Raw genomic sequence first — 288,358 nt, forward strand, 5'->3', positions numbered from 1 at the left:
TTCGAGTTAAACGAATCTTTCATCAGCATAAAAATGTCAACTGCCACTTGTTGCACACATGAACGTGTTAAAAGTCGTCTTTATTTGTTAGCTTCTCCGGCCCAATTTAATTGGGAAGGTGATATTTTTATCATGATTTTCGATAGATTTACATGAGTTCTATCGCTTAAACTTCACAAGTAGTATATATTTTTGAGTGGTTAGAAAAAATCGTCAGAAATGATCAAATTATAACATGATTATGTCGTGTACATTTGAATAAAAATATTCCACTTTCTAAGGTTGCCCGAATACAAAAACCTTATCTGTTTATACATATGTTCATGCACACACTATCAATATATAGCTATACATGTCTCCATTGAAAATTTTTACAAGGTCACCTAGTTGTTTTTGGATAAAATTTATGGACGGTGATATATCTAAACTAATATTTGATAGATCCACCCATATTTGATGTCTTCTTCCAAAAATACCCTCTAATAAATTAGCAATAAAAATTGTGCAACACATAATTTAAGGGTATATTAGCCAATTTAAGTGGATCTATCAAAATGAAGTTTGGAAATATCAATTCCTAAAATTTATATACATCCATTTATTTTATTTCTTTAAAGTTTGTGTATATGCCTTCAATTTTTGAAATTTAGACGATAATTGCTGAAGTAAGTAACGAACATATGATCGATGCTTCTGAAATATAAATGCTATATGTTAACTTTTGGTTGTATACACTTACGGCAAACTATGAATTTTTGTTGTATAAACAGTCAAAAATTATACTGTAACTTTTAATCGTACAAATTAAAAAACTATTTTTGATTATATAAGGTAGACGAGCTGGTATAAATATGAATATATATTTAATAATCCGATTAATCTCATAAGTTCGATGAATGAATTGAAATAATTAATATGTATATGTACATTAATTAAATAAAAAAAATCAAAGTTAGGTGATCCCGGGCTATTCATAGTGCCCTGTAGGATTGATGATTCTGAAATTTTTAGGTGTTTAACTGATTCATGTGCGAGTATCAATCTTATGCCTTTGTCTGTTTATTCACGTTTGGGTTTAAATGAACTTAAGTCGACTAATACAGGAGTTGGATTGATTAACCAGTTGATTAGTAAACTCATAGAAATTGCTGAAAATTTGGTGGTTAAGATACGTGAATTGGAGTTCCCAGCTGACTTTGTGGTTGTTGATATGCCAGAGGATAAGGTTGTACCAATTGTTTTAGGCAGACCATTTTCAGCAACTGCATGTGCATTAACTGACTGGAGAACTGGTAAATTAATTTTGAGAGATAGAGGTAAAACTTTGAGTTTTCAGACAAAGTTTAGTGCTAAACCACCACCCACACCTGTTGATTATGTGAATGTGCTTACTAGTGTTAAAACTAATAATGAAAAAAATGGGACTAGTAAAAAGCCTAAGTGTGGGGGTGGGGTTGTTAAAGAAAAAACCGTAGTTAAACCGTCCGATGATAGTGTTGTTGATAGGTCTATGAGAAGGTTATTCGGACGGGTTAAGAAGGTTATGAGTGAGAAAGATGAGCTTGTTAGAATCCGGTTAGTTTCTAATTTATCGAAAAAAGAGAAAGAAAAGTTAAGGGAATTGACTAGGGAGTCAAGAGCTGCTGATGATTGGTTGATGAATATGATTGGTGATGGTAGTTTCAGTGGTGGTTCCTATGGTTTGAAGGATGAGGGAACCCACCATCCAGGCATCAGTTAAGAAGAGGTGGAGTCTAGTGCAAGACTCGTTAATAAACTTGCACAATGTATATCTTTCTATAATTTGTATATTAAGTGTGTTTTAAAACTAAAAACCTTAAAAATTTGAAAAACCCAAAAATCCAAAAATATTTTTCTTTTTGTGTTTTGTTCTTGTTTAATCATTGCAGGTACTATAGAAATGTGATGACAATCAAGGAATGGCTGTCAGTGCAGGCCGCCTGTCACTTCGTTTCACGATTATGTTGCTCTACATCCAGTTATGTTTTTCCCATTCACTCTATTGTTCTCTCGAATTTATATTTAATTTATCTGATTTTATGTAAATGAGGGTATTACATGATCTTAAGTGTGAGGGGAGAGATATAAATTCTCGTGGATGTAGTACACTTGGCTTGGAGTCTTATTTTTGACTAAATTGTTGAAAAATTGTGAATTTTTTAAGATTTTTGACTCATTGTGTAGTTGTTTTATTGGGCAAATGTTATCACTATTGTAAGTTAAATTGTGCAGGTACCTTAATGATTTTGGTGTTTTTGGCGTTCTGTATTTTCTTTTGCGTGAATGTGTGTGCGTAATAAAGAAGCAAAGTCTTCTGGGGAAATTGTAGGATGATTCAAGTCCATCCATTAAGGAAGTTGAGTCTTCTGAATGCCGTTTCACTTGGTGTGAGAGACTTACTAATCCACATCATTTCATACTGACATTGGTTAATGCATCATTTCACGATGTGTTACTGTTGGTCCCTTGATAACAACAGGAGTATTGTAGGGGGGGGGGGGGGTGAATACAATTTCTTTTAATTAACTTAACAGTTAAACACGATTGTATTCAAGCATGTAAATTAAATAGAGTCACAGGTAATTTTCAACGGTTATTCTTTATTGATTAAATCACAAAGAATCACAACTATCCTTGACGGAATGATAGTTGGTTGATACAGATTACCTAGAATATAGCTAAGAGGTAAACTAAAAGCTATTACACGTTTTTGACTCTAAATAAATAAACTCACACCACTAGTTGTTACAATAGTGGATACAACAATTTATAGTAGTCCTATTAATCGTGTAATGGTTCTATTGTCCACTGGTACATAGGATGTCTGTACTTGTGGGGACAACTGCATCAGAGAGCATGCTCTCCTCTTTCCTCTTTGGTAGCTATTTGCATGAACACCCCAATTCGGTTTGGCACCACTATTTGATTAAACAAATAGAATGTTGTGTTCCCTAGGTGTTGACAAGGTATAATCCATGTCTGCACATGCATTAAACTTCTGCATTCCCACGTGGTCTTGTAAGGTCACTTGTCAGCCACCGACGCATGTCCTTTTCTGTTCAACTTTGTCTTTGACTTCTGTTGAATAGTACAATTGATGTAGACCACTCGGGAAACTACTATGCTTATAATGGAGCATAGCTGTCTTGTGTAGTAAGTTGCATTCCAGTTGTGCTGGTTCTTCATTGCTGAGACACTTGATATTCTTGAACTGCTGAGTACACATCATGTGCTGATTGAAGAACATTGTCTACCTTGTGCTGGTAGACTGAGCAGCAAACTACACTCGACACAGCAATATCTGCTGTCTATACATAAACAAACTTGTGCTGGCTGCATATAATATTTTAGTGCAAATAAATTACAGTTTTGTCATAATTAAATCCTTAATTATTTTTGGGACTCAACAATCTCTTCCTATTTGATGATGACAAAACCTCTGACATATAGAGAAAACACTAAAGCTAGTACAGAGGAACCTAATGAAAAATGGGCAGTAAATTTGTCCCTTTTAAGTTTATTTTTGGGATCTTTTGCTGAGTTATCTATATCTTATAATTTGATATGATTTTGAAGATAAACTCATTTCACTTTTATTACAGCAGAGTATATACAGTAATTACAAGAACATCATAATGAAAAATGAAATAAACAAAAGATACAATTTGAGCACTAGAGGGCTATCTATCTTTATCTTTATCTAATTCCTCTTCAGATAGCTCCTCTTGTTTGATTTTTCAGGCTTCAGGAAATAGGATAGGTATATCAGCAGGATCAAATACAGGGATATGAGGAGGTAGAATGATGGGATCTCTTCTTTGTGGGCCTTCACCAGTAGATTTCTTTTCTTTAGGTTTTTGTAGATTTCTTTTCTTTAGGTTTTTGAGAAAGTACTTCTTCTACGTTTACTACTGATGCATTCTCAAATTTTGTAGCTTTGTTGAAGAGCTCTTGGAGTTCTGGCTTCAATGTCTTTTTAATACCACTTTCAGCTTTACCAATGAAGTACTCTGATAATGCTAAAAACGAACATATATTTCATAGCATTATCCCTCAAGAAAGACAAGCTTTTAGTTGCAATTGTTCTATTTACAAGTAATATTTGTTTAAATAATAAAAGATGAAGACAAAAGACAAATTCGACGAATTGAAGACGCAAACGACCAAAAAGCTCAAAAGTACAAAGTACAATCAAAGTGGTTCCAATTATTGATAAGAAACGTCTCAAAATTACAAGAGTACAAGATGCGAAACGCAAAATACAAGATATTAAATTGTACGCAAGGACGTTCGAAAATCCGGAACCGGGACCAGAGTCAACTCTCAACGCTCGACGCAACGGAGTAAAAATTACAAGTCAACTATGCACATAAATATAATATAATATTTAAATAATTCTTAAAATTATTTATATATTATATATATTTATATAAATCGTCGGAAGAATGCAAACAAAGACATGTGACCTGGAAAAGCTGGCCATGCGATCGCATGGCCTGGAAGAACAAATTCCATGCGATCGCATGGCAGTAGGTGACAGGCCACACCCCTATAAATTCACATGTTTTGGCTCAGTTTATATATATCCTTCATCCATCTCTCTATCTATCTATCTATCTATCTATATATATATATATATATATATATATATATATATATATATATATATATATATATATATATATATATATATATATATATATATATATATATATATATATATATATATATATATTATAATTTTAATTTTAATTTTAATTTTAAATTCTAATAATAAGGGTATGTTAGCGAATGTTGTAAGAGTGTAAGTCAAAATTCTGTCTGTGTAACGCTACACTATTTTTAATCACTGTAAGTTATGGTTAATGTTATTTTTAATTTAATGTCTCGTAGCTAATTTATTATTATGCTTATTTAAGACGAAGTAATCATGATGTTGGGCTAAAATATTTAAAATTGGGTAATTGGGCTTTGTACCATAATTGGGGTTTGGACAAAAGAACAACACTTGTGGAAATTAGACTATGGGCTATTAATGGGCTTTATATTTGTTTAATTAAATGATAGTTTGTTAATTTAATATAAAGATTTACAATTGGACGTACCTATAAATAACCATATACACTCGATCGGACACGATGGGCGGGATATTTATATGTACGAATAATCGTTCATTTAACCGGACACAAGAATGGATTAATAGTTAATGGAATTATTAAAACAGGGGTGAATTATGTACAAGGACACTTGGCGTAATTGTTAACAAAGTATTAAAACCTTGTTATAGTTTAAGTCCCCAATTAGTTGGAATATTTGACTTCGGATATAAGGATAATTTGACAAAGACACTCGCACTTTATATTTATGACTGATGGACTGTTATGGACAAAAACCAGATGGACATATTAAATAATCCAGGACAAAGGACAATTAACCCATGGGAATAAACTAAAAACAACACGTCAAACATCATGATTACGGAAGTTTAAATAAGCATAATTCCTTTATTTCATATTTAATTTCCTTTATTTCATATTTAATTGCACTTTTAATTATCGCACTTTTATTTATTGTCATTATATTTAATTGCACTTTTAATTATCGTACTTTTAATTGTCGTACTTTTTATTTATCGCACTTTTATTTATCGCAATTTCATTATCGTTATTTACTTTACGCTTTAAATTAAGTTATATTTATTTTTAATATTTTACATTAGGTTTTAACTGCGACTAAAGTTTTAAAATCGACAAACCGGTCATTAAACGGTAAAAACCCCCTTTATAATAATAATACTACTTATATATATTTTTGTATTTTTACAATTATAAGTTAAAACTAATATAGCATTAAGCTTGTTTAAAAGATCCCTGTGGAACGAACCGGACTTACTAAAAATTACACTACTGTACGATTAGGTACACTGCCTATAAGTGTTGTAGCAAGGTTTAGGTATATCCACTCTATAAATAAATAAATCACTTGTGTAAAATTGTATCGTATTTAATAGTATTTCCTTGTAAAATTAATACTATTTCATATACCCCTCGCGTAACATCAAGTATTTTTGGCGCCGCTGCCGGGGAACTTCTTGCTTAAACACCGGAAGCGCAACGCTATATATATATATATATATATATATATATATATATATATATATATATATATATATATATATATATATATATATATATATATATATATATATATATATATATATATATATATATATATATATATATATATATATATAAAAGATTTTTATTAATTTTTAGTTTACTTTTATAAAAATACGTTTTAAATATACGAAAATATAAAAAGAAAAGAAAAACAAAATATTTATATATTTTTAATAGTTTGTTATATATATATATATATATATATATATATATATATAATTATAAAGTTTCTTTATTTTTATTTTAGTTTTTAAAATACAAGTTTTTATTTATTTATATAATTATTAATTAAAACAGAAAACAGAAAATAAAAATAAATATATAACTCTCGGTCTGGTACTGTAGCAGCCCAACACCTGGCCCGAAAACCTAGCCCATGCGATCGCATGAGCCCGAAGGCAAAATTTCATGCGATCGCATGAGGGTACCTGACACGCCAGGTTTGACCATCCAACAGCAATCATTACGGAGTATTATTATTAATTATAATTAATTAAAACCCTAATTAGGTTTTTATTTATTTATTATTTACCTTTTAGTTTTATTATTTAATTTGTATTATTTAGTTTATTTAGCTTTATAAATTATATAAAAATTAATACTTTTATAAAATAAATAATATAAAAATAATATTTTTACAAAAATTGTACTTTTTACAACTTTAAGTTTTATTTTTATATTTTGTATCTTTTTATTTGTTTTAGCGTAATTTTTGTATTTTTCGCTCGTAATTAGTTTTAAGATATAGTTTTTGCCATAGTTATTTTTATTTCTAGATTTTTAGGCTTTGCTGTAAAACCCCTTAAGTGCTTTTTCTTTAGACTAAGATTTAGGTGCTTTAGAATTTTGCGACGCCCTTTTTATATTTTAGTACCTTTTTAAGTTATTGCCATTTGGGATATAGTTTTTCTTTTAAACTTTAATATTTTTAGACGCAACTTTTAATTCTTAGTTTTTAGTTTCTTTTTACGTTTCGACGCGCTACTTTTTTATTTTTATTTTTCGACGCCTATTATTTTTCGACCCTTTTATTTTTCGACGTTTTTCGACGCGCTCTTTTTCTTTCTTATTTCTCGACATTCTAGTTTTAGGACATAGAATTTTCTATTTCTTCTCTAAAATTTCTTTAAAATTTCAAAACGAAAAATTATTTTAAGTGGTTAAATTGATAGACATCCATTTTCTGGTTCGTAGTAATAGTTGGATTTGTACGTGGGCCGGGTTATTGGAGCCAAACAGTACTCAATTATATTGAGACCAAACGAATCCTACCCCTCTGCTGCATCTTTTGGCTATTCGAAACGTGGGCAAAATCAGAAAAGTCTATTAATTTGATAACTTATATAATTTTTCTTATTTTTATAACTAATAGGATATTCAGTGAATGCACCGAGCAAAACGTTCACCACCTTTTGTACGTTCACCACCTGTAACTAGATCAAGACATCTAGCAAATATTGTCACCGTTGATTTTTCTTTAGAATCGTCATCTAGTCGACCAAGTACTCCAATTCAAATTTCCGATAATCCATTTTTTGAACCCGACCTCACAATTGAGAATCCGGAGGATATTCAAGGACAATTCGGAGATCCTGAACCACTAATCTTTTCTCCGGAACCACCAATCATTCAAACGGAGATTGTTGAGGAACGAACCATTAAATCAGAATCCTCTAGTGATTCAGATTCAACAAATTCAATTATGGAGAATCTGGAACCTCTAAGTATGGAAGACCGAATGAGAGCTAAACGCACTGGCCAAGGTCACGCAATTACTCAACCAAACATTAATGCACCAGATTATGAAATCAAAGGACAAATCCTACACATGGTAAATAATCAATGCCAATTTAGTGGTGCGCCGAAGGAAGATCCAAATGAACATCTTCGTACCTTTAATAGGATCTGTACACTATTTAAAATCCGAGAAGTGGAGGATGAACAGATATATCTCATGTTATTTCCCTGGACTTTAAAGGGAGAAGCCAAAGGTTGGTTGGAATCGTTACCTGAAGGGGCGATTGATACATGGGATGTTTTAGTTGAAAAATTTCTTAAACAATTCTTTCCGGCATCTAAAGCCGTGAGACTTCAAGGAGAAATTGTTACGTTCACACAAAAACCAAATGAAACTCTGTATGAGGCATGGACAAGATTTGGAAAGTTGTTGAGAGGATGTCTGCAACATGGTTTAGATACCTGTCAAATAGTACAAATATTCTACCAAGGATGCGACATCACTACAAGAAAAGACATCGATATAACAGCTGGTGGTTCTATTATGAAGAAAACCGCAACTGATGCTTACAAAATTATTGATAACACTGCTTCCCACTCACATGAGTGGCACCAAGAAAAAGATATCGTTAGATCATCTAAAGCAGCTAGAGCCGATTCTAGCCATGACTTAGATTTCATTTGTAGTGACCCGAACTTTTCCATGTTTATTTATATATATATTAAATGAAATTGTTATTTACATGATTAAGTGTTTCCAACATGTTAAGCAATCAAACTTTTTAAGATTTGAGTAATTGAAATAGGTTTCATATAGACAATTGACCACCCAAGTTGACCGGTAATTCACGAACGTTAAAACTTGTAAAAACTATACGATGACATATATATGGTTATATATATAGTTAACATGATTTTATTATAAGTATGTATCTCATTAGGTATTTTAACAATGAGTTATATACAAAAAAATGAGACTATTAATTTAAGAAACTCGAAAACGATATATATAACGATTATCGTTATAACAACGTCTTACTAGGTACATATGAATCATATTAAGATATTTATACACTTGGTTAATTATGTTAAATGATAAGTAAATATATTATTAAGTGTATTAACAATGAAATACATATGTAAAAATAAGACTACTAACTTAATGATTTCGAAACGAGACATATATGTAACGATTATCGTTTTAACGACATTTAACTGTATATATATCATACTAAGATATATTATATATCATAATATCATGATAATATAACAATTTAACATCTCATTTGTTATAATAAACAATGAGTTAACAACATTCAACAAGATCGTTAACCTAAAGGTTTCAAAACAACATTTACATGTAACGACTAACGATGACTTAACGACTCAGTTAAAATGTATATACATGTAGTGTTTTAATATGTATTCATACACTTTTGAAAGACTTCAAGACACTTATAAAAATACTTCTACTTAACAAAAATGCTTACAATTACATCCTCGTTCAGTTTCATCAACAATTCTACTCGTATGCACCCGTATTCATACTCGTACAATACACAGCTTTTAGATGTATGTACTATTGGTATATACACTCCAATGATCAGCTCTTAGCAGCCCATGTGAGTCACCTAACACATGTGGGAACCATCATTTGGCAACTAGCATGAAATATCTCATAAAATTACAAAAATATGAGTAATCATTCATGACTTATTTACATGAAAATAAAATTACATATCCTTTATATCTAATCCATACACCAATGACCAAAAACACCTACAAACACTTTCATTCTTTAATTTTCTTCATCTAATTGATCTCTCTAAAGTTCTATCTTCAAGTTCTAAGTGTTCTTCATAAATTCTACAAGTTCTAGTTACATAAAATCAAGAATACTTTCAAGTTTGCTAGCTCACTTCCAATCTTGTAAGGTGATCATCCAACCTCAAGAAATCTTTGTTTCTTACAGTAGGTTATCATTCTAATACAAGGTAATAATCATATTCAAACTTTGGTTCAATTTCTATAACTATAACAATCTTATTTCAAGTGATGATCTTACTTGAACTTGTTTTTGTGTCATGATTCTGCTTCAAGAACTTCGAGCCATCCAAGGATCCGTTGAAGATAGATCCATTTTTCTCTTTTCCAGTAGGTTTATCCAAGGAACTTAAGGTAGTAATGATGTTCATAACATCATTCGATTCATACATATAAAGCTATCTTATTCGAAGGTTTAAACTTGTAATCACTAGAACATAGTTTAGTTAATTCTAAACTTGTTCGCAAACAAAAGTTAATCCTTCTAACTTGACTTTTAAAATCAACTAAACACATGTTCTATATCTATATGATATGCTAACTTAATGATTTAAAACCTGGAAACACGAAAAACACCGTAAAACCGGATTTACGCCGTCGTAGTAACACCGCGGGCTGTTTTGGGTTAGTTAATTAAAAACTATGATAAACTTTGATTTAAAAGTTGTTATTCTGAGAAAATTATTTTTATTATGAACATGAAACTATATCCAAAAATTATGGTTAAACTCAAAGTGGAAGTATGTTTTCTAAAATGGTCATCTAGACGTCGTTCTTTCGACTGAAATGACTAGCTTTACAAAAATGACTTGTAACTTATTTTTCCGACTATAAACCTATACTTTTTCTGTTTAGATTCATAAAATAGAGTTCAATATGAAACCATAGCAATTTGATTCACTCAAAACGGATTTAAAATGAAGAAGTTATGGGTAAAACAAGATTGGATAATTTTTCTCATTTTAGCTACGTGAAAATTGGTAACAAATCTATTCCAACCATAACTTAATCAACTTGTATTGTATATTATGTAATCTTGAGATACCATAGACACGTATACAATGTTTCGACCTATCATGTCGACACATCTATATATATATTTCGGAACAACCATAGACACTCTATATGTGAATGTTGGAGTTAGCTATACAGGGTTGAGGTTGATTCCAAAATATATATAGTTTGAGTTGTGATCAATACTGAGATACGTATACACTGGGTCGTGGATTGAATCAAGATAATATTTATCGATTTATTTCTGTACATCTAACTGTGGACAACTAGTTGTATGTTACTAACGAGGACAGCTGACTTAATAAACTTAAAACATCAAAATATATTAAAAGTGCTGTAAATATATTTTGAACATACTTTGATATATATGTATATATTGTTATAGGTTCGTGAATCAACCAGTGGCCAAGTCTTACTTCCCGACGAAGTAAAAATTTGTGAAAGTGAGTTATAGTCCCACTTTTAAAATCTAATATTTTTGGGATGAGAATACATGCAGGTTTTATAAATGATTTACAAAATAGACACAAGTACGTGAAACTACATTCTATGGCTGAATTATCGAAATCGAATATGCCCCTTTTTATTAAGTCTGGTAATCTAAGAATTAGGGAACAGACACCCTAATTGACGCGAATCCTAAAGATAGATCTATTGGGCCTAACAAACCCCATCCAAAGTACCGGATGCTTTAGTACTTCAAAATTTATATCATATCCGAAGGGTGTCCCGGAATGATGGGGATATTCTTATATATGCATCTTGTTAATGTCGGTTACCAGGTGTTCACCATATGAATGATTTTTATCTCTATGTATGGGATGTGTATTGAAATATGAAATCTTGTGGTCTATTATTATGATTTGATATATATAGGTTAAACCTATAACTCACCAACATTTTTGTTGACGTTTTAAGCATGTTTATTCTCAGGTGATTATTAAGAGCTTCTGCTGTCGCATACTTAAATTAGGACGAGATTTGGAGTCCATGCTTGTATGATATTGTGTAAAAACTGCATTCAAGAAACTTATTTTGTTGTAACATATTTGTATTGTAAACCATTATGTAATGGTCGTGTGTAAACAGGATATTTTAGATTATCATTATTTGATAATCTACGTAAAGCTTTTTAAACCTTTATTTATGAAATAAAGGATATGGTTTGTTTTAAAATGAATGCAGTCTTTGAAAAACGTCTCATATAGAGGTCAAAACCTCGCAACGAAATCAATTAATATGGAACATTTTTAATCAATAAGAACGGGACATTTCAGTTGGTATCCGAGCGTTGGTCTTAGAGAACCAGAAAATTTGCATTAATGTGTCTTATCGAGTTTGTTAGGATGCAATAGTGAGTCTGGACTTCGACCGTGTTTTCTTTAAAAATGATTGCTTAACATTTTTGTTGGAAACTATATATTATTAACATGTATATATTATGTGATATATTAATTTCTTAACATGTTTGATATTGTGTGATAGATGTTTACCTCTAGCACAAATCCCATTGACTCACCTAATAATAACAAAGAGTCGAATATATATTGGACTGATTCACAAGTTCCCGAAGAAGAACCGGAAGAAGAATCAGAACCGGAAGAAGAATCAGAACCAGAAGAAGAATCAGAACCGGAAGAGGAGAAACCGGAGGAGGAAATAGAACCGGTGGGGGAAATAATAAAACGGTTAAGTAAAAGAAAATCCTCAACCAACCGACCAAGGTTAATTATGGTCAATGGTGTTTCCGCCAAGGAAGCAAAATATTGGGAGGATTACCAATTCTCCGATGAATCGGATTCCGACGAGAATTCCGATGATGTTATAGAAATTACCCCAACTGAATTTAAAAAGGCAAAAGAAAATAATAAGGGAAAGGGCATAAAAATAGAGAAATCTAATTCCAACCCCGATGAACTTTATATGTATCGTCAACCCCCGAAGCCCTTAAGTTGTAACAATGACCCGAGAACCTCTAAACCACCAGGTTTTTCTAAACCGTTGTGGAAAACAACAGCTCGTATTAGGGGAACATCATATATCCCTAGAAACTTGGCAAAACGAACCAAAACTGAAGAAGAAGAAACGAGCGAGTCAGAATAAGATAGTTGTATTCGTGTGGTGTAATATATGTAATATAGTGTGCTTATGCTTTATGACATATGTAAAAATTGCTTGTATTAATAAGTATTTTTTTTATGAATCTAACTCTTGTCTATTTTACAGTATAAAAACACAAAATGAATAGACAACCCAATATTTTAAGAGACCTACCCGGAGACATGATTGATGAAATCTTGTCTAGAGTCGGTCAGAATTCTTCGGCACAACTATTTACGGTGAAATCAGTTTGTAAGACATTCGAAGAACGTTCCAAGAATGTCTTGGTTTATAAGAGACTTTCGTTTGAAAGATGGGGGATATCACATTGGGAAACCCATAAGTTACGATGTGTTTACTTTGACACATATATTGCGGGGAACCCAAATGCTATTTTACGCAATGGGTTAAGAAATTATTTTGACTCAATGTATCCGAATATAGGACTTCATGATTTAGAAAAAGCGGCTAACATGCAACATAAAGAAGCATTCTATGCTTACGGATTAGTAATGTTCGCTTCTCACCAAAGTGAGAAAAAGAACATCGGGCTACAACTATTAAACAAAACGTTCCCACAAGTGACGGAGTCGGTAATTGGGGTAAGAAATGAGGTTTTTAGATTGTTACGGGACTGTTAGACATTACGTAACCCTCGTCCCTTTAACGACGTTACAACACGCTGTCTTATCAACGACCATAACGGTTATGTTCCACAAGACCAAGGATGGGAAGTAATCCTAGTAAAACCAGAATGCATGACTTGTTTCTGGACGTATGAATTACGTGTCTTTATTGCCTTTGCTGAACGACTTGTGTACTAGCTAGAATTATCTTCACAACTATCTTGTATCAAAGTTATTGTGTGCTATATTTCATGCTTTATGAAAAATAAGCGGTATTGTAAGTTTGTAAAAAATTGTATAAAAGTTTGAATGCGAAATATTATTATAATCAGTTTTTCATATAGAATTGTAGTAGTTGAATTGTATATTAGCTACTAAGTATGAACTTAACGGGTAGGTACTACCCGAATTTAAACTTATAAAATGCTAATATGAAGAAAAAGCTTTTATAAATGAGTTCATATTATGCTACGAAATACTATTAACTACTCTTAATATTCTGTATGATTAACTTGTTCCATTTGACTATTTTGAAGGAAATGGCACCGACTACTCGACACACCGTGAATATGAATGAAGAGGAATTCCGTACTTTTCTAGCTTCAAACATAGCCGCAGTACAGGCTGCGCTACATATCAACAATAACCTTGGATCTAGCAGTACAGGAAATCGTGTAGGATGCACCTACAAAGAATTCACTGCCTGCAAACCTTTGGAATTTGATGGAACCGAAGGACCGATCGGATTGAAACGGTGGACCGAGAAGGTCGAATCGGTGTTTGCCATAAGTAAGTGTACTAAAGAGGATAAAGTGAAGTACGCTACGCATACCTTCACAGGTTCTGCGTTAACATGGTGGAATACCTATCTAGAGTAAGTGGGACAAGACGATGCGTACGCACTACCGTGGTCAGCATTCAAGCACTTGATGAACGAGAAGTACCGTCCTAGAACCGAGGTCAATAAGCTCAAGACAGAACTTAGAGGGTTACGAACCCAAGGATTTTATATTACCACATACGAAAGACGATTCACAGAATTGTGCCTATTGTGTCCGGGAGCATTCGAAGATGAGGAAGAGAAGTTCAACGCGTTTGTGAAAGGATTACCGGAAAGAATCCAAGAAGATATAAGTTCACACGAGCCTGCCTCCATACAACAAGCATGTAGAATGGCTCACAAACTAGTGAACCAGATTGAAGAAAGAATTAAAGAACAGACTGCTGAAGAGGCCAATGTGAAGCAAGTTAAAAGAAAGTGGGAGGAAAATGGTGATAAGAATCACCAATACAACAACAACAGCAATTACAACAATAATCGCAACAATTATCCCAACAATCGCAACATCAATCGCAACTACAACAAACGGCCCAACAACAACAACAACAACAACAACAACAACAACAACAACAACAACAACAACAACAACAACAACAACAACAACAACAACAACAATAACAACAACAACAACAACAACAGCAACTCCAACAATCATCCCAACAACAATAATAACCGCAACAACAACAACAATCAGAAGCAGCTATGCCAAAGGTGTGAAAAGTATCACTCGGGGTTCTGCACCAAATTTTGCAACAAGTGTAAAAGAAATGGTCATAGCGCGTCGAAGTGTGAGGTCTACGGACCAGGGGTTAATAGAACGAAAGGAACAAATGGTGTCGGAACGAGTAATGGCGGAGCAAGTAGTGTCGGAGCAAGTTATGCCAATGTAGTTTGTTATAAATGTGGAAAACCGGGCCACATTATTAGAAATTGCCCGAACCAGGAGAACACGAATGGACAAGGCCGCGGAAGAGTTTTCAATATTAATGCGGCAGAGGCACAGGAAGACCCGGAGCTTGTTACGGGTACGTTTCTTATTGACAATAAATCTGCTTACGTTTTATTTGATTCGGGTGCGGATAGAAGCTATATGAGTAGAGATTTTTGTGCTAAATTAAGTTGTCCATTGATGCCTTTGGATAGTAAATTTTTACTCAAATTAGCAAATGGTAAATTAATTTCAGCAGATAATATATGTCGGAATCGAGAAATTAAACTGGTTAGCGAAACATTTAAGATTGATTTGATACCAGTAGAGTTAGGGAGTTTTGATGTGATAATCGGTATGGACTGGTTGAAAGAAGTGAAAGCAGAGATCGTTTGTTACAAAAATGCAATTCGCATTATACGAAAAAAAGGAAAACCCTTAATGGTGTACGGAGAAAAGGGCAACACGAAGCTACATCTTATTAGTAATTTGAAGGCACAAAAACTAATAAGAAAAGGTTGCTATGCTGTTCTAGCACACGTCGAGAAAGTACAAACTGAAGAAAAGAGCATCAATGATGTTCCCATTGCAAAAGAATTTCCCGATGTATTTCCGAAAGAATTACCGGGATTACCCCCACATCGATCCGTTGAATTTCAAATAGATCTTGTACCAGGAGCTGCACCAATAGCTCGTGCTCCTTACAGACTCGCACCCAGCGAGATGAAAGAACTGCAAAGCCAATTACAAGAACTTTTAGAGCGTGGTTTCATTCGACCAAGCACATCACCGTGGGGAGCTCCTGTTTTGTTTGTCAAGAAGAAAGATGGTACATTCAGGTTGTGTATCGACTACCGAGAGTTGAACAAACTTACCATCAAGAACCGCTACCCACTACCGAGAATCGACGACTTATTTGATCAACTACAAGGCTCGTCTGTTTATTCAAAGATTGACTTATGTTCCGGGTATCATCAAATGCGGGTGAAAGAAAATGATATTCCATAGACTGCTTTCAGAACACGTTACGGTCATTACGAGTTTATGGTCATGCCGTTTGGTTTAACTAATGCACCAGCTGTGTTCATGGACCTTATGAACCGAGTGTGTGGACCATACCTTGACAAGTTTGTCATTGTTTTCATTGATGACATACTTATTTACTCAAAGAATGATCAAGAACACGGTGAACATTTGAGAAAGGTGTTAGAAGTATTGAGGAAGGAAGAATTGTACGCTAAGTTTTCAAAGTATGCATTTTGGTTGGAAGAAGTTCAATTCCTCGGTCACATAGTGAACAAAGAAGGTATTAAGGTGGATTCGGCAAAGATAGAAACTGTTGAAAAGTGGGAAACCCCGAAAACTCCGAAACACATATGCCAGTTTTTAGGACTAGCTGGTTACTACAGAAGGTTCATCCAAGACTTTTCCAGAATAGCAAAACCCTTGACTGCATTAACGCATAAAGGGAAGAAATTTGAATGGAATGATGAACAAGAGAAAGCGTTTCAGTTATTGAAGAAAAAGCTAACTACGGCACCTATATTGTCATTGCCTGAAGGGAATGATGATTTTGTAATTTATTGTGACGCATCAAAGCAAGGTCTCGGTTGTGTATTAATGCAACGAACAAAGGTGATTGCTTATGCGTCTAGACAATTGAAGATTCACGAACAAAATTATACGACGCATGATTTGGAATTAGGCGCGGTTGTTTTTGCATTAAAGACTTGGAGGCACTACTTATATGGGGTCAAAAGTATTATATATACCGACCACAAAAGTCTTCAACACATATTTAATCAGAAACAACTGAATATGAGGCAGCGTAGGTGGATTGAATTATTGAATGATTACGACTTTGAGATTCGTTACCACCCGGGGAAGGCAAATGTGGTAGCCGATGCCTTGAGCAGGAAGGACAGAGAACCCATTCGAGTAAAATCTATGAATATAATGATTCATAATAACCTTACTACTCAAATAAAGGAGGCGCAACAAGGAGTTTTAAAAAAGGGAAATTTAAAAGATGAAATACCCAAAGGATCGGAGAAGCATCTTAATATTCGGGAAGACGGAACCCGGTATAGGGCTGAAAGAATTTGGGTACCAAAATTTGGAGATATGAGAGAAATGGTACTTAGAGAAGCTCATAAAACCAGATACTCAATACATCCTGGAACGGGGAAGATGTACAAGGATCTCAAGAAACATTTTTGGTGGCCGAGTATGAAAGCCGATGTTGCTAAATACGTAGGAGAATGTTTGACGTGTTCTAAGGTCAAAGCTGAGCATCAGAAACTATCAGGTCTACTTCAACAACCCGAAATCCTGGAATGGAAATGGGAAAACATTACCATGGATTTCATCACTAAATTGCCAAGGACTGCAAGTGGTTTTGATACTATTTGGGTAATAGTTGATCGTCTCACCAAATCAGCACACTTCCTGCCAATAAGAGAAGATGACAAGATGGAGAAGTTAGCACGACTGTATTTGAAGGAAGTCATCTCCAGACATGGAATACCAATCTCTATTATCTCTGATAGGGATGGCAGATTTATTTCAAGATTCTGGCAGATATTACAGCAAGCATTAGGAACTCGTCTAGACATGAGTACTGCCTATCATCTACAAACTGATGGGCAGAGTGAAAGGACGATACAAACGCTTGAAGACATGCTACGAGCATGTGTTATTGATTTCGGAAACAGTTGGGATCGACATCTACCGTTAGCAGAATTTTCCTACAACAACAGCTACCATTCAAGCATTGAGATGGAACCGTTTGAAGCACTTTATGGTAGAAAGTGCAGGTCTCCGATTTGTTGGAGTGAAGTGGGGGATAGACAGATTACGGGTCCGGAGATAATACAAGAAACTACCGAGAAAATTATCCAAATTCAACAAAGATTGAAAACCGCCCAGAGTCGACAAAAGAGCTACGCGGACAGTAAAAGAAAAGATATAGAGTTTGAAATTGGAGAAATAGTCATGCTTAAGGTTTCACCTTGGAAAGGCGTTGTTCGATTTGGTAAACGGGGGAAACTAAATCCAAGGTACATTGGACCATTCCAGATTATAGATCGTGTCGGACCAGTAGCTTACCAACTAGAGCTACCTCAACAACTCGCGGCTGTACATAACACTTTCCACGTCTCAAATTTGAAGAAATGTTTTGCTAATGAAGATCTCACTATTTCGTTGGACGAAATCTAAATCAATGAAAAACTTCAATTCATTGAAGAACCCGTTGAAATAATGGATCGTGAGGTTAAGAGACTTAAACAAAACAAGATACCGATTGTTAAGGTTCGATGGAATGCTCGTAGAGGACCCGAGTTCACCTGGAAGCGTGAAGATCAGATGCTCGTAGAGGACCCGATTCTAGCCATGACTTAGATTCCATTTGTAGTGACCCGAACTTTTCCATGTTTATTTATATATATATTAAATGAAATTGTTATTTACATGATTAAGTGTTTCCAACATGTTAAGCAATCAAACTTGTTAAGACTTGATTAATTGAAATAGGTTTCATATAGACAATTGACCACCCAAGTTGACCGGTGATTCACGAACGTTAAAACTTGTAAAAACTATACGATGACATATATATGGTTATATATATAGTTAACATGATTTTATTATAAGTATGTATCTCATTAGGTATTTTAACAATGAGTTATATACATAAAAATGAGACTATTAATTTAAGAAACTCGAAAACGATATATATAACGATTATCGTTATAACAACGTCTTACTAGGTACATATGAATCATATTAAGATATTGATTCACTTGGTTAATTATGTTAAATGATAAGTAAATATATTATTAAGTGTATTAACAATGAAATACATATGTAAAAATAAGACTACTAACTTAATGATTTCGAAACGAGACATATATGTAACGATTATCGTTGTAACGACATTTAACTGTATATATATCATACTAAGATATATTATATATCATAATATCATGATAATATAACAATTTAACATCTCATTTGTTATAATAAACAATGGGTTAACAACATTCAACAAGATCGTTAACCTAAAGGTTTCAAAACAACATTTACATGTAACGACTAACGATGACTTAACGACTCAGTTAAAATGTATATACATGTAGTGTTTTAATATGTATTCATACACTTTTGAAAGACTTCAAGACACTTATCAAAATACTTCTACTTAAAAAAAATGCTTACAATTACATCCTCGTTCAGTTTCATCAACAATTCTACTCGTATGCACCCGTATTCGTACTCGTACAATACACAGCTTTTAGATGTATGTACTATTGGTATATACACTCCAATGATTAGCTCTTAGCAGCCCATGTGAGTCACCTAACACATGTGGGAACCATTATTTGGCAACTAACATGAAATATCTCATAAAATTACAAAAATATGAGTAATCATTCATGACTTATTTACGTGAAAACAAAATTACATATCCTTTATATCTAATCCATACACCAACGACCAAAAACACCTAAAAACACTTTCATTCTTCAATTTTCTTCATCTAATTGATCTCTCTCAAGTTCTATCTTCAAGTTCTAAGTGTTCTTCATAAATTCTACAAGTTCTAGTTACATAAAATCAAGAATACTTTCAAGTTTGCTAGCTCACTTCCAATCTTGTAAGGTGATCATCCAACCTCAAGAAATCTTTGTTTCTTACAGTAGGTTATCATTCTAATACAAGGTAATAATCATATTCAAACTTTGGATCAATTTCTATAACTATAACAATCTTATTTCAAGTGATGATCTTACTTGAACTTATTTTTGTGTCATGATTCTGCTTCAAGAACTTCGAGCCATCCAAGGATTCGTTGAAGATAGATCCATTTTTCTCTTTTCCAGTAGGTTTATCCAAGGAACTTAAGGTAGTAATGATGTTCATAACATCATTCGATTCATACATATAAAGCTATCTTATTCGAAGGTTTAAACTTGTAATCACTAGAACATAGTTTAGTTAATTCTAAACTTGTTCGCAAACAAAAGTTAATCCTTCTAACTTGACTTTTAAAATCAACTAAACACATGTTCTATATCTATATGATATGCTAACTTAATGATTTAAAACCTGGAAACACGAAAAATACCGTAAAACCGGATTTACGCCGTCATAGTAACACCGCGGGCTGTTTTGGGTTAGTTAATTAAAAACTATGATAAACTTTGATTTAAAAGTTGTTATTCTGAGAAAATGATTTTTATTATGAACATGAAACTATATCCAAAAATTATGGTTAAAATCAAAGTGGAAGTATGTTTTCTAAAATGGTCATCTAGACGTCGTTCTTTCGACTGCAATGACTAGCTTTACAAAACCGACTTGTAACTTATTTTTCCGACTATAAACCAATACTTTTTCTGTTTAGATTTATAAAATAGAGTTCAATATGAAACCATAGCAATTTGATTCACTCAAAACGGATTTAAAATGAAGAAGTTATGGGTAAAACAAGATTGGATAATTTTTCTCATTTTAGCTACGTGAAAATTGGTAACAAATCTATTCCAACCATAACTTAATCAACTTGTATCGTATATTATGTAATCTTGAGATACCATAGACACGTATACAATGTTTCGACCTATCATGTCGACACATCTATATATATTTCGGAACAACCATAGACACTCTATATGTGAATGTTGGAGTTAGCTATACAGGGTTGAGGTTGATTCCAAAATATATATAGTTTGAGTTGTGATCAATACTGAGATACGTATACACTGGGTTGTGGATTGAATCAAGATAATATTTATCGATTTATTTCTGTACATCTAACTGTGGACAACTAGTTGTAGGTTACTAACGAGGACAGCTGACTTAATAAACTTAAAACATCAAAATATATTAAAAGTGTTGTAAATATATTTTGAACATACTTTGATATATATGTATATATTGTTATAGGTTCGTGAATCAACCAGTGGCCAAGTCTTACTTCCCGACGAAGTAAAAATCTGTGAAAGTGAGTTATAGTCCCACTTTTAAAATCTAATATTTTTGGGATGAGAATACATGCAGGTTTTATAAATGATTTACAAAATAGACACAAGTACGTGAAACTACATTCTATGGCTGAATTATCGAAATCGAATATGCCCTTTTTTATTAAGTCTGGTAATCTAAGAATTAGGGAACAGACACCCTAATTGACGTGAATCCTAAAGATAGATCTATTGGGCCTAACAAACCCCATCCAAAGTACCGGATGCTTTAGTACTTTGAAATTTATATCATATCTGAAGGGTGTCCCGGAATGATGGGGATATTCTTATATATGCATCTTGTTAATGTCGGTTACCAGGTGTTCACCATATGAATGATTTTTATCTCTATGTATGGGATGTGTATTGAAATATGAAATCTTGTGGTCTATTATTATGATTTGATATATATAGGTTAAACCTATAACTCACCAACATTTTTGTTGACGTTTTAAGCATGTTTATTCTCAGGTGATTATTAAGAGCTTCCGCTGTCGCATACTTAAATAAGGACGAGATTTGGAGTCCATGCTTGTATGATATTGTGTAAAAACTGCATTCAAGAAACTTATTTTGTTGTAACATATTTGTATTGTAAACCATTATGTAATGGTCGTGTGTAAACAGGATATTTTAGATTATCATTATTTGATAATCTACGTAAAGCTTTTTAAACCTTTATTGATGAAATAAAGGATATGGTTTGTTTTAAAATGAATGCAGTCTTTGAAAAACGTCGCATATAGAGGTCAAAACCTCGCAACGAAATCAATTAATATGGAACGTTTTTAATCAATAAGAACGGGACATTTCACCATTTCTGCAAAAATAGATGCTGTCGAGAGACGAATGGAAAAGAGGACTAAAGATATCCACTCAATACGAATTAGTTGTGAGCAGTGTGGAGGATCACATTTAACAAAAGATTGTCTCAGTATTGAACTAACAATGGAACAAAGAGAGAATGTTTCATACATAAACCAAAGGCCTGGAAATAATTATCAGAATAATTATCAACCGCCAAGACCAATCTACAATCAAAACCAGAATTATTACCGAAATGTTCCATACAACAACCAACAAGGTCCTAGCAATCAACAAGTATCCAATAATACTTACAATCAGCAAGACCTATTTTTGAAAATAAACCACCACAAACCGATGATAAAAAGCCAAATTTAGAAGACATGATGTCGAAGCTAGTTGAATCTCAAACACAGTTTTTCACATCTTAGAAACAAACCAATGAATAAAATGCTCAAGTATTTAGAAATCAACCAGCTTCTATTCAAAATTTGGAACAAGAAGTGAGCAACCTAGCAAGGTTGATAGGTGAAAGAAAACCGGGAAGTCTACCTAGTGATACAAATGCTAACCCCCGAAATGAAACAGCTAAAGCCATTACCACAAAAAGTGGTATTACACTTAAACCACCTGAAATACCTATAATTTCTGATGAAGCTATTCCTACTCCACAAGAACCACAATCTGAACAAGATAAGGAAACAGAACCGGTTGTTGAAAAGGTTAATGAAGATAACACAGTTAAGGCTAAACCTTATGTTAAACCATACCAACCACCACTTCCTTACCCGAGTAAAATGAGAAAAGAAAGACTTGAAGCCGAGCAATCCAAATTCTTGGATATGTTTAAAAAGATAAATGTTAATCTTCCTTTCATTGATGTGATTTCAGGAATGCCTAGATATGCTAAATTCTTGAAAGATCTAATCACGAATAGAAAGAAAATGGAAGAACTCTCGGCTGTTACTATGAATGCTAATTGTTCTGCAGTGCTGTTGAATAAGATACCAGAAAAATTATCTGATCCAGGAAGTTTCACAATTCCATGTTTTCTGGGTAGTCTTAGTTCAATAGAAGCATTGGCAGACTTAGGTGCTAGTATAAATCTAATGCCGTATTCACTATACGCTAAACTAGACCTTGGAGAATTGAAACCAACACGAATAAGCATACAACTAGCCGATAGATCAGTAAAATATCCTAGAGGGATAATGGAGAACATGCTAGTTAAAGTTGGTACTTTAGTATTTCCAGTAGATTTTGTTATTCTGGACATGGAAGAAGATTCTCGAGTTCCTCTCATATTAGGAAGACCATTCTTAAACACGGCCAAAGCAATAATAGATGTGTTTGGTAAGAAACTGACCCTAAGTATAGAGGACGAGAGTGTTACCTTTTCAGTTGATAGAGCCATGCAACAACCGCAATCTGTAGATGATACATGTTATTATATTCAAACTATAGATTCACATACAGAATTATTAGAAGAATTTCCAGAATTACAAGGAACAGGAGAATGTTCTTTAGGAGAAGGAACTGAACCAATTGATGAAACTGAAATGTTAGCTACACTTATGGCTAATGGATATGAACCAACAACAGAAGAAATTCAAATGCTAAAAGAAGAAGACAGATATCGATATAAATCATCGATAGAAGAACCACCGACATTAGAGTTAAAGCCACTTCCAAACCATTTGGAATATGCTTATTTACATGGTGAATCTGAATTTCCTGTAATAATATCGTCTTCTCTTACTGAAAATGAAAAATCTCAACTCATTTTTGTGCTAAAAGCTCATAAACCAGCTATTGCATGGAAGATTCATGATATTAAAGGAATAAGTCCTTCTTATTGCACACATAAAATCCTTATGGAAGAAGGTCATAAAACGTATGTGCAACGCCAACGAAGACTAAATCCTAATATGCAAGATGTTGTTAAGAAAGAAATTATTAAACTACTTGATGCAGGTTTAATTTATCCAATTTCTGATAGTCCATGGGTAAGCCCAGTTCAATGCGTACCTAAGAAGGGTGGCATGATTGTCATCACAAATGAGAAAAATGAGCTTATTCCTACTAGGAATGTAACAAGATGTCGTGTTTGTATTGATTATAGAAACTTAAATGACGCCACCAGAAAAGATCACTTTCCCTTACCTTTTATTGATCAAATGTTGGAAAGATTAGCCGAAAATAGTTACTATTATTTTCTTGATGGTTTTTCCGGATATTTTCAAATTTCAATAGCACCCGAGGACCAAGAGAAAACTACGTTCACGTGCCCTTATGGTACTTTTGCTTACAAACGCATGCCATTTGGACTTTGCAACGCCCCTGCAACCTTTCAAAGGTGCATGATGGCAATTTTTCACGACATGATAGAAGAATGCATGGAAGTTTTCATGCATGACTTTTCAGTCTTCGGTGATACTTTTGAATCATGTCTAGTTAATCTTGAACGAATGCTTATTAGATGCGAACAATCAAATCTAGTTCTTAATTGGGAAAAATGCCATTTCATGGTTAAAGAAGGCATCGTTCTTGGTCATAAAATTTCAAAGGAAGGAATTGAAGTGGATAGAGCTAAAGTAGATGTAATTGCTAAACTTCCACATCCAACCAATGTTAGAGGAGTTAGGAGTTTTCTAGGGCATGCCGATTTTTACCGACGTTTCATAAAAGATTTTTCTAAAATTGCCACTCCTATGAATAAACTCCTAGAAAAGGATGCTCCATTCATCTTTTTAGATGAATGCATCAAATCTTTTAATATTCTTAAAGAAAAACTCACTAATGCGCCGATCATGATAACTCCAAATTGGAATCTACCGTTTGAACTAATGTGCGATGCAAGTGATTTTGCAATGGGAGCCGTTTTAGGTCAAAGGATTGAAAAACGATTTCAACCTATATATTATGCTAGTAAGACGTTACAAGGAGCACAAACGAACTATACAACTACTGAAAAAAAACTCCTTGCTATTGTCTTTGCTTTTGACAAATTTCGTTCATATCTCGTTCTAGCTAAAACGGTGGTCTATACCGACCATTCTGCTCTTAGATACCTATTTTTGAAACAAGATGCTAAACCAAAATTAATCCGTTGGATCTTACTCTTATAAGAATTCAATATTGAAATCCGAGACAAAAAGGGAGCAGAAAATCTCGCCGCTGATCATCTTTCTCGTCTTGAAAATCCTGAATTAGAAGTTCTAAATGAATCGGCCATACAAGACAACTTTCCTGATGAATATCTATTGAAGATAGATTATAATGAAATTCCATGGTTTGCAGACTATGCAAACTACTTAGTATGTGGATTCCTTGAAAAAGGGTTGTCGTACCAAAAACGAAAGAAATTCTTTAGTGATATAAAACACTATTTCTGGGAAGATTCACATTTGTTTAAAAGTTGTCCCGATGGAATAATACACCGATGTGTATTCGGAGATGAAGCCAGTTAAATATTAAACCATTGTCACACAGGACCAACGGGAGGGCATTATGGGCCTCAACTCACAGCAAGAAAAGTTTACGATGCTGGATTCTATTGGCCTACAATTTTCAAAGACGCACACCTTCTTTGCAAATCCTGTGATGCTTGTCAAAGGGCCGGAAAAATAAGTCAACGTAATGAAATGCCACAAAATGTCATTCAAGTATGTGAAGTATTTGACATTTGGGGTATTGACTTTATGGGTCTATTTCCAAAATCTCATATTAATCTATACATTCTCGTTGCCATTGATTATGTATCTAAATGGGCGAAAGCACAAGCTTTCCCGACTAACAATGCACGAGTTGTAGTCAACTTTTTAAAATATCTTTTTGCAAGGTTTGGAACACCGAAAGCTTTAATAAGTGATCGGGGTACTCATTTTTGTAATAATCAACTTGAAAAAGTTCTCAAAAGATATGGAGTAACTCATAAAATCTCCACCGCATATCATCCACAAACAAGTGGACAAGCTGAAAATACCAACCGAGCATTAAAACGTATTCTAGAGAAAACCGTAGGATCAAATCCGAAGGAATGGTCCATGAAATTGGAGGATGCACTCTGGGCTTTTAGAACAGCCTACAAAACTCCAATTGGAACCACACCTTTTAAACTCGTTTACGAAAAAGCATGTCATCTTCCAGTAGAAATTGAACACAAAGCATTTTGGGCTTTGAAGACATATAATCTTGATTTACATGAAGCTGGACGTCTACGGTTAAACCAACTAAACGAATTAGAAGAATTGAGACATGAAGCATACGAAAATTCGTTAATCTATAAGGAAAGAACGAAGAAATGGCATGATAAAAGAATCAGAAGTTCAAAAGAATTTAAAGAAGGAGATAGAGTTTCTTCTTTTCAATTCACGATTCAAGCTATTTCCTGGAAAATTGAAATCAAGATGGTCTGGACCATTCATAGTCAAAAGAGTTTTCCCATACGGAACAATAGAGTTAATAAATTCAAATGGGATTGAATTTAAAGTTAATGGTCACAGAGTTAAACATTACATAGATAGTCCGATGGAAGTCGACAACGAAGTTAATCACAATTTCGACACCACAGCTAACTAAGTGTGGGGAGGTTTGAATCTTTTTAGGGTAATATGTATTTCTGTTAGAGTTAGATTTTCTGTTTTCGTGTAGTTCTCGAGAATGGAACCCGAATGGTCTTTCCCTAGCAGACCCTAAAGAACTAGTCTTCTCCCCCCATTCTGAATTTTTATTTTTTTTAGGTTTTACAAGATGAAGACTTCCTGTGAACTAAACCATGGTCTAATGCTACACGCTTTGATCACTAAACGTAATAATGACACCCTTCCAAGTGAATTGGTATCATTAATCAGAGGCAAATTGGACGGAGTAAGAAAAGAATCCAGGAACGAAAATAATAAGTTACATTTTGGTAAAGGAAAATCAAAATCTGCAGCAAAAAGAAGAGCACGACACCTTGAAAGATGTCACAAATGCGGAAAATGGTCACACGAAGGTAAATGTTCAAATAATCAAACATATTCAAATACCGAATTTGTTACTCTATGCAGAGAAGGACCGTTTATATATTTAGAAGAAAAGATATTGAAGATTTGAGGTTATGCTTATGTAGCTATGGAAAACCAAATCACACGACTCTCCTATGAGTCGGTTAAAGCAGGTCTCTGAGAATTCTTTCTCATAGGTAAGTATGTACAGTTTTTATTTTTATTTTTATTATTTTTAACCTTTTGATAATAAATGCTAATTCGTTCGCTATAAAGTATTAAATTGGTATTCAATAAAATTAGCTATGCGTAACCGAAATTATTGATATCATACAAAAATTTATTACATCACTGCGAAATTTACCGTTTATTCTTAAGGTATAAACATCTTTAATCAATCAACCCAAAAATATTTCAAAAATTCATCAGGAGTAAAACTAGGTAATATAGCCGAAGTTACTTTACCGAAAAGAGGGGCGTATATTTTTGATAATATTTGATTGATTAAAGTGGGATAAAAGACCAAAAAGATTTTTATTTTATTTTTACTTTGTTTTTTAAAATTAATATTAAAATAATATTGTAAACTTTTTAAAATCAATATATTTAAGTTTGTAAATATTTGAAAATTTTATATTTTTAATATAAAGTTTGTATGTATAAAAATATTAATAATATGAATTTTTAATTTTATGCATTTTAAATTTAAGTTTGGTGTGAATTTAAAAACAAAAATTTACTTTATTTCGTTAAGTTAAAAATATGATTTTTAAAATTCGTCGTGAGTTGAAAACTAGGTCATTGAACGAAATTGATCTACCCAAGGGAGGGACGAGAAATTTTATTATCATTATTTTTAATCTTATTGAATTAAAGTATGCCAAAAACATAAAAAAAAAAAAAAAATCTTTGCTTTTAAACGCCAATATGTTTGGAAACTTTGGTAAAATTTAATTATTTTTCTACGCTAATCACCCTCAATAATTTAAATTGTTACTGATTTCTTGCAAATGAGGGCATTGCAAGATCTTAAGTGTGGGAAGGGGTTAAATTCTTTCGAATTTTTAAAATTTTTTGACTTAAACACTTGGTTACCATTAAAAATACTAGTAACGCAGTAGTTGTATTAGAATCTAGTGCTCTTTGATAATAAAGAACAGCCCTAGTCTTATATAATGACTACCCAATTCTAGTAAAATTTTCAAAATTTTCAATTAAATGAATTCAAAATCATGTTTATACATATTTATAAATGATAAAACTAGGTGTTAACACCGAAATTATTGTTACCTCGGAAAGGACATAAATTGAGAAACAGCCTAAAATGTTAGAATTCATTTAAAATAGAATAGAGGACAATAAAAAGGCAAATAAAAGAAAATAAAAGCCAAGTGTGGGAAAATTTACCAAGTTATTTAAAACATATATCACATATTTTTGTACAAATAACTGAAGATACTTTTGCTTTGGACTAATCTAAACAGTTTTACCCAATTTACTATAATATATTTGAAAGAAAGATGGATCTACACGATGATTCAATTCCATCATTAAAAGAAAGTAAAGTCTTCTGAAAAAGACACGCGCTTCTTGATTTAGGTCGGGAAGTTGTCGTCCAGACCAGTTGTAGAGTCTACGAAAAACCTTGAAAAGTTTTCTCGAAAATCAGCAGGAAATCCACGGACCTCAGCATCAAATAGGGTCGCCAAGTGGTCAGACTTATCCTAACCATGAGAGGATCTGTCTCGTTAAAGAGATAATCTCCTTAAAGATTAAAAATCAGCTTTTAAGACTGATATTACTCAATCCTTGAGATTGACCTTAAAGATTGAGAATTACAAACTCATGGAATTCGATGATATCTAAACTCGAGCTTGAACGAGAAAATATTTTGATCAAAATTACAAACCGATTTGTTTTCTGAAAACCCATTTTCAATGCGTTCATTACCATTGAACGTAAAATCCTAGGAATTCACCTGGAATTCATTAGGTCACCTGAACCAAATTGGGTGTCAACCGTAAGAACGGTGGTTGCATAGCATGGTCGAAGACAGGACCTTGTGGCAGACCAAAAAACTATAGGGTGAGCTTTACTATTGCTCCTACAAAGGATAGTAATTGCATCTGACATGTTATAGACCATAATTAAAAGCATGTCAGGGGACATTGCCTCAACAGTTGCTTGTTCAACGCTTTCCTTTACAACCGGACGGTAGTTTACCGAAAGGTAATATACGGAGCAAGTATACTGGACGTGTTGCTTTCCCAATACAAGGTTAGCAAGTGGGTGACACAAAACCATAAGTTTTGAGCTAAAATTTTCAAATATGAAGCCCACCAAACCCACAAAAACATTTTGCAAACACCGGTGAAGGGTTATTCCGGAAAACTTATCTAGGGTAAAATCTAGATTGTATTTTCAAAAGATCAAATGTTTTCATAAAGATCCAATTTCCTTAAAGGATCTAAATTTTTATAGTCATGTGGGACTGTAAACCACATCGTTACTACCATTGTTTATACCGCCGTATAGAAATCACTGATGTACAAAGTGTGAAGAATAAAGAAGTGATTCTAGTATTTTTATTCCAAGACTATATTGCTTGAGGACAAGCAACGCTCAAGTGTGGAAATATTTGATAATGCTAAAAACGAACATATATTTCATAGCATTATCCCTCAAGAAAAACAAGCTTTTAGTTGCAATTGTTCTATTTACAAGTAATATTCGTTTAAATAATAAAAGGTGAAGACAAAAGACAGATTCGATGAATTGAAGATGCAAACGACCAAAAAGCTCAAAAGTACAAAGTACAATCAAAGTGGTTCCAATTATTGATAAAAAACGTCTCAAAATTACAAGAGTACAAGATGCGAAACGCAAAATACAAGATATTAAATTGTACGCAAGGACGTTCGAAAATCCAAAACCGGGACCAGAGTCAACTCTCAATGCTCGACGCAACGGAGTAAAAATTACAAGTCAACTATGCACATAAATATAATATAATATTTAAATAATTCTTAAAATTATTTATATATTATATATATTTATATAAATCGTCGGCAGAATACAAACAAAGACACGTGACCTGGAAAAGCTGGCCATGCGATCGCATGGCCTGGAAGAACAAATTCCATGCGATCGCATGGCAGTAGGTGACAGGCCACACCCCTATAAATTCGCGTGTTTTGGCTCAGTTTATATATATCCTTCATCCATCTCTCTATCTATCACGTATATATATATATATATATATATATATATATATATATATATATATATATATATATATATATATATATATATATATATATTATAATTTTAATTTTAATTTTAAATTCTAATAATAAGGGTATGTTAGCGAATGTTGTAAGGGTGTAAGTCGAAATTCTGTCCGTGTAACGCTACGCTATTTTTAATCACTGTAAGTTATAGTTAATGTTATTTTTAATTTAATGTCTCGTAGCTAATTTATTATTATGCTTATTTAAGACGAAGTAATCATGATGTTGGGCTAAAATATTTAAAATTGGGTAATTGGGCTTTGTACCATAATTGGGGTTTGGACAAAAGAACGACACTTGTGAAAATTAGACTATGGGCTATTAATGGGCTTTATATTTGTTTAATTAAATGATAGTTTGTTAATTTAATATAAAGATTTACAATTGGACGTACCTATAAATAACCATATACACTCGATCGGACACGATGGGCGGGATATTTATATGTACGAATAATCGTTCATTTAACCGGACACGGGAATGGATTAATAGTTAATGGAATTATTAAAACAGGGGTGAATTATGTACAAGGACACTTGGCGTAATTGTTAACAAAGTATTAAAACCTTGTTATAGTTTAAGTCCCCAATTAGTTGGAATATATAAGGATAATTTGACGAGGACACTCGCACTTTATATTTATGACTGATGGACTGTTATGGACAAAAACCAGACGGACATATTAAATAATCCAGGACAAAGGACAATTAACCCATGGGAATAAACTAAAAACAACACGTCAAACATCATGATTACGGAAGTTTAAATAAACATAATTCCTTTATTTCATATTTAATTTCCTTTATTTCATATTTAATTGTACTTTTAACTATCGCACTTTTATTTATTGTCATTATATTTAATTGCACTTTTAATTATCGTACTCTTTAATTGTCATACTTTTTATTTATCGCACTTTTATTTATCGCAATTTCATTATCGTTATTTACTTTACGCTTTAAATTAAGTTATATTTATTTTTAATATTTTACATTAGGTTTTAACTGCGACTAAAGTTTTAAAATCGACAAACCGGTTATTAAACGGTAAAAACCCCCTTTATAATAATAATACTACTTATATATATTTTTGTATTTTTACAATTATAAGTTAAAACTAATATAGCGTTAAGCTTGTTTAAAAGATCCCTGTGGAACGAACCGGATTTACTAAAAACTACACTACTGTACGATTAGGTACACTGCCTATAAGTGTTGTAGCAAGGTTTAGGTATATCCACTCTATAAATAAATAAATCACTTGTGTAAAATTGTATCGTATTTAATAGTATTTCCTTGTAAAATTAATACTATTTCATATACCCCTCGCGTAACATCATACTCCAATATCTCCATCCATTCACTGAATCCTAAGGATCGTAACTCATCATAATTTATCCTTTCTTGAACATTATTCTCCCTGCTGACATTGAAAGCTCTTTTTGAGCCTCTGTGCACTTTGATGATCTTGCTGAGATTTGATCCTCTGTTCATCACATCACCATACCTGCTCCTATAATAATGATCAGATAGTTCTATGGTTCGGGCAGTTTCTATAGGAGCAATACCAGGTGCTTTCTCAGCAGCTTCTAGTTCATCAAGGGCCTTATCCTGTTCCTTGACAATGGCTTTAGCTAATTTGAGTGTGATGACCCGAAAATTTCTGACTAAATTTAAACTAAATCTTTGTATGATTAACATTTCCGACACGATAAGCAAAGTCTGTAAAACTGAATCTCAAAATTTTTGAACTACTTTTATATATTTAAATACCCTTCGGTTGTTTTCGACGATTCGCGAACAATTATATGTAAATAGATACATATATACTATAACTTGAAAAGATAACAATGTAATAATTATTTGATACCGTACATTAAACTTATTGGTTTAAATATCTATTTGAATATATATGATAAGTTGAAACATTTATTATTAAAATTTATTTATAAATAACTTCCAATGTGTATTTAAAAACTGGTTTACGTATATTAAAAAGATATATACATATATATAATTTCAAGTTATTTAGTAAACGATAGTAACATTTTCAAATTGCTACAGTACCCAAAATGCTACAGTGTTTTCGAAAATCACTATTTGCTACAGTAACTTTGCTACAGTGGTATAGTTTATGGATGATTTAAGACTATATTTTGACAAAGGTACGATTCACGAAACGTAAAGTACAAGTTTTCTCAGTATACGATAGGACGTTCGAAAAACCGGAATCGGGACATAAGTCGAGTGACAACGTACGAGTCATCGGAACGAAAATTACAAGTCAACTATGCACATGAATTTAATATAATATATAATTAATTATTTAAATTATATATATTATATATATTATATTTAATTATGTCGACAAACAAGAAAACAAAAAAATATGTGAGCTGGATCTGACGGCCATGCGATCGCATGAGAAATAGGCATAAAACCCATGCGATCGCATGGGGTACTTTTTCAGAAAAGGTTCTATAAATTGCACGATTTCAATGTTGTTTTTCTCACACTCTTAAAATTTCTCTGTAAGTATTTATTTATATTATTATTATTATTATTATTATTAAGACTAAATTATTATTAATCTTATTATTATTAGTATTATTAATTAGTATTATACATAAAATACTACGACGAGGTTATGAGCGTGCCACTTTCAAAACGGGTTTTCGAGCGGGATAGAGATAAGAAAACTATGGGTTATAGCTATGGAGGTTATGGGTAATATTCATGGGTATTATTTGCAAGTCAAACCTAGTGTTATCATCTCCGTTATGTCTACGTACTTTTCTACAATATTGAATCTCAATATTGATATGTTGAGATCTACGGTTATTTGGTAATCCGTGTTTCGATCACATTTTGGTGAACGACTTTATATGCTGCTAAGGTGAGTTTCATTGATCCCTTTTTAATTGCTTTTGCAATATATATTTTTAAGTTGAGAATACATGCACTTTATTTTAAAAGCAATGGATACAAGTACATACTAAATTCTACACTGAGTTTGAACCGAAAATCCCTTAGCTTTGGTAAATGTTAACTGCCAGTTATAAGAACTGGTGGGCGCGAGTAGTAGTATATGGATCCATAGGGCTTGATATCCCCGTCCGAGCTAGAGCACTAGCCTTTTAACGGACGTATGCTATTTGAGAAGCGTACACGTTGGTTTGCGTGTATTATTAAGATGATTATACAAAGGGTATAAATTATATATACGTTAAGTTTAGTTACCAGGGTGCTCAATTTCGTAGAATATTTTGATAAATGTTTCTGGATTGAACAACTGAAATCTTGTGATCCACCTTTATATACAGATTATGCGCAACATTAAAACTATGAACACACCAACCTTTGTGTTGACACTTGTTAGCATGTTTATTCTCAGGTTTCCTAGAAGTCTTCCGCTGTTTGCTTAGATGTTAAACAAGCTATGTGCATGGAGTCTTACATGACATATTTTTCAAGGAGACGTTGCATTTACCAAATCATCACCATGTATCTTATTTTGACTGCATTGTCAACAGAAATGCTGTTGTAAACTATTATTTATGGTGATTGTCTATATGTAGAAATCATCAGATGTCGAAAACCTTTTATTTAAATATTCATTTATGGTGTGCCTTTTCAAAAGAATGCAATGTTTACAAAACGTATCATATAGAGGTCAAATACCTCGCAATGAAATCAATGAATGACGTGTTCGTCCATATGGATTTGGAGCGATCGTCACAGTTGGTATCAGAGCGTTGGTCCTAGCGAACCAGGTCTTGCATGAGTGTGTCTAACGGATAGTTGTTAGGATGCATTAGTAAGTCTGGACTTCGACCGTGTCTGCATGTAAAAAGTTTTGCTTATCATTTTTCGTCGGAAATTACCTGCTTATCATTCCTAGTCTAGACACGTTTTACTGCATTGATTGCATGAATAGCGTATAGACAAAATTCATATCTTAGCGTATCTGTTACTGTAAACTTTTCCTGACATCTTCCGAAAATTTCTCCGTGATTTATGGAATTTGGTATTATATATACATATGTAAATTATGTATTGAAGAATACCAAATTACATTCTATAATCTAATTCATATAAAAAAAATCATCTCCCTAATTATACAAGATGGATCCCGTATCTAGTTCAAATTCCTTAAACTCTGACAGCTATTCCGATATGGATATTCACCTGAATTTCGAATACAGTGTAACCGGAATGGATCAAAAAATTAGCCATCATCTATTCTGGATGAATTGGGGATGGGTTCGTAGCCTACTTAATTATTGGAGACAAGAAGAAGGCGATCCCTTCCATCCACCCCATTGCCCTCTTGGCGAAGAACTTGAAGCACTTACCGGCGAACCTATTCGTAATACCATTTTCTCTCTCATCTCCAGAATATCTCGTCATGATCATATACTCTCTCAAATTCTGGATCTTATTCATCCGCTCGTCCGAACCGCCAATCATCCCGGTGTAGTAGAAGAAGTCAACGAGCTTCGTGCTCGGGTAGTGGCTTTGGAAAATATGGTGCAAAGGTTACAAACACCAGCAGCATCACTGGCATCAACAGTGCCACTGACAATAACACCAATAGTACCATTACCACCACCAACAACATTCGCATCGCAAACCTCAACTTCACAATCTGTTCCACGAGCATCAACGTCATACGCACCGTAGTTACCAAGAAATACCAGCAACAATAACCGATGAAGTATTAACTCATTTCTCCTGAAGAAATTTTATGTATATTTAATATATATGAATTTTGAAATCAAAATAAATATTTTCGTACTAAGCTATTACGTGTGAATATTAACTGGTAGGTACTACTCGGTTAGTTCAAATTACTAATATGCAATGATGTACATCCTTCCTTAACAACTTAACCATTGTTAACTACAATATCCGTTTCAACTCCATGAATTCCATTTCATAATAAACCAAGTGTATTAATCAATTACATAATTAATTTTACATTTTCAATTTCAATATACTCGAAACTTTTCAGAAAACATCATCTGTGCCTTGTAAGCTTCACAAAAATTCCACGAGCACCAACATCCTTCACCGAGGAATATCAATAAGAATAAATAATGAAGTATCGATTACATTAGCGAAATACTCCGCAAAGATTATGTAATCTTTAATGTTTTAGAGATTAATCATTTCTAAGTCAAGCCGAAAATTAAATGAGCTTAATATGATATTAACTCATTAAATCTGTGTTACATCTAAAGAAAATATACATACATATATTTTCATAAAGACGGTAATAAAAATTCTTTTGTACAAGGTATTAATTGTGAAATCTTTAACGGGTAGGTAATACCCGGGAAATATATAAGTTCACAATTAATATGTTATACTGTACATTCTTCAACTTTGATTCAAAAATTATTAACTATGCTCACAACGATATACAACAACGATATACAATCGTTTTCATACAAATTCAATTACATATTCTGATATTGACGGATCAGAATCCAAGTCATAACTCTGAACCGATGACATCATTCTTAAATCTCTACATCTTTCAAAGCTATACTTTGACTTCAAAACTGTGAAAGATCCTTTAGCATTGTTATTACCGAAAATAATCTTGCAATTCCTTTTCAAAGTATCCAGTTTTATCACACTTCCAACTAGTCAACTTCGACTTTTCAGATTAAGCCTTATTGTAACCTTGATATATACGTTTTGTTACTGGAGAACCTTTCATGTTCCGCCACATTAGCAGTAAATTTACCAAACAACTTTATTAATCCTTGACCTTTCAAAAAAATTCTTATACTCATTGAAACCCTATCATGTACTCATCCACATCTTGTAACAATAATTTCCATACCAACCACCGGGAATTAGTAATCAGTATTTTGAATCTCGCAGCATTTTCTACGACAACAGTTATATATAGATAACATCTATCTTCTAGACTTACATACTTCGAATGTGAAGTTTCTGAAAAACACCCCAAACTACGAAACTAGTTCTCCGAATTTTGGAAAAATGTTGATGAAGCAGCAAAAACTGTAAACGACCTTAACAGTCAAAAGTTTGATGATAAAGAATAGTATGGTGGTAAAGCTGAGAAAAAGAGAAGGTTTGGAACTGGAAAACGGATTGAGCAGACCATGAAGGAGGCTGTGGACAAATCACAAAAACGAAATCTACCTTCAAAGAATATTAATGATTCAGTGTCTGCTGAAATCCTTAGCAAATACCTTGCTTCCGAATCTAAACCCTTGCGGACAATATTCTTCATCATCCTCTGATATTAGAAATTCTAAGATATCATCGTATCTTTCATTATAAATATTTTCCATATTTCTGGAGATAATTTCATAATCATTCTTATCGAAAATCAATTTTCTCCTTGTGATATTTGTGTTACATCATAAAAGAAACTATTTTAGTTTCTAATTATTGAAAATTTCAAAAAATGGATGTTTTTGAAGTAGTGTTGGGAATTGAAGCATGAGTTAGTATAATATAATGACACTTGATCAACATGATTATATTACAGTAAGTCATGCTAAGTTTCTAATGGAACGTGATAAAGGTTCACAGATCATACCCTCATCATGAACCATGTTACATAACTCTTTCATTCTATTTAACCTCTAAACATATCAAGAAAATATTTTCTTGATGATTCGGTCTTTTTCGAGGTATTCTGGTAATTTGACAAGTCAGATTGTGCTATTACCATTTCTTTCTTAGAACATTAGTTATGTTCATCTGAAACTTCATACCTACGAATTCTGGACCATTATCCGCTTGACTTAAGGTCGGGAAGAGAAAACGAAAGCATGAAGCTCCGAAATATAATGGAGAATATAAAGCCCGATAACAACTCCGAAATTACAAACCGTGTATATCAATGCGTATAGCAATATAAAGACACGGGAGAATGAAAAACACTATAACCCCAAGGTAATAGTAGAAGAAAATAACTTCCTCTGGCGGTAGATGAAAAAGAAGAATGACAGATATGAAAGTTAGGAGTATATCAAGAATCAGAATTTGATGAAGCATTTCACAATCTTTTAGAAGTATGAAATGAGGAAGAAGATATAGGAGTGGTGAAAATAATGAAACGGAAGAGGTCAATTTATAGCAAAATATCAGACATAGCAATCGAGGTAGATTGCGCATTTATTCAAAGAAAATTCTAATTTCCGCAGATTCCGAAGAATCAAATCTTATTTAGATTATGAAGATTTTCTATTCCTTAAAATCCGGAAATCAATCGTTACTACGTCAAGAGATAAGACGCATCTCTATTCTCCATTTCACTTGATTACGATAACTTCTCTCATACGCTTCGAGTAATTGGATTATTTTATCCATATTATTCAAACATAAATAAAACTTTATTATCAACTCATATTCGTCATTAAAACATTTTTATTGTTAGCCATGACGACCTCACTCAAATTTCGAGACGAAATTTCTTTAACGAGTAGGTACTGTGATGACCCGAAAATTTCTGACCAAATTTAAACTTAATCTTTGTATGATTAACATTTCCGACACGATGAGCAAAGTCTGTAAAACCGAATCTCAAAATTTTTGAACTACTTTTATATATTTAAATACCCTTCGGTTGTTTTTGACGATTCGCGAACAATTATATGTAAATAGATACATATATACTATAACTTGAAAAGGTAACAATGTATTAATTATTTGATACCGTACATTAAACTTATTGGTTTAAATATCTATTTGAATATATATGATAAGTTGAAACATTTATTATTAAAATTTATTTATAAATAACTTCCAATGTGTATTTAAAAACTGATTTATGTATATTAAAAAGATATATACATATATATAATTTCAAGTTATTTAGTAAACGATAGTAACATTTTCAAATTGCTACAGTGAATTGCTACAGTGGTATAGTTTATGGATGATTTAAGACTATATTTTGACAAAGGTACGATTCACGAAACGTAAAGTACAAGTTTTCTCAGTATACGATAGGACGTTCGAAAAACCGGAATCAGGACATAAGTCGAGTGACAACGTACGAGTCATCGGAATGAAAATTACAAGTCAACTATGCACATGAATTTAATATAATATATAATTAATTATTTAAATTATATATATATTATATATATTATATTTAATTATGTCGACAAACAAGAAAACAAAAAAATATGTGAGCTGGATCTGACGGCCATGCGATCGCATGAGAAATAGGCATAAAACCCATGCGATCGCATGGGGTGCTTTTTCAGAGAAGGTTCTATAAATTGCACGATTTCAATGTTGTTTTTCTCACACTCTTAAAATTTCTCTGTAAGTATTTATTTATATTATTTATATTATTTATATTATTATTATTATTATTATTATTATTATTATTATTATTATTATTATTATAATTATTATTATTATTATTATTATTATTATTATTAAGATTAAAATTATTATTAATCTTATTATTATTAGTATTATTAATTAGTATTATACATAAAATACTACGACGAGGTTATGAGCGTGTCACTTTCAAAACGGGTTTTCGAGCGGGATAGAGATAAGAAAACTATGGGTTATAGCTATGGAGGTTATGGGTAATATTCATGGGTATTATTTGCAAGTCAAACCTAGTGTTATCATCTCCGTTACGTCTACGTACTTTTCTACAATATTGAATCTCAATATTGATATGTTGAGATCTACGGTTATTTGGTAATCCGTGTTTCGATCACATTTTGGTGAACGACTTTATATGCTGCTAAGGTGAGTTTCATTGATCCCTTTTTAATTTCTTTTGCAATATATATTTTTGGGCTGAGAATACATGCACTTTATTTTAAACGCAATGGATACAAGTACATACTAAATTCTACACTGAGTTTGAACCGAAAATCCCTTAGCTTTGGTAACTGTTAACTGCCAGTTATAAAACTGGTGGGCGCGAGTAGTAGTATATGGATCCATAGGGCTTGATATCCCCGTCCGAGCTAGAGCACTAGCCTTTTAACGGACGTATGCTATTTGAGAAGCGTACACGTTGGTTTGCGTGTATTATTAAGATGATTATACAAAGGCTATAAATTATATATACGTTAAATTTAGTTACCAGGGTGCTCAATTTCGTAGAATATTTTGATAAATGTTTCTGGATTGAACAACTGAAATCTTGTGATCCACCTTTATATACAGATTATGCGTAACATTAAAACTATGAACTCACCAACCTTTGTGTTGACACTTGTTAGCATGTTTATTCTCAGGTTTCCTAGAAGTCTTCCGCTATTTGCTTAGATGTTAAACAAGCTATGTGCATGGAGTCTTACATGACATATTTTTCAAGGAGACGTTGCATTTACCAAATCATCACCATGTATCTTATTTTGACTGCATTGTCAACAGAAATGCTGTTGTAAACTATTATTTATGGTGATTGTCTATATGTAGAAATCATCAGATGTCGAAAACCTTTGATTTAAATATTCATTTATGGTGTGCCTTTTCAAAAGAATGCAATGTTTACAAAACGTATCATATAGAGGTCAAATACCTCGCAATGAAATCAATGAATGACGTGTTCGTCCATATGGATTTGGAGCGATCGTCACATTGAGGGACTCAGCCTCTTGCTTTCTATCAGCAGCCAATTTGTCTTCTACTTCCTGAAGCCTTAACCTCTCAGCGAGTTCAGCATCAGCATCCTCCCTTTTTTGCATTTCAGCTTCTAAGCCCAACAGATAATCATCGACAGTAATTTTCAGGGACTTTGCTGTTTCAATCTTCTTTCTACCCTCTTCAGTTCTAAGGGCAGCACGATACTGCCTTAGATCCATACCCAGCTGGCGAGCCTCTTGAAATTGAGCTTTCTCCTCATCAGTAGAGAGCCTTTGACCACTGTTATTTAAGTATACACCAATTTCAATGCCATAAGTCAAGGCAGTGATGTAGAATGGCTGATCAAGAGGATGATGCAGCAATCTAACTTGGCGTATCCTTTCATTAATAGCTGCTTGTCTTTGCTCAAGTAATTCTGGTACAGTGATCTCCAGCCTGTAAGCCTCTCTTTCATCTGGATTCATTCTAAATAGATCTGGCTCACCACGGGCAACTGAATCATCTTCCCAAGATCTGTGTTTACCATGACGTTTTGGGGAAGATGGAGGATACATGATTGATTCATCTATGCCAGATGAACTCACTGGAAACTGATTAACACGATTATCCTGTGTTCTGTTAAAATAAGTAAGGGTCCGGGAAGAGATAGGTGATTGAACAAATAAGTGATCTCTTCTACCCCAGACTGTAAAGTAAGCAGGATTAACCGTATCATCATCTTGATTTGCACCCAGCACATCCACCTTTGCTGGGTCTTCAACACATGTTTCACCCAGCAGCACACTACTGGCTGGGTCTTCATTCACAGCACTCCTTGATGTGTCTTCAGTACCAGCTGACTGATTAGTATCAGCTGGCACAACTGCCACAGTATCTTCATCAGCTGCCTCAAATAGGGGTCCTTTCCTTAGGGGCTGGTTGTCCCTAGGAGCAGATTTCACCCTTTGTTTGTCAATTGGCTAGGTTTCAGCTGATGGTTCTTGTGTTGATACTGGTTCTTGTGGTGGCAGATAGGGAACAATAGCAAGATGCTCCCCCTGAACATCAACATCTGCTGGCTGTTGTTGTGTAGCTGGCTGAGTAGATGATACTGGTCGAGAAGATGAGCTGGTTTCTAACATTGAATCTAGCCATTTCATAAATACATCAGCTCTAACTCCTCCTGACTCAGTAGAAGCTAAATAGTCTTTCATCTCTTCAGGAGTCATCTTTTTATTCTATCTGCTCGCTCAGCATAAAGCTTGGCTTTCTTTTTATCATACTTGATCATGAACTTATCATTTCTTTTCAGTGTAGCCCTTTTATATTCTTCAATGCTGATCAGATCATCATCAATTTCACGCTTATCAGGAGTGAGGGTTCGTCTATGCTCAATTTTAAGTCTTTTTAGAGCAGCATAGGCCCCAAACTTAGCGTTGAAAGCAGCATCTAATTCCTGCTATCTCTTCTTATGTCTCTCCATTTTTCTTTTCATTTTACGTTCAATGGTTTAAGAGACAATAAAAGATTCAGCAACAGCCAATTCAGAAACGTCACTGGGCTTACTGCCAGAACCAATATCATCCACTGATGTAGCAGACACACTGGGTTGAGATTCACCAGCTGCCTGTACACCAGCTTCAGTATGAGCGTTGCTGGGCTTAGTGCCAGTACCATCACCACCATCATCACCATCTCTCCTTTGCTTTTTAGGAGCCTTTTCATGCTCATGCTCCCCCTCAGATTGTTTTCTCTTTTTGGACTTCTTTCTAGACTTCTTCTCCCCCTTTTTGTCATCAGCGGGGGTAGAAGGGTGAGTAGGGAAGACTTGTGCATCAAGATCACTATCTGACTAAGGAATAGAGAAAGCAAAATTGTTCCAGTCAGCATTAGCAGGAGAAATATGGACACCAGGATCTACGCCATATTATCTTAGTCAGAGGTTGGAAGTTCGAACTTCATTTCTAGCAACACCCATGGCCATTTGTTGGACGTCAGCCCTAACATCAGCTTGAAGAGTAGCCATTCGTTGCATTACCTCCACCATTTGAACATAAGCTGAGGCAGGAATCATAGTAGCCATATGCTGTTCCTGTGAATCCAATCTCTCTGACAATACCCTATTCTCCTCATTAAGAAAGAGAATTCTGCGATTAGCAGCATCTAAATTAGCTTGAAGACGGGCAATATCCTCAGTATACTCATTGTGAGAGATGATTCGCTTCTTTAAATCCTCCTCCTCTTCATGTTGTTTAACAATGGCTTCCACCGCAAGATCTACAAAGGCACAATCTTATTTAAGCTGGGCTTCAATGGATGAAGTTGTAACTTGCACAGCTTTTTGTATGGCTTCAGTCATTCTATCAACAATGGCAGAGCGGATGGTGTTTTGTAGATCTGGTGTAACTTCAGCTAATGTCTTATAGACAGCCAAAGTGGAGATGGCAGCTACCTCATCAGCATTAAACTTAGTATAGCTGGTGGAGGGGCGATCACTAGCAGCTAACACAGGAGTACCTCCGTGGGGTGGTGGAGGTGGAAGGTAAGAGTCTGACTCGTCACCATGATCACCATCATTTTTACCTTCACCCGAAGGTTTAGAACCACTGGTATCCTTGTCAGCATCATTATCTACATCATCAGTGAGATCCACTGGTTTATCTTTGGAGCCAGTCACATTATCATGAATGACTGGCTCTTCCTTACTAGTACCTTTATCAGCATCACCATCAGATGAAGAAGATGATGAGGAAGAAGCTGATGACTCAGAAGGTACTGGCGAATCAGGAAGTTTTTGCATGATAAATTTACCAGTAGTGGGATCTCTGATGAACTTGAGAGGCCTCCATGTACCAGGCCATGGGGAAGAAGCTGGAGCCATACCAAAATAGTGATAGTATGGCTGCTCATTGATCTGTTCTAAAGTGGCCAGCCTCTCATATACCTCTTCTCTTGCTGGTCGATCAAGCTGAGACAACATTTCAGTCAGCTCTTCTCTAGGTAGTTTACTGGCTGACACCAGAGTACTTTGAGGATCAATAGTCAGCTGATCCACCAGCAAGGCAACTCTGGGAGTGATGGATGCTCCCCTATAGATGAAGTTAGGTACAACTTCATCAGGATCTGGTACTTGGCACACACATATGGCTTCTTCTCAGCAGAAGCAGTAGCCTGAGATGAATCAGTAGTGGCAGTAGCAGAGGTACCAGCATCCATAATGGGTTCCATAGAACCAGTGACATGTGCAGTATAGGCAGCATGTGCTGCGAGAAGCTCATCAGTAAGCACCACGTCATCTTGGTCACTACCTGTGATAATCTCCTCTATAGAAGCAGTTGGAGAAGTAACAGTGGTAGTGCCAAAAATATCAATATCAAGAACCTCCTTAACAATATTACCAATAACCTTTTCAAGTGCAGGAGGAGGTTCCATTATCATCTCCTCAACCACTACAGAATCAGTGGTTGAAGCAGCAATACCAGAGATAGTAGGAGGAGTAGCAGAAATATCAGCAGTAGTTAACTCCTCATTATCAGTAAGAACAGTGGAACCAGTAACCACATTGTCTTCAGTAGAGCCAGAAGCAGTAGAGACAACAGTACTAGTATCAGCACCACCAGTAGGCAAATCAGTAGCACCAACACCAGTAGCAGAAGCAGAGAGCTCATCAGTAGAAACATTAACATCCTTTTCTTGCTCCCCCTCTGCCTGTTCATCTACCCTGCTAAGAACTGAAACAAAAGAACATTTTATGTTAACAACTATAGAACCAAATAAATTTGACTCAATAATTGCATCTGTTGTTGGTCTCTGGGGACAGACTGGTGGTTTAGTCAGCCCTTTGATTGAGACAGAGTTAGGTGTCTGTAAGTGCAGCTGTGACTCTGCTGACTCATTGGCAACACATGTTAACCCAGATAGTGTGAGAGTTCTAGCTGGTAATGATGTAGGAGTGAGACTCTTATCATGATCCAAGTAACATATTGGCTGTGCAGTATCCTGAGCTGGTTCAACATGATGAAGATCCAACTCAAGTCTGCTTTGGAGTTCAGTTATGTGCTCTGCTGGTTGTATTGTCAGCAGAGGATATAGCATTAAGTTCAATTTAGAAAAATGTGAAAGTGTCTGGTTAGAAGAGTATGGGTTGCTACTCTTCTTAACACTAGTTTTAAAACCAGTCAGCTTGGGAGCCAAGGTTATACCTTTAACTCCACTTTCATTTTTCAAGTCAGCAGTTAAAATGTTTTCAATTAAGTTAGAATTTTCTGATGTTTGGTCTAGAAACGCACCAGGTTCCATAGCCACATCCTTTGCAGGAGCAGCAGTTGAGACTGGTGCAATCTCCCCTGTGGTTTGCTTGGAGCCAACCTTTGCACGTTTGGATTTGCCTGTTACCAAGAAATAGATGAGTAACGGATTCCAATATTAGAATTGGGTAGTCAGTATATAAGACTAGGGCTATTCTTTATTATCAGAGAGCACTAGATTCTAATACAACTACTGCTTTACCAGTATGTGAGACGGTGGTTGTTCTAGTTGAGGTAGCTGGCGGCTTCCTACGCGTAGCTGACTTACGCTGAGGACTCTCTCCCTCAGCTGGTGTAACACCAGAGGCAGTCGATTGGTGAGTTCCACCCCAAGCAGCAAGATACTCGAGCATTCCTGGTGTTAAACAAGTATATGGAACAGCAGGCGCATCTTTTGGCATACCCCCTTGTTTTAGAGGCAGGTCGTATGATTGATCAGCAATCTGCTGGTAAGCTTCACCCAGCTTATTTTCAAAGACCAGGCTTAAGAACCTTGGAAAAGGGATTAAATGCGTTCTTTTAGGTGCTTGCACCATCTCCCTTAGCCTCAAATAAATTTCCCCGGCATAATCAATGTTTCTGTTGAACAACAAACCATGACCAATTTTAAGCTCAAAATCTTAGCACTGGTCAAAACTTCCTGATTTCAGGCTGATGCACTGGGTCAGCAGCCCAAAGAAGTAGTACCAAAGAGGTGGCATATGCTTCCTCAAAGGTGTATGAGCTATTGGTTGAGAAAACCCAATGATTTCTAGCACCTCCTGTATGAATACATCGCTGGTTGGTGAATCGACAAATGGTCCATCTGGTAATTGAAGGGCATGGCGGATGGCCTCAACGGTGACGAATCAAGTTAGGGTTTCGGTTACCATGCCACGAATACATGGAACATTCTGGGGAGTGGTGGCAGTATACCAAAATCGTGCCAAGCAGGTAGCATATAAGTGTGAAGGTACACCGATGATAGCTCTAGCCAGAGGGGATTGTCGGATGTAGTTGATTAGCGTTTCATAACCCATATTGGCCTTTGATTTGGGAATGGAGAGTGAATGAGCAGCATTGCCTCTCGATAGACGAATAGTCATGTGTTCAGGTGCATTAGCAGCCCTAACTAGATTTGGGTGGAGATTGAACAGTGGTCCTTGAACAACCTGTTCCTCCGGTGCCGGTTGTGGTTGTTGATCAGGTTGTTGTTGCTGTTGTTGTTCCTCTGGCTGGTTTTCAACATGTGGTGATTGTGGTTGGTCTGCCATTGATGATAGGTAAAGATGAAGATATGAAGTTGTGAAAGTTGGAAGATTGGAAGATTTTGAGAGAAAAGAGTGTGTGATTTTGAATAATGAATAACCGAAGGTTATTATGGAAGATAAAACACTCTTTTATCCGTTCTGATTGGGTGAAAAAGTGCAGGAGAGAGAAAATGGCAACTGTCATCTGCAGGCGCGTGGGCAGATGTGACAGACTGGAACATTTTCGAGGGGACACAGACTGTTGACATGATGTATATACGGCTTGAACACTCATACCTCCCATTCAGCATTAAATGCAGCAGGTTTTAATTCAAAATTGATTTAAAGACCACAAAATAAGTTTTGTATTAAATACAAAATATTTTGTTACATTTAATATGTCATGAATTTAATTTAAATCATTGGGAGTAAATGAGTTTCAATTTGAAGGAATCATTTAATTTTGTGAGCTATTTATTATTTCATTTAAAACATTTTGAGTAACCAAAGTATAAAAGACCTTGTTGTGCTGAGTGTTTGACATGTAGGCAGTAAGTTAATAGATGTGACTTACTGGTTTGCCCTACATGTTGTAGAGCCAGCACACCAACAAAATTGTCTTTTATTTAAAGTTTAAGCATACCCAGCTCAGAGATGAGATAGTTAAAACGTTTCTCATCTAAGGACTTTGTGAATAGATCTGCTAACTGCTGGTCTGTTGAAATAAAATGTAGCTCCACATCTCCTTTTTGAACATGATCCCTTATGAAATGATATCGAACGTCAATGTGCTTCGTCCTGGAATGCATCACAGGATTGTTGGTGATAGCAATTGCACTTGTGTTGTCACAGTAGATTGGAGTCTTTGTAACATGAACACCATAGTCCTTCAGCTGGCTTTGCATCCATAGTACTTGAGTAGTACAACTACCAGCAGAAACGTATTCTGCCTCAGCAGTAGACGTGGACACAGTATTTTGCTTTTTGCTCGTCCAGCTAACTAGCCTACCACCCATTAACTGGCAACCACCAGTAGTACTTTTCCTGTCTATTTTACACCCTGCGAAGTCAGCATCTGAATACCCAATTAGCTCAAAATCCTGGTCTTTGGGATACCAAAGACCATGTTTAGCAGTACCTTTCAGATACCTAAATATCCTTTTTACTGCTAGCAAGTGTGACTCTTTAGGATCAGCTTGATATCTGGCACAGAGATATGTGGCAAACATAATATCTGGTCTGCTGGCTGTAAGATAAAGTAGGGATCCAATCATACCTCTATATTAAGTGATATTGACTGGTTCACCATTGGGATCAGCATCTATTTTAATAGATGCTGCCATTGGGGTCCCTATATCCTTTAAACAGGTCAGACCAAATTTCTTTAACATATCTTTGATATATTTATCCTGACTTATAAAAATTCCATCATCAAGTTGTTTAATTTGCAATCCCAAAAAGTATTGCAAATCTCTTTGTAAGCTCATTTCATATGTCTTTGACATAAGTTTTGAAAAATCTTGACAATATTTCTCATTTTTAGATCCATAAATAATATCATCCACATATATCTGTACCAGCAAGAGATCACCATCTGTCTCTTTTGAGAACAGAGTGGTATCAATTGTTCCTACTTTAAAACCTATACCAGTGAGATACACATGAAGTGTCTCATACCATGCTCTTGGTGCCTCTTTGAGGCCATAAAGAGCTTTGTCTAGCTTGTAGACATGGTCTGGATATTTACTACTTACAAAATCAGGAGGCTGTTTGACATAAACTTCTTCTTGCAGCTTCCCATTTAGAAATGAGATTTAACATCCATCTGGAATACCCTAAAGTTCATCTTAGCAGCATATGCCAAGAACAATCTGATAGCTTCCATCCTAGCCACTGGAGCATATGTCTCTCCATAATCCAATCCTTCTTCCTGTTTGAATCCTTGAGCTACCAATCTAGCTTTGTTTCTGATCACAATCCCATCTTCATCCATCTTGTTCTTGAAAACCCACTTGGTACCAATGATCTTCTTAGTTTCATCATCAGGTTTTGGTACCAATGTCCAAACCTTATTCCTATCAAACTGGGAGATCTCTTCTTGCATAGCTCCTGCCCAGCTTGGATCTTTGATTGCTTCATCAGGACATGTAGGTTCAATGGTAGACACAAAATTTACATGCATACAAAAGTTGTTGGTTGCATGTCTTCTTGTTTTAACACCACTAGCCAGATTACCAATAACTTGCTCAATTGGATGCTCTTTTGTCCATCTAGTGTTATGAACAGGTGAGCTTATCGTAAAACACACAGCATCTTGATCATCAGCTGGTTCAAAGGTATGAGCAGCAGTTGGAGATAGCTGTTCATTATTAATGTAACTAGTACCAGCTTGTGATCCTTTAGAACCAGTAGACCTATGCTCAAGTTGTAGGACTTCAGTAGAGCCAGTAGGTCCACTTGGTTTAGACACAGATGGAACAGAGTGTTCCATCTCATCATCAGAGAACCCAGCAACATGGATTGGTGAGGGATTTGCAGCTGGTTCTTCATCATCATCAAGAGCTTGCTGAGTAGGCTCTTTAAATAATAACTCTTCATCTTCTTGACTGGGAGATGAAGCTGTGGCAGTTTCATTAAATGTAACATTAATTGATTCTTCAAAACAACCCCTTATTTTATTGAAAACCCTATATGCCTTTGACATGTTGGAATATCCCAAGAATATACCTTCATCAGCCTTAGCATCAAACTTGCCTAGCTGATCCCTATTGTTTAGAATGAAACAGGGAGTGCCAAATACATGAAGAAATGAAATTGAGGGTATTCTTCCTTTGAGAACTTCATAAGCAGTTTTCTGATATCTTTTCACTATTAAAGATCTATTCTGGGTAAAACATGCAGTGTTCACAGCTTCTGCCCAATATGAATTTTTCAGCCCAGACTCAGCTAACATAGATCTTACTGCTTCAATAAGAGTTCTGTTTCTTCTTTCTGCAACACCATTCTGTTGAGGTGTTCTCACAGCAGAAAAATTCTGTGAAATACCTTTGTCAGCACAAAATTCTTCTAATGTAGCATTTCTGAATTCTGTACCATGATCACATCTTAGCTGTTTCACCAGTTGCCCATTTAAGAGCTCCATTCTTTTGATAAAATTGATAATTTCATCAGCAGCTTCACTCTTTTACTTCAAAAAGAATACCCAGGTGTATCTGGAATATTCATCAACAATAACCAGTGTATACTTCTTCCCATTACAGCTTGGCCACATTAACAGGACCAAATAGATCCATATGAAGTAAATGAAATGGTTTCTCAATAGATGATATTTGCTTTGATTTGAATGAGGCATGGTGATGTTTTCCCTTTTCACAGCAGGACACAATCTGTCCTTTACATAAGACATAGTGGGTAGCCCAGACACCAAACTTCTACTGGATAATTTGTGAATGTCTTTGAAGTTGAGATGTGAGAGTCTCTTGTGCCATAACCACTTCAGGTTGTCTGCTACCTTTGAATAGAAACAAGTATCAGTTGTTGTGACTGCTGTGTTCATGTCAATTTGATACATGTTTTCATGACGTTTTGCAGTCAGCAGTGGCTTCCCTGTCTTATCAAAAATTGTGCCAATTTTCCTTCTGAATTGGACTATCTTATTCTTACTTGTCAGTTGGCTTATGCTGAGTAAATTATGTTTAAACCCAACGACATATGCAACATTTGAGAACGTGACATTCCCATTTGTCAAAGTACCAAAACCCTTTGTGTAACCCAACGAATTATCTCCATACGAAACAACTGGACCATCCTTTTCTTGATAGTCCATCAGCAGGGACTTACATCCGGTCATATGTCTCGAACAACCACTATCGAGATACCAGATTTGTTTGTTTTGAATGCCCTGCACAGTAGCTAAGAGATTAGTTCTTTTTGGGAACCCGTCCAAGGATGGGTACTGGAAGGGTCATCTTTGATGATCTCTTCCTGTCTGCTGGTTTGCTTGAAGAAGCAGCAGCAGATGAGGTTAGGGTTAGAGTACACCGGTTGGCTAAGTGAAACTTGCTGCCACATTTATAGCATTTTCTCACATTTGATATCGGTGACTGGTCATACACTAAGTAAATGGGTGCAGTAAGATCGGGTCGACTTTTGGTTACTGCCTCAATTAGCTGGTCAAGCTTGACTGTCATAATCTCAGTGATAGACGGCTCATCATTCAAGTCCACTTTTACTTTTTCCTTAATGGCAGCTTTCTTCTTAGAACCAGTACCATAGTCAAGGCGTATTGATTTGCCTTTATCACTTGATGAGCCAGCGTGGGAAGTTACTGGCTTGTCTACTGAAGCTGATGAGCTAGAAGAAGTTTTACCTGCTGCTTTAGACTTGCCAGTATTTCGTTTGACTAGATTATCTATAGCTACTGGTTGACCAGTAAGTTTGTCATCAGCCGGCTCAGCACAATTGGAACTCGAACACGAAGGGGAATCAGTTGGTTTAATTTTTCTTATATTATTTTCAGTTATTTCCCTTTTAATACGTCTTTCTTTTGGAGCAATGTAGTATATGCTTGAGGGGTCAGTTGTCTCATCAATTAAAGTACTGGCTTCTCTTGCTCTAACTTCATCCTCAAAAATCTCTTTCATGGGAGGTGGTAGGGACACAACAGGTCTAACAATCTTATTTGTCAAGACCTTTTTACCCTTAACTATCTTGGCAAAAGTATTTGGCAAGACAGCTTCAGGATCTGTTTCAAGAATTGGGTCTATGAAAGTAACTTCTGCAATAGCAGCAGCAGCAGCATAGTCACCAGCAAAGAAAGCTTCAACCTGGGCAGGCACCTGCTCGTTAACACACTTGGTTGTGCGTTGAGCAGATGTACACCACGAAGCGACAACCTTTTTAAGATTATCCAGCTGGTTCTTGACTTCTGCTGCCTCAACGTGAAGAGACTTTAAAGCGAAGTTTTATTTTTTAAGTTTGGAAATATCATCTTTCAAGATTTTAATTTCATCATTTTTGCTTTTAAGTTTCTCATTTAAAGATTTGTTGTCAGTTTTCAAAACTTCTTCACGTTTGCTGCCTCTACATAAGTCAACTCTTAGGTAGTCAAACATTTTGGCTTTTTCATCATCAGTATAAGTTCGAAAAATATCAACCTTATACATCATTTCAGTTTTCCATTGAGGTGAATCTCTTTTCTGATCAGCTTCCCTCATATCAGCCAAAAACTTACTACCACTATCATCCTCATCAGACTCCTTGACCTCCTTGGCCATTAAACACAACTTTTTACCAGAAGCATAACCAGCACCATCATCATCAGTATCACTATCAGAGGATGATGACGAGCTGGTTTCATCCCAGTCATGATGCTCAGCAACTAGAACCTTTTCTGGCTTTTTACCCTTCTTATCAGTCTTAGCACTTTCCTTCATCTGGGCTTTCATAGCTTTGTACTTTTTCTTGTACTTATCAGCTTTTGAGAAAGAGTTAGCATGTGAAGTTGAAGGTTTCCTGGACATGCATTCAGCAGCAAAATGTCCAACCTAATGACAACCCAGAAATTTTTGACCAAATTTAAACTTTATCTTTAAATGATTTAATGTTTTTGACACGATAAGCAAAGTCTGTAATGTTGAGTCACGAAAGTTTTGGAACTATATTCATGTAATCAATTATTCTTTGACTGTTCTCGAAGATTCACGAACAATATATATATAACTTAATGTGTGTGTGTGTATATATATATATATATATATATATATATATATATATATATATATATATATATGATTTCAAGTTATTTAATAAACGATAGTAACATTCGATTATTGATTCGATTGATATTTATATAAGTTAACTAAAACGTTTAAGATGAACCAGTAAAACACTAATTTGCTAAAGTATTTTCGAATTGCTACAGTATCCGAAAAGCTACAGTGTTTTAGAAAATCACTATTTGCTACAGTAAAAAAACTTTGCTACAGTAAAACACTATTTCAAAATGAAAATGTATATATGTATATGTATATACTACGAGATGATGATTTATAGAAGCAAATAATCAAAACACTTAATTGATTAAAGCTACACTTCGAGTGACATAGTTTATCAATGATTAAGTTTAATTTTTGATAAAGGTACACGTCGCGTAACGAAAAGTACTAGTTTTCTAAGCGTACGAAACAACGTTCGAAAAACCAGAACCGGGACATAAGTCGAGTGACGACGTACGACTTATCGGAACAAAAATTACAAATCAACTATGCACGGGAATATAATATAATATAATATATAATTAATTAATATAAATTATATATATTATATATTATTTTATTATGTCGACGAACTAGTGTACAAAAATAGATGTGAGCTGTAAAATCATCCCATGCGATCGCATGGGATATGGCCTAGGAAGCCATGCGATCGCATGGCAACCCTGGACAGGCCAACCACTATAAATTCGATCGAATTCTGTTTATTGATTCACAAATCTCTCCATCTCTATATTACTCTGTACTATATATTATTATTATTATTATTATTATTATTATTATTATTATTATTATTATTATTATTATATTATTATTATTATTAAGAGTATTAATATTATTAATAGTAGTATTATTACACATAAAATACTACGACGAAGTGCTGTTCGGGTTATTTCATAATGGGTTTTCAAAAGGGATAGAGCTAAGGAAACTATGGGTTATAGTTATGGATGTTATGGGTATTGTTTGCAAATCAAACCTAGTGTTTATCATCTCTGTTACGTCTACATACTTTCCTGCAATATTGAATCACAATATTGATACGTGAGCATTCATATCTTATCTTTTATATATTAATTGTGTATCCATGTCTAGTGCTCAAGTATATATATTTATGCATGCTTGTATGCTAAATTTCTTCATTAAATAGTTTATAATGAATCACGAATTAAATACATATATTACTGATAAAAGGTATATTACTGATGTTGTTGATGGTGGTACTGGTTATGCTGTTGGTGCTGCTGCTGGTGTTTGTAACCTTTGCACTATATTCTCCAAAGCCACTACCCGAGCGCGAAGCTCGTTGACTTCTTCTATTACACCGGGGTAATTGTCGGTTCGGATGAGCAGATAAATAAGATCTAGAATTTGGTGTAGTATACAATCATGACGAGATACTCTGGAAATGAGAGAGAAAATGGTGTTTCGGACAGGTTCGCCGGTAAGTGCTTCAGGTTCATTGCCAAGAGGGCAATGTGGTGGATGAAAGGGATCGCCTTCTTCTTGTCTCCAATGGTTAAGTAGATTACGAACCCATCCCCAATTCATCTAGAATAGATGATGGCTAATTGGTTGATTCATTCCGGTCACGCTGCTTTCGGAGCTCATGTGGAAATCCATATCGGCATAGCTGTCGGAATCCGAGGAACTCGAACTGGTTGAGGGATCCATCTTGTATGATCAGGGAAAGAATTTTTTTGGTATGAAATAGATTGTAGAATTTAGATTTGGTATTCTTCAATACATAATTTACATATGTATATATAATACCAAAATCCCATAAATTACGGAGGAATCTTTGAAAGATGTCAGTCAAAGTTCACAGTAACAGATATGCTAAGATAAGAATTCGTCTATACACTATTATGCAATAAATGTAGGAAAACGCGTCTAGACTTAAGAATGATAAGCAGGTAATTTCCTAAGGATGGTAAGTAGATGATTTTCGACTAAAAATGATAAGCAAAAATTTTGACATGCAGACACGGTCGAAGTCCAGACTCACTAATGCATCTTAACAACTATCAGTTAGACACACTAATGCAAGACCTGGTTCGCTAAGACCACCGCTCTGATACCAACTGAAAGGACCCGTTCATATACATTATAAACGATTCACAATAGTTGATTACATCGCGAGGTATTTGACCTCTATATGATACGTTTTACAAACATTGCATTCGTTTTTAAAAGACAAACTTTCTTTACATCAAAAATTGACGGCATGCATACCATTTCATATTACATCCAACTATAATTGACTTAATATTAATCTTGATGAACTCAACGACTCGAATGCAACGTCTTTCAAAGTATGTCTTGAATGACTCCAAGTAATATCCTTAAAATGAGCTAATGCACAGCGGAAGATTTCTTTAATACCTGAGAATAAACATGCTTTAAAGTGTCAACCAAAAGGTTGGTGAGTTCATTAGTTTATCATAATCCATCATTTCCGTAATAGTAATAGACCACAAGATTTCATTTTCTATAAATATCCGTACACTCGCAAGTGTATAAAAGTATTCTATAAGTTGTAGGCACCCAGTAACAAGCCTTAACGTTCATGTTTTACCCTCTGAAGTACACCAGATCAGGTGTGTTTAATATAACCTCGAAGTACTAAAGCATCCCATAGTCAGGATGGGGTTTGTTAGGCCCAATAGATCTATCTTTATGATTCGCGCCTACCGTACATAGACAAGTAGTTTAATGTTACCAAGCTAAGGGTATATTTCTGGTTTAAACCCACGTAGAATTAGTTTTAGTACTTGTGTCTATTTCGTAAAACATTTATAAAACAGCGCATGTATTCTCAGCCCAAAAATATATATTGCAAAAGCAATTAAAAAGGGAGCAAATGAAACTCACAATACTGTATTTCGTAGCAATTATGTATATGACGGCACTGAACAAGTGCAGGGTTTGTCTCGGATTCACGAACCTATATTAAGTATATATATTTAAATGTTGGTCAATATCTGTCTAACAATTTAGGTCAAGTCGTAGTGTATCACAATCCTAATGCTCGAGACCGACATACAAAAGTCAACAAAAGTCAACTTGACCCAAAATGACTTTCAAAATCTATACATGTTTATTATATAACTTATATATAGTAGTTTTATATATTTAAATATATTTATCAGATCTTATTATACTAAATAATACAAGTCATTTATTAATAAATAAAAATTTATATTAAAATTCATATATGATAAAAATATACTTTTATATATCTCAAGTAATAAAATTTATAAAATTCACTTAATATCATAAAAATATAGTGGTATGTATTATTAATGTAATTACATTACGTGTGGTAAAAATATCTTTGTACGCATATTTATTTGATAAAATAATATTGATAATAATAATAATGATAAAAATAATAAAATGATAGTTTCAATAAAAATATTAATTTTTAGTAATAAAGATAATTTTAGTAATAACATCAACTGATAACAGTTATAATAATCGTTTTAATAATAATATTAAAATTAATGATAATTCAGTTGACCATATCTTTTAATCCGTTCATCGAAACCACACGATTTCTAAATGAAAAGTTATTAATTTTTTTTCTTCAGCTTTTCAACGACATGCATATCATATAACTTATCTCAGTAGCATATGTATCAAATTCGTGATTTATCATAAACTATTTAACGACGAAACTAAGCATACAAACATGTATAATCATATATACTCGAGCACTAGTCAGGGATACACTATTAATATATAAAAGATAAGATATGAATACTCACGTATCAATATTGTGATTCAATATTGCAGGAAAGTACGTAGACGCAACAAAAATGATAAACGTTAGGTTGACCTCACGAGCAATACCCTCGATTAATACCCATAACCTTCATAGCTATAACCCATAATTTCCTTAGCTATATCCAATTTGAAAACTTATTTTGAAATCGTCTGAATATAACTCCGTCGTAGTATTTTATGTATACTAATAATATCTTGAAATAGTACTAAGTAAATATATATATATGTAATTCGATTGAGAGAGTTTAGAGAAATATATTTTCAAGTTTCTATGAAATAATGAAACCTATTGAATTCTATTTATAATAGATTTTTGAATTATTAAAGTGAATTATTAAAGTATGAATTATTAAAGTGAATTATTAAAGTATGAATTATTAAAGTGAATTATTAAAGTGAATTATTAAAGTTAAAGTAAAGTAAAAGTAAAGTAAAGGTAAAGTTAAAGTATAGTAAAAGTATAAAACTATGTACGTATAATACGCGTATAAAAATATATAATATTAATTTAAATCGTTATATATATTTAATAAAATAAAATATAAATATCGTTATCTTTATCATACTGGTTAAGTAATGAGTTGTCAAAAAGAATAGATTTCTTAAATCACAGTGGACCTCATAACATAGGCCCGTAATCATATCATAATGTATCTGATAATTCAATCATTTGATATTATCTCTTAATTCTGTCGATAAATATATCGAAACAAATATGTTCATGTAAAGTATCATATATCTAATACTTTGTTAATGTTTTCAGTTAATATTATATATTATATATACATATCTATATACACATAATTGTTCGTGAATCGTCGAACACGGTCAAATGGTAATTGATTACATGAATGTAGTTCCAAACTTTTTAAGATTCAACATTACAAATTCTGCTTATCGTGTCGGAAACATATAAAGGTTAAGTTTAAATTTGGTCGAAAATTTCCGGGTCATCACAGTACCTACCCGTTAAAGAAATTTCGTCCCGAAATTTGATCGAGGTCGTCATGGCTAACTATAAAAATGTTTTCATGATGAATATGAGTTGATAAATAGAGTTTTATCATCATTGAGTAATATAGATAAAATAATTTGATTATGCGAAGAGTATAAGTGAAGCTATCGCAAGAGAGTGAAATGAGTAAACGTATATTCGTTTTAACCGATGACGTAGTTATGATTGATTTTCGGAATTCATGGGATTTAAAGAAAATCTTTGCAATAAGATTTGGTTCTTCGGCGATTAAGGAAATCAGGATCTTCTTTGATTAAATGCGATAATCTGTCTCGATTTCTCTGTCTGATATTTTACTATAATTCCACCCCCTTCGTTTCTTTATTTCCACATCTCACACCTTCTAGTCTTTCTCCCCAATTCATACTTTAAAGCATTCATTAATATGCTTCATCCAATATTGATTCTTGATATACTCTTAACTTTCATATATGTCATTCTTCTTTTTCATCTACCACCGGATGAAGTTATTTTCTTCTACCATTACCTTGGGGTTATTGTGTTTTTCATTCTCCCGTGTCTTTATATTGCTATACGCATTGATATACACGGTTTGTAATTTCGGGATTGTTATCGGGCTTTATATTCTCCATTATATTTCGGAGCTTCATGCTTTCGTTTTCTCTTTCCGACCTTAAGTCAAGCGGATAATGGTCCAGAATTCGTAGATATGAATTTTTGGATGAACATAGTTAATGTTCCAAGAAGAAAATCGTAATGGCACGATCTTGATTTGGCAAATTACCAGAATATCTGAAAATATAGAGCTATCAAGATGATATGTTCTTAATATGTTTGGAAATTGGGTAGAATGTAAGAGTCGTGTAAACAGTACATGATGACAGTATGTTCTGTGAATCATCACGTTCCATTAGAAATTCAGCATGACTTACTGTAATATAATCACGTTGATCAAGTGTCATTATATTATACTAACTCATGCTTCAGTTCCCAACACTACTTCAAAAACATTCCTATTTTAAATTCAAAATTTTTTTTTTTAGAATTTAGAAACTAACACAGTTTCTTTTTATGTTGTAACGCAGATATTACGAAGAGATAAAAGATTTCAGATAAGAATAGTTGTGAAAATATCTTCAGGAATATCGAAGATATTATAATAAAAGATACGATAATATGGATGATGAAGAAGATTTGTCTGTGAAGGTTTAGAATAAGAAGTAAGTTGTTTGCTAACGATTTCAGTAGACACTGAATCATTTGGATCCTTTGAAGGCAGGTTTAGTCTTTGTGATTTGTCCACAGCCTCCTTCATGGTCTGATCAATCCGTTTTCCAGTTTCAAACCTTCTCTTTTTCTCAGCTTTACCACCGTACTATTCTTTATCATCAAACTTTTGACTGTTAAAGTCGTTTACAGTTTTTGCTGCTTCATCAGCATTTTTCCAATTTCGGAGAACTAGTTCATGGTTTGGGATGTTTTTCATAAAATTCACATTCGAAGTATGTAAGTCTAGGAGATAGACGTTATATGTATAACTTTTGACGTAAAATTGTCGCGAAATTCAAAATACTGATTGCTAATTCCCAGTAGTTGGTGTGACAATTATTGTTACAGGATGTAGGTGAGTACATGATGGGGTTTTAATGAATAAGTATAGTGGCTTTTCGGAGAGGCTTAAGTCGAAGGTTAATGAAGTTGTTGATAAGTTTACTGCTAATGTGGCGAGATATGAAAGGTTCCCCGGTAACAATGATGAAGGGGTAATTGTTATAATAAGGTTTATTCGTATAAACAAATGAAGGTGATTTGCTGGAGCTGTGACAAAACTGTCTATTTTGGAAAGAGATTGAAAAATTATATTTGGTAATAAATATCAAAGGATCTGACATGGATACGTGTTAAACTATAACTTTGGTTTCGAGAGCTTTTCAGATGCAAGACAGTGGGTAATATGTGGTTGGATCATCATCTCGCATGTCTTTAGGAATTTCGAAGTGTTTGAACACATATTGTAATTGTTAATATACATATGATGTTCTAAGATTTTGAATGATACAAATATTTTTGTGAGTTCCATGAATAGAAATGAGGTTTTAGGACAGTTTTGAAGTCAAAGTATAGTTTTGAAAGATGTAGGAATCTAAGAGTGACGATTTCGGTTATATCTTGAATCGAATTCTGAGATTTCAAAATCAGAATATGTAATTAGATTTTGAATGAGTATGGTTGTTTTGATTTTTATAAAAGAATGTATATTGTTGTGAAAGTAGGGAGTATAATGGATGATTTGCTGAATCAGATTCGAAGAATGTAACATATTAATTGTGAATTTATATATCTCTCGGGTATTACCTACCCGTTAAAAAAAAATTCACAATTAATATTTTGTACAAAAGAATTTTATTACAGTCTTTATGGAAATATATATGTGTATATTTCTTCAGATGTAATATTGATTTAATGAGTTAATATTAAATTAAACTCATTTGATTTATGGTTAAGGCGAGGATAGATAATTTCTAAACTTTAGAAATTACATAATCGCCGTAGAATGTTTCCCCAATGAAGTTATGAATCAATACTTCATCGTTGTGGTATTCCTTGGTATCTACATGGCGTATGACATCGATGCTCGTGGGACAGATTGTGAAGTTGAGGTTTGTAATGCAGTTGTTGTTGGTGGTGGTAATGGTACTGTTGATGTTGTTAATGGTGGTACTGGTTATGTTGTTGGTGCTGCTGCTGGTGTTTGTAACCTTTGCACCATATTCTCCAAAGCCACTACCCGAGCGCGAAGCTCGTTGACTTCTTCTATTACACCGGGGTAATTGTCGGTTCGGATGAGCAGATAAATAAGATCTAGAATTTGGTGTAGTATACAATCATGACGAGATACTCTGGAAATGAGAGAGAAAATGGTGTTTCGGACAGGTTCGCCGGTAAGTGCTTCAGGTTCATTGCCAAGAGGGCAATGTGGTGGATGAAAGGGATCGCCTTCTTCTTGTCTCCAATGGTTAAGTAGATTACGAACCCATCCCCAATTCATCTAGAATAGATGATGGCTAATTGGTTGATTCATTCCGGTCACGCTGCTTTCGGAGCTCATGTGGAAATCCATATCGGCATAGCTGTCGGAATCCGAGGAACTCGAACTGGTTGAGGGATCCATCTTGTATGATTAGGGAAAGAATTTTTTTGGTATGAAATAGATTGTAGAATTTAGATTTGGTATTCTTCAATACATAATTTACATATGTATATATAATACCAAAATCCCATAAATTACGGAGGAATCTTTGAAAGATGTCAGTCAAAGTTCACAGTAACAGATATGCTAAGATAAGAATTCGTCTATACACTATTATGCAATAAATGTAGAAAAACGCGTCTAGACTTAAGAATGATAAGCAGGTAATTTCCTAAGGATGGTAAGTAGATGATTTTCGACTAAAAATGATAAGCAAAAATTTTGACATGCAGACACGGTCGAAGTCCAGACTCACTAATGCATCTTAACAACTATCAGTTAGACACACTAATGCAAGACCTGGTTCGCTAAGACCACCGCTCTGATACCAACTGAAAGGACCCGTTCATATACATTATAAACGATTCACAATAGTTGATTACATCCCGAGGTATTTGACCTCTATATGATACGTTTTACAAACATTGCATTCGTTTTTAAAAGACAAACTTTCTTTACATCAAAAATTGACGGCATGCATACCATTTCATATTACATCCAACTATAATTGACTTAATATTAATCTTGATGAACTCAACGACTCGAATGCAACGTCTTTCAAAGTATGTCTTGAATGACTCCAAGTAATATCCTTAAAATGAGCTAATGCACAGCGGAAGATTTCTTTAATACCTGAGAATAAACATGCTTTAAAGTGTCAACCAAAAGGTTGGTGAGTTCATTAGTTTATCATAATCCATCATTTCCGTAATAGTAATAGACCACAAGATTTCATTTTCTATAAATATCCGTACACTCGCAAGTGTATAAAAGTATTCTATAAGTTGTAGGCACCCAGTAACAAGCCTTAACGTTCATGTTTTACCCTCTGAAGTACACCAGATCAGGTGTGTTTAATATAACCTCGAAGTACTAAAGCATCCCATAGTCAGGATGGGGTTTGTCAGGCCCAATAGATCTATCTTTAGGATTCGCGCCTACCGTACATAGACAAGTAGTTTAATGTTACCAAGCTAAGGGTATATTTCTGGTTTAAACCCACGTAGAATTAGTTTTAGTACTTGTGTCTATTTCGTAAAACATTTATAAAACAGCGCATGTATTCTCAGCCCAAAAATATATATTGCAAAAGCAATTAAAAAGGGAGCAAATGAAACTCACAATACTGTATTTCGTAGCAATTATGTATATGACGGCACTGAACAAGTGCAGGGTTTGTCTCGGATTCACGAACCTATATTAAGTATATATATTTAAATGTTGGTCAATATCTGTCTAACAATTTAGGTCAAGTCGTAGTGTATCACAATCCTAATGCTCGAGACCGACATACAAAGGTCAACAAAAGTCAACTTGACCCAAAATGACTTTCAAAATCTATACATGTTTATTATATAACTTATATATAGTAGTTTTATATATTTAAATATATTTATCAGATCTTATTATACTAAATAATACAAGTCATTTATTAATAAATAAAAATTTATATTAAAATTCATATATGATAAAAATATACTTTTATATATCTCAAGTAATAAAATTTATAAAATTCACTTAATATCATAAAAATATAGTGGTATGTATTATTAATGTAATTACATTACGTGTGGTAAAAATATCTTTGTACGCATATTTATTTGATAAAATAATATTGATAATAATAATAATGATAAAAATAATAAAATGATAGTTTCAATAAAAATATTAATTTTTAGTAATAAAGATAATTTTAGTAATAACATCAACTGATAACAGTTATAATAATCGTTTTAATAATAATATTAAAATTAATGATAATTCAGTTGACCATATCTTTTAATCCGTTCATCGAAACCACACGATTTCTAAATGAAAAGTTATTAATTTTTTTTCTTCAGCTTTTCAACGACATGCATATCATATAACTTATCTCAGTAGCATATGTATCAAATTCGTGATTTATCATAAACTATTTAACGACGAAACTAAGCATACAAACATGTATAATCATATATACTCGAGCACTAGTCAGGGATACACTATTAATATATAAAAGATAAGATATGAATGCTCACGTATCAATATTGTGATTCAATATTGCAGGAAAGTACGTAGACGCAACGAAAATGATAAACGTTAGGTTGACCTCACGAGCAATACCCTCGATTAATACCCATAACCTTCATAGCTATAACCCATAATTTCCTTAGCTATATCCAATTTGAAAACTTATTTTGAAATCGTCTGAATATAACTCCGTCGTAGTATTTTATGTATACTAATAATATCTTGAAATAGTACTAAGTAAATATATATATATGTAATTCGATTGAGAGAGTTTAGAGAAATATATTTTCAAGTTTCTATGAAATAATGAAACCTATTGAATTCTATTTATAATAGATTTTTGAATTATTAAAGTGAATTATTAAAGTATGAATTATTAAAGTGAATTATTAAAGTATGAATTATTAAAGTGAATTATTAAAGTGAATTATTAAAGTTAAAGTAAAGTAAAAGTAAAGTAAAGGTAAAGTTAAAGTATAGTAAAAGTATAAAACTATGTACGTATAATACGCGTATAAAAATATATAATATTAATTTAAATCGTTATATATATTTAATAAAATAAAATATAAATATCGTTATCTTTATCATACTGGTTAAGTAATGAGTTGTCAAAAAGAATAGATTTCTTAAATCAAAGTGGACCTCATAACATAAGCCCGTAATCATATCATAATGTATCTGATAATTCAATCATTTGATATTATCTCTTAATTCTGTAGATAAATATATCGAAACAAATATGTTCATGTAAAGTATCATATATCTAATACTTTGTTAATGTTTTCAGTTAATATTATATATTATATATACATATCTATATACACATAATTGTTCGTGAATCGTCGAACACGGTCAAATGGTAATTGATTACATGAATGTAGTTCCAAACTTTTTAAGATTCAACATTACAAATTCTGCTTATCGTGTCGGAAACATATAAAGGTTAAGTTTAAATTTGGTCGGAAATTTCCGGGTCGTCACAATTTGTCTTAAAAGATTTTGAAGTGGTGGGGGCAGACCTAAAGTTTTCTTTCAAGTTAAGTTCAAATTTAGCCTCTGCTTTCTCATGGCTCCATAGTGAACTGTAGAGAGAAGACATGTTAAAGTTCTTTAAGGTCTGAGTGGTTCTTAAAGGTTCAGTAACAGATTTCCATTTAGTAGGCAGTGAATCAATGAATTTGTTTACTTGTTCAAATTTAGTATAGGTGACATTCAAAGTGATCAAGTCTGCAATCAAGGAGTTAAACCTAATAAAGGTTTGCTTAAGGGTTTCATTCTTGTAGGCAAAGAACATTTCATATTCTCTTTTCAAAGTAATCATTCTGTTCTGCCTTACTTCTCCCATACCCTCACAGGTGACATCTAGATAGTCCAACATAAGCTTGGCATTTGCTTTTCCCCTAATTAGTTTGAACAGTGGGTTAGGCAAAGTTATAGCTAACAGGGTTCTGATTTTAGGGTCAAGTCCAACACGACGTTTATCCTCAGCATCCCATTTAGAAGGAGTGAGAATAACCTCTCTGCCAGGAACAGCAGAAGTGTCAGCTGTAGCTGGAGCACTACCAATAGTCTCAGTGGGAACAAATGGACCATCTGTGGCAATACCATGCATGAGTGGGTCAATAGACTCAAGGTGAAGCATGAATCTTGCCTTCCAAGTTTCATACTCATCTTCATCAAATTTGGATGGTCTATTGGATGAGCCATTTTTAAGGTAAGCTGTATTTAAATATGTAGCCATGAGAGAATTCAGATCCAAGATATTAATTATCAAGACTGACGCTCTGATACCAGTTGTTGGTCCCTTGATAACAGCAGGAGTATTGTAGAGGGGGGGGGTGAATACAATTTCTTTTAATTAACTTAACAGTTAAACACGATTAGTATTCAAGCATGTAAATTAAATAGAGTCACAAGTAATTTTCAACGGTTATTCTTTATTGATTGAATCACAAAGAATCACAACTATCCTTGGCGGAATGATAGTTGGTTGATACAGATTACCTAGAATATAGCTAAGAGGTAAACTAAAAGCTATTACACGTTTTTGACTCTAAATAAATAAACCCACACCACTAGTTGTTACAATAGTGGATACAACAATTTATAGTAGTCCTATTAACCGTGTAATGGTTCTATTGTCCACTGGTACATAGGATGTCTGTACTTGTGGAGACAACTGCATCAGAGAGCATGCTCGCTCTCCTCTTTCCTGTTTGGTAGCTATTTGCAGGAACACCCCAATTCGGTTTGGCACCACTATTTGATTAAACAAATAGAATGTTGTGTTCCCTAGGTGTTGACAAGGTATAACCCATGTCTGCACATGCGTTAAACTTCTGCATTCCCACGTGGTCTTATAAGGTCACTTGTCAGCCGCCGATGCGTGTCCTTTTCTGTTCTACTTTGTCTTTGACTTCTGTTGAATAGTACAATTGATGTAGACCACTTAGGAAACTACTATGCTTATAATGGAGCATAGCTGTCTTATGTAGTAAGCTGCATTCCAGTTGTGCTGGTTCTTCATTGCTGAGACACTTGATATTCTTGAACTGTTGAGTACACATCTTGTGCTGATTGAAGAACACTGTCTACCTTGTGCTGGTAGACTGAGCAGCAAACTACACTCGACACAGCAATATCTGTTTTCTATACATAAACAAACTTGTGCTGGCTGCACATAACATTTTAGTGCAAATAAATTACAGTTTTGTCATAATTAAATCCTTAATTATTTTTTAGGCTCAACAGTTACACCGATGTATCGTACTGTAGGAAGATGAGTCTTAAGCTTCACAATGTGCTGTCTTCTTTAGGAAGAGCAATGACTTCTTGCTAGTGTTGCTAGACAATACACGCCATGGTCAAAAGCCATGGTATCCTTTTAAAATACGAAAATGTAGTATCTGCTTCCTACATTTTCTTGAAACTAGCATAAAAACTAGATGCGTGGGAAGTGGGGTCCAAGGACCTTAAATACAAGTAACCAAGTGTTTAAACACTTCCGAGAGAATCGAGTCCTCCCATATATTTTTTTTTTTTTGGAAAGTAAAGTCTTCCGAAGCTTGAAAGTAAAGTCTTCCAAGTTAAGTCGAGAGTCAAAAAGACCAAAGCTTGAAAGTAAAGTCTTTCAAGTGTCGTGCACTAGACCCCCCGAAAAATTAATACCCAAGACGATTGTTATCTCATCGCCTTCGAACCGGGAGGTAGTTCATCCTAGATGATATACTGGGTTAATAATCGTCCGTGCAGTTGTCCCAAAACCGGGAAGGCTTTGAAAGCACATAGCCTTAAAATCTAAAATTCCGGAAAACTTGTTTTTCGTAAAAACTTAACTCGTTTTCCCGTTCTTAAAATGCAAAAACAGTTTTCTAAAGGTCTTGTTTTCCCTAAGGCCAAATTTTTTTCTTGGTTCTGCACATGGGTGTTCTTGATTCGGGGTAATGAAGCCTTTGGGTAATCAAAAATCTAATGTTGGAAGAGTTTAGTTCTATTGAAGGCTTGAACCTTGCATTCACTTTTGAAGACTACACGATATGGATTTCTTAGCTTACGAAGGTTATATCATTACGCCTAGATTCTATGATTGTTGAAGACTTGTTCAGGTATGTTTATTTCAACATTAGTTGATATTATTTGAAGATATATTTGCTCGAGGACAAGTAAGGTTCAAGTGTGGGGAAATTTGATATCGGCTCATTTATACATATATTCACTCGTGATATCGGGTTATTTTTTGTTATAAAGTGGTGAAAACTGAAGACTTAGTTCGTGATTATAAAGAAAATGACATTTCATGCTTTTAAAGTCTTATTATTAGTTTTCGGTTGGTTTCTACAAGTTTCAACATCAAACGAGCTTGGGACAAAGCAAAAAATGAAGAAAACGATCAAATTTCAGCTCAGGGCTCCATCGCGTTCGCGATGGGGGTGAATCCCGGCCGTGATACATCGGCAGAAATCAAGAAAAATCGAAACTGATGCAATCGCGGTCGCAATTAGGCAATCACGGTCGCGATCCAGAAATTTCAGCATCAATCGCGGTCGCAATGAGGGAATCGCGGTCGAAATACATCCAGACACGTCGTCAATCGTGGTCGCGATTGGTGAATCGCGGTCGCAATGCGGGGTCGGTCAGCATTTCGAATTTCAGCCTTTTAAATACCCCATTTAACCCCAACTTTAGAGTATGGAATGTTTTACGAATTCTAAGGCCAGGAGGGTCGTTTTTGAAGGTTTTAAAGCCATTCTTCACCAATTTTGAAGATCATAAGATCAAGGTTAAAGATTGGATCAATCATTAATCATTGGTACCTTAGTTCTTCATTATTTACGTGATTTTATAATGAATACTATTTGTTCCAATTGTTTAATTATTCTTTCTTTTGCCATGATAGGCTAAACTTTTATTGTGTTCATTTTGATGTAAGACTTATGATTTTGGATTGTTCTATCTTGTGATTTATTAAGGAATTATGTTTAATTAATTGTGCTTTCTTTAAAGATCCATTGTTATGTTCATCTATATATCGTTTATTTAATTATACAGGTTACTGAATTTGATTTATGTGAGTTTATCAATATTCATATGCTTGTACTTCATCTTTTAGATCTAGACAATTGTATGCGAGTGCAATTGGTGATTAAATTGATATTGTGATAACACAATCATGTAGGCTTTTCTAAGTGATCCCATTAGCCTAGGTTTTACGTGAGTTTAACCAAGAGAAAGTCTAGATTAATTTTACATGGTGATTTGGACCTCTGAATGATAATTTATATGAGTAAATTGAATCCATTATGCCTTTGGTTCATTGATTTCATGAGACCGATATGAAATAATTACCTAGACCTTAAATAAACGGTTTTAATAAAAGAACAATCCTAGTCATTTGTTGAGCATTAAAGTGGTCACTGCTTCTCCTTATTAGGTTTGTTTGTTAATTTACTTTCGTTACTATTTTACTTAAATTCAAATCAAAAAACCCCCAATTTTTAGAATAATTATTAGTTTAGAATCCTAATTAAACTGCTCTCTGTGGAACGAACTGGTCAAATTACTTACTGGTTACTGCACGATCGGGTTTTAGTTGCCTGATATTGTGTGATGATTGTTAAGTCTTTAACTAGTTATTTTCAAGTACGATTTCACATATCAGCTGTTTCTGTCTAACGATTTTTTTTACCATCGCTTATAATTAATATATAGATCTCTTTATGTAGTGGCCATCTTTTAGAAGCTTAGCCAGATATGACTATTCGCAACTTGAATGCCTCTTTTATTCGTTACTAGGAGAGTCGCTTCATATTCGTATTGGATTTATCGACATCTCATGTTCCCAACTACGATGGGTGAGGTGTAAACATGATCTCTTTCCACTAAGGTTGGCAATTGAGGTGTGATCAATCGAATATCTATCCGATCCAATCCATTTAAATGAATATGGATGATAAGTGGATATGATGATGATGATGATATGAAAAATTATTGGATCAGTTTATGGATGAGAATTTATCATCCATGGATATATTCATTTACCAACCCGAAATAAGTATATACATATAAATATGTACATATTTACTCAAATATATGCATATATATTTACATATCCTTATATATGTACATTATAAAGTATTAAAATGTTATTGAAAATATAGATTGTGAAGATTCAATTATGTGAATTGTATTAAATTCATATATCTTAAGTATATTGCTATATTTGTTTGAAAAACTTTGATGATTTTAGATCAAATTTTTTTAAAAAAAAAAACTTAATATTAAATATCTATTAACTAGTTTAATTCACTAAAATTGAATATTAATATATGAAATATATTTAAATAGATGTGAATATGGTTTAAAAATTTTAAATATGGGATCCCTACTTTCCACCCTCGTTTTTTCTTTGTTATTTTTTATTTATTAATTTGTTTGACGCAAAAACGAATAAACTTTATAACAAAAGAAAGTTAATCTAAAAAATGAAACTCCTTAAAAACATACTAACAAACAAAGCTCACAACAACACACGAATAGGCTAAACCAAGTCTATAAACAAAAAATGACCCTAACAAACTCAAAAGGATATAATTCAATCTAAATGGTAAATCGATAGATTATAATCCATCTACGTCTCAACACACCGAAGCCAAAAGCATCACACGTCTTTGATAAAATCTCCAAAAGCCTTCATTTCCGCTCCTTACACCAACTTTTCCTTTCTTTACTTTTTCTCCCTCTTTTGCTTCTTAATATTTTCAGAGGCGGTAGGCGGTGCATTATAGTTGAGTTGACAACACAACCTTTATGAACGCCTTCCATATTATCCATTACCTCGATAAAAGGCGCAAGAGGAATGTCGTTGGTCCTTCCACGTTGCTCCAAAAAATAGTAGGCTTTTTCCCTAAAGATTTATCAAATTTAGAAGCAACTGAATCAAACCCGATTTGATTCCTTGAAACACTGGAACTTGGGCCTTACAAAAATTGGGTTCCATCCCAATTGGGCCTAAATTAGAATTAACATTAAATTCCAATTCGAATCACAAGTAATAATTCGAGTGTTGTAAATGTTGGCTCAGGAGGTTTGAATTCGGTTGGTCGTAACAGGGAGGAGTCTTCAGAGTTGAGGCCTAATGGAGATGGTGTTGGTACGTCTTCGGGTAAGGAGGCTAACTTTTTCGATGAAGCGAGGAAAGATCTTAAAGATATATGGGTTCAAGGTAAAGTGCTTAGTTTAAGGACGACGCTTACGCCAAAGAAAAGACAACAAAGACAGCCTAAGGTTCATGGTGAGGAGTTGAGAAAGTTTAATATTGATGGGATTTGACGCTTTGACGTGTGAGCGTTTAGGGGAGTTCTTCTTTTTATGTTTTTTGTTATCAGTCGTTTTTCTTTCGTGTTACGTTGTTGTATCGTGAGAAATTTGTGGTTGTCTTGATTTAGTTGGTGCTTCCCCTGGTTAGTGCTAGGTTTCGATCTAGTTTTTGTGGTTGTGCTTGTAGTTTGTGTTGTTTCTTCATTGGGAGCTTTGTTGCCTTTGGTTGTAATCGTTTTGAGGCCTCATTTTTTCGATGATGTCTCCGAGTTTTTATATAGGCAAAATTGCTGAAATGGTCCCCGTGGTTTGTACCAAAATGCTGGTTTCGTCTCTGTGTTTTTTTGACTGATTTGGTCCCAGTGGTTTGTCAATGTTGCTGATTTAGTCCCTATTTCTGACGACTGTCAAAAAATTCCGTTAACTCCAGTCATGTGCCAGACATGTGACGGTATTTTCGTCTGTTTCATTCCTTATTAACAAAATTGCTAAAATGGTCCATGTGATTTGTACCAAAATTGCTGAAATGGTCTCTGTGGTTTGTTCGAAAATTGCTGATTTCATCAATACAACAATTTAATCGTTTTCAGATCCGGTGGTGTTTGACGGTTAACAGCGGCGATGTGTAAAGGTAGCTCAAAACGCCAAATTAAATGCATCAAATTGTTAAAGTGAGTGCGAGTAACCCACATTCACATAAATATATGTAATTTGAAGCAAGATATGTATATACATACATTATATTCGTATAAATATTAGAAATTGAATATTGAAAGCAAAAATTTGAGAACTTGAATTGAAGAAGAAGAATCGTATCTAAATGGCGGGTATAGAGAAAGCAAAATCGTAGGGAAATCGGAAACCATAATTAATGACCACCAACGTCAGAACTATATCACCGCAACCGTCGGATCTGGGTTTCTCATTTTTTCAGATCCATTCGGATTTGGTTCAACGCTTCAGATCTATCGAAATTATAACCATCACCGTCGGATTCAGTTCAACGCTTCGATCTGTTTAATTGCGTACGATATTTTGAGATCTGGTAACTGTAATCTAATAGACAAACACCACTGGTTCTGAAAACTATGAAGTGGTTGTAGGGGTGAAATCAGCAATTTTCGAACAAACCACAGGGACCATTTCTGCAATTTTGGTACAAACCACATGGACCATTTCAGTAATTTTGTCAATAAAGGAAAGAAATAGACGAAAGTACCCTCACATGTCTGGCACATGACTGGAGTTAACGGAATTTTTTAACGGCCGTTAGAAATATGGACTGAATCAGCAACATTGACAAACCACTGAGACCAAATCAGTCGAAAAAAGCACAGAAACGAAACTAGCATTTTGATACAAATCAAAGGAACCGTTTCAGCAATTTTGTCTTTTTTATATAAGTTTAAGTTTTTTTGAGAAGGGAAAAAAAAAAATTAACCCTATCGCCCCAGTTAACATTAATTTATAGTCCTTGCATCGCCGGACCATGAATGAATTACAATACTAACCGAAACGAGCGTTAACTATGAATACGAACATAAAACAGTATCGTAAATTCAAACAACAAACCGATCAAAATTCGTTACCCGATTTAGAGCCGAGCTACGAAGTTTTGATCAAAATATTACTCCGATTGCCAATTCAACCACTTATTCGATCAAAATGTATATCCAAACATTGGCGCTCCCTAATTTCAGATCACAGTTTCGCTTTACTTCGAAACCCTAACCCTAATTCTCCTCGCGGTTTGTTTCTTCAACGTGTTCGTACTTGTTATATTGATCGCTATGTTTTCGAATATGATTTTGTTTCGTTCGATATGGAACATTAAATTAAACCCCCATTCAAGCAAGTTAGTTACAATGATCTAGAGCTACTAGTTTTGCATTCTTGTAAGGGGTTAATGTTATGTCATAGTTTGAGTGAATATTACTGTAATCTAATACAGTAGTAAAGAGATTGTTTATAACGCAAAGTATTATATCTATAATCCAACTATAAACTATTAATCGAGTTGAAATTCATCCTAAACTCGTAGGTTTTGATTGGTTTCAAAGGCTTCCGGACGTTAGTTTATGATCCGTTGAAGTAATATTACTATGAAGTCGTTTGTGGGCGAAATTGATATGTATTTGTCGAAAAGTAGGAGTTGAAGGACTTGTGGACAGCATTTTGAGAATCAGATTGATACCGCTTTTATGCGTGGGGTATATTGGAATAATGCGGTTCATTGGATTAATAAGAAAGGGTTTGTTTTTTATCTAAAGATTTATGAGGATTATACTGATAGCATTCGTTTGCCTGCGGTACACATTCGTTTGCCAGTGGTGCGTGATGGATGGAATTTTAAGAAGCATTGTCATGCTTTAGTTGAGTTTCGTGATTGTTTGATGTTTATTGATATATTTCCTCTGTTAATTATGAAATTTGAGGTTTATGAGATGAGTAGGGACTATTTGGGTTGGTCAATTTTAAGTAGCATGTTTCCAGAAACGACTGAATCGTCACTATTACAGTTTAAGATGTTTCTGATGCATAGTATTGTTTTGGGTGGTGGGGTGGAAGAAGAAGATTCGTTTTTAGTGTTGGTAGTACCTGGGAAGGTTTTGAGATACAATATTGCTGCATACATATCAGGAGCTTTGTAAACTTGTCGTATCTCGAATGTTTAGCTTTCGGTTGCAGATGATGGCTTATCAAAACTAAGCATGTGGCCCGGTGTGTTTCCGTTTTTCGAGTCGCTTTCTTATCCGTAATGGAAAATGTGGTAGTTACAATTCACCCTTTTTCTTTTGGGATTATTGTTTGTTATGTGTCAGTTAAACATATAGTTGTCTTTTTAACTTTGCCTTTCGTATATACTTGGCTAGTGAAAATTGTGTTTGATATAGATAGTTAATGGTCCAATCATTTGTAGATTAAGTCATTGTTATGTGTGTGCAATCATCTGTGATCTGTAGGTGACTCCATGGTCTTAATTTGACTTTAATGTGTAATTTGGTCTTCTTGAGTTCGAATTTAGAGCAATCCGGAATATCTAACGGCATTATGAAAGCGTAGGTTTATATGGCTTCCTAAGTGATCGGTTTTAGTCTTTAATCTAGTTGTGTTAATAATGTGTTTAAAGAAGAATTTGGGTTCAAATAATACTTCTGGTACTAGATCTCACCTCATTTATAACACTCTTGATACTATTATTGGTCTAGATACATAACTTTTTTTATTTTAGCAGGAGACACTTAATTCAATAGCAATGTACAACATTATGCGCTATACTTTTGCCATAGTCTGTTTGCATAGAAACAACAGTGTCAGGCTGTTAGCAAGATGTTTGTATCATTGTATGTATACTGTGTTATTTCCTTAGTTGTTTCTGTCAATTGTAATGTAGGGTTTAAATCTGTTAATTTTTCTAATGCTAGTCTGTTATTGTACATATGTTTACTTATCATGGTCGATTCAAGTTATATTTAACGTCGAAGTTATGAAATAAAAGATAGTTGCTTGAAGGAAAATGGGTCAAATATGTGGAAAGTAACTGAATTTAGTTTATAAATAATGCTAACGAAAATAACGGATCAGCTTGAAATATTTTGAGTTCACTTATCGTATTTAGTCTAGTTTGATTCATACCAAAAATATTCAAGTTGTTACATATATCTCAGAGAAGGTGACTAACAGTCTAACATACAATATACTTACTTCGTGGTCCAAGTATGTACCATTGTGTACAAGTTATAATTGATTGTACGTGCACAAATTAACTTATGTCACTCAACCTACCACCCAAGCCTGCTATTTTAACAACCTCTGTCTGATGCTAACTGGGATTTATAACGAATGACAGCTGGTCTGGTTGGTCACTATGCCCATGACTCATGACTGGTGGAAACATGCACATTACTGACCAGATATCCAACATACATTTGATATGAAAGTAAACTTCATTTTCAACGACAGCTTGGCATTTATGTGATCAATTTATTTGTCCATGTGTTGATACATTTGTAAGCTACGTTTCTTGATCATGTTTCACATAGTTAAGTAATGCTATTATTTTGAATAGATTGTTACTTTGTTAGGCTTTGATGTGTTAAAAGTTTATGTTGCTCAACAAATATAAAGAGATCAAACTTGTTTATAATGTCATCTGCATCTTCTTGTATGTCAAAGATTTTTTCGCAGGTACTCTCTTATTCAATTTGTATGAAGAAAACTATTCCGTACTAGATTTTTTCGAAGGTTGTGCCTCTGGTATCCTTCACTCTGTGTTGTCCAAACAGTTAACCTAAAGCATTCCGGGTACATTTGCACAATGGATGCGAGGAGTTTCTTACTAACGGGTGCGTTAGTGGCAAATGAGAAGATTCGATGCCCAAATTGTCGTTCTAAAAAAATTAAACAACATACTATTAACATGAAGTGTCCATGGTAAACAGTTACCGAATAACTTCAACAATGACGACTCAAATTCCACATGCAATAAGTATTAAGTATAGCAAATCCAACTTTGTGTTAATTTTACATTAATCCACCTATTGCTGTTAGACAATTTGGTCCATCCAACTTCTCAACCATCTTTGCCAGCTAAATTATACATTAAATAAAGTGAACTAGGTTGGTGGTCCGCGCGTTGCGGCGGGTTTCATACATCAAACTGAATCGTGTTTTGAATTGTGTTTTTAGATAAGCGAAAATGAACATCTTAGAAAGCATATTTGCATATTAATAGTAGTAGGTGCTTTCACTTTAGAATTTTGGTTGAGCCTTGGTACCATGATTCATATCTACATAATACTGCAACTTACAATATAGAAAACAAATAGTAATAAGTGCTTGCACTTTAGGATCTTAGCAGGGCCTTGGCACCATGAATCATATCTACAAATTACTGCAACTTAGAATATAGAAAACATATTGACCAAATAAAGGTTATATGCAAGCTTTAAATATTACGAAAGCATCTTAGATAGTTAACGATTATATACAAAAGCATAATCATTTATGTATGCGTTTAACTATTTAAACTAAACATTATAAAAGCATCTTACATAGATCATAATTATCCCCCTTTTTTGTACAGGCAAAAGATATGTTGTCCGAGAGCATATCTACTATGTAGGTTACCTGCAAATGTTGCAATCAGGTTACCTGCAAACAGCCTCTGATATTAAGCGTTGAAAATAAGTGTGTAACTTAATATAGAAAGCACCGAAAGAAATAACAAAACACAAAAACCACAAAGTTGAAAGAAATAGGGGGTTAATTACTGTTAAAACACTCTTTTGAGTTGAAGACCTTCACACGACAGGCCTTACACAACCGTTCTTTTTCTTCAAATGAGTATGATTGAGGTTTAGCAAATTGGCCTGCCATCCTTCCTACCTAATTACACAACCGTTATCGTTAGTGAAGTACTATTAGGTGTCACTATGTATTATATAAGATGAGTATCTATAACTTGGTTTCTTACTTTCCGTTTACAATGTGATTGTCCTTCGCAGTGTTTGGTTTTCATGTGATGGACTGCCACTGCAACTTGATCTGATCTCGTCCAAGTATTAGAGAATATAATTCGCTAATCTATTTGAATTTGTTGTTCAACTGTACATCCATTACTCCTGATCAGCCACTTAAATGTGCAAAAGCATCTTTATTGTTGTTTGAGTTTTGCCAACATCACTTTCTCCGTTGACTTCGAATGAATTGCTTTTTCCCTCATTAATCATCTCCCCTATACAAAGTTACTTATATTAGCTATAAAGTAACTTACAATGAGCTAAACAGAATGTTAACTAACAATACCTGTAAACAACATCTACATCTGCTATAGTAAATACATGGGAACTGAGTTCACCAAATCCTCCTCCCTTCGTATCATAGAGATGATGCAATCTTTGAAATGGACTTAGAGCAATTAGAATATTTCCAGTTATATCTCTGCCACACACAAAAAAAAAAAAAATAATAATAATAAATAAATAAATAAATAAAAAAGTTGACACGAAAAGTATTGTCAAAAAACCCGTTTATATTTCTTTTAATATAACTTCTAAACTTCTAGGACGCATGTGCGAGACTAAGTATTGTTGTTATTGTTCTAAACTTCTAGGAATATAGTGAAATATGACATCTCACATAAATCTCAATGAAGCTTGTATCTGGTTGCCAAATTTTGTAAAACTCCATGTTTATGCAAAAAAGAAAGTCATGTCAAAAAAGGGAGTAACCTTAGGGAGAACACTTTTGAGACAGTTTGTAAGAATCTATAATCAAAAAAAGTCGGTTAAATCAAACCCATGTAAAATATTAAGTTAAAGATAAGTCATTGTAACATTACACCACTCACCGTCCCGTCCTCCCCTTTGAGGTATGCATATGAAGATGTTGCCCATTAACCTGGATCCACTTCCCCATCAATCCATGATAAAGCATAATCCTACATCTGAGCCTACAATAATATTAACCGGTGCGGCCTGCAAGTATTATATCGTGTTAGCCCCGTTTACACTTCCAGTAGAAACCTGCAACAAACTCAAATAAAATGCAACTTAAATTAAGAAATTTTATGAAATTAGTCAACTTAGAAATCCCATCATAGGATAAACAATTCGCTCCACCAAGATATTTGTATATAGAATGACGTAGTCATCTTAAGCTAAAAGGATTCAAGCTATATTTTTTTTATAAATTACCTTCAAGATTTGCAGACCAAGTAATACAGCCCAAACAAATACCAGAACCTGTACTTCTTTTCAGCAAACATTTTAAAACCGTAAAATCACCCCAAAAAATTAATAATTTATATGACAAAAGTAAAAAAAGCATTCAAAACAAAACCTTAGTTAATCTGACGATTGGAGAACTAATTGTGTACATATAGACGATACACACATATACAAAATAGAAGAAAAGAAAAACAGTGTGCAAGTGCTTGAAGGCCAATAAATTTTAAGCTTAACGTTGTCTTTCATCGTGTTGCCAATTTTTGCATTACCCCCAATTGTTACAAACCTAGGAGGTAACATATAATTGTAAATTTATTTAATAAAACAAAAACTGGAAGATGGAGGTACCTCTGATGTAACAAAGGACAATCCTAATCGTCACAAAGGGAAGCTGATTTTCGATGAGTCAATTGGTAGACCGAGAAGTGGAAAGCCTTTTTTTGAGATAGGTACGATAGACAGAGGCAACCAAATAAGAGAAAATAGGGTTTATAAGAAAAATGGGTCGGGTAGGAGATGAGATTGAGGACGAATAGAAGTTACTGTTAACGTAAGATAAGGGCCAATCAGAATTTGACACCATTTACCACAATTTATGTATATATAAATTGGAATTGCTATTTTTGTGTGCATGTGCTTAGATAAAATATTATAATAAATGGATACACTTGATTTGTCATATCTAACAGTTGTACTATTGATTATTGATACAAACAATTCACACCTTTGAATATTCTCAATAATTGACAATTTTGATGTTTGCTTTTCTTGGTGACCGAAGAAAAAGCAACACCACTCAACAGAAGGGTCAACCACCAATGAAGGTTTTGACTTTGACCTTATAAGAACATGTTTGACTCATATCAAGAACACCCATTTCAATACAGATGTGTTTGCTCCCCATCATCAATTCATCATACTAAAATCAATAATGCCTGTGAGGAAGCCTATGGTACGGTACAACTCTCTACTGCATCTGAAGTCACAACTATTCTAGCACCATAGAAAAACTTTTCATGTTTCCAACATTTTGCAACTCTTGACCTAAACAATTCACAGCTTCACTATTAAGTTAACTTATTTTCAAGATTTTGGTCCAATTTCTTCAATTTTCTTGCAAACATGCTTTATATTTGGCCTAACAGATGGCGAAGGAGAACAACATGCCAATGCAAGCTGCACGAATTCGATAACAATGTCTTCATTAACATGGCTTAATCCACCATTATTGTTTACAAGAATATCAGGATGATATATATCTGACATCCGCTGATCCAAGATTGATTTCCTTATCGACGTTGGCAAATAGAAATCTTGATCAGGGTTTGCTTTTCCATTTATCAGTTCCTTACCGGTTACTAATTCAAGTAAAATCACCCCTAGATTGTAAATGTCACTTTCAGTATTACATTCTTTCAGTTTAGTCAACTCGGGTGCTTTATAACCCTCGACAGCAGCATCTTCAAGCATATCTTGTGCTGCCGATGCATTCAAAAGAAGATGCAGGCCAAAATCTGATACAGACGGTTGATAGTCTCTGCCCAATAGTATGTTCTTTGACTTGAGATTTCCATGAATAATCGGTTTTTGAAGCCCTGTATGGAGATGATCTAATCCTCTAGCGATCCCCGTTGATATTCTATAAATGACATCCCATTTGTGAGAGTCACCATTTTCATCTGTTCAATTAAATTAAAAAGGACATAAGCAACAAAATCTTACTTGCAACATTTAGAGGACATTTACTTAGATTGATACTAACTCTTGCTCAAAGTTGGGATTTGCTAAACGTAGCTCTTGGCCTACATTTAAGCTTACTATATATAAGTTTATAAATTTAGTCGAATTAATTGGAAAGGTTAAATATTCCCTTTTAATACCGACTTTATCCCAAAAAAGTTTCAAACTACATAAGTACAACTAGATACTACCTACTGAACCATTTTTTATAACGGTTTGATAATTTGATACTTATTATTCAATTTCAATTCAATGTCAAAATGTATGCCTTTAAAAAGCCCCAAGAATTTTACAATAACCATAAAAAGCTAACTGATTTAACTATTGGATGTCGAATGTGGGCGTCAATTTGATATATTGAAGTACTTAATTAAATGTATAACATGTGAAGGAGATTAAATATATGAAGATAACTTGGTAAAGACAAAGATCTAAATTTGATGCCAGACCCTCCCCACATGCATCTTATTTCCAATCAAAACTTCCTCAAATTTAGAAAAATTCCATTTTCTATTACAAGAAATTTGCAAGGAGAAAATAATTGAGATGAATAATTACATAGCGAGCTATGACAATGTGTTATTGTCACCTCTTTAAGTTCCTACAGACAAAATTTGACCTTTTTTTAAATATAATATTGGTGGACAAGTATAATCTTATATAAAACAAATAGCACTGTTTAATAAGTTAAATAACAAGACAAATTCGCCATCACAAAGTCTTAGTCTACAAGATATCAAGAAAATCTTGTTAACTTGACACAAAAGAACAGGTCATATTGACTGCTGTTCATAACCTAATTCAAAGAAGCATATACAGAACAATTATGAACCTAAAGATTGATAGAAAAACAAAAAGGGGAGAATTCAGGTACAGGTTGGATTTATAACAAGGCTGCAAATACATTAACAATGATCTAGGATCTGGTTTTTACATAAACTGCATCAAATGGTAGTACAGTACAATCACTTGCTGCATTACCATGCATAAATGACTTGAAGGGTACATACTACATACTGACACAAATATCACTTACACATTAACCACAAATATCACTTGAAGGGTATTTCTATCTTTATGCTTTCCTCATTAAATATTTACTACTAGTACTTTTTAGCTTTTACCTTTCAATATTGTCATTGCCCAAAGAGAGCTTTTTTAATTTCAAAATCTTAAAAGAAAGCTAAAAAATTATTTTCTTTTTATAATCATGCACACCAACACATTATCATGGCACCAAAAGAATATTATTGCTTTGAAATCATTATTAAGGAGAACCCAAAGGTAAATATGATAAAATTTTCGAATCATGCATTCAAGAAAACTCAAAACAATAGTATTATATATTATTATTATTTATAATATGAATGATGAAATGAGTAGAGAAATCACCTCTGATAAACTGAGCCAAATTTCCTCTTCTGTAAAAAGGATGAATCAGAAGCTTTTCACCTCTAGGCCCAGAATAGAACCCACAAAGAGGCACTAAATTAGGATGCCTGATTGACCCCAAAAGTTGTACCACATGCATCACATCTTGTACCTTTCCAGTAGTACAAGCAGGTCTCAAGAATCTTAACAACAAAACTGAATCACTCAACAAATTAGCTCTATATAAGGTCCCAAAACTTGATTTGCCAATGACTTCACCAGGTGCATCCAATATATCAAAACAAGTGAGATCTTCACCACCATGAAATCTAACAAAATCACCTTTCATCTCTATTTCTTCAACCCCACTTTCTTTAGATTCTGGGTTTGCTTCTTTATCCCATGATTCATTGCTAGAAGACCTTTTTCTTCTACACACTAAAAAACAAATAACAAGTAAGACAAAAGTTGAAGATGATGTCACAATGAGTATAATCAAGTGTTTTTTCTCCATTTCAGCTTATAGAAGATGAAAAATATAAGATCTTTATTTGTGGGTGAAGATTAAATAAACAGGATCTGGGTCGGGTCAAAGATTCAAGCAGATCCCATTTGGGTGACACAAATTTTTATGTATGAGAGTCTGACAGGAGATTTGGGTAGGGGTGAAAATTTGAATTCTTTTTTTGTTTGGTGTAGAATTAATGTAGAAGAAGAAGAAGAAGAAGGAGGTTGTTGGAATGAATGATAAAAGGAGGCTTTTTTACAAGTCTGTTATCAAGAGCAGACAAAGAAGAGAAGAGATGTGGGGCATTGTCTCATGGGTATCAAATTATTTTGTTTTTCCAAAGTAATAAAACTTTAATAACATAATCTCATTAACCATTGGAGGAGGCAGCCATTATGAGGTGGCCATTGATTTTGATAATTCAGTAGTACTTATGAATATGAATATGGTAGACGCACTTAACGCATATATGTAAAATAATTTGTGATAAATTCATCAATATGAATAGTATAAATATCATTATGCTTTTGTTAACCATTGTATGTACAATCTAATGTAAACTGGCTCTCATGTCTATGGATAATTTTTCCATGTTCAACTAATATCTATATTTGTAACTTGGAGTTAATATGAAAAAACAGTTATCAAAATTAAATAAAAGAGATAGTATAAGAAGAATATATTAGAAAGGTTTGATCAGCTTGTGGAAGTTATCTGTTTGACAGTTCGTTTTAAACTTATGTCGATTTCTTGGAGGAAGTCTAAGCAAGCTCAAGCTCAACTAATGAAGTCTGCGTGGAAGATCTCTTGAATTCTTGTTGATCAAGTGGTCCTATAACCGTGAGGTTATGTTTGTCGTTTAGGTTGGGTAAAGCTTAACGGTAATGCTTATGATACATTCAAGTATAGATATATTGATATTTTACCTCTTTATTTAAGAAAACACAAAACGTGGTATTTTGGGCCTATGTAAGTAATATTATACCTATGAATCTATGATGAGGACTATGACATGATAAGGTACCGAATAAGTTTTGGTTAAAGTGACTCTAATGTGATAAAATTGTGGGATAAAAGGGCGTAATGGAATATGTGTGAAAAGGAATTGTATGAAGATTGTGAAGGTAGTCTACCAATGTGTGTACATAAAATGGGGGGGGGGGGGGGGGGGGGGGGGGAATGCAAGCCCCTTTCTTGCCAAAGGCATCCTCCGAGAACGCCCCATTAGAGGCGCCCTGGCGGCGTTATGGGGTTATACTTCATACACATTTCTATTAGAAATCTCTCGCTACATAGGATATCATGGTTACAAATGGTGTCATGGTTCGTTTCTTTGATAAACTTTTCATAAATAATCTGCAAGCTCTACATAAATTTTATTCGTTTTTGGAAGTATGTTGCTAGTGCTACTTCGTACATTAAAACCGAATACTACGTAACAGTTACCGGTATACAAGGTCATTGTTGGGCCCAAAGGAGACACAGGAAGTAATACTTGATGATCAGTCTCTTATGTAGAAGTTGGCCTACTAAAAGCACAACATTTGGCCCACTTTCATCAATTCATCACCATTCACCACCCTCCTTTATTTCCCAATTTGCAAACGATGGTGATTGGTAAATTGTTAGTATGCCCGTACATTTGTCATCCGAAGTTAACCATGTTCTATTATATCTTGTACAAAAGCCAAGATACATTTGAGACCATAAAATTGCATGAGTTAATAATCTGCCTGGTTTTTTTTTTCAGAGTATTCCGTTTGACTTCTAACACAGATAAAGGTTACTGTGTCCCACGAATCAACTATGGATTATCAGATTAATGAATTGATAGAAGTCGAGATAGAAGAGAGGACATTAACTTTGTTGGTGTTTATGACACAATTAATCGAGGCAAGTTCACAATAAGAATTTTTCAAAACAAGTCAGTCATGTGATTCCAAACACAAATACAGAATCCAAACACAAATACGGAAGACCGAAGAATAAATGGCAGCAGCATAATGTTGTAACACTGGCTAGCATCACACACAGATCAAATTCATGGACTACCTTAGTAACCTTACAATCTTTTAACCACATAACATTGCAAGCGACCTAAACGTTACTACCAATCTAGTTACATTAATCTTCTACAACCTTACAAACACTGCTTGTAAGTTGTAACACTTCGAAAACCTACTAATTTGCCGTCAATCATAGTTTCAGACCAATGACGGTGGTTTCTAGGTTTCTACATTCACGTCTGTCCCCGCCAACGTATCCAGCTCTTCGACTGCATTGAAAACATCATCTTCAGGGTTCACGTATGAACTTACCCCAGCAACCACTTCCTTAGCTTTCGATTGCTGTGACCAAGTTACATGATATAAGTTAGATGTAAGGTTAAGAATATTCTAAAACATGTATAACTGTTTACAAAATTTCTACATTCACGTCTGTCCCCGCCAACATATCCAGCTCTTCGACTGCCTTGAAAACATCATCTTCGGGGTTCACGTATGAACTTACCCCAGCAACCACTTCCTTAGCTTTCGATTGCTGTGACCAAGTTACATGATATAAGTTAGATGTAAGGTTAAGAATATTCTAAAACATGTATAACTGTTTACAAAATTAATATACTTCTACTCAATCAGCCACAAAGAAATTTTCAATTTTATGAAAACTTTCTTAATGATTTCTTTTAGACGATTCTCATATGGACAATGAAAATGTGAGTTAACTATAAGGGGTTGAACTGAACTCCTTACATGGTTTACATTTGCTAGTTTTGACCCTAATATAATCAGAATATTATCAAAATTACATCCTTCAAACACAACATATATTAATAGATTTGACTGAAAATTATTATTATATTTTTTGGATTTTTTTAATAATTTTTTTTTTTTTAAATGCAATCCAAAAAAGGAAAGACACAGCACAGAAAGTCACTTTCAACCCAAGAAGAACAAACACCCAAGTCAAAATAAACACACATAGCCAAAACGTCTTTAGAGTCCTATGTAGATGTCAAATTTCAAAAATAATTTAGCACACAAGTTTTACTACTACTGCTAGTATTACTATTTGTACAGAAAATAACCCAGAGAGAAAAATATAACATGTAACCACAATAAATAATCATGTTAGACACAAAAAGTAGCTATCATTCCCATTTTTGATGAATCATATGTTATGATTTCAGTACCAAATAAGGTTATCAAATGAATTATAATTACAATTGAAACAATAGAAAAAGGATATATGAGTTAATATATGCTCTAAAGTTGAAAATATCATAAAAACGAAAAAAGGGGGAGGGAATCCCCATATAAATTTAATTATAACTAATAAATATAATAATAATAATATAAATAGGGAATGATTTAACTTACTAAATGCTCATATTTCAGCTTCAATTCTTTGTATGCTACAAGCTGAAGTGGATCCATCACTAGAGCAGCAGTTCCTGGTCCACCCAAGGAGTTCATGAAATCCATAAAGTTCATGTTAGCCTGTCAACAACCAAAAGTAGTGAGTGAGGGTGTGAATCAACTTGATTCACAATAGTAAAGCTTCACAGAAAAGAGAAATGGCAATTAAAACAAGTTATAATGGCGAATAAAACAAATTATAAAGTACTGCATGAACACACGAAACAACGATACACTTTAAAACAATAGCAAATTCCAAAAACAGGTTTTAAAGCTCAAAAAAGCTCAATGTAGTTAGTCCATTTGCACATAGAAAGGAGTGTGAGTTCAATTTTGATCATTAGAAGATACACATAAGAATATTTTACCTTGCTTTTGGGAGGGCGACCAAGACGTTTTGAAAGAGGGCGGTGAACATCGGCATGATTCACCATGCTTTTGGGAGGACGACCACGATGTTTCGAAACAGGTACATCCTGAGTAGCAGGTTTAGTGAACTTAGGTCGCCCCCTTCCTCTTTTCTTCCCACCACCATTATTAACTTTAGAAATTGTGTTCAGTTTAGGCCTTCCACGTGTACGTTTTCCCGGTTCCATCACCCCACCAGAACCAGTGACAGGAGATGTAGTAGCTTTCTTTGGTGGCCGACCACGACCCCTCTTTACAACTGGAGTCAGAGAAGGCGCTTGTGGGGACTTAGGAGGACGTCCTGGTTTTCTTTTTTCAACAGAAGTATCCATGGTAGGTGCCTAGATGGAGGTTAGATAACTACAACGTTATGAGTGTTCAATCAGTCAATGCAAGAGCAGATACATATGTTTTGATAAATCAATCCATTTGACACATGTAACGAAAAATAAGTTCTAATGTTTTGTATTTATATAAATATATAGTTGAGATGGAAACGAATCTAATTACAATGCAATAAACAGAAATCGTCTAAGAAAAGTTCACCATCAATATGAACAACAAAACTTTTTAATTTTTAGTAAGTTTATACATCAATCACCCTCAATATCATACTACTTTTTAAATGCTCGTCAACAATAACACATAACACAATATTGTTCATAAACCGAGCACATATCTAATTACTCGTATTTATTAATTTTATATTTATATAAATAATGATTACCAAATAAATACGGAGTATATAAAAAATAGTGTTTAAAATTTGAATAAATTTGTACGGTCAGAGTTAAAAACATAGGATTCCACAAAAGAATTCCGTCAACAAACGGAAAACCCTAAATTATCTCAATCAACCTAATGACGAAATAACTGAGAAATTATAGTTGAATCTGTGAATATAACATCAATAATCATTGAAATATAGCTGTAATTCAGCTGTGAAATCGTATATATGTATATATATAAGAAAAAAAATAGTCACAAAATAGACAGTTCCTAGCTACAAATTAAGGGGATACAAAATGTACCACAGTCAGCGATCTGGTCCACCGGCAATGGACGGAATCACAGCGGTTAGTTGACAGACAGAAGCACCGTAGATTGATGGGAGACGGAAAGAAAATGATTCCGTCTAGTTGAAGATGAAGATAAGTGTGAGAAACACACTGAAGATGTGTCCTAATTCAAAAAGTTTTTGGGCCATTTAATTGTTAGTTTCGGCCCAACATCCAATGGACTGGACCAAAATAATATTTTATCATTAAATTTGTATTAATCTATCTATCTGTTTTCTATTAATAATATTTTAATTTTAATTTGTCTTTAAATTGAATCTTAATCATTAGATCGAGATTAAACAAACAGTTTGGACCCTTGATCTATTTTACCAAATTGCATGACAAATAATTATTCGGTTGACATTCTTTTTTTTTTCTTCCAGCGAATATATATATATTATACGAGCATGCTGACCCCGATTCTAGTCTTTAAATTAGCATGCAACAGCGGAAGCTCTTAATAATCACCTGAGAATAAACATGCTTAAAACGTCAACAAAAATGTTGGTGAGTTATAGGTTTAACCTATATATTATCAAATCATAATAATATACCACAAGATTTCATTTTTTCCATAAATATACATCTCATATCAGGCATTTTGCAAACTGCATAGAGATAAAATTCATTCATATATTGAACACCTGGTAACCGACCTTAACAGGATGCATATAGAATATCCCCATCATTCCGGGACTCTCATCGGATATGATAAATAGAAGTACTAAAGCATTCGTAACTCGGATGAGGCTTGTTGGGCCAAATAGATCTATCTTTAGGATTCGCGTCAATTAGGGGCCATTTCCCTAATTCTCAGGCTACCAAGCTAAAAAGGGGCATATTCGGTTCGATAATCCAACATAGAAAGTAGTTTCGATTACTTGTGTCTATTTTGTAAAACATTTATAAACTGCATGTATTCTCATCCCAAAAATAATAGATTTTAAAAGTGGGACTATAACTCACTTTCACAGATTTTTACTTTGCCGGAAATAAGACTTGGCCACTGGTCGATTCACGAACCTATAACAAATATATACATATATATCAAAGTATGATCGAAATATATTCACAACATTTTTATTACGTTTTAATGATTTAAGTTTGTTAAGTTAGCGGTCCATCGTTAGTAATCTACAACTAATTGTCCGTAGCTAATAGTACAGAAATAAATCAATATATATTATCTCGAATCAATCCACGACCCAGTGTATACAAGTCTCAGGCTAGATCACAACTCAAAATATATATATTTTGGAATCAACCTCAACCCTGTATAGTGAACTCTAGCATTACAGCATATAGAGTGTCTATGGTTGTTCCAAATAATATATATAGATGACGTCGATATGATATGTCAAAACATTGTATACGTGTCTATGGTCTATCAAGATTACATAATATGTTAGAGTACATGTATAATACAATATAAGTTAATTAAGTTATGGTTAGAATAGATTTGTTACAAATTTCACGTAGCTACAACAAGCAAAAATATCCAATTTTGTTTTACCCATAACTTCTTCGTTTTAAATCCATTTTGAGCGATTCAAGTTGCTATGGTTTCATAATGAACTGAAATTTACGAAACTAAACAGAAAAAGTATAAGTTTATAGTCATAAATACAGGTTACAAGTCATTTTTGTTAGAGGTAGTCATTTCAGTCGAAAGAACGACGTCTTGATGACCATTTTGAAAAACATACTTCCACTTTGAGTTTAGCCATGATTTTTGGATATATTTTCATGTTCATAAGAAAAATCATTTTCCCAGAAGGACAACTTTTAATTCAAAGTTTATCATAGTTTTTAATTATCTAACCCAAAACAGCCCTCGGTTTCACTACAACGGCGTATGTCCAGTTTTACGGTATTTTTCGTGTTTTCAGGTTTAAAATCATTAAATTAGCATATCATAAAGATATAGAACATGTGTTTATTTGATTTTAAAAGTTAAGTTAGAAGGATTAACTTTGTTTGCAAACAAGTTTAGAATTAACTAAACTATGTTCTAGTGATTACATGTTCAAATCTTCGAATAAGATAATTATATATGTATGAATCGAATGATATTATGAACATCATTACTACCTCAAATATAGTAGGTAAACCTACTGGAAATAAAAATAATAATATTGAGCTTGAATGGATCTTTGATGGCTTGGAAGTTCTTGAAGCAGAATCATGACACGAAAACAATTTCAAGTAAGATTATTACTCGAATTAAGATTATAGTTATAGAAATCGAATCAAAGTTTAAATATGAGTATTACCTTGATTTAGAAAGATAACCTACTGTAAATAACAAAGATTTCTTGAGATTGGATTTGCAAGATTGGAAGTAAACTAGCAAACTTGAAAGGATTTTCGAAGTGTTCTTGAAGTGTTCTTCCTATGATGATTATAGCTTGATTCTTAAAGTAATTTTTAATGAAGATGATGATTAGTTTACTGGAAATTTTGTTCTTGAGAGTGTGTGTGTGTTTAGAGAGAATTAGAAAGGGAATTGAAAGTGAAATGGAGTGGGTGGTGAGTGGTGAAGGGTGAGTGGGGTTAAAAGGAGTTCTTGTTTTTGTTTCCTTGCTCATAAGTCATGCTAGTTGTCTAATTGTTGGTTCCACATGTTTGTTGACTATCTAGGGCTGCTAAGAGCTGAATTATTATGTGTATATACCAATAGTATATACGTCTAGGAGCTGGGTATTGTACGAGTACGAATACGGTTGCATACTAGTAGAATTGTTGATGAAAATGAATGAGAATGCAATTGTAAGCATTTTTGTTAAGTAGAAGTACTTTGATATGTGTCTTGAAGTCTTTCAAAAGTGTACTAATACTTCTTAATATACTACATGTATATACATTTTAACTGAGTCGTTAAGTCATCGTTAGTCGTTACATGTAAGTGTTGTTTTGAAACCTTTAAGTTAACGATCTCATTTAATGTTGTTAACCCATTGTTATTATATCTAATGAGATGTTAAATTATTACATTATCATGATATTATGATTTATGAATATATCTTAATATGATATATATACATTAAAAATATCGTTACAACGATAATCGTTACATATATGCCTCGTTTCGAAATTCTTAAGTTAGTAGTCTTGTTTTACATATGTAGTTCATTGTTAACATACATAATAATATATATAATTATCATTTCATCATGTTAAACATATATATATCAATATCTTAATATGATTCATATGTATTTAGTAAGACGTTGTTATAACGAAAATCGTTATATATATCGTTTTGAGTTTCTTAATTCATTAGTCTCATTTTTATGTATATATAACTCATTGTTAATATACTTAGTAAGATACTTACTTATCAAAATCTCATGTTAACTATATATATATATATATATATATATATATATATATATATATATATATATATATATATATATATATATATATACATACACACACACACACATATATATATATATATATATATATATATATATATATATATATATATATATATATATATATATATATATATATATATATATATATATATATATATATCATGTAGTTTTTACAAGCTTTTAACGTTCGTGAATCGCCGGTCAACTTGGGTGGTCAATTGTCTACATGAAACTCATTTCAAATAATTAAGTCTTAATAAGTTTGATTGCTTAACATGTTAGAAACATTTAATCATGCAAATAAAGTTTTCAATTAATATATAAACATGGAAAAGTTCGGGTCACTACACATCAAGTTTGAGTTGAGTTGGTTGATCAAAGTAAAATCGAATTTGGTGATCAATCGAAAAATTGTTAAAAACGTATTAAGTAACTATTCACCCCCCCTCTAGTTACTTACAATTGGTATCAGAGCGGTTGCTCAAATCATTGCGCTACAAACGATCGCGAAAGCGTCAAAATTCGTTTTGTGCAAAAACTTGAGTCAACGATTCTCGGATCAACTCAAACTATGGGATACTTGGAAGAATTGATGAAAGAAGCACCAATCTTTGATAAGATGAATACTGATGTGTGAAAATCAAGATTTGAGTCTTATCTCAAATCCAAGGATTACTACTTGTGGAGAATAATCAAAGTAGGAGACTTTGTACCACAAGCTAGTTCAAGACTAGTGAAGCCAACTTTTCAAAACAATGATGTTTTGAAACAATTTGATGCAATTTCACTACTTCATGGAATTCTTCCTAGTGAAGAAAGATTAAAGATAATCTCATGTGAAAGTGCAAAAGAATGTTGGAACTCACTATGTTCTCAAGAAGATTTAAACTCTGTGAGTTTAAAGGGTAAAGGAATAGAGAAGGGTTTGGAAAGGGTTGGTAATTTTCAAGCAAAATGGTTGAATGAAGATGAAGACTTTTGCCTCATGAGTTCTTGGAATGATGTGGATCAAGATGGTCAAAGTGAAGAAGAGGTTGAATATCCATTCAAAGAAGACGATGTCTCAAGCATGGATTGCAATGAGGTACATGTATTCTATCCTTCTAATTATGAAGAATTGTTAGATGATTACAAGACTATTAAATTTGTGTATGATAGTAGTCGTGACAAAGTAAAACTTTTGGAGAAAGAATTACACAAAGTTAGACAACTTAATAAAGTTTTAATTGATGAAAATAACTCTTTGAAAAGAAAACTTGAAAGGATAACTATTTGTGATTCATCAAGAGGTAAACATGAAATGAATGTATGTCACGACTCTAGCAAACACAAATCTTGTAATCAAAGTCCATTGTCTATTATTAAGAAAATTGAAAACATGGGAAAAAATGGACCAAGCTAGAAATTCCATGGCAGGGATAAGTCAAGAATTGGATAATCTTAAAATCAATGATCAAAATGCTAATGAGAATAACCTTCTCAAAAGACTTTGTATAAAAGAAAGGTTTTTCTTACAAATGCAAATTGTTTTTGAAAAATAATTTTAAAATATCAAGTGTAGGAAGCTTACTTGCCTTAGGATTATGTGTTTATGTGAAAACATGTATTGCATGCTAAATACTAGATTGATGCGTTTTGTGTATACTATGTGTGATTGAATATAAATATATATACATATAGATATAGCATATTACGTGTCATTGATGATTAAACATCGGGAGGATGTAATCATTCAATGTTAAGAAAAAAAAACTTGTCCTCAAGTATTCTATAGAACCTAAGAATCGTCAAAACGCATTCGAAGAAAGAAGAAGTGAAGAAACGAGTGATCAGAAGGATCCACGGCAGCACCACAACTGACCGTATATGTGACGACCCGAAAATTTCCGACCAAATTTAAACTGAATCTTACATTATTTTGATACGGTAAGAAAAGTCTGTAATGTTGAGTCTTAAAATTTTGAACTGTTTCATATAAATATTTAACCTTTGACTATTCCCGACAATTCACGAATAATTGTTTACAAATAAATATGTATATATACATATATATAAATATAATAAATTAAAATAATAAAATGCAAATTTAACATTAAGATTAAGTATGTAAAATAATATACAAGATAATAAAGTAATTATTAAAGTAAAACTATATATAAATATTTAAGATTTCTATAAATGACTATTATGATTTATATATATATATATATATATATATATATATATATATATATATATATATATATATATATATATATATATATATATATATAATTAAATATTATATAAGACATAATTAATAAATTGTAATATTAAAATATTAAAGGTAATTACAAGTTATAATATAAGTTGTTATTATTATTACTTTCATTAGTATTATTAATATTAATATTAATATTAATATCAGTATTATTAATATTATTATTTTTAATTTATATAAATAGGAAATATGATACATGTAACTTATTTTATTATTGTTATTGTATCATTATTTTGATTAACATACAATTAATTATCATGACTATTAATTATACTATGAATATTATTAATGTTATCATTTTATTTATTATGATTAAAAGTTATTATTAGTAATATCATTATTAAGTATTATGTGTATTAATATTATTATATTTATTTCAAATTAATATTAGATATTATTATGATTATTATTATTATATAAAATTATTATTATCATTATTAATATTAGTATTTTTATTATTTTTATTATTAGTATTATTATCAAAATTAATAATATTAATGGATTTTAGTAATAAATTGATATTAATAATTCATTTAATATAACACTATTATATAAATACAGATATACTTCGCATATAAGTGTAAGACAGATATACTCCGTATATATAATTATATACAGATATAATCATTGTTATTTTTATTTAGTTTATTATTATTAATATAATTATAATTATTAATTATTAATAATCATATAGAATTCATACGTACGATCTTTGGAATCAAATTCAGTTTCATATCATAATCATACTATTTTAATCTTTTGTTTCTTGTCTACAAAAATCGAATCTCAATCTCATGTACCACCAAATTCTGTTGACAATCCCTTTCACCTTTATTTTTTTTATTTACTTGCTGTACCCGATTTAATTAATCTGTTGACCTGTAATCTATATATGATCGAGTCATTCCAGTTGTAAACGAACCCATCTGACTCACATTATCCACTATCACTCCCAATTATCCTTTACAGTATACCAGTTTGTCAAATTTATCAGAAAAATTGAAGAACACTGTCTGAATACTCCGTTCTTGCTTCGTTAAATCAAAAACCTCAAAGTCGTATTTAATTTCAAAATCTGTAAATGTACAAGTGTTATAAATTCTTCAATCAAACTACCTGAAAAATCTCAGGTCTCAATTTTAGCTATCGATTTCAAATTGTCGAGTCAAACCCAATTTCTAAAAAGTCAACAATTTTTGTTCATCACAAAATTTGATTCCAATTTGTTGTTTTAGGGTCAATTGTGGTTATAGAAAGTTTCTAATAGCAATTTATCACCTTTTTCATGTTTTAATCGTTGGCCAAAACACATTTAAAATTCGAAATTGAATTTGGGTTGTATCATGTTTATTATTTTTCTGTCACAGCGATATATATATATTTTTTTTAAAAAAACCTTGGTTGTTTTAATTAATCCACTAAATCCCTAATTGTTTCTGTGTCATTTTCAAATTTTAATTTAATAAAATTATCAACCATTTACAAGATTAGAACTCTGGTCGATTTGCTGTATAGAGGAGAAGGTGAAATAGAACAGAAAATAGATAAGGTTTAAATAAATAAGGCTGGGTTATAAAACAGAAAATGAGCAGCAGCTCAGATGGTTAAGGCATGTGATGGTTTAACGATAGGTCTCGGGTTCGATCCTCACCGGGTGCATTCTTTTAATTAGAGGCTTCTAAAGGTAGTTTTCCTTTTAAAAATTATTATTATTATTATTATTATTATTATTATTATTATTATTATTATTATTATTATTATTATTATTATTATTATTATTATGATTATTATTGTTATTATGATTATTATTATATTGTTACTGTTATTGCTATTATTTATAATTACAATTGTTATTATACATACTAAGATTAATAATATAATTAGTATTATTATTAATATCATTATCATTATCATTACTAGATTTATCACTAAATATTATTAGTATCATCATTAATATTAGTATTAGTTTAAGTATGATTTATATAATTATTACTACTAATTTTATCATTTTAAGTATCATTATTAATATTACGATTAATTACTATTATTGTTAATATTGTTAGTATTATAGTTATTAGTAATAATATCATATTTAAATTTATAAGTATTAGACATGTTATTAACATTAGTATTATTAAGATGTAACACCCTGTTTCTGTTTCTGATTTTGTAGTAGATCGGGACGCCGTCCAGATAGGGGGACGCCGTCCAGCTACAAAAGGTTGGACGCCGTCCAAGGTTTGGGACGCCGTCCAAACTGTCTGTCGAGCCAGCTGTTTTAATTTGTTATTAATGGGTAAAATGGTAATTTCACTTGGATGCCGGTTTGGAGCCTTCAAGGCTGATCCCTTGATCATTTTTGGATCACTTTACACCCACACAAACACTCTCAACCTCATCTAGAGAGAGAGTAAGGGTTTTAGAGAGAGAGAGAGGTGGATTTGGAGAAGAAGGAGTCGGATTCTCGCTAAAGCTCGGGTTCTAAAGTTGTTCATCTCGCTCCTAGCTACGTTGTGGTAGTATTGGTAAGCTCAAACTCCGAATTTCAATTGTTAGATTTGATATTCAAGTTAGGGTTTTGAGCTAGTTTGTTGTAAAACCCTTCTAGATGATGAAGTAGGTTTATGGTGACTTGTTATTCTTGTCACTTGGTGGGTTTTGGGTCGGTTGATGATTTGGCCTTGATTAGGGTTTGTTAATGAGTTTAATCACTAGGTTTAGTGATATTGGAAGTGTTGGAACACTTTTGGGTGTGTTTGGTTAACTAATTTTGAAATGGGTCAAAATTAGGGTTTCGGTGTCAAAATGGGTATGACACTTGTTTAACACTTGTGATCAGGTTTAATTGGTGTGTTAGGACCATTTTCACTCGTGTTAGTGAATATTGGTTAGTTTGGGCGCGGTTTGTGCTTGAAAGTGCAATTGGGTCGAAATTGCACTAAGTGTAAATTGGGTTGGTTTGTAAATCCACCCTAATTATGTTGTGGTATTTTTGATAATGGAATAGGTATTTTCCATTGACGAGTCGCAGATTACTTGGAAGCATTTAGCAAGGCGACAAGGTGAGTGTTAATATCCTATATGCATATGTATGTGTAGGATGGGTGCGGGTCGGGTGAAGGGGTTCTCGCTTATAGAGCTCGCTTCTCGTATAGATGGAATTGTTGGACTTGTGTATAGGTCCAATTGGCACGGTTGTGCATTTTGTTTGACCACTTTGGCGAGGTGCACACTTTGTGTGTAAGTTATCACATGGGCGTGTGATGTGGACTTATATAACCCCAATGACGAAGGGTTAATATAGTGAGTGGAATAATTATAGGCGTAGGTATATAATGTATTTATTTGTTGAAGCGTGAGATGTGAAGTGTCGATGTGCTAAGACACGACATTTCACGTGACGAGTGAAGTGTCGATGTGCTAAGACACCACTCAAAGTAATGTGACGGGGTGAAGTGTCGATGTGTTAAGACACCACCCGGAGTGAAGTATCGATGTGCTAAGATGCCACTCCAAGAGAATAACGGGTGAAGTGCCGATGTGTTAAGGCACCTCTCGAGGTGAAGTATCGACGTGTTAAGATGACACCTCAAGTAAAATGAAGAGTGAAGTGTCGAAGTGTTAAGACACCACTCGGGGTTAAGTGTCGACGTGTTAAGACGCCACCCGGGGTGAAGTATCGAAGTGTTAAGATGCCACCCGTGGGGTTAGTGTACGAAGTGTTAAGTGCACTAATGGTTGTTATGAACATCGATGACTTGTTTCGCGAAGTCATTCCCTTGCGAAGATTTGGTTAACCATGGTTATTGTGTTGTAAGCGTAAGCAAATTATGTTATTCGATATATATATATATATATATATATATATATATATATATATATATATATTGTATACATATAATGTTGTATTGTCGTGATGTAGCTAACCCTCCGGGTGTAACTTATTGGCATTGTTCACATCGTTGTTGGTGAACTTATATTTTGTTGATGTATCTTTAGCTCGTTGCTTAGTGTTTGTACGGTATGCTTAGACTAGCTTGCTTTATGCTTGGATGCTCCGATATGCGGTATTTGTTTATTTGTGTGGCGTATCCATTTTATGCATATATATATATATGTATGTAGTATATTATCATTCACTAAGCATTAGCTTACCCTCTCGTTGTTTACATTTTTATAGATTGCATGGATGAGGTGGCTCGGGTAAGCGTGGGAACTAGTGGACTTGCGTAGTTTGCTTTAGAAGACTTGCTTTTGGATTTGATTAGGATTGGTAGCGTATCCCCAATCCCATGCTCGGTCTACGTTTTGAATTTAACTAAGTGGGTCGAAATGGTCACTTTGTGGTAATTTGGGTCCATGTGGGCCCGTTGTTGTAAAACTCAGTTTTATTGTGGAAAACTCTTAGTTTTAATTATTATAACATATTGTGAAAGTGTCTTGGTTTAAAAGTGTCGGGAAGCGGGTTTTCCGCCCGCGTGTAAATGTAAAGCTGAACAGAATTTTGCAGTTGTTCTGGACGCCGTCCCAGATGGCTGGACGCCGTCCCAGTCTTCAGAACTGGATGCCGTCCAGATAGCTGGACGCCTTCCAGATGTGCTGCTCCAGAAATTTTTTTTTATGACACATTTTTGGTCGGATAACGGGTTGGGTTGTTACAAGTGGTATCAGAGCATGGTCTAAGGGATTTAGGTGACTTGAGATAGGTGCCTAGACTTAGACTTTTGTGTGTGCTTATTTGTTGCGGGACTTGTAGGATTACGGGTCGGAATGGGTTATAGTTAGTACCTTGTTTGTAGGTGGACTAACGTTTATATTAGTAATGCGGATATTATTAATATACTATTTTGATGTGATAATAATTCTCGCGTGTGTTTGTATCACATAGAATTTTGGTTGTGTTTGTTTATATCATCGAGCGAGGCGATCGTTGTACTAACGAGTCGATGCGGTGTGTGTGCGTAATAAGGACTTGCAAACCTTATTACGGGTGCAAATCGTGTCTAACAAGTGATGTACAACGAGTGTTTAGCAAGATGGGGCGGTGTTGTGTGTGTGGTTTATACGTTCGTGATCTAATCGCTTTGCATTCCTTGGAATGGCGACGGGAAATGGGATCGAGACGAACGATTTGGGGTTTAACGCAAGAGTTGCGGCCGCAGTTACGGAGCAAGTGGGTGCGTTACGAGAAGAAATGGATAGGAAGTATTCCGAATTTCGGGGTAGTAGTGAAATGGAGCGTTGTCTTAAGAGCTTCATGAGGACTAAACCCCCGATGTACGACGGGAAACCAGATCCTTTGATAAGCACAACTTGGATCTCAGATGTCGAAGGGTGTTTTCGTACTATTGAATGCCCTCCCGAGAAAAAGACGAGACTCGCTACTAGTTTGTTGCGGGGTAGGGCGAAGGATTGGTTGGATGGTAAGATTGATCTTGCCGGTGATGAAATGTTTATGACTTTATCGTGGGACGAGTTTAAGAAGGAATTCTTCGAGGAGTTCCGAACTTCAGCCGATTTGTCAGAGATGCGAAACGAGTTGCGAAATTTGCAACAAGGTTCTATGGACTTGAATACTCTCAAGACGACCTTTATGGCGAAGGATCGTTTTTGCCCGGAGTATTTGGGGAATGATCATTTGTTGATGCAAGATTTCTATCGAACCTTGAATAATGACTTGACGAGTAAGATTAGCAGAGTTCAAGTGAAATCGTTTGCGGAATTATTTGACTTGGCTAGAGGTTTCGAGTCGTATTCGCGATCCAAGAAGGGTGAACCTTCAAGTGAGAGAAAGGTTGTTTCGTATGGTGCTCCGAGTAAGAGGACTAAGGGTCCGAGCGTGAGCACGGGTGGTACGCGGACGAGTATATTGGATTCTAGTGCGCCTAGATGTTACAATTGTGGCGTGAGGGGTCACAAGTCTTGGGAATGTTCGGTACCAAAGGGTGATGGCGTGGTGTGCTTCAATTGCCAAGAGGAAGGACATCGTAAGTTGAAATGTCCCAAGTCAGCGGGGACGGGTGCGGCAAGGAGACGTTAAGGTATGTTTCATTTTAATAAATATGTCTTTGATTATTTATTAAGTGCCATTGAGTTTGAGTTGTTAAATGCATTGAGTTGTGCATATTGTTGTTATGGGTGACGTTCCTAATGGAAGTACCCTATGGTGACGTTTGATTGTCGGGCGAAGGGCGTAAGACTTGGTGCAACCAAGCATTCCTTAGTATTTGGAAAATGTTTCTACCAAGCCATGGAAAAGGGTTTTTGGTGTTCGGTTGTTAAGCGCGTGTTCACTTTTATGTTGAAGTTGATGAACCATGAGGTTCAACGGGTGGGATGAAACCCGAGAGATCGAGTGTTTAAAATCTCGATGTATGTTGGTAATGGAGTCTACGTGATGCGACATTAGGTGCCTCTTTTATACCTACCAGCGTGGTGTTCGACTCCGATTGTGTTGCGGTTACATTGTACTTAGGGTACCGAAGCGAAATCCTTAGGTACATTAGTGACTAGGTGGAATTTGACAAACTAAAGCAATTGGATGATTGCGAAGTTATGGTTTGTGAAATCGTGGTGCACTTTTCGTTCGAAGTGTTTGAGGATGGTTTGAAATCCTTCGTATGCTCAAGGTTGGAGCAAGATATGGTAATGGGCCGTGTGAACCCAATTGTTGGTAAAGTCTACCTTTAGTAGAACTGTACGGTAGTACGAGTTGTGGATATGGAACGTAGTTCCAAGTGGGGGAGTTACACTCCCGCACGAGGAGGCCTTAGGGTGAAAATTCGAATAATGCTTATGGTAGATCTGAAACTTGTGTTGGGACCTAGTTTTGGTCGATTTGTGGTAGAGTACAATTTTGGTTAAATTGTACTTATGATTTTGGATTTGGAAATTATTACCGAGGTGGTAATGTGGTAAATCTCGTTGAGAGATAATGGACGTGTTTGGCGAGCAAGGTGAAATCCCTCGGTTAAGGGATGTGTGTGTCGGATTCTCTTTTAGAGAATTATTATTTTGTGCCTATGTTTGATATAGGTGGTTCTTGCTCGATTGGGTGAATGGTTAGTGGTATCCGTTAGGATTCACTATGGCGTAGCAGAGCGCGATGTTACGCTACTCGTTGTTCGAGGCCAAAAAGGGCGTTGATTGGTGAAGCATGACCTTCGGGGTTCGCTGACTTCATCATGGTATTGTTGATTGGTGAAGCATGACCTTCGGGGTCCGCTGACTTCATCATGGTATTGTTGATTGGTGAAGCATGACCTCCGAGGTCCGCTGACTTCATCATGGGAGTAGTGATATATCGGTGAAGCATGACCGTTGACGGGGTCTGCTGACTTCATCCGGTGTTGAGTGATCGATCGGTTGTTTTATACACCGATGGTGGAGTCGTGAGGACCATGTTGTGTGATTAGTGATGTGATAGCCGTGTTTCGCTCACATGTTGTTACGGGTGTGACAATAGTCGATTTTGTACACCTTAGGATTAGCGTTGGCATAGTCATTTTGGGCGCTTTTGGTTTTAGCTGTTGCTTATGATGTTAGGAAAGTGGCGTATTGGTTGTATTGCGCACTACAAAGGATGTTTAGTGGTAAGTGTAATCCGTAAGGATTCATGTGGTTCGATCTTCAACGTTCGGATCGTTGACTTTAGGTTGAGACTTAGTCACTTTTAGCGTTGTCCTTGGTAAAGGTACGCTAAGGAATTGATATCTCGGTACGAGATTGGTTGAGTTTTTCCCGATATGGGGAGAAGAGCAGGTTTTAGTGCTCGGATAGTGGTTTTGATAAATCGCGGGTGATGATTTTAGTTGTTAAAGGTGATCCAATGGGAAGAGTTACCTAGGGAAGTCGGATTGGGACTTATGTTTGAGGACCGTAGGGTGTGGTCCGTTTGGTTAAGTGACGAGGATCACGAGGACGTGATCGATTCTAAGTGGGGGAGAGTTGTAACACCCTGTTTCTATTTCTGATTTTGTAGTAGATTAGGACGCCGTCCAGATAGGGGGACGCCGTCCAGCAACAAAAGGTGGGACGCCGTCCAAGGTTTGGGACGCCGTCCAAACTGTATGTCGAGCCAGCTGTTTTAATTTGTTATTAATGGGTAAAATGGTAATTTCACTTGGGTGCCAGTTTGGAGCCTTCAAGGCTAATCCCTTGATCATTTTTGGATCACTTTACACCCACACAAACAATCTCAACCTCATCTAGAGAGAGAGTAAGGGTTTTAGAGAGAGAGAGAGGTGGATTTGGAGAAGAAGGAGTCGGATTCTCGCTAAAGTTCGGGTTCTAAAGTTATTCATCTCGCTCCTAGCTACGTTGTGGTAGTATTGGTAAGCTCAAACTCCGAATTTCAATTGTTAGATTTGATATTCAAGTTAGGGTTTTGAGCTAGTTTGTTGTAAAACCCTTCTAGATGATGAAGTAGGTTTATGGTGACTTGTTATTCTTGTCACTTGGCGGGTTTTGGGTCGGTTGACGATTTGGCCTTGATTAGGGTTTGATAATGAGTTTAATTACTAGGTTTAGTGATATTGGAAGTGTTGGAACACTTTTGGGTGTGTTTGGTTAACTAATTTTGAAATGGGTCAAAATTAGAGTTTCGGTGTCAAAATGGGTATGACACTTGTTTAACACTTGTGATCGGGTTTAATTGGTGTGTTAGGACCAGTTTCACTCGTGTTAGTGAATATTGGTTAGTTTGGGCGCGGTTTGTGCTTGGAAGTGCAATTGGGTCGAAATTGCACTAAGTGTAAATTGGGTTGGTTTGTAAATCCACCCTAATTATGTTGTGGTATTTGTGATAATGGAATAGGTATTTTCCATTGACGAGTCGCGGATTACTTGGAAGCATTCAGCAAGGCGACAAGGTGAGTGTTAATATCCTATATGCATATGTATGTGTAGAATGGGTGCGGGTCGGGTGAAGGGGTTCTCGCTTATAGAGCTCGCTTCTCGTATAGGTGGAATTGTTGGACTTGTGTATAGGTCCAATTGGCACGGTTGTGCGTTTTGGTTGACCACTTTGGCGAGGTGCACACTTTGTGTGTACGTTATCACATGGGCGTGTGATGTGGACTTATATAACCCCAATGACGAAGGGTTAATATAGTGAATGGAATAATTATAGGTGTAGGTATATAATGTATTTATTTGTTGTAGCGTGAGATGTGAAGTTTCGATGTGCTAAGACACCACATTTCACGTGACGAGTGAAGTGTCGATGTGCTAAGACACCACTCAAAGTAATGTGACGGGGTGAAGTGTCGATGTGTTAAGACACCACCCGGAGTGAAGTATCGATGTGCTAAGATGCCACTCTAAGAGAATAACGGGTGAAGTGCCGATGTGTTAAGGCGTCACTGGAGGTGAAGTATCGACGTGTTAAGATGCCACCTCAAGTAAAATGAAGAGTGAAGTGTCGAAGTGTTAAGACACCACTCGGGGTGAAGTGTCGACGTGTTAAGACGCCACCCGGGGTGAAGTATCGAAGTGTTAAGATGCCACCCGTGGGGTTAGTGTACGAAGTGTTAAGTGCACTAATGGTTGTTATGAACATCGATGACTTGTTTCGCGAAGTCATTCCCTTGCTAAGATTTGGTTAACCATGGTTATTGTGTTGTAAGCGTAAGCAAATTATGTTATTCGAGATATATATATATATATATATATATATATATATATATATATATATATATATATATATATATATATATATATATTGTATACATATAATGTTGTATTGTCGTGATGTAGCTAACCCTCCGGGTGTAACTTATTGGCATTGTTCACATCGTTGTTGGTGAACTTATATTTTGTTGATGTATCTTTAGCTCGTTGCTTAGTGTTTGTACGGTATGCTTAGACTAGCTTGCTTTATTCTTGGATGCTCCGGTATGCGATATTTGTTTATTTGTGTGGCGTATCCATTTTATGCATATATATGTATGTAGTATATTATCATTCACTAAGCATTAGCTTACCATCTCGTTGTTTACATTTTTATAGATTGCATGGATGAGGTGGCTCGGGTAAGCGTGTGAACTAGTGGACTTGCGTAGTTTGCTTTAGAAGACTTGCTTTTGGATTTGATTAGGATTGGTAGCGTATCCCCAATCCCATGCTCGATCTATGTTTTGAATTTAACTAAGTGGGTCGAAATGGTCACTTTGTGGTAATTTGGGTCCATGTGGGCCCGTTGTTATAAAACTCGATTTTATTGTGGAAAACTCTTAGTTTTAATTATTATAACATATTGTGAAAGTGTCTTGGTTTAAAAGTGTCGGGAAGCGGGTTTTCCGCCCGCGTGTAAATGTAAAGCTGAACAGAATTTTGCAGTTGTTCTGGACGCCATCCCAGATGGCTGGACGCCGTCCCAGTCTTCAGAACTGGACGCCGTCCAGATAGCTGGACGCCGTCCAGATGTGCTGCTCCAGAATTTTTTTTTATGACACGTTTTTGGTCAGATAACGGGTTGGGTTGTTACATAAGATTATTATAAACTGTATTATTTAAGTATAATTATTTTTAATATTATCAATAATATTAACATTAAGATTTTATTGAAAATAAAAGTTAAGGATATTAGTAAGATTATAAATATGTATTAATCGTATAACAAATTGTATATAAATATTCATAAATGACAAGTTAGATATTTTCAAAATAATACTAATATAAGATAAATATAACTACATATATATTAAACATTTTGGATAGATACACAAACTAAATAAGTATAATATATAATTTAAGATATAATATATAAATTTGTTCGATTATGATTATATATTTAAATATATATACAAATGATATAGGTTCGTGAATCCAAGGCCAACCCTGCATTGTTCAATTGTTAAATGTCGTCATATGTATTTTTACTACAAAATATAGTATGGTGAGTTTCATTTGCCTTTTTACCCTTTATATTTTTGGGCTGAGAATACATGCACAATTTTTATAAATATTTTACGAAATAGACACAAGTAATTGAAACTACATTATATGGGTGAATGATCGAAGCCGAATATGTCCCTTTTGCTTGGTAACCTAAGAATTAGTAAACCGATCTACTAATTGACGTGAATCCTAAAGATAGATCTATGGGCCCGACGAACCCCATCTAAAGTACCGGATGCTTTAGTACTTCGATGTTGTTTTATCATGTCCGATGGATGTCCCGGAATGATAGGGGATATTCTTATATGCATCTTGTTAATGTCAGTTACCAGGTGTTCAATCCATATGAATGTTTTTTGTCTCTATGCATGAGACGTATATTTATGAGAACTGGAAATGAAATTTTTGTGGTCTATTAAAATGATGAAAATGAATGATTATGATAAACTAATGAACTCACCAACCTTTTGGTTGATACTTTAAAGCATGTTTATTCTCAGGTATTAAAGAAATCTTCCGCTGTGCATTAGCTCATTTTAGAGATATTATTTGGAGTCATTCATGGCATATTTTGAAAGACGTTGCATTCGAGTCGTTGAATTCAACAAGATTATTATTAAGTCAATTATAGTTGGATGTATTATGAAAGGGTATGCATGCCGTCAACTTTCGATGTAATGAAAGTTTGTCTTTTAAAAACGAATGCAATATTTGTAAAATTGTATGATATAGAGGTCAAGTACCTCGCTATGTAACCAACTATTACGAATCATTTGTAATCGATACGGACTTCGTCTGGATGGATTAGAAAGGGTCGTTTTAGTTGGTATCAGAGCGGTGGTCGTAGCGAACCAGGTCTTGCATTAGTATATCTAACAGGTAGTTGTTAGGATACATTAGTGAGTCTGGACTTCGATCTAGTAGTTGTTAGGTTATATTAATGAGTCTGGACTTGAACCTGGTCTGCATGTCAAAAGTTTTGCTTATCATTCTTGTCAAAGTCTATCTGCTTATCATTATTAGTCTAGACACATCTTACTGCATTGATTGCATGAATAGTGTATAGACAAAAATTTACATCTTAACGTATCTGCTAATTCATATCTTAGCGTATCGGTTACTGTAAACCTTGCCTGACATATTCCGTAAATTCCTCCGTAATCTACGGATCTTTTGTACTATATACAGGTATTCTATGTAATTAGAATATCATCCGATATCCGAAAATCATTTCATATTGAAAACCCTATATCTAACCGTACAAGATGGAACTCGCAACTAGCTCAAATCCCTCGAATTCCGACAGCTATTTCGATATGGAGTTTCACCTATCAGCGTCACCAGAATGAATCAACCAATCAAGTCATCCCCAATTCCTCTGATGGGTTCGTAATCTACTTAATCATTTGAGACAAGAAGAAGGTGATCCTTTCCATCAATCGAATTCACCTCTTGATGAAAAACCTGAAGCATTTATCGGCGAACCTGTTCGTAATACCATTTTCTCTTTCATTTCCAGGGTATCACGTCATGACTAAATACTATCTCAGATTCTAAATCTTATTCATCCACTCGTTTCGACCGACAATCATCTCGGAATAATGGAAGAAGTCAACGAGCTTCGCGCTCAAGTAATCAATTTAAAAAAAAACATGGTGCAAAACCTACCAGCTTCAGTAACATCACCTGCACCAACAATACGATCAACATCAGTACCGACAGCACCAGTACCACCGCCAACAGCAACATCCGCATCACACGCCTCGACATCACAATCTATACCTCGAACATCAACATCATAAGCACCATAGATACCAAGGAGTACCAACAACAATGAACAATGAAGTATTGATCCATAACTTCATTAATATTCTGTGAAGAAGAAATATTCTGTGGAGAATATGTGATTTCTAAAAGCTTTAAAGATTACTTATTCTAGCTCAAACCGAAAAGCAAATGAGATTAATATCATATTAACTCATTAAATCCATGATTACATCTGAAGAAAATATATATGCAAGTATATTTTCATCAATATTGTAATTAGGAATTCTTTTGTACAAACTGTTAATGGTGAAAATATTTTAACGGGTAGGTAATACCCGAGGAATATTTAAATTTCACAATAATCAGTTACACGGTACATTTTTCCAGTCTGATTCAACAGTTATTTATTATCCTACTTACATCCACCGATATACGTATCCGTTCACCACAGAACAATCATTTTCATTCAATTTCATATTCGGATTTTGACCTATCAGAATCCAACGAGTGGCATAATGAAGAAAACATTGGACAAAAATAAAATTTATTAGAAACAAACAAATTAACTATGAGAAATTTTGTTAAGAATCCACGCTAACTGTTCTTAGCTAACTGTTCCTAGCTAACTGATTACCTTTTATTTATCGCAATTTAATTATCTCAATTTTATTTATCATCATTTAATTTCTGTTATTTATTTTACGCACTTTATTTATCGTCATTTAAATACTGTTATTTACGCATTTAAATATCGGGACACGTATACAAGGTTTTGACATATCATATCGACGCATAAATATATATTATTTGGAATAACCATAGACACTCTATATGCAGTAATGATGGAGTTAGCTATACAGGGTTGAGGTTGATTCTATAATAATATATATACTTTGAGTTGTGATCGAGTCTGAGGCCTGTACACGGGTCACGATACGTATTAATTAATTCGAATATTATATATTAAACTATATATGAATTATTGGACTGTTAACTGTGGACTATCGATTGTGGACTAATAACATTGGACAATTAAAATGAATTAAAATATTGATTATAACATATGAAACTAAATAATTCTTCAAGTTTGCCACTTGATTTCATCTTAAACCTCATTTGTATCTTGACGATTGCGTTCAATCCTTTCATAATTCTTGAAAACACCTTAATCGAGAAAATGAACCAACTGCATCTCATCTACGGAAGGAAAGATTTATGCATATAGTTATGCACCTGAAAACACTCAGAACCTGAGTAAACGTTTAAAACGTATCTATGTCAGATCCTTTGGCATTGTTATTACCGAAAACAGCTTTACAATCTCTTTTCAAAATTAGCCAACTTTGTCACAGCTCCAGCAAATCAACTTCAATGTTTCATTCGAATAAGCCTTATTATAACAAATACCCCTTCATCATTGTTACCGGGGAACCGTTTATATTCCACCACATTAGCAGTAAACTAACCAGCAACTTCAACGAATTTGGACTTTCTGAAAAATCATTATATTCATTGAAACCCCATCGTATATTCACCTATACCCTGTAACAATAATTGCCATACCAATTACCGAGAATCAGCAATCAGTATTTCGAATCTCGTAGTATTTCTACATCAATAGTTATATGTATACATATAACAATTATCTCCTAGAATTACGATCTTCAATTCTGAAATTTTGAAAAGCACCCAGCCTACGAATAAATACATTGAACTTTGAAAAAGCTGAATGAAGCAGCAGAAACTGTAGACAAACTTAAACGACCTTAATCGTAGGAAGTTTGATGATAAAGAATAGTATGTTGGAAAAGCTCAGAAAAGTTAGAACTGGAAAATGGATTGAGCTAACCACGAAGGAGACCAAGGACAAATACAAGGACCATACCTATATTCAAAGAATCCAGGTAATTCTGGATCCGTTGAAATCTTTTGAGAATATCTTGCTCCGAAGTCATGTTAAAATCTTGCGAAAAATCTTTCTTCATCAACCATCGAACTTAGAAATTCCAAAATTTCATCATAAATATCTTCGATATTCCTGAAGATATTTTCATAAATATCCTCGTCCGAAATTATTTATCTCTTCGTGCTATCTATATTACATCATAAAGAAAACTACTTTAGTTTTTAAATTTCTTTAAAATTCGAGTTTGAATCATGAGTGATTTTGAAGTAGTATTGGAAATTGATGCTTGAGTTAGTATAATATAATGACACTTGATCAACGTGATTATATTACAGTAGGTCATGCTGAGTTTCTAATGGGACGTGATGATTCACAGATCTTAACGTCATCATGTGCCATGTTACATAACTCTTTCATTCTGCTTAACTTCTGAACATATCAAGAAAATATATTCTTAATAGTTCTATTCTTACTGATTTTGGTAATTTGACAAGTCAAATCGTGCTATTACGTTCTTTCTTGTTTAGAACATTAGGTTTATTCGAAACTCCATACCCACGAATTCTGGACCATTACTTGAGGTACTTAATGAATAGAAGAGAAAACAGAGCATAAAGCTTCGAAGTGTAAATGGGGGTATAAATCACAGCAAATAAGATAAAGTATTAACTGTGGATGACAATGATTATAGGAGACAGAAACATGGGCTTCGAAATATAAGGGAAGATATAAAACTCAATAACAACACAGAAATTGCAAACCGTGAATATTAATACGAATAGTAATATAAAGACACAGTATAATTAAGAATAGTATCACCCCAAGGTAATAGTAGGAGTAAACAGATTTTTCTGGTGGAAGATTGAAAAGAAAGATGACATAGATGATAATTAGGAAAATATCAGGGATTAGAACTAGATTAAACATTTTCACAATCTTTTGGATATATGAACTAAGAAGGAAAGTGTAGGAATGGTGAGAATAATGGAACGGAAGAGTTAATTTATAATGAAAATATCAGACAGAGTAATCGAGACAGGTCACCGTACTAAATTATAGAGATCTTAGTTTCCTTATTCGCCGAAGAATCAAATCTTTTAGATTTCGAAGATTTTCTTTAAATCCCTTGAATTCCGGAATTTAACTTGACTACGTCAAAAGCTAAGACAAATCTTTACCTCTTTATTTCACTCTTTTGTGGTAACTTCACTCGTACTCTTCGAGTAATCGAATTATATTATCCATATTACTCAACAGTAATAAAACTCTATTTATCAGCTCGTATGCGTCATGAAAATATATTCATTGTCAGCCATGACTATCCCAACCAAATTTCAGGACGAAATTTCTTTAACGGGTAGGTACTGTGACGACCCGGAAATTTCCGACCAAATTTAAACTGAATCTTACATTATTTTGATACGGTAAGCAAAGTCTGTAATGTTGAGTCTTAAAATTTTGAACTGTTTCATATAAACATTTAACCTTTGACTATTCCAGACGATTCACGAACAATTGTTTGCAAATAAATATGTATATATACATATATATAAATATAATAAATTAAAATAATAAAATGCAAATTTAACATTAAGATTAAGTATGTAAAATAATATACAAGATAATAAAGTAATTATTAAAGTAAAACTATATATAAATATTTAAGATTTCTATAAATGACTATTATGATATACATACTGGAATATATATATATATATATATATATATATATATATATATATATATATATATATATATAATTAAATATTATATAAGACATAATTAATAAATTATAATATGAAAATATTAAAGGTAATTACAAGTTATAATATAAGTTGTTATTATTATCACTTTCATTAGTATTATTAATATAAATATTAATATTAATATCAGTATTATTAATATTATTATTTTTAATTTATATAAATAGGAAATATGATACATGTAACTTATTTTATTATTGTTATTGTATCATTATTTTGATTAACATACAATTAATTATCATGACTATTAATTATACTATGAATATTATTAATGTTATCATTTTATTTATTATGATTAAAAGATATTATTAGTAATATCTTTATTACGTATTATATGTATTAATATTATTATCTTTATTTCAAATTAATATTAGATATTATTATGAATATTATTATTATATAAAATTATTATTATCATTATTAATATTAGTATTTTTACTTTTTTTATTATTAGTATTATAATCAAAATTAATAATATTAATGGATTTTAGTAATAAATTGATATTAGTAATTCATTTAATATAACACTATTATATAAATACAGATATACTTCGTATATAAGTGCAAGACAGATATACTCCGTATATATATAATTATATACAGATATAATAATTATTATTTTTATTTAGTTTGTTATTATTAATATAATTATAATTATTAATTATTAATAATCATATAGAATTCATACGTACGATCTTTGGAATCAAATTCAGTTTCATATCATAATCATACTGTTTTAATCTTTTGTTTCTTGTCTACAAAAATCGAATCTCAATCTCATGTACCACCAAATTCTGTTGACAATCCCTTTCACCTTTATTTTTTTATTTACTTGCTGTACCCGATTTAATTAATCTGTCGACCTTTAATCTCTATATGATCGAGTCATTCCAGTTGTAAACGAACCCATCTGACTCACATTATCCACTATCACTCCCAATTATCCTTTACAGTATACCAGTTTGTCAAATTTATCAGAAAAATTGAAGAACACTGTCTGAATACTCCGTTCTTGCTTCGTTAAATCAAAAACCTCAAAGTCGTATTTAATTTCAAAATCTGTAAATGTACAAGTGTTATAAATTCTTCAATCAAACTACCTGGAAAATCTCAGGTCTCAATTTTAGCTATCGATTTCAAATTGTCGAGTCAAACCCAATTTCTAAAAAGTCAACAATTTTTGTTCATCACAAAATTTGATTCCAATTTGTTGTTTTAGGGTCAATTGTGGTTACAAAAAGTTTCTAATAGCAATTTATCACCTTTTTCATGTTTTAATCGTTAGCCAAAACACATTTAAAATTTGAAATTGAATTTGGGTTATATCGTGTTTATTATTTTTCTGTCACAGCGATATATATATATATTTTTTTAAAAACCTTGGTTGTTTTAATTAATCCACTAAATTCCTAATTGTTTCTGTGTTATTTTCAAATTTTAATTTAATAAAATTATCAACCATTTACAAGATTAGAACTCTGGTCGATTTGCTATATAGAGGAGAAGGTGAAATAGAACAGAAAATAGATAAGTTTTAAATAAATAAGGATGGGTTATAAAATAGAAAATGAGCAGCAGCTCAGATGGTTAAGGCATGTGATGGTTTAACGATAGGTCTCGGGTTCGATCCTTACCGGGTGCATTCTTTTAATTAGAGGCTTCTAAAGGTAGTTTTCCTTTTAAAAATTATTATTATTATTATTATTATTATTATTATTATTATTATTATTATTATTATTATTATTATTATTATTATTATTATTATTATTATTATTATTATTATTATTATTATTATTATTATTATTATTGTTACTATGATTATTATTATATTGTTAATGTTATTGATAATATTTATAATTACAATTGTTATTATACATACTAAGATTAATAATATAATTAGTATTATTATTAATATCATTATCATTATCATTACTAGATTTATCACTAAATATTATTAGTATCATCATTAATATTAGTATTAGTTTAAGTAGGATTTATATAATTATGACTACTAATTTTATCATTTTAAGTATCGTTATTAATATTACGATTAATTACTATTATTGTTAATATTGTTAGTATTATAGTTATTAGTAATAATATCATATTTAAATTTATAAGTATTAGACATGTTATTAATATTAGTATTATTAAGATTATTATAAACTGTATTATTTAAGTATAATTATTTTTAGTATTATCAATAATATTAACATTAAGATTTTATTGAAAATAAAAGTTAAGGATATTAGTAAGATTATAAATATGTATTAATCGTATAACAAATTATATATAAATATTCATAAATGACAAGTTAGATATTTTCAAAATAATACTAATATGAGATAAATATAACTACATATATATTAAACATTTTAGATAGATACACAAACTAAATAAGTATAATATATAATTTAGGATATAATATATAAATTTGTTCGATTACGATTATATATTTTAATATATATACAAATGATATAGGTTCGTGAATCCAAGGCCAACCCTGCATTGTTCAATTGTTAAATGTCGTCATATGTATTTTTACTACAAAATACAGTATGGTGAGTTTCATTTGCCTTTTTACCCTTTATATTTTTGGGTTGAGAATACATGCACAATTTTTATAAATGTTTTACGAAATAGACACAAGTAATTGAAACTACATTATATGGGTGAATGATCGAAGCCGAATATGCCCCTTTTGCTTGGTAACCTAAGAATTAGTAAACCGATCTACTAATTGACGCGAATCCTAAAGATAGATCTATGGGCCCGACGAACCCCATCCAAAGTACCGGATGCTTTAGTACTTCGATGTTGTTTTATCATGTCCGATGGATGTCCCAGAATGATAGGGGATATTCTTATATGCATCTTGTTAATGTCGGTTACCAGGTGTTCAATCCATATGAATGATTTTTGTCTCTATGCATGGGACGTATATTTATGAGAACTGGAAATGAAATTCTCGTGGTCTGTTAAAATGATGAAAATGAATGATTATGATAAACTAATGAACTCACCAACCTTTTGGTTGACACTTTAAAGCATGTTTATTCTCAGGTATTAAAGAAATCTCCTGCTGTGCATTAGCTCATTTTAGAGATATTAATTGGAGTCATTCATGGCATATTTTGAAAGACGTTGCATTCGAGTCGTTGAATTCAACAAGATTATTATTAAGTCAATTATAGTTTGATGTATTATGAAAGGGTATGCATGCCGTCAACTTTCGATGTAATGAAAGTTTGTCTTTTAAAAACGAATGCAATGTTTGTAAAATTGTATCATATAGAGGTCAAGTACCTCGCTATGTAACCAACTATTAAGAATCGTTTGTAATTGTTACGGACTTTGTCCGGATGGATTAGGAAGGTTCGTTTCAGTATACTCGACCGCAGACTCCTGTCCTGTGCGTGGAAAAATATCTACACGGCTAACACCACGGTCGACCGTGCTTCGACCGTGCGTGGTCTGATTCTGTTTTAAATTAAATTAAACCCTCACTTTTATTTCTTTTTAACCCACTTCAAAACACACACACCTACACACGGCTGAGGAGATCGACCGCATGGAGAAGAACGCTCATTCCCTCAATTTCAATTCCTACTTTCGGTATGATTAATCCTTGCTTTCCTAACATTCAATTGTGTTTATATGATGAATTAGGGTTATGAAGAAACCCTAACTAGAATGAATCAAAACCTAAATTGATGCAAACAATTGAAATTGTTCTTGAAGAACAATTTAGAAACGATTGTAGTAATGATTATTGTATGCATTGATTTAACTTTGGATAATTCTAGGGTTCATTATACATCTAGGTTAGATTTTCATAGAAGCATTGTTCATATGATATGAATGACATTGTTGTAAATTGAGTGTAATAATGTTGAATGTCAAAACATGTGTTGATGATAATTTCAAAAGTCTAGAACACATATGAACTTTGTGAAAATCTTAATCTAGTTGCAAACTCATTGACACTAATGAAGAGTGAAAATGTGAAGAACATTAACATCAAAACGTCTAAGTATTGATGATAATTAAAGTTTGTAAAACTTGTTGCCTACAATTGAATTATGCACTTTGAATTAATTAAAAGTGTCAATGTGCAGAAAATGGCAAATCGAGGAGAAAGCTCATCCAACTTTCGCCCACACCAATCAACACTTAACATAGAAAGATTGAAAGATCGAACAATAGCTGAAGGAAGGAGAATTGAAGCAAAAGATTTTCCTGAAATGGTGGCAGCTTTCTCAGATTTAATCTAGAATATATTTCTTGATCTAGATGGACCAAATTATCCATCACTCGTTCGAGACTTTTACTCTAGCTTCGTCTATACCAACGGTTCAGTTACCTTTAGGCTAAAAGCTTCAAGAACTACAGTAACACTGCAAGATTTTGGAAAACTTCTAGATGTTCCAGCAAATGGAGAAAGGTTCTTCGACACAGGACACAGTCTGACCTATCTTCCTGATTTCATCAATAAAGATGATGCTATTCAAACACTGTGTGAAGACAATGCTCCGAGAGGAGAAATTCTCAATCGAGGAGTGTTGAGCAAACACCTGCGAAAGAAGTTCCGAATATGGAACACGGTGATCGACTACAATGTGTACTGTAGAATGGGAAATCGCTCACATATTCATGCTCTTCAGATGGCTCTTCTTTGGTGCCTAGAAATGAAAATTCCAGTAAACATGGCATACTTTATGGCCATACGAATCAGCAATGTGCCAAAGGACTCAACAAGAGCTCTTCCTTATGAAATGCATCTTACGAAGTTATTTGTCAAATTAAAGGCAACAGATGACATTCGCATAAATTCAACCTATCAAATATTTAATCATCATACATTAACATTGATGGGGTGGGATGATGAAGATGACTCTGATGAGATTGAAAGGGTTTATGAAGCCATGACCAACTCTCAAATCAACTTGGAAGTTATATCCGATAGTGATGAAAAACAGTTTTCGGATGAAGCTAATGATCCTTTTTATGGCTTGGATCGTGATTCAAAACGAATCTACTTAAATCAAGCTAAGATAAAGAAGTATCAATCCAAGATCAGCCAGCTACTAAAGAAAGCAAAAAAGGCGTTTTCATGTCAAAGTAGTAGTGATGTGAGAATTGGAAGGTGAAGAAAGTGAGAGAGGTTAAAATGTCGGTTGAATAGCTTGTTTGTAATAATTGAATGTGTGACTATTTGAATATTTCTTGGTTAGAATCTGTTTAATTTAAGTTAGTTAATTTATGCTTCTAACAGTTCTTACACGGTCAACTACACGGTCGACCGTAACATCGACCGTGTATGTGTCTGACACTTCTTCTTCTCTCTCCTAGAAAAATAAATGCACATTGAACCTCTCAAAACTAATTGGATCTGGTTTCAAAGTATCATTCACAAATTAGCATACTTGAATATGATCAAAATTCTCAAAAGATTCAATTACTCCAAAAGGGAATGAAAGACTAAATGAAGGTTCATCTTTTTCCCTTTAAATTGAGAAGATTATGATGCAAAACTCACTACACCAACTCACTCAAAATGAGTCAAGCAAACAACTCTCCTAACAATCTTTTGTGATTGACTTGTCATCTTCAGTTTCTGACTCCTTTGACAATCACTTTCCTAACAACCAAGAAGAACGAGATGTGATCAACTGCAACCGACAAATGGTTAGCACTAGACCAATTGCCGAAGGTTGTATGGTCACTATTGAGCATTTTTCGAAAGAGCTTCTCGAAAATTTTACTTACATAAAATGGGATTCATTCTTAACCTTAAAAGGTCCCATTCACTCCACTCTTGTTCGTGAATTCTACGCTAACTATGAATTCACTCCCCCAAATAACGTCAAATTTCGGTTGTTTAACAAAGGGTTTTCCATGTCTCTTACGGACTTTGGAAGATTCATGCATGTTCCCGATGAAGGCATGGAATATTTCTCCTATAGTCCATATCTCCTTTGTCTTGCCGAATTTGTCACAAAAGGTGACATCATCAACACCTTTTGTCAAAGGTTTAACACCCCGCCAAAATACCATCTGACGGCGTGTTAATTCCGGTCCCACAGTTTACAGTTACGTCCTCTATATGAGACGTTTAAAACAATCGCATTTAATTTTATTTAAAAAAAAAATTAACTTTCAAAAGCACAAGTCAATAATCCCAAAACAGAAACACTATTGTGATCATAACCACAAGCCAATAGTATTTAAACAGTATAAAAGTTTTAAATGCGAAGGTAAATAATGTTCTTTAAAATCAAATGCGGACTCCACGGCCAGTCATGCAGCAAACACAGCGGAAGTATACCTCTTAAGGACCTGAGAATAACAACACGCAAAAACAGGTCAACAAATAATGTTGGTGAATCTACAGGTATAAACTAATGTAACAGTATCTGAAGAAAAATAGTTATCAGAAAAATAGTTTCGTTTTCTTGGCCACGAGATTCTATCGCTGCATACACCGAGCACCTGAATACTAGCAATGACCCGAGTATAGATGCCACTATACCCGCCTTTACCTCCTAAAATGTTATACACCTGTACGAGTGTATCTAATATTCAAAATAAATGCACCACTGCTTTTATAGTGGGTGAGGTTGTCAACCTAACGGATCCGTCCATCTAAATTGTGCTTACACCGATGGTATTAAAAGTATTCAAGCTAGAGGCTTTGTGTACAAACTCAGTATGCATATGTGTAGTACTCATGTCAATATAAAAGAAATTGAAAATGTAAATATAACAACATGTATTCTCATCTCTGAAAACATGTAAAAAGCGGGACTGTAGACTCACCTTTGAATAAGCTCGGAATGAAAGACAAATGACTTGTACGGTTTAGACCCGAGTAATGTAACCTAAGTATACGTATGTAGGTTGGTCAATATATGTATCTTATATAAGTTTGGTTTCATAGTGTACGTTGTCTTATTGCTCAACTCGACGTGTTTCAAAGTAAAAGTCAACTATATCATGCAAGTCAAACAAAGTCAACCGAAGTCAAACCGAAAGTCAAACTTGGTCAAAGTAGTCAAATAAAGTCAACATCAGTAGGTTCATGTCATATATTGGTCAACATGTCAAACCTAAGTCAGACAATACGTTTTAGGTCATGAATGATCATTCTCACAATTTCAGTTTATCGTCATGCACAAAATTTATGAATACGTAGCATACGTAGCACATTATCTCATAGTAAAAAATTCAAGTAAATATGACAAACACCAGATCATAATTAGACTTAAAATCGATTCCAAAAAGTCTAGCCAGGGACTCATACGACAATTAAAAGTCAGGAATCAGAAGGGATACATTTGGGGTTTGCCAAGTCAGTTTCTGACCGCGCACTGATTTCATTTCGGGTATAACCGGAGTTAGGAACATGAAATTGATACAAGACCAGTGGCCATATTTCAAGGACAAATCAAAGTAATACATAGAAAAAATCTAGAAAATTTTGTTTAGCCAATTGATACAGTTTATTCGTGCAAGTTGAACATTCAGTTTTCAGCTCAAATCAGAATTCACATAAAGTATGGCTCTATTGTGCCCAATACATAAGGTTTCAGAGATTGACATAAACTAACAATAAGTTACATATCATATTAAGTTTCATTTTACAGAAGCATACATACTCAATCGATATACAAAATTCACAAAGTACAAAACCGTGTTCAATTTACAGATTCGATTCCCATTTCGTTAGTCACATTCGCATACGATTATCCGAAGATCTAGATACAATTAGCCTATGATATCTACATGAAAGATGGTGACTTTTTGTCTATTTTTCAAATAATCAAAGCTTTAATCACAGAAGTTTCCACATTTTATCATATAAGGTTATTTTCATGCAAGTTCTGTATAGAACTACATTTACACTAATTTTAGCATATCTCGAGCTATACACAAGCAAACAACATGATATCCTAGTCTAACTTGAGTGTTTTTAAATTATATTTCCAGTGGTAAAAGTCTCACATTCCAATTCATTGTCTATCAATACCAGATTTCTGATCAAGCAACAAAAACACAATGATAATTCAAATCGACATAACTTAATCATACGGAAACGAAATCAAGCGAATCCAAAGCCTAAACTCAATATTTTTTCGCAAGGAATCTGATTATAATATCATAATTAACATTTGAAAAACTTAATTTTTCTGATCAAACAAATACAAATTCGTTTTTAAACCCTAGCGCATCAAACAATCAAAACAATGATTACAATTAACACGTACGCGTATAGACTTGAGCAATTGACAACATAATTATGAAACTTTATAAAAATCAGATTTTTAAGGATTAGGGTTCATGCAAATATACCTTTGATCGCTAAATTAAATACACCAACGCGTAGAGGAGATCGGGAATTACAACTTTCATGTTCAGGGTTTTATCAAAAAGTGAAAATTGAAGGTGAGAGTATGGTGGTGGTGGTCGATGGTTTTGGGGAGGGAGGAGGGATCGATTGGAGTAATTTTTGTGAGAGTTTAATTAGTTTAGGTTAATCACAAGTATTTATATATAGCCCTAAAATAGATAAATACACATAAGTCCCTCAACTAATCCAACATTTAACAAAATAAAGGGGAGGGGGAGGGGGTCGGCCGATGGGCCCCATGGGATGGGCTCCCGGGCTCTCGTTTTGCAAAAACGCGTAATCGTGGTCCGTTTTAAGTGTCGTTTTGTCGTACCAAAGGCCCGAAACGCTAACCCGATTGTTAAACGCAACAAATTGTCTAATTTATTAAAAACCCAATAAATTAAATATTTAAAAAAGTTAGTAATTAATAAAATTAATTATTAAAATAAACGCGAGCGTTTCGTTGCTCAAAAAACTATTATCATAATCGTACCGTTTTTATCGTATTTCATTATTCAAAATATTCATTTGAATTAATATCAATCCATATCAAATATTAAAACCCTCCGAAGATCAAGTACGCATTTAATACACGTAAACGCATAAAAGTTAAATAATCGTCGTTAAATAAACTAACGGAAGGTTAACGAAAGTAACGGAAAAATCAGGGTTGTTACATTACCCACCTGTTATTGAAAATTTCGTCCCGAAATTTTAGTGATCGTCCGCTGAAGTAGTTTCCTCGGTAAACAATTGCGGATACTTCAGCCTCATCTGGTCTTCACGCTCCCACGTGAACTCTGGTCCTCTTCTCGCGTTCCACCGAACTTTAACGATAGGAATTCTGCTTTGCTTCAACTATTTGACCTTACGGCCCAAGATTTCAACAGGTTTCTTAATGAAATGAAGTTTGTCATCAATACGTAGTTCCTCTAAAGGAATAATTAAATTATCATCGGCTAGGCACTTCTTTAGATTGGACACATGAAAAACGTCATGAATACCGCTGAGTGCTTGTGGCAGTTCCAATCTATAAGCTACTGGTCCAACTCTTTCGATTATCTCAAACGGTCCAACATATCTAGGACTCAGTTTACCTTGTTTCCCAAATCGTACAACACCCTTCCAAGGTGATACTTTAAGCATAACTCTGTCACCAACTTGGAACTCTATGTCCTTCCGTCTAATATCGATGTAACTCTTTTGACGACTTCGAGCCGTTCTCAGTCGTTCCTGAAGCTGTAGCACTTTCTCAGTCGTCTCCTGAATATTCTCAGGACCTGTCAACTGACTATCTCCCAACTCGCACCAACAAACGAGAGATCTACACTTCCTTCCATATAATGCCCTGAAAGGTGCAGCTCTAATACTCGCATGGTAGCTGTTATTGTATGAGAACTCAGCCAGTGGTAAATACTTATCCCATCCGTTTCCGAAATCTATGACACACGCTCCCAACCTGTCTTTAAAAGTCTGAATAGTTCGTTCGCTCTGGCCATTTGGCTGGGGGTGATATGCTATACTCATATCTAAACGGGTCCCCATTGCTTTCTGCAATGATTGCCAAAACCTAGAAGTAAATCTGCTATCGCGGTTGGATATAATGGATATAGGCATTCCATGCCTAGAGACGACTTAATGTAGATCTGAGCCAACTTCTCCATTTTATCGGTTTTACTTATCGGTAAGAAGTGTGCGGACTTAGTGAGACGATCCACGATAACCCAAATGGTATCGTGACCTCCCGCCGTTCTTGGCAGTTTCGTAATAAAGTCCATGGAAATTCCTTCCCACTTCCACCGGGAAATCTCTGGTTGAATTAATAATCCTGATGGCTTCTGATGTTCAGCCTTGACTTTAGCGCAAGTCAAGCACTTCCCGACATAAGTAGCGATATCAGCTTTCAAATTTTGCCACCAATAAAACACCTTCAAATCCTGGTACATCTTATCTGATCCCGGATGAATTGAGTATCCCGACTTGTGTGCTTCCTCCAACACTAGTTCTCTCAATCCAGCAAACTTTGGTACCCAAATTCGGTTAGCAAAGTACCGTGTTCCGTCCTCCTTGACATCAAACTTCTTATCCATCCCTTTGAAAAATTCAACATCAACATTCTCTTGTTTCATGGCTTCTTGTTGTGCTTCGCGGACTTGTGATGTGAGATTCGTACGGACAACTATATTAAGAGCTTTATGAAAGGACCCGTTCATATACATTATAAACGATTCACAATAGTTGATTACATCGCGAGGTATTTGACCTCTATATGATACATTTTACAAACATTGCATTCATTTTTAAAAGACAAACTTTCTTTACAATGAAAGTTGACGGCATGCACACCATTTCATAATACATCCAACTATAATTGGCTTAATAATAATCTTGATGAACTCAATGACTCGAATGCAACGTCTTTTAAAATATGCCATGAATGACTCCAAGTAATATCCTTAAAATGAGCTAATGCACAGCGGAAGATTTCTTTAATACCTGAGAATAAACATGCTTTAAAGTGTCAACCAAAAGGTTGGTGAGTTCATAGGTTTATCATAACAATCATTTCAATATATTAATAGACCACAAGATTTCCGTTTATAAATATATGTACACTCGCAAGTGTATAAAAGTATTCTATAAGTTGTAGGCACCCGGTAACAAGCCTTAACGTTTATGTTTTACCCTCTGAAGTACATCAGATCAGGTGTGTTTAAAATAACCTCGAAGTACTAAAGCATCCCATAGTCAGGATGGGGTTTGTCAGGCCCAATAGATCTATCTTTAGGATTCGCGCCTACCGTACATAGACAAGTAGTTTAATGTTACCAAGCTAAGGGTATATTTCTGGTTTAAACCCACATAGAATTAGTTTTAGTACTTGTGCCTATTTCGTAAAACATTTATAAAACAGCGCATGTATTCTCAGCCCAAAAATATATATAAAAAGGGAGTAATGAAACTCACAATACTGTATTTCGTAGTATAAATACATATAACGTCATTTAACAAGTGCAAGGTTGGCCTCGGATTCACGAACGTATCAATATTGAGATTCAATATTGCAGGAAAGTACGTAGACGCAACGGAGATGATAAACACTAGATTGACCTCACGAGCATACCCATGAACCACACCCATCACCTCCATAGCTATAACCCATAATTTCCTTAGCTTCGACTCATTCAAAAAAACTATTTTGAAATCACTCGGACAGTACTCCGTCGTAATATTTTATGTATACTAATAATATCTTGAAATAATACAGAGCAAATATATATATATATATATATATATATATATATATAAAAATCGATTGAGAGAGTTTAGAGAAATATATTTTCAAGTTTCTATGAAATAATGAAACCTATTGAATTCTATTTATAATAGATTTTTGAATTATTAAAGTGAATTACTAAAGTATGAATTATTAAAGTGAATTATTAAAGTATGAATTATTAAAGTGAATTATTAAAGTATGAATTATTAAAGTGAATTATTAAAGTATGAATTATTAAAGTGAATTATTAAAGTATGAATTATTAAAGTGAATTATTAAAGTTAAAGTAAAGTAAAAGTAAAGTAAAGGTAAAGTTAAAGTACAGTAAAAGTATAAAAACTATGTATGTATAATACGCATATAAATATATATAATATTAATTTAAATCGTTATATATATTTAATGAAATAAAATATAAATATCGTTATATTTATTATACTGGTTAAGTAATGAGTTGTCAAAAGTGATTCTAGATATTTATAAAAGTCATATACGTTTTAATAATAAAGTTCGTTTTAAACTAAAAACGTCTTTGTACGTTTGAAAATAGATTAATAGAATATTATGGAAACCAATTCTCCACTAACTTTTGCCTAACTTTCGTAAATGACACTTTTTGTTTTTATTTATAAATAGCTTTACAAATTATTCTGAATATCGTTAAGAGGAATAGATTTTCTCAAATCATAGTGGACCTCTCAACAGAGACTTGTAATCATAATTCAATGTTTCTGATAATTCAATCATTTAATATATTTTTTTTAATTTCGTCGAAAATCATATTGAAACAAATACGTTCGTGTAAAGTATTATACGTTTAATACTTTATTAATATTCTCAAGTTATAATATATGTATACATATACATATCTATTTATATATAACGGTTCGTAAATCGTCGGAATTTGATCGAGGTTTTAATGAATGTATGAACACAGTTTAAAATTCTTGAGATTTAGCTTAACAAACTTTGCTTATCGTGTTGGATTAATATAAATATTAAAGTTTAAATTTGGTCGAAAATTTTCGGGTCGTCACAGTACCTACCCGTTAAAGAAATTTCGTCCCCGAAATTTGATAGAGGTCGTCGTGACTAACAATGAGAATGTTATTATAACGATTATAGAGTTTTATCATGTTCAAGAAGAATGGATAAAATAATTCGATTACTCGAAGCGTGTGAGTGAAGTTATTGTAAATGAATGAAATAAGATAATAGTGATTCGTCGTATCTTTTGACGTCATCACGATTGATCTCCGAAAAGAAAATCTTTGTAATCTATATTGGATTTGATTATTCGGCGATTAAGGAAATTATGATCCTCTTCGAATTAATGCGATAATCTATTTTGATTTCTTTGTCGGATATTTCACTATAAATCCACCTCATTTGTTTTCTTACAACTCACACCTTCTCAACTCATATTTTAAAGTATTTGTCAATATGCTTCATCCAGTGTTGATTCTTGATATACTCCTCACTTTCATATCTGTCGCTCTTCTTTTTTATCTGCCTCCGGAAGAATCTATTTACTTCTAATATACTCTTGGTTTTATAGTGTTTTTAGTTCTCCCGTGTCTTTATATTGCTATATGCATTGATATATACGGTTTGTGATTTCTGGGTTGTTGTTGGGTTTTATATCTTCCCTTATATTTCAAAGTCCTTGCTTCTTCTATAATCATTGTCATCCACAGTTAATGCTCTCTTCTATTTGCTATGATTTATACTCCCATTTCTAGTTCGGAGCTTTGTCCTTTCATTTTTTCTTCTTGCGATTAAGCACTGCTTGTAATGGTCCAAAATTCGCAGATATAAATTTAGGAATGAACATTGTTAATGTTCTAGGAAGGAAATTGTAATGGCACGATCTTGACTTGTCAAATTACCAGAATACCTCGGAAAAGGCCGAATCATCAAGAAATATTTTCTTGATATTTAGAGATCAAAGAGAATACAAGAGTCGTGTAACATAGCACATGATGACGTTATGATCTGTGAATCATCATGTTCCATTTAGAAACTCAGCATGAATTACTGTAATATAATCACGTCGATCAAGTGTCATTATATTATACTAACTCATGCTTCAGCTCCCAACACTTCTTCAAGAATATTCCTATTTTAAACTCGAATGTTTCAGAATTTAGAAACTAAAATTGTTTCTTTTATGATATAATACAGATAGCTTGAAGAGGTAAATGATTTCAGATAAGAATAATTATAAAAATATCTTCAGAAGTATGGATGATATTTATAATGAAAGATACGATGATATCTTAGAATGTCTAATATCAGAGGATGATGAAGGATATTGTCTGCAGGGGTTTAGAGTCAGGAGCAAGGTATTCGTTAATGACTTCAGCAAGTACTGAATCATTTGGATTCTTTAAAGGCAGGTTCAGCCTTTGTGATTTGTCCACAGCCTCCTTCATACTTTGCTCAATCCGTTTTTCAGTTCCAAAGCTTCTCTTTTTCTGAGCTTTGCCAATATACTATCCTTTATCATCCAACTTTTTACTGTTAAGGTCGTTTAGAGTTTTTGCTGCTTCATCAGAATTTTTCAAAATTTCGAGAACTGGTTCGCAGTTTAGGGTGTTTTTCAGAAATTTCTCATTCAAAGAATGTAAGTCTTGGAGGTAGACGTTGTGTGTATATGTAATTGTTGATGTAGACATGCTGCGAGGTTTCAAAATACTGATTGCTGATTCTCAATAATTGGTATGGCAATTCTTATTATAAGGTACGAATGAGTATATGATAGGGTTTCGATAATTATAATGATTTTTTTTTTTGGAAAGTCAAAGATCAGTGAGGTTGTTGGTAAGTTTATTGCTAATGTGGTGAATATAAACGATTCCCCGGTAACGTTGGTGAAAGGGCAACGTATCTATCGAGGTTATAATAAGACTGTTTTGATTGAGAAGTCGAAGTTGACTTGTTGGAGCTCTGACAAAACTGTCTATTTTGAAACGGAATTGAAAAGTTATTTTAGCTAGTAAATGCCAAAGGGTCTAACACGGATACGTGTCGAACTATGACTTGGGTTTTGAGAGTTTTTCAGGTGTATAACTGTGGGTAACATGTGGTTGGATCATCATCTCGATTGTTCCTTAGTTGAAGTGTCTTCAGGAATTTCGAAGGGTTTGAGCTCATATTGTAATCGTTAATACATATGATGTTCTAACACAGTTTTGAAGTCAAAGTTTAGCTTTGAAAGATATAGGAATCTAAGAGTGATGATACTGGTTATATTTCGAATTGAATTATGCGATTTCAAAATCAGAATATGTAATTGAATTTGAATGAGTATGATTGTTTTGATTTACATGAAAGAATGGATATTGTTGTGAAAGTAGGGAGTATAGTTGATGATTGCTGAATCAGTTTCGAAAAATGTAATATATTAATTGTGAATTTATATATCTCTCAGGTATTACCTACCCGTTAAAAAAAATTCACAATTAATATTTTGTACAAAAGAAGTTTATTACAGTCTTTATGAAAATATATGTGTATATTTTCTTTAGATGTAATATAGATTTAATGAGTTAATATTAAATTAAACTCATTTGTTTTATGGTTGGAACTAGAATTGAGTAATCCCTAAAACTTTATAAATTGCATAAGTATTTCTTCAATAATATTGAAATTATGAATCATTACTTTGTTATTTGTTGGTTTTCGTGAAATTCTTGTGAACTTCGCAAGGTACGAATGATGTTATTTGAAAAGTTTCGAGTACATCGATGATGAAAGTGTAAAATCAAACATATATTCGAATAATACACTTGATTTATTATGAATTGGATTTTTATTGAATTGAGACAGAGATTGTAATTAACGATGGTTAAGTTACGGATGAAGGACGTACATCATTGCATATTTGTAATATGAATTAACTGAGTAGTTAAGATTCACACATAATAGCTTAGTACGGGAAGATTTATTATGGTTTAAAAATTTATACATATAAAATATACATATAAATCTATCAATTGGAAATGATTTAATACTTCATAACTCGTTGATACAATATATTTGTTGTTGATTCATAATGATGTCCACAATGATTCTTGAACTGACAGAGTTTGTGATGTTACAGGTGCTGTTGATTCTGACGATACTGACGGCACTGACTGTGTTGATGATGCTACGGTCCTGTTGATGCTGTTGGTAAAACAATTATAGCTTGTAAATCGTACACCATTTTTGATCAAAGTTTCTACTCTACCATCTCCGTTCACTCATCCAATTTACGGTCGGAATTAAATAATCTCTAAGATTTTGGAGATTACATTACTGCCGCAGAGATATCTCTTCAATGAAGTTTATGAATTAATACTTCATCGTTTGTTGTTGTTGATATTCCTGGATATTTACAGGGCGTATGACGTTGATGTTTGAGATACAGATTGTGATGTTGCGGTGTGGGATGTGGATGTTGCTGTTGGTGGTGGTGATGGTACTGTTGGTGTTGCTGATGGTGGTACTGTTTATGCTGCTGGTTCTGCTGCTGGTGTTTGTAACCTTTGCACCATATTCTCCAAAGCCACTACCCGAGCGCGAGGCTCGTTGACTTCTTCTATTACACCGGGGTAATTGTCAGTTTGGACGAGCGGGTAAATAAAATCTAGAATTTGGTGTAGTATGTAATCGTGACGAGATACTCTAGAAATAAGAGAGAAAATGGTGTTTCGGATAGGTTCACCGGTAAGTGCTTCAGGTTCTTCGCCAAGAGGGCAATGTGGTGGATGGAAGGGATCACCTTCTTCTTGTCTCCAATGATTAAGGAGGCTACGAACCCATCCCCAATTCATCCAGAATAGATAATGACTAATTGGTTGATCCATTCCGGTCACACTGCTTTCAGAACTTGAGTGGGATTCCATTTCGGAATTCGAGGGACTTGAACTAATGACGAATTCCATTTCGTACGATTGAATAAAGAATTTTTAGATATGAAATGATTTTCTGGCTATCGGGTGGTATTCTAATTATATAGAGCATAAGGTTTCGTAGATTACGAAGGAATTTTTGGAATATGTCAGGCAAAGTTTACAGTAACAGATACGCTAAGATATGAATTAGCAGATATGCTAAGATATGAATTTTGTCTATACACTATTCATGCAATCAATGCAATAAGATGTGTCTAGACTAAGAATGATAAGCAGATAATTTCCGACAAAAATGATGAGCAAAACTTTTGACATGCAGACACGGTCGAAGTCCAGACTCACTAATGCATCCTAACGACTATCAATTAGACACACTAATGCAGACCTGGTTCACTAAGACCACCGCTCTGATACCAACTGAAAGGACCCGTTCATATACATTATAAATGATTCACATTAGTTGATTACATCGCGAGGTATTTGACCTCTATATGATACATTTTACAAACATTGCATTCGTTTTTAAAAGACAAACTTTCTTTACAATGAAAGTTGACGGCATGCACATCATTTCATAATACATCCAACTATAATTGGCTTAATAATAATCTTGATGAACTCAATGACTCGAATGCAACGTCTTTCAAAATATGCCATGAATGACTCCAAGTAATATCCTTAAAATGAGCTAATGCACAGCGGAAGATTTCTTTAATACCTGAGAATAAACATGCTTTAAAGTGTCAATCAAAAGGTTGGTGAGTTTATAGGTTTATCATAACAAGCATTTCAATATATTAATAGACCACAAGATTTCCGTTTATAAATATATGTACACTCGCAAGTGTATAAAAGTATTCTATAAGTTGTAGGAACCCGGTAACAAGCCTTAACGTTCATGTTTTACCCTCTGAAGTACACCAGATCAGGTGTGTTTAAAATAACCTCAAAGTACTAAAGCATCCCATAGTCAGGATGGGGTTTGTCAGGCCCAATAGATCTTTCTTTAGGATTCGCGCCTACCGTACATAGACAAGTAGTTTAATGTTACCAAGCTAAGGGTATATTTCTGGTTTAAACCCACATAGAATTAGTTTTAGTACTTGTGTCTATTTCGTAAAACATTTATAAAACAACGCATGTATTCTCAGCCCAAAAATATATATAAAAAGGGAGTAATGAAACTCACAATACTGTATTTCATAGTAAAAATACATATAACGTCATTTAACAAGTGCAAGGTTGGCCTCGGATTCACGAACGTATCAATATTGTGATTCAATATTGCAGGAAAGTACGTAGACGCAACGGAGATGATAAATACTAGATTGACCTCACGAGCATACCCATGAACCATACCCATCACCTCCATAGCTATAACCCATAATTTCCTTAGCTTCGACTCATTTAAAAAAACTATTTTGAAATCACTCGGACAGCACTCCGTCGTAATATTTTATGTATACTAATAATATCTTGAAATAATACAGAGCAAATATATATATATATATATATATATATATATATATATATATATATATATATATATATATATATATATATATATATATATATATATATATAAAAATCGATTGAGAGAGTTTAGAGAAATATATTTTTAAGTTTCTATGAAATAATGAAACCTATTGAATTCTATTTATAATATATTTTTAAATTAATAAAGTGAATTATTAAAGTATGAATTATTAAAGTGAATTACTAAAGTATGAATTATTAAAGTGAATTATTAAAGTATGAATTATTAAAGTATGAATTATTAAAGTGAATTATTAAAGTATGAATTATTAAAGTGAATTATTAATGTATGAATTATTAAAGTGAATTATTAAAGTTAAAGTAAAGTAAAAGTAAAGTAAAGGTAAAGTTAAAGTATAGTAAAAGTATAAAAACTATGTATGTATAATACGAGTATAAATATATATAATATTAATTTAAATCGTTATATATATTTAATGAAATAAAATATAAATATCGTTATATTTATTATACTTGTTAAGTAATGAGTTGTCTAAAGTGATTCTAGATATTTATAAAAGTTATATACGTTTTAATAATAAAGTTCTTTTTAAACTGAAAACATCTTTGTACGTTTGAAAATAGATTAATAGAATATTATGGAAACCAATTCTCCACTAACTTTTGTCTAACTTTCGTAAATGACACTTTTTGTTTTTATTTATAAATAGCTTTACAAATTATTCTGAATATCGTTAAGAGGAATAGATTTTCTCAAATCATAGTGGACCTCTCAACAGAGACTTGTAATCATAATTCAATGTTTCTGATAATTCAATCATTTAATATATATTTTTTAATTTCGTCGAAAATCATATTGAAACAAATACGTTCGTGTAAAGTATTATACGTTTAATACTTTATTAATATTCTCAAGTTATAATATATATATACATATACATATCTATTTATATATAACGGTTCGTGAATCGTCAGAATTTAGTCGAGGTTATAATGAATGTATGAACACAGTTTAAAATTCTTGAGATTTAACTTAACAAACTTTGCTTATCGTGTCGGAATAATATAAAGATTAAAGTTTAAATTTGGTCGAAAATTTCCGGGTCGTCACACTTTAACCCTAAGAGGTTTCTCTCGCTCCTTTCTGCTTAAGGCATCTGCCACAACATTCGCCTTGCCTGGATGGTATTGAAGTTCGCAGTTATAATCGTTAAGTAGTTCCATCCAACACCGTTGTCGCATGTTGAGTTTCTTCTGATCGAATATGTGCTGTAAACTCTTATGGTCGGTGAAGATAGTGAACTTGGTTCCAAACAGGTAGTGTCTCCATGTTCTAAGTGCAAAGACAACTGCTCCTAACTCAAGGTCGTGCGTAGCATAGTTCTGCTCGTTAATCTTTAAATGACGCGATCCATAAGCAATAACTTTGTTTCGTTGCATAAGCACGCAACCCATTCCTTGATGTGAGGCATCACAATAAACAACAAAATCTTCACTTCCCTCGGGTAGAGACGATACTAGTGCAGTTGTTAACTTCTCCTTCAACAACTGAAATGCAGTCTCTTGCGGTTCTGACCACTCAACTTCTTGCCCTTATGAGTTAACGCGGTTAATGGTCGAGCAATCTTAGAGAATCCTTCAATGAATCTCCGGTAGTAACCAGTTAGACCCAAAAATTGCCTAATCTGCGTTGGCGTCTTTGGAGTTTCCCAATTCTTAACCGACTCAATCTTTACTGGATCGACCTGTATTCCATTGGCCCCTACAACATGGCCAAGGAATTGTACTTTTGGTAACCAAAAGTCACACTTAGAGAACTTTGCATATAACTGCTCTTCTTTAAGTATAGTCAAAATCAATCGTAGATGCTGTTCGTACTTTTCTCTGTTCTTGGAGTACACCAATATATCGTCAATGAATACGATGACAAATTTATCTAGGTATGGCTTACACACACGGTTCATGAGGTCCATGAACACTGCTGGTGCGTTCATCAAACCCAACGACATCACTGTAAACTCATGATGTCCATAACGTGTTCTAAACGCTGTCTTCGAGGCATCAGCTTCTTTGACTCTCAATTGGTGATACCCAGACCTCAAATCGATCTTCGAATAACAACTGGATCCTTGTAGCTGATCAAATAAGTCATCAATCCTCGGTAGCGAATACCGATTCTTTATTGTCAACTTGTTCAATTCTCTGTAGTCGATACACACTCTCATCGACCCACCCTTCTTCTTAATAAGCAGGACCGGAGCTCCAACTCTAATGTATCTGGCCATGTGGTTGCCTCCTTGCGCAATTCATAGATCTCACATGATGGCCCTAATGTTCCTCACCATTTGGGGTGTTCCTTAGTGCAAAATCGCATAACGTGCGAGTGTCGATGAAACAACATTATAGAAATAAACTAGAAACGAGTGGTGATTGAATCGACTAGGAGTGAGGAATAGTGTCGAATAGCGATTGGCAATGATATATAGTAAGGAGTTGCGACATGAGATGATGAGTATGTTCAATCAACAAATGATACGTAGTAGCAAGTGGGGGTCATTAGTGATGAGTGGTGGTATGTACATATATTATCGATGGGTTAACAGAGACTATTATGTTTATTTTATAAGCAGTGAGAGTTTGAAAAATTTCTTTGACTAGCCTCCCATTCCTTATGTCATGCTGTCGAAACTTCCATATAAGTTACCGTAATATAATCCCGGTCATTACATTACGCTGACTTATACTTTCATTTTGACATTACTTCACAAGTTCAGATTAGCAAAACACGTACGGTTAATCCATTGCATGTAACGAGAATCTACGTGTACTTTTACCCATTGGGAGAATTACAAATAAATATAGACCCAAAATTCACCTTCACATGACTTTTCTATGACTTTATAAAAATTGACAAGGCCCCTTATACATTAAATAAGTGCTGTAATATTTCAAAAATTCAGTCATGTGAGTTTTTAATTCAATGTGACTTTCCTTCAAAACGTTAGGGACGGTTATGTGGATAAGTTACAAGGGATTTTATTACGAAATTTTTGACGTGTATTCCAAGCAAATAGAGCTGTACTTATATCATAAGAAGAAAATTCCAGAGTTGATTATACGCTATACTATACCAATATGTAAAGAAAGTGTGTGCCGCTCGTGTTTTAGTTCAAATCAACGTTAGTGTAACTGCCCAAATGACATAAGCTTAGTGTAAATAAATAGTAGTAATAGTACGATCAACTTTCAACGACACATGCACGAATAAGATAGAAGGAATAGCGTTCAAAATGTGAAAGTACAATAAAAGGTCTCGAAGTGATTGAATATGTCTCACAAAACAAATAATGAAACATGTCTGCTAGCCTTAACACGAAACAAGGTACTATAGGTAATGTATGTTAAGATAAACTCGATCTCACTCAGAGTCATCTTCATCTGGAAATTTCCGCTCTAAACGGAGAAAACTTGGTCCGACACGCTCTTTGAATGCGGCCAGCTCGTCGTGCAGGTCAGCATACTTTTCGCTAAGGCATTCATAGTCTTCTTGGATGGCTGCTGTGGCATTTTGTTCCTCTTCTAGCACTGAAAATCTGGCTACCAAAATCCTAACAATCTCCTTTAACTCTCGAATTTCATCGGTAGGGGATGATGAAGGCTTTGCAACACTAGTAGTTGGTATATTAGAACGGTGATGAACAACACGAGGTAGGGGAGTACTTGAGCCATAGTAGCATGTAGTATCATTGTCATGAGAACTAAATGTAATCTTACGCTTACGGGAATTCTTGGCGGGTGGCAATATACGTGATTCGGTAAGGGTAGTAGGTGTAGTGATAGGTATAATCGAATCCTGGGGTCTTGGTTTAGTATTGAGCAGTTCCTTAGACTTTTCTTCACCCTCGGAATCCTTTTCCTTCTCGGATCCCTTTTCATCATCAGAATCTTCTTCATCAGAACCTTCCTCATTCCCGGGTTCCTCTTCTTCATCGGAATCCTCTCAGTCGAGAAAATCAAACAAAGGGTTATCCTCAGCATTGGAATCTTCCTCGTCCTCTTTGGTCTTAGGCTGCCCAACAGTCTCAGACAACTTCTCTTCATCAGTACCAGGTGTAAGAGTATCCCGAGCAGTCACGGAAGTATCGGACTCGGTATCCGCATCCCAAGCACTTAAGTAAACATCATGAAGATACTTCATCTGGTGTCAGCATGGAAGCACGCTCACATTAGAACATCCAATATATAATAATAGTAGGCATTTATATATATATATATATATATATATATATATATATATATATATATATATATATATATATATATATATATATATATAAACATATATGATATACTAAGCAGTCATAGAATCAAGTAAAGTAGTAAGTAGTGTAACTACAGTCTACGTAGCTTAACTAGTCCATGGTTACAGTCCAGATGCACTAGTTATCCTAGCGTTCGACTCTCTAATGCAGCCTAGTCCTAGGTAACCGTTTCGCTCTGATACCAACTTTAACACCCCGCCAAAATACCATCTGACGGCGTATTAATTCCGATCCCACAGTTTACAATTACGCCCTCTATATGAGACATTTAAAGCAATCGCATTTAATTTTATTTAAAAAAAAAATTAACTTTCAAAAGCACAAGTCAATAATGCCAAAACAGAAACACTATTTTGATCGTAACCACAAGCCAACAGTATTTAAACAGTATAAAAGTTTTAAATGCGACGGTAAATAATGTTCTTTAAAATCAAATGCTGACTCCACGGCCAGTCATGCAGCAAACACAGCGGAAGCATACCTCTTAAGGACCTGAGAATAACAACACGCAAAAACAGGTCAACAAATAATTTTGGTGAATCTACAGGTTTAAAGTAATGTAATAGTATCTGAAGAAAAATAGTTATCAGAAAAATAGTTTAGTTTCCTTGGCCACGAGATTCTATCGCTGCATACACCGAGCACCTGAATACTAGCAATGACCCGAGTATAGATGCCACTATACCCGCCTTTACCTCCTAAAATGTTATACACCTATACGAGTGTATCTAATGTTCAAAATAAATGCACCACTTCTTTTATAGTGGGTGAGGTTGTCAACCTAACGGATCCGTCCATCTAAATTGTGCTTACACCGATGGTATTAAAAGTATTCAAGCTAGAGGCTTTGTGTACAAACTCAGTATGCATATGTGTAGTACTCATGTCAATATAAAAGAAATTGAAAATGTAAATATAACAGCGTGTATTCTCATCCCTGAAAACATGTAAAAAGTGAGACTGTAGACTCACCTTTGAATAAGCTCGGAATGAAAGACAAATGACTTGTACGGTTTAGACCCGAGTAATGTAACCTAAGTATACGTATGTAGGTTGGTCAATATATGTATCTTATATAAGTGTGGTTTCATAGTGTATGTTTTCTTATTGCTCGACTCGACGCGTTTCAAAGTAAAAGTCAACTATATCATGCAAGTCAAACAAAGTCAACCGAAGTCAAACCGAAAGTCAAACTTGGTCAAAGTAGTCAACTAAAGTCAACATCAGTAGGTTCATGTCATATATTGGTTAATATGTCAAACCTAAGTCAAACAATACATTTTAGGTCATGAATGGTCATTCTCACAATTTCAGTTTATCGTCATGCAGAAAATTTATGAACACGTAGCATACGTAGCACATTATCTCATAGTACAAAATTCAAGTAAATATGACAAAATCCAGATCATAATTAGACTTAAAATCGATTCCAAAAAGTCTGGCCAGGGACTCATACAACAATTAAAAGTCAGGAATCAGAAGGGATACATTTGGGGTTTGCCAAGTCAGTTTCTGACCGCGCACTGATTTCATTTCGGCTATAACCGGAGTTAGGAACATGCAATTGATACAAGACCAGTGGCAATAGTTCAAGGACAAATCAAAGTAATACATAGAAAAATCTAGAAACTTTTTTTTAGCCAATTGATACAGTTTATTCGTGCAAGTTGAACATTCAGTTTTCAGCTCAAATCAGAATTCACATAAAGTATGGCTCTATTGTGCTTAATACATAAGGTTTCAGAGATTGACATAAACTAAAAATAAGTCACATATCATATTAAGTTTCATTTTACAGAAGCATACATACTCAATCAATATACAAAAATCACAAAGTACAAAACCGTGTTCAATTTACAGATTCGATTCCCATTTCATTAGTCACATTCGCATACGATTATCCGAAGATCTAGATACAATTAGCCTATGATATCTACATGAAAGATGAAGTAATTTTTGTCTATTTTTCAAATATGTAAAGATTTAATCACATAAGTTTCCACATTTTATCATATAAGGTTATTTTCATGCAAGTGCTGTATAAAACTACATTTACACTAATTTTAGCATATCTCGGGCTATACATAAGTAAACGACATGATATCCTAGTCTAACTTGAGTGTTTTTAAATTATATTTCCAGTGGTGTAAGTATCACATGCCAATTCATTGTCTATCAATACCAGATTTCTGATCAAGCAATAAAAACACAACGATAATTCAAATCGACATAACTTAATCATACAGAAACGAAATCAAGCGAATCCAAAGCCTAAACTCAATAGTTTTTCGCAAGGAATCTGATTATAACATCATAATTAACATTTGAAAAACTTAATTTTTCTGATCAAACAAATACAAATTCGTTTTTAAACCCTAGCGCATCAAACAATCAAAACAACGATTACAATTAACAAGTACGCGTATAGACTTGAGCAATTGACAACATAACTATGAAACTTTATAAAAATCAGATTTTTAAGAATTAGGGTTCATGCAAATATACCTTTGATCGCTAAATTAAATACATCAACGCGTAGAGGAGATCGGGAATTACAACTTTCGTGTTCAGGGTTTTATCAAAAAGTGAAAATTGAAGGTGATAGTATGGTGGTGGTGGTCGCCGTTTTTGGGGAGGGAGGAGGGATCGACTGGAGTAATTTTTGTGAGGGTTTAATTAGTTTAGGTTAATCACAAGTATTTATATATAGCCCTAAAATAGATAAATACACATAAGTCCCTCAACTAATCCAACATTTAACAAAATAAAGGGGAGGGGGGAGGCCGATGGGCCCCATGGGATGGGTTCCCGGGCTCTCGTTTTGCAAAAACGCGTAATCGTGGTCCGTTTTAAGTGTCATTTTGTCGTACCAAAGGCCCGGAACGCTAACCCGATCGTTAAACGCAACCAATTGTCTAATTTATTAAAAATCCAATAAATTAAATATTTTAAAAAGTTAATAATTAATAAAATTAATTATTAAAATAAACCCGAGCGTTTCGTTGCTCAAAAAGCTATTATCATAATCGTACCATTTTTATCTTATTTCATTATTCGAAATATTCATTTGAATTAATATCAACCCATATCAAATATTAAAACCCTCCGAAGATCAAGTACGCATTTAATACACGTAAACGTATAAAAATTAAATAATCGCCGTTAAATAAACTAACGGAAGGTTAACGAAAGTAACGGAAAAATCAGGGTTGTTACAAAAGGCCAATCAATCACATTGAAATCCAAAGTGATGGTTTTAAGGCAAATTATCTTGCGCCTAAGTTTGACCTTTGGCTCAAAGTCATAAGTCACAATATCTACTGCAAGGGGGAAACACTTTCCACAAACGTTCATGCCTGTGAAGCCTCACTACTCTGGTGTCTCCAATACCGAATTCAAGTTAACATGGCACTATTCATGGCAAAAAGGATGAATGGATTGGTGTACAATGAATCTCTCTGTCTTCCCTATGGAGCACACTTAACGAAGCTCTTCACACAACTGTGTGTTCGTGATGTACATCCTGTTGGTCTAACCTCCCTCCCAATCAACTACGATTCGGTTTAACCTTTTAACGAAGAAACAGAAGGAGATAACACACCTTCCTGGAGTGTTACGGGATCTGATGATAGTGTGGAAGATGACCAGTTCATTGCACTATTATCCTCCACTCAAATGTCCATCCTTCATCGTCAGAATCGTCGAACTCACAAGATCCTGCGACGCTTTCTGAACAATCTTGTTTGTGGAAAATGCTCATCTCACCCAAACACATCTCATCCCATGTAGAACAAACTTAGGATTGATCCACTGTACCCTCCATGCATATTTTCATATATGCATCACTATGTTTCGTGCTTGCTTTGAATAAAATGTGTGCTTGTTATGTTTTAATATATGTTTTTCCAACGTGCACAATTTAAGGGGGAGTTTTGTTCTAAGGGCGAGCTTAGTTCTAGGGGTAGCTAACCTTTTTGCTTCTACAAAAGGGGGAGAAAGATGGATACAAGTGATTGTTAACACTTGCGTATTTATAGCAAAATGTCCCCCATCACTTGTATGTTTGTCATCATCAAAAAAGGGGAGAATGTTGGTTGAATGTGGGTTAATACACTAAACAATAAACTTAAGTATAATTAACCAAAGTGTAATTAACCAAAGAATATGTTTTGATGATGAGACACACATACGCATAAGTGATGACTGACATCTTAACATAAAACACGCAAGGTCACTAATCCATACTTTATCTTGCAAACGACCAAGTCAAACATAGGTTAAAGAATGAAATTAAAAGTTTAGGTAAACACACGATCGAGGTACGGTCGACCGCATAGTCAACCGTGAAACCCCAAACTGAATTGCAACGCAGTTTTGTGAAAACAAGTTGCACGCAGTTTCTTCTTTCACCGTTTTTGACCAAATAAAGTTTGACTAGTTCCCGACATCTATAATTCATGAAACCTTTCTCAACATACTTAGAATAGATGCCTTCTCCATAATCAATTGAGTTTTGGTCATAAAAACACTAATTGTGATTAATTACGCCTAATGATATCTTAATGACAAATTAACCAAGATTAGGCATAACACATAAGTGTTAATCAACAACTTGTGATCTTAATTCTTATCTAGATATCCTTAGTATGATCATCAAGTACCAACACACTTAAGCCAATATCACTAGAACAATAATTGCTATTAGAAATGACATAGTGATTAATTAAGGCTAAATGAAGAACAATGCTCTCAAGGTTAAACTAGAAATGACTTGTAATCCTAAAATACACTTAGATACATTTAGGATGGTCACCAAGTCCCAACTAAAAATTGCTCATCCCTTGTGCATGTGTTGGACATTAATGTGTGCTTACACATTAATCATGTAATGTGTTATATTGCACATTAAACTTATTAAGTGCTTGAATTATAAGTTGTGCAAGTATCTATATGATTGATCCTAGAATAACAATCTTTTACTATATGAGTATTACTTGCTACTTGTTAATAATGCTTAATACTCATAAACTTGTCAACTTGATTAATATGTTTGCCATGTGCTCATTAGTTAGGATTCAAGTAACTAACCTACTCCAATAGATTAAGTGTAAAATGGTTCACAATGAAACTATAGTCAATTATCAATTTGGTCTAATCTAAGTAACTAAGTGTGATTGCTTGTTCAAGAATAACTTAACCTTAATGTCTCTACATACTTCATGATTATCTTATAGAGACATTATTCAATTAATCCCTAACTAAACTCAAATGAAACATGACCTGTGATTAATTGGAACTAGGAAGTTAATGATATAGTGACTAGCCTTTAGAATTGAACCATGATCATTAATGTGACTACCTAAGTCTTGACCAAACTGAAATTTCTCTAAATATCAATCAAGACACTTCTCCAAGAATGTTGGGTTTGCCACTTTTGGAATGATTAGTCACTTTCATGCAATAAGACCAAATCTCACACACTTAATGCATATAGTACTTGTATAGGATGTTTGGTTTCTTTTGCAGGTGCTAGAAGGAGTAAAGGTGCCAAAATATGGTTTTTAAATCTGAGTCAAACGGCTATACAACGGATACCAATTTTGGACTGGAGCACGCACGGTCGCACCACGATCGACCGTGCAGGCAACCCTGTGTCAACGGCTATTTTTTAAATCCCACTATAAAAGGCAAACATTTAAGAGCATTTGAAGCTGACCCTCTTGCACATTTCAAAGGCTTATCTCCAGTGATCACAAGTGCATCAACTACTACTCAAATGTGATCAAGCAAGAGAAGATTCTATGATCTTATAGATATAGAATTGGGTTGTTGTAAACTTACTAATCAAAATCATTTATCTTGTGAGTTTACTTAATGTAATGTGTGTCCTAGTATTGTGTTAGGATCATCATTGCAGAGTGTATAATTCTTGTAACTTCAATTAGTGGAAGCATAGTCTAGCTTAGTGATCTACTTCCTTAAAGGGACTTAGGAAGTTGATTAATCTTATTTGGAGATTAATACTTGTCCAAGGTGAAGACAAGTTGATCTAGGTTGGAGTTGATCTTTCAAAGGGATAGAAAGATTAGGTTTGTTGTCTACTAAAGAAGATTGAAGACTTGTAAATCGGATCTCCACCGAGTTTGGAGAAAAGTGCTTAGTGAAGCAACAAATCCCGATTAGTGTAATCGGGGAGTGGATTAATGTGGATTAGTTAACATCCAATCGAACCACTATAAATCCTTGTGTCTATGTTCTTTACATTACTTCATTTATCATTTTGAACATATACACTACACACATCAAGTTTGAGTTGAGTTGGTTGATCAAAGTAAAATCGAATTTGGTGATCAATCGAAAAATTGTTAAAAACGTATTAAGTAACTATTCACCCCCCCCCCCTCTAGTTACTTACAAATTTAGTTAAAGAAGTATTGAGTTGTAACAAAGAGTTATTGATTTAGCGATATTAATAATCATGAAAAAGTTTCTATTGAAATGTTTGAGTTGATATACTATCTAAAAAGAAGTATAAGTTATATCAAAAGCTACCATCTCTAAACTAGTTCTTGAATTGCATGAAATAATTCAAGTGTTTGATCAGAGGGCTCTTATCGGTGGCTAGGATGGGATCACCCTCACCTTGTGATGAGCTCGCCCTCCTCCACATCGATGGCACGTGTGCTCATACTGCATGATTCGTGATGGTGCTCGCTCTACCATGACACTTTTGAGGACGATGTCAAATAATTATTCTTGTATATTTAACTTTAGTACTTATAATTAATATAGTAGGGTCATGTGATGATGAAGAAGTGTGTAGTAGTTAGTAGCAATGGTGTCGTGAGAGGAAATGTTGATGTGACACTGATGTAGCCAACTCTCTATCCTGGTGAGGAAGTGTATTGGACGGCGATGACCCATATGGAGTCTATGATAAGGAAAAGTATTGTGTTACGAAGACCATTTGAGAAGATAGATATGTTAAGATGATGTCATTTTCGAAGGTTACGGATTCGGAGATTAATGTGTTGGCTGGTATAGGTAGAATTAAAAAGTTTGACTTGTAATATCAAGGATGGGGTGTGGGAACCTTTTTGTGGTTGTAATAGTGTGCCAATGATGAAGTATGTGAAAAGTAAAGAAAATGTACTAGAAGTTCGAGTTTATGCAACTGACGCTACCGTAAAGATTAGTAGTTCATGTCTATAATTAGTTGCAGAAACACTGACTACTGTACTAATTAGTGATAATCATGTTATGAAGAAAGTGATGCAAAAATCTGTTTTAGAAACTAAAACATCTCTAACATTTCATAAATTCAAGCTACAAGTATTTAACAAACTCAAAACACAACCATAAAACCTAGAAATCGAAATACTTCAACCCTTACTATCGTAGGGTAGCATTACATTAACAGTTTAACATAACATAATGAAAATTCTAGATGCAGTAATTAAGTTCCACGGATTAGCAAAATATGGTATGTTATAGCATCATGAACTTGATCATCTACCTAAAACTCCCCTGCATCAAAATCAAAATGTACCATTGAGAATATGTCCAATAAACTGATCTGAAGAAAAAAGGACAACCCAAAGAAACATATCTTTTTACAAAATGACGTTTTGATATGTAAAACGATTATAATACTTGATTGTAGCGTACACTATAATATAATGCAACAGAAGCTTAATATAATTAGCTGTACCTGACAACATGTTCATATTTATGCAACTATAAAGGACTCATGATCGTTTTTTATAGAATTTTTTATTATACAGTACATAAACATTAATCACGAAGCAATTGAACAGAAACATACTAGTAAGTCATTATAGCCTAGCGCTATTCGAGGAATCTTTCAACGAAAGAGGTTGGAGGTTCAAGTCCCGTCATGGGCATATTTGTGGATTTATTCATGTTGAGCGTGTGAGTTATGTTGGAAAACCGTGTGTACTTTTACCAATTCCAGATTAACGCAGCAGATAGTTAAAATAATAATCTTTTATTATTTCATAAAAACATTTACAAGATTATATATTCATATATTTAATGAAACATGCACACGATTAATTTATCCCAATGATCTAATTACACCATCATAATTGTCATGAATATAAAACAAAAGAGGAGTTAACGATATACCTTTCTTGGAGAAATTGATGAGACGGAGAGAAACTTACGATCAAAAGTATGACCATCTCTTTGGATAGTCCACACTACACTTCAAACGACCGTCAATGGATGCTAGCCCAAACTCAAATATTGTATTAATATAATCCAATTATATTAATACATTAATCGATAATACTTTGTATGTGTATGTTGAGATTTATCAAAGGAAAACAAAACAAATATGTTATTTTTCTCTCTTCTTTCTTACTGATCTCATAACCCAATGATCTTATATATACAGGGGTGAATTTAGAGGGGGGCAGGGGGCGCCCGCCCCCAGTCGATTTCAAAATTTTAGTGTAAAAATTTGGATTTTTTTCATTTTGCCCCAAACCAAAAAGCCATTTGCCCCAAAACCTACATATTTTGCCTCAAAACCTTCAAATTTTGCCCACAATTCTCTAAATTTTGCCCCAAAACCTTCAAGTTTTGCCACAAACCTTCAAATTTCATCCAAAAACCTCAAAATTTTGTCTAAAAACCTCCAATTTTTGTCCCAAAAACTCCGTATTTTGCCCAAAAAAGTTGCTACGGTTTTAAAAAAAAATTCGCCCCCGGTGAAGAAAAATCCTGCTTCCGCCACTGTAAATATATATGAATATATGATATACTCTGTTTGTTTGGTAGCAAAAAGCAAAACAAAAGAATATATTGTTTTCGATTTCTTTGTCTGTAATATCATATTTCGTTTGATTTGGTTTTAAAACGTCGTATTTCTCAAATACTTTAGGGCTATGTTATGTAACTTATAATTAATAATTTCTATCATGTCGCTTTCATGTGAATAGTAAATTAATTAATTTCGTTTCATTTACTATTCATATGAATAGTAAATGAATTAATTTCGATTTACTATTTTGTTACTTGAGTAATATATATACATCATATATATATTTTATTTGACGTCTCGGTGTATATGTGTATGACCCCGAAGGCTCAAATGAAGTTGGCTATATAGTTATATGTTGTACCTTGCACATTAATCCTACAGACTCCCACTTATGCATGGCACAACACCAAGTAACTATACAAACAATGGTAAGCATCTAGCAACACGTCATTTTCCCTAAATTCATGTGAGGGTAGTTTCTCGAAACTGTTTGTGGTAAGTTTTAAATGTCATTCGTCCTTTTGTTTCATATACTTTAGTTAAACTTGAGGTATGGATCATCGGTCATTCTCATTTGTTTAACAATTTTGTTTCTCGATCTTAGAACTGAATTAGATCACCAAATTAATTAAGTATCATCTTAATTACATCTGGGTGTGGTCACACAAATATCTTATTCATTCATCGAGGAGCTCAAAAAGTATCTAACTCCAAACATTTTAGAGGAACAAATTCTATATTGCATACACGTGTCTATCACGCGCTTTACATTATACCCAATAATGACCTTTATAACAGCCTTATTCAGGACAATGTTTAACCATATCAAAATACAATGCTACACTCATCAAGACGGGCGTGCATCTCAAGTCTAAGGACACAAAAACATAATCACTAAAAGATTTATTACTGACTACGTTCCATGTAGTGACATCTTATGGTTAGGTCATTCCAATATTCATCATCAATGAATACATATGAATTTTGGTCTCAACAAGTTAACTATTCATCATCAATGAATATAACCAAAATTTCACATTAATCTTAATTCATATTATTCCCATAATATGACCGATTATGGAGATTTTGAATAATCAACAATTATTCATGGATTAAACATGCTAATATAGAACACATTGATATAAATGAAAATGATCATACCAACTATATATCAATTCATTAATATAAAACTGCTTAATGTTCCAAAAATATCCAAATACTAAAATTACAAATGAAAAATATTAGCAGCATAACGAAGTCCAGTATTACTAGAATGATCATCATGCTTGTTGTGCATCATGGGCTTCATGAACGGGTCAGCCACATTATCATTTGTATGAACATTTAAGAATACTAATATCATTCCTCTTAATGACTTAATGAATGTAGTCAAAACTTTTGAAGAATGTGCCAGATACTTTTATGTACATGTGATTCTTTCAAAAGTATATTAACACTCGAACTATCACAGTACATATTATAGAAGATTAAATGTTGTGTACTACTCTGAGTATAACAACAAACTTCCTTATCCAGATAGCTTTCTGAGCAGCTTCTCAGTCAACAATGTATTCTGCTTTTGTTGTAGATTGTTTAATAGTGCTCTGCCTAGAGCTCTTCCAATCAACTGTCTTGCCCATCATGACAAAGAAACAACATAACTGGATCGAGAATCATCTTGATCAGTTTGGAAACTAGAATCAGTATAAAACTTAATACTTAACTCTTCTTCCAAATCACCGTAAACCAAGAACATATCATTAGTACTCTGCAAATACTAAAGAATATTCTTAATAACAATCCAATATACTTCACCTGGATTATGTTGACAATGACTCGTCAAACTCAAAACTAATGAAACATCGAGTATAGTACATATCATGTCATACATAATGGATCATATAGCCGAAGCATATGTGATACATTTTATTTGTCTCATCTCATCTGGTGTGATAGGACTTTTGATACTTTCTCACGTTTATGCCCTTTTGCATTGGCAAAGCTCCATGCTTGGAGTTTTGCATGCTAAATCTCTACAAGATAATGTATGTACTTTGATTCAAACCAATAAGCCAATTGGATCTATTGTATAGATTCTCATTCCAATAATATAAGTAGCTTCATCAAGATCCTTTATGGAAATACATTTTCCAAGCCAAGACTTGACATCTTGCAAGTTGGAATGTTATTTCTAATAAGTAATATGTCATCAACATATAATATCAAGAAGACTACTCTACTCCCACTAGCTCTAATGTAAACTCAGGGTTTATCTTGGTTTTGAGAAAAATTAAACACTTTGATTTTCTCATTAAACTTAAGATTCTAGCTCCTGGATGCTTGCTTTTATCCATAAATGGATTTTAGAAGCTTGCATGCTTTATTAGGATGCTTAGGATTCATAAACCCTTCCGGCTGAACCATATATACGTCCTCGCTTAGGTCGCCATTTAGGAAAGCAGTTTTGATATCCATTTGCCATATTTCATAATCATGAAAAGCAGTTATGGCAATAAGTATCCTGATTGATTTAATGCTCGCGATTGATGAAAAAGTTTCCTCATAATCAATTCCTTGAGTTTGAGTATAACCTTTTGCCACCAACCGAGCCTTAAAAGTGTTTACATTACCGTCTATGTCAGCCTTCTTTTTGAAGACCCATTTACTCCCCACTGTTTTGCAATTGGGTGAGATCAATCAAGTCCCATACTTGATTATCTTTCATGGACTACATCTCTGCCTTCATAGCATCTCGCCATTTGTTAGATTCTGGATCTGACATGGCTTCACCGTAGCTAGAGGGTTCATCATAATCCCTTAGTTGAGGTTTATCTAAATTAATCAGATAATTAAACCTCATAAGGCGATGAGTTCTACTAGATCTATAAAGTGCAGGTGTAACACGTTATGGCTCACCAACAGTGCGCTCAGTTTCAACGTGTGGATTGCTAGTGCTTACTGAAGGTATGTTACTTTAAAGTACTTGAATTTCTTCAAGATCTACTTTACTCCCATTGACTTCTTGTAAGAGAATATCTCTTTCCAGGAATTCAGCAGACCGAGCAGAAAACACGTTGTCTTCAGCTTGGTAGTAAAAGTAGTAACTCATTGTTTCCTTTATGTATCATACAAAGTAACATTAGATAGTTCTGGGTTCTAATTTGTTTGAAGTTTCATGCTTCACGTACGCTTTACAACCCCAGACTTTCAGATAAGACAACTTGTGATTCTTCCCATGCCATAACTCAAAACTTCCTCAAATTTAGAAAAATTCCATTTTCTATTATAAGAAATTTGCAAGGAGATAATAATTGAGATGAATAATTATATAGTGAACTATGACAATGTGTTATTGTCACCTCTTTAAATTCCTACAGACAAAATTTGACCTTTTAAATATAATATTGGTGGGCAATTATAATCTATATAAAACAAATAGCACTGTTTAATAAGTTGAATAACAAGACAAATTCGCCATCACAAAGTCTTAGTCTACAAGATATCAAGAAAATCTTGTTAACTTGACACAAAAGAATAGGTCATATTGACTGCTGTTCATAACCTAATTCAAAGAAGCATATACAGAACAAATATGAACCTAAAGATTGATAGAAAAACAAAAAGGGGAGACATCAGGTACAGTTTGGATTCATAACAAGGCTGCAAATACAACATTAACAATGATCTAGGATCTGGTTTTTACATAAATTGCATCAAATGGTAGTACAGTCCAATCACTTACTGCATTAGCATGCATAAATGACTAGAATGGTACATACTACATACTGACACAGATATCACTTACACATTAATCACAAAGATGAGGTATTTGAGTATTTCTATATTTATGCTTTCCTCATTAAATATTTACTACTAGTGCTTTTTAGCTTTTACAACTTTTCAATATTGTCATTGCTCAAAGAGAGCTTTTTTAATTTCAAAATCTTAAAAGAAAGCAAAAAAAATATTTTCTTTTTATAATCATGCACACCAAGACATTATCATGGCACCAAAAAGATATTATTGCTTTGAAATCATTAAAGAGAACCCAAAGGTAAATATGATAAAATATTCTAATCATGCATTCAAGAAAAAACAATAGTATTATTTATTATTTATAATAATGAAATGAGTAGAGAAATCACCTCTGATAAACTGAGCCAAATTTCCTCTTCTGTAAAAAGGATGAATCTGAAGCTTTTCACCTCTAGGCCCAGAATAGAACCCACATAAAGGCACTAAATTAGGATGCCTGATTAACCCTAAAAGTTGTACCACATGCATCACATCTTGTACTTTTCCAGTAGTACAAGCTGGTCTCAAGAATCTTAACAACAAAACTGAATCACTCAACAAATTAGCTCTATATAAGGTCCCAAAACTTGATTTCCCAAAGACTTCACCAGGTGCATCCAATATATCATAACATGTGAGATCTTCACCACCATGAAATCTAACAAATTCACCTTTCATCTATGTTTCTTCAACCCCAGTTTCTTTAGAATCTGGGTTTGCTTCTTTATCCCATGATTCATTGCTAGCTGACCCTTTTCTTCTACAAACTAAAAAACAAATAACAAATAAGACAAAAGTAGAAGATAATGTCACAATGAGTATAATCAAGTGTTTTTTCTCCATTTGAGTTTATATGAGATAAAAAGATAAGATCTTTATTTGTGGGTGAAGATTAAATATGTTATGAATTTGGGACCCAACAAGACAGGTGATTTAACCCAATCACCAAACCCACGAACGACAAACGAATAATTAAAGCATAAGAACGATAAATAAGAGCATAAAAGATACACGGATTTAAGGTGGTTATATCGCAACTCCAAATACGGAGAAGGGTTTAATCCACGGGCGCAAACCAGAGATTTTTCTTTATTATTTTTGTGCACAGTGGTACAGGTTACATGAGGTTGTATCTATAGGGGAAGATTAACTTAAGGAACAAACCAACTCGAAGTCCAAATTATAGTAATAATTCTCGGACGTCAAATTCATAATCCAATTCCAACAGCATATTAAATGTCACGTTTGGTGACATTTATCTCACCATATGGGACTTCATGCTTTCAAAAGTAAATTTATGCTCGATCCATTATGTCACGTATTGAACACATATCTCACGTTTTGAACCAAAGCCACTTTTTAGTCACCATATGACCCACTAGCTGTAAACATTATTTATTTCTTGTTTAATTCTTCTTCACCTCCAACCATCTCCCACTTGAAGGAGTATTTAAACAAATCCCATACCGATCTTCAACAGAAAATCCATCACACCTGTCAACTATATTTGTACAACCCACAATAACTCTAGATTACCGAATAACAACTCCTTTTAATACCGCCAGATGAGACACCCGAATCACACCACATTTTCACTCGTTAAACGACGAGCAAACGAAGTCTTTCGACACCAAAAAAATACCACTGAGCGATAATCCAATCTCATAGTTACTAGCTTGGGCCATCTCGGTTTCTTTCGACACCATCTTTATAGAAGATCATCTTCTTACAATAGAAGACCAATTGAAGTATGCGACACTTCAATTATAGGATTCTTCGTGAGACAACAATGCCTCACACATCGATCTAGACATGTCCAATCCCAAATTCACTTGTCAACGATCACCCCCGTACAGGATTTCATCGTCTATCTATGATTTTCCTTCCCAACAATAAGAAAATTCAACGGACGCCCTCGTAGACTCTTCATCAAGGCACCAGTGAGAATGCAGTCACAACCTCGAAGTCTACTACCTTTTTAACTTTCCGCTTTTTTTGCTGGTTCACTGACCTCCTCATAGCTATGAATTTCACAAACCCATCTTCTCATTCCAAGCACGCTCCCACTGTACGAGTAAGAAATAAAATCGCGGCTACTCGAGAAGAAACTTGGTTCGTACCACCAGTCAGCCACAAATTACTTTGCCATCAGAGAGTAAAACAAGTACTCGAAGCCCTAGTATTACCCGGAATCATTACACTAATCTTGAGAACAGTGAGAACAACGTCGCATAATTATTTCACCACTCTACTAGTTGACTAACTCCCACTAGCTCAATAACTTCCGTCGGTTACCAAACTCACACCGAGTTCCCGACACCCTCAATGATCCTAACAAAGCTCAAGTTCCGGGACTTACAAGATTATCCGCCCTGCTTCCATCACCTAAAGACTCCTAATTGATCTCCCTCGAAGAAAACCGCTCCTTTTATTGAAACATCAACCAAACCCGAGCAACTGTCGAACGCGTTCTATCCGACACTCTTCGACGCTCAATTTCCCTTAGTGATTAGGAACTCTAATCCGCCCGCATATTCCATAAACCATGAAATATTGACCAAACACCATTGGCCATCCTGTTTCCAAACCCCGCAAGCACCAAACTTCCCCGATAACTCCCACTATCGACTTTCAACCCGATGCATCTTGTTCGTTACAACAACCGCTCTAAACTGAGAGAAGAACACCCTCATAAGCTTCCATAACAAACCCACATCTCCGAAAACATAGCTCGTATCGCTCGAAGTTTCCGAGACAAAATCATCTCACGCTCGCGCCATCAAACCTGGAAAACTTCATCTAGAAAACTGCCCAGATTCGAAAAATCATATCTCAAGATCCAACGGTCAGATCAGCTTCAAATTTTTACCATGTGTAGAACAGTAAGTCTACTATCAACACACAAAAAATCAAGTCGATCCAACAGTTAACGAATCCTCTACGAATTTGCTACTACAACAGTGTGATGACCCGAGAATTTCCGACCAAATTTAAACCTGAATCTTATTTGATTTCGATACGATAAGCAAATTCTGTAATAATGAAGTCTCAAAAACTTTGAACTGTGTTCATATATTCATTTAACCTTTGACTATACCCGACGATTCACGAACAATTGTTTGTAAATAAATATGTGTATATATATATATATATGTAAGTATATGTATATTAATTTGAAATTATAAAATATAATTTAAGTATTTGAATTAAATATGTAAAATAAGATACTAAATAATTAAATGTAATTTAAAATGAATTATTATGTGAATGTGAAAGAAAACTTAACCTTGTTATTTAAAACTGTTTATGTAAATGTAGATAATAGATTGAATATACATAATTTGACAATGATAACAAAGTATTAAATGAATACTCTGAAATTATTTGTTTCAATATTAATAATATATAATATAATTATCTACTTGATAATGAAAACATAATTATATATAGTAGTTGAAATATTTATATAATATCCATACATAATTAGTACTATATGTATATTATTAAAATGTATAAAATATATAATATATATTATATAAATAATTAATAAAAATAAATGTAATCACAAGATAAAATATGGACATTACATTAGTGTTGTTAATATTACTTCTGTTATTAATATTAATATCAGTGTTATAATACTATTAAAAATTATATTATATAGATATAAAAACTTGATACATGTATGTTATTACATTATTATGATTATTTTTAATTATCGATATTATCATCATTATTATTAATATAATTATCCTAGTAATAATTATTATTAAATTTATTTTTAGGAAATCATTAATGTCATTATTAAGATTTTCACATTTTTATTATTATTATTTACTATTAGTAGTATTTACATTAAATTATCAAACATTTTTATTATTAACATAATTATTAATAATTACTATAAATTAAATATAAACTAAAAGTCAAGTATATGAACAAAATCTGTTATATCTCCTTATCTTTTTTTTAACTTTGTCGATTTAGTGTTTGAAACAAAACAAAACTTAGTTGGAATTAATAATATATAAATCAGTACGAACCTATAACATATTTATACTGTTTTTATTTTTTATTCTATTTTTATTATTTTTTGATTGAACTTTTTGTCCAAACCCGTTATCAGTCCAATCTACGAATCAATTGGGATCAATACAACTATTAAATCATGCACTGGAATCACCCTATATAATTTATACATTACAAATTGTAAAGAAAAACCCAGAAAATCAATCAACCCATTCGCAATATCTCTGTTCTTGCTTTTCAGCTAAATTTCGAATTCAAAACAAATTTCAGAAATTATAATTGCAGACATCTTTAAAATCTCCTACTCAAACTATTTGCAAAGTCTCAAAATCCAATTCATTATATCACATTCGAATTCTCGAGTCAAAGTTTCTATTTTCAAAAGTCAAACATTTGTTCTTAATAAAATTCGAAGATTATGTTATGATTTAAGTTAAATTAAGGGTACAGTTAGTTTCTAGAAGTGAATTACAATCTATTTTGTATTATATACTTGGTCTAATACGTGCTGGAAATCGAAGTTCGAATTTTTTTTTAAAGATAAACAGCGACGGTAACAACTTGGGGTATTTTTCTTTATTTTTATTTTTTTTACTTCTTGCTTTTAATTAACTTATGAATCAATATAGATTGATGTTAATCCGTCTGCAAATCCATAAAACACAATTTGGTATTCACTGTTAGTAATTCGTGGAACTTTCTGTCGATAGGAAGTTTAAAGAAGAAGAAGAGAATTCAGGAAACAGAAAGTCATGTTAAATAAAAATTAGTTTGTAATTTAAGACAGAAAGGCAGAAGCAGAGGGACGGTTTAGGAGTAGTGCGGGTTAACAAGAGGTCAAGGGTTCGAGCCTGGTATGGGGCGATATTTTTAGACAAGGCTTCAATGGTATATACAATAATTTTTACTTTTATTATTATTATTATTATTATTATTATTATTATTATTATTATTATTATTATTATTATTATTATTATCATTATTATTATTATTATTATTATTATTATTACTGTTACTATTATTATTTAATGATGTTATTATTATTATTATTATTTAGGGTTATTACAAGTATGGTAATTATCATGACTATTATTAGTATTATTATAGTTATTATTATTATTAGTTATGGATTACTAGTTATTATTATTATTGAAAATATAAGTATTAGTTAGCATACATAATTATAATTTCCATTATTGTGATTGTTATTATTATTATTATTATTATTATTATTATTATTATTATTATTATTATTATTATTATTATTATTACTAATAATATTATCATTTGTAGCATTAGTAAGTAGTATTGTTATTAATATTATCATTAGTGATAAGATCGTTATTATTAAGTATTAGGTAATATTATCAGAAGTATTATTTTAATTATATTAATTAGTAAACTTTTCATTTTATTAAAAACCACTGTTATTAATATTATTATTATAAATATTATTATTATCGTTAATATTATTGTTATAAATATTATGATTAGGATTATTAATATTATTATCATTATGAAACAATACATTATGTTATTATTTTTTCATAAACATAATTATTAGTATCATTGTTATAAAAGTAAATAGTATTATTGTTATTATTACTAAAAGTATCATTACTTTTAAATCTATCATTTTTTTTATTTAAAATTATTATTTTACTATCAGTATTATTACTATCAGTATTTTCTATATCATTATTATTAAAATAATTATGACTACTAAAATAAAGGTTCTAATGACGTTATTAAGGTCATAAGTGTAAAAATAAAGATTTTAAATATAAATATACTTAGTACACAACTTATATATATATATAAAATGAAAATATATAAATAAATAATGGAACTTATGAATTATTAAAGATATAAATTACATCACTAATAAAAAAAATATATATTTATCTGATTACAAGTATATATTTTAATATATATATGAATGATATAGGTTCGTGAATCCGAGGCCAACCCTGCATTGTTCAATGTTGTTATATGTATTTTTACTACAAAATACATTTGGTGAGTTTCATTACTCCCTTTTTAAATGCTTTTGCAATATATATTTTTGGGACTGAGAATACATGCGCTGCTTTTATAAATATTTTACGATATAGACACAAGTAATCGAAACTACATTCTATGGTTGAATTATCGAAGTCGAATATGCCCCTTTTTATTAAGTCTGGTAATCTAAGAATTAGGGAACAGACACCCTAATTGACGCGAATCCTAAAGATAGATCTATCGGGCCCAAACAAGCCCCATCCAAAGTACCGGATGCTTTAGTACTTCAAAATTTATATCATGTCCGAAGGAGGATCCCGGAATGATGGGGATATTCTTATATGCATATTGTGAATGTCGGTTACCAGGTGTTCAATCCATATGAATGATTATTTTTGTCTCTATGCATGGGACGTATATTTATGAGAAATAAAAATCTTGTGGTCTATTAAAATGATGGAAATTATTATTTATGTTAAACTGATGAACTCACCAACCTTTTGGTTGACACTTTAAAGCATGTTTATTCTCAGGTATTAAAGAAGTCTTCCGCTGTGCATTTGCTCATTTTAGAGATATTACTTGAAGTCATTCATGGCATATTTCAAAAGACGTTGCATTCGAGTCGTTGAGTTCATCAAGATTATTATCAAGTCATTTATAGTTGGATATATTAGGAAATGGTATGCATGCCGTCAACTTTTGATGAAATGAAAGTTTGTCTTTTAAAAACGAATGCAATGTTTGTAAAATGTATCATATAGAGGTCAGGTACCTCGCGATGTAATCAACTGTTGTGAATCGTTTATAATCGATATGGACTTCGTCCGGATGGATTAGGATGGGTTGTTACAGTTGGCATCAGAGCTGGTATAACGCTGTCCATGTGTGGCGGGTTAGTCGTAAAGGAGGTTCTCACAGTGTTACCTGTGACGAAGCATTGGCTCTTACTCCTTGCGATCCCTTACGAGGGTTGGCAGTAGCCGAGAGGCAGGCCCTAAAATCAGTATCTGAGGTACACTCAGTGGTCACCAGGCAGTTAGCTGGGAAGGCACTGGGTGGGACGGTGGTTGTCCCCAACTGTATTACAGTTGGTATCAGAGCAGAGGTCTTAGTGAACCAGGTTTGCATTAGTGTGTCTAACTGATAAGTCGTTAGGAGGCATTAGTGAGTCTGGACTTCGATCGTGTCTGCAAGTCATAAGTTTTGCTTATCATTTCTAGTCGGAAATCATCTGCTTATCATCCTTAGGAAATTACCTGCTTATCATTCTTAGTCTAGACACATCTTACTGCAATGATTGCATGAATAGTGTATAGACAAAATTCGTATCTTAGCGTATCTGTCACTGTAGACTTTATCTAACACGTTTCCTTAATTCCCTTCGTAATCTTCGGGATCTTCTGTACTATATTAGATATTTTATATAATTAGAATATTATCCGATAACCGAAAATCATTTCATATCAAAAATCCTCTAACTAATCATAAGAGATGGATCCTACACATAGCTTGGATTCCATTAGTTCCGGAAACAATTTCGAGATGCGTATTAAAGTAGACTCCGAAGTCAATGAATCAGAAGTGCCTCAACCATTTAGTTATTTTTATTTATGGAGGAGATGGGGGTGGGTCCGAGACTTACTCACTCGATGGAGAAATGAAGAAGGCGAGCCCTACTGCGAACCAAACTTATCTCCTAACATCGGAGAAAACGATGTACTCATCGGTGAACCTATGCGCAACACTGTATTCACCCTTCTTGCTAAAGTTTTCCACCTCGAAGGTCACATTACTACAATCTCAGAAAATATTCAACCTCTACTTCCGAATACCAATCGAAGGGGAAAATTAGAAGAAGTTAGGGAACTTCGAATTGATAATCAAGATCTATCGAATCAGATGAGTGGATGGATAGAAATGAAAGAGGGTAGGATAAAAACCCTGACAAGAATGGTACGTGATCTACAAGCTATACTTACTATACCAACATCATCACCAACCTCAGCACCAACGACACTTGTAGCACCGACAGCAACAGTACGACCATCAGCAGCACCAGCAACATAACCAGTACCAACAACAACAACATCATCACACGTCTCAACTTCGCAATCTATACCTCAAGCATAATCATCGTTCTACGAATCGTTCTACATAAACTATCTTCGTCCTTCATGGCGATTATGTAATCTCCAATGTTTTAGAGATTATGTACTCTAGTTCTAACGGTAAATCAAATGAGTTTAATATCATATTGACTCATTAAATTAAATCCATGATTATATCTGAAGAAAATATATATGTATATATATTTTCATAAAGATTGTAATTAAAAATTCTTTTGTACAAACTGTTAATGGTGAAAATATTTTAACGGGTAGGTAATACCCGAGGAATATTTAGATTTCACCTTAATAAGGTACACTGTACATTCGTCAAAGCTGATTCAACAGTCATTTACTATCCTATTTGCACTCACCGATATACGTGTGTATTCACCGCAGAATAACCATTTTCATTCAATTTCATATTTGGATTTTGACCTATCAGAATCCAACAAGTGGCATAATGAAGAAAACATTTGACAAAATAAAATTTGTTAGAAACAAACAAATTAACTATGAGAAATTTTGTTAAGAATTCACGCTAACTGTTCCTAGCTAATTGTTCCTAGCTAACTAATTAATTCCGTATTACATTTTATTTATCGCAGTTTGTTTATCGCAATTCTATTTATCGTCATTTAATTTCTGTATTTATTTTACGCACTTTAAATATCGGGACACGTATACAAGGTTTTGACATATCATATCGATGCATATATATATATATATATATATATATATATATATATATATATATATATATATATATATATATATATATATATATATATATATATATATATATATATATATATATATATATATATATATATATATTATTTAGAATAACCATAGACACTCTATATGCAGTAATGATCGAGTTCTCTATACAGGGTTGAGGTTGATTCTACAATAATATATATACTTTGAGTTGTGATCGAGTCTGAGACGAATACGGGTCACGATACGTATTAATTAATTCGAATATTATATATTAAACTATATATGAATTATTGAATTGCTAACTGTGGACTATCAATTATGAACTACCAACATTGAACAATTAAAATGAATTAAAATATTGACTATAACATATGAAAAAAAAAAAAAAAAAATCTTCAAGTTGCCGCTTGATTTCATCTTAAACCTCATTTGTATCTTGACGATTACGATCTGCGTTCAAACCTTTCATGATTCTTAAAAACACCTCAATCCAGAGGATGAACTAACCGCACTTCATCTACGCAAGAAAAGATTGATGCGTAAAGTTATGCACCTGAAAACTCTCGGAAATTAGGTAAACGTTTAACACTTATCTGTGCTAACTCCATTGGCATTGTTATCACTGAAAATAATATTGCAATCCTTTTTCAAATTAGCCAATTTTGTCACAGCTTCAACAAGTCAACTTCGACTTTTCGTTCGAAACAACCTTATTATAACCTTGATATATACGTTGTATTTTCGTCAACGTTACCGAAGAACCGTTTATACCTCACCTAACTAGCAGTAAACTTACCAACAGCTTCATTGATCTTTGACTTTCCAAAAATCATTATAACTATCGAACCCTATCATATATCCATCTACATCTTGTAACAATAATTTCCATACCAACAATCGGGAATCATCAAATCATAAATCTCGAATCTCGCAAGCGTTTTCACTTCAACAGTTATATATACATATAACGTGTAATTCCTAGAAATTTTGATCTTCAATTCTGAAATTCTGAATAGCACTCAGTCTACAAATCAATACATTGAACTTTGAAAAAGCTGAATGAAGCAGCAGAAATTGTAGGCAACCATAAACGACCTCAATCGTCGGAAGTTGATGATAAAGAATTATATGTTGACAAAGCTCAGAAAAAGTTTGAAACTGAAAAACTGATTGAGCAAACTATGAAGGAAGCCGTGGACAAATCACAAAGAATAAGTTTAACTTCAAAGAATCTAAATGATTCAGTACCTGCTGAAGTCATTAACGAATACCTTGCTTCTGACTTTAAACTCTTGCGGACAAATTTTCTTCACCATCCTTCGATATTAGAAATTCCAAGATATCATCGTACCTTTCATTATAAATATCCTCCATATTTTTGAAGATATTTTTTCATAACTATTCTTATCTGAAATCATTAATCTCTTCATGCTATCAGTGTTACATCATATAGAAAATGTTAGTTTCTATATTCTGTAAACTTTCGAGTTTAAAATATGAATGTTATTGATGTAATGTTGGGAACTGATGCACGAGTTAGTATAATATAATGACACTTGATCAACGTGATTATATTACAGTAAGTCATGCTGGGTTTCTAAATGGAACGTGATGATTCACAGATCATAACGTCATCATGTGCCATGTTACACGACTCTTGTATTCTATTTAAACCTCTAAAATATCAAGAAAATATTTCTTGATGATTCAGTCTTTTCCAGGGTATTCTGGTAATTTAACAAATCAAAATCGTGCCATTACCATTCCCTTTTTAGAACATTATCAATGTTCATTCTAAAACTTATATCTGCGAATTCTGGACCATTACAAGATACGTCTAATCGCAAGAAGAAGAAACGGAGGGACAAAGCTCCAAAATAGAAATTAGAGTATAAATCGCAGCAAATAGGAGGAAGTATTAACTGTGGATGACAATGATTATAGAAAACATAAGCAAGGACTTCGAAATATAAAGAGAAAATATAAAGCCCAATAACAACACGGAGATTACAAACCGTGAATATTAATACGAATAGCAATATAAAGACATGGTATAATTAAGAATAGTATCACCCCAAGGTAATAGTAGAAGTAAACAGATTCTTCTGGAGGAAGATCGAAAAGATGGATAACATAAATGATAATTAGGAAAATATCAGGGATTAGAACGGGATTAAGCATTTTTCACAATCTTTTGGATGTATGAATTAAGAAATAAAGTATAGGAATGGTGAGAATAATGAAACGGAAGAGTTTAATTTATAATGAAAATATCAGACAGAATAATTGAAGCAGATCACCGCATTTAATTAGAGAGATCTTAATTTCCTTATTCACCGAAGAATCAGATCTTATAGATTTCCAAGATTTTCTTTTAAATCTCTTAAATTTCGGAATTCAAACGTGACCACGTCAAAGGTTAATACACACCCTATTTTCTAAATTCAACCATGACTACGTCACAAGTTAAAATGAAACTTTATTTATTCATTTCACTCTTTTGTAATAGCTTCATTCGTGCTCTTCGAATAATCGAATTATTTTATCTGTATTATTCAAATAATGATAAAACTCTATTTATCAGCTCATATTCGTCAAGAAAACATATTTATTGTTAGCCATGACAACCTCACTCAAATTTCGGGACGAAATTTCTTTAACGGGTAGGTACTGTGATGACCCGGGAATTTTCGAACAAATTTAAACCTGAATCTTATTTGATTTCGATACGATAAGCAAATTCTGTAATAATGAAGTCTCAAAAACTTTGAAGTGTGTTCATATATTCATTTAACCTTTGACTATACCCGACGATTCACGAACAATTGTTTGTAAATAAATATGTTTATATATATATATGTAAGTATATGTATATTAATTTGAAATTATAAAATATAATTTAAGTATTTGAATTAAATATGTAAAATAAGATACTAAATAATTAAGTGTAATTTAAAATGAATTATTATGTGAATGTGAAAGAAAACTTAACCTTGTTATTTAAAACTGTTTATGTAAATGTAGATAATAGATTGAATATACATAATTTGACAATGATAACAAAGTATTAAATGAATACTCTGAAATTATTTGTTTCAATATTAATAATATATAATATAATTATCTACTTGATAATGAAAACATAATTATATATAGTAGTTGAAATATTTATGTAATATCCATACATAATTAGTACTATATATATATTATTAAAATGTATAAAATATATAATATATATTATATAAATAATTAATAAAAATAAATGTAATCACAAGATAAAATATAGACATTACATTAGTGTTGTTAATATTACTTCTGTTATTAATATTAATATCAGTGTTATAATACTATTAAAAATTATATTATATAGATATAAAAATTTGATACATGTATGTTATTACATTATTATGATTATTTTTAATTATCGATATTATCATCATTATTATTAATATAATTATCCTAGTAATAATTATTATTAAATTTATTTTTAGGAAATCATTAATGTCATTATTAAGATTTTCACATTTTTATTATTATTATTTACTATTAGTAGTATTTGCATTAAGTTATCAAACATTTTTATTATTAACATAATTATTAATAATTACTATAAATTAAATATAAACTAAAAGTCAAGTATATGAACAAAATCTGTTATATCTCCTTATCTTTTTTTTAACTTTATCGATTCAGTGTTTGAAACAAAACAAAACTTAGTTGGAATTAATAATATATAAATCAGTAGGAACCTATAACATATTTATTCTGTTTTTATTTTTTATTCCGTTTATATTATTTATTGATTGAACTTTTTATCCAAACCCGTTATCAGTCCAATCTACGAATCAATTGGGATCGATACAATTGTTAAATCATGCACTGGAATCACCCTATGTAATTTATACATTACAAATTGTAAAGAAAAACCCAGAAAATCAATCAACCCATTCGCAATATCTCTGTTCTTGCATTTTCAGCCAAATTTCGAATTCAAAACAAATTTCAGAAATTATAATTGCAGACGTCTTTAAAATCTCCTACTCAAACTTCTTTAAAATCTCCTACTCAAACTATTTGCAAAGTCTCAAAAGCCAATTCATTATATCAAATTCGAATTCTCGAGTCAAAGTTTCTATTTTCAAAAGTCAAACATTTGTTCTTAATAAAATTCGAAGATTATGTTATGATTTAAGTTAAATTAAGGGTACAGTTAGTTTCTAGAAGTGAATTAAAATCTATTTTGTATTATATACTTGGTCTAATACGTGCTGGAAATCGAAGTTCGAATTTTTTTTTAAAGATAAACAGCGACGGTAACAGCTTGGGTTATTTTTCTTTATATTTTTTTTTTTACTTCTTGCTTTTAATTAACTTATGAATCAATATAGATTGATGTTAATCCGTCTGCAAATCCATAAAACACAATTTGGTATTCACTGTTAGTAATTCGTGGAACTTTCTGTCGATGGGAAGTTTAAAGAAGAAGAAGAGAATTCAGGAAACAGAAAGTCATGTTAAATAAAAATTAGTTTGTAATTTAAGACAGAAAGGCAGAAGCAGAGGGACGGTTTAGGAGTAGTGCGGGTTAACAAGAGGTCAAGGGTTCGAGCCTGGTATGGGGCGATATTTTTAGACAAGGCTTCAATGGTATATACAATAATTTTTACTTTTATTATTATTATTATTATTATTATTATTATTATTATTATTATTATTATTATTATTATTATTATTATTATTATTATTATTATTGTTATTATTATTATTATCATTATTATTATTATTGTTACTATTATTATTAATGATGTTATTATTATTATTATTTAGGGTTATTACAAGTATGGTAATTATCATGACTATTATTAGTATTATTATAGCTATAATTATTATTATTAGTTATGGATTACTAGTTATTATTATTATTATTGAAAATATAAGTATTAGTTAGCATACATAATTATAATTTCCATTATTGTGATTGTTATTATTATTATTATTATTATTATTATTATTATTATTATTATTATTATTACTAATAATATTATCATTTGTAGCATTAGTAAGTAGTATTGTTATTAATATTATCATTAGTGATAAGATCGTTATTATTAAGTATTAGGTAATATTATCAGAAGTATTATTTTAATTATATTAATTAGTAAACTTTTCATTTTATTAAAAACCACTGCTATTAATATTATTATTATAAGTATTATTATTATCGTTAATATTATTGTTATAAATATTATGATTAGGATTATTAATATTATTATCATTATGAAACAATACATTATGTTATTATTTTTTCATAAACATAATTATTAGTATCATTGTTATAAAAGTAAATAGTATTATTGTTATTATTACTAAAAGTATCATTACTTTTAAATCTATCATTTTTTTATTTAAAATTATTTTACTATCAGTATTTTCTATATCATTATTATTAAAATAATTATGACTACTAAAATAAATGTTCTAATGACGTTATTAAGGTCACAAGTGTAAAAATAAAGATTTTAAATATAAATATACTTAGTACACAACTTATATATATATAAAATGAAAATATATAAACAAATAATGGAACTTATGAATTATTAAAGATATAAATTACATCACTAATAACAAAATATATATATTTATCTGATTACAAGTATATATTTTAATATATATATATATATGAATGATATAGGTTCGTGAATCCGAGGCCAACCCTGCATTGTTCAATGTTGTTATATGTATTTTTACTACAAAATACATTTGGTGAGTTTCATTACTCCCTTTTTAAATGCTTTTGCAATATATATTTTTGGGACTGAGAATACATGCGCTGCTTTTATAAATGTTTTACGATATAGACACAAGTAATCGAAACTACATTCTATGGTTGAATTATCGAAGTCGAATATGCCCCTTTTTATTAAGTCTGGTAATCTAAGAATTAGGGAACAGACACCCTAATTGACGCGAATCCTAAAGATAGATCTATCGGGCTCAACAAGCCCCATCCAAAGTACCGGATGCTTTAGTACTTCGAAATTTATATCATGTCCGAAGGAGGATCCCGGAATGATGGGGATATTCTTATATGCATATTGTGAATGTCGGTTACCAGGTGTTCAATCCATATGAATGATTATTTTTGTCTCTATGCATGGGACGTATATTTATGAGAAATGAAAATCTTGTGGTCTATTAAAATGATGGAAATTATTATTTATGTTAAACTGATGAACTCACCAACTTTTGGTTGACACTTTAAAACATGTTTATTGATAATGCTAAAAACGAACATATATTTCATAGCATTATTCCTCAAGAAAGACAAGCTTTTAGTTGCAATTGTTCTATTTACAAGTGATATTCGTTTAAATATTAAAAGGTGATGACAAAAAACAGATTCGACGAATTGAAGACGCAAACGACCAAAAAGCTCAAAAGTACAAAATACAATCAAAGAGGTTCCAATTATTGATAAGAAACGTCTCGAAATTACAAGAGTAAAAGATTCAGAACACAAAGTACAAGATATTAAATTGTACGCAAGGACGTTCGAAAATCCAGAACCGGGACCAGAGTCAACTCTAAACGCTCGACGCAACGGACTAAAAATTACAAGTCAACTATGCACATGAATATAATATAATATATGAATAATTCTTAAAAATTATATATATATTATATTATTATTTAAAATCATCGGCAAACAAAGAGCCAAGGCTGAATGAGCTGTAAAAACGAACTCCGCGACTTGCGGAGTTTGAAGGCTAAAAGTACCGCGACTCGCGGAGACCCCCTGAACTCAATTCCCTATAAAAGCAAACGAATTCTGATCATTTTATATATCAATAATCTATCTCTCTCTCAATATATACGTAAATATATATTTATAATTTATATTTTAATTTTAATTTTAATCCTAATAATAAGGGTATGTTAGCGAATGTTGTAAGGGTGTAAGTCGAAATTCTGTCCGTGTAACGCTACGCTATTTTTAATCATTGTAAGTTATGTTCAACCTTTTTACATTAATGTCTTGTAGCTAAGTTATTTTTATGCTTATTTAAAACAAAGTAATCATGATGTTGGGCTAATTACTAAAATTGGGTAATTGGGCTTTGTACCATAATTGGGGTTTGGACAAAAGAACGACACTTGTGGAAATTAGACTATGGGCTATTAATAGGCTTTATATTTGTTTAACTAAATGATAGTTTGTTAATTTTAATATAAAGATTCACAATTGGACGTCCCTATAAATAACCATATACACTCGATCGGACACGATGGGCGGGATATTTATATGTACAAATAATCGTTCATTTAACCGGACACGGGAATGGATTAATAGCCACTAGAATTATTAAAACAGGAGTGAAATTATGTACAAGGACACTTGGCATAATTGATAACAGAGTATTAAAACCTTGGGTTACACGCAGTCGATAACCTGGTGTAATTATTAAACAAAGTATTAAAATCTTGTTACAGTTTAAGTCCCCAATTAGTTGGAATATTTAACTTCGGGTATAAGAATAATTTGACGAGGACACTCGCACTTTATATTTATGACTGATGGACTGTTATGGACAAAAACCAGACGGACATATTAAATAATCCAGGACAAAGGACAATTAACCCATGGGCATAAAACTAAAATCAACACGTCAAACATCATGATTACGGAAGTTTAAATAAGCATAATTATTTTATTTCATATTTAATTCCCTTTATTTTATATTTAATTGCACTTCTAATTATAGCACTTTTATTTATTGTTATTGTATTTAATTGCACTTTTAATTATCGTACTTTTTAATTATCGCAAGTTTATTTTATCGCACTTTTATTATTCGCAATTTCATTATCGTTATTTACTTTATGCTTTAAATTAAGTCTTTTATTTATTTAATATTTTACATTTTGTTTTAACTGCGACTAAAGTTTTAAAATCGACAAACCGGTCATTAAACGGTAAAAATCCCCCTTTATAATAATAATATTACTTATATATATATTTGTATTTTTATAAAAGTAAACTAATATAGCGTTAAGCTTTGTTTAAAGATTTTCCCTGTGGAACGAACCGGACTTACTAAAAACTACACTACTGTACGATTAGGTACACTGCCTATAAGTGTTGTAGCAAGGTTTAAGTATATCCATTCTATAAATAAATAAATATCTTGTGTAAAATTGTATCGTATTTAAAAGTATTTCCTTGTAAAATATAAAGTTATTTTATATACACCTTGCATAACATCAAGTATATTTTTGGCACCGCTGCCGGGGACAATCAAACTTAAAAGCCGGAAGCGCAACGCTAAATAAATATAAAAAAACAGATTTTTATTTTTAGTTTACTTTTATTAAAATTCACTTTTGTAAAAAATACGTTTTTAATTATTCGAAAACATAAAAAGAAAACAAAAATATAAATATTTTTAAGATTTTGATAAATATTTAAGTTTTATAAAGTTTCTTTTTTTTATTTTATAAAAATATAAGTTTTATTTAAATATTTTGTGTTTATTTAAAATATAAAATCAAAAACCGAAAAAAAAATTATATATATATATATATAAATCTAGTTTTAAGATTTTTATTTATAAAATTATAAAGTAGTTCTATTTTTATTTTAGTTTTTAAATATAAGTTTTTTTTATATAAGTATTTTATTTAGTTTTTAAAACAGAAAATATAAATAAATAAAAAACGCGTCGAATTAAAAATTGTACCAGAGTTGAATTTAAGAACCCCGCGACTCGCGGAGTTTTCCTGCTTCGGGCACCGCAACTCGCGGAGCAGCCCTGACACACGTGACAGAAACCCTAATCAGCATTAATTACGGGTTTTATATTTATTAATTAACTTTTAACCCTAATTAGGTTTAATTTTAATATATTAATTAGTTTTACTTTTTATTTAATTTATATATTTAGTTAAATTAGTTTAATTAATGTAAAATTAATAGTTTTATAAATTAAATATTATAAAAATAATATTTTTATAAAAATTGTACTTTTTACAACTTTTTGTATATTTTTATATTTTATCCCTTTTTAATTGTTTTAGCGTAATATTTGTGTTTTTCGCTAGTTTTTAGTGTTAAACTTAGTTTTTGCCATAGTTATATTTTTATTTCTAGATTTTTAGGCTTTGCAGTAAAATCCCTTAAGTGCTTTTTCTTTAGACTAAGATTTAGGTGCTTTAGAATTTTGCGACGCCTTTTTAAGTTTTAGTTTTTTTTTTTAAAGTTATTGTCATTTGGGATATAGTTTTACTTGTAAGCTTTAATATTTTTAGACGCCTTTTATCTATGTATCAATTATCATTCCAATTAGTAATCTCAATTTGCGATTATAATTTTAAGTTACTGATAGTAATAAGGTTGGGTTAGTCGAGTGTTTTTAAGTTCTATAAGTTACTCTTTTTTTTTCTTTTTTTTATTTTTCGACCTTTTCCGACACACTCTTTTTCTTTCTTATTTCTCGCTATTCTAGTTTTAGGACATAGATTTTTATTCTACTTCTTATCTAAATTTCTTAAAATTATGAAAATTTATTTTAAGTGGTTAAATTGATAGACATCAAAATTTTCTGGTTCGTAGTAATAGTTGGATTTGTACGTGGACCGGGTTATTGGAGCCAAACAGTCCTCAATTATATTGAGACCAAACGAATCCTGCCCCTCTGCTGCATCTTTTGGCTATTCGAAACGTAGGCAAAATCAGAAAAGTCTATTAATTGGATAACTTATATAATTTTTCTTTCCTTTTTAAAAACTAATAGGATATTCAGTGAATGCACCGAGCAAGACGTTCACCACCTTTTGTACGTTCACCACCTGTAACTAGATCAAGACATTTAGCAAATATTACCGCCGTTGATTTTTCTTTAGAATCGTCATCCAGTCGACCAAGTACTCCAGTTCAAATTTCCGATAATCCATTTTTTGAACCCGACCTCACAATTGAGAATCCGGAGAATATTCAGGGACAATTCATAGATCCTGAACCACTAAACTTTCCTCCGGAATCACCAATCATTCAAACAGAGATTGTTGAGGATCGAACCATTAAATCAGAATCCTATAGTGATTCCGATTCAACAAATTCAATTATGGAGAATCTGGAACCTTTAAGTATGGAAGACCGAATGAGAGCTAAACGCACTGGCCAAGGTCACGCAATTATTCATCCAGACATTAATGCACCAGATTATTAAATCAAAGGACAAATTCTACACATGGTGACTAATCAATGCCAATTTAGTGGTGCGCCGAAGGAAGATCCAAATGAACATCTTCGTACCTTTAATAGGATCTGCACACTATTTAAAATAAGAGAAGTGGAGGATGAACAGATATATCTCATGTTATTTCCCTGGACTTTAAAGGGAGAAGCCAAAGATTGGTTGGAATCGTTACCTGAAGGGGCGATTGATACATGGGATGTTTTAGTTAAAAAATTTCTTAAACAATTCTTTCCGGCATCTAAAGCCGTAAGACTTCAACGAGAAATTGTTACGTTCACACAGAAGTCAAATGAAACTCTATATGAGGCATGGACAAGATTTGGAAAGTTATTAAGAGGATGTCCGCAACATGGTTTAGACACCTGTCAAATAGTACAAATATTCTACCAAGGATGCGACATCACTACAAGGAAAGACATCGATATAGCAGCTGGTGGTTCCATTATGAAGAAAACCGAAACCGATGCTTATAAAATTATTGATAACACTGCTTCCCACTCACATGAGTGGCACCAAGAAAAAGATATCGTTAGATCATCTAAAGCAGCTAGAGCCGATTCTAGCCATGACTTAGATTCCATTTCCGCAAAGATAGATGCTGTCGAGAGACGAATGGAAAAGATGACTAAGGATATTCACTCAATACGAATTAGTTGTGAGCAGTGTGGAGGACCACATTTGACAAAAGATTGTCTTAGTATTGAATTAACAATGGAACAAAGAGAGAATATTTCATACATAAATCAAAAGCCTGGAAATAATTATCAGAATAATTATCAACCGCCAAGACCTATTTAAAATCAAAACTAGAATTATAATCGAAATATTCCATACAACAACCAACAAGGTCCTAGCAATCAACAAGTATCCAATAATACTTACAATCAGCAAAGACCTAATTTTCAAAACAAACCACCACAACCCGATGATAAAAAGCCGAATTTAGAAGATATGATGACGAAGATAGTTGAAACTCAAACACAGTTTTTCACATCTCAAAAACAAACTAATGAACAAAATGCTCAAGCATTTAGAAATCAACAAGCTTCTATTCAAAACTTGGAACAAGAAGTAAGTAACCTAGCAAGGTTAATAGGTAAAAGAAAACCGGGAAGTCTACCTAGTGATACAAATGCTAACCCCCGGAATGAAACAGCTAAAGCTATTACCACAAGAAGTGCTACAACACTTAAACTACCTGAAATACCTGTAACTTCTGATGAAGCTATTCCTACTCCACAAGAACTACAACCTGAACAAGATAAGGAAACAGAACCGGTAGTTGAGAAGGTTAATGAAGATAACACAGCTAAGGATAAACCTTATGTTAAACCATACCAACCACCACTTCCTTACCCGAGTAAAATAAAGAAAGAGAAACTTGAAGCCGAGCAATCCAAATTCTTGGATATGTTTAAACAGATAAATGTAAATCTTCCTTTCATTGATGTGATTTCAGGAATGCCTAGATATGCTAAATTCTTGAAAGATCTAATCTCAAATAGAAAGAAAATGGAAGAACTCTCGGCCGTTACTATGAATGCTAATTGTTCAGCAGTGCTGTTGAAAAAGATACCAGAAAAATTATCTGATCCAGGAAGTTTCACAATTCCATGTTTTCTGGGTAGTCTTAGTTCAATAGAAGCATTAGCAGACTTAGGTGCTAGTATAAATCTAATGCCGTATTCACTATACGCTAAACTAGACCTTGGAGAATTGAAACCAACAAGAATAAGCATACAACTAGCCGATCGATCAATAAAATATCCTAGAGGGATAATGGAGAACATGCTAGTTAAATTTGGTACTTTAGTATTTCCAGTAGATTTTGTTGATCTGGACATGGAAGAAGATTCTCAAGTTCCTCTCATATTAGGAAGACCATTCTTAAACACGGCTAAAGCAATGATAGACGTGTTCGGTAAGAAATTGACCCTAAGTATAGAGGATGAGAGTGTTACCTTTTCAGTTGATAGAGCAATGCAACAACCGCAATCTGCAGATGATACATGTTATTATATTCAAACTATAGATTCACATGCAGAATTGTTAGAAGAATTTCCAGAATTACAAGGAACAGGAGAATGTTCTTTAGTAGAAGGTACTGAACAAATTGATGAAGCTGAAATGTTAGCTACACTAATAGCTAATGGATATGAACCAACAACAGAAGAAATTCAAATGCTAAAAGAAGAAGACAGATATCGATATAAATCATCGATAGAAGAACCACCGAAATTAGAGTTAAAGCCACTTCCAAACCATTTGGAATACGCTTATTTACATGGTGAATCTGAATTACCTGTAATAATATCGTCTTCTCTTACTGAAAATGAGAAATCACAACTCATTTCTGTGTTGAAAGCTCATAAACCAGCCATTGCATGGAAGATTCATGATATTAAAGGAATAAGTCCTTCGTATTGCACACATAAAATCCTTATGGAAGAAGGTCATAAAACGTATGTGCAACGCCAACGAAGACTAAATCCGAATATGCAAGATGTAGTTAAGAAAGAAATTATTAAACTACTAGATGCAGGTTTAATATATCCAATTTTTGATAGTCCATGGGTAAGCCCAGTTCAATGCGTGCCTAAGAAGGGTGGCATGACTGTCATTACAAATGAGAAAAATGAGCTTATTCCTACTAGGACTGTAACAGGATGGCGTGTATGTATTGATTATAGAAAATTAAATGACGCCACCAGAAAAGATCACTTTCCCTTACCTTTCATTGATCAAATGTTAGAAAGATTAGCCAGAAATAGTTACTATTGTTTTCTAGATGGATTTTCCGGATATTTTCAAATTCCAATAGCATCCGAAGATCAAGAGAAAACCACATTCACGTGCCCTTATGGTACTTTTGCTTACAAAAGCATGCCATTTGGACTTTGCAACGCCCCTGCAACCTTTCAAAGGTGTATGATGGCGATTTTTCACGACATGATAGAAGAATGCATGGAAGTTTTCATGGATGACTTTTCAGTCTTCGGTGATACATTTGAAACATGTCTAGTTAATCTTGAACGAATGCTTATTAGATGCGAACAATCAAATCTAGTACTTAATTGGGAGAAATGCCATTTCATGGTTAAAGAAGGCATCGTTCTTGGACATAAAATCTCAAAAGAAGGAATTGAAGTGGATAGAGCTAAAGTAGATGTAATTGCTAAACTTCCACATCCCATCAATGTTAGAGGAGTTAGGAGTTTTCTAGGGCATGCCGGTTTTTACCGACGTTTCATAAAAGATTTTTCTAAAATTGCCACTCCTATGAATAAACTCCTAGAAAATGATGCTCCATTCATCTTTTCAGATAAATATATCAAATCTTTTAATATTCTTAAAGAGAAACTCACTAATGCGCCGATCATGATAACACCAAATTGGAATCTACCATTTGAACTAATGTGCGATGCAAATGATTTTGCAATGGGAGCCGTTTTAGGACAAATGATTGAAAAACGATTTCAACCTATATATTATGCTAGTAAGACGTTACAAGGAGCACAAACAAATTATACAACTACTGAAAAAGAACTCCTTGCTATTGTCTTTGCTTTTGACAAATTTCGATCATATCTCGTTCTAGCTAAAACGGTGGTCTATACCGACCATTCTGCTCTTAGATACCTATTTTTGAAACAAGATGCTAAACCAAGATTAATCCGTTGGATCTTACTCTTACAAGAGTTCGATATTGAAATCCGAGATAAAAAAGGAGTAGAAAATCTCGCCGCTGATCATCTTTCTCGTCTTAAAAATCCCGAATTAGAAGTTCTAAATGAATCGGCCATACAAGACAACTTTCCTGATGAATATCTATTGAAGATAGATTATAATGAAATCCCATGGTTTGCAGACTATGCAAACTACTTAGTATGTGGATTCCTTGAAAAAAGATTATCGTACCAAAAACGAAAGAAATTCTTTAGTGATATAAAACACTATTTCTGGGAAGATCCACATCTATTTAAAAGTTGTCCAGATGGAATAATACGCCGATGTGTATTCGGAGATGAAGCTAGTAAAATTTTAAACCATTGTCACACAGGACCAACAGGAAGGCATTATGGGCCTCAATTAACAGCAAGAAAAGTTTATGAAGCTAGATTCTATTGGCCTACAATTTACAAAGACGCACACCTTCTTTGCAAATCCTGTGATGCATGTCAAAGGGCCGGAAAAATAAGTCAACGTGATGAAATGCCACAAAATGTCATTCAAGTATGTGAAGTATTTGCATTTGGGGTATTAACTTTATGGGTCCATTTCCAAAATCTCATAATAATCTCTATATTCTCGTAGCCATTGATTATGTATCTAAATGGGCGGAAGCACAAGCTCTCCCAACTAACGATGCACGAGTTGTAGTCAACTTTTTAAAACGTCTTTTTGCAAGGTTTGGAACACCGAAAGCTTTAATAAGTGATCGGGGAACTCATTCTGTAATAATCAACTTGAGAAAGTTCTTAAAAGATATGGAGTAACTCATAAAATCTCCACTGCTTATCATCCACAAACAAGTGGACAAGTTGAAAATACCAACCGAGCTTTAAAACGTATTCTAGAGAAAACCGTAGGATCAAATCCGAAGGAATGGTCCATTAAATTAGAGGATGCACTCTGGGCTTTTAGAACAGCCTACAAAACTCCAATTGGAACCACGCCTTTTAGACTCGTTTACGGAAAAGCATGTCATCTTCCAGTAGAAATTGAACACAAAGCATTTTGGGCTTTGAAGACATGTAATCTTGATATACATGAAGCTGGACGTCTACGATTAAGTCAACTAAACGAATTAGAAGAATTAAGACATGAAGCATACGAAAATTCGTTAATCTATAAAGAAAGAACGAAGAAATGGCATGATAAAAGAATCAGAAGTTTAAAAGAATTTAAAGAAGGAGACAGAGTTCTTCTTTTCAATTCACGATTCAAGCTATTTCCTGAAAAATTGAAATCAAGATGGTCTGGACCATTCATAGTCAAAAGAGTTTTCCCATACGGAACGATAGAATTAATAAATTCAAATGGGATTGAATTTAAGGTTAATGGTCACAGAGTTAAACATTACATAGATAGTCTGATGGAATTCGATAATGAAGTTAATCTCAATTTCGATACCACAGCTAACTAAGTGTGGGGAGAATCAAGTCTTTAAAGGATAATATGTATTTATGTTAGAGTTAGATTGTCTGTTTTCGTGTAGTTCTTGAAAATGGAACCCGAATGGTCTTTCCCTAGCAGACCCTAAAGAACTAGTCTTCTCCCCCCATTCTGAATTTTTATTTTTTTAGGAAATGAAGACTGCCTGTGAACTAAACCATGGTCTAATGCTACACGCTTTGATCACTAAACGTAATAATGACACACTACCGAGTGAAATAGTATCAGTAATCAGAGAAAGATTGGACGGAGTAAGAAAAGAATCCAGATGCGAAGATAATAAGTTACAATTTGGTAAAGGAAAATCAAAATCCGCAGCGAAAAGAAGAGCACGACACCTAGAAAGATGTCACAAATGCGGAAAATGGTCACATGGAGGTAAATGTTCAAATAATCAAACCTATTCAAATACCGAATTTGTTACTTTATGCAGAGACGGACCGTTCATATGTTTAGAAGAAAAAACACTGAATGCTCGAGGTTACGCCTATGTAGCTATGGAAAACCAATTAAACCGACTATCGTATGAATGGGATAGATCATATAACTAAGAATACTATATCACAGGTAAGTCTGTACAGTTTTTATTTTTATTTTTATTTTTAACCTTTTGATAATAAACGCTAATTTGTTCACTATAAAGTATTAAATTGGTATTGAATAAAATTAGGTTTGGCGACCGAAATTATTGATATCATTCAAAAAAATTTATTACATCACTGCGAAATTTAACGTTTATTCTTAAGGTATAATTATCTTTAATCAATCAACCCAAAATATTTAAAAAATTCGTCATGAGTTAAATTAGGTCATGGAACCGAAATTACTTTACCGAAAAGAGGGGCGCATATTTTTGATAATATTTGATTGATTAAAGTGGGATAAAAAGCCAAAAAGATTTTTAATTTTATTTTTACCATGTTTTTAAAATTAATATATAAATCTTAAATTAATATTGTAAAATTTGTAAAAACAATATATTTAAAATTGTAAATATTTGAAAAATATAATATAAGTTTGGTGTGATTTTATAATATGAATTTTTAAATTAAGTTTGGTGTGAATTTTTAATTTTTAAAATAAGAATTTTTAATTTTATGCATTTCAAATTTAAAGTATGGTGTGAAGAATTGTTGTGTAGTATAGAATTAAATGATCGGGTAGCTAGTTTAACCGATCGATCTTTTATTAGATTTTTGTTAGGAGGTTCGATGCGCCACATGTCTTTACTAGACATGACTCAGGCTTTACGTATATATACGTCTGAGGAGTTAGCATCTGCCGATTGTAGAGGGTTGATTCTAAATGATAGAAAGATAGACGAAAATTTTGATACGCATGGTGTATGGAGTCAAATGACTAGCCATCACCGATTTAAAGGGGGAAATTACTCTTATTTGGATATAGATAGAGCAGAGTTAAGAGTAATTCATAGGTTTTTAGCTAATTCGATTACACAAAGAGGTAAGAATAAGAAAAAGATAAATGAACAGGATTTGTTTTACCATATGTGTATTCGAGACCCACAAAGCGCTGTAAGTATACCTTATTGTGTGGGTTATTATTTATCAGCTATGGTTAGGGGGATGAGACCACATAGCATAATAGGAGGTGGTATATTTATTACTTTGATTGCTGAATATCTCGGTGTGGATATAAGTCGGGGGGGGATTATTAGTCGAAGAACCAGAACCCCGCGATACAATAGGTTTAAATGTATACCATGGTGCGAAGGTTTTGAAGAGGCGAAATAACGCCGCAGTACAATACCATGGTAGACATCCACAGGTTGAGAGAAACCAACAACCAGGTAATGTGGGAGGGGGAAATAAAATGACAGAAATGCAAAGGTTTATAGCTTCACAAGAGTATGAAAATGCTAGACATCGAGCATTTGAAGATTGGCAAGTTCATCAAAACCAAATCATAGCTTATTGCCAACAAATAGGTAGAAACTATATTCCTACTCAATCGCCCGTATTTCCTCCCTGGTCTATAGAGATCCAACCACCGTATCCTACGTATAACCCAGCCGAAGCATTCTATAACACATACGGTTATGCATGGAACCCCTACTGGTATCAGTATCATCCCTAGTTTACTTAGTTTTATTTATTTTATTATTTGTAATGTTAATACATTTAATACTTATGTTAATATTGTAATAGTTTTTATAATTTTCTAACTTTTATTATTAGATTTTAATAATTTTTGAATGTGGGGTAATATACCAAACTTCAAAAATATGTATATATGTTTGCAGTTTATCTTATGTACACAACAGGGTAAAACAACGCATTTTCAAAGACTGGCATTAAGTTCAGCAAAAGCAACTAATTTTGACGACAAGATGCAAAATATATGTGAAATAACAACAAGACGGAATGAACAAATGATATGCATCATTTATCATTCAGCAAGCAAACACAAATATGTTTGGAAACTTTGGTAAAATTTAATCATTTTCACACAAATCACCCTCAATAATTTAAATTGTTACCGATTTCTTGCAAATGATGGCATTGCAAGATCTTAAGTGTGGGAAGGGGTTAAATTCTTCCGGATTTTAAAATTTTTACTTTATACACTTGGTTACCATTAGAAATACTAGTAAAGTAGTAGTTGTATTAGAATCTAGTGCTCTCTGATAATAAAGAACAGCCCTAGTCTTATATACTGACTACTCAATTCTAGTAAAATGTTTCAAAATTTTCAATTAAATGAACTCAAAATCATGTTTATACATATTTATGAACGATAAAACTAGGTGTTAACACCGAAATTATTGTTACCTCGGAAAGGACATAAATTGAGAAACAAACCAAAATGTTAAAATTCATTTAAAATGGAATAGAGGACAATAAAAAGGAAAATAAAAGCCAAGTGTGGGAAAATTCTCCAAGTTATTCAAAACATATGTCACATATTTTTGTACAAATAACTGAAAATACTTTTGCTTTGGACTAAACTAAAAAGTTTTACCTAATTTACTGTAAGAAAGATGGATCTACACGATGAATCAATTCCATCATTAAAAGGAAGTAAAGTCTTCCGAAAAAGAAACGCGCTTCTTGATTTAGGTCAAGAAGTTATCGTCCAGACCAGCTGTAGGTTGACGAAAAACCTAGAAAAGTCATCTCTAAAATCAGCAGGAAATCCACGGACCTCAGCATTAAACAGGGTCGCCAAGTGGTCAGATTTATCCTAACCATGAGAAGGATTTATCTCGTACAATGGGGGGCACCGTGCAAATTAGCTGGATAAGACTAATGAATCAGATCCCCAGAAAGGATAATCTCCTTAAAAGATCAAAAATCTGCTTTTAAGCCTGATATTACTCAATCCTTGAGATTGACCTTAAAGATTGAGAATTACAAACTCATGGAATTCAATGATATCTAAACTCGAGCCTGAACGAGAAAATATTTTGATCAAAATTACAAACCGATTTGTTTTCTAAAAACCCATTTTCAATGCGTTCATTACCATTGAACGTAAAATCCTAGGAATTCACCTGGAATTCATTAGGTCACCTAAACCAAATCGGGTGTCAACCGTAAGAACGGTGGTTGCATAGCATGGTCAAAGACAGGACCTTGTGGCAGACCGAAAAATCATAAGGGTGAGCTTTACTATTGCTCCTACCAAGGATAGTAATTGCGTCCGACACGTTATAGACCATAATTAAAAGCATGTCAGGGGACATTGCCTTAACAATTGCTTGTTCAACGCTTTCCTTTACAACCGGATGGTAGTTTACCGAAAGGTAATATACGGAGCAAGTATACTGGACGTGTTGCTTTCCTAATACAAGGTTAGCAAGCGGGTGACACAAAACCGCAAGTTTTGAGCTAAAATTTTCAAATCTGAAACCCACCAAACCCACAAAAATAATTTGCAAACACCGGTGAAGGGTTATTTCGGAAAACTTATCTAGGGTAAAAGCTAGATTTAATTTTCAAAAGATCAAATGTTTTCATAAAGATCCAATTTCCTTAAAGGATCTAAATTTTTATAGTCATATGAGACTGTAAACCACAACGTTACTACCATTGTTTATACCGCCGTAAAGAAATCACTGATGTACAAAGTGTGAAGAATAAAGAAGTGATTCTAGTATTTCAAGACTATATTGCTTGAGGACAAGCAACGCTCAAGTGTAGGAATATTTGATAATGCTAAAAACGAACATATATTTCATAGCATTATTCCTCAAGAAAGACAAGCTTTTAGTTGCAATTGTTCTATTTACAAGTGATATTCGTTTAAATATTAAAAGGTGAAGACAAAAGACAGATTCGACGAATTGAAGACGCAAACGACCAAAAAGCACAAAAGTACAAAATACAATCAAAGAGGTTCCAATTATTGATAAGAAACGTCTCGAAATTACAAGAGTACAAGATTCAAAACGCAAAGTACAAGATATTAAATTGTACGCAAGGACGTTCGAAAATCCGGAACCGGGACCAGAGTCAACTCTCAACGCTCGACGCAACGGACTAAAAATTACAAGTCAACTATGCACATGAATATAATATAATATATAAATAATTCTTAAAAATTATATATATTATATTATTATTTAAAATCGTCGGCAAACAAAGAGCCAAGGCTGAATGAGCTGTAAAAACGAACTCCGCGACTTGCGGAGTTCGAAGGCTAAAAGTACCGTGACTCGCGGAGACCCCCTGAACTCAATTCCCTATAAAAGCAAACGAATTCTGATCATTTTATATATCAATAATCTATCTCTCTCTCAATATATACGTAAATATATATTTATAATTTATATTTTAATTTTAATTTTAATCCTAATAATAAGGGTATGTTAGCGAATGTTGTAAGGGTGTAAGTCGAAATTCTGTCCGTGTAACGCTATGCTATTTTTAATCATTGTAAGTTATGTTCAACCTTTTTACATTAATGTCTCGTAGCTAAGTTATTATTATGCTTATTTAAAAAGAAGTAATCATGATGTTGGGCTAATTACTAAATTTGGGTAATTGGGCTTTGTACCATAATTGGGGTTTGGACAAAAGAACCACACTTGTGGAAATTAGACTATGGGCTATTAATAGGCTTTATATTTGTTTAACTAAATGATAGTTTGTTAATTTTAATATAAAGATTCACAATTGGACGTCCCTATAAATAACCATATACACTCGATCGGACACGATGGGCGGGATATTTATATGTACGAATAATCGTTCATTTAACCGGACACGGGAATGGATTAATAGCCACTAGAATTATTAAAACAGGGGTGAAATTATGTACAAGGACACTTGGCATAATTGATAACAGGGTATTAAAACCTTGGGTTACACGCAGTCGATAACCTGGTGTAATTATTAAACAAAGTATTAAAATCTTGTTACAGTTTAAGTCCCCAATTAGTTGGAATATTTAACTTCGGGTATAAGGATAATTTGACGAGGACACTCGCACTTTATATTTATGACTGATGGACTGTTATGGACAAAAACCATACGGACATATTAAATAATCCAGGACAAAGGACAATTAACCCATGGGCATAAAACTAAAATCAACACGTCAAACATCATGATTACGAAAGTTTAAATAAGCATAATTATTTTATTTCATATTTAATTCCCTTTATTTTATATTTAATTGCACTTCTAATTATAGCACTTTTATTTATTGTTATTGTATTTAATTGCACTTTTAATTATCGTACTTTTTAATTATCTCAAGTTTATTTTATCGCACTTTTATTATTCGCAATTTCATTATCGTTATTTACTTTATGCTTTAAATTAAGTCTTTTATTTATTTAATATTTTACATTTTGTTTTAACTGCGACTAAAGTTTTAAAATCGACAAACCGGTCATTAAACGGTAAAAACCCCCCTTTATAATAATAATATTACTTATATATATATATTTGTATTTTTATAAAAGTAAACTAATATAGCGTTAAGCTTTGTTTAAAGATTTTCCCTGTGGAACGAACCGGACTTACTAAAAACTACACTACTGTACGATTAGGTACACTGCCTATAAGTGTTGTAGCAAGGTTTAAGTATATCCATTCTATAAATAAATAAATATCTTGTGTAAAATTGTATCGTATTTAATAGTATTTCCTTGTAAAATATAAAGCTATTTTATATACACCTTGCATAACATCATTTATTCTCAGGTATGAAAGAAGTCTTCCGCTATGCATTTGCTCATTTTAGAGATATTACTTGGAGTCATTCATGGCATATTTCAAAAGACGTTGCATTCGAGTCGTTGAGTTCATCAAGATTATTATCAAGTCATTTATAGTTGGATATATTAGGAAATGGTATGCATGCCGTCAACTTTTGATAAAATGAAAGTTTGTCTTTTAAAAACGAATGCAATGTTTGTAAAATGTATCATATAGAGGTCAGGTACCTCGCGATGTAATCAACTGTTGTGAATCGTTTATAATCGATATAGACTTCGTCCGGATGGATTAGGACGGGTTGTTACAAACAGCTCCTGGAACTCCGAATTTGAAAGTTCAATCATTCTTTTGCATGGGATCGCGAAGAACGAGAACTCAGATCCGACACCCAGATCTCCCGAAAAAATCTCTCCGCAACGAACCCATCGACCCGACCTCAGACTCTGTAACCCTTCGCGAACCATCACTATCATAATACAATTCGTCGAATAATTGCATCATAAAAGCCAAGATCAGACTAACCTTGGTGTGATTAATCTTCATGGATACATAGACATACCCCAAGATTACCCGCGAACAACTAAGTCACCAGTTCTCAATACATGTTGCAAACAAATCCTTAAGCCCGTCGTTTTAATAACCCTGATGAAAAAACTGATTCATCAACCATATCGAAAACACTTGCTTTCAATTCGCCATCGTGCCCGAACTTGTAACCTTGAAGCTCTTGATACCACTTGTTATGAATTTGGGACCCAACAAAGACAGGTGATTTAACCCAATCACCAAACCCACGAACGACAAACGAATAATTAAAGCATAAGAACGATAAATAAGAGCATAAAAGACACACGGATTTAACGTGGATATCCCAACTCCAAACACGGAGAAGGGTTTAATCCACGGGCGCAAACCAGAGATTTTTCTTTATTATTTTTGTGCACAATATATAGTGAACGTGTATACATATGAAGGAAGTGGAAATTGAAATTTACTAGTAATACTGTATAAGTTTGATGATCAGCTGACTAGCTGAGCTGAGCGTATTAATGTCTTTACCCTTACAATTAGTATCGTGTTTTGTTTCTAATTTGGGAGTTATGCAGGTTTTTTAATATTCTGTAAGCTATTAGTTATTGGTTATATTTGTTTACTGCTGTATTTATTTACTAGATATATGCTTCGTATATAATGTTTTTATGTTAGGAAAATGAGGTTGTATTTAACCAACCTTTAAAATGTTTTTTCAACAGCCGTGCATCGCACTGTAATTAGATACTACTAGATACAGAGTTGGATTTGGATAATTTCCAAAAATAAAATTATATGTGTTTAATTAGCTTTACTTGGTTTAGTTGATGGTGATGGTGATTATCTAAATAAATAAACATATTAACTGCTTTTAAAAGAGCAATTGAATTTGTTTATCTGCTGCAAAAATAAGGACTTCGTAATAACTAGATGAATACGTAAATTACTACTGTATTTCAAATCACACCCTGAGTGTGCTAATTTTTGATAATCTTGTTATTTGGATGTTTTACGAAGGGTGACAACGCAGTCAGTCATATGCAACTGCAAACTAAATGAGGCAATACTTGTGATTTCCAAGATCTGCATTTCAAGATGTAAACTCAACCTACTCTAATGATCGAACTATATAGTACTCCGTATAAGATAGTAGGCTGTGTATAATTTACTGAGTACAATCTCCTCAATCTTGAATCATAGCAGCAGATAAGAGTGAAGCTTGCAGTTTTTCATCTCTGCCAGTATTAGCTGAAAAGAAGGGGTATTTTAGACCTTTCTTATATGGCTGCCACATCTGCAAAGTGGGGTATTGTAGATGAACTAGGGACCTTAGATCAAACGTATTAACCTAGATTAACGGCGGAAACGATAACTAGGGCGAGTCGAATACTTAATTAACTATCGGGATCAATCTAACCAACAGAATGATACGACGGCTAAAGGGTTTGTGGTGTGTAACCTAGCAATGAACCACAAAACCCGTATATATATATATATATATATATATATATATATATATATATATATATATATATATATATATATATATATATATATATATATATATATATATATATATATATATATATATATATATATATCTTCAGTGACCATCGGCCAGTGGTCTGTGACCTACGGCCGATGGTGAGAGTCCCTCGACCGATGGTCCCTACCATCGGTCGATGGTCTGAGCAGCCAACCAACTGCTCTTAACCAGTTCACGACATTATACTAAGCAATTCAAATACAAAGTATTAATGACGATGTTCGTACATGACTGAAATACGAAATACAAAACTAATAGAACTTATTACATAATAGAACTCGGAATTATGCACCAACAGGTATTTTAAAGAAACCCCAGTTTCTTTAGATTCTGGGTTTGCTTCTTTATCCCATGATTCATTGCTAGCCGACCTTTTTCTTCTACACACTAAAAACAAATAACAAGTAAGACCAAAGTAGAAGATAATGTCACAATGAGTATAATCATGTGTTTTTTCTCCATTTAAGTTTATAGAAAATGAAAAAGATAAGATCTTTATTTGTGGGTGAAGATTAAATAAACAGGATCTGGGTCGGGTCAAAGATTCAAGCAGAACCCAATTGGGTGACACAAATTTTTATGTATGAGAGTCTGACAGGAGATTTGGGTAGGGGTGAAAATTTGAATTTTTTTTTGTTTGGTGTGGACTGTAGAAGAAGAAGAAGGTTGTTGGAATGAATGATAAAAGGAAGCTTTTTTACAAGTCTGTTAAAGAAGAGAAGAGATGTGGGGCATTGTCTCATGGGTATCAAATTATTTTGTTTTTCCAAAGTAATAAAACTTTAATAATATAATCTCATTAACCATTGGTGGAGGCAACCATTATGAGGTGGCCATTGATTTTGATAATTCAATTGTCCTTGTGTATTACTCCGTACTTATGAATATGGTAGACGCACTTAACGCATATATGTGATAAATTGTGATAAATTCATCAAAATTAATAGTATAAATATCATTATTGTTTTGTTAACCATTTTATGTACAATCTTATGTAAACTAGCTCTTCTGTTTTGGGATAAATTTACCATTTTTAACTAATACGGAGTATCTATATTTGTAACTTGGAGTTGATATGAATAATTAATAAACACTTATCAAAATTAAATAAAAAACGACAGTATAAGAAGAATATTAGATCGGTGGATCAGCTTGTGGAAGTTATCTTTTTGAAAGTTCGTTTTAAACTTATGTCGATTACTTGGAGGAAGTCGAAGCAAGCTCAAATAATGAAGTCTGCGTGAAAGATCTCTTGAATCCTTCTTGATCGTGTGGTCCTATAACCGTGAGGTTATGTTTGTCATTTAGATAGGGTGTGCTTGGTTTTGTGTTGTGCTAAGCAATTGGTTGCATGTCTATAAGTTCTTCTTGTAGTCGTTTCTATTCTTCTTTGTATATATCATTTCCATTAATTAATATATTTCACCGGGATTTACCCTTATAAAGAAAGAATCAACAAAGATTAAGAAATTAAATTTAGTAAGTTTAATGGTAATGCTTATGATACTCTCAAATTAGATATATTAATATTAATATTTTACCTTTTTATTTAAGAAAACACAAAACGTGGTATTTTGGGCCTATGCAAGTAATACTATAACTATGATAAGGACTATGACATGATAAGGTACCGAATAAGTTTTGGTTAAAGTGACTGTAATGTGAAAGTTTTGGGATAAAAGGGCGTAACAGAGAAATGTGTGAAAAGGAATTGTATGAAGATTTGAAGGTAGTCTCTACCAATGTGTGTACATATAATGAAAAAAAAAAAAATGCAAGCCCCCTTCTTGCCTATTGCATATTTGCATCCACTGAGAACGCCCATGGGATTATATGCTTCATACACCTTTCTATTAGAAATCTCTCGCTACATAGGATGTCATGGTTACAAATTGTTTCATGGTTCGTTTCTTTTATGAACTTTACATAAATAATCTGCAAGCTCTGACATAAATTTTCTTCATTTTTGGAAGGACGTTGCTGTAAAGTCTAATGTTACAGCTTCAATTCGTGATTCTCAATATGTTTATAGATCGTACAGTAGGTTTGATTAATGTAATGAATGTTTGAATGTATAATGAAGATATATGAATATGAACTCAGATCTGAATATGAAATTTGTGTTATATTCTGAGATTCATACAATGAATTTAGCACGTGAATTCAATCGTAATCACAATTGAATCCACGGCTCTTTTGGACTCATTCATAATTGTATGAATGATCACGGTTTAGCTCAAGTCTCTCAACAATGTGTTGAGAGAGTTTGGGGATAAAACACCTAATGTGTGTGTGTGTGTGACAATGAAAGCTCCAAGTGACTAAGATGTGATGCATAAGTATTTACACTCCATACTTATGCTCACTTACATGCTAATCACATCACATATGCACATCTCAAATTGGGTAACTTTGTGACCCAACAGTTGCTGCTGCTACTTCGTATGTTAGAACCAAATACTACTTAACAGTTACCGGTATACAAGGTCATTGTTGGGCCCAAAGGAGACACCGGAAGTAATACTGGATGAACAGTCTATTCTGTATAAGTTGTCCTACTAAAAGAACGACATTTGGCCCACTTTCATCAATGCATCACCACACTCCTTTATTTCCCAATTTGCAAACCATGGTGATTGGTGAATTGTTGGTATGCCCGTATATATAACTTTATTTGTTCGAAATATTTGCTATACAAAGTTAACCGTGTTCTATTATATCTTGTACAAGAGCTAAGATACATTTGACACCAAAAAATGGCATGAGTTGATTAAGAATCTGCCTGGTACTTTTTTCAGAGTATTCTGTTTGACTTCTAACATAGATAAAGGCTAATGTGTCCCACGAATCAACTATGGATGATCAGATTAATGAATCGATAGATGTCGAGATAGAAGACAGGACATTAACGTGGTTGGTGTTTATGACACATTCGAGGCATGTTCACATTCAGAATTTTTCAAATACGGAATCCAAACACAAATACGGAAGACCGAAGAATAAATGGCAGCAGCGTAATGTTGTAACACTGGCTAGCATCACACACAGATCAAATTCATGGACTACCTTAGTAACCCTTACAATCTTTTAACAACATAACATTGCAAGCGACCTAAACGTTACTACCAATCTAGTTACATTAATCTTCTACAACCTTACAATCACTGCTTGTAAGTTGTAACACTTCGAAAACCTACTACTTCTTTGCTGTCAATCATAGTTTCAGACCAATGACGGTGGTTTCTAGGTTTCTACATTCACGTCTGTCCCGGCCAACATATCCAGCTCTTCGACTGCCTTGAAAACATCATCTTCGGGGTTCACGTATGAACTTACCCCAGCAACCACTTCCTTAGCTTTCGATTGCTGTGACCAAGTTACATGATATAAGTTAGATGTAAGGTTAAGAATATTCTAAAACATGTAGAACTGTTTACAAAATTTCTACATTCACGTCTGTCCCCGCCAACATATCCAGCTCTTCGACTGCCTTGAAAACATCATCTTCGGGGTTCAGGTATGAACTTACCCCAGCAACCACTTCCTTAGCTTTCGATTGCTGTGACCAAGTTACATGATAAAAGTTAGATGTAAGGTTAAGAATATTCTAAAACATGTATAACTGTTTACAAAATTAATATACTTCTACTCAATCAGCCACAAAGAAATTTTCAATTTTATGAAAACTTTCTTAATGATTTCTTTTAGACGATTCTCATATGGACAATGAAAATGTGAGTTAACTATAAGGGGTTGAACTGAACTCCTTACATGGTTTACATTTGCTAGTTTTGACCCTAATATAATCAGAATATTATCAAAATTACATCCTTCAAACACAACATATATTAATAGATTTGACTGAAAATTATTATTATATTTTTTGGATTTTTTTAATAATTTTTTTTTTTTTTAAATGCAATCCAAAAAAGGAAAGACACAGCACAGAAAGTCACTTTCAACCCAAGAAGAACAAACACCCAAGTCAAAATAAACACACATAGCCAAAACGTCTTTAGAGTCCTATGTAGATGTCAAATTTCAAAAATAATTTAGCACACAAGTTTTACTACTACTGCTAGTATTACTATTTGTACAGAAAATAACCCAGAGAGAAAAATATAACATGTAACCACAATAAATAATCATGTTAGACACAAAAAGTAGCTATCATTCCCATTTTTGATGAATCATATGTTATGATTTCAGTACCAAATAAGGTTATCAAATGAATTATAATTACAATTGAAACAATAGAAAAAGGATATATGAGTTAATATATGCTCTAAAGTTGAAAATATCATAAAAACGAAAAAAGGGGGAGGGAATCCCCATATAAATTTAATTATAACTAATAAATATAATAATAATAATATAAATAGGGAATGATTTAACTTACTAAATGCTCATATTTCAGCTTCAATTCTTTGTATGCTACAAGCTGAAGTGGATCCATCACTAGAGCAGCAGTTCCTGGTCCACCCAAGGAGTTCATGAAATCCATAAAGTTCATGTTAGCCTGTCAACAACCAAAAGTAGTGAGTGAGGGTGTGAATCAACTTGATTCACAATAGTAAAGCTTCACAGAAAAGAGAAATGGCAATTAAAACAAGTTATAATGGCGAATAAAACAAATTATAAAGTACTGCATGAACACACGAAACAACGATACACTTTAAAACAATAGCAAATTCCAAAAACAGGTTTTAAAGCTCAAAAAAGCTCAATGTAGTTAGTCCATTTGCACATAGAAAGGAGTGTGAGTTCAATTTTGATCATTAGAAGATACACATAAGAATATTTTACCTTGCTTTTGGGAGGGCGACCAAGACGTTTTGAAAGAGGGCGGTGAACATCGGCATGATTCACCATGCTTTTGGGAGGACGACCACGATGTTTCGAAACAGGTACATCCTGAGTAGCAGGTTTAGTGAACTTAGGTCGCCCCCTTCCTCTTTTCTTCCCACCACCATTATTAACTTTAGAAATTGTGTTCAGTTTAGGCCTTCCACGTGTACGTTTTCCCGGTTCCATCACCCCACCAGAACCAGTGACAGGAGATGTAGTAGCTTTCTTTGGTGGCCGACCACGACCCCTCTTTACAACTGGAGTCAGAGAAGGCGCTTGTGGGGACTTAGGAGGACGTCCTGGTTTTCTTTTTTCAACAGAAGTATCCATGGTAGGTGCCTAGATGGAGGTTAGATAACTACAACGTTATGAGTGTTCAATCAGTCAATGCAAGAGCAGATACATATGTTTTGATAAATCAATCCATTTGACACATGTAACGAAAAATAAGTTCTAATGTTTTGTATTTATATAAATATATAGTTGAGATGGAAACGAATCTAATTACAATGCAATAAACAGAAATCGTCTAAGAAAAGTTCACCATCAATATGAACAACAAAACTTTTTAATTTTTAGTAAGTTTATACATCAATCACCCTCAATATCATACTACTTTTTAAATGCTCGTCAACAATAACACATAACACAATATTGTTCATAAACCGAGCACATATCTAATTACTCGTATTTATTAATTTTATATTTATATAAATAATGATTACCAAATAAATACGGAGTATATAAAAAATAGTGTTTAAAATTTGAATAAATTTGTACGGTCAGAGTTAAAAACATAGGATTCCACAAAAGAATTCCGTCAACAAACGGAAAACCCTAAATTATCTCAATCAACCTAATGACGAAATAACTGAGAAATTATAGTTGAATCTGTGAATATAACATCAATAATCATTGAAATATAGCTGTAATTCAGCTGTGAAATCGTATATATGTATATATATAAGAAAAAAAATAGTCACAAAATAGACAGTTCCTAGCTACAAATTAAGGGGATACAAAATGTACCACAGTCAGCGATCTGGTCCACCGGCAATGGACGGAATCACAGCGGTTAGTTGACAGACAGAAGCACCGTAGATTGATGGGAGACGGAAAGAAAATGATTCCGTCTAGTTGAAGATGAAGATAAGTGTGAGAAACACACTGAAGATGTGTCCTAATTCAAAAAGTTTTTGGGCCATTTAATTGTTAGTTTCGGCCCAACATCCAATGGACTGGACCAAAATAATATTTTATCATTAAATTTGTATTAATCTATCTATCTGTTTTCTATTAATAATATTTTAATTTTAATTTGTCTTTAAATTGAATCTTAATCATTAGATCGAGATTAAACAAACAGTTTGGACCCTTGATCTATTTTACCAAATTGCATGACAAATAATTATTCGGTTGACATTCTTTTTTTTTCAGCGAATATATATATATATATATATATATATATATATATATATATATATATATAGTCATGATCAATGGGCAAGAAACCAATCGGGGGAAGCGGGAGGAAGCAACTTTTTTTTTTCGTTTTTTTTTTTGAAATTTTTTTTCCCGGCATCAAGATCAAACGAAAATATGAACATTTATAAGAGACACTTCGTGATGAATGTTATTATTTAGGCGGGAAAACGATCGACAAGAATAACATTCAAGATAATATTGTTCGTGAAGAATATGAACGTTTTTTATCATAAACCCAAAACACCAAACCCTAAACCCTAAACCCTAAACTCTAAACCGTTCGTGTTAAAAACTCAATCTAAATCCTAAATCTAAACCCTAAATCTAAACCCTAAACCCTAAATTTCTAAACCCTAATATCTAAACCATATAAACCCTAATACCTAAACCCTAATATCTAAACCCCAATAGCTAAAACCTCAATATACGCTCGAAAAACACGATAATTGTTATATATTACTTCTTCGAGCGTTTTTCCACCAAAATAAAAACATTTATCACAAAGTGTCTCCCGATTGGTTACTTCCCTCTTGATCCTACCCCTATATATATATATATATATATATATATATATATATATATATATATATATATATATATATATATATATATATATAAAAGATCGTAAAGATCCGGTGGTACACATGAACAACAATAATTGAAAGGTCTCGCTCTAAAACGTCCTACACAATGGACGATAATTAAAAGAGAACGAACACATTGAAAATGTAAGAAATAATACACAAATACACACCACCAAACCTAAATCTAAATCATATATAAAACCGATCTCGTATCTAACACCACGTCGCCGCTACTCAAAAGCCGCACAACTAAAAAGAACGTCGGGCTCTCCAGCAGCACCTAACACGAGACCTGGAAACCAAAGAAACCTCTCGTACCCGAAAAAACCTGTATCAACTCCAAACCAGAGAAACACAATCCCGTCGAATAAGATCAAATCCCCGTTCGAGTGGAAAAAAGGACCCCGATAGAACACTCCAGTAAACATCAATTTTTTGAGGTCAACTAAGTCAACACACGTCGTCAACGACATCGAGCCCACCCAATAGACTCGACTACGAGAAAGGTATGAACTAATCAGGCAAGCAACAACCAAACAACGCGAAACACAGATTCAAACCAGTAAGAAGCCAGGCCATCTTCGCTAAATTTTATTAGGACATACAAACTCACATACCCAAGCGACCAACAACCAACAGGTAGTTTCCACCGACGACTACCAACGGCAGCTGGCAGCTTCAGCAAATTCCGACTACCACCACACCATCGTAGGCTACGGGCAGCCACAAACGGCCGCCAACAGCAACCGGATCACCGGCTGCCGACGCCAGCCACTGTAGCCACTGACCAGCCGCCATAGCGTCCAGCAGTAACCCCCACCCACTAATTGTAGCCACCTACAGCCACCGAAACAGTCATCAGCCGCTAGCAACCACTCAAGGCCACTGGCAACCGTCGACCGTCCATGTGACGACCCGGAAATTTCGACCAAATTTAAACTTTATCTTTATATGATTTCGACAAGATAAGCAAACTCTATTTAATTGAGTCTCAACTTGTGGAACAGTTTACATAAATTCATTTGACTTTGACTATCTCCGACGATTCACGAACCGTTGTGTGTAAATAAATATGAAGGTATATATATATATATATATATATATATATATATATATATATATATATATATATATATATATATATGTATGCAGGGGCGGAACTTAGTTATATCCGGAGGGGGTGCCCTCCCCCTCCGGATTTGGGAAAAAAAAATTTACACTAAAAAAAAAAAAATTTACTAACAAATAAGGTTTTTTTTAGTGTTTACCCTCCTGGCATTGAAACTTTTATTAAATTTTTACATTCGCCTCACCTGTGTCCGGGTTCAAGTTCCGCCACTGTATATATGTATATGTATGTATATATATATATATATATATATATATATATATATATATATATATATATATATATATATATATATATATATGTATATAAGTGTATATATAAGATTGTAAATTAATAAAATACACTTTAAACAATTTGAAATTTACAATGTAAAATAACAAACAGAATAATTAAGTTATTATTAAATAGAATATATATATATATATATATATATATATATATATATATATATATATATATATATATATATATATAAATAATATTATTTGAATCTATATAGATAATTATATATAAATGATTTCTAATAATAATTTTTATACTGTAACAATTATAAAACATATGAATGTTAAATAGTCAATAGATGTATTCATATAATTATTAGATATTACAAAATTTATAAATTAATATATTAAATGTAATTACAAGTTAAATTATAGTATTATATGCATTCATTATTTATATTAAAATAAGTATTATTAATATTATTAAAGGTTATAATACTGAAATTGAATACATTAGATTTTTTATATCATGGTTATCATTGTTAATATCATTATAATTATAACTAGTAATAAAACTATAAATTATAGCATTATGATTAAAATTAGTACTACTATTATTAGTACCAATATTATTAAGAATTATCATTATTGTTAACTTTTATTATTATTATTATAGTTATTAGAAAATAACACAAATTAATTATTTTGATCATAAAAAGTATTATTATTACCATTTTTATGATTATTATTATTATTATGATTATTATTATTATTATTATTATTATTATTATTAATATAATTATTAATATTAATAAAAGCATATAAATTATAAATCAAGAAATAATCTTACCATTCAGTTACCTATAGCTATCTAACTGTTTTTGATTGAGTTTGTTGCCTCAAATTACGCTACCAACTCCAGTACAATCATCTGATAAAAATCGAATTTCGTTAGCAATTAACATAAAAACTTTCTTCTATTTTTTTCATTATTTTGCTTCTGTTTTTTTATTTATTTATCTCTGTCGACTCCACTTGTGATAAATCATCGAACTCCTCTATGGTATTGATTAGGTTAACCAATTATCTATCTTCATTAACAACTTGTATCAACTAGTATCTGTTAGAGTCCATCGAATTAAACAGAAACCAGGAAGAAGCACGGCATCTATATTTTTCCAACTTTTTGGTCATATCTTGGATTCGAATCAATTTTAAAAATGTAATATTTCAATTTGGTTAGGAATCCTTCGCTAAATCTATCTGTAAGGTTTTCAACTCCTAATTTTTCTTAACGAATCCAAATTTTGGAGTCAAAGCTTATTTATAAAAAGTCAACTGAAGTGTTCTTGATAAAAATTCGAATTCGTTTTAAAGATGCAGGTTAAATTGATGATGCTAGTATATTCTAATAATAATTTGGAAGATATTTCATGAAGAGATCAGAGGCTCAAAACCTCTAAATTTCGAAATCAAAAATTTTGATATTTTTTTTTTTCGCGATGAAACAGCAGCTGCTGTTTATGTTTTCTTTTTTTTTTCTTCTTTTGATTCAAAACAATTTAGAAGGTATCTGTTTCCATTTAATGTCCAAACCCAAGAAAAATTGTTCGTGGTTATGATAGTTGTTTTCCTGGTCGAATTGGTTCAAGGAAGAAGAAGAACAGTGTATATGAGTTATATAAAATTAAAGTGGACTTAATTCAGAAAAACAAACACAGACGAGTGGTTAAGGGTGTTAGCGAGTATTGGAGTGATCGTGGGTTCGAGTCCCGGGAGTGCCAAGGACGTGTTTTTTTTAGACAGCTTCTTTATTGAGGTAGTTTCATCTTTTATTATTATTATTATTATTATTATTATTATTATTATTATTATTATTATTATTATTATTATTATTATTATTATTATTATTATTATTATTATTATTATTGACATTATTAGTATTATTATGATTATTGACATTGTTATTATTAATGATTGTTATTAATACTAAATATTATAGTTATTATTATTATTATTACTAATAAGTAGTAGTTATCATTTATCATCATTATTATTACAATTATAATTATAACTAAGAACATTGTTATTTCTACTATTATTATTATTACATTTATTAACTATTAATAGATGTATTATCATTATTATCATTATGTTAACATGAATACTAAGATTAATATTAATATCATTTTGATTAAGTAACGTCATTAAGTATTACTAACGTTATTATTAGTATTATTATCATTACCAAGTATTATTATTTAGTATTATTGTTAACATCACTAATATTAATATTATTATCATTACTAGTGCTAGTGTTATTAAGAGTATTATAATTATTATTGGTAATACAATTATCATTATAAGTATCATGATCAGTATTATTATTATTACCATTATAAATATGATTATTTATATTATAATAAATGTTATTAATATGTAATTACTAAAATCATTATGATAAGTATCATTAACCGAAAAATTTATATTTTACAGTTATTATTATAAATATCATTATTAATATCATTAATATAATTAATAACAATAATACCTTATTTGGTAATATTAAGTCTTATGATTTTTTTTTTATCATAGTATTACTAAAATTACTATTTTAACAAACAAATGATATATACATATATAAAAATACATTTAATACATATAACATAATGAAAATTAATATTTTCTATAACAAAATAAATATATGAAACATATATATTATTAATATAAAAAGTATATAACTAATGAATTTATATATATACTATTCGATTACAACTATGTATATTAATAAATATACAAATGATATAGGTTCGTGAATCCGAGGCCAATCCTACACTATTGTCGTCATATGTATTTTTACTACAAAATACAATAGGTGAGTTTCATTTGCTCCCTTTTTCTCTTTATAATTTTTGGGATTGAGAATACATGTGCAACTTTTATAAATGTTTTACAAAATAAGCATAAGTTCATGAAACTACATTCTACGATTGTTTTGTTATTCCGGATATCTGTACTTATTATTATTATGCTTGGTAACCTAAGAATTAGTGAAAAACACTAATTGACGCGAATACTAAAGGTAGATCTACGGGCACCAACCACCCCCATTTTCGAATAGTGGAAATGCTTTAGTACTTCGAAGGGTTCTTGTCATACATTTGAATAGTGGAATGTATGATGCCAGATATCTTAAGCGCTCTATGTTAAGGTCGGTTACCAGGCGACTCATCGTATGAATGATTTTTGCAGTTGTAATGATCCTGCGCATTTAATTAAATGAAATCTTGTGGCTTATTAAATATTATGATTATTATATAGAAATTAAACCTATGAACTCACCAACCTTTTGGTTGACACTTGAAAGCATGTTTATTCTCAGGTATGAAAGAAATCTTCCGCTGTGCATTTGCTCATATTAGAGATATTACTTGGAGTCATTCATGACATATTTCAAAAGACGTTGCATTCGAGTCGTCGAGTTCATCAAGATTATTATTAAGTCAATTATAGTTGGAGGTATTATGAAATAGTATGCTTGCCGTCAACTTTCGATGTAAAGAAAGTTTGTTTTTTAAAAACGAATGCAATGTTTGTAAAATTTATCATATAGAGGTCAATTACCTCGCGATGTAATCAACTATTGTGAATCGTTTATATTGTATATGAACGGGGCATTTCAGTCCACTATAGTCGTAGTCAGCACACATGTCACCGGAACCCACCGGATTTCTACACAAAGCAACAACAATCACCAGTCACTACCACAACCTAACCACAAATCGAAACTGAAATCATACCTCAACGATTGTAGAATTCTTTCAGAGGAATTCGTCGCCCACAACCGCAAAAAGAAGGATGACGGCAACCATGAGCGGGGAGGATGATAACGGCGAGTAGATCGAACCCGGCAACACCCCCAAAACCAACACAAAACCCAGATCCCGAAGTACGAAACCCGGAATCGTCGCCTGAATGTCGTAGAGGACCGGAGAAGCCGAACAGACACGATTAATGCCGGAGTAGGAACGTAGGTTGCTTATTATTAAAACAGAAAGCGAAAAAAACCGAAACCACTGGCGAGATGCCGGTGGTCGGAAAGCAAAGCCGCAGAAGAGCTTCAAAAATGCCGAAGGTTGAAGGATCTAGAAGAAAGTGAGATATCGGCTGAAGACAAAGAACTAATGAAGAAGAAGGGTTGGGGTTTTAGTACAGAGAGCGTATTTTTTTTTAGAGAGAGAGAGGATATGACTTAGAAATTTTCTCGGTTGACATTCATATTATTTCATTGACTTAAATGACTTTTTTGCTCAATTGGTCCCTTTATTATACTCCAAATCGCTACTTTGATCCCTCGGTTTTTAATTTGGCAATCAGCGTCCCTTAATTATTTAAATTTTGCAGTTCGAGTCTCTCCGTCAAATTTATGTTAAAAAGGTCCGTTAACCCCTGTCATGTGCAATGCATGTGAGGGTATAATCGTCTTTTTACTCTTTTCTTCATTAAAAATAAGGGACCACCGGCGCAAAATATCTTATAATTATATATTTTTAATTTATAAATTTATAAATTAAAAATCTTATAATTATGAAGGGACCAACGGAAATTACTGAAGGGGACACGAACTTCCCGCGTCCCTTAACATATGTTACTTTGTTTTTCTTAAAAAAGCTTTCAATGCCTTTTGTAAGATATGATACAGCTTTATCTTTTTGACCCATCATTTCAGCAAGATCCACTTAACATTATCAAACTTCACAATTGGCAAATGTAGTTTTGGCCTCATGATACATGTGTGATGAATGAAGAAGTGCCTAAAAAATTAATATACAAAAACCATCAACATGTTATAATATATAAATATATATATATAAATGGATAGTCAATTATTGATACACAAAAGTAATATTATTGTATTACCTAAACTTGTGATATTTTTGCTATAAATAGCCATGAATGCAAGCATTAAACTTGCACCATTTCTCACACTTACAAAGTGTTTCTTTCTTCCTCTCCATTATCATCTTTGTTCTTACACTTCATTATTAGTATTCTTAATCAAGAATCAAATCACTAAAGGTAGTTATAAGCCTACTGAATTATAACATCAAGAATCAAACCACTAAAGGTAGTTATAAGCCTACTGAATTATAACACGTTATCAGCACGATAATCTTAATACTAATTATGGTTGGCTCTGCCACCTAAATGATATATGGTCGGTTATACCACCTGAATAATATATGGTCGACACTGTCGTCTAATTATCATTTATGTTACTAACATTTATATTTCAATTATCTAACATTTATATGGCCGACACTGTCGCCTAATTATCATTTATGTTACTAACATTTATTTTTCTATTATCTAACATTTATATGGCCGACACTGTCGCCTAATTATCATTTATGTTTCTATTATCTAACATTTATTAAAACAGAAAGCGAAAAAAACCGAAACCACCGGCGAGATGCCGGTGGTCGGAAAGCAAAGCCGCAGAAGAGCTACAAAAATGCCGAAGGTTGAAGGATTTAGAAGAAAGTGAGATATCGGCTGAAGACAAAGAACTAATGAAGAAGAAGGGTTGGGGTTTTAGTACATAGAGCGTATTTTTTTTAGAGAGAGAGAGGATATGACTTGGAAATTTTCTCGGTTGACATTCATATTATTTCATTGACTTAAATGACTTTTTTGCTCAATTGGTCCCTCTATTATACCCCAAATCGCTACTTTGGTCCCTCGATTTTTAATTTGGCAATCAGCGTCCCTTAATTATTTTAATTTTGCAATTCGAGTCCCTCCGTCAAATTTATGTTAAAAAGGTCCGTTAACCCCGGTCATGTGCAATGCACGTGAGGGTATAATCGTCTTTTTACTCTTTTCTTCATTAAAAACAAGGGACCACCGGCGCAAAATATCTTATAATTATATATTTTTAATTTATAAATTTATAAATTAAAAATCTTATAATTAAAAATCTTATAATTATGAAGGGACCAACGGAAATTTCTGAAGGGGAGACGAACTTCCCGTGTCCCTTAACATATGTTACTTTGTTTTTCTTAAAAAGGCTTTCAATGCCTTTTGTAAGATATGATACAGCTTTATCTTTTTGACCCATCATTTCAGCAAATCCACTTGAACATTATCAAACTTCACACCATGCTTGGCAAATGTAGTTTTGCCCTCATGATACATGTGTGATGAATGAAGAAGTGCCTAAAAAATTAATATACAAAAACCATCAACATTAATTCAAATTAAGTAACTTCTATGTAATGCAGGAGTAGGCAACTTGAGAGAAGGATTCTAAACCCTTGGTTTCGTTTTTCAAGCAGTAAAGCAGATAATTATTCTTCAAGGAGCCACATCGTTTGTCAACACTTTTCCTTTCTAAAGATAGAGCACTCTTTTTTTCTAGGCTGGCAAATGAACACATAATCAAAGTTTTTACTAAACAGAAAAGTGAAAACAGAAAATTAGAGAAAATTTTCTGCAACTAAACAAATCCTAAATTTTGCACTTCCAAAATTAATCTACTCAAGATCATCCAACACAAGATATTGCTCTCAATCGATTACGATATGTACACTGAGAATTAGATAACAAACATATTGTTGAAATACATCAGATTACTAGTACCTCCAAAACAAAATATCAATTAATGCAATTTCATACATTAAACGTGGTATATTCATAAAGTGATTGATGCAGTGTGATTTTGTTTTACAGATCAAATGATACAATACAACCATCACCTGTAAACTATTAATAAAGCACACCAAAAAAAAAAAAAACATCACAATCACACAGTAATACGTAACTATTTCACTGGATCTAATCAAACCCTAACTTACAAAAACAACTTCAAGTGATACAAATGAATTAGCTAATAATTGATATATAATAATATACCTTAGAAGGAATACAACCAACGTTAAGGCAAGTACCACCTAAGCCACCACGTTTTTCAATAGAAGTAGTTTTAAGACCTAATTGAGCTTTCTTAATCGCCGCCACGTATCCACCGGGACCGCCGCCGATGACGACGACGTCGTTTTCATCAGATCCTGAAGCAAATCCTCTGGTGAAAGTGAAAACGAATACCTAATTGCATCTGATGAGATTACAGTGTTATTGAAGAGACTGGTGGCCTTCCTTCTGGCCAAATTCGCCATTGCCATGATGTACGCAGGTGTTTTATTATGTTTCGAATTATTTCATGTGATGATATTTATATGCGAAAGGAATAATTTGGGGAAAGTAAACGTGGATGGCATGAAAATTATTATTTTTATAAATTAAAAATATATAATTATAAGATATTTTGCGCTGGTGTTCCCTTGTTTTTAATACTGGATGATCAGTCTATTCTGTATAAGTTGGCCTACTAAAAGAGCGACATTTGGTCCACTTTCATCAATTCATCACCACACTCCTTTATTTCCCAATTTGCAAACGATGGTGATTGGTGAATTGTTGGTATGCCCGTATATATAACTTTGTTTGTTCGAAATATTTGCTATCCGAAGTTAACCGTGTTCTATTATATCTTGTACAAGAGCTAAGATACATTTGACACCAAAAAATGGCATGAGTTGATTAAGAATCTGCCTGGTACTTTTTTCAGAATATTCTGTTTGACTTCTAACATAGATAAAGGTTAATGTGTCCCACGGATCAACTATGGATGATCAGATTAATGAATCGATAGATGTCGAGATAGAAGACAGGACATTAACGTGGTTGGTGTTTATGACACATTCGACGCAAGTTCACATTCAGAATTTTTCAAATACGGAATCCAAACATAAATACGGAAGACCGAAGAATAAATGGCAGCAGCATATTGTTGTAACACTGGCTAGCATCACACACAGATCAAATTCATGGACTACCTTAGTAACCTTACAATCTTTTAACCACATAACATTGCATGCTACCTAAACGCTACTACCAATCTAGTTACATTAATCTTCTACAACCCTTTACAAACACTGCTTGTAAGTTGTAACACTTCGAAAACCTACTACTTCTTTGCTGTCAATCATAGTTTCAGACCAATGACGGTGGTTTCTAGCTTTCTACATTCACGTCTGTCCCCGCCAACATATCCAGCTCTTCGACTGCCTTGAAAACATCATCTTCCGGGTTCACGTATGAACTTACCCCAGCAACCACTTCCTTAGCTTTCGATTGCTGTGACCAAGTTACATGATATAAGTTAGATGTAAGGTTAAGAATATTCTAAAAACATGTATAACTGTTTACAAAGATAATAAACTTCTACTCAGTCAGCACAAAGAAATTTTCAATTTTATGAAAATTTTCTTAACGATTTCTTTTAGACGATTCTCATATGGACAATGAAAATTTGAGTTTAACTATTGCTAGTATTTGACCCTTCAAACACAGATAAAAATAGATTTGACTGAAAATTATTATTATATTTTTTGGATTTTTTTAATAATTTTTTTTAAGAAAAAATTGCAATCCAAAAAAGGAAAGATACAACACAGACAGTCACTTTCAACCCAAGAAAAACAAACACCCAAGTCAAAATACACACATAGCCAAACGTCTTTAAAGTCCTATGTAGATGTCAAATTTCAAAAATAATTTAGCACACAAGCTTTACTACTACTGCTAGTATTACTATTTATACAGAAAATAACCCACAGAGAAATATATATATAACAGAGAAATATATATATATATATATATATATATATATATTTCTCTGTGGGTTATTTTCTGAAAATGTGAGTTGAAATGAACTCCTTAAATCATTTGCTAGTATTTGGCCCTAATATAATCATAATATTATCAAAATTACATCCTTCAAACACAGATAAAAAAATAGATTTGACTGAAAATTATTATTATATTTTTTTTGGATTTTTTTAAATAAAATTTTCAAAAAAAAATTGCTATGCGAAAAAGGAAAGATACAGCACAGAAAGTTATTTCAACCAAGAAAAACAAACACCCAAGTCAAAATACACACATAGGCAAACATCTTTAGAGTACTATGTAGATGTCAAATTTCAAAAATAATTTAGCACACAAGTTTTACTACTACTGCTAGTATTACCACTTGTAAAGAAAATAACCCACGGAGAAAAATATAACTCGTAACTACAATAAGTAATCCTATTAGACATAAAAAAGTAGCTATCATTCCCATTTCTGACGAATCATATCTTATGATTTCATTACCAAATAAGGTTATCAAATGAATTGTAATTACAATTGAAACAATATAAAAGGAAATATGAGTTAGTATATGCTCTAAAGTTGAAATATCATAAAAACGAAAAAAGGGGGAGGGAATCCCCATATAAATTTAACTAGAAATATTAAATATTAAATATAATAATATAAATAGGGAATGATCTAACTTACTAAATGCTCATATTTCAGCTTCAATTCTTTGTATGCTACAAGCTGAAGTGGATCCATCACTAGAGCAGCAGTTCCTGGTCCACCCAAGGAGTTCATGAAATCCATAAAGTTCATGTTAGCCTGTCAACAACCAAAAGTAGCGAGTGAGGGTGTGAATCAACTTGATTCACAATATTAAAGCTTCACACAAATGAGAAATGGCAATTAAAACAAGTTATATTGACAAATAGAACACATTATAAAGTACTGTATGATTAAACGAAATAATGATACACGTAAAAACAACAGTAAATTCCAAAAACAGGTTTGAAAGCTCAAAAAAGTTTGATGTAGTAAGTCCATTTGCACATAGAAAGGAGTGAGTTCAATTTTGATCATTAGTAGGTACAAATAAGGAAATTTTACCTCGCTTTTGGGAGGGCGACCACGACGTTTTGAAAGAGGGCGGTGAACATCGGCATGATTCACCATGCTTTTGGGAGGACGACCACGACGTTTCGAAACACCATTATTAGTGGACTTAGGTCGCCCTCTTCCTCTTTTCTTCCCACCACCATTATTAACCTTTGAAATTGTGTTCAGTTTAGGCCTTCCACGTGTACGTTTTCCCGGTTCCATCACCCCACCAGAACCAGTGACAGTAGATGTAGTAGCTTTCTTTGGTGGCCGACCACGACCCCTCTTTACAACTGGAGTCAGAGAAGGCGCTTGTGGGGACTTAGGAGGACGTCCTGGTTTTCTTTTTTCAACAGAAGTATCCATGGTAGGTGCCTAGATGGAGGTTAGATAACTACAACGTTATGAGTGTTCAATCAGTCAATGCAAGAGCAGATACATATGTTTTGATAAATCAATCCATTTGACACATGTAACGAAAAATAAGTTCTAATGTTTTGTATTTATATAAATATATAGTTGAGATGGAAACGAATCTAATTACAATGCAATAAACAGAAATCGTCTAAGAAAAGTTCACCATCAATATGAACAACAAAACTTTTTAATTTTTAGCAAGTTTATACATCAATCACCCTCAATATCATACTACTTATTAAATGCTGTTAAACAATCACACAATATTGTTCATAAACCAAGCACATATCTAATTACTCGTATTTATTAATTTTTTATTTTAATAAATAATGAAATAATGATTACCAAATAAATACGGAGTATATAAAAATACTGTTTAAATTTGAATAAATTTGTACGTCAGAGTTAAAAACATAGGATTCCACAAAAGAATTCCGTCAGCGAACGGAAAACCCTAATAACAAAATAATTGAGATATTATAGCTGAATCTGTGAATATAACATCAATAATCATTGAAATATAGCTGTAGTTCAGCTGTGAAATTGTATATATATATATATATATATATATATATATATATATATATATATATATATATATATAAGAAAAAAAAATAGTCACAAAATAGACAGTTCCTAGCTACAAATTAAGGGGATACAAAATGTACCACAGTCGGAGATCTGGGCCACCGGTAATGGACGGAATCACGGCGGTTAGTTGACAGACAGAAGCACCGTAGATTGATGGGAGACGGAAAGAAAATGATTCCGTGTAGTTGAAGATGAAAAGTGTGTGAAACACAGATGTGACCTAATTCAAAAGTTTTTGGGCCATTTACATGTTAGTTTCGGCCCAACATATCTACTTTCTATTAATCTATCACTATCACTATATCACTATTCACTATCGCTTCACTATATATACATTAAAAGAGAGTCTCGATTAGCTAATAATTGTTTTCAAAACTCCCTTAATTACCGTTAGATTAGAAAATGACGTTACACTACCCCTTGATCCAACGACTCTTAATCATTCACTTAAAATATTAGCTAATAAATCAATTTGACATAAACTCCATGTCTAAAATACCCTCATTATACAAAATAACACGGAAGGTTAAGGCAAATTAGGGTTCCTTTTGCTCACAGCTCATTCTCATTATCACGTAGCTCTCCTCAACATCCAAAAAAAACTCTATCCAAGATCTAATCGTCCTACATTCAATCAATATCGAAAACAGGTCATACATTCAGGTGCATATCGTTCTTAGAATTAATTCCAACACCCTAATTTCTTCAGACAATGGCTAAAAATACCTAATCCTTCTTTCACAAATTATAGGATCGTTCACTACATGGAATTAACAATCTGTCGATCATCGAAGATTATGTTTTACAAACGAAACCCTAACGTCTACGAAGTCAGGTAATCAATTCATATTCATGATGTCTCTTAATCGATCATTAGTTTACTTAAAGTTCATAGAATCAAATATGCGATTCGGATTACTGGATTAAATCACGTTAGACTTCATTTTTAATGGATAAATTATTATGATCAACCGGTACGACATGTTAATTAGATTCTGTCCTTCGTATGTGTTTTCTAATTAATCAAAATCGATATAATATATCATCATTATGTATATAAGATTTTAATCGCAATTTAATCAAGATTTGTTTAAGTATGTGTCTTACATATGTTGACCAGCTACCAGAGAAACATTTAACGTAATCATATGCTTCTTTTATTGTTGTTGTTATCAATGAGAAATTTTAGCCACTTTACATATGTTTTCATTGTTTAATCTAAATTTAATCTGTATATCTATATATAACTAATTTATGTTTACATATTGTTTGTTTATTATCAGTTGACAGTTGGGCTACAATAGATAGCAACGTGTCTGCAGGTGTTGGACACACTGAAGCTGTTCGATTTAATGCCGACGACATTGTTTTGAGGTATGTTATATACGCGACTTTTAACATCGTCCAATAAAAATGCTTATTTAGAAAACCGTTACTCAAGTAAAACAATTGGCAGGTGGTTTCAAAACAATTGGAATTTTGTTTTCCTTCAAGCATCAGGTAGGCCGTTGCATGATGTTCAAGTTGTTAATTCTAGCATTTTGATTTGATTTTTGAATTTGACCATCTTAAAAATGAACATGATTTGTAAAACACCATTATTTATATGTTTATTGTTCATGTGACTTATTGAGTTAGTTGTATGTGTTTCAATCACCAGATGGTGCTAAAACAATGGCTGAAAGGTTCGATAGCGAAGATGCATTGTGATGGTGGAATACTGACATGTAATTATTTGTTGTAAAACCATAAATCCTACAGTAGAAAACAGTTACTTTCTCCAACATGATTATTTATGGTGATAAAACCTAACTGCGATAAAGTACAAGCCCCATCTAAATTTCGTAGATGAGCTCATTCACTACTCTCCAACCATCCCTCACGTCCCTTTACTTACGCCTCATGTCAACTTTTTTTGTTAATCTTAATTTTACTAATTTCACTTGCTCACTGAAATACTTACAAACTTACATGATGGGTAACAATAAGAGATCAATCACAAATAAGTTTTCCTACAAACTTCATTTTTTAGGAATCACTCATTGATAATAGAAATAATAATGATTTTCCTTATTTACCTTAAGCTAACTATATAACTATATGCATTTAGACATTACTATATTTAGAAGTTGGTACTTAATGTATATATACATGTTTTATTTCTTGAAGATAGATCTATAAGATGTTTACTCCCAAATTATCTAAAAAGTATGTTCTTTATTGTTTTGTATATATTTTTACTTGGTCTGTTTTAATGAAGGTGTCAAAGATGATAATGACAACTTAGTTGTGCTAATTTTATAAATAGTTTATCAAATATGAATGAAAAAGTTTTTATATATTTCTATTAAACTATACTTTTATCAATAAATCAATTTAGGAGTTTTTATGAATTAAGATATACTTAAAACATCTTTTGACCAATGGACTAGAGAGCTCTTAATTGTGAGTTGTTGCAGCGAGTCTTTAACTTTCATGACTCGCATGAAGATCTCGATCCAAAAAAAGACCAACCCGTGTAAGAATATTGTTTACACTGGACACTTTGGGAGGGACTTAAATACGATTATATCATATGAGCCCATTTTAAACATATAAACTCATCATATTTACCAATTTATCCAATCTTAATGTGATACGTCTTTATGCCCTAATTTATTTAGCGGCAATTGTTCATGCTTGCTTTTTTTTCTTTTCTGAGCTACGTACTATGATATTAACTACCATAATCGATACATGCTAATCATCTAATTCTATTCAACGGTATAAAGCTATTATAAGGTGAGAATACATAATGTGATCACTATTAGTTATCTTTATATATTAGTTTACTGTAATTTTTTTATTGTTGTTAATTTCTCTTAATTGATAGGCTACGGATACTATAAATCACGTTTCTCTAATGCCCCGTCCTAATCCATCTGGACGAATACATTACATTTGGTTACATCGCGAGGTACTTGACCTCTATATGATACATTTTACAAACATTGCATTCATTTTTAAAAGACAAACTTTCATTTCATCGAAAGTTGACGGCATGCATACCATTTCATAATATATCCAACTAATAATTGACTTAATAATAATCTTGATGAACTCAACGACTCGAATGCAACGTCTTTTGAAATATGTCATGAATGACTCCAAGTAATATCTCTAAAATGAGCAAATGCACAGCGGAAGATTTCTTTCATACCTAAGAATAAATATGCTTTAAAGTGTCAACCAAAAGGTTGGTGAGTTCATTAGTTTATCATAAACAATCATTTTCAATGATATAATAGACCACAAGATTTCCTTTATTCAATAATCATACACTCGCAATCATTCATATGGATTGAACACCTGGTAACTGACATTAACATCATGCATATAGAATATCCGCAAAACAGAAATCCATCTGTATAATATAAACTCGAAGTACTAAAGCATACCATTTTCCAGTATGGGGGGTGTTAGTGCCCGTAGATCTACCTTTAGGATTCGCGTCAATTAGGGTGTCTGTTCCCTAATTCTTAGGCTACCAAGCTAAAAGGGGTGATATTCGATTCGATAATCCAACCATAGAATGTAGTTTCGATTACTTGTGTCTATTTTGTAAAACATTTATAAAAGCAGCGCATGTATTCTCAGTCCCAAAAAATATATATTGCAAAAGCATTTAAAAAGGGAGCAAATGAAACTCACCATACTGTATTTTGTAGTAAAAATACATATGACGGCATTGAACAAGTATAGGGTTGGCCTCGGACTCACGAACCTATATCATTTACATATATATTAACACATATAGTGGTAGTCGAATAAATTTGTATAATATTAGTGATTTAATTGTTATTTTAATTAAGTGTTTCATTAATAACCTAGTTAATTATGAATAGAATAATATTGATAATAAAACTAATTAAAAAGTTGTTTTATTTTACAATAATAATAATAGTTATTATGATAATAATATTGATGATAAAAAATAATAATATTAATGTCAAAATAATAATAATGATGGTAATAGTATTAATTTTGATAAAAAAATGATAATTTTTCTAATAATGATAATAATAATAAAAATGATACTTTTAATATCTGTTGTTATGCGAGGTGTATACAAAATAGCTTATATTTTACTAGGAAAATACTATTAAATACGATACAATTTTACACAAGATATTTATTTATTTATAGAATGGATATACTTAAACCTTGCTACAATACTTATAGGCAGTGTACCTAATCGTACAGTAGTGTAGTTTTTAGTAAGTCCGGTTCGTTCCACAGGGAAATCTTTAAACAAAGCTCAACGCTATATTAGTTTACTTTTATAAAAATACAAATATATATATAAGTAATATTATTATTATAAAGGGGGGTTTTTTTTTACCGTTTAATGACCGGTTTGTCGATTTTAAAACTTTAGTCGCAGTTAAAACCTAATGTAAAATATAAAATAAATACAAGACTTAAATTAAAGCGTAAAGTAAATAACGATAATGAAATTGCGAATAATAAAAATGCGATAAAATAAAATTGCGATAATTAAAAAGTACGATAATTAAAAATGCGATTAAATAACAATAAATAAAAGTGCGATAATTAGAAGTGCAATTAAATATAAAATAAAAGAAATTAAATATGAAATAAAAGAATTATGCTTATTTAAACTTCCGTAATCATGATGTTTGACGTGTTGATTTTAGTTTTATGCCCATGGGTTAATTGTCCTTTGTCCTGGATTATTTAATATGTCCGTCTGGTTTTTGTCCATAACAGTCCATCAGTCATAAATATAAAGTGCGAGTGTCCTCATCAAATTATTCTTATACCCGAAATTAAATATTCCAACTAATTGGGGATTCGAATTGTAACAAGGTTTTAATACTTTGTTTAATGAATACACCAGGTTATCGACTGCGTGTAAACCAAGGTTTTACTACTTTGTTAACAATTACACCAATTACCCTTGAATGTAATTTCACCCCTGTTTTAATTATTCTAGTGGCTATTAATCCATTCCCGTGTCCGGTTAAATGAACGATTATTCGTACATATAAATACCCCGCCCATCGTGTCCGATCGAGTGTATATGGTAATTTATAGGGACGCCCAATTGTAAATCTTTATATTAACATTAACAAACTTTCATTTAGTTAAACAAATATAAAGCCCATTAATAGCCCATAGTCTAATTTCCACAAGTGTCGTTCTTTTGTCCAAACCCCAATTATGGTACAAAGCCCAATTACCCAATTTTAGTAATTAGCCCAACATCATGATTACTTCGTTTTAAATAAGCATAATAATAACTTAGCTACGAGACATTAATATAAAAAGGTTGAACATAACTTACAATGATTAAAAATAGCGTAGCGTTACACGGACAGAATTTCGACTTACACCCTTACAACATTCGCTAACATACCCTTATTATTAGGATTAAAATTAAAATTAAAATATAAATTATATATATATATTACGTATATATTGAGAGAGAGATGAAATAAGATATGAAATTTGATCAGAATTCGGTTTGCTTTATAGCCAGAGTTGAAAATTGGGGCTCCGCGACTCGCGGCAAAAACCCCTTCAAACTCCGCGAGTCGCGGAGATAGAAATTACAGCTCACACCCTTGGAGTTTCTCTGCCGACGGTTTTATATATATATATATATATAATATATATATATAATTAATATAATTAATTATATATTATATTATATTTATATGCATAGTTAACTTGTAATTTTTAGTCCGTTGCGTCGAGCGTTAAGAGTTGACTCTGGTCCCGGTTCCGGATTTTCGAACGTCCTTGCGTACAATTTTATATTTTGTACTTTGCGTTTTGAATCTTGTACTCTTGTAATTTCGAGACGTTTCTTATCAATAATTGGAACCTTTTTGATTGTCTTTTGTACTTTTGAGCTTTTTGGTTGTTTGCGTCTTCAATTCGTCGAATCTGTCTTTTGTCTTCACCTTTTATTATTTAAACGAATATCTCTTGTAAATAGAACAATTGCAACTAAAAGCTTGTCTTTCTTGAGGAATAATGCTATGAAATATATGTTCGTTTTTAGGATTATCAAATATTCCCACACTTGAGCGTTGCTTGTCCTCAAGCAATATTGTCTTGAAATACTAGAATCACTTCTTTATTCTTCACACTTTGTACATCAGTGATTTCTATACGGCGGTATAAACAATGGTAGTAACGATATGGTTTACAGTCCCACATGACTATAAAAATTTAGATCCATTAAGGAAATTGGATCTTTATGAAAACATTTGATCTTTTGAAATCTAGTTTTTACCCTAGATAAGTTTTCCGGAATAACCCTTTACCGGTGTTTGCAAAATATTTTTGTGGGTTTGGTGGGTTTCAGATTTGAAAATTTTAGCTCAAAACTTGCGGTTTTGTGTCACCCACTTGCTAACCTTGTATTTGGAAAGCAACACGTCCAGTTTACTTGTCCCGTATATTACCTTTCGGTAAACTACCGTCCGGTTGAAAGGAAAGCGTTGAACAAGCAACTGTTAAAGCAATGTCCCGTGACATGCTTTTGATTATGGTCTATAACGTGTCGGACGCAATTACTATCCTTGGTAGGAGCAATAGTAAAGCTCACCCTTATAATTTTTCGGTCTGGCACAAGGTCCTGTCTTTGACCATGCTATGCAACCACCGTTCTTACGGTTGACACCCGATTTAGTTCAGGTGACCTAATGAATTCCAGGTGAATTCCTAGGATTTTACGTTCAATGGTAATGAACGCATTGAAAATAGGGTTTTCAGAAAACAAATCGGTTTGTAATTTTGATCAAAATATTTTCTCGTTTAAGCTCGAGTTTAGATATCATTGAATTCCATGAGTTTGAATTCTCAATCTTTAAGGTCAATCTCTAGGATTGAGTAATATCAGTCTTAAAAGCTGATTTTTAATCTTTAAGGAGATTATCCTTTCTGGGGATCTGATTCATTAGTCTTATCCAGCTAATTTGCATGGTGCCCCCCCATTGTACGAGATAAATCCTTCTCATGGTTAGGATAAATCTGACCACTTGGCGACCCTGTTTAATGCTGAGGTCCGTGGATTTCCTGCTGATTTTAGTGATGACTTTTCTAGATTTTTCGTCAACCTACAGCTGGTCTGAACGACAACTTCATGACCTAAATCAAGAAGCGCGTTTCTTTTTCGGAAGACTTTACTTCCTTTTAATGATGGAATTGATTCATCGTGTAGATCCATTTCTTCTTTTCTTTCATTGGGTAAAACAGTTTAGTTTAGTCCAAAGCAAAAGTATTTTCAGTTATTTGTTACAGATATATGTGACATATGTTTAAGATAACTTGGTAAATTTTCCCACACTTGGCTTTTATTTTCCTTTTTATCGTCCTCTATTCCATTTTAAATGAATTTTAACATTTTAGTTTGTTTCTCAATTTATGTCCTTTCCGAGGTAACAATAATTTCGGTGTTAAAACCTAGTTTTATCGTTCATAAATATGTATAAACATGATTTGAATTCATTTAATTGAAAATTTTTACTAGAATTGGGTAGTCTGTATATAAGACTAGGGCTGTTCTTTTTTATCAGAGAGCACTAGATTCTAATACAACTACTGCTTTACTAGTATTTTTAATGGTAACCAAATGTATAAAGTAAAAAATTTTAAAATCCGAAAGAATTTAACCCCTTCCCACACTTAAGATCTTGCAATGCCCTCATTTGCAAGAAATCAGTAACAATTTAAATTATTGAGGGTGATTTGTGTGAAAATGATTAAATTTTTACCAAAGTTTCCAAATATATTGGCGTTTGTTTGCTGAATGATAAATGGTGCACATCATTTGTTCATTCCGTCTTGTTGTTATTTCACATATATTTTGCATCTTGTCGTCAAAATTAGTTGCTTTTGCTGAACTTAATGCCAGTCTTTGAAAATGCGTTGTTTTACCCTGTTGTGTACATAAGATAAACTGCAAACATATATACATATTTTTGAAGTTTGGTATATTACCCCACATTCAAAAATTATTAAAATCTAAGAATAAAAGTTAGAAATTATAAAAATGATTACAATATTAACAAAAATATTAAATGTATCAATAATTACAAATTACAAAATAAAAAAAAAAAAATAAGTATACTAAGGATGATATTGGTACCAATAGGGGTTCCAGGCATAACCATAAGTGCTATAGAATGCTTCGGCAGGGTCATACGTAGGATATGGTGGCTGCATCTCTATCGACCAAGGAGGGAAGACGGGTTTCGGTGTAGGAATATAGTTTCTACCTATATGTTGGCAATGCGCTATGATCTGGTTCTGATGAACTTGCCAATCTTCAAATGCTCTCTGTCTAGCATTTTCGTATTCCTGAGAAGCTATAAACCTATGCATTTCTTGCATCTCATTCCCCCCTCCTACATTACCTTGTTGCTGGTTTCTCTCCACCTGTGGATGTCTACCATGGTATCGTACTGCGGCGTTATTTCGCCGCTTCAAAACTTTCGCACCATGGTATACATTTAAACCTATAGTGTCGCGGGGTTCTGGTTCTTCTACTAATAATCCCCCCCGACTTATATCCACACCGAGATATTCACCAATCAAAGTAATAAAAATACCACCTCCTATTATGCTATGTGGACGCATCCCCCGAACCATAGCTGATAAATAATAACCCACACAATATGGTATACTTACAGCGCTCTGTGGGTCTCGAATACACATATGGTAAAACAAATCTTGTTCATTTACCTTTTCTTTGTTTTTACCCCTTTGTGTAATCGAATTAGCTAAAAATCTATGTATTACTCTTAATTCGGCTCTATCTATATTCAAATAAGAGTAGTTTCCCCCTTTGAAATGTTGATGGCTTGTCATTTGACTCCACACACCGTGTGTATCAAAATTCTCATCTATCTTTCTACCGTTTAGTATCAATCCTCTACAATCGGCAGACGCTAACTCCTCAGGCGTATATATACGTAAAGCCTGAGCCATGTCCAGTAAAGACATGTGGCGCATCGAACCGCCTAACAAAAATCTAATAAAAGAACGATCGGTTAAACTAGCTACCCGATCATTCAACTCTATACTACATAACAACTCTTCACACCATACTTTATATACAGGTCTGCGTATGGTGAATAAACATATCCAGTCATTAAAAGAAGAATTACCATACCTTTGTACAAGTAATTCCCTAATTGGCCCGGCCAATTCTACAGCTTCTAAGGGTCCCCATTCTATGACCCTCGGTACCTCAACAACCTTAGAGTGAAGAGTATGCAAACCCCGTTGATATTTTGGATAATCTATCCAAAGTCTGTCAAATCTCAGGTTCGGGTGCAACTGTTCCAAATGCATATCGGAAAAGGTCATGACTGGATGAGGTACATCCTGCTTGTAGTAGTTATCTACCTCCTGTTGGTCCAAATTCTCAGCAGGAGCATGGCGGGCTTGGGATGAAGATTCACCCCTTTCATTCTGCAAAACACATCAAACACAAATTTTGTGCATCCAAATATGCATTAGTGTCAGCAAAATCATCAATCAAAATAATTACAATGACATTATCAATTTATATCAAACTTAAGCTTATTTTCACATTTTTATCAAATCTACACTTTTTCAAATAAGCATATACGAAAATTTTCGCCAAGTTCATAAGCATTCAACTCAAATAACATGTCAAAATAATCATTACTAGCAAATAAACAAGTCTCAAATGGCATTATATTTCAAAAATCAAGTTCATGAATTTTGGACTTGAAAAAGTCCACTTTAATTCTCAAAATCATGTTTAGGCTCAAAGTTTGGATCTTTTAACTACCTAGACATGTTACACTACTCAATTTAGCAACAATTCATGACAAAAATCAGCCATAACCTGTTTATATTAAAAAGCCCCAAATTGCTCAAGAACACAAACCCTAGATTATTCAAAATTTGAAGTTTAAGGCTTCTAATCATGTTAAACAGCATCAATCTAGGTTATACAAGCATAATACATAAACAATTTAAGTCTAATTACACTAAAAAGCATCAAAATCAAATTGGGAAAAAAATAGCTCAAGAACACCAAATTTCGAATTAAATGGTGTTTAGGTGTATAAATTTACCGTTTTTCTTGAGAAATTCTTAGATAGCATCCTTCTTAACATGATTTTAGCAAAAAATTTGGTGATTAACGGTTAAAAATTGGGATTTTTGGGGGTGATTTTCGGGTTTTTCGGGGTGTTTTTCGCTGTGAAATTCGTAGTGTTTTTGTGTGGGAGTTGATCAGTTCGTGCAGCTCTTTTATTTTTTTTTCTGGGTTTTGGTCCCTCCGCGACTCGCGGAGGTTTTGTACTTCAAACTCCGCGAGTCGCGGAGTTTGCTCTTTTTTTTTTTTTTTTTTTTTTTATAATCTTTAACTTATAAAACAATTAAGAAATTAATTTTAAAATTTTGTTTCCCTTGTTATTTAGGACGAGGTCGTTTCGGATCGATGTCCTAGTCCGTCCTTCGACAAAATTTTAAAATTTGTCTTTTAGTAGCGATTGTTTTAAAAGCTAAGATTTTTGGGTTTTTTTTTTTTTAAATTTTTTTTTGGCATACTTTAAATCAATAAGATTAAAAATAATGATAATAAAAGTTCTCGTCCCTCCCTCGGGTAAAGCAATTTCGGTTCAAAGACCTAGTCTTCAACTTACGACGAATTTTAAAAATCATATTCTTAACTTAATGAGATAAAGTAAATTTTTGTTTTTAAATTCACACAACATAAATATAAAATTCAAAATTAATAAAAAAAATCACACCAAACTTAAAATTTGAAATGCATAAAATTAAAAATTAATATTTTAAAAATTAAAAATTCACACCAAACTTAATTTAAAAATTCATAAATTCATACCAAACTTATATTAATTTTTCAAATATTTACAATTTTAAAAATATTGTTTTTACAAAGTTTACAATATTAATTTAAGATTTAAATATTAATTTTAAAAACATGGTAAAAAAATAAATTAAAAATCTTTTTGTCTTTTTATCCCACTTTAATCAATCAAATATTATCAAAAATATGCGCCCCTCTTTTCGGTAAAGTAATTTCGGTTCCAAGACCTAATTTAACTCATGACGAATTTTTGAAATATTTTGGGTTGATTGTTTAAAGATATTTATACCTTAAGAATAAACGTTAAATTTCGCAGTGATGTAATAAATTTTTGAATGATATCAATAATTTCGGTCGCCAAACCTAATTTTATTTAATACCAATTTAATACTTTTTAGCGAACAAATTAGCGTTTATTATCAAAAGGTTAAAAATAAAAATAAAAATAAAAACTGTACAGACATACCTGTGAAATAGATTTCTTAGTTATATGATCTATTATATTCATATGATAGTCGGTTTAATTGATTTTCCATGGCTCCAAAGGCGTAACCTCGAGCATTCAGTGTCTTTTCTTCTAAACATATGAATGGTCCGTCTCTGCATAAAGTAACAAATTCGGTATTTGAATAGGTTTGATTATTTGAACATTTACCTCCATGTGACCATTTTCCGCATTTGTGACATCGTTCTAGGTGTCGTGCTCTTCTTTTCGCTGCAGATTTTGATTTTCCTTTACCAAATTGTAACTTATTATCTTCGCATCTGGATTCTTTTCTAACTCCGTCCATTCTTTCTCTGATTACTGATACTAATTCACTCGGTAGTATATCATTATTTCTTTTAGTGATCAAAGCGTGTAGCATTAGACCATGGTTTAATTCACAGGCAGTCTTCATTTCGTAAAAACCTAAAAAAAAATAAAAATTCAGAATGGGGGGAGAAGACTAGTTCTTTAGGGTCTGCTAGGGAAAGACCATACGTGTTCCATTTTCGAGAACTACACGAAAACAGACAATCTAACTCTAACAGAAATACATATTATCCTTTAAAGACTTGATTCTCCCCACACTTAGTTAGCTGTGGTGTCGAAATTGTGATTAACTTCGTTGTCGACTTCCATCGGACCATGTATGTAATGTTTAACTCTGTGACCATTAACTTTAAATTCTATCCCATTTGAATTTATTAATTCTATCGTTCCGTATGGGAAAACTCTTTTGACTATGAATGGTCCAGACCATCTTGATTTCAATTTTCCAGGAAATAGCTTGAATCGTGAATTGAAAAGAAGAACTCTGTCTCCTTCTTTAAATTCTTTTGAACTTCTGATTCTTTTATCATGCCATTTCTTCGTTCTTTCTTTATAGATTAACGAATTTTCGTATGCTTTATGTCTTAATTCTTCTAATTCGTTTAGTTGACTTAATCGTAGACGTCCGGCTTCATGTAAATCAAGATTACATGTCTTCAAAGCCCAAAATGCTTTGTGTTCAATTTCTACTGGAAGATGACATGCTTTTCCATAAACAAGTCTAAAAGGTGTGGTTCCAATTGGAGTTTTGTAGGCTGTTCTAAAAGCCCAGAGTGCATCCTCCAATTTAATGGACCATTCCTTCGGATTCGATCCTACGGTTTTCTCTAGAATACGTTTTAAAGCTCGGTTGGTATTTTCAACTTGTCCACTTGTTTGTGGATGATATGCGGTGGAGATTTTATGAGTTACTCCATATCTTTTAAGAACTTTCTCAAGTTGATTATTACAGAAATGAGTACCCCGATCACTTATTAAAGCTTTCGGTGTTCCAAACCTTGCAAAAAGACGTTTTAAAAAGTTGACTACAACTCGTGCATCGTTAGTTGGGAGAGCTTGTGCTTCCGCCCATTTAGATACATAATCAATGGCTACGAGTATATATAGATTATTATGAGATTTTGGAAATGGACCCATAAAGTCAATACCCCAAATGTCAAATACTTCACATACTTGGATGACATTTTGTGGCATTTCATCACGTTGACTTATTTTTCCGGCCCTTTGACATGCATCACAGGATTTGCAAAGAAGGTGTGCGTCTTTGTAAATTGTAGGCCAATAGAATCCAGCTTCATAAACTTTTCTTGCTGTTAGTTGAGGCCCATAATGCCCTCCTGTTGGTCCTGTGTGACAATGGTTTAAAATTTTACTAGCTTCATCTCCAAATACACATCGGCGTATTATTCCATCGGGACAACTTTTAAACAGATGTGGATCTTCCCAGAAATAGTGTTTTATATCACTGAAGAATTTCTTTCGTCTTTGGTACGATAATCCTTTTTCAAGGAATCCACAAACTAAGTAGTTTGCATAGTCTGCAAACCATGGGATTTCTTTATAATCTATCTTCAATAGATATTCATCAGGAAAGTTGTCTTGTATGGCCGATTCATTTAGAACTTCTAATTCGGGATTTTCAAGACGAGAAAGATGATCAGCGGCGAGATTTTCTGCTCCTCTTTTATCTCGGATTTCAATATCAAACTCTTGTAGGAGTAAGATCCAACGGATTAATCTTGGTTTAGCATCTTGTTTTGAAAATAGGTATCTAAGAGCAGAATGGTCGGTATAGACCACCGTTTTTGCTAGAACGAGATATGATCGAAATTTATCAAAAGCAAAGACAATAGCAAGGAGTTCTTTTTCAGTAGTTGTATAGTTCGTTTGTGCTCCTTGTAATGTCTTACTAGCATAATATATAGGTTGAAATCGTTTTTCAATCCTTTGTCCTAAAACGGCTCCCATTGCAAAATCACTTGCATCGCACATTAGTTCAAATGGTAGATTCCAATTTGGTGTTATCATGATCGGTGCATTAGTGAGTTTTTCTTTAAGAATATTAAAAGATTTGATACACTCATCTGAAAAGATGAATGGCGCATCCTTTTCTAGGAGTTTATTCATAGGAGTGGCAATTTTAGAAAAATCTTTTATAAAACGTCGGTAAAAACCGGCATGCCCTAGAAAACTCCTAACTCCTCTAACATTGGTGGGATGTGGAAGTTTAGCAATTACATCTACTTTAGCTCTATCCACTTCAATTCCTTCTTTTGAAATTTTATGTCCAAGAACGATGCCTTCTTTAACCATGAAATGGCATTTCTCCCAATTAAGTACTAGATTTGATTTTTCGCATCTAATTAGCATTCGTTCCAGATTAACTAGACATGATTTAAATGTATCACCGAAGACTGAAAAGTCATCCATGAATACTTCCATGCATTCTTCTATCATGTCATGAAAAATCGCCATCATGCACCTTTGAAAGGTTGCAGGGGCGTTACAAAGTCCAAATGGCATGCGTTTGTAAGCAAGAGTACCATAAGGGCACGTGAATGTGGTTTTCTCTTGATCTTCGGGTGCTATTGGAATTTGAAAATATCCGGAAAATCCATCTAGAAAACAATAGTAACTATTTCCGGCTAATCTTTCCAACATTTGATCTATGAAAGGTAAGGGAAAGTGATCTTTTCTGGTGGCGTCATTTAATTTTCTATAATCAATACATACACGCCATCCTGTTACAGTCCTAGTAGGAATAAGCTCATTTTTCTCATTTGTAATGACAGTCATGCCACCCTTCTTAGGCACGCATTGAACTGGGCTTACCCATGGACTATCAGAGATTGGATATATCAAACCTGCATCTAGCAGTTTAATAATCTCTTTCTTAACTACATCTTGCATATTAGGATTTAGTCTTCGTTGGCGTTGCACATACGTTTTATGACCTTCTTCCATAAGGATTTTATGTGTGCAATACGAAGGACTTATTCCTTTAATATCATGAATCTTCCATGCAATGGCTGGTTTATGAGCTTTCAACACAGAAATGAGTTGTGATTTCTCATTTTCAGTAAGAGAAGACGATATTATTACAGGTAATTCAGATTCACCATGTAAATAAGCGTATTCCAAATGGTTTGGAAGTGGCTTTAACTCTAATTTCGGAGGTTCTTCTATCGATGATTTATATCGATATCTGTCTTCTTCTTTTAGCATTTGAATTTCTTCTGTTGTTGGTTCATATCCATTAGCTATAAGTGTAGCTAACATTTCAGCTTCATCAATTGGTTCATTACCTTCTCCTAAAGAACATTCTCCTGTTCCTTGTAATTCTGAAAATTCTTCTAATAATTCTGCATGTGCATCTATAGTTTGAATATAATAACATGTATCATCTGCAGATTGTGGCTGTTGCATTGCTCTATCAACTGAAAAGGTAACACTCTCATCCTCTATACTTAGGGTCAGTTTCTTACCGAACACGTCTATCATTGCTTTAGCCGTGTTTAAGAATGGTCTTCCTAATATGAGAGGAACTTGAGAATCTTCTTCCATGTCCAAAACAACAAAATCTACTGGAAATACTAAAGTACCAACTTTAACTAGCATGTTCTCCATTATCCCTCTAGGATATTTTATTGATCTATCGGCTAGTTGTATGCTTATTCTGGTTGGTTTCAATTCTCCAAGGTCTAGTTTAGCGTATAGTGAATACGGCATTAGATTTATACTAGCACCTAAGTCTGCCAATGCTTCTATTGAACTAAGACTACCCAGAAAATATGGAATTGTGAAACTTCCTGGATCAGATAGTTTTTCTGGTATCTTATTCAACAGCACTGCTGAACAATTAGCATTCATAGTAACAGCCGAGAGTTCTTCCATTTTCTTTCTATTCGTGATTAGATCTTTCAAGAATTTAGCATATCTTGGCATTCCTGAAATCACATCAATGAAAGGAAGATTTACATTTATCTGTTTAAACATATCCAAGAATTTGGATTGCTCGGCTTCAAGTTTTTCTTTCTTCATTTTACTCGGGTAAGGAAGTGGTGGTTGGTATGGTTTAACATAAGGTTTATCCTTAACTGTGTTATCTTCATTAACCTTTTCAACTACCGGTTCTTTTTCCTTATCTTGATCAGGTTGTGGTTCTTGTGGAGTAGGAATAGTTTCATCAGAAGTTACAGGTATTTCAGGTGATTTAAGTGTTGTACCACTTCTTGTGGTAATAGCTTTAGCTGTTTCATTCCGGGGGTTAGCATTTGTATCACTAGGTAGACTTCCCGGTTTTCTTTCACCTATTAACCTTGCTAGGTTACTTACTTCTTGTTCCAGATTTTGAATAGAAGCTTGTTGATTTCTAAATGCTTGAGCATTTTGTTCATTAGTTTGTTTTTGAGATGTGAAAAACTGCGTTTGAGTTTCAACTAGCTTCGTCATCATATCTTCTAAATTCGGCTTTTTATCATCGGTTTGTTGTGGTGGTTTGTTTTGAAAATTCGGTCTTTGCTGGTTGTAAGTATTATTGGATACTTGTTGATTGCTAGGACCTTGTTGGTTGTTGTATGGAATATTTCGGTTATAATTCTGGTTTTGATTGTAAATCGGTCTTGGCGGTTGATAATTATTCTGATAATTATTTCCAAGCCTTTGGTTTATGTATGAAATATTCTCTCTTTGTTCCATTGTTAATTCAATACTGAGACAATCTTTTGTCAAATGTGGTCCTCCACACTGCTCACAACGAATTCGTATAGCATGAATATCTTTAGTCATCTTTTCCATTCGTCTCTCGAAAGCATCTATCTTTGCGGAAATGGAATCTAAGTCATGGCTAGAATCGGCTCTAGCTGCTTTAGATGATCTAATGATATCTTTTTCTTGGTGCCACTCATGTGAGTGGGAAGCAGTGTTATCAATAATTTTGTAAGCATCAGTTTCGGTTTTCTTCATAATAGAACCACCAGCTGCTATATCTATGTCTTTTCTTGTAGTGATGTCGCATCCTCGGTAGAATATTTGTACTATTTGACAGGTATCTAAACCATGTTGCGGACATCCTCTTAATAACTTTCCATATCTTGTCCACGCCTCATATAGAGTTTCATTTGGTTTCTGTGTGAACGTAACAATTTCTGCTTGAAGTCTTACGGCTTTAGATGCAGGAAAGAATTGTTTAAGAAATTTGTCAATTAAAACGTCCCATGTATCAATCGCCCCTTCAGGTAACGATTCCAACCAATCTTTGGCTTCTCCCTTTAAAGTCCAGGGAAATAACATGAGATATATCTGTTCATCCTCCACTTCTCGTATTTTAAATAGTGTGCAGATCCTATTAAAGGTACGTAGATGTTCATTTGGATCTTCCTTCGGTGCACCACTAAATTGGCATTGATTAGTCACCATGTGTAGAATTTGTCCTTTGATTTCATAATCTGGCGCATTAATGTCTGGATGAGTAATTGCGTGACCTTGGCCAGTGCGTTTAGCTCTCATTCGGTCTTCCATACTTAAAGGTTCCAGATTCTCCATAATTGAATTTGTTGAATCGGTATCACTAGATGATTCTGATTTAATAGTTCGTTCCTCAACAATCTCTGTTTGAATGATTGGTGGTTCCGGAGGAAAGTTTAATGGTTCAGGATCTACGAACCGTTCCTGAATATTTTATGGATTCTCAATTGTGAGGTTTGTTTCAAAAACTAAATTATCGGAAATTTGAGTTTGAGGATTTGGTCGACTTGATGACGATTCTAAAGAAAAATCAACGGCGGTTATATTTGTTAAACGATGTCTTGATCGAGTTACAGGTGGTGAACGTACAAAAGGTGATGAACGTCTTGCTCGGTGCATTCACTGAATATCCTATTAGTTTTAAAAAGGAAAGAAAAATTATAATAAGTTATCCAATTAATAGACTTTTCTGATTTTGCCCACGTTTCGAATAGCCAAAAGATGCAGCAGAGGGGCAGGATTCGTTTGGTCTCAATATAATTGAGGACTGTTTGGCTCCAATAACCCGGTCCACGTACAAATCCAACTATTACTACGAACCAGAAAATTTTGATGTCTATCAATTTAACCATTTAAAATAAATTTTCGTAATTTTAAGAAATTTAGATAAGAAGTAAAAAAAAAAATCTATGTCCTAAAACTTAGAATAGCGAGAAATAAGAGAGAAAAAGAGTTCGTCGAAAAAGGTCGAAAAAGAAAAAATGGTTTAAAAAATAAAAGGTGACGGAAAAATAAAAGAAACTTATAAAAACTTAAAAATACTTAACTAACCTAACCTTATTACTACAACTAACTTAAAATTATAATCGCAAATTGAAATTATTAATTGGAATGATAATTGATACATAGTAAAAGGTCTAAAAATATTAAAGCTTACAGGAAAAACTAAATCCCAAATGGAAATAACTTAAAAAGAAACTAAAACTTAAAAAGGCGTCGCAAAATTCTAAAGCACCTAAATCTTAGTCTAAAGAAAAAGCACTTAAGGAATTCTACGGCAAAGCCTAAAAATCTTAGGAGTAAAAATGACTATAGCAAAAACTAAGTTTAAAATTAAATATGAGCTAAAAAATACAAAAGTTATGCTACAACGATTAAAAAGGTACAAAATATAAAAATATACAAAAAGTTGTAAAAAGTACAATTTTTATAAAAATATTATTTTTATATTATTTATTTAATTAAACTATTAATTTTACAATTTTAATAAAACTAATTTATACTAAATACATAAATAAATAAAAAGTAAAAATAAAACTAAAACTAATAATAATAATAATAATAATAATAATTAGGTTTAAATAATAATAATAATTAATATTAACCGTAATTAATGCAGGTTTAGGGCTTCCTGTCGCCTGTCAGAAACCCTCCGCGAGTCGCGGCAATTAAAGAAGAAAACCCCGCGAGTCGCGGGGTTCAGAAATTCTGTTGACAGCTTTCAATTTTTACGCGTTTTTCTTTATTTTTTTTTTTATTTTTATTTTATGTTTTCTGTTTTTTAAATAAATAAAAGATTTTAAAATAAAACTTATATTTTTATAAACTAAAATAGAAATAAAGAAACTTATAAAACTTAAATATTTAACAAAATCTTAAAAATACTTATATTTTTTGTTTTTTTCTTTTTATATTTTCGAATAATTAAAACGTATTTTTACAAAAACGAATTTTTAATAAAAGTAACTAAAAAAATCTTTTTTTTTATTAGCGTTGCGCTTCCGGCTTTTAAGATAGTTCCCCGGCAGCGGCGCTAAAAATACTTGTTGTTATGCGAGGTGTATACAAAATAGCTTATATTTTACTAGGAAAATACTATTAAATACGATACAATTTTACATAAGATATTTATTTATTTATAGAATGGATATACTTAAACCTTGCTACAACACTTATAGGCAGTGTACCTAATCGTACAGTAGTGTAGTTTTTAGTAAGTCCGGTTCGTTCCACAGGGAAATCTTTAAACAAAGCTCAACGCTATATTAGTTTACTTTTATAAAAATACAAATATATATATAAGTAATATTATTATTATAAAGGGGGGTTTTTTTTTACCGTTTAATGACCGGTTTGTCGATTTTAAAACTTTAGTCGCAGTTAAAACCTAATGTAAAATATAAAATAAATACAAGACTTAAATTAAAGCGTAAAGTAAATAACGATAATGAAATTGCGAATAATAAAAATGCGATAAAATAAAATTGCGATAATTAAAAAGTACGATAATTAAAAATGCGATTAAATAACAATAAATAAAAGTGCGATAATTAGAAGTGCAATTAAATATAAAATAAAAGAAATTAAATATGAAATAAAAGAATTATGCTTATTTAAACTTCCGTAATCATGATGTTTGACGTGTTGATTTTAGTTTTATGCCCATGGGTTAATTGTCCTTTGTCCTGGATTATTTAATATGTCCGTCTGGTTTTTGTCCATAACAGTCCATCAGTCATAAATATAAAGTGCGAGTGTCCTCATCAAATTATTCTTATACCCGAAATTAAATATTCCAACTAATTGGGGATTCGAATTGTAACAAGGTTTTAATACTTTGTTTAATGAATACACCAGGTTATCGACTGCGTGTAAACCAAGGTTTTACTACTTTGTTAACAATTACACCAATTACCCTTGAATGTAATTTCACCCCTGTTTTAATTATTCTAGTGGCTATTAATCCATTCCCGTGTCCGGTTAAATGAACGATTATTCGTACATATAAATACCCCGCCCATCGTGTCCGATCGAGTGTATATGGTAATTTATAGGGACGCCCAATTGTAAATCTTTATATTAACATTAACAAACTTTCATTTAGTTAAACAAATATAAAGCCCATTAATAGCCCATAGTCTAATTTCCACAAGTGTCGTTCTTTTGTCCAAACCCCAATTATGGTACAAAGCCCAATTACCCAATTTTAGTAATTAGCCCAACATCATGATTACTTCGTTTTAAATAAGCATAATAATAACTTAGCTACGAGACATTAATATAAAAAGGTTGAACATAACTTACAATGATTAAAAATAGCGTAGCGTTACACGGACAGAATTTCGACTTACACCCTTACAACATTCGCTAACATACCCTTATTATTAGGATTAAAATTAAAATATAAATTATATATATATATTACGTATATATTGAGAGAGAGATGAAATAAGATATGAAATTTGATCAGAATTCGGTTTGCTTTATAGCCAGAGTTGAAAATTGGGGCTCCGCGACTCGCGGCAAAAACCCCTTCAAACTCCGCGAGTCGCGGAGATAGAAATTACAGCTCACACCCTTGGAGTTTCTCTGCCGACGGTTTTATATATATATATATATATATAATATATATATAATTAATATAATTAATTATATATTATATTATATTTATATGCATAGTTAACTTGTAATTTTTAGTCCGTTGCGTCGAGCGTTAAGAGTTGACTCTGGTCCCGGTTCCGGATTTTCGAACGTCCTTGCGTACAATTTTATATTTTGTACTTTGCGTTTTGAATCTTGTACTCTTGTAATTTCGAGACGTTTCTTATCAATAATTGGAACCTTTTTGATTGTCTTTTGTACTTTTGAGCTTTTTGGTTGTTTGCGTCTTCAATTCGTCGAATCTGTCTTTTGTCTTCACCTTTTATTATTTAAACGAATATCTCTTGTAAATAGAACAATTGCAACTAAAAGCTTGTCTTTCTTGAGGAATAATGCTATGAAATATATGTTCGTTTTTAGCATTATCAATATCAATAATAGTTTTTAAAAAAAATAATGATTTACAAATAATAATAATAATAACTTTATTAATAATAATAATAATACTAATAAAAATGATATTGTTAATAATGATACTTGTGTTAATAATAATAATAATAATAATAATAATAATAATAATAATAATAATAATAATAATAATAATAATAATTATAAAATTGTACTAATACTAATGTTAATGATGATAATAATACTTTTAATATTTCTTAGTAATCACAAATGATAGATATATTAATCATATAATCAATATTAACATAAAAACAATAATAATTAATAATAATAATAATAATAATAATAATAATAACAATAATAATAAAGATAATAATAATAATAATAATAATAATAATAATAATAATAATAATAATAATAATAATAATAATAATAATAATAATAAGTAACTACCTCAAAATAGGCACACACAAAAAAAAAAAATAAACTGCCCACGACGGGACTCAAACCCGCGACCTCTCGTTAAACTGAAGCATGCTTAACCAGTCTGCTGTCTTTGCATTTCTGTTTTAATTCCCCAACTCAAACCTATCTAACTAGTAATTCAGCTTCTTTCTCTTCTTCAATTTTAATCGACCAACAACCTATTAATAATCATAACCTGCGAAAATCATCATCATTCATAATTAAACCATCATCTGATCATCATCATAATTTAACATCATCGTCATTTAATCGTCTCGATCAATATCAATATCAATCTAAATGATAACTTCATCATCATTCCATAACATCATCGAATCATCATCATGTATCACCTCGTTCATCATTATTATTTATTTTAGTTTAAAAACTGATCGTGATCGTGATTTCATGTATCATATATAATCACCATCTTCATTGTTAATAACCTCCATTAACAGAAACATACGGTACAGCAGCAGCAACGAACAAGCAATTTTTCTGGTGGCCCAATACCATAAACAAGGACACGACTCAACAGTCTCACCAGCCCAATAGAATGTCTAAAATTATATATCACGGCCCACAATGAATTTGTTTGGTTTCGTTTTAAATCAAACAGAAAAGAAAAAATAGATTGATGGAAAAAATAATGGGTAGGGTTGATTGTTTGGTGAGTGTCGGCCATAAAGAAAAAGAAGAAACACTCAATAGTAATCGACTAGTAACAACGAATAGAAACAAACAAAAGGTTTTAATGGTGATGATGATCGAACAGTTTAAGATGATTGAAATAAAAACAAAATCTTACCACAGCAGTAGCTATCGAACCTCACTGATTCAGGTTCTTATTTAAGTGGGTTTACGAATAATAAGAGAGAGATGGCGAGAAAAATGGTGGTTTGGCGGTTGAAGGTGACCGATAATTGTTGCAAGAAGGTGATGATGATATGGTGGTTTGTGGTGGTGTCCTTTGAAGATGATCAATGGGTACGTAATCTAGTCATGGTGATGGTGGTGATTCGGTGGTGATGCAGACGAAACAGAAAAAAAATTAATATGGTTCGATGTGTTTGGTTGTTAAACTTAAATGTGTAAGGGTGGTGATTGATTGAACGTGGTTCTTTTGCTTGGTGGTGGTCGAAAACGTAAACAGAATAATCACTGCAGCTGTAGCAGTTGAGCAGTAGCAATAGTATTTAAATAGCAACTGCAGGTAACGGGTTGTTTGGGTCTCGATTCAACAGGGTTTTCGAAGTCCTAACATCGACATGTAACAATACTAGAGAGGAGTTGCAGGTGGTTTCTGGCCTTCGAACAACAAAAGAAGTAGTAGGGATCATAGGTTTGTGGGTTTTCGCTTGAACCAGAAAATAGAAGTAAGAGAAGCAGTTTAGCATCAAAGTAGGCCCAACTACTAGTAGCAAAAACATGAATTCGAAGTAGCAACAGATAGTTAGGTATTGGTGTTGGTCGATCAATAAAAATAGAGAGAACTAGATCACCAGCAGCAATGTTTGAGGAGAGAGATTGAAAGGTGATGATCAGTAAGTGTATTAGGATGATACATATAATATCAATAACAGTAGCAAACAATAATGTGGTTGTTACAGTCAACATAAAAAAATACAGTATTTCACAATCATTAAATATTTATTTTTAATATACTTTATATATATGTATTTATTTTAGTAATAAAATTATATTTTATTTTTATTTTACATAGTTAACTAAAGCATATAGTATATTAAATTTAGATTTCAAATATATACATATCGATATATATTGAAATATATATTTATCAATTTACAAATAGTTGTTCGTGAATCGTCGAGAACAGTTGAAGGTCAATTGAATTTATGAAACAGTTCAAAATTTTTGAGATTCAGTTTAACAGACTTTGCTTATCGTGTCGAATTCATGTTAAGATTAAGTTTAAATTTGGTCGAAAATTTCCGGGTCGTCACAGTTTCGTCAAAAAATTGATATGTATATCTAACTAATTACAATTGTTTACTTCTTTTACTCACATCACCAGTAGCACTTCAGTTTTAGTTTTGACCAACAATACGATGAGATAACAATACTGATTTACATACATATACAACGATATTACTACAATAATGAAAATGATAATGACCCACCTTTCTATTTTGGGATGTCCTATTTCAAGTATCTACTTAATGTTTGAACCAATCAGAAGATGTTATTCTGGAGATAGAAGATTTATGATTGGCAGATAATGAAGTTAGTGAAATTTCCTAAAACTTTGTGGAAAAAGTAACTGGACACTTGTAGTGGGACGGAAGGAGTATTATATTATTATTATTATTATTATTATTATTATTATTATTATTATTATTATTATTATTATTATTATTATTATTATTATTATTATTATTCAAATATATGTTTTCTTTACGGGATTAATTACGTTACATATGTATGCGAAATAATGTCTCAATAAAATTTGTAATGCAACTTTTATGATAAGAAAAACAATAATTGTGACCAAAATTGGAAGAAAGTTGTGGGAGGATAAATGTAGTTCATTTATTCTGACTAAGTTAAGTATATCAATATGTTTGTAAAAACAACGATAAGTTTCTCAGTCAGAATATGTAATTCCACGGATCATTAAACTAAATAACTTTAGTATTTACGTTCACTTAATACTTAAAACATATCATTAAACTGTTTCGTTTAAACAAACCCGTGATTCCACGAGTCATTTCACTAGTAGTGTTACTAAAAGGTTTAGGCTCCTTTGCTTTATACGAGTATATGTTAGCAAATTCATGTAAGTGTCCTATAAAATAAAGTTCTCTCCTTTTTTGTAAAACTGTAACCAAAATTTATAATAGAAATCATTCACAGATCAATATTTTTACTTTCAATTGTTATTAGATGAAGTATGTGAAAAGTAAAGAAAATGTACTAGAAGTTCGAGTTTATGCAACTGACACTACCGTAAAGATTAGTAGTTCATGTCTATAATTAGTTGCAGAAACACTAATTACTATTGAGTGATAATCATGTTATGAAGCACGTGAAGCAAAAATATGTTTAAGAAACTGAAACGTCCAACATTTCATAAATCCAAGCTACAAGTATTTAACAAATTCAAAACACAACCATAAAACCTAGAAATCGAAATACTTCAACCCCATACGAGCATAGGGTAGCATTACATTAACAGTTTAACATGGCATAATGAAAAGTCTAGATGCAGTAATCAAGTTCCACGTAGGGCATGTAATAGCATCATGAACTTGATCATCTACCTGAAACTCCCCCGCATTAGAGTCAAAATGAACCATTGAGAATATATCCAATAAATGGATCTGAAGGAAAAACGACAGCCCAAAGAAATATATCTTTATACAAAATGACATTTAGATTTGTTAAACGATTCTAATACTTGATTGTAGAGTACACTATAATACAATGCAACCGAAACTTAATATAACCAGCTGTACCTGACAACATGTTCATATTTGTGTGACTATTAGACCAATTGTAATGGTTGCAAGTGAACCCGTCACTTGCTGATGTGGACCAATGGTTGCAAGTGACCCCGTCACTTGCTGATGTGGACCAAACGAAACACCAATTATGGCTGTAACAAGGCATTACTTTGGGTGTCACTTTGGTGTTAGTTAAAAAGTGACACCAAAAGTCACGGATGTCACTTGTATATTTTATTTTTTATTAATTTAAAAATATTATTTTTATCCACTTTTAATACTTAACCCAATTATATTTTGACACATCATCACAATACTCCTAACACACACTAAAAAGAAACACCACCACTACTCCACCCAAAAAAGTAACATGGTCAACTCATCAAAAAAGTGCAAAAAGCAAGAAACGCCACAAAGAAACGCCATAACTGTTACAAATGGTCTAAGGGATTCATGATCGTTTTGACAGAATTTTTTATTTTATATATATATATATATATATATATATATATATATATAGGGGCAGGATCAATGGGGAGGTAACCAATCGGGGGGAAGCGGGGGAAGCAAAAAAAAAAATTCGTTTTTTTTAGAATTTTTTTTTTCCGGCATCAAGATCACACGAAAATATGAACATTTAGAAGAGACACTTCGTGATGAATATTATTATTTAGGCGGGAAAACGATCGACAAAAATAACATTCAAGATAATATTGTTCATGAAGAATATGAACTTTTTTTCCTTCATGTTTTGTGAAGTAAAATTTAGCCCGATTTAGAGTTTAGAGTTTAGGGTTTGGTGTTTTGGGTTTATTCCATAAACTCAAAACACCAAACCCTAAACCCTAAACCCTAAACTCTAAACCGTTCGTGTTAAAAACTCAATCTAAATCCTAAATCTAAACTCTAAATCTAAACCCTAAACCCTAAATTTCTAAACCCTAATATCTAAACCCTATAAACCCTAATATCTAAACCCTAATATCTAAACCCCAATAGCTAAAACCTCAACATACGCTCGAAAAACACGATAATTGTTATATATTACTTCTTCGAGCGTTTTTCCGCCAAAATAAAAACATTTATCACCAAGTGTCTCTACTAAATGTTCACGAACATTATAGATTGGATGAAAATAAGAACATTTAGAAAAGACACTTCGTGATGAATGTTATTATTTTGGCGGGAAAACGCTCGAAGAAGTAATATATAACAATTATCGTGTTTTTCGAACGTATATTAAGGTTTTAGACATTAGGGTTTAGATATTAGGGTTTATAGGGTTTAGATATTAGTGTAGTGACCCGAACTTTTCCATGTTTATATATATTAATTGAGATTGATATTTACATGATTAAATGTTCCCAACATGTTAAGCAATCAAACTTGTTAAGACTTGATTAATTGAAATAGGTTTCATATAGACAATTGACCACCCAAGTTGACCGGTGATTCACGAACGTTAAAACTTGTAAAAAACTATATGATGACATATATATGGTTATATGTATAGTTAACATGATATAATGATAAGTAAACATATCATTAATTATATTAACAATGAACTACATATGTAAAAACAAGACTACTAACTTAATGATTTTGAAACGAGACATATATGTAACGTTTATCGTTGTAACGACATTTAATGTATATATATCATATTAAGAGATATTCGTACATCATAATATAATGATAATATAATAATTTAAAATCTCTTTTGATATTATAAACATTAGGTTAACAACATTTAACAAGATCGTTAACCTAAAGGTTTCAAAACAACACTTACATGTAACGACTAACGATGACTTAACGACTCAGTTAAAATGTATATACATGTAGTGTTTTAATATGTATTTATACACTTTTGAAAGACTTCAATACACTTATCAAAATACTTCTACTTAACAAAAATGCTTACAATTACATTCTCGTTCAGTTTCATCAACAATTCTACTCGTATGCACCTGTATTCGTACTCGTACAATACACAGCTTTTAGATGTATGTACTATTGGTATATACACTCCAATGATCAGCTCTTAGCAGCCCATGTGAGTCACCTAACACATGTGGGAACCATCATTTGGCAACTAGCAGGAAATATCTCATAAGATTACAAAAATATGAGTAATCATTCATGACTTATTTACATGAAAACAAAATTACATATCCTTTATATCTAATCCATACACCAACGACCAAAAACACCTACAAACACTTTCATTCTTCAATTTTCTTCATCTAATTGAACTCTCTCAAGTTCTATCTTCAAGTTCTAAGTGTTCTTCATAAATTCCAAAAGTTCTAGTTTCATAAAATCAAGAATACTTTCAAGTTTGCTAGCTCACTTCCAATCTTGTAAGGTGATCATCCAACCTCAAGAAATCTTTGTTTCTTACAGTAGGTTATCATTCTAATACAAGGTAATAATCATATTCAAACTTTGGTTCAATTTCTATAACTATAACAATCTTATTTCAAGTGATGATCTTACTTGAACTTGTTTTCGTGTCATGATTTTGCTTCAAGAACTTTGAGCCATCCAAGGATCCATTGAAGCTAGATCCATTTTTCTCTTTTCCAGTAGGTTCATCCAAGGAACTTAAGGTAGTAATGATGTTCATAACATCATTCGATTCATACATATAAAGCTATCTTATTCGAAGGTTTAAACTTGTAATCACTAGAACATAGTTTAGTTAATTCTAAACTTGTTCGCAAACAAAAGTTAATCCTTCTAACTTGACTTTTAAAATCAACTAAACACATGTTCTATATCTATATGATATGCTAACTTAATGATTTAAAACCTGGAAACACGAAAAACACCGTAAAACACCGTAAAACCGGATTTACGCCGTCGTAGTAACACCGCGGGCTGTTTTGGGTTAGTTAATTAAAAACTATGATAAACTTTGATTTAAAAGTTTTTATTCTGAGAAAATGATTTTTATTATGAACATGAAACTATATCCAAAAATTATGGTTAAACTCAAAGTGGAAGTATGTTTTCTAAAATGGTCATCTAGACGTCGTTCTTTCGACTGAAATGACTACCTTTACAAAAACGACTTGTAACTTATTTTTCCGACTAGAAACCTATACTTTTTTTGTTTAGATTCATAAAATAGAGTTCAATATGAAACCATAGCAATTTGATTCACTCAAAACGGATTTAAAATGAAGAAGTTATGGGTAAAACAAGATTGGATAATTTTTCTCATTTTAGCTACGTGAAAATTGGTAACAAATCTATTCCAACCATAACTTAATCAACTTGTATTATATATTATGTAATCTTGAGATACCATAGACACGTATACAATGTTTCGACCTATCATGTCGACACATCTATATATATTTCGGAACAACCATAGACACTCTATATGTGAATGTTGGAGTTAGCTATACAGGGTTGAGGTTGATTCCAAAATATATATAGTTTGAGTTGTGATCAATACTGAGATACGTATACACTGGGTCGTGGATTGATTCAAGATAATATTTATCGATTTATTTCTGTACATCTAACTGTGGACAACTAGTTGTAGGCTACTAACGAGGACAGCTGACTTAATAAACTTAAAACATCAAAATATATTAAAAGTGTTGTAAATATATTTTGAACATACTTTGATATATATGTATATATTGTTATAGGTTCGTGAATCAACCAGTGGCCAAGTCTTACTTCCCGACGAAGTAAAAATCTGTGAAAGTGAGTTATAGTCCCACTTTTAAAATCTAATATTTTTGGGATGAGAATACATTCAGGTTTTATAAATGATTTACAAAATAGACACAAGTACGTGAAACTACATTCTATGGTTGAATTATCGAAATCGAATATGCCCCTTTTTATTAAGTCTGGTAATCTAAGAATTAGGGAACAGACACCCTAATTGACGCGAATCCTAAAGATAGATCTATTGGGCCTAACAAACCCCATCCAAAGTACCGGATGCTTTAGTACTTCGAAATTTATATCATATCCGAAGGGTGTCCCGGAATGATGGGGATATTCTTATATATGCATCTTGTTATTGTCGGTTACCAGGTGTTCACCATATGAATGATTATTATCTCTATGTATGGGATGTGTATTGAAATATGAAATCTTGTGGTCTATTGTTACGATTTGATATATATAGGTTAAACCTATAACTCACCAACATTTTTGTTGACGTTTTAAGCATGTTTATTCTCAGGTGATTATTAAGAGCTTCCGCTGTCGCATACTTAAATAAGGACAAGATTTGGAGTCCATGCTTGTATGATATTGTGTAAAAACTGCATTCAAGGAACTTATTTTGTTGTAACATATTTGTATTGTAAACCATTATGTAATGGTCGTGTGTAAACAGGATATTTTAGATTATCATTATTTGATAATCTACGTAAAGCTTTTTAAACCTTTATTGATGAAATAAAGGTTATGGTTTGTTTAAAAATGAATGCAGTCTTTGAAAAACGTCTCATATAGAGGTCAAAACCTCGCAACGAAATCAATTAATATGGAACGTTTTTAATCAATAAGAACGGGACATTTCAGTTGGTATCAGAGCGTTGGTCTTAGAGAACCAGAAAATTTGCATTAGTGTGTCTTATCGAGTTTGTTAGGATGCATTAGTGAGTCTGGACTTCGACCGTGTTTTCTTTAAAAATGATTGCTTAACATTTTTGTTGGAAACTATATATTTTTAACATATGAATAGTATGTGATATATTAATCTCTTAACGTGTTTGATATTATGTGATAGATGTCTACCTCTAGAACAAGTCCCACTGACTCACCTAATAATAATGAAGAGTCAAATGTAAATTGGAATGATTTGTGGACTGATTCACAAGTTCCCGAAGAGGAACCGGAAGAAGAGTCGGAACCGGAAGAAGAATCGGAACCAGAAGAAGAATCGGAACCGGATGAAGAAATAGAACCGGTGGGGGAAATAATAAAACGGTTAAGTAAAAGAAAATCCTCAACCAACCGACCAAAGTTAATTATGGTCAATGGTGTTTCCGCCAAGGAAGCAAAATATTGGGAGGATTACCAATTCTCCGATGAATCGGATTCCGACGAGAATTCCGATGATGTTATAGAAATTACCCCAACTGAATTTAAAAAGGCAAAAGAAAATAATAAGGGAAAGGGCATAAAAATAGAGAAATCTAATTCCAACCCCGATGAACTTTATATGTATCGTCAAACCCCGAAGTCCTTAAGTTGTAACAATGACCCGGGAACCTCTAAACCACCAGGTTTTTCTAAACCAATGTGGACAATGACGGCTCGTATTAGGGGAACATCATATATCCCTAGAAACTTGGCAAAACGAACCAAAACCGAAGAAGAAGAAACGAGCGAGTCGGAATAAGATAGTTGTATTCGTGTGGTGTAATATATGGAATATAGTGTTCTTATGCTTTATGATATATGTAAAAATTGCTTGTATTAATAAGTATTTTTTTATGAATCTATCTCTTGTCTATTTTACAGTTTAAAAACACAAAATGGATAGACAACCCAATATTTTAAGAGACCTACCCGGAGACATGATTGATGAAATCTTGTCTAGAGTCGGCCAGAATTCTTCGGCACAACTATTTAAGGCGAGATCAGTTTGTAAGACATTCGAAGAACGTTCCAAGAATGTCTTGGTTTATAAGAGACTTTCGTTTGAAAGATGGGGGATATCACATTGGGAAACCCATAAGTTACGATGTGTTTACTTTGACGCATATATTGTGGGGAACCCAAATGCTATTTTACGCAACGGGTTAAGAAATTATTTTGACTCAATATATCCGAATATTGGACTTCATGATTTAGAAAAAGCGGCTAACATGCAACATAAAGAAGCATGTTATGCTTACGGATTAGTAATGTTCGCTTCTCACCAAAGTGAGAACAAGAACATCGGGCTACAACTATTAAACAAAACGTTTCCACAAGTGACGGAGTCGGTAATTGGGGTAAGAAATGAGGTTTTTAGATTATTACGGGACTGTTGGACATTACGTAACCCTCGTCCCTTTGATGACGTTACAACACGCTGTCTTATCAACGGCCATAACGGTTATGTTGCACAAGACCAAGGATGGGAAGTAGTCCTAGTAAAACCAGTATGCATGACTTGTTTCTGGACGTATGAATTACGTGTCTTTATTGCCTTTGCTGAACGACTTGTGTACTAGCTAGAATTGTCTTCACAACTATCTTGTATCAAAGTTATTGTGTGCTATATTTCATGCTTTATGTAAAATAAGCGGTATTGTAAGTTTGTAAAATATTGTATAAAAGTTTGAACGCGAAATATTATTATAATCAGTTTTTCATATAGAATTGTAGTAGTTGAATTGTATATTAGCTACTAAGTATGAACTTAACGGGTAGGTACTACCCGAATTTAAACTTATAAAATGCTAATATGAAGAAAAAACTTTTATAAATGAGTTCATATTATGCTACGAAATACTATTAACTACTCTTAATATTCTGTATGATTAACTTGTTCCATTTAACTATTTTGAAGGAAATGGCACCGACTACTCGACACACCGTGAATATGAATGAAGAGGAATTCCGTACTTTTCTAGCTTCAAACATAGCCGCAGTACAGGCTGCGCTACATACCAACAATAACCTTGGATCTAGCAGTACAGGAAATCGTGTAGGATGCACCTACAAAGAATTCACTGCCTGCAAACCTTTGGAATTTGATGGAACCGAAGGACCGATCGGATTGAAACGGTGGACCGAGAAGGTTGAATCGGTGTTCGCCATAAGTAAGTGTACTGAAGAGGACAAAGTGAAGTACGCTACGCATACCTTCACAGGTTCTGCGTTAACATGGTGGAATACCTATCTAGAGCAAGTGGGACAAGATGATGCGTACGCACTACAGTGGTCAGCATTCAAGCACTTGATGAACGAGAAGTACCGTCCCAGAACCGAGGTCAATAAGCTCAAGACAGAACTTAGAGGGTTACGAACCCAAGGATTTGATATTACCACGTACGAAAGACGATTCACAGAATTGTGCCTATTGTGTCCGGGAGCAATCGAAGATGAGGAAGAGAAGATCGACGCGTTTGTGAAAGGATTACCGGAAAGAATCCAAGAAGATATAAGTTCACACGAGCCCGCCTCCATACAACAGGCATGTAGAATGGCTCACAAACTAGTGAACCAGATTGAAGAAAGAATTAAAGAACAGACTGCTGAAGAGGCCAATGTGAAGCAAGTCAAAAGAAAGTGGGAGGAAAACGGTGATAAGAATCACCAATACAACAACAACAGCAATTACAACAATAATCGCAACAATTATCCCAACAATCGCAACATCAATCGCAACTACAACAAACGGCCCAACAACAACAACAACAACAACAACAACAACAACAGCAACTACAACAATCATCCCAACAACAATAATAACCGCAACAACAACAACAATCAGAAGCAACTATGCCAAAGGTGTGAAAAGAATCACTCGGGGTTCTGCACCAAATTTTGCAACAAGTGTAAAAGAAATGGTCATAGCGCGGCGAAGTGTGAGGTCTACGGACCAGGGGTTAATAGAACGAAAGGAACAAATGGTGTCGGAACGAGTAATGGCGGAGCAAGTAGTGTCGGAGCAAGTTATGCCAATGTAGTTTGTTATAAATGTGGAAAACCAGGCCACATTATTAGAAATTGCCCGAACCAGGAGAACACGAATGGACAAGGCCGTGGAAGAGTTTTCAATATTAATGCGGTAGAGGCACAGGAAGACCCGGAGCTTGTTACGGGTACGTTTCTTATTGACAATAAATCTGCTTACGTTTTATTTGATTCGGGTGCGGATAGAAGCTATATGAGTAGAGATTTTTGTGCTAAATTAAGTTGTCCATTGACGCCTTTGGATAGTAAATTTTTACTCGAATTAGCAAATGGTAAATTAATTTCAGCAGATAATATATGTCGGAATCGAGAAATTAAACTGGTTAGCGAAACATTTAAGATTGATTTGATACCAGTAGAGTTAGGGAGTTTTGATGTGATAATCGGTATGGACTGGTTGAAAGAAGTGAAAGCGGAGATCGTTTGTTACAAAAATGCAATTCGCATTATACGAGAAAAAGGAAAACCCTTAATGGTGTACGGAGAAAAGGGCAACACGAAGCTACATCTTATTAGTAATTTGAAGGCACAAAAACTAATAAGAAAAGGTTGCTATGCTGTTCTAGCACACGTCGAGAAAGTACAAACTGAAGAAAAGAGCATCAATGATGTTCCCATTGCAAAAGAATTTCCCGATGTATTTCCGAAAGAATTACCGGGATTACCCCCACATCGATCCGTTGAATTTCAAATAGATCTTGTACCAGGAGCTGCACCAATAGCTCGTGCTCCTTACAGACTCGCACCCAGCGAGATGAAAGAACTGCAAAGCCAATTACAAGAACTTTTAGAGCGTGGTTTCATTCGACCAAGCACATCACCGTGGGGAGCTCCTGTTTTGTTTGTCAAGAAGAAAGATGGTACATTCAGGTTGTGTATCGACTACCGAGAGTTGAACAAACTTACCATCAAGAACCGCTACCCACTACCGAGAATCGATGACTTATTTGATCAACTACAAGGCTCGTCTGTTTATTCAAAGATTGACTTACGTTCCGGGTATCATCAAATGCGGGTGAAAGAAGATGATATTCCAAAGACTGCTTTCAGAACACGTTACGGTCATTACGAGTTTATGGTCATGCCGTTTGGTTTAACTAATGCACCAGCTGTGTTCATGGACCTTATGAACCGAGTGTGTGGACCATACCTTGACAAGTTTGTTATTGTTTTCATTGATGACATACTTATTTACTCAAAGAATGACCAAGAACACGGTGAACATTTGAGAAAGGTGTTAGAAGTATTGAGGAAGGAAGAATTGTACGCTAAGTTTTCAAAGTGTGCATTTTGGTTGGAAGAAGTTCAATTCCTCGGTCACATAGTGAACAAAGAAGGTATTAAGGTGGATCCGGCAAAGATAGAAACTGTTGAAAAGTGGGAAACCCCGAAAACTCCGAAACACATACGCCAGTTTTTAGGACTAGCTGGTTACTACAGAAGGTTCATCCAAGACTTTTCCAGAATAGCAAAACCCTTGACTGCATTAACGCATAAAGGGAAGAAATTTGAATGGAATGATGAACAAGAGAAAGCGTTTCAGTTATTGAAGAAAAAGCTAACTACGGCACCTATATTGTCATTGCCTGAAGGGAATGATGATTTTGTGATTTATTGTGACGCATCAAAGCAAGGTCTCGGTTGTGTATTAATGCAACGAACGAAGGTGATTGCTTATGCGTCTAGACAATTGAAGATTCACGAACAAAATTATACGACGCATGATTTGGAATTAGGCGCGGTTGTTTTTGCATTAAAGACTTGGAGGCACTACTTATATGGGGTCAAAAGTATTATATATACCGACCACAAAAGTCTTCAACACATATTTAATCAGAAACAACTGAATATGAGGCAGCGTAGGTGGATTGAATTATTGAATGATTACGATTTTGAGATTCGTTACCACCCGGGGAAGGCAAATGTGGTAGCCGATGCCTTGAGCAGGAAGGATAGAGAACCCATTCGAGTAAAATCTATGAATATAATGATTCATAATAACATTACTACTCAAATAAAGGAGGCGCAACAAGGAGTTTTAAAAGAGGGAAATTTAAAGGATGAAATACCCAAAGGATCGGAGAAGCATCTTAATATTCGGGAAGACGGAACCCGGTATAGGGCTGAAAGGATTTGGGTACCAAAATTTGGAGATATGAGAGAAATGGTACTTAGAGAAGCTCATAAAACCAGATACTCAATACATCCTGGAACGGGGAAGATGTACAAGGATCTCAAGAAACATTTTTGGTGGCCGGGTATGAAAGCCGATGTTGCTAAATACGTAGGAGAATGTTTGACGTGTTCTAAGGTCAAAACTGAGCATCAGAAACCATCAGGTCTACTTCAACAACCCGAAATCCCGGAATGGAAATGGGAAAACATTACCATGGATTTCATCACTAAATTGCCAAGGACTGCAAGTGGTTTTGATACTATTTGGGTAATAGTTGATCGTCTCACCAAATCAGCACACTTCCTACCAATAAGAGAAGATGACAAGATGGAGAAGTTAGCACGACTGTATTTGAAGGAAGTCGTCTCCAGACATGGAATACCAATCTCTATTATCTCTGATAGGGATGGCAGATTTATTTCAAGATTCTGGCAGACATTACAGCAAGCATTAGGAACTCGTCTAGACATGAGTACTGCCTATCATCCACAAACTGATGGGCAGAGCGAAAGGACGATACAAACGCTTGAAGACATGCTACGAGCATGTGTTATTGATTTCGGAAACAGTTGGGATCGACATCTACCGTTAGCAGAATTTTCCTACAACAACAGCTACCATTCAAGCATTGAGATGGCACCGTTTGAAGCACTTTATGGTAGAAAGTGCAGGTCTCCGATTTGTTGGAGTGAGGTGGGGGATAGACAGATTACGGGTCCGGAGATTATACAAGAAACTACCGAGAAGATCATCCAAATTCAACAACGGTTGAAAACCGCCCAAAGTCGACAAAAGAGCTACGCTGACATTAAAAGAAAAGATATAGAATTTGAAATTGGAGAGATGGTCATGCTTAAAGTTTCACCTTGGAAAGGCGTTGTTCGATTTGGTAAACGAGGGAAATTAAATCCAAGGTATATTGGACCATTCAAGATTATTGATCGTGTCGGACCAGTAGCTTACCGACTTGAGTTACCTCAACAACTCGCGGCTGTACATAACACTTTCCACATCTCGAATTTGAAGAAATGTTTTGCTAAAGAAGATCTCACTATTCCGTTAGATGAAATCCAAATCAACGAAAAACTCCAATTCATCGAAGAACCCGTCGAAATAATGGATCGTGAGGTTAAAAGACTTAAGCAAAACAAGATACCAATTGTTAAGGTTCGATGGAATGCTCGTAGAGGACCCGAGTTCACCTGGGAGCGTGAAGATCAGATGAAGAAGAAATACCCGCATCTATTTCCAGAAGATTCGTCAACACCTTCAACAGCTTAAAATTTCGGGACGAAATTTATTTAACGGGTAGGTACTGTAGTGACCCGAACTTTTCCATGTTTATATATATTAATTGAGATTGATATTTACATGATTAAATGTTTCCAACATGTTAAGCAATCAAACTTGTTAAGACTTGATTAATTGAAATAGGTTTCATATAGACAATTGACCACCCAAGTTGACCGGTGATTCACGAACGTTAAAACTTGTAAAAAACTATATGATGACATATATATGGTTATATGTATAGTTAACATGATATAATGATAAGTAAACATATCATTAATTATATTAACAATGAACTACATATGTAAAAACAAGACTACTAACTTAATGATTTTGAAACGAGACATATATGTAACGTTTATCGTTGTAACGACATTTAATGTATATATATCATATTAAGAGATATTCGTACATCATAATATAATGATAATATAATAATTTAAAATCTCTTTTGATATTATAAACATTAGGTTAACAACATTTAACAAGATCGTTAACCTAAAGGTTTCAAAACAACACTTACATGTAACGACTAACGATGACTTAACGACTCAGTTAAAATGTATATACATGTAGTGTTTTAATATGTATTTATACACTTTTGAAAGACTTCAATACACTTATCAAAATACTTCTACTTAACAAAAATGCTTACAATTACATTCTCGTTCAGTTTCATCAACAATTCTACTCGTATGCACCCGTATTCGTACTCGTACAATACACAGCTTTTAGATGTATGTACTATTGGTATATACACTCCAATGATCAGCTCTTAGCAGCCCATGTGAGTCACCTAACACATGTGGGAACCATCATTTGGCAACTAGCAGGAAATATCTCATAAGATTACAAAAATATGAGTAATCATTCATGACTTATTTACATGAAAACAAAATTACATATCCTTTATATCTAATCCATACACCAACGACCAAAAACACCTACAAACACTTTCATTCTTCAATTTTCTTCATCTAATTGAACTCTCTCAAGTTCTATCTTCAAGTTCTAAGTGTTCTTCATAAATTCCAAAAGTTCTAGTTTCATAAAATCAAGAATACTTTCACGTTTGCTAGCTCACTTCCAATCTTGTAAGGTGATCATCCAACCTCAAGAAATCTTTGTTTCTTACAGTAGGTTATCATTCTAATACAAGGTAATAATCATATTCAAACTTTGGTTCAATTTCTATAACTATAACAATCTTATTTCAAGTGATGATCTTACTTGAACTTGTTTTCGTGTCATGATTTTGCTTCAAGAACTTTGAGCCATCCAAGGATCCATTGAAGCTAGATCCATTTTTCTCTTTTCCAGTAGGTTCATCCAAGGAACTTAAGGTAGTAATGATGTTCATAACATCATTCGATTCATACATATAAAGCTATCTTATTCGAAGGTTTAAACTTGTAATCACTAGAACATAGTTTAGTTAATTCTAAACTTGTTCGCAAACAAAAGTTAATCCTTCTAACTTGACTTTTAAAATCAACTAAACACATGTTCTATATCTATATGATATGCTAACTTAATGATTTAAAACCTGGAAACACGAAAAACACCGTAAAACCGGATTTACACCGTCGTAGTAACACCGCGGGCTGTTTTGGGTTAGTTAATTAAAAACTATGATAAACTTTGATTTAAAAGTTTTTATTCTGAGAAAATGATTTTTATTATGAACATGAAACTATATCCAAAAATTATGGTTAAACTCAAAGTGGAAGTATGTTTTCTAAAATGGTCATCTAGACGTCGTTCTTTCGACTGAAATGACTACCTTTACAAAAACGACTTGTAACTTATTTTTCCGACTAGAAACCTATACTTTTTTTGTTTAGATTCATAAAATAGAGTTCAATATGAAACCATAGCAATTTGATTCACTCAAAACGGATTTAAAATGAAGAAGTTATGGGTAAAACAAGATTGGATAATTTTTCTCATTTTAGCTACGTGAAAATTGGTAACAAATCTATTCCAACCATAACTTAATCAACTTGTATTATATATTATGTAATCTTGAGATACCATAGACACGTATACAATGTTTCGACCTATCATGTCGACACATCTATATATATTTCGGAACAACCATAGACACTCTATATGTGAATGTTGGAGTTAGCTATACAGGGTTGAGGTTGATTCCAAAATATATATAGTTTGAGTTGTGATCAATACTGAGATACATATACAATGGGTCGTGGATTGATTCAAGATAATATTTATCGATTTATTTCTGTACATCTAACTGTGGACAACTAGTTGTAGGCTACTAACGAGGACAGCTGACTTAATAAACTTAAAACATCAAAATATATTAAAAGTGTTGTAAATATATTTTGAACATACTTTGATATATATGTATATATTGTTATAGGTTCGTGAATCAACCAGTGGCCAAGTCTTACTTCCCGACGAAGTAAAAATCTGTGAAAGTGAGTTATAGTCCCACTTTTAAAATCTAATATTTTTGGGATGAGAATACATGCAGGTTTTATAAATGATTTACAAAATAGACACAAGTACGTGAAACTACATTCTATGGTTGAATTATCGAAATCGAATATGCCCCTTTTTATTAAGTCTGGTAATCTAAGAATTAGGGAACAGACACCCTAATTGACGCGAATCCTAAAGATAGATCTATTGGGCCTAACAAACCCCATCCAAAGTACCGGATGCTTTAGTACTTCGAAATTTATATCATATCCGAAGGGTGTCCCGGAATGATGGGGATATTCTTATATATGCATCTTGTTATTGTCGGTTACCAGGTGTTCACCATATGAATGATTTTTATCTCTATGTATGGGATGTGTATTGAAATATGAAATCTTGTGGTCTATTGTTACGATTTGATATATATAGGTTAAACCTATAACTCACCAACATTTTTGTTGACGTTTTAAGCATGTTTATTCTCAGGTGATTATTAAGAGCTTCCGCTGTCGCATACTTAAATAAGGACAAGATTTGGAGTCCATGCTTGTATGATATTGTGTAAAAACTGCATTCAAGGAACTTATTTTGTTGTAACATATTTGTATTGTAAACCATTATGTAATGGTCGTGTGTAAACAGGATATTTTAGATTATCATTATTTGATAATCTACGTAAAGCTTTTTAAACCTTTATTGATGAAATAAAGGTTATGGTTTGTTTAAAAATGAATGCAGTCTTTGAAAAACGTCTCATATAGAGGTCAAAACCTCGCAACGAAATCAATTAATATGGAACGTTTTTAATCAATAAGAACGGGACATTTCAATTAGGGTTTAGAAATTTAGGGTTTAGGGTATAGATTTAGGGTTTAGATTTAGGATTTAGATTGAGTTTTTAACACGAACGGTTTAGAGTTTAGGGTTTAGGGTTTAGGGTTTAGGGTTTGGTGTTTTGGGTTTATGGAATAAACTCAAAACACCAAACCCTAAACCCTAAACTCTAAATCGGGCTAAATTTTACTTCACAAAACATGAAAAAAAACGTTAACATTCTTCACGAACAATATTATCTTGAATGTTATTTTTGTCGATCATTTTTCCGCCAAAATAATAACATTCATCAAGAAGTGTGTTTTCTAAATGTTCTTATTTTCATCCAATCTATAATGTTCGTGAACAAAGTTTTTTCAAAAAACGAATTTTTTTTTTTTGCTTCCCCCCGCTTCCCCCCGATTGGTTACTTCTCCATTGATCCTGCCTATATATATATATATATATATATATATATATATATATATATATATATATATATATATATATATATATATATATATATATATATATTTATATACATTAATCATGAAGCTATTGAACAGAAACATACTAGTAAGTCATTATAGCCTAGCGGTATTTGAGGAGTCTTTCAACGAAAGAGGTTGGAGGTTCAAGTCCCGTCGTGGGCGTATTTGTGGATTTATTCGTGTTAGGTGTGTGAGTTACTGTTCTAAAAAAGTCATGGATGTTTACGGTCACCTGCATAGATCAATGTATAAGGGCTGCAAATATGAAACAAATTCAAACCAAACGTATAGATCTAAACAACAAATTTATAATTTACCAAAAGACTGCAAGGAATTTAAAAAGCTTTTCTTCAACCCATGCCATGTTAAAAATGACAATAATAAGAAATATATATAGTTCCGTTTCACTCAACAGTTATGCCACTTCCACATTCAAACAAAGTGCAACGGTTTCCATCGATGACTAGAAAGTTCAAAAGTGTCACAAGGCTTAGGACATACTAGTGAAATGACCCGTGAGACCACGAGTATGTTTTAATGAAATAGTTTAATGATATGTTTTAGGTATTAAGTGAACGTAAATGTTAAAGTCATTTAGTTTAATGACCCATGGAACCACAGATTCTGACTAAGAAACTTGTCATTGTTTTTACAAACATATTGATATACTTAACTTGGTCAGAATAAATGAACGTAAACATATTGACCATTGAAACCACAATTGCTAATTTTCTTGTCATAAAAGTCTACATTATAACATTTTATTGAGACGTGTATTTTGTATACATATGTAACGTAATTAATCCTGTAAAAAAACCATAGTTGAATAATAATAATATAATAATAATAATAAATTTTTCTCTAAAATTGAGTATTTATATTTTTAATAATAATTATTAGTAATAACAAATGTCTCTTTATTTTTCTTAAAAAAAAAATTAAAATTACAATTATTATATGAATAAAAAATAATACAGAATAATTATTTAAATTATTTAGTTGTTATTATGAAAAAAAATAATTTACTAAAACGTAGAAGATTAATAATTTCTCTTTTGATATCATCTAGATGTCTTCTAATCTTTTCTTTTTTCTTTTGATTTATTTTTATAAAAAATAATACGGAATAATTATTTAGTTGTTATTATGAAAAGAAAAAAATAATTTACTAAAAAGTAGAAGATTAATAATTACTCTTTTTTTATTAATTTATTTTAATTAGTGTTTATGACATCATCTAGATGTCTTCTAATTTTTTCTTTTTTTTTTGATTTACTTTTATAAAGGATAATTACTTTTTTATGACATCATATGATTAGAGATTTAATATTAACTATAGATAACCAAAAAACAAAAACATATATGCAATTAGTAGAAAAAGAGTTGTAAACTAAAACATACCTAACAGTAGATGTGTCACACGCTGCAGAGAGAGTCTGCAAATTGAAAGACGTTTAGCTTATGAACGTATATTCCATCAAAGTCGATTGATCGAATGGACCTAGGATCACCAGTAAAATCAAGAAGCTTATGACTAGTCCTCGATACGATGTTGAATCTTATAGCTTTCCCCGGTATTTCAAGTACCAAGAAAGAATCCTCGTCTTTTTCACCCAACACAAGAGATAGCAACCTACAGTCAATTATAGCACGATCATCAGCAGCTCTAATCGTAGTACATACGACTTCAGGGAATGATCGACTAACTTGTTCAAGATCAACACGATATTTCATATTCCATCCCGAATAATCTTTCTTCAACTCATGAATTTTGAATTTCACATTGTCAGGAGGATTAGGGATTTCGACAACAAGCAAGTGTCCCCGAAACTCGTACATGTAACCACAATAAAGCTCATGAGACACACCAAGAAGATGAAAAGGGCAGTAGATATGATCAAGAACCTTTTCATCTAGTTTGAAATACAAAATAAACCCCGAATTATGATACCAATGAATGGCATTGTTCCAATAAATACCACCACCAATATATATATCATGTTGTTCGTCTAGTGTGAAAGGGTAAACAGTCTTGTAAGTGTTAATTTCAGAGGAATAAATTTCAATCAAGTAACTCGTTGTACCAAACCGAAAATCAGTTCATTGGCCACTGACAAATACGATTTTGTAGTGAGGTGATTTTGAAGGATCGTAAGCTATGGTCATACCTAAATGCTTTGACTTATCATAATACTCGGGATTAGGAAGCGTGGTTAACTGGTTGATGGATGGCTTGTATACGTAATACTTGTAAGAAATCACAGGCCTAGGCCAGTTTTGTAGAGTCGATTTACTTTTGCTTTGACACAACAATAAACCATTAGAAGAGTCCTCAATCTTAATTTTTTCAACATCCTGATCAAATTTGAGGACTCTAAAAGGTGGCTTTACTGGCGCCTCAATATCGAACGGGACGAAATCACATACTACCTGCTTTGATTCTTTTATTGGCTGCGGGAAGAGTGTTGGTGATTTTAGTGTCATCCAACTATCATTTTAGCTGATTGTGATTTACTAGAAAGCAGGAGTTGACTAGTGATACTTAACATGGGTTCGGTGAGTACAGAGTGCATGCCCATAAGAGTGAACTAGACACTGGCGCACAGTAATGGCGGGGTCAAGGGGGCTGCTGAAATGTCCTGTTCTTATTGATTAAAAACGTTCCATATTAATTGATTTCATTGCGAGGTTTTGACCTCTATATGAGACGTTTTTCAAAGACTGCATTCATTTTAAAACAAACCATAACCTTTATTTCATCAATAAAGGTTTAAAAAGCTTTACGTAGATTATAAAATAATGATAATCTAAAATATCCTGTTTACACACGACCATTACATAATGGTTTACAATACAAATATGTTACAACAAAATAAGTTTCTTGAATGCAGTTTTTACACAATATCGTACAAGCATGGACTCCAAATCTCGTCCTTATTTAAGTATGCGACAGCGGAAGCTCTTAATAATCACCTGAGAATAAACATGCTTAAAACGTCAACAAAAATGTTGGTGAGTTATAGGTTTAACCTATATATATCAAATCATAATAATAGACCACAAGATTTCATATTTCAATACACATCCCATACATAGAGATAAAAATCATTCATATGGTGAACACCTGGTAACCGACATTAACAAGATGCATATATAAGAATATCCCCATCATTCCGGGACACCCTTCGGATATGATATAAATTTCGAAGTACTAAAGCATCCGGTACTTTGGATGGGGTTTGTTAGGCCCAATAGATCTATCTTTAGGATTCGCGTCAATTAAGGTGTCTGTTCCCTAATTCTTAGATTACCAGACTTAATAAAAAGGGGCATATTCGATTTCGATAATTTAACCATAGAATGTAGTTTCACGTACTTGTGTCTATTTTGTAAATCATTTATAAAACCTGCATGTATTCTCATCCCAAAAATATTAGATTTTAAAAGTGGGACTATAACTCACTTTCACAGATTTTTACTTCGTCGGGAAGTAAGACTTGGCCACTGGTTGATTCACGAACCTATAACAATATATACATATATATCAAAGTATGTTCAAAATATATTTACAACACTTTTAATATATTTTGATGTTTTAAGTTTATTAAGTCAGCTGTCCTCGTTAGTAACCTACAACTAGTTGTCTACAGTTAGATTTACAGAAATAAATCGATAAATATTATCTTGAATCAATCCACGACCCAGTGTATACGTATCTCAGTATTGATCACAACTCAAACTATATATATTTTGGAATCAACCTCAACCCGGTATAGCTAACTCCAACATTCACATATAGAGTGTCTATGGTTGTTCCGAAATATATATAGATGTGTCGACATGATAGGTCGAAACATTGTATACGTGTCTATGGTATCTCAAGATTACATAATATACAATACAAGTTGATTAAGTTATGGTTGGAATAGATTTGTTACCAATTTTCACGTAGCTAAAATGAGAAAAATTATCCAATCTTGTTTTACCCATAACTTCTTCATTTTAAATCCGTTTTGAGTGAATCAAATTGCTATGGTTTCATATTGAACTCTATTTTATGAATATAAACAGAAAAAATATAGGTTTATAGTCGGAAAAATAAGTTACAAGTCATTTTTGTAAAGGTAGTCATTTCAGTCGAAAGAACGACGTCTAGATGACCATTTTAGAAAACATACTTCCACTTTGAGTTTAACCATAATTTTTGGATATAGTTTCATGTTCATAATAAAAATCATTTTCTCAGAATAACAACTTTTAAATCAAAGTTTATCATAGTTTTTAATTAACTAACCCAAAACAGCCCGCGGTGTTACCACGACGACGTAAATCCGGTTTTACGATGTTTTTCGTGTTTCCAGGTTTTAAATCATTAAGTTAGCATATCATATAGATATAGAACATGTGTTTAGTTGATTTTAAAAGTCAAGTTAGAAGGATTAACTTTTGTTTGCGAACAAGTTTAGAATTAACTAAACTATGTTCTAGTGATTACAAGTTTAAACCTTCGAATAAGATAGCTTTATATGTATGAATCGAATGATATTATGAACATTATTACTACCTTAAGTTCCTTGGATAAACCTACTGGAAAATAAAAAAATGGATCTAGCTTCAACAGATCCTTGGATGGCTCGAAGTTCTTGAAGCAGAATCATGACACGAAAACAAGTTCAAGTAAGATCTTCACTTGAAATAAGATTGTTATAGTTATAGAAATTGAACCAAAGTTTGAATATGATTATTACCTTGTATTAGAATGATAAACTACTGTAAGAAACAAAGATTTCTTGAGGTTGGATGATCACCTTACAAGATTGGAAGTGAGCTAGCAAACTTGAAAGTATTCTTGATTTTATGTAACTAGAACTTGTAGAATTTATGAAGAACACTTAGAACTTGAAGATAGAACTTGAGAGAGATCAATTAGATGAAGAAAATTAAAGAATGAAAGTGTTTGTAGGTGTTTTTGGTCGTTGGTGTATGGATTAGATATAAAGGATATGTAATTTTATTTTCATGTAAATAAGTCATGAATGATTACTCATATTTTTGTAATTTTATGAGATATTTCATGCTAGTTGCCAAATGATGGTTTCCACATGTGTTAGGTGACTCACATGGGCTGCTAAGAGCTGATCATTGGAGTGTATATACCAATAGTACATACATCTAAAAGCTGTGTATTGTACGAGTACGAATACGAGTGCATACGAGTAGAATTGTTGATGAAACTGAACGAGGATGTAATTGTAAGCATTTTTGTTAAGTAGAAGTATTTTGATAAGTGTATTGAAGTCTTTCAAAAGTGTATAAATACATATTAAAACGCTACATGTATATACATTTTAACTGAGTCGTTAAGTCATCGTTAGTCGTTACATGTAAGTGTTGTTTTGAAACCTTTAGGTTAACGATCTTGTTAAATGTTGTTAACCCAATGTTTATAATATCAAATGAGATTTTAAATTATTATATTATCATGATATTATCATGTATGAATATCTCTTAATATGATATATATACATTAAATGTCTTTACAACGATAATCGTTACATATATGTCTCGTTTAAAAATCATTAAGTTAGTAGTCTTGTTTTTACATATGTAGTTCATTGTTAATATACTTAATGATATGTTTACTTATCATAGTATCATGTTAACTATATATATATATCCATATATATGTCATCATATAGTTTTTACAAGTTTTAACGTTCGTGAATCACCGGTCAACTTGGGTGGTCAATTGTCTATATGAAACATATTTCAATTAATCAAGTCTTAACAAGTTTGATTGCTTAACATGTTGGAAACATTTAATCATGTAAATATCAATCTCAATTAATATATATATAAACATGGAAAAGTTCGGGTCACTACAGTACCTACCTGTTAAATAAATTTCGTCCCGAAATTTTAAGCTGTTGAAGGTGTTGACGAATCTTCTGGAAATAGATGCGGGTATTTCTTCTTCTTCTGATCTTCACGCTCCCAGGTGAACTCGGGTCCTCTACGAGCATTCCATCAAACCTTAACAATTGGTATCTTGTTTTGCTTAAGTCTTTTAACCTCACGATCCATTATTTCGACGGGTTCTTCGATGAATTGAAGTTTTTCGTTGATTTGGATTTCATCTAACGGAATAGTGAGATCTTCTTTAGCAAAACATTTCTTCAAATTCGAGACGTGGAAAGTGTTATGTACAGCCACGAGTTGTTGAGGTAACTCAAGTTGGTAAGCTACTGGTCCGACACGATCAATAATCTTGAATGGTCCAATATACCTTGGATTTAATTTCCCTCGTTTACCAAATCGAACAACGCCTTTCCAAGGTGCAACTTTAAGCATGACCATCTCTCCAATTTCAAATTCTATATCTTTTCTTTTAATGTCAGCGTAGCTCTTTTGTCGACTTTGGGCGGTTTTCAACCGTTGTTGAATTTGGATGATCTTCTCGGTAGTTTCTTGTATAATCTCCGGACCCGTAATCTGTCTATCCCCCACTTCACTCCAACAAATCGGAGACCTGCACTTTCTACCATAAAGTGCTTTAAACGGCGCCATCTCAATGCTTGAATGGTAGCTGTTGTTGTAGGAAAATTCTGCTAACGGTAGATGTCGATCCCAACTGTTTCCGAAATCAATAACACATGCTCGTAGCATGTCTTCAAGCGTTTGTATCTTCCTTTCGCTCTGCCCATCAGTTTGTAGATGATAGGCAGTACTCATGTCTAGACGAGTTCCTAATGCTTGCTGTAATGTCTGCCAGAATCTTGAAATAAATCTGCCATCCCTATCAGAGATAATAGAGATTGGTATTCCATGTCTGGAGATGACTTCCTTCAAATACAGTCGTGCTAACTTCTCCATCTTGTCATCTTCTCTTATTGACAGGAAGTGTGCTGATTTGGTGAGACGATCAACTATTACCCAAATAGTATCAAAACCACTTGCAGTCCTTGGCAATTTAGTGATGAAATCCATGGTAATGTTTTCCCATTTCCATTCCGGGATTTCGGGTTGTTGAAGTAGACCTGATGGTTTCTGATGCTCAGCTTTGACCTTAAAACACGTCAAACATTCTCCTACATATTTAGCAACATCGTCTTTCATACCCGGCCACCAAAAATGTTTCTTGAGATCCTTGTACATCTTCCCCGTTCCAGGATGTATTGAGTATCTGGTTTTATGAGCTTCTCTAAGTACCATTTCTCTCATATCTCCAAATTTTGGTACCCAAATCCTTTCAGCCCTATACCGGGTTCCATCTTCCCGAATATTAAGATGCTTCTCCGATCCTTTGGGTATTTCATCCTTTAAATTTCCATCTTTTAAAACTCCTTGTTGCGCCTCCTTTATTTGAGTAGTAAGGTTATTATGAATCATTATATTCATAGATTTTACTCGAATGGGTTCTCTATCCTTCCTGCTCAAGGCATCAGCTACCACATTTGCCTTCCCCGGGTGGTAACGAATCTCAAAGTCGTAATCATTCAACAATTCAATCCACCTACGCTGCCTCATATTCAGTTGTTTCTGATTAAATATGTGTTGAAGACTTTTGTGGTCGGTATATATAATACTTTTGACCCCATATAAGTAGTGCCTCCAAGTCTTTAATGCAAAAACAACCGCGCCTAATTCCAAATCATGCATCGTATAATTTTGTTCGTGAATCTTCAATTGTCTAGACGCATAAGCAATCACCTTCATTCGTTGCATTAATACACAACCGAGACCTTGCTTTGATGCGTCACAATAAATCACAAAATCATCATTCCCTTCAGGCAATGACAATATAGGTGCCGTAGTTAGCTTTTTCTTCAATAACTGAAACGCTTTCTCTTGTTCATCATTCCATTCAAATTTCTTCCCTTTATGCGTTAATGCAGTCAAGGGTTTTGCTATTCTGGAAAAGTCTTGGATGAACCTTCTGTAGTAACCAGCTAGTCCTAAAAACTGGCGTATGTGTTTCGGAGTTTTCGGGATTTCCCACTTTTCAACAGTTTCTATCTTTGCCGGATCCACCTTAATACCTTCTTTGTTCACTATGTGACCGAGGAATTGAACTTCTTCCAACCAAAATGCACACTTTGAAAACTTAGCGTACAATTCTTCCTTCCTCAATACTTCTAACACCTTTCTCAAATGTTCACCGTGTTCTTGGTCATTCTTTGAGTAAATAAGTATGTCATCAATGAAAACAATGACAAACTTGTCAAGGTATGGTCCACACACTCGGTTCATAAGGTTCATGAACACAGCTGGTGCATTAGTTAAACCAAACGGCATGACCATAAACTCGTAATGACCGTAACGTGTTCTGAAAGCAGTCTTTGGAATATCATCTTCTTTCACCCGCATTTGATGATACACGGAACGTAAGTTAATCTTTGAATAAATAGACGAGCCTTGTAGTTGATCAAATAAGTCGTCGATTCTCGGTAGTGGGTAGCGGTTCTTGATGGTAAGTTTGTTCAACTCTCGGTAGTCGATACACAACCTGAATGTACCATCTTTCTTCTTGACAAACAAAACAGGAGCTCCCCACGGTGATGTGCTTGGTCGAATGAAACCACGCTCTAAAATTTCTTGTAATTGGCTTTGCAGTTCTTTCATCTCGCTGGGTGCGAGTCTGTAAGGAGCACGAGCTATTGGTGCAGCTCCTGGTACAAGATCTATTTGAAATTCAACGGATCGATGTGGGGGTAATCCCGGTAATTCTTTCAGAAATACATCGGGAAATTCTTTTGCAATGGAAACATCATTGATGCTCTTTTCTTCAGTTTGTACTTTCTCGACGTGTGCTAGAACAGCATAGCAACCTTTTCTTATTAGTTTTTGTGCCTTCAAATTAGTAATAACATGTAGCTTCGTGTTGCCCTTTTCTCCGTACACTATTAAGGGTTTTCCTTTTTCTCGTATAATGCGAAATGCATTTTTGTAACAAACGATATCTGCTTTCACTTCTTTCAACCAGTCCATACCGATTATCACATCAAAACTCCCTAACTCTACTGGTATCAAATCAATCTTAAATGTTTCGCTAACCAGTTTAATTTCTCGATTCCGACATATATTATCTGCTGAAATTAATTTACCATTTGCTAATTCGAGTAAAAATTTACTATCCAAAGGCGTCAATGGACAACTTAATTTAGCACAAAAATCTCTACTCATATAGCTTCTATCCGCACCCGAATCAAATAAAATGTAAGCAGATTTATTGTCAATAAGAAACGTACCCGTAACAAGCTCCGGGTCTTCCTGTGCCTCTGCCGCATTAATATTGAAAACTCTTCCGCGGCCTTGTCCATTCGTGTTCTCCTGGTTCGGGCAATTTCTAATAATGTGGCCCGGTTTTTCACATTTATAACAAACTACATTGGCATAACTTGCTCCGACACTACTTACTCTGCCATTACTCGTTCCGACACCATTTGTTCCTTTCGTTCTATTAACCCCTGGTCCGTAGACCTCACACTTCGCCGTGCTATGACCATTTCTTTTACACTTGTTGCAAAATTTGGTGCAGAACCCCGAGTGATACTTTTCACACCTTTGGCATAGGTGCTTCTGATTGTTGTTGTTGTTGCGGTTATTATTGTTGTTGGGATGATTGTTGTAGTTGTTGTTGTTGTTGTTGTTGTTGTTGTTGTTGGGCCGTTTGTTGTAGTTGCGATTGATGTTGCGATTGTTGGGATAATTGTTGCGATTATTGTTGTAATTGCTGTTGTTGTTGTATTGGTGATTCTTATCACCGTTTTCCTCCCACTTTCTTTTGACTTGCTTCACATTGGCCTCTTCAGCAGTCCGTTCTTTAATTCTTTCTTCAATCTGGTTCACTAGTTTGTGAGCCATTCTACATGCCTGTTGTATGGAGGCGGGCTCGTGTGAACTTATATCTTCTTGGATTCTTTCCGGTAATCCTTTCACAAACGCGTCGATCTTCTCTTCCTCGTCTTCGAATGCTCCCGGACACAATAGGCACAATTCTGTGAATCGTCTTTCGTACGTGGTAATATCAAATCCTTGGGTTCGTAACCCTCTAAGTTCTGTCTTGAGCTTATTGGCCTCGGTTCTGGGACGGTACTTCTCGTTCATCAAGTGCTTGAATGCTGACCACGGTAGTGCGTACGCATCGTCTTGTCCCACTTGCTCTAGATAGGTATTCCACCATGTTAACGCAGAACCTGTGAAGGTATGCGTAGCGTACTTCACTTTGTCCTCTTCAGTACACTTACTTATGGCAAACACCAATTCGACCTTCTCGGTCCACCGTTTCAATCCGATCGGTCCTTCGGTTCCATCAAATTCCGAAGGTTTGCAGGCAGTGAATTCTTTTGTAGGTGCATCCTACACGATTTCCTGTACTGCTAGATCCAAGGTTATTGTTGGTATGTAGCACAGCCTGTACTGCGGCTATGTTTGAAGCTAGAAAAGTACGGAATTCCTCTTCATTCATATTCACGGTGTGTCGAGTAGTCGGTGCCATTTCCTTCAAAATAGTCAAATGGAACAAGTTAATCATACAGAATATTAAGAGTAGTTAATAGTATTTCGTAGCATAATATGAACTCATTTATAAAAGCTTTTTCTTCATATTAGCGTTTTATAAGTTTAAATTCGGGTAGTACCTACCCGTTAAGTTCATACTTAGTAGCTAATATACAATTCAACTACTACAATTCTATATGAAAAACTGATTATAATAATATTTCGCGTTCAAACTTTTACTCAATATTTTACAAACTTACAATACCGCTTATTTTACATATAGCATGAAATATAGCACACAATAAATTTGATACAAGATGGTTGTGAAGATAATTCTAGCTAGTACACAAGTCGTTCATCAAAGGCAATAAAGACACGTAATTCATACGTCCAGAAACAAGTCATGCATTCTGGTTTTACTAGGATTACTTCCCATCCTTGGTCTTGTGGAACATAACCGTTATGGCCGTTGATAAGACAGCGTGTTGTAACGTCATCAAAGGGACGAGGGTTACGTAATGTCCAACAGTCCCGTAACAATCTAAAAACCTCATTTCTTACCCCAATTACCGACTCCGTCACTTGTGGGAACGTTTTGTTTAATAGTTGTAGCCCGATGTTCTTGTTCTCACTTTGGTGAGAAGCGAACATTACTAATCTGTAAGCATAACATGCTTCTTTATGTTGCATGTTAGCCGCTTTTTCTAAATCACGAAGTCCAATATTCGGATATATTGAGTCAAAATAATTTCTTAACCCATTGCGTAAAATAGCATTTGGGTTCCCTGCAATATATGCGTCAAAGTAAACACATCGTAACTTATGGATTTCCCAATGTGATATCCCCCATCTTTCGAACGAAAGCTTTTTATAAACCAAGGCATTTTTGGAACGTTCTTCGAATGTCTTACAAACTGATCTCGCCTTAAATAGTTGTGCCGAAGAATTCTGATCTACTCTAGACAAGATTTCATCAATCATGTCTCCGGGTAGGTCTCTTAAAATATTGGGTTGTCTATCCATTTTGTGTTTTTATACTGTAAAATAGACAAGAGTTAGATTCATAAAAAAAATACTTATTAATACAAGCAATTTTTACATATATCATAAAGCATAAGCACACTATATTACATATATTACACCACACGAATACAACTATCTTATTCCGACTCACTTGTTTCTTCTTCTTCGGTTTTGGTTCATTTTGCCAAGTTTCTAGGGATATATGATGTTCCCCTAATACGAGCCGTCGTTTTCCACATTGGTTTAGAAAAACCTGGTGGTTTAGAGGTTCCTGGGTCATTGTTACCACTTAAGGACTTCGGGGGTTGACGATACATATAAAGTTCATCGGGGTTGGAATTAGATTTCTCTATTTTTATGCCCTTTCCCTTATTATTTTCTTTTGCCTTTTTAAATTCAGTTGGGGTAATTTCTATAACATCATCGGAATTCTCGTCGGAATCCGATTCATCGGAGAATTGGTAATCCTCCCAATATTTTTCTTCGTTGGCGAAAACACCATTGACCATAATTAACCTTGGTCGGTTGGTTGAGGATTTTCTTTTACTTAACCGTTTTATTATTTCCCCCACTGGTTCTATTTCTTCATCCGGTTCCGATTCTTCTTCCGGTTCCGATTCTTCTTCCGGTTCCGACTCTTCTTCCGGTTCCTCTTCGGGAACTTGTGAATCAGTCCACGAATCATTCCAATTTACATTTGACTCTTCATTATTATTAGGAGAGTTAATGGGACTTGTTGTAGAGGTAGACATCTATCATATAATATCAAACGCGTTAAGAGATTAATATATCACATAATATTCACATGTTAAAAATATATAGTTTCCAACAAAATTTGTTAAGCAATCATTTTTCAAGTAAACACGGTCGAAGTCCAGACTCACTAATGCATCCTAACAAACTCGATAAGACACACTAATGCAAAATTCTGGTTCTCTAAGACCAACGCTCGGATACCAACTGAAATGTCCCGTTCTTATTGATTAAAAACGTTCCATATTAATTGATTTCGTTGCGAGGTTTTGACCTCTATATGAGACGTTTTTCAAAGACTGCATTTATTTTAAAACAAACCATAACCTTTATTTCATCAATAAAGGTTTAAAAAGCTTTACGTAGATTATAAAATAATGATAATCTAAAATATCCTGTTTACACACGACCATTACATAATGGTTTACAATACAAATATGTTACAACAAAATAAGTTTCTTGAATGCAGTTTTTACACAATATCATACAAGCATGGACTCCAAATCTCGTCCTTATTTAAGTATGCGACAGCGGAAGCTCTTAATAATCACCTGAGAATAAACATGCTTAAAACGTCAACAAAAATGTTGGTGAGTTATAAGTTTAACCTATATATATCAAATCATAATAATAGACCACAATATTTCATATTTCAATACACATCCCATACATAGAGATAAAAATCATTCATATGGTGAACACCTGGTAACCGACATTAACAAGATGCATATATAAGAATATCCCCATCATTTCGGGACACCCTTCGGATATGATATAAATTTCGAAGTACTAAAGCATCCGGTACTTTGGATGGGGTTTGTTAGGCCCAATAGATCTATCTTTAGGATTCGCGTCAATTAGGGTGTCTGTTCCCTAATTCTTAGATTACCAGACTTAATAAAAAGGGGCATATTCGATTTCGATAATTCAACCATAGAATGTAGTTTCACGTACTTGTGTCTATTTTGTAAATCATTTATAAAACCTGCATGTATTCTCATCCCAAAAATATTAGATTTTAAAAGTGGGACTATAACTCACTTTCACAGATTTTTACTTCGTCGGGAAGTAAGACTTGGCCACTGGTTGATTCACGAACCTATAACAATATATACATATATATCAAAGTATGTTCAAAATATATTTACAACACTTTTAATATATTTTGATGTTTTAAGTTTATTAAGTCAGCTGTCCTCGTTAGTAACCTACAACTAGTTGTCCACAGTTAGATGTACAGAAATAAATCGATAAATATTATCTTGAATCAATCCACGACCCAGTGTATACGTATCTCAGTATTGATCACAACTCAAACTATATATATTTTGGAATCAACCTTAACCCTGTATAGCTAACTCCAACATTCACATATAGAGTGTCTATGGTTGTTCCGAAATATATATAGATGTGTCTGTAACATCCCGCATTTTTCCGTTAAATTATTTTAACGCCCGTCTTTTTATTTTAATAATATCATTCGTAACTAAATTCGTATCCTCCGTTAGCTAACATTCTTAATATTTTTCCGTTATTGGATTTTAACATCCTCCGTTAATACGCGTTTTAAAATATTCCGTTTAGGTAATTCCCGCACCCGACTACAAACGCGAGGGACTAATCTCGCCACTCGGGCAAACTTGGCTAACTAGTAACCCACCATCCACCACCAACCTCCCATTTCTCTCTATCTCTTTTTCTTACTTCCCTTTTTATGCTCTCAAAACCTTCAAACACAAAATCATCATCCAAATTCGATTTAGGGAGCTAGCAACAAAATAAATTACATATTCGTGATCCTCTCTTCATCCTCTTCATTTTGGTACCAACTTCATCTCGTTTGGGTAACATTTCTAAAACTCTAGATTTCTCTAAATTCGTGTTTTTGACTTGAAATGATGTTAGTTAGTGTCTATGGCTCATTGTGATGTCGTGTATGTAATTTGTATGCTCGATCTTGTTATTTGGTGTAACTAGCATGAACACTTGAAATGGGTTAGTTTAATCTTTGATTTTGATTGATTAAATGTTGTTAGATGTTAAACCCATTGTGTTAAAAGTGTTACTAGCATCGTTAGTTTCGTTTTGGTATGTTGGATGATATGAAAACCTTGCGTTAACATGATTATTGATTTTGTGATTCTTAATTAGGGTTTGATGAACCTTAAAATGAACTTTTGATGCATTGAATGCTTGTTAATGTTGTTAGTAAGTATTTAGTTGCAATGTACATTTAATTACCTTCGAAACGGCATATCGTATGTGTAGATTGGACTACCGAATCATGAAATGAAGTTGTGAACTTGAAACTTGGAAAACGAACTCTAAATGATCACTTGACAAGAATTCGGTTATTGTAAATGATAAACTCGATTGATGATATGTGGTTAGTTGTATCCTTTGTCAAAATACCTTCCCGATGATATAGGATACATGTTTTGATTGTTTGCGGGTCATAAATTGGGATTGTTTGAGTTTTGGTTCGTGCATTTCTTTGTTGCAGCAAAACAGGGCCTGGATACAGATCTGGACGCCGTCCAGATTCTTGGACGCCGTCCAGCCCTTCAGACTTGGACGCCGTCCAGTCTTTTGGACGCCGTCCAGTACTTCAATACTGGACGCCGTCCAGCCATTTTGGACGCCGTCCAGATGGCCTATCAGGTGCTGTCCAATTTGGTCTTTTTCGATTAATTCTAACAATGCTACGCACCTCCGATTAACATGAAACTTGACTAACATACTTATATATGATTAAAAACCTCAGAAAAATAGTTCGGGACCCGACCCGAATGTGTTGACTTTTTCGTTGACTTTGACCCGACCAAGTTTGACTTATAGCCAAACTTAACCGAATACTTATGCAATCTCTCTAACTTGCTTCTATACTTGTATCTTGCATGAAACTTGACAATTTGATTCACATGCTACTTAATCGAGTCGTAACGAGCCATAGGACTAATTGAACATCCTTGACCAATCGCGTTTACCATTATTGATACAACTTACTTGTTTAGGTCAAGACTAGCATTGTTCTTTGCACACGTTTACTTGTTGAAGTACTTTATTACTCGTGCACTCAAGGTGAGATCATAGTCCCACTTTTACTCTTTTGAATTTACATTTGGGATGAGAAAACATAAACGTTTCTTTTTACTAAGTGAACACAAGTACAGGAAAACAAACATTCTACATACGAGTTTAGAACAAAATCCTTAATTCAATTATCATTAGTTACACTTGCCGGGTGTAAGCGTGAACTTATGTTATGTGGATCCATATGGGTTTGACAAACCCTCATTCAGACGGTTCGCTACCGTCTACGAATGAAATATATTTTCGAGAATCAGTGTATGTTCTAACACTAAGGTGATGGGGTTCAATGGGAGAAATGTTAAGCATTGATAATTGGGTGCTCGTGAAACAAATTTTGGAATGGTTAACTATTATTTCGATGTTGCAAATCTTGTGGTTCAATCTACTTATTTACTCACTTACTTACTTAAACCTATGATTTCACCAACGTTTTCATTGACAGATTTCTATGTTTTTCTTGGGTCTTTGAACGATATGTGTTACATGCTTCCGCTCATTATTTTGATACTTGCTTTGGATGTCGAGTATTTATGCATACATGGAGCATCTTTTGGCTACTTTTAAATTGTGTCGCATAGGTTTCATTTGTACTTATAACTTTGTAACGTAACTTTTGGATGAAAAATTCTTGTAAACTAGGGAACAATCTTTACTTTTGCAATGAATGCGACATATTTTGGTCAAACGTTATTTTAAAGACTTATGACCACATAACGGGACCTAAGTAGTCGGCGCCGTCAAATGACGATTTTGTCGGGTCGCTGCAATTGGTATCAGAGCGTTGGTTGTAGGGATTTAGAGTTCATTGGTGTCAACCCCGAGTCATAGGGTACATTAGTGAGTCTAGACTACAACTGGTATATAGACTTGGAGTAGGAATTACTTGACTACTTGTGCATTTATACTCGATCTCTTCTATTCACATCTAACTCTTATTCTACCTTAATCTCACGTGGTTGATTTGATTGACACGCCACCTTGACTATATGAAATGATGTCGAATGCACATATGAATCAGGGTAATATAATTTCCGGGATTATATTACGGTGACTCATATGAACATTCCGACATTATGACATAAAGAATTTAAGGCGAGTCAAGGAAAAATTTCCTCTTTATCTTGATTTCCATATCACGATTAGTATTATTGATAATACTAAACAACGGTATTCTTGTGTCATGAAGGAACAATGGCTCACCAAGGTCAACCCAATACTCCTTCCGAAACTCTCGAACAAGCTCTTCAACGAATGATAACCACCGCCGTGGGTGCGGCCGTGGCCGATCACTTTTCCAACAACAATAATCATGGAGCTGGTAATTCAAACGAGGGGTGATCCTACAAGAACTTCAAGGGGTGAAAATACGCGAATACAACCAAACTATAAAAGTCCTTGTTACTTTGTAAAGAAATTATGTAAGTAAATAAAAAAAAGGAGCAATAATGCCCTCTTGTTTTCACTTTCGATGGAACCGAGGGACCGGTTGCTCTCACCAGATGGTTTGAACAAACGGAAGCCGTTTTTAACATAAGCGGTTGTCGGGACCAAGATAAGGTCAAGTTTTCCACCCTCACTCTCACCGGTATTGCTCTCTCATGGTGGAACACGTATGTACAATCAGTGGGTATCGATGAAGCCCACGCACTCACTTGGACCGAATTAAGAGAAAGAATGATCACCGAATACTTTCCGCGCGACGAGACTCGAAGGCTCGAACAGGGGCTAAGAAATTTACAAACGGTCCGGAATGACCTCGAAGCTTATAATCAACGGTTTGCTGAACTAGTCTTAATGTGTCCAAACCTCATGACTCTCGAGTCCCTAAGAGTTGAACTTTACATGGATGGCCTTCCGAAGAGCATTCAACACAGGGTAATGTCATCCAAACCCGCCAACCTACAAGAGGCTTTAACGATGGCTCGCCAATCTATAGAAACGGTGGATGAAATTGAAGCACCGGCACCAACGGCCGAGGACCAACCGGGTAACAACAAAAGAAAATGGGAAGCCTCTCAATCCAGCAACTACAACAGCAACAACTTTGCCAAGGAACCTTTCACCTCCGTCGGCAAGAAAAGTTATGCTGGAACTCGACCTTTTTGCAACAAATGCCACAAGCATCACTTTGGTGAATGTGGCAAGCTAATTTGCCACCGGTGCCAGGGAAGTGGTCATATTGCCAAATATTGTGGAAGTACCGCCCCCGTCAGTCAAAAGGGACCCAACACACAAAAGCCGGGTGTTTGTTTCGAATGTCGCCAACCGGGTCATTTTAGGAATGCTTGTCCAACGAAGAAAGCCAACCCCAACACACGCGGCCGAACTTCCAACATTAGCACCGAGGATGCTCGAGACGACATGAACTAGTCACGGGTACATTTCTTCTTAACAACTCCTATACTTCATGTTTATTCGATTCGGATGTCGATAATGAAATGTCCCGTTCTTATTGATTAAAAACGTTCCATATTAATTGATTTCGTTGCGAGGTTTTGACCTCTATATGAGACGTTTTTCAAAGACTACATTCATTTTAAAACAAACCATAACCTTTATTTCATCAATAAAGGTTTAAAAAGCTTTACGTAGATTATCAAATAATGATAATCTAAAATATCCTGTTTACACACCACCATTACATAATGGTTTACAATACAAATATGTTACAACAAAATAAGTTTCTTGAATGCAGTTTTTACACAATATCATACAAGCATGGACTCCAAATCTCGTCCTTATTTAAGTATGCGACAGCGGAAGCTCTTAATAATCACCTGAGAATAAACATGCTTAAAACGTCAACAAATATGTTGGTGAGTTATAGGTTTAACCTATATATATTAAATCATAATAATAGACCACAAGATTTCATATTTCAATACACATCCCATACATAGAGATAAAAATCATTCATATGGTGAACACCTGGTAACCGACATTAACAAGATGCATATATAAGAATATCCCCATCATTCCGGGACACCCTTCGGATATGATATAAATTTCGAAGTACTAAAGCATCCGGTACTTTGGATGGGGCTTGTTGGGCCCGATAGATCTATCTTTAGGATTCGCGTCAATTAGGGTGTCTGTTCCCTAATTCTTAGATTACCAGACTTAATAAAAAGGGGCATATTCGATTTCGATAATTCAACCATAGAATGTAGTTTCACGTACTTGTGTCTATTTTGTAAATCTTTTATAAAACCTGCATGTATTCTCATCCCAAAAATATTAGATTTTAAAAGTGGGACTATAACTCACTTTCACAGATTTTTACTTCGTCGGGAAGTAAGACTTGGCCACTGGTTGATTCACGAACCTATAACAATATATACATGTATATCAAAGTATGTTCAAAATATATTTACAACACTTTTAATATATTTTGATGTTTTAAGTTTATTAAGTCAGCTGTCCTCGTTAGTAACCTACAACTAGTTGTCCACAGTTAGATGTATAGAAATAAATCGATAAATATTATCTTGAATCAATCCACGACCCAGTGTATACGTATCTCAGTATTGATCACAACTCAAACTATATATATTTTGGAATCAACCTCAACCCTGTATAGCTAACTCCAACATTCACATATAGAGTGTCTATGGTTGTTCCGAAATATATATAGATGTGTCGACATGATAGGTCGAAACATTGTATACGTGTCTATGGTATCTCAAGATTACATAATATACAATACAAGTTGATTAAGTTATGGTTGGAATAGATTTGTTACCAATTTTCACGTAGCTAAAATGAGAAAAATTATCCAATCTTGTTTTACCCATAACTTCTTCATTTTAAATCCATTTTGAGTGAATCAAATTGCTATGGTTTCATATTGAACTCTATTTTATGAATCTAAACAGAAAAAGTATAGGTTTATAGTCGGAAAAATAAGTTACAAGTCGTTTTTGTAAAGGTAGTCATTTCAGTCGAAAGAACGACGTCTAGATGACCATTTTAGAAAACATACTTCCACTTTGAGTTTAACCATAATTTTTTGATATAGTTTCATGTTCATAATAAAAATCATTTTCTCAGAATAACAATTTTTAAATCAAAGTTTATCATAGTTTTTAATTAACTAACCCAAAACAGCCCGCGGTGTTACTACGACGGCGTAAATCCGGTTTTACGGTGTTTTTCGTGTTTTCAGGTTTTAAATCATTAAGTTAGCATATCATATAGATATAGAACATGTGTTTAGTTGATTTTAAAAGTCAAGTTAGAAGGATTAACTTTTGTTTGCGAACAAGTTTAGAATTAACTAAACTATGTTCTAGTGATTACAAGTTTAAACCTTCAAATAAGATAGCTTTATATGTATGAATCGAATGATGTTATGAACATCATTACTACCTTAAGTTCCTTGGATAAACCTACTGGAAAAGATAAAAATGGATCTAGCTTCAACGGATCCTTGGATGGCTCGAAGTTCTTGAAGCAGAATCATGACACGAAAACAAGTTCAAGTAAGATCATCACTTGAAATAAGATTGTTATAGTTATAGAAATTGAACCAAAGTTTGAATATGATTATTACCTTGTATTAGAATGATAACCTACTGTAAGAAACAAAGATTTCTTGAGGTTGGATGATCACCTTACAAGATTGGAAGTGAGCTAGCAAACTTGAAAGTATTCTTGATTTTATGTAACTAGAACTTGTAGAATTTATGAAGAACACTTAGAACTTGAAGATAGAACTTGAGAGAGATTAATTAGATGAAGAAAATTGAAGAATGAAAGTGTTTGTAGGTGTTTTTGGTCATTGGTGTATGGATTAGATATAAAGGATATGTAATTTTGTTTTCATGTAAATAAGTCATGAATGATTACTCATATTTTTGTAATTTTATGAGATATTTCATGCTAGTTGCCAAATGATGGTTCCCACATGTGTTAGGTGACTCACATGGGCTGCTAAGAGCTGATCATTGGAGTGTATATACCAATAGTACATACATCTAAAAGCTGTGTATTGTACGAGTACGAATACGGGTGCATACGAGTAGAATTGTTGATGAAACTGAACGAGGATGTAATTGTAAGCATTTTTGTTAAGTAGAAGTATTTTGATAAGTGTATTGAAGTCTTTCAAAAGTGTATAAATACATATTAAAACACTACATGTATATACATTTTAACTGAGTCGTTAAGTCATCGTTAGTCGTTACATGTAAGTGTTGTTTTGAAACCTTTAGGTTAACGATCTTGTTAAATGTTGTTAACCCAATGTTTATAATATCAAATGAGATTTTAAATTATTATATTATCATGATATTATCATGTATGAATATCTCTTAATATGATATATATACATTAAATGTCTTTACAACGATAATCGTTACATATATGTCTCGTTTAAAAATCATTAAGTTAGTAGTCTTGTTTTTACATATGTAGTTCATTGTTAATATACTTAATGATATGTTTACTTATCATAGTATCATGTTAACTATATATATATCCATATATATGTCATCATATAGTTTTTACAAGTTTTAACGTTCGTGAATCACCGGTCAACTTGGGTGGTCAATTGTCTATATGAAACATATTTCAATTAATCAAGTCTTAACAAGTTTGATTGCTTAACATGTTGGAAACATTTAATCATGTAAATATCAATCTCAATTAATATATATAAACATGGAAAAGTTCGGGTCACTACAGTACCTACCCGTTAAATAAATTTCGTCCCGAAATTTTAAGCTGTTGAAGGTGTTGACGAATCTTCTGGAAATAGATGCGGGTATTTCTTCTTCATCTGATCTTCACGCTCCCAGGTTAACTCGGGTCCTCTACGAGCATTCCATCGAACCTTAACAATTGGTATCTTGTTTTGCTTAAGTCTTTTAACCTCACGATCCATTATTTCGACGGGTTCTTCGATGAATTGAAGTTTTTCGTTGACTTGAATTTCATCTAACGGAATAGTGAGATCTTCTTTAGCAAAACATTTCTTCAAATTCGAGACGTGGAAAGTGTTATGTACAGCCGCGAGTTGTTGAGGTAACTCAAGTCGGTAAGCTACTGGTCCGACACGATCAATAATCTTGAATGGTCCAATATACCTTGGATTTAATTTCCCTCGTTTACCAAATTGAACAACGCCTTTCCAAGGTGCAACTTTAAGTATGACCATCTCTCCAATTTCAAATTCTATATCTTTTCTTTTAATGTCAGCATAGCTCTTTTGTCGACTTTGGGCGGTTTTCAACCGTTGTTGAATTTGGATGATCTTCTCGGTAGTTTCTTGTATAATCTCCGGACCCGTAATCTGTCTATCCCCCACTTCACTCCAACAAATCGAAGACCTGCACTTTCTACCATAAAGTGCTTCAAACGGCGCCATCTCAATGCTTGAATGGTAGCTGTTGTTGTAGGAAAATTCTGCTAACGGTAGATGTCGATCCCAACTGTTTCCGAAATCAATAACACATGCTCGTAGCATGTCTTCAAGCGTTTGTATTGTCCTTTCGCTCTGCCCATCAGTTTGTGGATGATAGGCAGTACTCATGTCTAGACGAGTTCCTAATGCTTGCTGTAATGTCTGCCAGAATCTTGAAATAAATCTGCCATCCCTATCAGAGATAATAGAAATTGGTATTCCATGTCTAGAGACGACTTCCTTCAAATACAGTCGTGCTAACTTCTCCATCTTGTCATCTTCTCTTATTGGCAGGAAGTGTGCTGATTTGGTGAGACGATCAACTATTACCCAAATAGTATCAAAACCACTTGCAGTCCTTGGCAATTTAGTGATGAAATCTATGGTAATGTTTTCCCATTTCCATTCCGGGATTTCGGGTTGTTGAAGTAGACTTGATGGTTTCTGATGCTCAGCTTTGACCTTAGAACACGTCAAACATTCTCCTACGTATTTAGCAACATCGGCTTTCATACCCGGCCACCAAAAATGTTTCTTGAGATCCTTGTACATCTTCCCCGTTCCAGGATGTATTGAGTATCTGGTTTTATGAGCTTCTCTAAGTACCATTTCTCTCATATCTCCAAATTTTGGTACCCAAATCCTTTCAGCCCTATACCGGGTTCCGTCTTCCCGAATATTAAGATGCTTCTCCGATCCTTTGGGTATTTCATCCTTTAAATTTCCCTCTTTTAAAACTCCTTGTTGCGCCTCCTTTATTTGAGTAGTAATGTTATTATGAATCATTATATTCATTGATTTTACTCGAATGGGTTCTCTGTCCTTCCTGCTCAAGGCATCGGCTACCACATTTGCCTTCCCCGGGTGGTAACGAATCTCAAAGTCGTAATCATTCAATAATTCAATCCACCTACACTGCCTCATATTCAGTTGTTTCTGATTAAATATGTGTTGAAGACTTTTGTGGTCGGTATATATAATACTTTTGACCCCATATAAGTAGTGCCTCCAAGTCTTTAATGCAAAAACAACCGCGCCTAATTCCAAATCATGCGTCGTATAATTTTGTTCGTGAATCTTCAATTGTCTAGACGCATAAGCAATCACCTTCGTTCGTTGCATTAATACACAACCGAGACCTTGCTTTGATGCATCACAATAAATCACAAAATCATCATTCCCTTCAGGCAATGACAATATAGGTGCCGTAGTTAGCTTTTTCTTCAATAACTGAAACGCTTTCTCTTGTTCATCATTCCATTCAAATTTCTTCCCTTTATGCGTTAATGCAGTCAAGGGTTTTGCTATTCTGGAAAAGTCTTGGATGAACCTTCTGTAGTAACCAGCTAGTCCTAAAAACTGGCGTATGTGTTTCGGAGTTTTTGGGGTTTCCCACTTTTCAACAGTTTCTATCTTTGCCGGATCCACCTTAATACCTTCTTTGTTCACTATGTGACCGAGGAATTGAACTTCTTCCAACCAAAATGCACACTTTGAAAACTTAGCGTACAATTCTTCCTTCCTCAATACTTCTAACACCTTTCTCAAATGTTCACCGTGTTCTTGGTCATTCTTTGAGTAAATAAGTATGTCATCAATGAAAACAATGACAAACTTGTCAAGGTATGGTCCACACACTCGGTTCATAAGGTCCATGAACACAGCTGGTGCATTAGTTAAACCAAACGGCATGACCATAAACTCGTAATGACCGTAACGTGTTCTGAAAGCAGTCTTTGGAATATCATCTTCTTTCACCCGCATTTGATGATACCCGGAACGTAAGTCAATATTTGAATAAACAGACGAGCCTTGTAGTTGATCAAATAAGTCATCGATTCTCGGTAGTGGGTAGCGGTTCTTGATGGTAAGTTTGTTCAACTCTCGGTAGTCGATACACAACCTGAATGTACCATCTTTCTTCTTGACAAACAAAACAGGAGCTCCCCACGGTGATGTGCTTGGTCGAATGAAACCACTCTCTAAAAGTTCTTGTAATTGGCTTTGTAGTTCTTTCATCTCGCTGGGTGCGAGTCTGTAAGGAGCACGAGCTATTGGTGCAGCTCCTGGTACAAGATCTATTTGAAATTCAACGGATCGATGTGGGGGTAATCCCGATAATTCTTTCGGAAATACATCAGGAAATTCTTTTGCGACGGGAACATCATTGATGCTCTTTTCTTCAGTTTGTACTTTCTCGACGTGTGCTAGAACAGCATAGCAACCTTTTCTTATTAGTTTTTGTGCCTTCAAATTACTAATAAGATGTAGCTTCGTGTTGCCCTTTTCTCCGTACACCATTAAGGATTTTCCTTTTTCTCGTATAATGCGAATTGCATTTTTGTAACAAACGATCTCCGCTTTCACTTCTTTCAACCAGTCCATACCGATTATCACATCAAAACTCCCTAACTCTACTGGTATCAAATCAATCTTAAATGTTTCGCTAACCAGTTTAATTTCTCGATTCCGACATATATTATCTGCTGAAATTAATTTACCATTTGCTAATTCGAGTAAAAATTTACTATCCAAAGGCGTCAATGGACAACTTAATTTAGCACAAAAATCTCTACTCATATAGCTTCTATCCGCACCCGAATCAAATAAAATGTAAGCAGATTTATTGTCAATAAGAAACGTACCCGTAACAAGCTCCGGGTCTTCCTGTGCCTCTACCGCATTAATATTGAAAACTCTTCCGCGGCCTTGTCCATTAGTGTTCTCCTGGTTCGGGCAATTTCTAATAATGTGGCCCGGTTTTTCACATTTATAACAAACTACATTGGCATAACTTGCTCCGACACTACTTGCTCTGCCATTACTCGTTCCGACACCATTTGTTCCTTTCGTTCTATTAACCCCTGGTCCGTAGACCTCACACTTCGCCGTGCTATGACCATTTCTTTTACACTTGTTGCAAAATTTGGTGCAGAACCCCGAGTGATACTTTTCACACCTTTGGCATAGCTGCTTCTGATTGTTGTTGTTGTTGCGGTTATTATTGTTGTTGGGATGATTGTTGTAGTTGTTGTTGTTGTTGTTGTTGTTGTTGTTGTTGTTGGGCCGTTTGTTGTAGTTGCGATTGATGTTGCGATTGTTGGGATAATTGTTGCGATTATTGTTGTAATTGCTGTTGTTGTTGTATTGGTGATTCTTATCACCGTTTTCCTCCCACTTTCTTTTGACTTGCTTCACATTGGCCTCTTCAGCAGTCTGTTCTTTAATTCTTTCTTCAATCTGGTTCACGAGTTTGTGAGCCATTCTACATGCATGTTGTATGGAGGCGGGCTCGTGTAAACTTATATCTTCTTGGATTCTTTCCGGTAATCCTTTCACAAACGCGTCGATCTTCTCTTCCTCATCTTCGAATGCTCCCGGACACAATAGGCACAATTCTGTGAATCTTCTTTCGTACGTGGTAATATCAAATCCTTGGGTTCGTAACCCTCTAAGTTCTGTCTTGAGCTTATTGACCTCGGTTCTGGGACGGTACTTCTCGTTCATCAACTGCTTGAATGCTGACCACGGTAGTGCGTACGCATCGTCTTGTCCCACTTGCTCTAGATAGGTATTCCACCATGTTAACGCAGAACCTGTGAAGGTATGCGTAGCGTACTTCACTTTGTCCTCTTCAGTACACTTACTTATGGCAAACACCGATTCGACCTTCTCGGTCCACCGTTTCAATCCGATCAGTCCTTCGGTTCCATCAAATTCCAAAGGTTTGCAGGCAGTGAATTCTTTGTAGGTGCATCCTACACGATTTTCTGTACTGCTAGATCCAAGGTTATTGTTGGTATGTAGCGCAGCCTGTACTGCGGCTATGTTTGAAGCTAGAAAAGTACGGAATTCCTCTTCATTCATATTCACGGTGTGTCGAGTAGTCGGTGCCATTTCCTTCAAAATAGTCAAATGGAACAAGTTAATCATACAGAATATTAAGAGTAGTTAATAGTATTTCGTAGCATAATATGAACTCATTTATAAAAGCTTTTTCTTCATATTAGCGTTTTATAAGTTTAAATTCGGGTAGTATCTACCCGTTAAGTTCATACTTAGTAGCTAATATACAATTCAACTACTACAATTCTATATGAAAAACTGATTATAATAATATTTCGCGTTCAAACTTTTATACAATATTTTACAAACTTACAATACCGCTTATTTTACATAAAGCATGAAATATAGCACACAATAACTTTGATACAAGATAGTTGTGAAGATAATTCTAGCTAGTACATAAGTCGTTCAGCAAAGGCAATAAAGACACGTAATTCATACGTCCAGAAACAAGTCATGCATTCTGGTTTTACTAGGACTACTTCCCATCCTTGGTCTTGTGGAACATAACCGTTATGGCCGTTGATAAGACAGCGTGTTGCAACGTCGTCAAAGGGACGAGGGTTACGTAATGTCCAACAGTCCCGTAACAATCTAAAAACCTCATTTCTTACCCCAATTACCGACTCCGTCACTTGTGGGAACGTTTTGTTTAATAGTTGTAGGCCGATGTTCTTGTTCTCACTTTGGTGAGAGGATAACATTACTAATCCGTAAGCATAACATGCTTCTTTATGTTGCATGTTAGCCGCTTTTTCTAAATCACGAAGTCCAATATTCGGATATATTGAGTCAAAATAATTTCTTAACCCATTGCGTAAAATAGCATTTGGGTTCCCCGCAATATATGCGTCAAAGTAAACACATCGTAACTTATGGATTTCCCAATGTGATATCCCCCATCTTTCGAACGAAAGCCTTTTATAAACCAAGGCATTCTTGGAACGTTCTTCGAATGTCTTACAAACTGATCTCGCCTTAAATAGTTGTGCTGAAGAATTCTGACCGACTTTAGACAAGATTTCATCAATCATGTCTCCGGGTAGGTCTCTTAAAATATTGGGTTGTCTATCCATTTTGTGTTTTTATACTGTAAAATAGACAAGAGTTAGATTCATAAAAAAAAAATACTTATTAATACAAGCAATTTTTACATATATCATAAAGCATAAGCACACTATATTACATATATTACACCACACGAATACAACTATCTTATTCCGACTCGCTTGTTTCTTCTTCTTCAGTTTTGGTTCGTTTTGCCCAGTTTCTAGGGATATATGATGTTCCCCTAATACGAGCAGTTATTTTCCACATTGGTTTAGAAAAACCTGGTGGTTTAGAGGTTCCCGGGTCATTGTTACAACTTAAGGACTTCGGGGGTTGACGATACATATAAAGTTCATCGGGGTTGGAATTAGATTTCTCTATTTTTATGCCCTTTCCCTTATTATTTTCTTTTGCCTTTTTAAATTCAGTTGAGGTAATTTCTATAAAATCATCGGAATTCTCGTCAGAATCTGATTCATCGGAGAATTGGTAATCCTCCCAATATTTTGCTTCCTTAGCGGAAACACCATTGACCATAATTAACCTTGGTCGGTTGGTTGAGGATTTTCTTTTACTTAACCGTTTTATTATTTCCCCCACCGGTTCTATTTCTTCATCCGGTTCCGATTCTTCTTCCGGTTCCGATTCTTCTTCTGGTTCCGACTCTTCTTCCGGTTCCTCTTCGGGAACTTGTGAATCAGTCCACGAATCATTCCAATTTACATTTGACTCTTCATTATTATTAGGTGAGTCAATGGGACTTGTTCTAGAGGTAGACATCTATCACATAATATCAAACGCGTTAAGAGATTAATATATCACATAATATTCACATGTTAAAAATATATAGTTTCCAACAAAATTTGTTAAGCAATCATTTTTCAAGTAAACACGGTCGAAGTCCAGACTCACTAATGCATCCTAACAAACTCGATAAGACACACTAATGCAAATTCTGGTTCTCTAAGACCAACGCTCGGATACCAACTGAAATGTCCCGTTCTTATTGATTAAAAACGTTCCATATTAATTGATTTCGTTGCGAGGTTTTGACCTCTATATGAGACGTTTTTCAAAGACTGCATTCATTTTAAAACAAACCATAACCTTTATTTCATCAATAAAGGTTTAAAAAGCTTTACGTAGATTATCAAATAATGATAATCTAAAATATCCTGTTTACACACAACCATTACATAATGGTTTACAATACAAATATGTTACAACAAAATAAGTTTCTTGAATGCAGTTTTTACACAATATCATACAAGCATGGACTCCAAATCTCGTCCTTATTTAAGTATGCGACAGCGGAAGCTCTTAATAATCACCTGAGAATAAACATGCTTAAAACGTCAACAAAAATGTTGGTGAGTTATAGGTTTAACCTATATATATCAAATCATAATAATAGACCACAAGATTTCATATTTCAATACACATCCCATACATAGAGATAAAAATCATTCATATGGTGAACACCTGGTAACCGACATTAACAAGATGCATATATAAGAATATCCCCATCATTCCGGGACACCCTTCGGATATGATATAAATTTCGAAGTACTAAAGCATCCGGTACTTTGGATGGGGCTTGTTGGGCCCGATAGATCTATCTTTAGGATTCGCGTCAATTAGGGTGTCTGTTCCCTAATTCTTAGATTACCAGACTTAATAAAAAGGGGCATATTCGATTTCGATAATTCAACCATAGAATGTAGTTTCACGTACTTGTGTCTATTTTGTAAATCTTTTATAAAACCTGCATGTATTCTCATCCCAAAAATATTAGATTTTAAAAGTGGGACTATAACTCACTTTCACAGATTTTTACTTCGTCGGAAAGTAAGACTTGGCCACTGGTTGATTCACGAACCTATAACAATATATACATGTATATCAAAGTATGTTCAAAATATATTTACAACACTTTTAATATATTTTGATGTTTTAAGTTTATTAAGTCAGCTGTCCTCGTTAGTAACCTACAACTAGTTGTCCACAGTTAGATGTACAGAAATAAATAGATAAATATTATCTTGAATCAATCCACGACCCAGTGTATACGTATCTCAGTATTGATCACAACTCAAACTATATATATTTTGGAATCAACCTCAACCCTGTATAGCTAACTCCAACATTCACATATAGAGTGTCTATGGTTGTTCCGAAATATATATAGATGTGTCGACATGATAGGTCGAAACATTGTATACGTGTCTATGGTATCTCAAGATTACATAATATACAATACAAGTTGATTAATTATGGTTGGAATAGATTTGTTACCAATTTTCACGTAGCTAAAATGAGAAAAATTATCCAATCTTGTTTTACCCATAACTTCTTCATTTTAAATCCGTTTTGAGTGAATCAAATTGCTATGGTTTCATATTGAACTCTATTTTATGAATCTAAACAGAAAAAGTATAGGTTTATAGTCGGAAAAATAAGTTACAAGTCATTTTTGTAAAGGTAGTCATTTCAGTCGAAAGAACGACGTCTAGATGACCATTTTAGAAAACATACTTCCACTTTGAGTTTAACCATAATTTTTTGATATAGTTTCATGTTCATAATAAAAATCATTTTCTCAGAATAACAATTTTTAAATCAAAGTTTATCATAGTTTTTAATTAACTAACCCAAAACAGCCCGCGGTGTTACTACGACGGCGTAAATCCGGTTTTACGGTGTTTTTCGTGTTTCCAGGTTTTAAATCATTAAGTTAGCATATCATATAGATATAGAACATGTGTTTAGTTGATTTTAAAAGTCAAGTTAGAAGGATTAACTTTTGTTTGCGAACAAGTTTAGAATTAACTAAACTATGTTCTAGTAATTACAAGTTTAAACCTTCAAATAAGATAGCTTTATATGTATGAATCGAATGATGTTATGAACATCATTACTACCTTAAGTTCCTTGGATAAACCTACTGGAAAAGATAAAAATGGATCTAGCTTCAACGGATCCTTGGATGGCTCGAAGTTCTTGAAGCAGAATCATGACACGAAAACAAGTTCAAGTAAGATCATCACTTGAAATAAGATTGTTATAGTTATAGAAATTGAACCAAAGTTTGAATATGATTATTACCTTGTATTAGAATGATAACCTACTGTAAGAAACAAAGATTTCTTGAGGTTGGATGATCACCTTACAAGATTGGAAGTGAGCTAGCAAACTTGAAAGTATTCTTGATTTTATGTAACTAGAACTTGTAGAATTTATGAAGAACACTTAGAACTTGAAGATAGAACTTGAGAGAGATTAATTAGATGAAGAAAATTGAAGAATGAAAGTGTTTGTAGGTGTTTTTGGTCGTTGGTGTATGGATTAGATATAAAGGATATGTAATTTTGTTTTCATGTAAATAAGTCATGAATGATTACTCATATTTTTGTTATTTTACGAGATATTTCATGCTAGTTGCCAAATGATGGTTCCCACATGTGTTAGGTGACTCACATGGGCTGCTAAGAGCTGATCATTGGAGTGTATATACCAATAGTACATACATCTAAAAGCTGTGTATTGTACGAGTACGAATACGGGTGCATACGAGTAGAATTGTTGATGAAACTGAACGAGGATGTAATTGTAAGCATTTTTGTTAAGTAGAAGTATTTTGATAAGTGTATTGAAGTCTTTCAAAAGTGTATAAATACATATTAAAACACTACATGTATATACATTTTAACTGAGTCGTTAAGTCATCGTTAGTCGTTACATGTAAGTGTTGTTTTGAAACCTTTAGGTTAACGATCTTGTTAAATGTTGTTAACCCAATGTTTATAATATCAAATGAGATTTTAAATTATTATATTATCATGATATTATCATGTATGAATATCTCTTAATATGATATATATACATTAAATGTCTTTACAACGATAATCGTTACATATATGTCTCGTTTAAAAATCATTAAGTTAGTAGTCTTGTTTTTACATATGTAGTTCATTGTTAATATACTTAATGATATGTTTACTTATCATAGTATCATGTTAACTATATATATATCCATATATATGTCATCATATAGTTTTTACAAGTTTTAACGTTCGTGAATCACCGGTCAACTTGGGTGGTCAATTGTCTATATGAAACATATTTCAATTAATCAAGTCTTAACAAGTTTGATTGCTTAACATGTTGGAAACATTTAATCATGTAAATATCAATCTCAATTAATATATATAAACATGGAAAAGTTCGGGTCACTACAGATAAATGTTTTGTATCCAAGGCTTTGGAGCCTACTATTTGCACTCCACCACCCCCTAGATATTACTTAGGCCATTCAAGTGACCAACAGAAAACTATTGCGTACCGACAAATTTATAGGAGAGTGTACGTCAAACTTATTGGGTAGATAATTTGAACTTTGATTTGACATCTATAGAACTAGGGAGCCCAAAGCCTATACGTTAGGAAGGGAATGTTTTCCCCACATATATGTGATTTTAGTGAACTAAATAATTTCCGTTTTAGAACCGATATCCTCTTCCCCTTATCAACAACCTCTTGAACCGTTACATGGATCTCGCGTATATTCTAAAATCGACCTTCATTCTGGTTATCATCAATTGAGGGTTAAGGGAGAAGATGTCTCCTAAACCGCTTTCCGAACTCGCTATGATAGTTATAAATTTCTTTTAGTGCCGTTCAGTTTATCTAAGGCTCCGCCCGTATTCATAGACCTCCGGAACCGCGTATGCAAACTTATCTAGACAAATCCGCTACCGTACTTATAATTGATGTTTTAAGCTATTCAAGCGGAAAGGAAAAACGAACAATGTCTCCGTCTTACGCTCGAACTCTTGAGAAAAGAGCAACTCTATGCCGAATTCTCCAAGTGAGAATTTTGGTTAAACGAAGTCCAAATTCTAAACCATGTTGTTAGTGGTCAAGGTATTACAGTAGATCTCGCAAAAAAAAAAAAAAAAAATTTAATTAATTAATTAATTTTGGAGAAACCCTCACGACTCCGACTTGTATTCGTAAAATTTTGGATCTCGCGATTATTACCAAAGATTAATTTCCGATTTTTCCCGTATCGCTCGTCCTTTAACCTCGTTAACGTACTAAGGGAAAGAATTAAACATTTTTCGTGTCCGGACTTTGAACGTGATTTTTCACACCAACCTTACTAGATAAATTCGTGTGGCACAAAATGGAACTCAAATATAGAAATACTTCTACGTGAACGCCTGAAAGGCAACCCCTCTCGACTCGAAATCAAGGAAGCTGAAATTCGTTATTTTACACGGAGAATTTGAATACTTATTTATGGATCCGATCAATCTTCTCGTCATCGCGTACCACGATACATAGCTCTGCTATTTCACTATTACCGTCTGATATTACTGGGACCAAAGATAACACACAATCCAAGGATACCCCTTTCTTCTTTGACTTAACGTCCTTGTGCTTCTGTTATACGGCCAACTACTACTCAACCCCGAGCTATACAACTACGTGTACTATCTCGTTTCCCACCAAGTCTCAACATTTGGCCACTAGATGCGCGATATGGCTACCTCAAAATGTGAACTCATCCTATTCTAAGTTCTCATTTCACTCCTATCTTTTCGCTCGTACTTCCGTATACGGAAACCTTTTTATATAATTTCTCAATGGAGAGAGAGACTCTTCACGTGTTACTAGTATTCGGCACGAGGGTGACTAGCCCTTACGAACATTTTTCAGTAGCCGACAAGAAACCTGTTCCAACAAACGCTTTCGAACCCTAACTAACTTGTCCAAGCATATCTTAAGAAATTATATTCCAACACGGTGTATCATTGTCAATTATCCCGGATCGAAAATACTCGTTACACATCTTGTTTACAAGAAGCCTTCGGAACACGTTTAGACGTGAGTACTGCGTATCTTCCACAAACAGACGAGCTAAGCAAACGAACAATTTACATCTTGGAAAGACATGTTACAAACTTGTATTGTCGCCTTTAGTTGATCCCTCTTACAACAGTAGTTACCACTCGCGTGTTAACACGCACTTTTCGAAACTTTATATAACCACAAATGTTGTTCTCCTATTCGTTGGACCGAAGTAGGTGACAAGCAAATCATCAGATCCGAAATCATTCAAGAAATAACCTTTGAGATAGTTTAAGTCCGAGAAGGGCTCAAGACGGCCCGTGGTCGCCAAAGGAGTTATACCAATGTTAGATGAAAATCTCTCAAATTTAAAGTCAGTAACCGTGTAATATTGAAAACCACACCTTGGAAAGGTGTAATCCGTTTCGGGAAATCGAGGAAATTTATATCCGCAATATTGATCCTTTTGAAATCTTGGGGCGTATTGGAACCACTTCCTACCGTTTAGAACTTCCGACTCAATTAAGTTTCCGTTTACCTTACGTTCCATGTAACAAACTTAGATACGTGTCCTGCGGAACAGGAACGTGCTATCCTTCTAGATAAACTTACTATTGATGACAACTCCTCTTCGTAGAAAGACCGGTTGAAATTGTGGATCGTAAAACCAAGTCTTAATACAACATAAAACCCCGACTGTCCAAATTCGTGGGAATGCCCAAGGACGTATCTTCACTTATTCATAGCATTGACAATGCAAGGTCTCAAGGAAGAGACATCGACTATTACTTCCAACTAAATTTCGGGACGAAATTTCTTTTAAGGTGTGGGTAATGTAACATCCCGCATTTTTTCGTTAAATTATTTTAACGCCCGTCTTTTTATTTTAATAATATCCTTCGTAACTAAATTCGTATCCTTCGTTAGCTAACATTCTTAATATTTTTCCGTTATTGGAATTTAACATCCTCCGTTAATACGCGTTTTAAAATATTCCGTTTAGGTAATTCCCGCACCCGACTACAAACGCGAGGGACTAATCTCGCCACTCGGGCAAACTTGGCTAACTAGTAACCCACCATCCACCACCAACCTCCCATTTCTCTCTATCTCTTTTTCTTACTTCCCTTTTTATGCTCTCAAAACCTTCAAACACAAAATCATCATCCAAATTCGATTTAGGGAGCTAGCAACAAAATAAATTACATATTCGTGATCCTCTCTTCATCCTCTTCATTTTGGTACCAACTTCATCTCGTTTGGGTAACATTTCTAAAACTCTAGATTTCTCTAAATTCGTGTTTTTGACTTGAAATGATGTTAGTTAGTGTCTATGGCTCATTGTGATGCCGTGTATGTAATTTGTATGCTCGATCTTGTTATTTGGTGTAACTAGCATGAACACTTGAAATGGGTTAGTTTAATCTTTGATTTTGATTGATTAAATGTTGTTAGATGTTAAACCCATTGTGTTAAAAGTGTTACTAGCATCGTTAGTTTCGTTTTGGTATGTTGGATGATATGAAAACCTTGCGTTAACATGATTATTGATTTTGTGATTCTTAATTAGGGTTTGATGAACCTTAAAATGAACTTTTGATGCATTGAATGCTTGTTAATGTTGTTAGTAAGTATTTAGTTGCAATGTACGTTTAATTACCTTCGAAATGGCATATCGTATGTGTAGATTGGACTACCGAATCATGAAATGAAGTTGTGAACTTGAAACTTGGAAAACAAACTCTAAATGATCACTTGACGAGAATTCGGTTATTGTAAATGATAAACTCGATTGATGATATGTAGTTAGTTGTATCCTTTGTCAAAATACCTTCCCGATGATATAGGATACATGTTTTGATTGTTCGCGGGTCATAAATTGGGATTGTTTGAGTTTTGGTTCGTGCATTTCTTTGTTGCAGCAAAACAGGGCCTGGATACAGATCTGGACGCCGTCCAGATTCTTGGACGCCATCCAGCCCTTCAGACTTGGATGCCATCCAGTCTTTTGGACGCCGTCCAGTACTTCAATACTGGACGCCGTCCAGCCATTTTGGACGCCGTCCAGATGGCCTATCAGGTGCTGTTCAATTTGGTCGTTTTTCGATTAATTCTAACTATGCTACGCACCTCCGATTAACATGAAACTTGACTAACATGCTTATATATGATTAAAAACCTCAGAAAAATAGTTCGGGACCCGACCCGAACGTGTTGACTTTTTCGTTGACTTTGACCCGACCAAGTTTGACTTATAGCCAAAGTTAACCGAATACTTATGCAATATCTCTAACTTGCTTCTATACTTGTATCTTGCATGAAACTTGACAATTTGATTCACATGCTACTTAATCGAGTCGTAACGAGCCATAGGACTAATTGAACATCCTTGACCAATCGCGTTTACCATTATTGATACAACTTACTTGTTTAGGTCAAGACTAGCATTGTTCTTTGCACACGTTTACTTGTTGAAGTACTTTATTACTCGTGCACTCAAGGTGAGATCATAGTCCCACTTTTACTCTTTTGAATTTACATTTGGGATGAGAAAACATAAACGTTTCTTTTTACTAAGTGAACACAAGTACAGGAAAACAAACATTCTACATACGAGTTTAGAACAAAATCCTCAATTCAATTATCATTAGTTACACTTGCCGGGTGTAAGCGTGAACTTATGTTATGTGGATCCATATGAGTTTGACAAACCCTCATTCAGACGGTTCGCTACCGTCTACGAATGAAATATATTTTCGAGAATCAGTGTATGTTCTAACACTAAGGTGATGGGGTTCAATGGGAGAAATATTAAGCATTGATAATTGGGTGCTCGTGAAACAAATTTTGGAATGGTTAACTATTATTTCGATGTTGCAAATCTTGTGGTTCAATCTACTTATTTACTCACTTACTTACTTAAACCTATGATTTCACCAACGTTTTCGTTGACAGATTTCTATGTTTTTCTCAGGTCTTTGAACGATATGTGTTACATGCTTCCGCTCATTATTTTGATACTTGCTTTGGATGTCGAGTATTTATGCATACATGGAGCATCTTTTGGCTACTTTTAAATTGTGTCGCATAGGTTTCATTTGTACTTATAACTTTGTAACGTAACTTTTGGATGAACAATTCTTGTAAACTAGGGAACAATCTTTACTTTTGCAATGAATGCGACATATTTTGGTCAAACGTTATTTTAAAGACTTATGACCACGTAACGGGACCTAAGTAGTCGGCGCCGTCAAATGACGATTTTGTCGGGTCACTACAGTGTCGACATGATAGGTCGAAACATTGTATACGTGTCTATGGTATCTCAAGATTACATAATATACAATACAAGTTGATTAAGTTATGGTTGGAATAGATTTGTTACCAATTTTCACGTAGCTAAAATGAGAAAAATTATCCAATCTTGTTTTGCCCATAACTTCTTCATTTTAAATCCGTATTGAGTGAATCAAATTGCTATGGTTTCATATTGAACTCTATTTTATGAATCTAAACAGAAAAAGTATAGGTTTATAGTCGGAAAAATAAGTTACAAGTCGTTTTTGTAAAGGTAGTCATTTCAGTCGAAAGAACGACGTCTAGATGACTATTTTAGAAAACATATTTCCACTTTGAGTTTAACCATAATTTTTGGATATAGTTTCATGTTCATAATAAAAATAATTTTCTCAGAATAACAACTTTTAAATCAAAGTTTATCATAGTTTTTAATTAACTAACCCAAAACAGCCCGCGGTGTTACCACGACGGCGTAAATCCGGTTTTACGATGTTTTTCGTGTTTTCAGGTTTTAAATCATTATGTTAGCATATCATATAGATATAGAACATGTGTTTAGTTGATTTTAAAAGTCAAGTTAGAAGGATTAACTTTTGTTTGCGAACAAGTTTAGAATTAACTAAACTATGTTCTAGTGGTTACAAGTTTAAACCTTCGAATAAGATAGCTTTATATGTATGAATCGAATGATGTTATGAACATCATTACTACCTTAAGTTCCTTGGATAAACCTACTGGAAAATAGAAAAATGGATCTAGCTTCAACGGATCCTTGGATAGCTCGAAGTTCTTGAAGCAGAATCATGACACGAAAACAAGTTCAAGTAAGATCATCACTTGAAATAAGATTGTTATAGTTATAGAAATTGAACCAAAGTTTGAATATGATTATTACCTTGTATTAGAATGATAACCTACTGTAAGAAACAAAGATTTCTTGAGGTTGGATGATCACCTTACAAGATTGGAAGTGAGCTAGCAAACTTGAAAGTATTCTTGATTTTATGTAACTAGAACTTGTAGAACTTATGAAGAACACTTAGAACTTGAAGATAGAACTTGAGAGAGATCAATTATATGAAGAAAATTGAAGAATGAAAGTGTTTGTAGGTGTTTTTGGTCGTTGGTGTATGGATTAGATATAAAGGATATGTAATTTTGTTTTCATGTAAATAAGTCATGAATGATTACTCATATTTTTGTTATTTTATGAGATATTTCATGCTAGTTGCCAAATGATGGTTCCCACATGTGTTAGGTGACTCACATGGGCTGCTAAGAGCTGATCATTGGAGTGTATATACCAATAGTACATACATCTAAAAGCTGTGTATTGTACGAGTACGAATACGGGTGCATACGAGTAGAATTGTTGATGAAACTGAACGAGGATGTAATTGTAAGCATTTTTGTTAAGTAGAAGTATTTTGATAAGTGTATTGAAGTCTTTCAAAAGTGTATAAATACATATTAAAACACTACATGTATATACATTTTAACTGAGTCGTTAAGTCATCGTTAGTCGTTACATGTAAGTGTTGTTTTGAAACCTTTAGGTTAACGATCTTGTTAAATGTTGTTAACCCAATGTTTATAATATCAAATGAGATTTTAAATTATTATATTATCATGATATTATCATGTATGAATATCTCTTAATATGATATATATACATTAAATGTCTTTACAACGATAATCGTTACATATATGTCTCGTTTAAAAATCATTAAGTTAGTAGTCTTGTTTTTACATATGTAGTTCATTGTTAATATACTTAATGATATGTTTACTTATCATAGTATCATGTTAACTATATATATATATATCCATATATATGTCATCATATAGTTTTTACAAGTTTTAACGTTCGTGAATCACCGGTCAACTTGGGTGGTCAATTGTCTATATGAAACATATTTCAATTAATCAAGTCTTAACAAGTTTGATTGCTTAACATGTTGGAAACATTTAATCATGTAAATATCAATCTCAATTAATATATATAAACATGGAAAAGTTCGGGTCACTACAGCTGCGCCCCCTTGCGGGGTCCAAGGGCCAGCACCCCTGGCGGGGTCCAAGGGGCAGAGGTTTGAAGTTAAAAGGATTACGCAATCTCATTATATTGAGAAGATACTTAAAAGGTTTGAAGTTGATAACTGTTCACCTGTTAATACTCCTGTTGATCCGAGTGTGAAGTTAGTGCCCAATGAGGGCAAGGCTGTGTCACCACTTGAATACTCTCGAGCTATTGGATGTTTAATGTATGCTATGACTAGCACACGACCCGATATTGCTTATGCCGTGGGAAAGTTGAGTAGATTTACTAGTAATCCCCCTACTCTTCATTGGGATGCTATCATTAGAGTATTCAAGTATTTGCGAGGTACCATGGATTATGGTATTACTTATTCAGGATTTCCTTCGGTTATAGAAGGATATTCGGATGCAAGTTGGATTACCAACGTCGAAGATCATTCATCTACGACAGGTTGGGTATTCCTACTTGGAGGAGGTGCTATATCGTGGGCTTCGAAGAAGCAAACGTGCATTACAAATTCGACTATGGAGTCAGAATTTGTTGCTTTGGCAGCAGCTGGTAAAGAGGCTGAGTGGTTGAGAAATCTGATTTATGAGATTCCTTTGTGGCCAAAGCCGATATCTCCTATCTCAGTCCATTGTGACAGTTCATCTACTGTGTCTAAGGCATATAGTCATATGTACAATGGAAAGTCGCGACACTTAGGTCTTAGACATGGTATGATTCGTGAGTTGATCATGAATGGTGTGATATCCGTGGATTTTGTGAGATCTCAAGAAAACTTAGCGGATCATCTAACCAAAGCATTAGCCCGAGACTTAGTGCACAAGTCGGCTATTGGAGTGGGATTGAAGTCCACCAAAATCTTCCAAAGTAAGACACCCAATTCCCTTCTAGTAAAACGCTAGAAGTTGAATTTCAATGTGGAAAGCTTACTTTCTGAAGATTGAAACACATAAGTATACTGATCCCAAGGTATGTGTTTAGACTGCAAGTTGAGGTAGGTTGAAGTTTATCTTCTTAATAGTTCTTTTGAAAAATTGGATATGCAGGTGCAAGATGTAGAAGAACTACCTATGTGAGCATGAAGTTTTGCCGCTTCAAGGGAGCTTTGGACTTAGCTGCCGATATGTTCACTGAAGGATAGGGACACATGGCTTATAAAAGTGTCAAGTGTGTATTAGATTAGTGTAAGAAACTGATGTGTGTATTACTCTCTCATTTTCATATGGGTTGAAGGGTTTAATTTCTGAAACACCCCAATTCTCGAATTCTGGATGATGTAATATACTAAGATGAAAATTTAATTTCTGAAACATTTTCATTTATGCATTGGTTTGTCTGTTTATTGATGTCATTTAGTAAATCAAGGATTACACTAAAATGGGGGGGGGGGGGGAATTTGTTGGTGATTTTAGTGTCATCCAACTATCATTTTAGCTGATTGTGATTTACTAGAAAGCAGGAGTTGACTAGTGATACTTAACATGGGTTCGGTGAGTGCGGAGTGCACGCTCATAAGAGTGAACTAGACACTGGCGCACAGTAATGGCGGGGGTCAAGGGGGCTGCGCCCCCTTGCGGGGTCCAAGGGGCAGCGCCCCTGGCGGGGTCCAAGGGGCAGAGCCCATGGCTGGGGCCCCGAAACAAAAACATTTTGAGTGATACGTTTTAATGAAACGTTTAAATAAAACATTTTTTCCCGCTCCTTTTTCAACTGTCATAACCATTCATTTGGTAACCACCAAAACTGTTTTATATAATCAGTTTTGGGAAACTGCTTTCATATTCTTATTCAATTTTCACACAGAACGAACACACAAATCTATACACATAAATCGCGCTCTTCTTGTCTGGAAACGATTTGCATTTCTAGTCTTATCCCAATTGAAATTTCGTGTAACCCGAGACAAGGAGGGTCAAAATATTCAATTAGGAAAGTGTTTCACGATTCTAGAAATATCTGGATTATCTGTTTACATACCCTGTTTCTAACAAAGAGGAAGGATTCATAATCTTTCAATGGTATGTATTCATATTCTTCAAATTCTTCCAATTTTTCCCAATCTATGGATTGAACTGCCTTTTTAGGATTGAGTGGAACAAACAAGCCCAAAGGAACAACGGGGTTAGGGTTGCTAAGGTGTTTGAGTTTGAAATTAGGATTTGAAATCAGATGGTACCAGTGTTTGGATATAGTCTTAAACCTAAGCAATGATCTGGCTGGTAAGCGATAGAGGATTTCTGTCAGAAGATCGTCGTTTGAAGAAACTTTTTCCGCTTGTAGGATGGGCATTATCTCTGCATCAATGACCGTAGAAGAACTTTCGTTTGTTCTACCCATTTTTATGTTTTCTGTTGACATTTTTTGTTCTACATAACCAAATAATAGACGATGGAATTACAAAACACAACAAACAATGCATATAGTTCATCTGTAAGAACTAATTTTACAACAGTTTAAGAAGTTCATCACTTAAAATCGATCCCGAGATACTATTTAAGGTACATGCAAATAGGGATGTAAATGAATCTAACTTAAGTGCGTTCGTGTACATTTATTTAATTAACTGTAACTGACAAAAACAAACAATTATGTAGATCAACAAATAAATACAAATTCAAACTTGGAGAACATTAAGAATACAAAACTAATAAATTAGTTTCCAAAATCTTATGTTCAAACAAACTTAGTTGCAATATTATTCAGCTAATTAACCTAAAAGTATACTAAGCTTTTAGATTTAAACTGATCAATTAATTGATTGATTTTATTAAGACATAATATTTGATTTACATAATCTAACAAATACGCACAAACTATCGCACAAAAAGAAGAATTTTACACAGTTTATAGAATCAGAACAAGTGTCAAAAGCACATCAAGCAAGCCAAACAAGAAAAGTTAACCGCCACATGCCGGCAACCGTTAAGTATTAAAAAAGTCACTGTATCTTTTTGAAACATGATAGAAAGATATAGAAAGTTCGAAACCGACATATCTAACCTGAGACTGAGACTGAGACTGAGACTAAGAGGAAGATGAACTGAAATCCGATAGAGTACTAATTTTTTCGCCTTTGTAGTTTAGACATTTGATTTCTCACACTTTAGAGTAGTACTCTTCTGTCTCATTTACACTTACTTTTTACCTCATTATCTTTAGAGTTGTAGAAAGTTCTAAATTCCAAATTGATATTGATACATTCTTCAAAAATTATATGTAATAAGTATGTACTATACAACTATATAATGTACAATTTTAATGATAGATATATTAATTTGAATGATGGATATGTTTTTTTTTTTTTTTTTTGGAGAAAAAAAATATAAAAACGAAGTTGGTTTCTAAAGAAAAATGCTCTCAACAGGTAATAAAAGGACAGAGAGAAACGGAGAAGCTCGCGCATATTATACAATCATCTAAACAAAAAATATCTATAAACGAACCTCCCTAATATTTCGAGAAAAAACCTTACAAACAAACTGTGTGGAGTTGTGGTAGTTCTAAAGCTCCTGGGCCGGACGGTATCTCTTTTCGTTTCATTAAACACTTTTGGGATCTATTAAAGTTTGATTTTTGCAGGGACATTAGAGGTTTTTTCTCTTCATGTTCCATGCCTCGCGGTGCAAATTCAGCTTTCTTTTCTCTTATCCCGAAAATTCATAACTCGATGTTGATTATCGATTTTCGACTTATATCCTTGGTTGGTTATTTTTATAAGACAGTCACCAAGATTCTTACGAATCGTCTTCAAGGTATCATCGATAAAATTATTAGTCCGGTTCAAACCGCGTTTATTGCTGGACGTCAGATTCTAGATGGCCCTGATAGTGCTCCAAATGAACATATATTTAGTAGCAATATCCTTCCAATATGTAAAGTTTTCAGTTGCAATTATTCTATTTTCAAGTAATATTCGTTTAAATAAATAAGTGCGAAGACAAAAGGCGAAAACGAAGATTTGAAGACGCAAACGTCCAAAAAGCTCAAATGTACAAGATACAATTCAAATGGTTCAATTTATTAATAAGAAACCTCTAAAAATGACAAGAGTACAAGTTGTGAAACGCAAAGTACAAGATATTAAATTGTACGAAAAGGCGTTCGAAAATCCGAAACCGAGACATGAACCAACTATCAACGCCCGACGCAACGGACCAAAAATTACAAGTCAACTATGCACAAGAATATAATATAATATATAAATAATTATATAAAATTATATATATTATATTATATAATAAAAACGTCGGCAAGCAAATGGCCAAAAGTTGGTGAGCTGGAGTGCGTCACTTCGCGATCTCGGAGCTGGAAGGCACAAATGCTTCGCGATCTCGGAGCAGTCATTTCAGAAAATGCCTATAAAAGGCCACGAAATCTGCCGAGTTCTTTGCACCATATCAAACTCTCTATCTCTGTAATATATATATATATATATATATATATATATATATATATATATATATATATATATATATATATATATATATAATATTTATATATATAATATAAATTAGTTTAGTTTTATATTAGTTAGTTTAGTTAATGTAACGATTAATTACGGGTTTTGAAGTCGAAGTTCTCTCCATGTAACACTACGCGATAAATAATCAATGTAAGCTATGTTCTCCTTTTTAAATTAATGTCTCGTAACTAAGTTATTATTATGCTTATTTAAGTCGAAGAAATCATGATGTTGGGCTAAATATTAAAAGACGGGGTTATTGGGTTTTGGACCATAATTGGGGTTTGGACAAAAGATCGACACTTGTGGAAATTAGACTATGGGCTATTAATGGGCTTTATATTAAATTAACGATACCTCGTTAATTTAATATAAAGGTTATGATTTGACGTATCTATATATAACCACATACGCTTAATCGGACACGATGGGCGGGATATTTATAAGTACGAATTATTGTTCATTTTACCGGACACGGGGATGGATTAATAGTTACTGGACTCATTAAAACAGGGATGGATTACATTCAAGGATAATTGGTGTAATTGTTAACAAAGTATTAAAACCTTGGATTACACACAGTCGATAACCTGGTGTATTCATTAAACAAAGTTTTAAGACCTTGTTACAGTTCGAATCCCCAATTAGTTGGAATATTTGACTTCGGGTATAAGGTTAATTTGGCGAAGACCCTCGCACTATATAATTATGACCGATGGACTATTATGGCAAAACCAGATGGACTTATCGAATAATCCAGGACAAAGGACAAATAACCCAGGGTAATAAATTAAAATCAAAACGTCAAACATCATGAGTACGAAAATTTGAATAAGCATAATATATTTTATTTATATTTTCTCGTACTTTTATTTATTTTTTCATTTTAATTATTGTTATTTATTTTATCGTTGGTTAAATATCGTCATTTACTTTACGCTTCACTTAAAATATAAAATCGACAAACCGGTCATTAATCGGTAAACCCCCTTTTATATATTATTACTATATATAATATATTTTGTACAAATATAATTGTTTAAAAATATAGTGTAAATAAGTCGTCTCCTTGTGGAATGAACTGGACTTACTAAAAATTATACTACTCTACGATTAGGTACACTGCCTATAGTGTTGTAGCAAGGTTTAGGTATATCCCATTTGTAAATAAATAATTAAAACTTGTGTTATTTGTAACGTATTTCGTAATAAAAATAATAGTATTTTCGTACCCCCACGCTACATCATCAAGTTTTTGGCGCCGCTGCCGGGGAATCGGTGAAACGCTATATTTTTTTTATATATTTGTATAAATATATTTTTAGAAAAAAAATATATAAAAAAAAAACGAGTTTTGAACCTGGTCTTAAACTGAACCTGCATACTCCGCGATCGCGGAGAATTACATACAAAAACCTACGCGATCGCGTAGGCTGTCTGACACAGGTCAACCCTTGTAATTAATGCGAAATTAGGGTTAAATTTTTAATTATTATTATTATTTAGGGTTAAGTTTAGTTTAATTTTTTATATTAATTAGTTTTTAGGTTTTAAATAAATTAGTTAATTTTAAATATTTAGATTAATATTTTTATATAATAATTTAATAATAATATAAAAATAATATTTTTATAAAATTGTATTTTTATAACTTTAGTTTTATTTTTATATTTTGTATCTTTTTATTCGTTTAAATTCGTAATTTTTATAATTGTATCGTTCGTTTATAGTTTTAAGTTTAGTATTTTGCCGTAAAATTCCTTAAGTGCTTTTTCTTTAGATTAAGATTTAGGCGCTTTAGAATTTTGCGACGTCGTTTTATGTTTATAAATTTTAGTGCTTTTTAAGTTATTGCCGTTTTGGATATAGAATTCCTTTAAGCTTTAATACCTTTAGACACAACTTTTTAGATTTAATTTTTAGACTTTTAAGTTTCGACGTTTTTCTTTCTCATTTTTATTTTTCGACGTTTTTTGATGCGTAATCTTTTTCTTTCTTATTTCTAGACACGCTAGTTTTTAGGACATAGATTTTCTATTTCTTCTCTAAAATTTCAAACGAAAAAAAAAATTATTTTAAGCGGTTAAATTGATAGACATCCAAAATTTTCTGGTTCGTAGTAATAGTTGGATTTGTTAGTGGCGAGTTGTGGGCTTCCGATTTAAAGGGTCCTGGCTACCTGCTGCATCTATTGGCTATTCGAAACGTGGGCAAAATCAGAAAAGACTATTAATTTGATAACTTATATAATTTTAGGTTTTATAACTAATATGATAATTAGTAAATGCACCACATTGTAGCTAAAATTTGGTAATAAGCGCATTATGGAAAATCTTGAAAATATCTTGGAAACTCTTTATGACATGCGAAATCAATTAAATCAATACTCTCAAACGAGTGTTGATGACAATTCGTTCGGTCAATCTTGGATTACGAATGACGAAACAATAACTGGTTGTGAAATCTGTGGAGATTATCACTCAACATGAGAATGTTATTATTACGTTCCTATGGAAAATTACGCACCCACGGAACCTGAATGGAACGATTATGAAGAATACAATTCAAATTGGGATTATTCCCAAGAATATATCCAAACTCAACAACCAGAAGACGAGGAGAATTATGTGTCTGGAAATCTTTTAGACAATATGAAAATTAAACTCGAAGAACTCGATGCTCAAAATGAACAAATGAGAGAGTTTGTAAATAGACAAGCTGAAACTCTATCAGATTACACACCTGTTGATCTGAGGAGTATTGTGTAAGAAAATCTCATATCATCGAATTTTGTTGAATTCGAGAGCTCCGAAATCACCAACTATCCCGATGATACTTTTTGTTCAGCTTTACCAATTTCACAACATATCGACACATTAGCCTCTACCGACGAAATCATCGATCCATCAATGGATGAATAAGAAGTAAGGGTGACAAATTGGGAAAACGATAACATTGAAAACTTTACCCTCGAGACCAAAGTGGTGGGACCGATAAGTACCGTTAATGAAAAAGAATCTGCTTCGATCCCGAAATTCACCACTCCACAACCTTCTAACCCAATATTCTCAATAGAAAAGTCATCTACTGAAGATGAACTACGAGCTGTAATAGATAATGACACCTCAGATTTCACCCAATTGGGTATTAGAGGTGAAAACTTTGATCCCGAGAATAAACAGAAGGAAATGTTAGGAATTGGCCACCCTATAGAAATATGTATATCGGTGTATATCGATCCATTTGACCAAGAACCGGAAAAGAGACATTTCCATTTACTAAAAGCTACACTTAAAAAAGAATTAAGTAGTGACGATCGGGTGGTTCTAAACTTTAAACCCATTGATATATTATACACCACCCGAGATGTAAATAACTGGCTCACTATTCTAATTCGTGGAACTTATTCTACCGACTTCACATGTCGTCAGCTAAGTGTAGGGAAGTTTAACTCCACTTAACGTTAAATTAGGGGTTCGGGTTAGTGCATAACTCGTTAAAAAAATGCATGATAATTTAGGGTAAAAGACGTATTTTCAAAGATTAGCAAACAGTTCAGAAAAGCAACCGTTTTTGAAGAAAAACATGTGTGATAAAACAAGAAGGAATGAAAGATGAGGTGCACCATCTATCTTTCGACGAGCTTTGTAATTACAAACTGGGTATTTTTAATCACTTTTCTACACTAATCACCCTCATGAATTTATAATTATAGTCTGATTTCAAGCAAATGAGGGCATTGCATGATCTCAAGTGTGGGGAAGGGTTATAAATTCTCTCGGGTTTATACTTGGTTTATTTTTTAAATTTTATGAAAATTTGAAAAATTTTCAACTAAATGAATTCAAAATCATGTTTATACATATTTATGAACGAAAAAACTAGGTGATAATATCGAATTTATCGTTACCTTGAAAAAGACATAATTGAGAAACTACTAAATCGCTTGAATTTATTTATTAAGATATAAAAAGACGCATGAAAAAAGTCAAGTGTGGGGAGAATGTACCAAGTTATTTGATAAAAACTATCTATCACATGTTTCTGTAAAGTTATTGTAGGTGCTTTTGTTTTGGACTAAATTAACTATTTTACCCGATGAAAGAAAAGAAAAGATGGATCTACACGATGAATCAATTCTATCATTAAAAGGAAGTAAAGTCTTCCGAAAAAGACACGCGCTTCTTGATTTAGGTCAAGAAGTTTTCATCCAGACCAGCTGTAGGTTGATGAAAAATCTAGAAAAGTCATCTCTAAAATCAGTAGGAAATCCACGGACCTCAGCATCAAACAGGGTCTCCATGTGGTCAGACTTATCCTAACCATGAGAGGATCTGTCTCGTAAAATGGGGAGGGCGCCGTGCAAATTAGCTTGATAAGACTAATGAATCAGACTCCCAGAAAGGATAATCTCCTTAATGATTAAAAATAAGCTTTAAGCCTGATATTACTCAATCCTTGAGATTGACCTTAAAGATTGAGAATTACAAACTCATGGAATTCAATGATATCTAAACTCGAGCTTGAACGAGAAAATATTTTGATCAAAAATAAAACCGATTTGTTTTCTGAAAACCCATTTTCAATGCGTTCATTACCATTGAACGTAAAATTCTGAGAATTCATCAGAATTCATTAGGTCACCTGAACCAAATCGGGTGTCAACTGTAAGAACGGTGGTTGCATAGCATGGTCGGAGACAGGACCTTGTGCCAGACCGAAAAAATTATAGGATGATCTTTACTATTGCTCCTACAAAGGATAGTAATAGCATCCGACACGTTTTAGACCATGAACAAATGCATGTCATTAGACATTGCCTTAACAGTTTCTTGTTCATCGCTTTCCTTTATAACCGGACGGTAGTTTGCCGAAAGGTAACATACGGGACAAGTAAACTGGACGTGTTGCTTTCCTAATACAAGGTTAGCAAGTGGGTAACACAAAACCGCAAGTGTTGAGCTAAAATTTTCAAATCTGAAACCCACAAAACCCATAAAAATATTTTGCAACACCGGTGAAGGGTTATTCCGGAAAACTTATCTAGGGTAAAAGCTAGATTGAATTTTCAAAAGATCAAATTTTTTCATAAAGATCCAATTTCTTTAAGGATCTACAATTTCATAGTCATGTGGGACTGTAAACCACAAATGTTACTATCATTGTTTATACCGCCGTATCAAAATCACTGATGTATAAAGTGTGAGAATAAAAAAGTGATTCGAGTGAAGTAATTTCAAGTTATGTATTGCTTGAGGACAAGCAACGTTCAAGTGTGGGGATATTTGATAGTGCTCCAAATGAACATATATTTAGTAGCAATATCCTTCCAATATGTAAAGTTTTCAGTTGCAATTATTCTATTTTCAAGTAATATTCGTTTAAATAAATAAGTGCGAAGACAAAAGGCGAAAACGAAGATTTGAAGACGCAAACGTCCAAAAAGCTCAAATGTACAAGTTACAATTCAAATGGTTCAATTTATTGATAAGAAACGTCTAAAAATGACAAGAGTACAAGTTGTGAAACGCAAAGTACAAGATATTAAATTGTACGAAAAGGCGTTCGAAAATCCGGAACCGAGACATGAACCAACTATCAACGCCCGACGCAACGGACCAAAAATTACAAGTCAACTATGCATAAGAATATAATATAATATATAAATAATTATATAAAATTATATATATATATATATATATATATATATATATATATATATATATATATATATATATTATATTATATTATATAATAAAAATGTCGGCAAGCAAATGGCCAAAAGTTGGTGAGCTGGAGTGCGTCACTTCACGATCTCGGAGCTGGAAGGCACAAATGCTTCGCGATCTCGGAGCAGTCATTTCAGAAAATGCCTATAAAAGGCCACGAAATCTGCCGAGTTCTTTGCACCATATCAAACTCTCTATCTCTGTAATATATATATATATAATATTTATATATATAATATAAATTAGGTTAGTTTTATATTAGTTAGTTTAGTTAATGTAACGATTAATTACGGGTTTTGAAGTCGAAGTTCTCTCCGTGTAACACTACGCGATAAATAATCAATGTAAGCTATGTTCTCCTTTTTAAATTAATGTCTCGTAACTAAGTTATTATTATGCTTATTTAAGTCAAAGTAATCATGATGTTGGGCTAAATATTAAAAGACGGGGTTATTGGGTTTTGGACCATAATTGGGGTTTGGACAAAAGATCGACACTTGTGGAAATTAGACTATGGGCTATTAATGGGCTTTATATTAAATTAACAATACCTTGTTAATTTAATATAAAGGATATGATTTGACGTATCTATATATAACCATATACGCTTAATCGGACACGATGGGCGGGATATTTATAAGTACGAATTATTGTTCATTTGACCGGACACGGGGATGGATTAATAGTTACTGGACTCATTAAAACAGGGGTGGATTACATTCAAGGATAATTGGTGTAATTGTTAACAAAGTATTAAAACCTTGGATTACACACAGTCGATAACCTGGTGTATTCATTAAACAAAGTTTTAAGACCTTGTTACAGTTCGAATCCCAATTAGTTGGAATATTTGACTTCGGGTATAAGGTTAATTTGGCCAAGACCCTCGCACTTTATAATTATGACCGATGAACTATTATGGCAAAACCAGATGGACTTATCGAATAATCCAGGATAAAGGACAATTAACCCAGGGTAATAAATTAAAATCAAAACGTCAAACATCACGAGTACGGAAATTTGAATAAACATAATATATTTTATTTATATTTTCTCGTACTTTTATTTATTTTGTCATTTTAATTATTGTTATATATTTTATCGTTGGTTAAATATCGTCATTTACTTTACGCTTCGCTTAAAATATAAAATTGATAAACCGGTCATTAATCGGTAAACCCCCTTTTATATATTATTACTATATATAATATATTTTGTACAAATATAATTGTTTAAAAATATAGTGTAAAATAAGTCGTCTCCCTGTGGAACGAACCGGACTTACTAAAAACTATACTACTCTACGATTAGGTACACTGCCTATAGTGTTGTAGCAAGGTTTAGGTATATCCCATTTGTAAATAAATAATTAAAACTTGTGTTATTTGTAACGTATTTCGTAATAAAAATAATAGTATTTTCGTACCCCCACGCTACATCATCAGGCCCACTCATGTTGAGTGAGATAATCGATTGGTACAAAAGAAAAAATAAAAAGATGCTCATGTTTAAAGTTGACTTCGAGAAGGCGTACGATTCAGTTAATTGGGAGTATCTTTTATCTATGTTATCGGTTTTGGGTTTTAGCGATAAATGGTGTTCATGGATTAAGGGGTGTCTTTTTTCAGCTCGCACGTCAGTCCTTGTTAATGGCTCCCCGACTCGTGAATTTCCTTTGAAACGGGGGTTGAGACAATGTGATCCTCTCAGTCCTTTTCTTTTTTATTATTGTCATGGAAGGCCTTCATCTAGCTTTCAATCATGCAATGGAAATAAATATTATTCGCGGGATTAAAGTGGGGAAGGAGAACATTAATCTTTCTCATTTTATATATGCGGATGATGTAATTATTTTTTTAGATTGGAGTGTTATTGAGTTAAGACGCATTCTTCTTATTTTAGAAGTGTTTTATAAGGCCTCAGGTTTAAAGCTAAATTTCAATAAATCTCATGTCTTTGGTATCGGGGTGGACCAATCTGAGGTAGAATCATTTGCGAGTGCTACTGGCACTTGAGTTGGTACGTTTCCTACCTGTTATTTGGGTATTCCTATTGGTTCGAATATGAAAATTGTGTCAAAGTGGGATTCGTTATGTGAGAAGTTTCGGGCTAAATTATCTACATGGAAGGCGAGTCTTATTTCGGCAGGCGGAAGACTGATCCTTATTAAAAATGTTATGGGTAGTTTAGGGATTTATTGGTTTTCTTTATTTAAATGTCCCGATACTATTCTTAAACGTCTTGAATCGATATGAGCTAACTTTTTTTGGGGTGGAAGTAACTCGATCAAAAAGATGTCTTGGGTCAAATAGGAGAAAGTGTTAGTTTCGTTTGACAAAGGTGGGCTGAATATTGGAAGCCTTAAAGCTTTCAATTTCGCCTTAGTATTTAAATGGTGGTGGCGGTTTTTAAAGAACCCGAACGACTTGTGGGCTAGAGTTGTTAAATCGATACATGGGCATAATTTTCATTCGAATCACAGCAGCTCGTCAGTTTGGGCATCGATCGTTTCTGTATGTTCGAATATCACAATTAAGAAGCTGTTACCAACAGATTGTTTTCGTATGTTAATAGGGGATGACCGTAGAATTCGATTTTGGCACGACCTATGGGTTGGAAACGAACCTCTTTCGCACCATTTTAACAGAATACTTCACTTGGATTCAACCCCGAATGCATACATCTCCGATAAATGGGTTGATGGTAATTGGCTTTTCACTTGGGTTAGAGATTATTTAGGTGGTAGAAATGAGGATCTTATTAATAGTCTTTTCGGGATTATTGGTAAACCTGTGTTGTGCGATCGCCCGGATTCTTGGACATGCTCTTTGAATAATGATGGCCGTTATACAGTTAAAAAAGCTAGAGAGCTTATTGATCACTTGCTTCTTTCGACCTCGCAAGTTAAGACTATTTGGTACTTGTTTATGTCTAGAAAAGTTAATATTTTCTTATGGCGTTTTCGTTTAGATTCTCTTCCCGTTCGTTGGAACCTATCCGCGAAGGGGATCAATGTCTCTTCTATTGTTTGTCCGTCTTGTAATAATGGGGTGGAGTATAGAGATCATTTGTTTTTCGAGTGTGATGTGGCTCGGGATTTATGGCATAAAATTCGTATCTGGCTTGATTGCGATATGCCTCAAATGTCATCTTGGGATTCCTTTTTTACCTGGTTAGAAGATATTCGTTTACGCCAGTTGTCAAAGGATCGGATCATCGCGGTTGTGGTGACGTCTTTATGGGCTTTATGGCGGTTCAGGAACGGTGTTGTTTTCTTAGATTCTTTTTGTAACAAAAGTAGTTTATTTGATTTCATTAGATTAATTACTTTTCGTTGGATTAAACATAGAGGTCATTTAGTTTCAAACTGGAACTCATGGCTGTCTATGCCTTTGTAATTTTACCTTAGCGCCTTACTAGGGATCGTTTTATTTATTTATAATCATTCTTTGGCCATTAAAAAAAAATAGACGAAAATACAATGAATCAGTGGCGGAGCCAGAAATTTTTTTCATCGGGGGAGATTTTTTTTTTTTTTTTTTAAAAACGTAAGGATTTTTTTGGCAAAATATGGAGGTTTTGGGGGCAAATATAGAGTTTTTTGAGCAAAATTTTGTGGTATTTGAGTAAAATACGAATGTTTTGGGACAAAATATAGAGGTTTTGAGGCAAAATATGAAGGGTTTGGGGAAAAAAAATCCACCAGGGACAAAATTGAAAAAATTTGCACCAAAAATTGCAATTCATAAGTTCGCCCTTGCAATGAATGAAATCAACCGACGTAAAGACATCTTATATGAGTTTGAAGCATAGATATGATTTGGTTTCGAAAAAATTGCAACAAAATAATTTCAAGTCGCGGAAAAAAAAGAGACAAGGTATTATATTGGTTTTTAATTTAGGGTGTGCCCTTTTTTCTTTTTATCATGAAATTAGAAAGAGGTGCCCATGGACAAAATATTAACTTGATCGTGTTATGAACTTGTCAAAAGTGATGGTTGCCAATTATCATAAGAATCCAAAGTTGAACAGTAATTATATGTACTATAAATATGTACCATGTGATATTACATAAGATACACTTCTGAGATATATTTTCATACATACTCTCTTTCTCTCCATCTTCTAATAATTATCAATAGTCCACAGTCAAGAACCAGACCATTAAGAAGGTAGTTATAAACACCAAATTTATAACACGTTATCAACATGAAGTGCTCCATATAATCAAGGTTTATCTAAGCAAGCACAAGTCACTAATCAAGGTAATAATAATAAAAAAAAATCTTTAACGCTATCTTCTATTATTTATTAGTAAGGTAAATATTATTATCATCATAACTAACCTTTATATTTATGTTATATATGGTCGGTTATACCGGCCAAGGATCTGGCACAGTTATGTGCTAAACGTTTACTTAGGTTACAAGAGTTTTTCAGGTGCATATCGATATGCATAAATCTTTCCTTCCGTAGATGAAGTGCGGTTGGTTCATCCTCTCAATTGAGGTGTTTTCAAGAATCATGAAAGGTTTGAACGCTGATTATAATCATCAAGGTACAAATGAGGTTTAAGATGAAATCAAGTGGCAAATTTGAAGAGATGTTTAGTTTCATATGTTATAATCAATATTTTAATTCATTTTAATTGTCCAATGTTGGTAGTCCATAGTTGGTAGTCCACAGTTAGTAATTCAACAATTCATATATAGTTTAATATATAATATTCGAATTAATTAATACGTATTCGTGACCCATTGTATACATGTCTCAGACTCGATCACAACTCAAAGTATATATATTATTATAGAATCAACCTCAACCCTGTATAGCTAATTCGATCATTACCGCATATAGAGTGTCTATGGTTATTCCAAATAATATATATAGATGCGTTGATATGATATGTCAAAACATTGTATACGTGTCCCGATATTTAAAATGCGTAAATAACAGTATTTAAATAACGATAAATAAAGTGCGTAAAATAAATAACAGAAATTAAATGACGATAATTAAAATTGCGAGAATATAAATTGCGATAAATAAATGTAATCAGTTAGCTAGGAACAGTTAGAGTGGATTCTTAACAAAATTTCTCATAGTTAATTTGTTTGTTTCTAACAAAATTTATTTTTGTCCAATATTTTCTTCATTTTGCCACTTGTTGGATTCTGATAGATCAAAATCCAAATATGAAATTGAATGAAACTGGTTATTCTGCGGTGAACGGATTCGTATATCTGTGGATGTAAGTAGAATAGTAAATGAATGTTGAATCAGATTGGAAGAATTTACAGTGTAACTTATTAATGTGAAATCTAAATATTTCTAGGGTATTACCTAACCGTTAAAATATTTTCACCATTAACAGTCTGTACAATTTTTAATTACAATCTTTATGAAAATATACTTACATATATATATTTTCTTCAGATGCAATCATGGATTTAATGAGTCAATATGATATTAAACTCATTTGATTTACGGTTAAATCTAGAGTACATAATCTCTAAAATATTAGAGATTACATAATCATCATGTCGAACGGAGATAAATGATGTAGATCGATTCGTAGAACGATGATTATGATCAAGGTACATAATGAGATGTTGAGGTGTGTGATATTGAAACTTGGGTTGTTGGTGGTACTGGTATTGATGTTGGTGGTACTGTTGGTGCCGGTGATGTTGCTGAAGGTGGTACGTTTTGCACCATATTTTCCAAATTGATTACTCGAGCGCGAAGTTCGTTGACTTCTTCTATTATTTCGGGATGATTGTCGGTTGGAATGAGCGGATGAATAAGGTTTAGAATTTTAGATAGAATATAATCGTGGCGAGATATCTGGGAAATGAGGCTGAAAATGGTATTACAGACAGGTTCGCCGGGAAGTGCTTCAGGGTCTTCGCCTAAAGGACAATATGGTGGATGAAAGGGATCGCTTCTTCTTGTCTCCAATGATTAAGTAGACTACGAACCAATTAGATGAATTGGGGATGGCTGATTGGTTGATTCATTCCGGTCATACTGCTTTCGGAGCTTAGGTGAACATCCATGTCGGAATAGCTGTCGGGTTCCAAAGAACTTGCACTAATAACGAGTTCCATTTCGTACGATTGAGTAAAGAATTTTTCGATAGGAAATGATTTCCGACTATTGGATGGTATTCTAATTACATAGAATATATATATATATATATATATATATATATATATATATATATATATATATATATATATATATATATATATATATAGAATAAAAGATTTGGTAGATTACGGAGGAATTTACGAAATATATCAGGCAAAGTTTACAGTAACAGATAAGCTAAGACATGAATTTGCAGATACGCTAAGATATGAATTTTGTCTATACACTATACATGCAATCAATGCAGTAAGATGTGTCTAGACTAAAAATGATAAGCAAGTGATTCCCTAAGAATGATAAGCAGATAATTTTTGACACGAAATGATAAGCAAAACTTTTGACATGTAGACACGGTCGAAGTCCAGACCCACTAATGCATCTAAACAACTATCAGTTAGACACACTAATGCAAGACCTGGTTCGTTAAGACCACCGCTCTGATACCAACTGAAAGGACCCGTTCATATCGATTATAAACGATTCATATCAATTGATTTCATTGCGAGGTACTTGACCTCTATATGATACATTTTACAAACGTTGCATTCGTTTTTTAAAAGACGAACCTTCTTTACATCGAAAGTTGACGGCATGCATACCATTTCATAATACATCCAACTATAATTGACTTAATGATAATCTTGATGAACTCAACGACTCGAATGCAACGTCTTTTGAAATATGTCATGAATGACTCCAAGTAATATCCCTAAAATGAGCAAATGCACAGCGAAAGATTTCTTTCATACATGAGAATAAACATGCTTTAAAGTGTCAACCAAAAGGTTGGTGAGTTCATTAGTTTATCATAAACAATCATTTCCATTATTTTAATAGACCACAAGATTTCATTTTCGTTTCAAGGTGCAGGTCTGCTCACTGCTATAAAATTCATTCATATGGATTGAACACCTGATAATCGACATTAACAAGATGCATATAGAATATCCCCATCATTCCGGGACACCCATCGGACATGATAAATTTCGAAGTACTAAAGCATTCCAAATTCCAGAATGGGGGTTATTAGTTCCCGTAGATCTACCTTTAGGATTCGCGTCAATTAGGGGCCAGTTCCCTAATTCTTAGATTACCAGGCTAAAAGGGGCATATTCGGCTTCGATCCATTCAACCATATAATGTAGTTTCGATTACTTGTGTCTATTTCGTAAAATATTTATAAAAGCGCATGTATTCTCAGTCCCAAAAATATATATTGCAAAAGCATTTAAAAAGGAAGCAAATGAAACTCACTATACTGTATTTTGTAGTAAAAATACATATGATGTCATTGAACAAGTGTAGGGTTGGCCTCGGATTCACGAACCTATATTATTCATATATTTATTAAAACATATACTTATAATTGAACAAGTTTAGATATTATTATTAATTGTTACTTCAGCAACTTGTATGTTTCATTGGTAACTACGTTAACTATAATTATTTTATATACTTTAGATAAATAATTAGTATTTATTATGAAAATATTAATGTTGTTATGCGATATGTTTTAAATATATTCTTATATAGCTATTTATTTGTTAAAATAATATCAATAATAATAAATAAAAATTTGTATCTTTTTATGATAATAATAATAATACCAAAAGTAATTAGATTTAGCAATGATACTGCTATTAATGGTTTTGATAATAATACTAATAATAAAAGTAATGTTAGTAATAATAATAATTTTAATGAAAATATAATAATGATAAAATGAAAATGTTATTTCATAAAAATAATAATGGTATTTTTAATAAAAAAGATGATTCTAATAGAAATTTTAATAGTCATATTAATAATAATACTATTTATTTTAATAATAATGATGATAATAATATTAATTATACTAATAATCTTATTTCTAATATTGGTAATAATAATAATTACTTAATAACAATCAATAATAATAATAATAATAATAATAATAATAACAATAACAATAAAAAATAATAATGAAATAATAATAATAATAAGAGTATTAGTAATAACTACATCAATGGAGTAGTCCTAAAAAATGCCCAAGTCCGGGTTTGAACCCGCGACTTCCCGCTAACCCGATAACACTCCTTAACCATTTGCTCTATCACGCTTTTCTGTTTTATATCATATCCTAATCTATTTAACCCAAAATTTCGTGTTTCCAATTTCTTCTTCAAATGATAAAAAAATGTCTCAACCAAGACTTGAACCCGCGACCTCCAGCTCCCTTACCCACACCCTAAACCATCTGCTCTGTCTGTTACTTCTTGTTATACTCTGCCCGTTTAAACATTTAATATGTACAAAACTGTTTGCCTTTCTCTTAAACTAAAACCCATTTAGTATCTTCATAGTATCATTTATGATCATGACCTCGTTTTTCATTTCTTAATTATCATTATCTATTTCTAATCATCATTATTCACCATCT

The 288,358-nt window shown here is 33.3% G+C and overlaps 5 protein-coding genes and 1 pseudogene across 18 annotated transcripts; 2 read left to right on the forward strand and 4 right to left on the reverse strand.

Annotated features, from left to right (window-relative positions):
• Positions 1 to 69,651: 69,651 nt before the first annotated feature.
• On the forward strand, positions 69,652 to 72,832 carry LOC139895696 (F-box protein At5g07610-like; annotated as a pseudogene).
• LOC139895697 (myosin-17-like) lies at positions 72,628 to 75,361 on the reverse strand. Of its 14 annotated transcripts, none has more exons than XM_071878235.1 (8): positions 75,205 to 75,361; positions 74,478 to 74,604; positions 74,359 to 74,394; positions 73,934 to 74,068; positions 73,602 to 73,862; positions 73,399 to 73,513; positions 73,180 to 73,279; positions 72,631 to 73,009 (listed from the first exon to the last, which is right to left on the reverse strand). In XM_071878235.1, exons 2-5 carry the CDS (start codon positions 74,561 to 74,563, stop codon positions 73,850 to 73,852), a joined length of 270 nt encoding a protein of 89 aa, XP_071734336.1. In that variant the 5' UTR covers positions 74,564 to 74,604; positions 75,205 to 75,361; the 3' UTR covers positions 72,631 to 73,009; positions 73,180 to 73,279; positions 73,399 to 73,513; positions 73,602 to 73,849. The 14 variants fall into 14 exon arrangements, 12 of the variants coding, with proteins under 12 accessions (XP_071734339.1, XP_071734338.1, XP_071734337.1 ...); XM_071878234.1 differs by having other exon boundaries at positions 72,631 to 73,025; XM_071878238.1 differs by having other exon boundaries at positions 72,628 to 73,279; positions 73,399 to 73,509.
• A 264-nt stretch (positions 75,362 to 75,625) lies between these two features.
• Positions 75,626 to 78,481, reverse strand: LOC139897713 (putative kinase-like protein TMKL1). The gene is made up of 2 exons (XM_071880405.1): positions 77,989 to 78,481; positions 75,626 to 76,535 (listed from the first exon to the last, which is right to left on the reverse strand). Exons 1-2 carry the CDS (start codon positions 78,479 to 78,481, stop codon positions 75,940 to 75,942), a joined length of 1,089 nt encoding a protein of 362 aa, XP_071736506.1. The 3' UTR covers positions 75,626 to 75,939.
• Positions 78,482 to 80,371: 1,890 nt separating this feature from the next.
• On the reverse strand, positions 80,372 to 192,173 carry LOC139899580 (uncharacterized). The gene is made up of 8 exons (XM_071882396.1): positions 192,036 to 192,173; positions 190,960 to 191,325; positions 190,555 to 190,674; positions 189,238 to 189,348; positions 176,328 to 176,438; positions 176,135 to 176,245; positions 80,906 to 81,016; positions 80,372 to 80,823 (listed from the first exon to the last, which is right to left on the reverse strand). Exons 2-8 carry the CDS (start codon positions 191,314 to 191,316, stop codon positions 80,701 to 80,703), a joined length of 1,044 nt encoding a protein of 347 aa, XP_071738497.1. The 5' UTR covers positions 191,317 to 191,325; positions 192,036 to 192,173; the 3' UTR covers positions 80,372 to 80,700.
• Positions 192,174 to 233,143: 40,970 nt separating this feature from the next.
• Positions 233,144 to 234,211, reverse strand: LOC139897728 (F-box protein At5g07610-like). The gene is made up of 2 exons (XM_071880418.1): positions 233,843 to 234,211; positions 233,144 to 233,758 (listed from the first exon to the last, which is right to left on the reverse strand). Exons 1-2 carry the CDS (start codon positions 234,209 to 234,211, stop codon positions 233,144 to 233,146), a joined length of 984 nt encoding a protein of 327 aa, XP_071736519.1.
• Positions 234,212 to 270,510: 36,299 nt separating this feature from the next.
• LOC139899648 (uncharacterized) lies at positions 270,511 to 283,184 on the forward strand. The gene is made up of 2 exons (XM_071882499.1): positions 270,511 to 270,564; positions 282,099 to 283,184. Exons 1-2 carry the CDS (start codon positions 270,511 to 270,513, stop codon positions 283,182 to 283,184), a joined length of 1,140 nt encoding a protein of 379 aa, XP_071738600.1.
• Positions 283,185 to 288,358: the final 5,174 nt, after the last annotated feature.

The sequence above is a fragment of the Rutidosis leptorrhynchoides genome, chromosome 3 (genome assembly GCF_046630445.1).
Source record: "Rutidosis leptorrhynchoides isolate AG116_Rl617_1_P2 chromosome 3, CSIRO_AGI_Rlap_v1, whole genome shotgun sequence".
NCBI lineage: Eukaryota > Viridiplantae > Streptophyta > Magnoliopsida > Asterales > Asteraceae > Rutidosis > Rutidosis leptorrhynchoides.

What these genes read in the sequence shown, in the direction of transcription:
- LOC139895697 (XM_071878238.1), bottom strand. Translation starts at nt 74,563, where the DNA reads ATGCTTTATCATGGATTGATGGGGAAGTGGATCCAGGTTAATGGGCAA. An exon ending in TCAAAGGGGAGGACGGGACG is followed by an intron (nt 74,395 to 74,477) that starts GTGAGTGGTGTA and finishes TTTTGATTATAG; the next exon opens with ATTCTTACAAACTGTCTCAA. An exon ending in TCAAAAGTGTTCTCCCTAAG is followed by an intron (nt 74,069 to 74,358) that starts GTTACTCCCTTT and finishes TGTGTGTGGCAG; the next exon opens with AGATATAACTGGAAATATTC.
- LOC139897713 (XM_071880405.1), bottom strand. Translation starts at nt 78,481, where the DNA reads ATGGAGAAAAAACACTTGATTATACTCATTGTGACATCATCTTCAACT. An exon ending in TTTGGCTCAGTTTATCAGAG is followed by an intron (nt 76,536 to 77,988) that starts GTGATTTCTCTA and finishes TTAATTGAACAG; the next exon opens with ATGAAAATGGTGACTCTCAC.
- LOC139899580 (XM_071882396.1), bottom strand. Translation starts at nt 191,316, where the DNA reads ATGGATACTTCTGTTGAAAAAAGAAAACCAGGACGTCCTCCTAAGTCC. An exon ending in TGGCCGGGACAGACGTGAAT is followed by an intron (nt 81,017 to 176,134) that starts GTAGAAACCTAG and finishes ACTTGGTCACAG; the next exon opens with CAATCGAAAGCTAAGGAAGT. An exon ending in TGGCGGGGACAGACGTGAAT is followed by an intron (nt 80,824 to 80,905) that starts GTAGAAATTTTG and finishes ACTTGGTCACAG; the next exon opens with CAATCGAAAGCTAAGGAAGT.
- LOC139897728 (XM_071880418.1), bottom strand. Translation starts at nt 234,211, where the DNA reads ATGACACTAAAATCACCAACACTCTTCCCGCAGCCAATAAAAGAATCA. An exon ending in CTCACTACAAAATCGTATTT is followed by an intron (nt 233,759 to 233,842) that starts GTCAGTGGCCAA and finishes AACACTTACAAG; the next exon opens with ACTGTTTACCCTTTCACACT.
- LOC139899648 (XM_071882499.1), top strand. Translation starts at nt 270,511, where the DNA reads ATGTGGAAAGCTTACTTTCTGAAGATTGAAACACATAAGTATACTGAT. An exon ending in ATAAGTATACTGATCCCAAG is followed by an intron (nt 270,565 to 282,098) that starts GTATGTGTTTAG and finishes TGGGTCAAATAG; the next exon opens with GAGAAAGTGTTAGTTTCGTT.